This window comes from Chamaea fasciata, unplaced genomic scaffold, assembly GCF_029207755.1.
Source record: "Chamaea fasciata isolate MVZ Bird 193981 ecotype frontalis unplaced genomic scaffold, bChaFas1.0.hap1 SCAF_28, whole genome shotgun sequence".
In the NCBI taxonomy this organism is placed as follows: domain Eukaryota; kingdom Metazoa; phylum Chordata; class Aves; order Passeriformes; family Sylviidae; genus Chamaea; species Chamaea fasciata.
In genome coordinates, this window is record NW_027094113.1 from 4,191,201 (window position 1) to 4,459,179 (window position 267,979).

Consider the following 267,979-nt stretch of genomic DNA (forward strand, 5'->3'; position numbering starts at 1 on the left):
GGGGGGGGGGGGGGACATTGTTAATTAGTTAATTAGATTCCAAATCCTGTTAATTGCTGATTAATTCCTGCCTTGCCCTGCGCTGGGAGATGCAGTGGAATGAGGATGTTCCAGCAGTGCCCTTTAAATTCCTTCACTCATTCCCAGAAATCCGGGAATCACCATTGATCCATCCAGCGAAACCCCCAATTCCCAGCCTGAGGCATCTGCAGGGGATTTTCTTTTAGTTTAATCTGCAGCACAGAATATTCACAAGGACCACCAGAAATAATCAATTCTTCATTTAATTGAACAGAATTTTGGAGGATTCAATCCTGGTCACTGTGGAGCAAGAGATTTCTTTTTTTTTTTTTTTTTTTTTTTTTTTTCTTTTTTCCCGGGTGAATGAAGGAATTTTTAAGTTCCAACCACCTCCTTTTGCCTGTTCCAAAGGAAAATATCTAAACTTGCCTTAGGCTTCCTTATTCCTGCTTAACATCTGTTTAAAATTCCAGTTAGTTTAAAAATACCTACATATATAATATATATATATATAATATATTTCTGGAATAAAACCACAAAAAAAAAAAAAGTACTGTACAAATATTACGTAGAGTGCTTCCATTGGCTGTATGTAGTTGAGCTACTTTCCTAATATCCAAATATTTAAATTAAAAAAAAAAATGACAACAACAACGACCAAAAAAAAAAATATCATAAATAAGTAACAGAATAAGTAATGAATAAGAATAAAAAAATTAAAAAATCATGATTCTACGAGCTATGGAAATGCCCTTCCTGTTGCCCAGGAATCTCTCACAAAGTAAAAATTAGGATTATGCAGGTTAGTCTCTATTATTATTATTTTTTTTGTAGCTGCTTTAAGATGTTCTGATCCTCTGTCTAATCAAGTAATGAATTATAGAACTTTCATGTGTGCTCAGAAATGCTCTCTATATATGTAGCCATATATAGAAATAGATATATATTACATATATATTCAAAACAAGAAACGAAACGAAACCCATAAAAAGCTTGGGGGGGAAAAATAAAAATAATAGTGTTGAAAGTGGATTTTTTTTGGGGGGTGGGTGGCCGGCGGCGGCTCCGCTGTGCCGGGATGGCTGGGGCAGGAGGGAGGGACAAGAGGCTGGGGACACACCTGGGGACACACCTGGGGACAAGCACGGCACCCGGAGGGACGACAGTGTCACAGAGCGGAGTCACAATTCCAGGGAAAAGGTGGCAAGGCAGGGATTGACTCCCCGATCCAGGGGACAGGAGGGGGCTCGGCCCCTCGGCCCCGGGACTGGGGCGCTCGCTTTGCCCGCACCTCCCGCCCTTCCTCAGCCGCCCAAAGCCCTTCTCTAGCGCAAAGGTCCTGCTGGAGCTTTGGTGGGGAGGGAAAGGGGAAGCTCTGGAGAGGAAAAGGCCGATGGAAAAAGTGGAGGGGGGGGAAAAAAAAAAAAAAAAAAACCAAAAAAAGAACCAACAACGAAAACGGGACAAGTCCTTTTACAGCTGGACGGCAACGAGCGGCTCGGGGGGCGCCACGGGGACGGGCGGGGGCTCGGCAGCGCGGCAAGCTCAGAACAACAAGCTGTGGGTTTGGTTTTTACTCATTGTACAGGGTGAGGGGAGGGGAGAGAAGACACGGAGCAGCTGCTCCCTTCCAGGACGGATCCTCCGAGGGCGGGATGGATCCTCCGGGACGGGCTGGACCCTCGGGGACGGAGGCTCGGCGACGGAGGGTCACAGGCGGTCCATGCGGAACGTGTCCTCTGTGGCGGGGTCGGTGAGGACCATGTCGGGGTCGTTGAGCATGTGAAGTCCATCCAAGGTCAAAGGGTCAATTTTGAGTTCGTCCAGAGGGAACTGGGAATCCGTGTCGAAGCTGACGTCCCCCACTCCCGCCAAGGAGCTGGTCAGTTCTTTTGATAAGCTGGGGGGGGATTCTCCCGTCACTGCAGGGGAGGGAACACACAGGGGGGTCAAACACCGGGGTGGAAGGCAGGAAACAGCTCCCCAAAAAACCTTGGAAACGTTTGTGGAGTTCTCAGATGAGGAACATCCACCCTCCTGCAGATTTCAGATTCCTCACAGCACCTCCAAACCACCAAACGCAACCCAAAACTCAAACCGGAGGCTTTTCTCTCCCTCAGGTTTAGGAGGAATAATCTCGGTTTCCACCACTGCCACCAGCAATCCCTGGCTGCAGCCACAGGATTGTTGCCAAAATCCCGCTGGGACCAGATTGGCCACCATACGTGACACTCCGACCCTCTGCTGGCCAGCCCGGGCTGAGCAGAGGAAGGAGTTTGGCTCCCACAGCTTCTCCTCACTGTAAGAGAAGATCCAGGGAATTCAGAGGCAGGATAAATCCACAGGAAAACTGGTGCTGGGACCACAGGTGAGCACTGGGATACACACCTGGGCTGGCCAGGTGAAACAAACCCCTCAGCAGCAACAATCCCCAAGGGAAACGCCAAGGCTGGGATCATGGAATATCCTGCAGGATCACGCATCCAGATCCTGCACGGACACCCCAAAATCCCACCCTGACCCAGAGTTGTCCAAACACTCCTGGAGCTCCGGCAGGGCTGGGGCCAGGACCATTCCCTGAGGAGCCTGGGCAGAGTTCCCTGAGGGGCAGACCCTTTCCCTGATCTCCATCCCAAATCCCTGGCACAGCTCCAGCCATTCCCTGGCTCCTGGCCCTGCTCCCAGAGCAGAGATGGGAGCTGCAGAACCCACGGAGTCCCCTCAGGCTCCTCTGCAGTGCCCTCAGCCCTTTTCCCACCCATTATCCCAACTCTGGACACTCCAACACCTTCAGCTGCAGATCCCGAGTCCCCTCGGCCCTTTTCCCACCCCCGTTATCCCAGCTCCGGACACTCCAACACCTTCAGCTGCAGAACTCACTGAGTCCCTTCAGCACTCAGTTTTTCCCATCCCTTTATCCCAGTTTGGACACTCCCAAAGCTTTAGATGCAGAACCCACCGAGTTCCCTCAGGCTTCTCTGCAGTGCCCTCAGCTGCTCCTCAGCCCTTTTCCCACCCCTTTATCCCAGTTTGGACACTCCAAAAGATACAGATGCACAACTCACTGAGTCCCCTCAGCATCCTCAGCCCTTTTCCACCCCTGTTATTCCAATTTGGACACTCCCAAAGCTTTAGATGCAGAACTCACTGAGTCCCCTCAGCATCCTCAGCCCTTTTCCACCCTTACACACCAATGTGAGACACTCCACCACCTGCAGAAGCAGAATCCATGGAGTTTCCTCAGCCTCCTCAGCCCTTTTCCACCCCTGTTATTCCAATTTGGACACTGCCAAAGCTTTAGATGCAGAACTCACTGAGTTCCCTCAGCATCCTCAGATCCACTGAGTTCCCTCAGCCTCCTCTGCAGCACCCTCAGCCCTTTTCCCACCCGTTATCCCAGCTCTGGACACTCCAACACCTTCAGCTGCAGACCCCGAGTCCCCTTGTCCCTTTTCCCACCCGTTATCCCAGCTCCGGACACTCCAACACCTTCAGCTGCAGACCCCGAGTCCCCTCGTCCCTTTTCCCACCCGTTATCCCAACTCTGGACACTCCAACACCTTCAGCTGCACATCCCAAGTCCCCTCGTCCCTTTTCCCACCCTTAACCCAACTTTGGACACTCCAACACCTTCAGCTGCAGATCCCGAGTCCCCTCGTCCCTTTTCCCACCTGTTATCCCAACTTTGGACACTCCAACACCTTCAGCTGCAGACCCCGAGTCCCCTCGTCCCTTTTCCCACCCGTTATCCCAGCTCCGGACACTCCAACACCTTCAGCTGCAGACCCCGAGTCCCGTCGTCCCTCTTCCCCCCTTTTCCCGGCCGCGGAGCCCCCGGCCCCCCCGGCGGAGCGGCAGGGAGCCCAGCCCAGCCCGGGGCGCAGCGCTCCCCGCGGCACCGACCTGTCAGGATGATGTTGGGGATGTTGCCGTGGCTGGAGTAGTTGAGCTGCTGCGAGTCCTGCAGGCTGCCGTGGCTGCCCGTCAGTCCCATCATGGCAGCCTGCGAGTAGTTGAGGGTGGAGCAGGGGCTGTACAGGCTGTTGGAGCTGATGGCGTTCTCGATCATGTTGAACTGCTCCAGCTGTAGGGGGACACCGAGGGGAGGGGGGACAGTTAACGCCGCGGGTGGGGCACACGGGGGACGAGGACACGGCTCCAGGACAGGACGAGAGACAGGCAAACAAATTCATCTTTCCTCGCTCGAAAAGGGGCTCAGAGCTGCCCAAGGGGATGTTCCCGGCCCAATCGGGGAGGCGCAAATCAAAACCGGGGGAGGACGAAAGAAAAGGGAGGTTCGAGAGGAAAAGAAAAGGGAATTCGGGGCGGCCCATGAGGATTCCCTCCAGGACACGTCCCGCGTTTAATCGCTCCATGGTTTAATTCAGCCTCGCTTGGCCAAACCAAGGCGAGGTTCTGATTATTCCCAACTGAAACCAGCCATGGGTTATTCCCGCGTTCCAACCCTGTCATCGCCTACAGGGGAATCCTCCCGAATTGCAACTCCAGCCAGAAATGTGGAGCTTGAAAGAAGCAATCATTTAAATTATTTAATTAAGATTTAATTGTCAATGTATTTCCATAATGTTTAATTTGTTTAAAAAAAGGTCTTAAATTTTGTCAGAATTCATTTTCATCACTGTAAAAATTTTGGTGTGTTGTTTTAAAATTTAATTTCATCGTTTGCCTTGATAAAATTTTTATTTTTTAAAAAATCGTTATTTAAAAAAATTCCTTTTTATTTTTTAAAGCTCGTTCTCATTATTTTAAAATATATTTTCATTATGTTTTTCCTTTTTAAAATGTATTTTCATTACTTAAAGATTTTCAGTATTCTTCCTTATAAAGTTTTCATTATTTTAGGAGTTTCTTCTCCTGTTTTCTCCTTCTTAAAACGAATTTTCATTATTTTAAAATCTCAATATTCTTTCTAATTTCGTTTTTTTTCCTTTATAAAAATTTCATTATTTAAAAAAAAATTCTCCTTGTTCTTCCTTTTTAAAACGGATTTTCATTTTAAAACTTTCACTTTTTCCTCTTTCATATTTTTTTTTCCTTTTTCTACTTTTCCATTATTTAAAAATTTCTTTTCCTTATTTTTCCTTTCTAAAGTCTTCCATTATTTTGAAAACTTCTTTTCATCATTTTTCCCTTTCAAACCCGCTTTCCGGTTTTAAAAACCTCACTCTTTTTCCTCTCCAAAACTTCTTTTCCCCTTTTTTTCGAGCGGATTTTTCACTTTGCTTTAACCTTTTCTTTTCACCCATTTCCCCCTCTTCAAAGCTGCCTGGCATTATTTCCATTTTTCAAAGCTCCATTATGGCTTTTCAAGAGATATGTTTTCATCTATTAAAATATTAAATATGTCTAATAAAAAAATCCGTATTTTTAATTGATCTCCCCTTTTTATTTTGGCAGAACACCTGCGTGGGATGGAGGGGACAAAGAGTTGAGAGGACGAAGGGGGGGGGAGGAAAAAAAAATCCAAACAAAACAAGAAACTGCTGAGTAACACAAAGAAGGAAAACTCTTAACATGGACAAAAACGGGGACGGGACGGCAAAAATAAAATATTCATCAGGGATTAATTGGGATTAATTTGAGGTGGGAGGGGCCGAGGAGGGCCCGAGATGAATTTGCTCACCTGGTGGGAGAGGGCATTAGCCTGCCTAGCTGTCATCTGCTGCTCATAATAGGAGTCCCCAAAAACACTGCCCAGCATGGAAGAATGCTGAAAACAAAACAGAGGCTTTATGGTGCAAAGTCCTCCCGCGAGTCCTCCGCCGGCTCCGCACCGGGAGCTCCGGAGACATCCGGGAATTCCAGAGGGATCCAGGGAATTCCACAGGAAATCAGCGCCCAGCGGGCGGGAATCGCCCTCACCGGTCCTCCGGGGCACCGGGGATCCCACGGGATCCCACAGGGGATCCCACAGGGGCCAGGGGATCCCCAAGGGGCAGGAATAAATCCTATGGGACCCAGGAGATCCCACAGGATCCCACAGGCAGCAGGAATGAATCCCAAAGGATCCCCAAGGATCCCCACGGAACAGGCAGGAACCCCCTGGGACTCAAAGGATCCACAGGGCCCAGGGGATCCCAAAGGATCCACCAAGAGCAGGAGGGAATCCCTCTGGAGCATGAAGATCCCATAAAATCCCCAGGGAGCAAAGGGAATCCCTCTGGACCATGAAGATCCCACAAAATCCCCAGGGAGCAAAGGGAATCCCTCTGGACCATGAAGATCCCACAAAATCCAAAGGGAGCAAAGGGAATCCCTCTGGACCATGAAGATCCCACAAAATCCAAAGGGAGCAAAGGGAATCCCTCTGGACCACGAAGATCCCACAAAATCCCCAGGGAATGGCCCCAGACCCCAGAGCTGCCACGGGGACACCACAGAACCCCCGAGGCTCCTCCCAGAGCACGGACAAGACGGAAACTTGGGATTTTCAGACGCGGACAGTGCGCTGGGAAGCACGGGCAGGGACAACACAACCGCAATTCCCGCCGGCGTTTGGGAGTTTGGGCGCAGGGAAAACCACACCCAGGCGGGAAAAGGCTGCTCTGGCTCTGGATCTGCAGCCTCAAAGGGCAAAATCCCTGGTTTGGAGTCATTCCACGGGAGCCGCAGGGCAGGAAAAGTCAGGGGGAAGCCCAGGGAAGAATCCCAGGAGGAATTCTGAATTCCTCAGCCTTGCTCAATCCCTGCGCAGTCCCTCAGTCATTCTCCATGGTTGATCAATTATTCTGAAGGTGACCAAGACTTTGAGGTGCACGTTTTAATCCTGATAAAAAAACGCCGGATAAAAATCAGCAACATCACTCCTGATTTAAAAATCCCAAATCCTGATATTCCAGCTTTAAAAAAAAAATAAATAAATAGAATATTCTTTTTGTGACAAAGAGAATATCTATAAAAGACAATTCTCGTGGAGTGGTCGTCTCAGTCTTGGGAAAAACAAAATTCAGCTGCTGGTTTCTCCACAGGGCAAAAGCAGAAGGCTACAAAGGTCCTCCTTAAAAACCTAAGCATGGAAAATCCAGGAAAAGCTGAGGAAGACTCAGAGCAGACATGGATTTTAGCCCCTCAAAAAGCCACCTTATATTAAAAAATAATTTAGAAAACACCTAAATTGCCCCTTCCATGAGGGGAAAGAAGCAACAAAATATTCCTTACAAACCTTCCCAGTTCCAGCCAGACCTGGAACATTATAGGGATGGCTTGGGATAAATGTGGATCAAGGGGGAAATTCCCAACCTGAGACTCCACAGCTGGAAATCATCCTCCAAAATCCTTCCTGGGCAGATCCTGGGGTTGGGATAAAATCCTGCCTGAGATCCTGGGGTTGGGATTGCGCAGATCCTGGGGTTGGGATAAAATCCTGCCTGAGATCCTGGGGTTGGGATTGAGCAGATCCTGGGGCTGGGATAAAATCCTGCCTGAGATCCTGGGGTTGGGATTGAGCAGATCCTGGGGCTGGGATAAAATCCTGCCTGAGATCCTGGGGTTGGGATTGAGCAGATCCTGGGGCTGGGATAAAATCCTGCCTGAGATCCTGGGGTTGGGATTGAGCAGATCCTGGGGCTGGGATAAAATCCTGCCTGAGATCCTGGGGTTGGGATTGCGCAGATCCTGGGGTTGGGATAAAATCCTGCCTGAGATCCTGGGGTTGGGATTGAGCAGATCCTGGGGTTGGGATAAAATCCTGCCTGAGATCCTGGGGTTGGGATTGAGCAGATCCTGGGGCTGGGATAAAATCCTGCCTGAGATCCTGGGGTTGGGATTGAGCAGATCCTGGGGCTGGGATAAAATCCTGCCTGAGATCCTGGGGTTGGGATTGAGCAGATCCTGGGGCTGGGATAAAATCCTGCCTGAGATCCTGGGGTTGGGATTGAGCAGATCCTGGGTCTGGGATAAAATCCTGCCTGAGATCCTGGGGTTGGGATTGAGCAGATCCTGGGGTTGGGATAAAATCCTGGTTGATCCCAGCACTGCTCCGAACCGGGATGGTTTGGATGCACTTGGAGAAGAGATCTGGGATTCGCTTTGCTGAGCATTTGCGGTCTGTCACAGCCAGACCACACAACAATCCCTGCCATCCCTGCTCCATGTGCAGCCAAAACTGGGAAAGGGCTGGAATTGGAGCCACTTTTCCAATTTATCACCTGGATCCTGGGGAAAAGGGATCAAACACCAGCAGGGATCAAACACCACAAAAGCCACTGATAAGATGCTGATAAGAGAAAAGCAAAGCACCACTTAAAGCAATTTAAAGAAAATTTGGGGGGGGGGGTTTAACCAACCTAAATCCAGCCCGACCTATGGTTTTAACCATTTCCGAGGAAAATCTGTATTTTGGGATGGCACAGACTTGACAGGAAGCAAAGGCAGCACTAAAATCCAAAGGCTGCTTGAGAGCTCCAAAGAGGCTCAAGGTATTTTGTCCCTTTAACCCCTGCGGTTTCATTCCACAGAACGAGAACGAAAACACAATTCCCAAAATGAGGACAATCCCTAAAAACCTTTGTGTTTCACCAAGCGCTGTTCCCATCCCAAAAAAAAAACTTCGGGGAACCAGCCAACAGGAGAGCAGAAAGTGGCAAGTCCAGGTCAGAGCCTCGTACCCAAAGCCAGCCTGGCTTTGTTCCTCCCGTGAAGTGTGCTGCTCCCGACAGCCGCAAGCATGGAAATCCCCACAGGAAACCCAAAATCCCCACTGGAAATGTCATTCCTCCAACACTCCAGAGCCTTAGGATAATTTATCAACAACTCCAGCAACAACACTGTGCAAAACACCATCTCCAGAACCGCTGGAGAAGTCACCAGAGCATCTTCTGGGGTTCGGGGAGTGAGGAAAAAAAAAAAAACAACCCCAAAAGCACAAATCCCTGCCTGGAACAACGATCCATCTAAAAATACCTACCAGGTTCTCCAGGTCAGAGGCACTAGGGCAGGAATGTTTGTGTCTGACTGGAAAGGGGGATGAGAGGAGGGGAGCAGAGCTGAGGCACTGGGGTGGAAGCCATGCAAACACAGAGCTGGGGCACGGCAGGCAGAGCTCTCCCATCCCTGCGGGCACCGGGAGCACTGGTGGGACACACGCACACACGGCTGGACAGGGGAGCTGAGGGCTTGGGAGAGGTGGGAGCATGGAGAAGGACCCGTGGTGGATGTGGGACACAAATCAAAGCCTGGGCTTGTGCTTTGGCACTGTGAGGATTGAAGCCCAGATCCACGGGAGGAGGAGGAGGAGGAGCACAGGGAGGCACCCGCATCCCGCTCAGCAGTGCCAGGCTGCTCCACAGTGGGATATTCTGCCTTCACTCTGGGCACGTGAAGGGATTCTGCTGCCTGCAGCTGCCCCATCCTCACGACCAACCCCAATTTCCCCTCCAAACTGGTTTTTCTTCCCTCCACGTTTCACGTCTGTGACCACCACCAGCTTTTGGGTCACTCCTGGAGGCACCGAATCCACCGCAAAGTTTCAATTTAGCAAAACGAAGGAATTCTGGGGGTATTTAAGAGGCCCAAACTAGAGAGAGCAGAATTAATAAATCCTCTCTGCCTTCCACTCAGAGTTGTGGTGTCCCTGTCAAACAGAGCAAAACCTGAGGAAAAAGGGAAAAAAAAAAACCTGAGGAATTTTCTACAGGATGAAACCAGCAGGAAAAATCACAGCCCAGCGTGTGTGCTCTGGTCCTTGGGACTGACCAGCGGGGACAAAACCAAACCAGAGTGATTGAGAAATCAAAGTGGGGAGGGGGGGAAAAAATCAACACAACCCCCAAATCTGGCCGTGCCGTCCAGTGAGAACTGAAGAGTTTGCAGCATGCTCTGCTCTAGGGGCCAGTGCTGGTTTTTGGAGGCACACAGAGCACAGCAGAACCCACAGAAGCAGGCAGAAAAGAGAGAGGTTAAGAAGCAATGAGGGCAGGGTTAAGGGAACGCAGACAATTCCTGCCACTCGGATCCAGGGCTGAGCTTACCATCACCTGGCTAATGAAGGAGACCTGGAGCTTCTGCCTGGGAACCAGGAAGGGGCAGCACTTATTTAGAAAGGATCCTCCTTAAAGCCTTCAGCGTTCAGTGACGAAACAGAAAATGGATTTTCAGACTCTTGTGATGCTCTGGAAGAATTCCCTGCACTTCTTTTCTCCAGGTGGGATTCTCCAGAGCAGCCAGCTGGGGCTCTTCCAAGCAGCATCAGGCACTGAAAATTCACTTTCTTACCTTGGGGCCACCCTGAAATTTTGCCTGTTTTTAATTTCTTGCTGCTGGCAGGTTAAAAAAAAAAATATATATATCCCCCTTCAGAGGATCACACGCTCTCCCAAGTTGTGATTTCCATCCAGGATATGTGGATGTGTGAGGAGATACAGGCAGAGCAAGGAAAAGCAGCTGGCATGCAAGGGAGCGTGCTGGGAACCCGTTCCCTGCCAGCCACAAGCTGCTCATTTTAAGAGCATTTCCTCCAGTGTTTTCTCTCACTGGGTGTGTTCTCATATAAAATTTTAAAAAAAAAAGGTCCTGATCTAAATCAGTTTGGGATATTCAGTGTAAATATTTCAATACTGAGTGCCTCAGGAGTTTTCCTGCTGAAATCCCCCCTTTTCTTGCTCTCCCAACCTCAGCCCCATCAGCTCTCCCCCGGGATCCTGCCGATTGGAAAGGAAGCTCTGCCCACCCCTCAAACAAACAAACAAAAACAATCAGCACCCCAGTGTTCCCCCAGCAGCCCTGATGCTGTGATTCTCTGCTCACTCAATAAATAATAAAAAAAAAAAAAAAAAGGCAACTCAGCAGCTCCTGAAGCCCAGTGGGGAGCGAGAGGGGATGGAGGGGACGTCGGTGACGCATGAGGCACACACGGAGCGGTCACAGTGACACCACCATGGGGGGCAGTGATGGAGAAAACCCAGCTCAGAAACAACACACGAGAAGAAAGCAAGGCCTGTGGAAGCACAGAGTCCCTTACTTGAGGGGAGCTGCCAGGAGAGAAGCCTTGATTGGAGACAGGAGAGGTGGGAGACTGGTTGGCTGGGGAGCCAGCATTACTGCGGTACTGCTGGAGTGAGGCCTACAGAACAACACAGAGTTAAAACACCACGTGCCACTGAGAGGGAGCCTCGCAAAACACACGCTTCTGGAGCGGCGGGAGCTGCCTGAAAACATCCTCTTCGAGCTTCTGTGTGGGAAGATAGGATTATGTGAATGAGGTCCCAGAACGGGGGGAGAGCTCTGGGGCAGCCCCAGGGACAGCTCGGGAGAGTTTCCTGCCTGTTCTCACTTATGCTCGGGTCAAAAGATATTGAAAAAAAATTAAAAAAAAAAAAATCAGGTCAGCCGAGGATTTAGGGCAAAGAAGTCTTGGAAGCTGGGAATAATTCAAAAAGAATGTCATTCGTGCTTCAGTTCCAGTGCCAGCCCCACAGCTGTGCTCACTGGGATCCTGCTCTGCCTCCAGCTGTGTTATCAGCACAGGGCAGCTGATAACACCTGAGGGGTAAGGTCCAAAGCTGGCCCCAAACTCCACTGCACCCCGGCTGCCTCAGGGAATTCACACTGTGTTCTGCAGCCTTGGAGCTGGGATTTTTATACTCTTCTCAGGTGTCTTGAGAAGTTATTTTCAAAGATTTAAATTTTTTTTTTTCCCCATCATAAAGAAGCCTGGTTTGGAACAAATTAATAGTATTAATGCTATTTAAATAATGCTGCACTAATTAACATAAAGAGCAGCCCAGCTCCTCTTATTTTCCTTCCATTAGAAATTCAGGGATGATTGAGGAGAACCTGCAATCCAGTGAACTTAATCAGATTTGCAGTGTGGGAGAACTCTGCACTACCCATTTTTGACCCCAAATTCTGTAAATCCCGAGAAAATTTCCCCTTCTTGCCCTGCACTGCCACTCACAACCTGTCAGCAGCCACCCAAACTACAAATGAATTTCAATTCTGCTTTACAAAACCCGTGCAGAAGTCGCCAGCGAGGCCGCGACAGCTCCAAAGGCTTTTTGATGAAGTGGCTTTAAATCTGTTTATTTAGGAATTACTTGAGTTGCTTTAGAAGATAAGCACAGCAGCCTAAAAAGTTCAGGTCATAAAGAGGTTCAGGATGAGGAAAGCAACACAGAAAGCGAAGGATGAGACCAGAATTGTCTGTACTGGTGCTACATGAGGATTAGAATCGAAACAGGGACACGTTTTGAGTGGGGTGGGATCCTTTCCACTGCTGGGTTGTCCTTCCCTCTTCCCCTTTCCCATGCTGGAAGGGGAAGCAGCTGCTCTCAAGGAGCACCAAGCGTTAAAAATTTCATCCCCAATCGAGTGCAGATCACTAGAATTGATTTGTTCTCACTCCCAAAGCCATTCCTGTCACTGCAGCGCCGCTAGGATACCAGGGTGGGACACCCGGGACCCTCCAGGGCCAGCAGGAGCTGGGACTTCCCTTCTTTTCCTGATTCCTGGTTTGGGATTTCCAGCTGCTGAGACAGAACATTTCCTAACAGGCCACGTTAAGGACAAGCAGGAAAAGGGATCTGTCCATAAATCCTTGCTCCGATTTTTCTGGGCACCGGAGGCAGCCACAAATCCCATTTTGGAATACAGGCTCTGACATTCCTCGGAATAAAAGGGCTCCAAGTGGTGAAACTTGCAGAAAACACCTGGTTGGTTCCCAACAACTTTTGGGAAATCGATTTTGCAGGTGGTGTTTTATTGGGGAATGGTTGGTGTAGCTGGACTCTCTCTCAAGGCTCTGGGAGCTCCCCGCAGTCTGTATCACGATGTGTTGGGGGGACACTGAATACCCTGAAAATCTCCCAGTAAATGCTGACAGATTTAAGCTGGGTCTAATCAAACCTGGGACAAAATTTAACTAAAAAATATTCCTCTAGAAAACATTCAAAAAGTGCATTCCACCCAAACCACTGAAAGTTTGAACTTCAGCCTCCCATAAAATCCTCATGATCACGGGGTTCTCCAAGCTGATTTCCCAGCCTAGCCTGCACATTCCCAGCTTTTCCCGAGGAAAGCCATTGGAAGTTTACTTCAGCCCCCCATAAAATTGTGATGGTCACGGGGCTGTCCAAGGTGATTTCCCAGCCTAGCCTGCACATTCCCAGCTCTTCCCAAGGAAAACCATTGGAAGTTTACTTCAGCCCCCCCATAAAATTGTGTTGATCGTGGGGTTCTCCAAGGTGATTTCCCAGCCTAGCCTGCACATTCCCAGCTCTTCCCAAGGAAAACCATTGGAAGTTTACTTCAGCCCCCCATAAAATTGTGTTGATCACGGGGTTCTCCAGGGTGATTTCCCAGCCCACACTGCACGTTCCCAGCTCTTCCCAAGGAAAGCCCTCCCCAAACTCACCGAGTTGATGTCAATCCCCATGGAGGGCTGGCTCTGGCTCCCTGGAGGTGACTGTGGGATGGTGGAAGGTACCGTGACAGACAGGGGGGGCAGCTGGGGGCCCCTCTGCAGCCCCGAGCTCTGCAGCAGCGGGGGGGTCTGGGGCAGGGAACTGGCCACTGCTGGCTGCTGCTGCTGCTGGGAGCTGGTCTGGGTGAAAAAGGGGTAAGGGGGGAGCTGCTGCTCCAGGGACAATGCATCCATAGCCACGGCCTGAAAAAGAAGGAGCAGGATCAGGGAATTCCTCTTCACACCAAAAAAAAAAAAATTGAGTCAGGCTTGGTTTGTGTTGGAAAAATGGCACTGAAATGTTCAGAGAATCAAAAAGCTGCTCTGAGATGTTCCTGCCTCTGGCAGGGGTGGACTGGAGGAGGTTTAAGGTTCCCTCCAACCCAAACCATCCTGTATAAACCAATTCTTTAAAAGCCCAGTGGAATCTCGAGGTTAGAAATCACCAAGCTGGGCAGTCACAGAGCCACAATGAAATCAAGTTTAAAAGTCAACTGAGCTTCTCTCACCAATTAGAGAAATGGCTTTCCAATTTCACAGCTCACTTTGGGACAACACAAAAAACAATGTGGTCTATGAGATGGTTTTTATCACAGTTCTAGAAAAGAGGAAGTAAAATCTGTCCCCAAGGCTCTGAATTAAGGAACACCTTTAAAGGAGGAAATTACAGAACAAGAGATGAAGTTCACGGAATCATAGAATGGTTTGGGTTGGAAAGGACCTTAAAGCTCATCTTGTCCCAAGGGCAGGGACACTTTTTACTATCCCAGGCTGCTTCAAGCCCAGTCCAACCCGGCCTTGGGCACTGCCAGGGATGGGGCAGCCACAGCTGCTCTGGGAATTCCATCTCCACCCTCCCAGGGAGGAATTCCTCCCCAATATCCATCCCCGTGGCTCTTTGAGCCAAACTTCCAACCTAAGCAGATTAAAACAACGAAGACGTGATTAGAAACCTTCAATTCCCCTTCGGGTTCCTACCTGAGTGATGGGTGAGAGCGGGGACAGCGTGGGGGACATCTGCTGGGACTGAGGTCGCCGCGAGTCCGCGCCCAGGGACAGGGGGCTGACACTGGGCTGGCGGTGCTGGGACGGGGCCGGCGTCGTCGTCATTCCTGCTGAGAGCAACAAACCACCCTCAGCAGGGACACAGCGAGGCCCTGCTGAGCTTTGTGCCCAAAACGATTCCAGAAATTGGGGGGAAAAAAAAGAGCGGCCTGAGCGGACAACGCCGGAGGCGCCTTGGCCGATCGGGCGGGAGCTCGTTAGGTGATTTGTAATTAATTTTGTCAGGTTGAAGAGCATCAGGGTGAGAGGAAGTGCCCTGTGGGTTGTCCTGGCTGAAGCCCAGGCACGGTTGGTCAGGTTGGTGGCCAGGATGAGGGGTTGGAAGAGGCAGAGCAGCCTGAGCAGTTCCAGACACGGCAGGCACCGTGCTGGCACACCTGCACTCCCGGGCCCAGGAAAAGCAGGCTCTGCTCTGGGAGTGAGATAACAGATCCTGCCTTATCAGAGGGCACTTGAGGTACTGTAAAAGCAAACACCTCTTTAATGGGAAAAGCAGAAGCCAAACTGGTTCTGCAGGAAGAGCCCTGTTTTTAATGGCACAGCAGGGCAGGAAATGTCCACCACACTCCCAAGAGCCACGACCCAGCAGGGAACGAAGATAAACAACCCAAATATTATCATTTCGTCCAGATCAAGCCAAAAATCTGAGGGTTTAGAAACCTCCTCCTCTTTTCTGCTTCACCCTAGAGGAACTGAGTGACCCTGGAAAGGGATCTGAGGCCAAGTGAGCGTTGAGCTGTTCCAGAGAGCAGCAGCCACAGGAGCCTGAAGCTCCCGGCCACTTGGCACAGGCTCAGGGCTTCCAGGCGGGCTGCCAGCAAGCCAGGAAGGCCAGGCTGCCAAGGAGGCAGCAGGAAAAGGGGCTGAGGCCAGGCAGGTGCCCAGGCAGGTGTCCAGCCCAGCACAGGCTCCCTGACACCCTGCAGGGACCCAAGACCTGACACCCTGCAGGGACCCAAAGTCCTGACACCCTGCAGGGACCCAAAGTCCTGGCTCCCTCGGGGGGCTCGGGGACACTCCCGAGCTCTGGGACACTCCCGAGCTCTGGGACACTCCCGAGCTCTGGGACACTCCTGAGCTCGGGGACACTCCTGAGCTCGGGGACACTCCTGAGCTCTGGGACACTCCTGAGCTCTGGGACACTCCTGAGCTCGGGGACACTCCTGAGCTCTGGGACACTCCTGAGCTCTGGGACACTCCCGAGCTCTGGGACACTCCCGAGCTCTGGGACACTCCTGAGCTCTGGGACACTCCCGAGCTCTGGGACACTCCCGAGCTCAGGGACACTCCTGAGCTCTGGGACACTCCTGAGCTCTGGGACACTCCTGAGCTCTGGGACACTCCTGAGCTCGGGGACACTGCCGAGCTTGGGGACACTCCTGAGCTCTGGGACACTCCCAAGCTCAGGGACACTCCTGAGCAGGGCACGGGGCTCTGCCGCCTCCACTGAGGGTTCAGCAGCCAGGAAAATTACAGTTGAAACACAGCCACCTTTTGAACGGGGTGGGATCCTTTCCACTGCTGGGGTGTCTTTCCCTCTTCCCTTTTCCCATGCTGGAAGGGAAGCAGCTGCTCTCAAGGAGCACCAAGTGTTAAAAATGTCATCCCCAGTCGAGTGCAGATCACTAGAACTGATTTGTTCTCACTCCCAAAAGTTTGAAAAGCAGCAAACGCTGAGTGGGGCAATGGGTAAAGTGTGGGGTCATGTCCAGAGGGAAGCTGGAATAAAATCAAGGGGTGAACCTTTAATTTGTTCCCCCTTTGACAGATCAGAGAACATTTTCAAAGCAGTTTCAGCCTCACCAGTTTGGGTTGATATCATTTGCTTTGCTAATTATGAGGAAAAAAAGAAATCTGTGGCTTAAATCTCAATTTCTAAACCCATCCCTGAAACTCTGGATACCAAAAAAACTCTCCCAAGGATGCTCAAAGTGTTGCCCCACTCCATCCTCAAATGGTCAAATCCTTTAAATGGTTAAATCCTTTTCTTGCTTCCCAACCTCACCTGGTTACAGTCATTTCCTTTTCCCAGTCCGGGAGAAGTGGGAAAGGGAATCCTGCCCAGCACAGGAAATGTATTTGTATTTTTGGATACAACTCCTCGTTTCTATTCTAGGAATCAACAGCCCTGCAACTGTCACTGATAATAATTAAAAAAAAAAAAAATCAAGTATCTTCGTAATTATTTGGGTATGAGTGAAATTACTTTAAAAATAGTGATTAATAATTAAAATATTAATCAGTAATAGGCTCCAAAAGGATCGTCATATGACAAAAAATGCTGTTCAAAAGGAATGGAAATAAAAGGGCTCCTGGAAATATTCCCACAACACAAGGGGATACACAAATATTCCCTGGGGCTCAGCACAGGGAACTGCAGGAGAGGAAAACACAAATGAACAAATAAACATTAAAAAAATAAACATAAAAAAACCCCAAAAATCCCAAATAAGCAGATTTGGGCATCAAGAAGATGAGATAAAAGTCCTATAAGCAAATAAAAATTCCCCATTTTTTAGTACATGTAATTCAAAGGAACAGTGAAGCCAAATTCCCTCTGGGAAAGAACGAAATTCCCCAAATTCCATCATTTTAGGGAGGTGGCTCCTGGAGCTACTCCCATAACACAAGGGATGCTGGGGCTCAGCAAAAGGAATTCCAAAAGGAGAATATAAATAAATTAAAAAAAAAAAAAACCCAAACCCATAAAAAAGACCCACAATAAACCTCAAAAAATCAGATTTGGGCAACAAAAACACGAGATAAAAATCCCGTAACTAAATATAAATTCCCCATTTTTTTTCTACACCCTAAATCCCATCATTCCCCAGATTTTTGGAGGTGCAGTGGGCTCACCCTGGCTGGCAGTGCTGATGCCCAGGTGGGTCAGGTTGGCTGCCAGGTTCCCGGTGCTGTTGGAGCTGCTCAGGGCTGGGAATGTGGATTCCTCGGGGTCCAGGGGCGTGGGCAGAGGAGACGGGAAGTGGATGTTGGTCAGGTCCGGCAGGGAACCGCCCGTGTTGTGCGTGGCAGGGATCAGGGTTGTAGTGTTCTCCTGGTCAGCTGATGGGAAGATGCTAAATTATAGAGGAAAAAAAAAAAAACAACCCCAAAATTAATGAATGTTTCAGCCTGGAAAGAGCTTCTTGAAATTTAGTTAGCAAGAAAATTTCATGGAGATTTTTTGAGCTTTTTAAAATTGATTTAACAAGGAATTCCGTAAAGGAGATTTTTTGAGCATTTTAAAATGCTTCTAACAAGAACATCCCATAAAGAATTTTCATCTTTTTGAAATTTATTTAACAAGGAATTCCATAAAGGAGATTTTTTTTTTGAGCATTTTAAAATGCTTCTAACAAAAACATCCCATAAAGAACTTTTATCTTTTTGAAATTTATTTAACAAGGAATTCCGTAAAGAAGATTTTTTTTTTTGAGCATTTTAAAATGCTTCTAACAAAAACATCCCATAAAGAATTTTCATCTTTTTGAAATTTATTTAACAAGGAATTCCATAAAGGAGATTTTTTGAGCATTTTAAAATGCTTCTAACAAGAACATCCCATAAAGAACTTTTATCTTTTTGAAATTTATTTAACAAGGAATTCCGTAAAGAAGATTTTTTTTTTTTGAGCATTTTAAAATGCTTCTAACAAAAACATCCCATAAAGAACTTTTATCTTTTTGAAATTTATTTAACAAGGAATTCCGTAAAGGAGATTTTTTTTTTGAGCTTTTTAAAACGCGTCTAACAAGAACATCCCATCAAAATTTTTTGAGCTTCTAAAAATGTTTTTAAAAAGAAAATTTCGTAAAGAAGATTTTTCGATCTTTTTAGAATTTATTTCACAAGGAATTCCGTAACGAAGATATTTTTGAGCTTTCTAAAATGCTTTTAACAAGGAGTTCCATAAAGATTATTGATTTAAATAAATATATATATATAACAAGGAATTCCATAAGGAAGATATTTTTGAGCCTTCTAAAATGCTTCTAACTAGATCATCCCATAAAGATTTTTTATCTTTTAAAAATCTATTTAACAGGGAATTCCGTAAAGATGTTTTTGAGCTTTTAAAAATGTTTTTCACGAGAAAATTTCATTCAGAAAGTACTGTTGAGCTTTTCTAAACTGTTTTCAACAAGAAATTCCATGAAGAAGACGTTTTTTGTATTTCTGACTCTCAGTGTCTCGTTGTGCACCTAGAACCTTCCCAGAAAATTCCAAAGCAACAGGATGTTCAAGGATATTCAATCCACAAGTCTTCTTAAAGATCTCAGTGATCTTAAAATAAAAAATTGCTGAAACTTACTTGATTCCTGGAACTTCACAGGATTTAGGTCTCGATGACCCAGTCTGAAAGAGAAGGGAGAGAGATTTGAAGGCAAAGACGCTGCTGGAGGGTATTGCCTTGGAGATATTTCAATAACTGAGTCGAATTTAATCATTGCTCTGGAAGATCTGGGAGCTCTGAGAAGATATTTATCATTTTTTTCCCTTTATTTGGCCCAACAAATCTTCAGTTTCAAGAGTTTCTCCTCACATAAGCAAGTCTGTGCATTCACACACATCCAGTCCTTTCTGATCTAACGGTTGTTATTTGTTTTTGAACACAGCATTTAATCTCCAGTCTCCTCAAGTCGTTTATTAATAGTGACAGTAACCAAAGCATTCATTTATCTAAATATGTTCAGGAAATGACACTTTTATGCTTTCTAAAGTGCAATTCCCACCTTTTTAGTGTCCCAGCCTTGCTTAGAGAGGGTTTTGTCTGCATCAGAGGTGGTTTCCTCCATCCCAGGGACAGTCAGCAACAAAACTGAAAAAAAAAAAAACAAAGGAGATGAAAAAAGGAATAATTAATAATCAATAATATCCAGCTTCTCACTGAGACATTCTCTGATTGGAAGTTTAACCTTTGGGAAAACTTCACAGAGTTTAAATTACCACGGAGGATAAAACAGTTGCATCTTGTTGTTTAAAAAACCCCAAAGATTCCTGAAACCAGCCTGAAATTGTATTTAATTAATTATTAAATCAGTGACACCTTAAAAAAAAAAAAAACAACCCCACCCAGATAATACTTAAAACGTTCTGGCTTCCAATTTATCCTGCCTCGATGTCCATGGAAGATTTATTTCACACTGATTTTCCCATCTTTTGCAATTGGCACAAGTGATGAAGAGCCTGAACGTCCAAAGGGCTTCCAGGAGGACAATTCCAGTGGGGAAAATCCAATCCCTCCTCGCTGGGATGGAGAAACATCACCAAGCTGGAATTTCATTCCCCACACATTCCCAAGGACATTTCTTTGTTGTTCAAGGTGCCAAAGAAACAAACAACCAACCAAAAAAAGCCCAGCCAGAAAGAGATGGAATCAACAAAAACATCTCACACTGATGAATGTAAATCCAGATTTATGGAATTCTGGTTTGGATGAGCATTTCCCAAGGATTTCCAGTTCCAGCAGCACATGGAAGAGCTGCAGGACAGCACAGGGTCGTGCCGTGTGCTCACAACCCCCGGGTGTTTGTTCAAGGATTCCATTTAGGAATTTTCCTCGGGATCAGGGAATTTAAAGGCTGGAAAAGACCTTTAGGAATGAGCGATTCCCGATTTTCCCGAGCTGGATGGAGCAGGCCCAGCAGAGGGCACCAGAACTGAGGGTGCCGGAGCTGCTCCAGCCTGGGATTGTTCTGGGATTTCTTTGGAATTGTTCTGGGATTTCTTTGGAATCTGCTCCTCCCGGGGGATGCTCCCTGGGGATCCCCAGGTCAGGAACAGACACGGGGTGAAGCCTCTGCTCCTTCCCTGCGTGTCCCTGAGTGAAATTCTGGGAATTGCAGGAGTTCCTCCAGAGCTCTGGGAGGGCTGAGAACTCAGCACCAGAGTCCCAGCAGCCCAGAGGCAAAAATGACAAAATCTGGGGCTCGGGAAAACGTTCTCCCCTTCGTTTTGCGTCGTTTTCCCTGGATTTCAGCCCCCCGGGAAGGCGAATTGTTGTGTCACAGGAAGTGTCAGCCCTCCTGAGTTTACAAACACATGGAGCCCAATCCCTGGGCATTCCACTGACATAAATCAATCTTTTTGTTCTTTTTTTCCCTCCTGCTCACCTCTTTTCTGCTGCATGTCCTGTGACCCTCCTGAAAAGGATTCCTGCTGAGCTGGAGTCATGGTGCTCTGGTGCAAGGCAGAATCAGAGTTTGTCCTGAGAAAAAGCAAAACCCACAGTATTTTTCTTGTCGGCTTCACTAAATAAAAGAATTTTCCCCTCAGCTAAACGCAACAACTGGGTAAAACCTCGATGCTGTGCATTAAAACCCAAACATCTCTACACGGCAGAAAGCAGGCAGAACTTCCTCGTGAAACAATCCATTTGCAGAAGAAATTAGTTCAAGTTTGAAGAGCAATTGTTTCAATAATGGGATTGAGGGGAACACAGGATAAATTGGTTGCCCTTGTTAGAACAGAGTTTTATCTGCTTTGTTCAGATTAAACACGATCAAATAATGCCCTTTTTAAGCTGTTTAGCCACACTTTGGTTATGGTGGTGGCTGAAAAACAAACATTCCTGGTTGGGAGGAGGACAAGGAATGGTTCAGGGTGTTGTGGACAGGGGAATTGTCACGGCCAACACATCTCAGCATGAACTTTGTGAGCGAGGCCACTCTCAAAAAGTCTCACACTCTGTTCCTTCCCACTGGAACATGCCCAGCCCAGTTTCTGCACCCAGAGAAGCATCCAAGTCTTGTGCTATGCCTGGGAACTTCTGGATTTTTCAAGATCTTTAAAGATGAAACTTCAAGGATTTACCTTTAAAAAGGTACCATTAAATTCAGGTATCACTTGCAGACACCTCCATTTTAAAGCTGATTTAAAAGGAGCACTATAGGATTACAACCTCACGTTCCTGAATTTCCAAAGGCAACAATTCCAAGCTGCTGCAGTGCCAGAGAAGAGCCCAAACCCCCCGGGATGGTGACACCCACCTCCTCCAGCTCGTGTCCGACGGTGGTGACAGGTACACGGTGCCATAGGGGCAGCTGTCCACGTGGGCCAGGGTTAAGGCAGCAACACTTCCCACTCCAGCAGCAAATCCTTTCCCAAGAATCATTCCAATTAAGCAGTCAGAACCACTAGACTCACAGATTCTCTGTGGGGAGCTGTAAAAGGATCTCAACCCCAAGTATTATCTGGATTGGTGTAATGTTTGAGCAGTAAAAATCCTTCCTCCTTTTCCATGGATTTAAGTCCCGGTGCCTCCACCCCTTCGTGTCGCACATCCCCTCCAGCCCCATCAATCCCAGCTGATTTTAAAGCTGTCAGAAATGATCAGCTCGTTCCCATCCCCAAATGCCAAGAGGATGAATCAACCTGCACTGAAACGCACGAGGAGCTGCAAAGGAGAATCCTGCCTTGGGGTTGCTCGGCTCCGAGGGGAAATTCCATTTCCTCAAGACAGCCCTGACCTTTCTGGGAACCATGGAATGGTTTGGGTCGGAATGAGAGGATCCAGGGCTGGCAGTGAGGGGACACCCAATCCCAGTGTCCAGGTCACCCCTAAATGTCCCCAAAGCACACAAAGTTACTTTAAGCCGTTTTCTGTGAGGTGCTGGACACCCTCAGAGGTATTGAACGCTCACAGAGCTGAACAGAAACACCAAAACACAGAATACCACGTTGGAAAAGACCTTCAAGATCAAGTCCAACCCAGCCCTGACACCTCAACTAAACCAGAGCACCAAGTGCCAACTCCAATCTGCTTTAAACACATCCAGGGATGGTGACTCCCCCACCTCCCCGGGCAGACCATTCCACTACTTTATTGTTCTTTCAGCGAAAAACTTTCTCCTAATATCCAACCTGCACTTCCCTTGGCGCAGCTAAAGGCTGTGCCCTCTCCTTCTGTCAGAAAGGAGAAAGAGACCAAGGCCCAGCTGACACAACCACCTTGGAGGGAGCGCTAAACACATCTGGCCCTGAGGAATCCCCGAGAGGAGGAGGAGGAAGAGGAGGAGGAGGAGGAGGGAGGCGTCCCGCAGGCAGTCGGTGCCCGGCCCTGCGGCCAAGGATATCTGCCGGCCGTGTTTGTCCACGGAGAGCGGGCGGCGGTGCGGCGAGCCCAGGCGGTTGCGGTCCCGGTACACCCTGTCCACCAGCCCGTGGTGCCGCGTGGTCCTGCTGGTGTCCAGCGCCGACGACTGGAACGGGGTCTGCGAGAGACACAGGGATTATCCACAGGGGAAAACACCCTCCCAGCCTGTCCAGAGCTTCCTCCTCCTTCCTGGGACAGGCTGGGTGGTTCTAAGGAATCAGGCTCAAAACAAGACGTGGACGTCGCGTCGTTTCGGTTTTTCCTCCAACAATTTTATTTATTTTATTTTTTTGGGGGGAGGGGGGGGAGGAAAGCTGCTTCCTGCAGGAGGGGCCATGCTGGAGCTGCCCTGGCTCAGCACTGCCCTCACACCTCGGCACCCCTGAAGCCCCGGGGCTGAGCGTGGCAGGAGCTGCCAGCTGCTGTCCACATGCCCTTGGTGCAGCATGCAGGGCGCATCCAGGAGGAACATGCCGACATCCAGAGCCTTGATCCCGGGGCAGGAGATGCAGGGAGGAGCTGCACGCTGAGCTCAGCATTCCCCAGGACATTCCCCTGCTCTCAGGGCTGTGCCTCTCACCCCTTCCTTGCAGCAGATTTATTCGAAGGGGACACTGAGAGAATGAAAAGGAAAAAAAAAAAAAAGAAAAGCGGTTTCCTTCCTCCTCTGTCTGACGGTTTTTGAAGTGATTATCGGCTCCTTCAGTGACCCGAGGTGGGATGATCCCACCTGGGCTCTTATCAGCACTGACATCCTGAGCGGATGATTCCAGAGCAGGAGGATGGCAGGGGAGAAGGACAGGGAAGATGAATTCCCAGGCTAAACTGGAAAACTTTCACATTTTCCACAGCCCTTCCCAGCGTGTACCTGGGGGGGGGGAGGACAAAGGAAGTGCCGAGGGGTCAATCTCTGCTCGTTCCTCCACCAGCAATTTATGGGTCTGCAGGGAGAAAAATCCTCCCCAGCCCTGCACTCCCTGCCAATGTGAACAGCTTTGCTGAGTCCCTCAACACCATCTGTTTGGAAATCCAAAATTTCCTCCTCCATTCAGGTGCTGCACGTGGCAAATGCACTGTCCTGTCTGCCAAGCCATGAAACCATCTGGCTTCCACATTCAGCCCTTTTTCTTTTTTTTTTTTTTTCTTTTTCTTTTCTTTTTTTTTTTTTTTTCCCAAGTGTCAGCTTCGGCTGTTGAAAAGATTATTTCTACAAAGCTTTGCATTTATTTGGAAAGGCTTTGTTTGTGTGAACTTTTTTTTTAAAAGAGTCTTTCTGCTATTTTAAACTCTTTTTCTCTTCAGCAAATATTGGGCTCCTCACCCTCTCTGCACACACGGGCTGTGTTAACAGAGCTGCAGAGGGGCTGTGGTGTTTATTTTCTCATCTCAGGGCCAACATTTTATGTGCAGCAGAATATTTAAGGCAACAGGGGACTAGAAAGGAGCACAGTGACTTTTTGCAGGACTCTCAGCATTTCAGGTCGTGGGGTTTGTGCTTTCCTTCCTCACTTGGCTGAGAAATCTCAAACAGAATCTCGATTTTGAGGGTTTTAAATTCAAACACGGGGCTTTAATCTCTGCTGCAGGCACTGAACAACAATCCCCACACAGAAGTGGGAATATTCATTATTCCAAAGTGACAAAAGGTCCCAAACTCTTTTTTTTTTTTTTCTGTTGTTACAGCCCAAAAGGCAGCAAAATTTGCAAATACGTGCTTGGAAGGTCAACAGGAAAAGCAATTTCCTATGTCAGTGGTGTCAGCACAGAGCTGCTAAAAAAGGAGCAGCCAGCCCAGAGCACAGGGAGTGCAGAGCTCACCTGGAATTTCGAGGGAGGCCAAAGCATAAAACTATAAAGACAAAAAATTCAAAATGTAAAAACGGCTATTTCTTCGGTTTTTACCTCTTTTTGGCACAGTTTCCTCATTAAAAACACAATAAAAATCTGATTTGAGTGCAGCAGTGGCCCAAAGAAACGTGGAATGTGTCCCAGCTCAGGGCTACAGTTCATGGAAAGAGGGATTTTGGGGTCATGCTGTTCCCCGGCTTTCCAGGAACCAAGATCCCCAAAGAATCCCGAATTCTGGGGAAATGGGCATCACCTCCAACAGCTCTGGCTGCTCTCAGCAGCCTTCCTATAAAATTTATTTAGGGCCAAACACCGGGACAACGATCCGGGATTAAAATTCCCCATCTCTGCATGGCATGAAATATTTAACTTAGAGAGAAAAAAAAAAAAAAAGGATTTAAAAAAATTAATGGATCTGAGCATCGATTTTATTTGGGACAACGAAGAACTAAAAGGGTTTCACTCCCCTGAAAAAACATTCAAGGGTTTGAGACCAGACCTAAAATCCCCCCAAAGCAGGAAAAAGATAAAAAAAAAAGCAGCTCAATACAGACAGGAAGGAAAAAGCTCAGTGCTCTCCAAGTGTCCTTTCAGGATTTAGCAGGAAATAAACCCAGGTGAGGTGGATGAGGGGGAAGGAGGAGTGCTACCTACTGCTGCTCGATATTTCGGTGCCTCCTGGTGCCAAGCAGGATTTGGGGGGATTCATTCTGCCCTTCCCCACGGATTGAAACATGCAGGCTGAGTGCACATGCTCAGAGATCGCTGAAACCAACAGGCCAAGACTGAATAATCCACTCGTCTGCCACCCCCCCTCCCCACCCCAAAAAACAAAATCAGAAATCACCACATGACAGCAAGTCCAGGGGGAAGTCAGCACAGGAATTATTTGCATGTCCCAGACTGGGATTGCATGGCAAAACCTGGATTGGTGTGGCAGCCCTGCAGTCCTGTGGAGCTGGGGGTGGCTCAAATAAATCCTGTGCAGGGCGGGTGTGCAGAAATACGTATCCACCTGGGCTAAAGGGGACCAGTCCTAAATACGTATTTGCACAAACCTAAAAACTTGTTTACCAAAGAGACAGGAACTGCTCCAAAGGCTTCAGCCAGAGCTCCGTTGTGCTGCAAAACCAAAGAAGCAGAAGATGCTCAGACACCAACGCTCTCAGCAGGCACAACCACCCAGGCTCTGCCTTCACACCATCCCAGTCGTGCTTTTTTTGCCTTTTTTTTTTTTTTTCAGCTTCAAATTGGAAAAAAAAAAAAATAAAATAAACCTGGAAAGCTTTTCCCCACCCCCCCCACCCCCCACTGCTACAAACACATGGGGTTTGTTTGGTTGCTTGTCAGAGTTTGTCGGCTGGAACAACGTCGATTTGGTTTGGTGGTTTTTTGGGGTGTTTTTTTTTAGCGTGTGTGTGAAAAAAATAGAGAAAACCCCAAGGGTTTAAGGATATAGTTTGTTTCTGTCTCCTCCTCCAGTCATTCATAAATTTTTGAACGTTCCCTTTTCAGCAGGCAGGATTAAAACAGTCCAGGTAAAAACCATCAGGCAGAGAAACACTGAAATACTGTTGTTTAAAAGGAATTCTCAAACCTCCTCAACACAAAGCCTAAAGTGAAAAACCTGAACAGAGCAGACACTGCAGAGTAACACCGAGGGCCTGAATCCACTACAAACCTCTGCTCCGTATTCCCTAAAGAATTAAAGATGAAAACAGGCTTTTGCCTCTCCTCTCGCACGAGATTCAAGCTTTTAACCTGCCCAAACTCAGCTGTCTGCACCTATTTCAAGCAGCAGTTAGACAAGGTCAGCAGGAGTTTCTCCACCTTTATTAAGCACCTTTCATCAGAAAACCACAAACTGCCAAATTTCCTTCCCGCCACATCCTCGTGAGCTCAGCTGTGACTGTGACTGCTCAAAAAACAGGAAAAACCAGTGCAGAAATGTTCATTCTTCTGTGCACTCTAAAGCAACTAAATGTGGAAAATCAGGAGTCCACAAAGTAGCCACCAACTAATCCCGTCCCTGGACAACATCCTCTGCCCAAACACGCTTCAAACCAGCAAAATGTTCACCTGAAACTCTGATTTTCTGCTCGAGGTGCATCATCCCCGGAGTCACAACACCCAGCCAGGACATTCTGACATTTCCTCTCTCCCAGCCCGAAGAAAATCAGATTATTCTGACACCACTTTGTGTCCCGCTGCTCTTCTCCTCTCCCAGAATTCCTCCCACAGAACACGCACATCAATTCCTCCACACCCCCCCCAGCTCACAACATCACCTTTATTTCCTCTCATTTTGCCTGGAATTCGCAGCACATTCCCAGATTTCATTAGGAATTGCATCTCTCAGAGTATTCCTGACCCCAAAGCCTCACAACCAGGGACGGGAGAACTAAAATCTACCACAATCAATATATTAAAAAAAAAAAAAAAATCCACAAACATCCTAACCCCATCAGAAATTTTTAAACCAAGGTTTAAACTTCTGGAGCAGCAGCTCCTTGGGAGGACACACCAGCCTCCAAGGCCAGAATTCATCACCAAATCCAAGGAAAAAACCTTCTGAACTCACCTGGAAGGGGAGATCCATGGCACTGTTCCCAATCTGATTCACATTTGGCAATGACCCCCCGTAGTACTGGCCACGACTCTGCCCCAGTTGCAAATATTGGGTTTTCTGCAGCTGTAGCTGAAAGAGGAGGAGGAGGAAAAGACAATTTTAACTGTTTTCACCAGCACGACTTGACACTTGTGATCACTGAGCGTGGAAATGGTTAAAAGGCATCAATCCCGTTTTTACAAAGGAGGGCTGACCTTCTCCACAAGTTTCTTGCAACAGGAAAAGCCCTGGAGAAAGGGCAGGGAGAGATTTCCAAGGGAAAGGCAGGGCCAGGTTTTCAAACAAAGGACAGAGAGGGTTTTCACAGAAAAAAAAAAATCCCTTCAGCCAAGGAATAATCAAACCACCAGCAAGAATTCCCTGGGGGAAAGGCACACATGGAAATGAAGGGGATGGGCTGCAAAGCTCCACTGAATTCCTGGTGTGGTTCTCCAGGAAAATGTTCCAGGTGTTTGCCCATAGTCGGAGACATTTCTGGAGGTTTCTGTGGGATGCTGAGGGGATGTTCAGGGATGTTCAGGGATGTTCAGGGGACCTCAGGGATGCTCAGGAGAGCTCAGGGGTTCTCAGGGATGTTCAGGGATACTCAGGGATGTTCAGGGATGTTCAGTAGAGCTCAGAGATGTTCAGATCTGCTCTGGGATGTTCAGGGATGTTCAGGAATCCTCAGGGATGCTCAGGGATATTCAGGGATGTTCAGGGATGCTCAGGGATGTTCAGGGGACCTCAGGGATGCTCAGGAGAGCTATGGGGTTCTCAGGAATGTTCAGGGATACTCAGGGATGTTCAGGGATGTTCAGTAGAGCTCAGAGATGTTCAGATCTGCTCTGGGATGTTCAGGGATGTTCAGGAATCCTCAGGGATGTTCAGGAATCCTCAGGGATGCTCAGGGATGTTCAGGGATGCTCAGGGATGCTCAGGGATATTCAGGGATATTCAGGAATCCTCAGGGATGCTCAGGGTGCCCACACCACACTGCCAGCACCCAGCCAGGATGCAGAGGACAGGCCCAGCCTGTTTATTCCACGCCAACACTTTGGGGAGCACCCACGGAGGATCACAGGATTCCAGAATGATTCGGGTTGGAAGTGACCTCAAGGATCATCTCTTCCCACCACGCCAGGCTGCTCCAGCCTGGCCTGGGACACTTCCAGAGATCCAGGGGCAGCCACAGCTGCTCTGGGAATTCCAGCCCAGCACCACTCCATCCTCCCAGGGAGGAATTTTATATCAAAGCAGTCCCTGGATAGGAGCTCAGCCATGAGACAGCTCACGCATTTTCCTGACATTCAAACGATTCCTAGAAAACTCAAATCCCTTTTACTCACAGAACTTCCCCCAGAAGCCACCAATTTCCAACTGCACAGGCACTCAAAGATCTCTGTGCTCGAGCTGAGGGACCAAACTAATCCCTGATTTAGGAGATGAAACATCTCCATGGAGCACAGAATCCCGGGATCACCGAGGTGGGAAAACAGCTCCAAGATCAGGTCCAGCCTTTGCAGCCTCAGCTCTTACATCAAGACATCACCCACAAAGTGGCTGAGGTATTTTTTTCCTTAACAAAAAAAAAGCAGATAATCCCCTCATTTATAAAATATTCCCAGTTTTCCCCATCAAATGGCTCCCAAAGATCCCACGGAAGGAGCAGGGAAGGCCCCTTTTGCTTTCCTTGTGCAATATTTTGCCACGCAATCCCTGAAACGAGACGTGAAATTAAGAGAAAACCCTGTGCTGGTATCACTTAATGAGTCACAGCCCCTCCAACTCAGAGCACAAAAAGCACAATATCAGAACTAGCTGTGTTTTTTTGGTTTGTTTTGTTTTGTTTTTTTCCCCTGGCCCCTGCATATGTTTTTGTTGTTAAGGAAAATAAAAAAATAATTAAAAGGAAAAAAAAAAAAAAAAAAAGCCTCGTTTGGGATTTGGGCCAAACACTGAAGTAACTATTTCAACAGGTGTTGGTTTCCTTTCAAGAACCTCCAAAAGGCACTCAGGGAGGAGGGGGTGGCTTTGTGTGTGTGTTTTTTAAGGATTTGGAGGTTATTTTTCTCAGGATATTCCCACCTCCAAAGCAGCCCAGGACAGGGGAGGTCAGCAGCATTTATCTTTCTGCTGCACTTGCATGGAAACGAGGAGAACTGGGTGGAGAGGGGGGAGAGGAAAGCTCAGGCTGGGCCGGATCATTAATTTCAGCAAGGATAAACACTCCTGGAGGTCCGTGCCAAAAATGAAGAGAAGCCATCGCCGCTCGTTGCTCTCATCCATCAGCAGAGCGGGGAGAGGAGGGCTGGCTGGGCTCAGCTCCTGCCTTTCAGGACAGAGTGGCCCCCAGACTCCACGTTTATTGGAGCCCATCAACAGCTGCCACTTGCAATCTGGGAAGATCAAGCGGAGGCAGAGCAGGGTTTGTGTCCTGAGCGCCGCCGGGATCCTGAGTTTGGAGCCGCGGGGGGGAAAGTTGGGTTTGGATCTCAGGGCCTGGCTGTCATTCCTGCAGGAAATCTGCACTGAAATCTGCTCCGGGGGTTTTTTCTTTCTCAGCAAAAAAAAAGAAAAAAAAAAAACCTGCAAATTTCTCTGAGATACCTCAGTGCACAGTGGGAAAATCTAGAATAAAAGTTTGGGAAGGGATTTTAAATATTATCACAAGTTCCACTTTGCTGAGAAGGGAAAAAAAAAAAAACAACCCAGAGTAATTTCACTCCTGATTTCCTGCTGGAAATAATTGTGGATTTCCCATTCCTGGAAGTGTCCAGGTTGCTCTCATCCAGGTTGCTCCAAGCTGGCCTTGGACACTTCCAGGGATGGGAAATCCACAATAATTTCCAGCAGGAAATCAGCACTGAAATCTGTTCTGGGTTTTTTTTCCTTCTCAGCAAAAAAACCCTGCAAATTTCCCTGGGACACACCAGTGGGAAGCAGCACCAAAATCCAGAATAAAAGTTTGGGAAGGGACTTTAAATATTATTTAATTCTACCCCACAAGTTTCACTATCCCAGGTTGCCCCAAGCTGGCCTTGGACACTTCCAGGGATGGGAAATCCACAATTTCTTCCCACCCTTTAGGAAAACAGACGCTGTGACTAAAACAAAATCTCATTTTCCTCTCCATCCACCCTGCGAGGTGGAGCAGCTCCACGCCACAACTGGAGATGAAGGGTTTTGATTATAAAAAGGAAACAACAACAAAAAAAAAAAAGGAAAAGCCTTTTCTTAATAGCAAAAAATTCCCATTACTCTGGAAATGTTACCGAGTGTCAGGGCAGCGCCAGGGTTATCTCCTGGGCTTGGCTTCAATTAGAGCAATTTGGATTCTGGGTGGACTTGGACAGGGAAGGATGAGAAGGAATTATCACTGAGCTCTCACCAATTTATTCATTTCAGGACCCACGAGAACTGGGGGACTCCACACTGCAGCTTTCCCTGACAGCTGAAAACATTGCTAATTTTTTTTTTTTTTTAAATATATTGCTAAACTCAAGGAAGCTTTTGGTGAGGAAACAGCTTTTTGCTTGTTAAACCACTTTTAGTTCTTGCCCTGAAAAAATGTTCCCCAGATGTCAGGTCCAAATGGAATCTGTGTTTTTTGCCCTCCACCAGCCTCTCTCTTACTTAACTTTAAATCTCCTTTTTTTTTTTTTTCTTTAAAATCCAGTTTAATCACAAGAAATCTCACGTAATTTATATGAAATACATCCATTTTTCCATTTGGGACATTTGGTGGACACACAGCTGTGACTGTAGGGAGAGATTCAAGTTCTACAATTAAAAAAAAAAAAACAAAGACAGAAATAAAACCCTCAATACAAATCCAGTTTTCCTACAGATTCATAATATGTAGATGGGAATTCAATTAAGAATTAATTAATTTAACTAATTAAGAATTCAATACTTTAAGTTATTTAAATTCTTCCCTGAAAAACTCTGAGTAAATTACGAATTTGTGGGCAGAATTCATTGGCGATTTTGGCACTTTAAACCAACCCAAATCCACTGCAAATGTTGTTTTTTTTCTTAAAATGTCTTTTCTAACAGATGAAATCTGGACTGCCAGAACGAGAATAAAAGGGTGGAGTGTCCGTTTGATAAAACCCCAGATATGTGATGACTACAGGAAGCAAAGATCTGGTGATAACAGCTTCTGCACTGCCTCGCAGTTTCCACACCTAGCCTTCTTATAATTTCTTTTTTTTCCCTTTAAAAAACCCCTTAGCTTTTTCACAATTTCTTTTTTCTCCCTTTAAAGACAACCCTTAGTTTTCTTACAATTTCTTTTTGTCCCTTTAAAAAACCCCTTCGCTTTCTTACAATTTCTTTTTTTTTTTTCCCTTTAAAAACAACCCTTAGCTTTCTTGCAATTTCCTTTTTTTCCCCTTCTAAAAAAACAAACCCTTCCTCTTTAGCAGCTCCAGCCTAATAAGCAGCAAAACCAGCGCAGATTAAAATTAGAAAAGCATTATTAAAGCTTAATTGGGACTTGAGCTCTGCTGGCAGGGTTTAGTGGGAGTTTTGCAGGTTGAATTATCGGGAAATCCCGTTGTGCCGAGCAGAGTTTGCTGGGACAGGGATGAAATCACCCAGGAATTTTTTCACCTGGAGCAGGGTTTGGTGGCAGGATTTGGGATTCGGGATGTGAGGAACTCCCAGTGCTGCGAGGAAACAGAAGGAAAATAAAACCTCCCCAAGTCCTGGTGTGGCTTTTTCTGTGTGCAGTTGGAATGAAACCCTGCAGTTCCTGCTGCCATCCCAGCGGGATTGGTGCCTTCAAAGGGACATTCCTCCCCATCCACAATCCTCCTGTTGATAAGAAAAGCAAATAAAAGCTTAAAGAGACTTTAACAGGGGGTTTAATGATTCCAGTTTGGGTTTAGTGGCAGGGCTGCCACCAGCTACAAATCACCTCTTTAATTGTTTTCAAAGTTCTTTAAGGTGCCAAGAACTCTCCAAGCTCCTCAAGGGAATCCTTTTTCTCTTAAAAAATTCACGTTAAAATTGGAATTTTAAAAACTCGACGCTTGCTACTCAAATAATGACTAAAATTAATACAAGTTCAAGTAACTGCTTGTTTATGAACTTGTCCTCCCTGAAAAGTGCCTGGGATTTCTTTAATTCAATGAGTCAGAGAAAAGCCTGGCAAACCAAGGAAAAGGGAATTTCTCTGGCCACAGTTTTGTTAATTCCAGAAGCTGCTGGTGCCTCTCCCCATCCCCAGCCTGAAAACTCCAATTAATTAATGAGCAGACATGAAGTCCTGAGCACAGAACAGGTTTCAGGGGCAGAGGATTTGGGTTTAGATCCCGAATTGTTCCCATCTCAGGGATCTTCCTGGAAAATTCGGGAACAATCCCAGCAGAGGAGTTTGGGAAAAGTTGTTGTGGAACTCCTCACAGTCCTTCCCTGCAGGTTTAATTATCAAAGTCTGAGTGGTGCTCCAAGCCTGGAGCAATCCAGGGAAAAGTGGGGATAAATGAAAATATTTATATATACTTATTTTTATATATTTATATATATAAATATTTCTTAGATATTCCTGAGGCTCCCAGTGAGCCACCACCACCTCTGGATCCCACTGGGGGAGTGAGGATAAATAAATTAAAAAAAAATATCCTGCTGCTCCCAGAGAGGAGATGAATGAAAGTTGGGAAGACTTTTGAACTTTTTAATCTCTCTAATGCTTTTAGAGCTCGGGTGAATACTGATTGTTTTTATAATTTTATCATGTTTTGGATAATTCTCTGCAAATAATTACAAACACTTCCATTATTCACGTGTTACTGATATAAACTCACCCATGCTGTTATCAAAGAGTTCAACAGGAAGAGATGGATTTGCAAGTTTAGCTTTTTTTTTTATTTTAATTTCCCGTGTAATTAAAAATGAATATTATGAAATCTAACAACAGCAATATTTTCACCTCAGCAGGCACCTGTAATATGTAAATAATGGAGTTTATCTCCAGTGCCCTGATAAGTGAGGGAAATAAATTTCATGGTGCAAAGCCACATGTTTGAAATCGTCTCTGAGAGCAGCTCAGAGAAAGGAAAAGGTGTGATAACAGCAAACCACAGCTCAAATCCTGTGATAAAACACCCTGGTCCTCTAGGAAAGGGCTTGAGACAGAGGGAGATAAAAAAATATCTGAAATTCCAGCCAGGTGAGCGGGCTGCTGTCAGCTGGGAGATAAAAAAAAGGGCTCTGAAATCCCAGTGGGGTGTGCGAACACCCTGGGTGCTCTCTTTGGGGGAAAATCAACGTTTCACAGACACGGGGAAAAGGGAACGGGGATCCAGGGGAAAAGGGGATCCAGAGGAAAAGGGAATGGGGATCCAGAGGAAAAGGGAATGGGGTTCGGAGGAAAAGGGAACAGGGATCCAGGGGAAAAGGGAACGGGGATCCAGGGGAAAAGGGGATCCAGAGGAAAAGGGAAGGGGGATCCAGAGGAAAAGGGAATGGGGATCCAGAGGCAAAGGGGATCCAGAGGAAAAGGGAATGGGGATCCAGAGGAAAAGGGAATGGGGATCCAGAGGCAAAGGGGATCCAGAGGAAAAGGGAATGGGGATCCAGAGGAAAAGGGAAGGGGGATCCAGAGGAAAAGGGAATGGGGTTCGGAGGAAAAGGGAATGGGGATCCAGGGGAAAAGGGGATCCAGAGGCAAAGGGAAGGGGGATCCAGAGGCAAAGGGGATCCAGAGGCAAAGGGAAGAGGGATCCAGAGGCAAAGGGGATCCAGAGGCAAAGGGAAGAGGGATCCAGAGGCAAAGGGGATCCAGAGGCAGCTCCTTCAGCCTGCCCAGCCTCATTTGCCAGGATAAGGAGCAGAGGAGCCTCTGCCTGTCTCTGTCACACTCAGGAAGAGGCAGATTCCTGCAGGCACCGATTTCCTGCCGTTCCCAGCCGTGCTCCAAGAGCAGCAGAGGCTCCAAAGGCGCAGCTGTTCCTCCCAGGAAGGAGGGGAAAGGAAATGAAGGCTGAAGTTGAGAGGAAAGGGATAATCCACAGTGAGAGCAGCTGCTCTGCCTGCCTCGCTTGGGACTTCAGAGGTTCCAGCAGCAGCTTGGAACAAAATGTTTTGCAACAATTTGGAGAGTTTTTTGGTTTTTTGTTTTTTGGGGTTTTTTTTGACTTTTCAGGGTGTTTTTAGTGTGATAAAAGTGAAGATTTGAAGGCTGGCTCTGCACAGAGGAGTGAAGACGAGCCCAGCCCAAGTTTCCCTCGCTGCCTGTGCCAATCCTCCCGAGGATCTCGGTGTCCCGGAGCGATGGATTCTGCAAGGGGACGGGACAAGCAAAGAGCCAAAACAGGAAGCCAAATGTCTACTAGAAACGAAGTGAAAATTACCCCGAAAAAAACCTGCAGACATATGGGATGAACTGGAGGTGACCCCGGGCTCGTGGAACTGCTACATCATTGTTTACTCCTCCAGCACCAGCACTGTCGCTCCAGTCACTTTTAAGGATTTGTTCCATTATCCCATCGCCGTGTCAGGACACAAACACGCCTCTGAGGCCAAGCGAAAGCAGCCAGGAAGAACAAAAAATGCAGGGAAAAGGCCAAAAAAAAAGCATTTCTGTTGTCCTTTTTTTTTTTTGTTTTTGGAGGGAAGGAAGCTGTTGTAATATCTTGGAATTTAGCAGCCACAAAAGAGCAGCAGTTTTGTTTCTGCCACTGAGACGCTTCCCAAGCAGCTCCTTCCTCGGAGCTGAGCACACCAAGCCAGCCTTGATTTTCAGGGATTTGAATTTTCACCCCCAATGCACTGAAACACCCAAATTTTCTCAAAAACTTCCCAAAAAATCACAACAAAACGGGAGGTGATGCCCCCAAGGACCAGGAGCAAAGGTTGTCCCAGCTGCTGCCAGCTCAGCACAGAGGAAAGGGGAAGCAAAATCCTCCTTTTCCATCTCCTGGAATGAAACAGGAGCTCCATGAAAAAACAAACCGGGCTCCAGAAGAAGCTGTTTTCATCCTGAGTGTAATGAAAGCTGCCAGGCACAGGGAAGGGCACGGCGAGGCAGCTGCCCTGAGACTTTGGAAATCTGATTATTTTTAAGGTTACCTGATAGCATCGTCTCAATCCTGCACTTCCAGGGGCTTCCCAGGAAAATCCTGAGGCCTCAAAGGCTGCAACACCTGCAGGAGGCCCCTGCAGCTGCTGAAAAACCTCTCCAAAATCAAGGCAGAACTGCAAATTCTGTGCTCTGACAGAGGGGAAGGAGGTGATGGAGTCAGTTCTTATCTCCGGTCTGTGATAAGCTGAGGAAGGCATTCCCACCCTTTGCATTTGGGACTAAAACCCCTCCCAAAAAAATCCTCATTCTTGCAGGCTGCATGTCCAGGAAACAGAGAATTGGGAGGCAAGGAGGACCTTTCCTTTGTTATCATCAAACTTTGGGCACTTGGGTGACTTGTGGAGAACAGGAGACAAAGAAACAACCCCAAAAAACAACCCCAAAAAACAACCCCAGACACACAGCCCTACCCTGCACAGCTGAGGGGCAACACAGCACTCACCATAAAACAGCCTGCAAGAAATTTATCACTGAAAAGGCTGAGTTAAGAGGGATCCATCAGGATCAAACTAAAGTAAATTTATCACAGAACAGGCTGAGATAGAAGGGATCCATCAGGATCAAACTAAAATGAATTTCTCACAGAAAAGGCTGAGTTAGAAGGGACCCATCAGGATCAAACTAAAGTAAATTTATCACAGAACAGGCTGAGTTACAAGAGATCCATCAGGATCAAGTTAAAATGAATTTATCACAGAAAAGGCTGAGTTAGAAGGGACCCATCAGGATCAAACTGAAGTAAACTTATCACAGATCAGACTAAGTTAGAAGGGATCCATCAGGATCAAACTAAAATGAATCAATCACAGAACAGGCTGAGTTAAAAGGGATCCATCAGGATCAAACTAAAATGAATTTCTCACAGAACAGGCTGAGTTAGAAGGGACCCATCAGGATCAAACTAAAATGAATCAATCACAGAACAGGCTGAGTTCAAAGCGACCCAGGAGGATCAAGCCCAACTCCCGGCCACGCACAGGACACCCCAAGAGTCCCAACTCAGCACTTCAACCCCAACAATCCTTTGGTAAGAGCATTACAGTCCAGTCAAATACATCTCATTCATAAGAGCAGAGCTGTTATTGATCAGCAGAGCCCGGGCAGGAGGGATCAGCCGAGCCCTGGCCAAGCTGCACTTTTAGCACTCCAAGAGAGCCAATTATTACTCATGAGTTCATGTTTTCTTCACCTTCCTGTTGAAGGAGATTATTTAAGGCCTCAAATCACTTCACTGGATTGTTTTGTCCTCTCATGAGTCATCTCCAAATTCCAAGGCTCCATTAGATTCTCCTTCAGGAGCTGCAGGCAGCTCCCCAGGTCGCCTGGGCCATAAAACCCTGAGGAAACGGGGCTGGAAAAATCACCCAGCTCAGAGCTCTCCCCCCGGCCGCCTCCTCGGATTCCTGTGAACGTGGAAAGATCTCACGCCCCAAACGTTATTTACAGCCCGCAGAATCCACAGTGCACTCAAAGACCTTTTTTTTTTTTAGAGAAATCCCTTTTTTTTTTTCCTTTTTCTCAAGAAAAAAAATCAATTTTTTCTTGTGACCCCGAAGAAAACGAACCAGAAAGAGGAGGGGAGAGAGGAGGTAACAGCATTTAACGCTGCGATTCTTCTTTTATTCTGCTTTACTCCTTTGCTAATCTCTGAACAGCGAAAGCAGACAACAACTTTTATTTTTCTCCCCAAAATGAATGAATATGAATTGTGGGGGGGGAGGAGGGGGGTCGAGGGGCAAAGAACCATCAGGAACACACCTTGCAGGATTCCACGAAACAAATCAAACCATCATAATAATAATAATAATAACAAAGAATAAACCTCAACGCACAGCCTGTGCCTCGGCGTTTAAAAACACTCCGCTATTTCTGGTGAACAAAGGTTTACTGTTGAAAACTTCCCAGTCACAACTGAGCAGCGAAAACAGGATACAGCAAAAAAAAAAAAAAATATATATATAAAAAACCGGAGCCTTAAAATAGTGACTATTCTTCCGAGTTGTGCTCTATCGCCGGGCAGGGAGCCAAGCAAAGCTACAACAGGCACCAAACCTGATTTGAGAGCTTTGGAAAACAAACCCCACAGCCCGTGGCAGCTCCGTGAGTGCCACCCTCCCTCCCCTGCCAGCCTTGCAGCCGGTGGATGCTGCTGCTAATTCAATTTAAAGCAGAGCAGAGGGGCTCCTGCTCGAAGCTGGTTTATTATTTGATCCCCAGAAGGCAAAGAGATTCTTTTGGTTCCGTTTAGGTGGAGCTCGACGCGCTCGAAATCGGGTTTGTTTTTTCGCGTTTTAGCTGACAATGAATTGCGCAGAGGATTGGGAGGCAAGGATGACTTTTTGGTTTTGTTTGTCACCATCAGATTTTGGGCACTCGGGTGACTCGTGGCGAACAGGAGATAAAGCAAACCCAAAAAATAACCTCGAAAAAACCACCCCAAAAAACCAGCTCAAAAAGCAGAGACACAGCCCTGCCCCACGCGGCACTAATTACTACAAACCAACCCGAAAGAAATCTCTCACAGAAAAGGCTGAGTTAAAAGGGACCTTTTTTTCCTTAAAAAAATAAAAAATTCTTCCCTCTGAGCAGGGATCTGATGGAGAACGCCAGGAAACAATCGTCCGGCTTCAACAAAAAAGTTCCTCCAACCATCCCCATTCCTCCTATTGAAACGCCTCAGAAAAGCTGAAATAAAAGCAGAGATGCCCTCATTAAGTAAGATAAAAATAGCTTTTATGTTCCATTTTTTATTTTTAGCTAAAGAATGAAAATTCAGTTATGTAACCCTACAATTTGGGTGAATTGGGAGCCAAGCAGGGCACGTTTGCACTCTTTGGGGTTCAGGGGCACCTCACTCTGCCCTCAGAGCGGCCAAAAGCCGCAGAAAAATTGTTTGTGGCTTGAAAATGTGGCCTCAGCCAACCCTTGAGGTACCAAAAACATCCCAAATATCATCAGAGTCCCAAATTCTTCGAATGCAAAAGGCTCATTCAGCACAATGGTCTCCCTGAACCGGAGGCAAATCTAATTACAAGGAGAAGGTCAATCAGACGTTTGAATCGGAGCTGGCTGCTGGAAACTCGTGCAATGTTTAAGATATTAAATAAATATTAAATCAGATATTCTAGATCCCCCTCGCTGCCAGGAATACAATCCACACCGAGACTCTGCAAGGAATCAAAGAGGGAGAAGTCAGGGGGTGAAACAATCAGGATTTTGATTCCTTTAATCCAGCTTTTACAGATGTTGAAATCCCACTCTGAGAGCTGGAGAAAGATCTCCTGCACGGCTTCACAACAGGTCTGAAGAGACCCCGTCCTGTCACCAACAACTGCTCCTCTCTCGGAGGTGGGAGCTATCAGCATCTGCCTGGAAATTCATATATTTGGGGATCTCAGCTCCAATTCCCTCTCCTTCGGGACCTGGGCCGTCCAAGGAAAATAATATCCACATAAACAGTAAGAGCTGGGTACCAAAACTAACTGAAAATTCGTCTGACAAGAGCTGCAGCGTGCAGTTAACACATCTTACTGCTCAGGAGTGATAAGTGAGCAGAGGAAAAAACCCAGCAGTGAGCAGCTCGGCAGGGAGAGCACAGAGGAGATTTTCCCCAATCATCAGGAAAAGTGAGAGGAAAAGACACTCGGAGAAAATCTGCCTGTGGAGCAGAGACTTCGCAGCCGGGGCTGTGCAATTCTTGCTGCAGCACTTCAGCCTCCTCCAGTTCATTATTTAAAAGCTGTTTTTTTGTGGGTGTCTGTGGTGTTGTTGTTCCACTGCAAAGGATTGTTCCGGTACAAGGAGAAGAATTTTCAATTCCCTGAGAAATAATTTGCGAAACGAGGCTGTTATCAACACCTGGGTGACAACTTTATGATTTATACAGTCCCGAGGAGATCAGGCCAAGACATAAACCATGAAACGATCAAGGGGCTCCCTTGGCTCCACAAGAACTCCTGGAGATCCTCACGCCTGGAATATCACTTCCAACAGCACGAAATGCAAAATCGTTTCAAACAAATCAAAGCAAACATTTGAACCATTCACCCCCAGAGATGCTGATAATAAAGACTCGCACCCAGCTGCCACCTCCAGCTCCCAGAACTGCAGAATGGGTTGGGTTGGAAGGGACATTAAGGATCATCCAAGTGCTTTTGGGATCACATTTGTTTAACGAAATGTGAGGAGTTGAGACCAGAAGGAAAAAAAAAAAATAAAAAGTGAAGCAGCAGCAGCAGCGAGGTCACAGCCGGTCACTGTCACCAAATGAACTCTGTTCCCAAAAAAATCCACCTGATTTTGGATTTGCTGCTTGTCACTCCCTCCTCACTCCAACCCCCCCCCAGGAAGCTCACAGCCAACAGCTCCTCCAGCACAGCTCCAAAAACACCGGGGTAGAAGATTATTATTAATATATTATCCCAGCCAGCACAACCAGGAATGGTTTGAACCCACAAAAACTTGTTTTCTTCACTTTTTTTTTTTTTTTCCCCCCAAGATACAGCCTGACATTTGATAAAAAGTGCCTTGGAGTCCACCTGAGTTTCAGCTCCTGCATTAGGCACAAAAATATCGATGGCAGGGTGTAACAGAGCATTAGGGAGTGATCGATGCCGTCGGGGCCAAAGTGCCCTTCCACTGCTCAAGGAAATGCTCCTCTGCAATCACAGATGGATAATGGAGAACACAGATAAATATTTAGCCTTGAATACATTTTGGTTAAATCCTTATTGATCATTTTTCAGAGGATGTCTGGGGGGTTTTTTTTGCCAAATTAGGGTTTGATGACGACGACGATGAAAGCGCTGGGGAACACCGGATAATTTCACAGAATCCCAGATTGATTTGGGATGGAATGACTTTAAAATCATCAAATTCCACCCTGTGCCACGGGCAGGGACACCTTCCACTATCCCAGGCTGCTCCAAGCCCCTGCCCTTGGACATTTCCAGGGATGGGAAATCCACAACTTATCCAAGCAACCCCTGCCAGGACATCCCAACCCTCACAGGGAGGAATTTCTCACAGAAACTTCACACAGTGCAGGAAATTTGGGATGAAATTCCCTCCCAAAGCCCCAAACCCATGGGTTTGGTTTAATCTGGTCCATCCCTGCTGGACCCACACGTGGCCAATGCTGGACTGGACACAGGAGTGAAAACTTCCACTGAAACGTGCCGGGTGCTGCTGCCTCAGCAGAGTCAGGGCTTTGATATTCCTAAAACGCAGGAAGTGCTCCTGAACCAAAATCAATGGCATTGATAAATGGATTAGAAAATGGAGAAGAAAGTGTTAGTGAGAGGAGCAGGGATGGCAGATTTCAATAAAGGTTGTTTCTGAGGTAGTTGGTAAAATAAAAAACGCTGTTTACTCGATAAAAAAAATCCGATAAGAGCTGAGCCGATGGAGAAACCCAGGAAGAGGAAAAGATGGTTCCCAAGGCCACATCCTCACAGAACCACAACCACCCTCTGGGCTTTCCAGGCCCCGGGCTTCCCCCTCCTTTTCCTCTGTGCAGGGAGGAACAGCTCTTTTTCCTTTCCCCCTGACAGATCCTGAAGATAGCTCACCCTCAGGCGACGCTGCCGCTAAAATCATTTTTCGCCACCAAATATTCCTGAGAACGACTCCGAGGCACAATTCCCGTGGCTGAGCTTTGTGGGGTGATGTTTTACTCCCACAGGGATCCTCCCTCAGCCCTGGCCAGCAGAGAATTTAGATTAACACAGCACCAGCCCCTGCTGCCCCCCAGGGCTCGGGCACCTCTGTCACAGCTGGAACTCACAGACAGCGGCACAAATTTCAATTTCTGACTGGTAAACCAAGAGAATCAGCATCTCCACCTCCCCCTTCGCAGTGTAACCACAGGCTCAGCTCTCCTCTGCAGCTCGTTTCGAGGGGGGAAAACCCCAAATCAACCCCAAAGGACTGGAAGAACTGACTGTACCTCACCTTGAGAGCAAATCCTCTTCCTAAAAACGAGCACCTTCTATAAATGCAAATTACCACCCAGTGCTGCTGCTAAATAAAACCCAAAGGCAGCAGCCGGGAGCTGAGTCCCACATGTTCACCCTGAGAATTACAACCAAACACCCAGAAATGCAGCAGTTGTACAATTCAGCCTCACGTGCTCCCAGAGCCTTCCCAGCCTTGCTGCACCATTAACACCCAGGGATTTGGCCACTGCACACAGAAAGGTTTTTTGGTTTGTTGGGGTTTTTTTTGTCCAGCAGCAGCTGCGCTGTGTGGGAGTGATGGGACAATCAGGAAAAAAAAAAAAAAATAATAATCATGGTCTCCTTTAAAAAAAATAAAAATAAATCGATTTAAAAACCTACCCAAAGCTGCTTGGGGTCTGCCAGGAGAAGCAAAGTGCAGGTTCCCAGGATGGCAGAGCAGAGCCCCGTGTTTACCTTGGACAGCTCAGGCAGGCTGAGGGAAGCCAAAGGCTTGCACAAGAACACAGAGATTCTTTGTGCCCTGGCAGGTCCCCTCTGCCTCTCACCCCGCTGCTTTTCACAAACATTCTTTCAAAGAATCAAGGGCTCTGCTGGCTCACCTGGCCCGTGATGCCACAGCCCCAGGTGGAGGCAGCTCAGGGGGTTCCAAAATCCTGCTCCATGACGGCCACAAAGGTGCCAGGACAGGAGGAGACGGCCTCAGGCTCTCCAGCAGGAATTTCTGCATGGGAAAGGTGCTCAGGGGCTGCCCAGGGGGGTTTGGTGTCCCCAGCCTCGGTGGGGACACACCACAGGTTGGGCTGGGAGAGCTTTTCCGACCTCAGCCATCCAGGAAATTCATCCCACCCCTGGGTGAGAACAGATGGAGCCCAAAACACTCAGCGGTTGGCCTGGGAACGTGCAAACTCAGGGTTCAAACTTTGGGAAAGTTAATGGTAAGAAAAAAATACCCTCCGGAGTTGGAAAAATTCACGTTTTTGCTGGGAGGGAAATTCACTTTTACCCTGAGCTGCCAGCTGGGAGCATCAACCTCTGTGCTAGGAGGGCTCAGCCCTGTTTTTGATGCATTTCTTTAATATCTCTCAGACATTCAAAACCATTCTTACGTCACCAGGAATTTCTTTTGTATCACATTATTTAATAAAAACCTGCTGAGGACATCAGGAGCCACTGCAGCTCTGTATCATCATCATCATCATCATTAGTGTTTCTCATTTTTAAAAGCAGATTAGCATTCCTGATTTAACTAAGCTTTTAAATACTGTTTTGCATATTATCTACATCCAACGCTGAGCTGGGGACGTACAAAGAGACATTTTGATCTCTTCTACAGGAACCAGAGAGCCCCCGAGTGTCTCGTTTTTAAAGACAAATTTTGTGGCAGGGGGGACGCGTGTGGGTTTTACACACGCCCCATCACAAACTGTGGGGTTGGACTTCATTTTGATCTCAAAGAAAAACAGATCTGTGCTGTTACAACAGATTCCAAAAATTCAACGGCAACAGGATTTTGTGTTCAAAAATTAGCCGGGTTTAAAACATCAACACCGACTTTTGAGCTCAGATTGGTTTCAGGAACTCAACAAAAGCCACGCAGGACTTTGGGTGACACCTAAAAACACACAAGCAAAGGGCGATGAAATTTTTGCGCCACGTTTCCAAACACGGAATTAATGGCTTTAATTCCCTGGGTTTCCTCCAGGGCAGGTGGGGCTGGGAGGCAGCACCCACTGGCAGCTTTTTGGAGGTTGGGGGGGTCTTTTTTTTCCCCCCAGGGTGAGACTGCAAGGCCCATCAGAGAGAGCTCAAGCACAGCTCTGGCTGAAAGCCCCCAAAATTAAATGAGTTTATGTGAATATTTTTTTTAAAAAAAAAAGCAATCCTGGAAACCTGAGAAAATCTCCAACAAGAAGCATTCCTAAAACGCAAGTCACAAATTGTCTTTAAAATCTTATATTTTTTAGCATTTCAAGAGTCGCATATCGAAGGGCTCAGCACTATCAGCACGTTCATTTTTTTGGTTAATTACAATTTGAAAGGGCAGCAACAGCCTTGGATGAGTAAATAGCTGCATCAAAGCATCCCTGAGCTGAAAAAACCTGAGACAAGCCCTGGTAAACAAGCCCAGAAATCAGCGCAGCCCTGAAATTCCAAACCTCGCAGGAAAAAAAAAAAAAAATCAAGAAAAAAAATAATAAAAAAGGGAAGGAGGAGAGCCACAAACAAAACACAGGAGTCAATGTCAGAGAGAAAAAAAATAATAACACCCCCTCTCCTCTCCTCACCCACTTTGTTACTATGGGACTGGCAGAAAGCTCTGGATTATGAGCACCAAGGTCCCACTCACAAGACAATTAAGCAGCTCCAGAGCTTCCATCGACCACCCACCTCCGCTCTGCGCAAGGTCTGCGCCTCCCAGCAGAGCTGAAATGCCAAAAACTCCGCCGTGCCAGCTGAAAAACAGCACTCTGCTGCTCCACGCCACAGGGAAACCAAGTTGATTCTTTCTCAGATGATTTTTTTTTTTTTTTTTGGAGGGTAGTAAAGGAGGGGTTGGATCAGAAACTTAAAAAATCCCACACAACGTCGTAAATAGGTGGAGGATGACTATAGACAGAGAAGAAGTTCAGAATTCCTGCCTCTGCTCCGAGCAGTAACCCAACAATGAAGCAGACAAGATGGTAAACATTGCAAAAAGACAATTACTAATAATGAAAAGGCAACAGAAATTTTGGGCTGCTTCCACCAACTGAGTAAGGCGTTTTCAAACTGACAGCAACGTGCTGCCTGCCAAATGAAAATGAGAGCAAACAGCAAAGTTGTGCTTAACCCCTTTCTGCTTCTATGCTGCAGTTTTAAACCCCGATGAAATCATGGAATTTGAGAGAAAAAGTCCACAAAGGAGACATTTTGCTCAGCTCTCTGGTCAGTGTTTCCATCACTTCAGTACCCAGAACGCTGAGAAAAGTTATTCAGCTTGGGTTCTTCCCTCAAAACCAGGGTCTTGACAGTGTGACGGGTTTCCAAGGGCAAAACCTGGGTTAGGAGCGCTCGGATTTGGGAGAAACTGAAATGGGATCCAGGAGGAGCGATTCTGGATTCTGACTTCTCTTGCGGGAGGCGAGAGCTCAACGTGTGAGTTAACTGAAGGACAACCTGTAATTGTAGATTGCAAGAGCTCCCTCAGGAACACCCAGCTCTGGAGTGGCAGCAAGGACTGACCACTGAAGGCAAAACCCCGGGATGCTGAGGCACACAGGATGATTCCAGTGACTACAAACACCTCCAAATTCTCCTCACCCTGCTCCCAACTAACTCCAGCAGGAACATCCAACATCCAGGTGAGCACGAGCAGAGAGCTCCAGCCTCGCACCTTCCCGGGCAGGTGCCTTTCCTTCCCATCCAACCAGCAGCACCACCAATTCAAAACAAATATTTACCCTCTCCTGACACACAGGAATAAAAGGGAACCTTTCACTGCAAATCCAGCCGTGTGCGTTCTGTTGTTCTTGCACAGCTTCCGCCGCAAACGGGCTCGTAAATTTTCTCGAAGCAGTTAAAAAAAAAACAAAAAAACAAAACACTTGACACAAGCAGGTGAGAGGAGAACAGAACAAGCCCCTGACATCCCTGAATCTGGACCGAGAAAAAAGCATCTGGTGCCCGGAAAGCGCATTGGTTGTGCCGGGAATTTCTGCTGCTGGGCTTTGCAGAGACATCGGCAGCCAAGGGAGGCTTTGGGAGCGCAGCAATTTGCACCTACGACAAGCGGAGTGTAACGGGAACGACAGCGGGTCCGGCAGCTCCCGGCCCGCCGCCGCTCCGTGCCCACACCCGGAGCTCCGGGGGATGCTCCGAGGGAGCCCGAGCGGCGTCTGCCCCGGCTGAGGAACCGGGAGCCCACGGCAGAGTCCGGGGAACAAACCGCGACACCTGCTCGGAGCTGCGAGCCGAGCCGAGCCCCCGGCCTGTGCCGGGATGGGGAGATGGGAACGCTGCAGGCGAGGCTGGAGGAGCCGGGATCGCCCTCAGAGCCGGGACCGTCCCGGGATGAGGAACAGGGACCGCTCAGCCCGCGGGGATGGAAGCAGCAGCCCCTCAGAGCCCGAGGAAGGAACTGAGATCCCCTCAGAGCCGGGGCCTGTCCTGAGCTGATGGAACCGGGATCCCCCCTCAGAGCCGGGCCTGTCCCGGGGTGATGCAATTGGCATCTCCCCTCAGGCACCGGCAAAGCATCCGGGAGCCCGCTGCGACCCGGGGCCTGTCCCGCTGTGCCGAACCGGGACCCTCCTCAGCCCCCTGGCCGGGGACACGGGGCCGCCGCCGCCGCCCAGCCCGGCGCAGCCCCCTCCGGCCGTGCCGCGATGCCGCTGCCCCGACCCTCCGGCGGGCGGGCCCGGGGCCTGTCCCCGCGGCAGGTGTCGGTCTCCGGAGGATGCTGCGGGCCCGGTGGGCGGCGCGGGCCGGGCCCGGTGCCGCCAAACCGGGGGTGGGGGGAAAACGGGGGGCTGAGGGGGGGGGGGGGCCGAGGGGGCTCTACCCCCCCTCACCGGGCGCCGCCCGCCCCCGCCAGGGGGCGCTGCCCGCCCCGCCCGCCGCGCGCCGCCGCTGCCCCCGGCCCGAGGGGCTCCGCGGGGGGGGCGCCGCCCCTCACACCCGCCCCCCCCGCGCCCGCCTCGGCCGGGGGCGGCGGCGCCGAGTCTCACCCGGTGCGCGCGGGTCAGGCTCAGGTCCTTCATGACCTCCTCGAAGGCCGCCGTCTCCTCCGCCTGCTTCTGGTTGTGCAGCGCGATCTTCTCGCTGAATTTCCGCGGGTTGTTCGAGGCCGCCATCTTCCCCCGTCCGCATCCCCCTCCCCGCGGCCGAGGGGGGGCGACGCGCATGCGCCGGCCCAGGGAGGGGGGGCGGCCGCAGGGCGCGTGCGCGGCGGCGGCGGCGGGGCGGGAGGGGGCGGTGAGGGGGCGGAGGTTGCGCATGCGCGGCGCCGGGCGCGCGCGGGAGGGACGGCGAGGGCGGGGGCGCGCGCGCGCGTGCGCGGGGCTTCCCCCGGGGCGGGGGCGCGCGCGGGGCCCGAGCCTGGTCCCGGTCCTCGTCCCTGTCCCCATCCCTGCCTCTGTTCCTGTCCCCATCCCTGTCCCCATCCCTGCCTCTGTTCCTGTCCCCATCCCTGTCCTCCATCCCTGCCTCTGTTCCTGTCCCCATCCCTGCCTCTGTTCCTGTCCCCATCCCTGCCTCTGTCCCTGTCCCCATCCCTGTCCCCATCCCTGTCCTCCATCCCTGCCTCTGTTACTGTGCCCATCCCTGTCCCCATCCCTGCCTCTGTTCCTGTCCCCATCCCTGTCCTCCATCCCTGCCTCTATTCCTGTGCCCATCCCTGCCACTGTCCCTGTCCCCATCCCTGCCTCTGTTCCTGTCCCCATCCCTGCCTCTGTTCCTGTCCCCATCCCTGTCCCCATCCCTGTCCTCCATCCCTGCCTCTGCCCCGGTCCCGGTCCTTGCCCCTCTTCCTGTGTCTGTCCTAATCCCGATCCCAGACTTTGTCCCTGTCCCCATCCCTGTCCCGGTTCCAGTCCGTCTGTCCCCGTCCCTATACCTGTCCCTGTCTGCATACCTGTCCCCATCCCGGTCCCTGTCCCCTTCCCTGTCACGGTCCCGGGTCCCCATCCCTGTCCCGGTTCCAGTCCCTATCTGTCCTTGTACCTGTCCTTGTCCACATCCCTGTCCCCATCCCGGTCCCAGTCCTCATTCCTGTCCCGGTCCTGGTTCCAGTCCCTGTCTGTCCCCATTCCGGTCCCAGTCACTCTCCCCATCCCTGCCCCTCTCCTTGTCTCTGTCCCTGTTCCCTTCTCTGTCTCCATCCCCGTCCCTCTGTCCCTGTCCCGGTCCCTGCAAAATCGACTTTAGCGATGCTCCCACTTCACTGACATGAGGAAAACCCAGGAGGTGCCCGACTTGGTTTATCAGGATTTCATGCAAAAAAAAAATCACCTGGAACTGCAAAAAACCCGCCCTGAGTTCTCCTTCACGCCTTGATTTATTTCTTTTTTAACACCTTCAGCGTGGAAATCGGGCTTTGGACTCGTGATTGTCCGTCTGTCCTGAGGGATGGGCAGAGCAGAGCTGGGATTTGCCCCGGGATGTGAACCAGAGCAGGGTCACAGGACCCTGGATGCTGCTACATCAAGAGCCGGGAATAATTAACAATTCTCGCAGCTAATGAGCAGGGAGTTGGGAACAGGGTCCTGCCTTATCAGTGACACGGGATCTTCAAAGCACAAAAGGACCAACGGGGCTTTTATCGCGTCCTCGGGGGTTTTCCTGTCGAGTTGTCACCTCCTGCTGTTGTCACCTGGTTGTCCCTCGTCCCCTGCGGTGTCCCGCGGGTCCCTGCGCCCTTTGTCATGCCAGGGGTTGGTGCCAACGCAACCGGACCACGAGAAACTCAGCCAGAGGGAGAGAAAAGGCTGAGCCCGAGGACTAATTAACATGAGAAGAGAGAGAATCGATTAACCGGTGGATGTTAGAACAGTAATTAATAAAGAATCCCGTAGCTTGTAGCCAAGGAACTGCGATTTCTTTGCTAAAATTACTTGCGGGGTGGAGGTTTGAAACTCCTCGGGCTCGGTTTGCGGAAAACTTCCAGAAAACTTGCAGAATAAACTCCTTCCTAAAGCCGTCCCCGCGTTTGGAAAGTCCCCAAAGTGTCACCAGCGCGGTCCCCACCAGCAGACCCCACAGCGGTCACTTGAACGCCGATTTCTCCCCCAGTTATCCCGCTGGCGGATGGATGAATCCCCATCCCGGGATTAGCCGCAAAGTCACGTCCTGCCCTAAATCCCGGCTGCCAACTTGCACTCAACATTTTTACAACGCGAGCCGCGATACCATCTCGGCGAGGCTCCTCCAGCCCCTGGCAGGGCCAGCCCTTCCTCCCTCGCTCCTGGCAGATGTTGCTCCAAGCCCTTCCTCGCCTTTCCCCCCAGGAATAAACACCATTTCCCCTAAAATCCCCTCCGGCTGTGCGCACGAACCAGCTCGTGACCTGCCAAATTGGCCTGTCATGCTAAAAGCACATCAATCACCGAGATTTAACGGGGAGATACTGATGATCCACATTGTTTTCGCTCGAGGAGCCGAGACAATGATAAATAATTGGCGGGGTTGCCCTGGATTTCGTCCCGAAGGTGGTGATATCAAACATCTCCAGCCCCAGCTGCCGCTCTGCCTCTCCTGCAGCGCCGCAAAATGAAGTGCCTGAGATGGAGCTTGATAAATTCTCCCCTCTCTCGCATCTCCTGAGATGGGATCTCCACTCCTGGTTCGCGGGGAAGGAATGCAGATGGCCAGGGAGGCAAAGGGAGGGGGGCTGCAGCTTCCTCCCTTAAAAACCTCCCTTCGTTCTCATTGTTTCCCCGCGCAGCTTTATCAGATCGAATTCCAGTGTGAACCTGGAGCCCGCTTCCTGAAATCCCCACGTTTTACCCGCGTTTGCAGCAAAAACTTCGCTCAAAAGCCGCATTTGGGGCTGCTGGGACGTCTCAGGCACCCAGAGCCTCAGGTTTTGGGGTGGGTCTGGGGGCTGCTGCCCGTGCAGGTCCGGGTGAGGGCCGGGAGAGGCTTCACGGGGTGCCAGGATTCCTCCTTTCCCCAGGGAAGTGTGCCGTTCCATGGATCCTCATTTCTGCCTCACCTCGAGCACATCTGGGGCCATCTCTGAGCTCCGTCCCACCTGAACTGCCCCATCTCACCTGAACAGCTCCATCCCATCATGCCCATCTCACCTGAATTGCCCCATCTCACCTGAACAGCTCCATCCCACCTGAATTGTCCCATCTCACCTGAACAGCTCCATCTCATCATCCCCATCTCACCTGAACTGCCCCTTCTCACTTGAACAGCTCCATCCCACCATCCCCATCTCACCTGAACAGCTCCATCCCGTCATCCCCATTTCACCTGAACAGCTCCATCCCATCATCCCCATCTCACCTGAACTGCCCCAACTCACCTGAACAGCTCCATCTCACCTGAACTGCTCCATCCCACCTGAATTGTTCCATCTCATCATCCCCATCTCACCTGAACTGCTCCATCCCACCCGAACAGCTCCATCCCATCATCCCCATCTCACTTGAACAGCTCCATCCCACCTGAACAATTCCATCTCACCTGACCTGCCCCATCCCACCAGAAAGCCTCCCTTGGATCCCCCCAGGCAGCGGCTCCGGCTCCTCCCAGTCGGGTTTGGGAAGAGATTTTGGTAACTGAGGCTCCGGGGCAAACAAAGAACCCCCCGGGGGCCGGAGCTGCCGAAAATCCTCCTCCCCGAGCGGAGCGGGGCAGATGCGCTGCAGGGAGGAGCTGCTGCTTGCTGGGTTTTATCCCTCAGAACCTCCCTGGCAGACAAAATCCAGCTCCTTCCCTCCCTCAGAGCTTTCCCAGGGGAAGGCGTGAGGTTGAGGGACTCGCGCAACACCAGGGCAGCACTCTGAGGTTGTGCTGTGATCCTCAAATGAGCTGACGGTTCCTTTTTTTTTTTTTCCTTTTTTTTTTTTGCCTGCAGACACCAAGATTTTGATCTTTCACACTTCCTACTTAATGTTCCTGTTGACATTCCCATTATGCTCGGAGAAGAATATCCTCAGAGTCCCCAGTCATTCTGAACCCGGCTCCAAACCGTGCTCGGAGTAGGAAAACATTCTCTTGTTTCACTTGGAACCGGCGAAAAGTTCTTTTAATTTGAGATGTCCTTGTTTCCAGAGGGCAAATAAAAGCACCTGAACCCCTCTCCCCTCCAAGAGCCCAGCAAATCCACTCACACAGAGGGCTGGCTCGGCTCCCTGCACCAATATTCCCTTGTCACCCTTCCAGCCCTGCTCCTTTACCATCCCCTGTAAATTCTAAAATTACAGCAAAGCCGAGCAAACAGCGACTGCTGAGAGAAATTAATTCTCGTTTCCACACCTCGGGTCCTCCCCCTGCTCCGAGAGGTTTTGGCAGCCGTGCCAAGGGCTCTGTTCCCCCGGCCCTTTTCCCAGAATCGGGGCTTGGCTTTGTTCCACACGGGATGCAGGGAGAATTCCCGGGATGCAGGGATCACTCCTGGGATCCAGGGATCATTCCTGGGATGCAGGGAGCATTCCCAGGATCATTCTGGGATGCAGGGATCATTCCTGAGATCCAAGGATCACTCCCAGAATCCAGGGATCATTCCTGGGATGCAGGGAGCATTCCTGGGATCATTCCTGGGATGCAGGGAGCATTTCTAGGATCCAGGGATCATTCCTGGGATGCAGGGAGCATTCCCAGGATCATTCTGGGGGGCAGGGATCATTCCTGGGATCCAGGGATCACTCCCAGAATCCAGGGATCATTCCTGGGATGCAGGGAGCCTTCCTGGGATCATTCCTGGGATCATTCCTTGGATCATTCCTGGGATCCAGGGATCATTCCTAGGATCCAGGGATCATGCCTGGGATGCAGGGAGCATTTCTAGGATCCAGGGATCATTCCTGGGATGCAGGGAGCATTCCCAGGATCATTCTGGGGGGCAGGGATCATTCCTGGGATCGTTCCCGGGATTCAGGGATCACTCCCAGGATCATTCTCGGGACACAGGGACCATTTGCGGCATTCCAGGGATCATTCCTGGTCTGCAGGGATCATTCCCAGAGAGCATTCCCGGGACTCAGGGATCATTCCCGTGTTCCAGGGAGTATTCTCAGGATGCAGGGCTCATTCCCAGGATTCAGGGATCACTCCTGTATTCCAGGGATCTTTCCCAGGACGCTGAGGTGCTGTGGGGAGCTGGGAAAGCAGCGGCCACTCCGTGCCTTCCCGAAAGGGTGGGAGGCAGAGAATTCCATGTGGGAATTGCCAGAGGCGAGTGAGGAGGCACCTGACACTCCGGGGAGGAGGGAAAGACAGAATTTCCTCCGAGGAATGGAGGGACAGGACACAGGGGATGGCTCCCACTGCCACAGGGCAGGGTGGGGTGGGATTTGGGGCAGGAATTCCTCCCTGTCAGGGTGACGAGGGGCTGGAATTCCCAGAGCAGCTGGGGCTGCCCCTGCATCCCTGGCAGTGCCCAAGGCCGGGCCGCAGCACCCTGGGGTGGTGGCCGGGGTCCTTGGAAGGTGGCCCTGCTGTCCCTGCCCGTGGCAGGAGGACCTCTAAGGTCCCTTCCATCCCAAAGCGTTCCAGGCTCCTGTGACCCTGCTCTGGTTCACATCCCGGGGCAAATCCCAGCTTTGCTCTGCCCATCCCTCAGGACAGACGGACAATCACGAGTCCAAAGCCCGATTTCCACGCTGAAGGTGTTAAAAAAGAAATAAATCAAGGCGTGAAGGAGAACTCAGGGCGGGTTTTTTTGCAGTTCCAGGTGATTTTTTTTGCATGAAATCCTGATAAACCAAGTCGGGCACCTCCTGGGTTTTCCTCATGTCAGTGAAGTGGGAGCATCGCTAAAGTCGATTTTTCAACAGGAGACTGAGCGGCCACCACAGAATTCCTGCTTTTGGGCCCCTTTTCCACGGGGAAAATCGGATTTTCTCCCTTCTGGCAGCCTCCCCTCCCGTGCAAACCCCAAATCCTGCAGAAAAGGAACAGCCCAGGCGCGTTACCTGCACCCCGGGGCAAACTTCTCCCTCCCAAACCTCCCTGAAATTCAAACATTCCTGCTGGAAAACCTCTCCTGGAGACGCTGAACGCCGGCATTGATCCCACCAGAGAATCTCCCTGAATCCTCGGGAGGATCAAACACCACGGGCAGGGGGAGGAAAAAAAAAAAAAGAACCTTTTTGCATTTCCAGCCAAATAATTGCCAGCTCTGCGGGCAGCCCCGGGTTTAGCAGCCTGGTTACAAACATCACTTCAACCACACGAAGGAAAATACCTTTCAGCAAAAGCGCTGGGACCCCGATGACCAAGAAAAGAAAATGAAATAAATTCAAGGACCCGTCCTGCTTTAGGTGCTCCTGATGTGGTGCAAGCCCAGGGACTTCAAAGGTCTCGCTTCAGCTGGGCTGGTGGCCTGCACAAACAAACCCCCCTCCCAAAAAAAAAAAAGATTTTCATTTCTTAAGCAGCCACATAAAGCAGTTCTGGCTAATTACAGGGGCCTGGGTGTGAAAGAGCAACTGCAAACCTCAGGGACCCAGCCAAGCAGCTTTGATTTCTCTGCTCCAGCTTATAAAACCTTCGGAAAACTTTTGCCCCGGCGGCTTTTTTGTTTTGCTTTCAGAGAATCCCAGAGCGGTGTGGGATGGATAAAGATCATCCAGGAACACTTTCCACTAGCCCAGGTTGCTCCAAGCCCCTCCAAACTGCCCTTGGACATTTCCTGGGGTGGGAATTGTCACCCTCCTCTTCCTCCTCACCCTTTTCCTGAAGATCTGAGGCTGATTTCGGGTGGCCCAGCTCAACCAGCAGGAAAAAAAAAACCCAAAACAAAACATTTTTGTGTTCATTTTCTGGAATTCTCAGCGTCAAAGCAGTCAGAAACGTAACCTGGCCCACAAATAAAAGCAGAAACTTCCCCCCTGGAGCTGAGCTATCAAACGGGGAAGTGCCCAACCGCCTGTTCCTGGAGCTCAGGGAGGAGCTGGGAAGGAGAAAAGGAGAAGTTCTGGAGGCTGTGGGATGCTGCCGTGCCCACTCACCATTAACATGCAGAGCACAAAACGCCTCGGTGGGGTGGGGAGAAGTCTGGGGGATATTTCTGTGCTCCCAGGTGGGATCCAGCAGAGCTGAGCCCCCCTTGGAAGGGCAGAGCAGCCAGCTCTGCTCCCTCCCTCTGCTGACACCCCCCAGCCCGTGAATTCCTCCAGCCGCATCCACTTCTCCTGCTCCTTCAGCCCCGAGTGATGAAATCCCATTCATTTGCGCGAGCAACTTGGAAGATTTATTGTAAATAAAGTTCTGCACATTACACAACTGGCTAAAAATCATAATTAGAGCTGCACTGGGGGAACATGTTTTATTTATCCTGACAGTAGTCTGGCTCCAACGATCCCCGCCGTGATAAATGTCCCGAAAGTTTGCAGGAGTTTCAGCAGCTCCGGCCCTTATCGCAGCCCTGGAAGTGGGAATTTCTGCCCGGGGTTTTTGATGTGGCTCCCACAGCAGCACTCCAAACCCAGCACCAGGCTAACTGGGAGCTGCCGGGAGTTTAGTCGAATCAAAAGAAATTGCAATTTTTCCGGTGCTGCTTAAAAAAAAAAAAAAAAAACAAACCCTTGCAGGGCTGCAGCCACGTCTGGGTGAATTATCCGGGTTCTGGGCTAGGGAGAAGTGACAGTGGGATTGGGAGCAGGCAGACCCTCTGGAAAAGGGTCAGTGACACCATTAATGGGATGCAGACATTCCCAATCTCTCGCTGCTCTCCCCCCTGCCAAGACTCCCGGGGCTGCCTTTATAGTTTTAAGCACAATTTCAGGCCCGTAAAACATCAGAGGAGACAGGGATGATTATCCCAGGCCTGACAGGAGCCTCTGGAGGGACACAAGGGCTCTGTGTTAACCATGCTCTGGTTTCTCCTGCTCCCCACCTGCTCAGGGGCATTCCCAAATTTACCCAATTCACCCCCAGGATTTTCATGGCTGCTCCGAGACAAAGACTCCGAGCCCGATCCAACATTTCTCTGGCTTTGCTCATTCCTCAGGAAAAGAGGAGCCCAATCCACCTTCCTTTCCATGCGGGGCATGCTGGCAAGCGTTTCCACACAATCCCCATCCCTATTTATGGGAAAACCCTCCCGGAATCATCAATTTTTGAATCCCCCCAAAAGCACCCAACCCATTTATTGCCAGAATATCAAGAGAGGTTGTGCCCGGCCCAGAGCCACAACTCCATCCCCTGCACGGGGGGGGAGGGTCAAGCAAAAAAAAAAATTTATGATCCAAAATAGTTATGGGCCACAAATATTTGAGTCTCTGCTAAATTTAGAGCGGCCAGAAGATTTCCAGCTCTCTTGATGAGAAATAATTATTTACGCTGCTATAAAAAGAACATTCCAGCAACAAAGAGCTGCGGCGCCCTGATCCAGAGACTTCCAGATCTTTTCTCCTTGCTCCTCTGTGGCAGGGAATGGGAATCCCAGGTTAGTCTGGCTTCAGTTGTTTAATAAATAAGAATTCCAGAAGGGCTTTGTGCATCCTCCTGGCGGCAAAACAACGCTTCCAACAGGAAGGAATACCTGGATTACGTTTATTTTCGCGAGGCTGTCCTTGAAAGGGAGACCCAACAGGGGTTTTTCCACGTTTTCCAAGGATTCTCCTCTTTCCCCCCAACACACACATACACACCTACCTGAGAAGCCTGAAGGGGAAAAAAAGGAAAAGTTTGGTTTCCTCAGGAAGAGATTCCAGGGATGGTCTCCACAGGGATCTCCGGGCAGTGTGTGGGATGGGAACCACAGCTGCACGTCCAGAAAAACTCAGGGATTAGGGAGCACCCAAACCATCCACTGCTGCCACAGGAACCGGGGGAAATCCGAAATAAAACAGGGAAGAATTATTTAAGTGCCGTAAGATCACGGAATTCCACATTGGTTTGGGTTGGGAGGGGACTTTAAAGCCCATCCAGTGCCACCCCTGCCGTGGGGACACTTCCAAACGTCCCAGGTGGCTCCAGCCTGGCCTTGGACACTTCCAGGGATCCAGGGGCAGCCACAGCTTCTCAGGGAACCTGTGCCAGGGGCTGCCCACCCTCCCAGGGAAGGATTTATCCCAAATATCCCACCTAAACCCCCTGTCTGTCACTCTGCAGGAACCCTCGGAGGAGGACTGAGCAGATCCTGCTCATGGGAAAGGGAGGAACTCCTCCACTCGTTACCAACCTGAGAAACACCATTTCTATCAACATGTGGAAGCGTTCAGCGAGGAAAATCCATTCTTTTGTGACTCTGAAGCTTGAACTGAGCTCCAGTTCATCCTCTCGGCATCTCCTTGTCTCTGCCAAGCCCATCCCGGGCGTTCCTGGCGGCCAGGCCAGGCCAAAGGAACAGAGAGAAGGAGCCAATTAAGTGCCTGAGAACCCTCCAACTGCAGCATTCCACACAGCAACACGTCCTTTTCATCGATTTGTTATTGGCAGAGCAGCAAACGGAGAGGAACAGGGGAAACTCTGCGTGGCTTTTGTCTGAAATTCAGATAAAATTCAGAAGGCGTCCCACCCAAAGGTGCTCTGAGCCCACCGATTCCAGAAAAAACCTCTCAGGTGTGGAGTTCATGCCTCGCACAGCCCTCCCCAGGGTCCATCAGCACACCAGAACATCACCAGTTGCCACTCAAGGTTGCAGGCCAGGATTTATTTCACAGCAGAATGCAACAGCCTCTCCACAAAAGGAGACGGCGTGTGCATCCGAATCGAGCCGACACACAGATACAAAACGAAGCCCTTGGATTCCTGATAAAACCAGAGGTTTTTGCAAATTCATTCGTCAGATTAAACACGGGAAATGGCTTGGAGGGGAGGAGAGTTCGGGAAGTGTTCTGCGCGGTGAAGATTTTACAAAAATGACAGAGCCGCCTTAAACCAACCTCTTAATTTAAAATACCACCACAGCAACAAAACCACGTTCCGCCGGGACATTCCCATCGTTTTGGGATGCCGAGCAGCTCGAACACGCGGCGGGGAAGAAAACCTTCCAGCTGCTGAAGGAGTAGCACCCACCTCCTTTCCTGGAGGAAGAGTTGGGAAAGGAGAAAATCCTGACCCAGACTCTGCAGGAGCTCTTGGCTTCACTGATGGACGACTGCAGAGCTCTTATTGCCAGGGCAGCCAAATTTTTTGGCACTTCTAAACCCAAATAATCACGCCTGTTTATACATAATCGAGCTTTCACCATGGCTTTAGTGCTGCAAACTCTGCACGCCCCAATTAAGGGAGAATTTCTGCACTCAGAGGAGCTGGAGGGGGCGAGGAATTGCAGCGTGATCCAAGCAGTGAAGACCAGAGGTGTGCAGGGATAAATATTCCCTTCTTCAGGAAGGGGGAAAAAAGGAAAAGCCACCTTTGGAAAACAGGGATCTGCTTTCCCAATCCAAGCACCTGAGCTCTTGTAGCTCCCACTGTCCTTTTATTGCTTCTGGAGGTCAGTGTGTTACACAGGTTTTGGCTTTTTTTTTTTTTGGCTTTTTTTTTTTGCTAAAAACCCAACAGATCGACGCACAACGATTTATATTTTTGGAACCATTGATCAAAAAAAAAAAAAACCCAAAAACAACCCCACCTGATCTCTTGGAAACAAGACCCCAGTGCTGAGTGACTCCTGAGCTGCCAATGTTTGCAGCGCCGGTTAAAAAATACGAAAAGTTGGCAAAAATCACCCCCCACAAAAAAAAAAAGAGAGAGAGAGAGAGAAAAAGCTTTTCCCAGCTGTAACATCTGTTCAGTCTGCCTGGCTGACAAGTGCTGCCGATGGAACTGCCTTGCCAGGACTCCCCAGCAGCAGCGGGAGGGACTTTTTTGGAGCAGAAAACCCGGAGCTGTTTTGTCCTTTTTCTCTCCCACCACCCCAGAGCCCCTCCCCGGAGTCACCTCTGGCTCGTCACCTGCGGGAGGATGACGGGGGCACAGGCGATGCCGGCAAAAGACTCCGGGAAGTGCAAATCCCTCTCCCACTCGTCCGTCTCGGTGTTGTAGACCTGCACGATGCTGGTGACGTTGTTGAGGTGCCAGTTGTAACCCCCCACGATGTAAATCTTTTTCTCCAGGAGGCAGCAGCCGGCCTCCGACTGCCCCGCGCGCATCGGGCTCACCGTGGTCCACTGGTCCGTCTCGGGCACGTAATATTCCACGGCCAGGACGTCGAAACACCGATCCACGTGGTCCATGCGTCCTCCCAGGGCGTAAATCCTGCCGCCGGCGCTCACCATGGCGTGCAGCACCCTGGGCTCGTTCATGGGCGCCTTGAACTCCCATTGGTCGGCCGAGGGGTCGTAGCAGTGCAGCGCCTTCTTGTCCTCCACCGAGATGCCGTAACCCCCCGAGATGTAGAGCTTGTCCCCCACCGTGGCCCCGGCGTGGCCCCAAGTCCTGCGCTTCAGGGAGCACACGTAAGTCCACTCGTTGTCCTTGGGGCAGTATTTCTCCACCGAGGCCAGGCTGCCCGAGCGGTTGCGGCCGCCCGTGGCGTAAACCATGCCGCGCAGCACGTTGAGCTGGAACTGGATCCTGCTCTCCTGCATGGCCTGGATGCGCAGCCACTGGTTGAGGTGAGGGTCGTAGCGGTAGGAGACGTCCACGGCGCCCTCCCCGCTGCGGTATTGCAGCTGCTGGCCTCCCACCAGGTAGACGAAGTTGTCCAGCACGGCCACGCAGGAGTGGCTGCTGCCCACCTGTTGGGAAAGGTGAGACAGGGAAAAGCTGATTGCCTGGCAAGAGGTACTACAGGTAGAAAAGCTGTGAGTGAAATAGGAATGAAAGCTGGCTTTGAGGTGTAGGCATGGCAGATGGAAGAAAGGGATTCACTGGTGATGGGTTGGGTGACGGCAAACAAAGGGGTTCGAGGGAGTAGCCCCCCGAGGTATCAGGGAAAAGGTAGACAAGGAAAAGCAGTCTTTAGGGTTTAGAACACAGAACGATCTGGTAATACAGCAGTTCTCACAGGCTGTGTGCAAAGCCTGTAGGTTTTGTACCTCGCGCTGGTTGGTCACTGAATCAGAACATTCAACGCAAAAGGAGATTTGATGTAACAGGGACCTCCCCCTCTTGCTTGCTCTCTCTCTTAGCTCTTACCTCTCTCTTCCTCCTCTTAGCTCTCTTGCTTTTACCCCTCTTACCCTCTGTCTCTCTCCTTGGGGCATCCCTTCAGCCGAGGCTGGCGGCCGAGGCAGGACCCTTTCACCCACGGCAGTAAACCCACGTGTTTCTGTGAGCGTCTCAGCTCTGCGGAGCTCCCTCTCCTGCTCCTGCACCCACCCACCTCCATCTCGGTGAGCTCGCGGAACTGGCGGCCGGCGGCGTCGGGCAGGCAGAAGACCTTGGGGCTGACGGTGCGGTCGTTGTCGGTGTAAGGGGTGCCACCGAAGGTGACGAGGGACAGCACGTCCGAGCGGATGGCCGTGCGCGGCGACTGCATCTCGTGCTGCCGGAAGGGCAGGATCTGGTAGTTGAAGGCCTCCAGCAGGTACTGGCGGCACAGCACGTCCTCCACCATGATGTCCAAGGTCTGCACGCTGTCCACCAGCTCCGAGGATTTCATCAGGGGGAAGCGGATGTGGCGCAGCACCTGGCTGGCGCCGGCGCGGCGCGCGGGGTCGAACTGCAGCCAGCGCACGGCGGCGCGGAACAGCTCGATCTCGCTGCAGCTCTTGAGCTTGTTGCTCTGCAGGAAGAACACCAGGCGCTCCAGGGGCAGGTGGAGGAAATCCTCCTCCTCGGAGATCTGCAGGAAGTGCCTGAAGGTGAAGGCGTCCACGGATTCCTTGAGGGAGGCCAGGCTGAAGGTGGTGGCCATCTGGCCGATGTTGAGGCACGTCTCCACGCTCATGGCCGACTTGAGGAACTCCTCGCACAGCTCCACCACCGGCACCATCTGCAGGAAGACGGCGGCTCCCAGCACGTCCTGGATGCAGTCGAGGTCCAGGGTCACCTCGGCGCTGTAGGCGAAGTCGATGATGTGCTTGAGGCCCTTGGCAGACACGCCTTTGAGCTCAATCACGTCCTGGCTGGCTTCTCTCATCCCGCCCGTGAACATCGCCCTGCAGGTCAGCAACGCAAACAAAGGGGAAAAAAAAAATAATAAAATCCTCCCCCTGCAGTTTGAGCAAAAACGCAGCACCTCAGAACTGGGTTTTATTTAACACTCCGATTCTCTCAGGGTGGGGAAGGGGGGAATAAATCAAGGCTAAATCTCTACGAGCCAGGAGAAACCGAGAGCGTGCAATGACTTACATAAGGCTTGCATAAACAGTGCACTGAGGAGGAATATTCAGCAACTGGAGAAGTTTTTCAATCCCGCTGGCAGCAGGAATAAGAGTAGACCACAGGACCAAGCTCCAGGAGGAGGCAGGGCTGCCAGAGCGGCGAGCGAACGATTCTGGCCACCAACGAACCCAACACAAAAAGGATCCCACGGGATCTGCACCAGCGGAGACTGGCAGCCGTACCCTGAAGGGTTTTAGCTCTAGGAGTTGGGAGCACGAGGAAGGAACACGCCTGTGGTGGGAGGCCAGTGATTCCTGGCAGCAAGGCCTTCAAGGCCCTGTCGTCCTGTTACCTCACAGGGAACTACGAAATGGCTCAAAAAATCGCAGGTGCAACACATCTCATGAACAGCTTTGGTCTTCCAGCAGAACCTCCCCTCCAAGGCTCCTTCCCAGGGCCTGGAAAAAGGGGGAGCTGCAGCATGGCCAGCAGCAGGGGGCTGACAGGCAATTAAACAAAATTCGGGGGGAAAAGGCTCAGTTACAGCACAGCTGCGAGCACACCGCTCGCCCAGGCCACGCAGAGCTTAGGGCCTGGATCTCCTCCTGGGGAGGCTCCTAAATTCCACAGGAAGCACATTCCACGCCGAGGGCCGTGAGGCCGCGGCTCCCAGCACCGGGGATGGAGCTGCACTGGTGGGGTTTGGGTCGTTTTTGGCCCTTTGGGCCATTTACGGCCCGTTTCAGAGGGTTTTGTTGCCCAGGGGTAGCTGGGGGCGAAGGTTTTCACCCTGTGGTGCCCAAGGAGCAGTGGCAGAGCAGTTGTTGGCCAGGCAAAGTCAGAGCAGGTGACATGGAGTGTCACCACTCCCAGCAACCGCACGCAAGTCCCAGCAAGTCCGTGAACTGTCACACAAAAAAACAAAAGGTCTTAAAACTGCACATCCTGGGCCGGTTTTTTCCCACCTGCTCTTTTCCATGGGAAAGGTAAATCCGTGGTGTCACCAGAGCTGCCTGCGCTGACTCCAAGGTGCGAGTCAGCCCCAAAAAATGCTGACCAGACCCTGCATCGACACGGGAATAAAGGAATATCTTGGGAACGCTGTCAAAAGCCAGGAGCTCCAAGTTTCCTGTCCAAACCAGGCTGGAAAACCTGCTGCCTTCCAGCACAAACCCAAGAAATCCTAAATGACCTAAATAGGGAAATATCTGCACGTGAGATCAGCCCTGCTGTAGCCGAGTGACCAGCAACGCTGTTCCCAATTATTTGTCCGTGCAGCAGATGAGAGCATCCCGCTGAAATCCCTGCACATCCCATGTCCCAGCCCTGATCCCTCGCCCCAGAGGACACCCAGCCACGTGCGTGCTCCTGCACCAGCTGAGCAGGGAGAGAGGAAAAGCCTTCATTGTTGCCATGCTGAAAGACGAATCATCAACTGGAATGCAATTCCCTTCCCAAAAGCGTTATGGTTTTAAAATGCTGATTATATAAATGCCTCAATTTCACTCTTTTTCCTCCCCCTTCCCGCAGGGGGAAAAAAAAAAAAAAAACCCAACAAAAAAACCACAGAGTGTTTTCAAAAGCTGGATTATTCTGCCATTGTTCCCCAGGACAACCTCCTTCAGCACCACTGAAGTTCTGAGGAGGAACCTACTCAGCCATCAGATCTCGACAGTGAAACCACCCTGGCAGTGGCCCTGCACCAGCAGGGAGGACTAAAGCAGTGCCATCAGCATTTCTGCAGGGGGAGAGCAGCTCCAGGATTGATTGTGTGCCTGCTGGACGAGCCTGGAAGGTTTGTGCCAGCCCAGGGAGAGGGGAGGGAAGAGCCTGGGAAATGAACGCAGGGCAGCTGAAGAATGGGCAGAGGGATGGCAGAGAGACGCCAGCGAAGCCTCTCTCGGCCTTGTTTACCTGCAGGGAGGGAACTGCACATCAAGGGACTGCAAATCCCATCAGCAGCCCCTTTTCCACCCTTCCCAGAGTCTGGAATAACTCCCAGCTGGAGTTCTCCGTGAGTGTGAGCCTTCCCTGCTCCGGGTGTCTCCAGCACGTCCCGCACTTCGGTGCTGCCCCGAAAAGATCCCAGACTCAAAGTCATTCCCGGTCAGAGCTGTGCCAGGAGGGTTTGACAGGGAGAGTCAGTCCTGAGGAGCAGCTGAGGGGGCTCAGGAGGAGAAAAGGGGCTCAGGAGGAGAAAAGGGGCTCAGGAGGAGAAAAGGGGCTCAGGAGGAGAAGCTGAGGGGGCTCAGGAGGAGAAAAGGGGCTCAGGAGGGACCTCCTGGCTCTGCACAACTCCCTGACAGGAGGGGACAGCTGGGGAGCTCGGGCTCTGCTCTCGGGGGACAACAGGACAGGAGGGAACGGCCTCAGGCTGGGCCAGGGGAGGTTGGATATCGGGAATATTTCCCCATGGAAAGGGTGCTCAGGCTTTGGCAGGGGCTGCCCAGGGAGGTTTGGAGTCCCCATCCCATCCAAGGGATTCCTGGCCATGCCACCCAGTGCTCTGGGCTGGGGACAAGGTTGAGTTTGATGACCTTGGAGATCTTTTCCAACCTCAGCCACGATTCCGTGATTCTGTGACAGAGGCAAGGTGGATAAAACACCTCTTTTCACTCAGGACTGAATTCCCTGCCCTGCCATCGACTCCCTCTGCAATAATTTGGCTGCGGGAGCTCCTCGTGGTGCTCCTGTTTTCAACCCACAGCAGCTGGGACAATCCTCCTAGATCTTCTGGGATCACAGGAGGACCTTGGTGGTCCCAGCCCAGGGGCAGGGAGCCCTGCAGACAGAGCAGTGGTGGTTAAAGAGAACAGGAGGACGGGATTGCCTCCTGGAGCCCTCACTGCCACCTCCAAATCAGCTCAAGTGGCTCCGCAGCAAAAGCAGCACCCACACCTGCCCAGGTGGGGCCAAAACCTGAGCTTGGACTCCTGCCTCGGCCCAGCGGCTGTAGTCGAACAAAGCTGAGTGCAGAGGGACTGATCCTGAACCTCTACGTGCCTGCAGGACGCCCGTGGAACAAACCAAACCTCCAAAGGCTTCCGCGGGGTGGGATTTTTTGGGGTGTGGTGGGGAGCCTGGGGTAGGGGAAGACGGGGAGACAGCAAACCCACGGGAAAGGTAAAAGCGCCTGCTTCCCTGTGGGATTCTCACCTGAAATAGTCACTGCAGGCCGCCAGGACAACTTTATGAACCTGAAACACTTCATTATTTATAGTGAGGATGACATCAAGCAGCTGAGCCTGGGCTCGGAGCGAGGCCAGTCCCTGCAGCAGCGTGGTGCTGTGGCCAGGAGCAGAGAACGTGCATTTCAGGGTGCTGTTCTTGTCAGCCATGCTAAAAACAGAACAAGAGAGACAGGCCGGTTTGAAACGAGCACAGAACGTCAGGTACCCGCCCGGGAAGATGGGGACACACGGGGAACTGCTTGGAAAGCAAATCCCCACCTCAGCAGCCACCCAGAGAACACCAGCACCTGGAGTTCCCTTCTCCCAGCACGGAACACTTCCGCACTCTCCAGATCTCCTCTGGCACTGCTGACAACCCTGCAGCACACACGGGGCTCCAGACACCACCCAAACATCTCCTGGGAGCCACGATCCCCAAGGAATGTCGGTGATTCTCCGCTCTGAGCTGCCCCAGAGCCCACCCTGACCTCAACACCGAGTCTCAGTTGCTGCTTGTCCTCACCACCTTCCCTGCCTGCAGCTGCTGGATGCCCTGCTCGGCCCAAGGACAAGCCCCGCCAGCCCCATTCCATCCTTCCCTTCTGCCTGACCCCCAGGAGAGGGGCAAAAAAAAAAAAAAAAAGGCAAAATATCGCACGGCACTGGCTGCCCTGCAGAACGTCAGCTGTTGGAGCTGCAGGGTCAACAGTCCCCTCCCAGCGCAAACATCTCCCGACGCCTCTCGCACGCGTTCCCCAGCAGCATCCCGGGATCTGCCCGGCCTCCCGGGCACTTGTCAGTGGGAGCAGCAGGAGCACCGCTCCAGGGGGAGAGAGGCTGTGGGATGCTCTGGAAAGAACTCCAGAAGCGACTGCAAGATTCCCTGAAATCCCGAATTCATTTGGGGATTTAATCTCCAGCTCTGACCGACTTTTCAGGATCAACATCCTGGGTGCTGCTGGGGAGGGGACACAGGGATTGACATCCAGGACGGGGCTGATGTTTCCAGGAGCGTCCTGCTGCTTGGTCTCTGTGGGGTTTTTTTGTTTGTTTGTTTGGTTTTTTTGAGGAATATTTTATGGAAACGTGACATCAAAAAAAAAAAAAATCCCGAAGAGATTATCCCGAGTCTGGGAAGCTGCAGGAGTTGCTCCCAAATCCACAGTGGGAGAGTGCACTTAGGACTGCACTTAGAGGGAATTATCATCGCTATTATTAATATTATTATTATTGTTTAGGTGGAATAAAACAAGGGAGCCCAAAAGGAGTAGGCTGGGGCTGAGTAATCCCAGGGTTTGCTCCAACCCTCCTCCCTCAGAACTCCCTTGGAACAACAACAGCCACACACAATGGACCAAACGAGCCGGCGAGAGGTCAGGGAAGAGTCAGGGAGATGGGATAACAAAAAAAAAAGGGGATGTAAACAATCCTCAAACAATGAGGGACAAGGGACGGGGCTCTGCTCCTATCGGGTTGCAATTTCCTGCAAGCTTTAGGGAGAGGGAGCGAGGGGAAATCTGGGATGTCCATCAGAGCACCGGGAGGGCGGCTCTGGAGCTCGCCGGGATGCACAAAGCAAACCTTGGCAGGCTGGTTCAAGCTCCTCAGGATTAGGAATGCGCCTCAAAATCCATCGGAGCTCCTGCTGGGATGGCTGGTGGTGCTCAGCCGGGGCAGGGTGGTCTGAAATCCCCACCCGAAAATCAAAGCGCTCTAAAGAGCCTCAGAGCAGAGCATTCCTCGCCGGAATAAAAGGGATTAGCAGGAAGGCAGCTGCTGACAGGACCTTTATCCACACTCTGCAAGCCAAGAAAAGTCTGTCCACTCCGGCTCTTCCCGAGGAAAAAGAGGGAAGGGATTTGGAGGGAGCGAGGTGTGGATTCTCACCACGACAAAGCCTTTTCCCTCTCCTCACTGGAACTTGGATTTGCTGGGGGAGGAAGGAGGAAACGTCCAGCGGCAGCAGCACAGAGGTGACGTTCCCTCTGGACACATCTTCAGCCACCCAGCAAAGCCACAGCTCCAGGCTGGACAGGGAAAATCCACAGGGACAAATCCGCCGCAATTCCGGAGTTTGCTGTGACTTTGCCACACCGGATCTCCTGCAGGATTCTCCTCATGGGAATTTTCCTCTGCGGGGGTTTTTTTTATGGTACTGATTTCAAACATTCCTCTTCCCAGCCTCGGGGTTCATCCCTGTGGGAATGCTGCCCCTGGATCAACAGCACAGGTTCAAACAACGAGCGTCACCTGTACAAATATTCCTTTTTTTTTTTCCTTTTCCTCAATTCATTTTTACAGGATTAGCTCAGGGCGGGTTGGTGCATCTGTGTGGAATAAAGGTGTTGGGATGTGGGATTCATTTCAACAGGTAATGGAACAGCTACTCCAGGAAAAACTCCGTGTTCTGGTTCCTTTGTCTATTTACAGGGATAGAATAAAAGGATCCAATGATTACACAATACCCTGAGGAGCAGGGGAAAAAAAAAAAAAGGCAAAACAAAAGAAAAGCATCGCTAATGTCCAAAAAAAAAAAAAAAAACCCCAAAACAAGAGGATTTTAAGGAGAAAAAAAAGATGGAAACAGAACAAAATCCAAAGCAGAGCAAAGCATGAGAAATCAAGTGAGGGATTTATGGAAAACAAAGGGGGAGGAGGAGAGGTGAGAGAACAGCACCAAGCAGCGTTTGCTCTGCGGGGAGAAAAAAGGGATTTGTGATAAGAGCAGGCTTGGCCGGGCACGGGAGCACGCCCGAATCCACGGCCTTGGCTCCCGCTCCAGCACCGCGAACGAAGGAAGAAGAGGAGCAGCAGTTGGATGCCAGAGAGGGAAAAATAAATATATAAAACTCCTCCGAGCACAAAAGGAAGCCTTGAACATCTGAGAGCGCCTTTGTGAGGCTGTCCCTATCTCATCCCAGATCTCCAAATGCCGTGTACTTGTTGCTTAACAATTTGTTACAGCGGGAACAGCCTGGAAGACGAAACTTGGGAAGAGCTGGCATCTCCTCCTCGCAGCTCAGAACGTGCCTGGGAGATAAAAGCCTTTCAGCACAACGGGGAGAAAGTGTTTATTCCGCTCCTTTCCTTCCCGTTGGGAGGCAGGGCTGGGGAGCTTCTGGAATTTTCCTTGGGATGCGAGAAAAGCTGGAGTTTCACGGGGGTTTCTGTGGTCAGAGGGTCTCACAACACCTCGGCTTGGAGCGGGGTCAGGCACCCGAATTTATTAAAAAAACGGGATTTGTGATAAGAGCAGGCTTGACTGGACAAGGGAGCACGCCTGAATCCACGGCCTTGGCTCCCAGTGCAGCACTGGGAATGAAGGAGGAAGAGGAGCAGCAGTTGGATGCCAGAGAGGGAAAAATAAATGTATTAAAATATATATGTATATATGAGGAGCAGCAGTTGGATGCCAGAGTGAAAAAGAAAACTATATTAAAAAAATAATTATATACACATATGAGGAGCAGCAGTTGGATGCCAGAGTGAAAAAGAAATAAATAAATATATTTGAAATATATATTAAAATATATTAATATAAAAATAGAAAATACATGAAAATATATAAAACCCCTGAGCACGAAGGGAAGCCTCGAACGTTCATCCATTGGGAAAAAAACGCGGGACACAAAAGTCACACCCACATCCCACACCATGGGGGAATCCCAACATCCTGCCCCCACCAGAGCCTCTCCCGGGGGGATGTTGGCACGAAGGTGCCTCGGCAGGGACAGGAATGCCACTTTCCACATGGAAACAGCTGCGAAAGGGATCTTTACACCCACGGCACGCACGGCGGGGGCAGCTGGAACCCTGGGCTGAGCCAGAAGGGCGATGCCTTCAGGGCAGCACAGGGTCTGATAACACCCCTGGCACCCCAGTTCCAACGCAGGGAACAAGAAATGGGATGGCAGCAGCCTCCAGAGGCTGTGATAACACCCCTGGCACCCCAGCTCCATGCAGGGAACAAGAAATGGGGTTGAGGATTCGTCTCCCAGCCATTGCTCCCAGGCCAGGTTGCTCTCAGAGCACTGTGGGGTGGAGGAAGGCAACCCCAAGCTGAACCCTGGAGCTCAGGGAGGGCGTGGAGATGTCCCAGCGAGGGTTAAGGGAGTGGCTCCAGGCAGACAGCAGGCAGGGAAGGCAAACAGGGCCAGAAATCCTCCTGCTGCTGCGCCCAGAGAGGAGCCCTCACCCCGAGCTCACCGAGCGCGGGCTCCGCTCACACGTTCCTGAGCGAGGGCTTTGACCAAAACCAGATGCAGAGAGGAGGCATCTGGACACCCCAGAGGCCTCTGGAGCTGGGATGCCGAGGGCCACACTTCGAGAATCAGCTCAGGCACAAAGAACATCCCAAGAACAAGCGGCCCCTGGCGCTGCCTCCTCCGTTCCCCGCCGCGTCACGTGGAACCCAAGATGCGTTTTCGAGCTAATGAATCATTTCTACCAAATCTGTGCTGATGATTAAAAACATCAAAGCTGGAATTAAAGGCTTACCGAGCGCATGAGTTCATATTTCAGCGTGTTTGCAACCACTGCACAAGTGGAGAGAATTAGAGCAGGACAGATTGTAACATTTTAGAGATTGAATTAAGGGAGGAAAAAAATACAAAAAACCTTCGGCTGCGCCACTGCCCGTCGTGTTCCCCGTCTTCTTTTACAACGTGGAAGGAGGGGCAAGTCTGGTGCTCTCCATCCTCACATTTCCCCACTTTTCGGGCAGGTGGTGCCGGGTCATTTTTCATCCAGGAGAAAACTCGAGGGCGGGGGGTGGTGGTTTTGGCAGGATTCCTGAGCAGGGCAAACTTCCAACAGCCAAACTCTTCCACGAAACACCAGCTCCAGAGGTGGGACCCCGCGGGGAACGGCTGGGGGACAGGAGGGGAGAGGAGGAAAAGCAGCAGGACGTGCGGAAAGGCACCAGGGGTGGTGTGGCACAGCTCTCCCAAGGCTGAAAACAAAAAGGGCTGGGGTTGCAAAACGAGCCAGCGAGGCACCTGCAAGGAATTTTCTGTGGCGAGAGAAGGAGAACTCTCACAAAGCTGGAGAGTAACTTTATTTAGAACATAAGGTATGAATATTAAGGGACCTTCTTTAGGAACCTTTGACAGGCAGCATTATAGATATTTTAATAATGCAAATCATTTAATGCCTTTAGTTTCATGCCTAAGTAAAAAAAAAAAAAAAAACCACATTTAGATTCTGATTTTTAAACTACAATTAAGACACTTAAAATCAAAACAAAAGTCAAACTCCCTCAGATAAGTCACTGGTAGCCATGGCGACTGTAATATTTCAGATCCTGAGCCTTTATCTCACATGCCCGAACGATGGAAATGAGTTTTTCAGCACTTCACGCTCGCAATTGCTACGGTAGGGCAGGAAGGCTGAGCCCTTCACTTCCAGCCTCTCATCTGGGATTTTGGGATGACGTTCCCGTGGCCTTTGATTCCCTCGGAGAAGACACAGCGAGGAGTTCCCTTGGAAGTTTGGGGGCAAGGAAGACGAGGCCCAGAAATACTCGCCCTGTTAACCTACTTCTGTTCCCAGCAGCACCGACAGCCTTCCCCGGCCAAATCAGCAACCACAATAAGCACTTAATGATCAGCAGCTAATTAAATATTAACACTCTGAAAGAAGGGGATGTTTTCCAGCGAAACATCGTCGTCCTCGAGGAAGATACGGGCGCCAAAAAAAAAAAAAAAAAAAAAAGCGTTTAATCGATTTCTTTGTTCCCTTTCCCAACTCCTTCCCTTAATTTCTCCCATTTCCCTCCTCTGCCTCCACTCGTTCTCCACTCCCCGACACCATCTCTTTCATCAAAGCAATAAATAAAAGGAGAGAGCCTGAGACTAATATCGCCGTTTAGAAGTGACTGGCAATTTGCAGGGCTCGAATAAAGAGATTATAAATGGGGCTGAGTTTCGGGAGGAGAGATACTTTGTGTGAAAATAATGGACCTCTGGAAAACGCCTCGAGTGCAAGAGGAAAAGTTTTTGAAAAGTCTCCAGCCGCAAAATTTAAGGGAATTTATTGTTTGGCAAAGGGAGAGCGAAGAAACGTTCAGTATTTAAGGAAGAAAAAAGACAAAGCCCAGCAGACAAAGCCTTTTTTTTTTAGTTCTGTTTCAGGGCCCCAAAGGTTGGTCCCCCCTTCCAGCAGCCAGACTGGTCAGCACTGGGCTGGGACTGGACACTGACCACTGCCGGCCAAGCCAGGCCTGATTCAGCCCTGCAACTCCGTGAAAACAGCAATTAAAGCCGGATTTTACAGAAGTCAGGAGGCACCTGGTTCATTTTCCAGCGCTTTCTGTCTCAGGTCCTGCTGATCCCCTGATTTCCTTACCCGCATCCCATTTCCCCCCAAGCTGGAAAAGCAAGGACACCCTGGAGTCCAAAGCTAAAGCAGCAAGAAGCTTTTCCATTTATTTATTTGTTAAATATTATTTTTTAAGGCCTTTAGAAGTCTCAGACATTTCCCAAAATCTCTGTTTTTCTTCCGAGCCGGACTCGCTCGGGGCCCAGCAGACACACACACGAATTTACTCTGCTCCCAGGCATCAATCAGGAGGTTGTTTGCGAGCCAAAAGAGGTGGGATTTTTTTTTGGTTTCTGCACTAATAAAACTGGATGGCTGTCAAAAAAGCTGGCTGGCCTGGTAAAACAGAGCAGCAGCAAAAAAAAAAAAACAAAAAAGTGGAGGGTGAAAAGATGTGAACACGTTCAACTCTGCCACCGCCCAGGGTTCCAACGTGAGGCTCTGGGCAGGACGTGCTGTACCCAGGACAAATTTGGGGTGGGGGGGAAGAAAAACAGCGGAAAAAAAAAAACAAACACCCCAGAATCGGATTTTTTTAAATGTTTCTGTCACAGAGCCAGAGGCATCTTTGCGCTGGTGCAGTGGGAAAAGCAGTTTGGTGCTGGTTATTCAGCAGCCAAAAAGATCAGCGGGCTCTCAGGTGAGAGGTCCGTGAGCCCAGGTTGCGACGCAGGGGGCTTGGAGGGGCAAAAAGGTCACGGTGAGGTTAATCACAAGATTAATTACCATTAATTAACTGCCATTTCTCTTTTTTTTCCATATTTAGTGGGTTTTGTCCTGTCCTGCACTGGGGTTTTCCTCAGCCCTGCCCAAAGCTGCTCCCAGCAGAGAGGTGACAGCTGGAGAGGTGACAACCATCAGCACCCATCACCACCTCGACCTGCCCTTGTCACAGCGACTGAAAACCAGAAGATGCTCCCCCCCCACACCCCCCAAACCTGAGGGTGATTATTTTTTTTGCCAGCCCCAAACCTAATCCCCGTGAGCCAGGAAAACCAACAGAGCAAAGACAAGAATCACTCGGAGCGTGTCCGTGACAGTGGCAGGCACAGGCGGTGCGACAGCAGTGACAGCATCAGGCGCACGGGGGACCCTCAGAGCGTGGGGTTTACACCCCAGAAAATCCGTGTACACCCCCAAGTTCAGGCTCGTTACACACTCAATATCCCCTGACAGCTCTGCCCTTAACACTCCACATTTCCCCGGCTTAGGGTCAAACCCCGTCGCGCAAAAAGCGAGACAACCCAAAAAATCCGACGGAACAGCCCAAGGGAGCAGCGGGTGCTCCTGAGCCTTTCCCAGCAGAGCAAAGGCCGGGAGGCACCTAGTGGTGTCGGCAAGCACAGCAGAGCCACCAAGGCCACCCCAAAAAGTGTCACCTGGGCCACACGGGCACTGCTGGACGCTGCCCTCCCGCTCTGTCACCTTTGGGAGCCCAGCAGAGCTGATCCGTGGCACCTAAAAATCTGTCAGGACCTGCCCGGGCTCTGCACAGGTGACCTCTGGGTCACCTCCCCGGTGGGGACGGTGCCAGCTCTGTGCCAGCAGCCCTGGCACGGTCCCCGCTGCAAGAAAATCACTCCCCACTTTGTCCCACATGACCCTCCCGGGCCCTGTGCTCCACACCTGGGAAGAAGTCGGGAGAAATTCCAGCTTTTCCGGAGGTCCCGGGAGCGGGGCCGGTGCCAGGCTGTCTGTGCAGCGCGGATTGCACGGTGTGGCAATAGAACAGGAGGAGAAGTTACGTGCAGGGCAGGTGCTCCTCTCTTCCCCTCCCTGCACCTCCACCCTCCAAATTAGAGCCTGGCAGCAGGCAGGGAGCTCAAAACTGGCACAGAGGGATGGGACAGCAGCAAACCCCCCCCTGTTCCTTCCATGGAAATGAAGGAATTGGTGTTTCCCGACAGGTGGGAGCATCAAACTCCAGCTCAAATTCCTGTTGGCAGCCCATTCCTCTCCTCACCTGAGCCCTCTGCACTCAGGTTTGTCCCCACCACAGCATTGTTTTTCTTCCCCAGCTCCGTGGGCAGCTCTGTCGTTGTGCCACCGTGCACGGAGCCACCAGGAGAGCTTTTCTTAAAGATCCCAAATTTCTGCGCAACTCCAGCGTTTCTCAATGAGCGAGAAAGTGGGAGAGACACCTCAACCACCGTCCTGCTGCGCAAGGCTCCTCCCTACAGAGCCACACAACACTTGGAGGTAGGGCAGGAACCTGTAGAGCATCCCCCAGGTTTACTTTCGGTCTAAATAAAACGCCCAGCTCGGGACTCTCCCGACACTGCGAGAGCAGGCAGCAGTTATTTTTACAGCGATTCAGTTCGAGCATAAATATTTACACCACGTCTACCAGATCTAACAACTAAATCTGTCTGAAGCTTGCCATGTGGCAGAGGATGGATCGTAGAAACCCCACAAAAACTCCACTTCAGCTCCAAAAGGGGAAAAAAAAAAATAATTACCAAGTCTGATTGAAGGGTGAAGCTGTAGGAGATGACAGCTTACAGCCCTTATCTCCCTCCCTTTGTGGTTTTACTCCAAACCCCTGGACATTTCTCTCCTTCCCACCACTTTCTCAGAGGGAATAAAGTTTGGGAAGCTCAGGTCAGCATTCCCTCGAAGGGAACCCAGACATGTGTGAGAAGACCTTGCCTGCTCATCCCGCTTTTCACGGCAAACACTCCGGAGCGTCCTTCAAGGGATTACTCCCAATTAATTCCTCAGCAGCTCGTCTGGACACCTCAGTCAATTCCCATGGAAAGGCCTGCACGGGGACGTTCTCTCCAGCATCTGGAATGACGTTTTTTCCCAGATTTTTGTGACCCTGCTTTGCCACAACCCCACCTCACCAACGCTGAGACAACGACGGCTCAAGCAGCAGAAGCTTCTCCTGCTGAGCGTCCCGAAGGGCTCCACCTCTCCTCTCCCAAAGCACATCCCCAGGGCTACAGGAGTGAATCCCGCAGCCTGGAACTCTCCCTTCCCCGTGATAAAAGAGGGCTGGGAGTAAAATATGAAACCCTTTTGTGAGCCATGAAATTCTACCCAAGGAGGAAAAGAGGAAAAAAACAAAACAACCCACCCAAACCCCAAGTTTATTTCTAAAGAGAAGATTGGGGCCGGTTGCTGTTCAATGCCCAGGAGCGGCTTTATCTCGTGCCATCAGCGTGTCCAGGCCCTTTTGTCCCCGTGGTCTTGCACAGCCAGTTCTGTGTTGAATGAAAGAGCAGAGAAGTGAATTTTCCTGCTCCGGGGCAGCCAGGCAGCTGCCGGGCAAGCGGTAGCAATTCCAAAGATGGAAATTCTGCCCGTGGCGTTGGAGCTGCAGTGCACCATCCAAATGGCATGTGTGAAACAGCCCCAAGCCTCTGCCCTCCTCAGGGAGCGAAGAAGTGCAAAAAAAGTCACAAGTGGAGGCACCTAACAAGGAACTGCTGCCGACGGGGAACGAATGCCCTTGGAATCCTCCTCGCGCTCTACTGCGCATCCAAAGTCCTCCATCGGGTTTCTCCTCGTGTTCCCCAACAAATCCACCTTCAGACAAGTAAAGAAACCTTTAAACTGCCGACCAACAAGAAGCAGGATCCAAACTTGAACGGGCTTTGCTTTAAAAATTAACAAAGAAAATAAACACGCAGCGATAGGGAACATGACGGAGCTGCAGCTCGGGGGAATAAAACTGCTGCGGCTCCAGTCCGGGTGATTTATCACAGCCCTGAAACAAATTACTTCCATTTCTCACTGCTGCACACCCAGGGAACTCCCAAGTGCCAGGGGAAGCAGCGCTACCAACACCTGGAGTGAGAAGTGCTGGAATTCCTGCCTGAGAAAGGAAAGGGAGGCGCAGAGGGATGAAATGAGGCGCCACAGGTGACAGGCACGGAGCTTCACAGAGCACAGATGGTCATCAGGGGGAAAAAAACATCGGATGTATCCATAGGTGAGGATTCAGAGAGGCTTCTCCAGGCTGAACAACGCCTGGGAGAGCTTCCCCTCCGCGGCGTGACACACACGGGTGGTCATTTCAGGAGGCGGCGCAGAGCGAAGCTGAGGATGAACGATGCTCTGAAGCGAGGTGACAGCCTGACAGCGGCAGCCAAACATCCCCGAGACGGACAGACAGACACCACAGCTCCCCCAGACCCCGAGACAGACAGCAGCACTTCCCGAGCACCGTCTGACACAGTCTTGGGGTGGCGACAGACAGAAAAACCCTGGGAACATAAACTCCTCTGTGAGCAGGTACCACCTGCAACAGCCAGAGCATCACCCCGACAGGTACCACATCACCCCAACAGGTACCACCTGTAACAGCCAGAGCATCACCCCGACAGGTACCACATCACCCCGACAGGTACCACCTGTAACAGCCAGAGCATCACCCCGACAGGCACCACATCACCCCGACAGGTACCACCTGTAACAGCCAGAGCATCACCCCGACAGGCACCACATCACCCCGACAGGTACCACCTGTAACAGCCAGAGCATCACCCCGACAGGTATCACATCACCCTGACAGGGACCACCTGCAACAGCCAGAGCATCACCCCGACAGGTACCACATCACCCTGACAGGGACAACCTGCAACAGCCAGAGCATCACCCCGACAGGTACCACCTGCAACAGCCAGAGCATCACCCCGACAGGTACCACATCACCCCGACAGGTACCACATCACCCCGACAGGTACCACCTGCAACAGCCAGAGCATCACCCCGACAGGTACCACATCACCCCGACAGGTACCACCTGCCCTGTGCTGCCTTCAAAGCCGGAGTGACCCCCTAAAACCAAGGACTGGGTGTTCCGCAGGCACAGCAGTGAGGATGGGGGCAGCAGAATGGGCCTGAAACACCAAAAAAAAAAAAAAAAAAAAAAAATTGGGAATCTCTGGAACTGCAGCACCTCGCGGCTTTACAAACCCGCAGAGCTGGTGGCTCCACACACCAGGGTGGGACTCACAGGGTGGATTCACTGCAGGATCCCACCACAGGATTCACAGCATTTTCTGCTTTGGAGCCTCCCCCAAAACCTCAGCCTCCTTCCTCACACACACACCCCACCAGCAACAGAGTCGCTGCTCGTCACCATCGTTCCTTTCCCGTGGGCCCCGCTCAGGACAATCCCCGGGGCCGGGGACACCGAGCACCGGGCACAGGGCACAGAGCACAGCACACGGGGCACCGGGCACCGAGTACCAAGCACCGGGCGGGCCAGGCCGGCGCTCCGTGCCCGCGGGCCCGGGGGAAGGCGCGGGGCCCCGCGGGCCGATGGGGCCGGCCCCGCTGCCCGGCCTAGGCCGCGCCGGCGCCGCTCTCACCTGCTGGGCCGCTCCGCGCCGAACTCGGCCCCGCCGGACTCCGCCATGGCCGCCGAGCGCCGCCGGGCCCGCGGGGGAGGCGGCGGGGCCGCCGCGTTAAAGGCGCAGCAGCGGCGGGGACGGAACCGGGAGCCGCGGGCTCCGCTCCGCGCCCGCCGGGCCTGGCGCCGCCCCGCCGCCACCGGCACCGGCGTGTCACCGCCCCGCGGGAGTGCCGGCCTGTCGCCTCCTCACGGGGCTGCGGGATCGGGGCTGTCACCTCCTCATGGGGACAGGGGGCTCTCTCCTCCCCGTGCGGACCGGGGGCTGTCACCTCCCTCCAGGGCTGGGGGATCGGGGCTGTCACCTCCCCATGGGGCTGGGGGACCGGGGGCTGTCACCTCCCCATGGGGACCGGGGGTTGTCACCTCCCCACGGGGCTGGGGGATCGGGGGCTGTCACCTCCCCATGGGGACCGGGGGCTGTCACCTCCCCACGGGGACCGGGGGCTGTCACCTCCCCACGGGGCTGGGGGATCGGGGGCTGTCACCTCCCCATGGGGACCGGGGGTTGTCACCTCCTCATGGGGACCGGGGGCTGTCACCTCTTCATGGGGACATGGGGCTGTCACCTCCCCATGGGGACCGGGGGCTGTCACCTCCTCATGGGGACAGGGGGCTGTCACCTCCCCACGGGGACATGGGGCTGTCACCTCCCCATGGGGACCGGGGGTTGTCACCTCCCCATGGGGACCGGGGGCTGTCACCTCCTCATGGGGACCGGGGGCTGTCACCTCCCCATGGGGACCGGGGGTTGTCACCTCCTCATGGGGACCGGGGGCTGTCACCTCCTCATGGGGACAGGGGGCTGTCACCTCTTCATGGGGACAGGAGGCTGTCACCTCTTCATGGGGCTGGGGGGGCTGTCACCTCCCCATGGGGACCGGGGGTCTGTCACCTCCCCATGGGGACCGGGGCTCTGTCACCTCCCCACGGGGACATGGGGCTGTCACCTCCCCTCAGGGCTGGGTGACCGGGGGTCTGTCACCCCCCAGACTGAGCGGTTTGGGGGTCTGTCGCTGCCTCCTGGCTGAGAGGACTCGGGGCTCTGTCCCCAAGGATGTCCCAGGAGATGTCACCGCCCTACAGCTGCGGGGTCCCAGGGGTCTGTCACCACCCCACGGGCCACCAGCTCCTTCCATCCGAGCGTTACCCAGCCGATGTCCTTTGCTGCGGCCTGCCCTGGAAATCCCAAGGCTTTCCCTCGAGATTCCACCTGCGGATCACTTAAATGTCACCTGCGGATCACCGAAGGTCACTCCGTGTCACCTGCGGCGCCCATCGCGTGCGCAGCCACCCAGAACTGCGGGGACAGCCCTGGCGGGGGACAAAACCTCCCGCCGGGCCACCTGGAGCGGGATATTTTTGGCCAAAATCTCCACGTGCAGGAGCAGCAGTACCCTCCAGAGGGTGCAGTCCTGTCGCCGGAGATCCCTGCGCCTTCCCGGTGCCAAAACCTCCCCGGTCCCCACACATGGTCGGCATCAGAGCCCTCCCAGCTCTCCCCAAAGCCACCGAGGCCACGCGGGGTCCGTGTAATTCCCAAAGCCGGCATGCATCTGCTCCAGGGGGCATTCCAGGCATCAGTGGGAATCAGGAAATTATTCGTAGCGCTGGCCCTGCCAACGGCCGGGGGTAGATTTCTTTGATTTCCCATGCTCCGCGTCCACATCTGTACCGGGGCAAAAGGGGGGAGTTCGTACATGAGAATAAACGCGCTCGGAAAGCCGTGAAAACTCCCCTTTCAAGTCAGCCTGATGAAAACTCCATGTTCCGGAGCCTTTTGCTTCAAGGAGAGCAATCTGTTTCGAAGAGGAAAAGCTGTGTATTTTTCTTATTTAAACCTCCTAAATCTGCCGGAGCATTAAAAATATTTGGCATTTCCACAGCACATTTCATTCCCAGCTCCGAATGCGTTTTACAGACGTTCATTAATTAAGCCTCGCAAAACCTTGGGGAGAAAGGGAAGCCGTAGTTATTAATTTGCTATTTGTGTTGCTGCAGCACACGGAGACCCAGGCCAGGACCTTGGGGCCTCGTTATTTTAGACACGACCTGCACAGAGGAGGAGATGTCAGCACGGGAAGAGGCCACGGGAGTGGACCCTCCTGGTGTTCCATCCCCTGCCCCTTCTGCAGTTTGGGGCTGCAGGAGCTCCCCCCCAGCTCTCCCCTCCTCCCCAGGGGTGCACTTTTCATTGTTCTGGTGTTTGAGGGTGTTCCTGCCCCTCCTTCCCGACACCTCGTGGTTGTCCCGCTTCCAGCTCGGCTTCATCCGACACCTTCCCCTTTCTCTGGGGGGTCACTTTACGGAATCGCGGAGTTATTTAGGTTGGAAAAGACCTCCGAGGCCACCGAGTCCAAGCTGTGACTGATCCCCACCTCGTCCCCAGCTCCGAGCCCCACATCCACGAGTTCCTTGGGCACCTCCAGGGGTGGGGACTCCAAACCTCCCTGAGCAGCCCCTGCCAAAGCCTGAGCACCCTTTCCATGGGGAAATATTCCCGATATCCAACCTGACCCTCCCCTGGCCCAGCCTGAGGCTGTTCCCTCCTGTCCTGTTGTCCCCCGAGAGCAGAGCCCGAGCTCCCCGGCTGTCCCCTCCTGTCAGGGAGTTGTGCAGAGCCAGGAGGTCCCTCCTGAGCCCCTTTTCTCCTCCTGAGCCCCCTCAGCTTCTCCTCCTGAGTCCCCTTTTGTCCTCCTGAGTCCCCTTTTCTCCTCCTGAGCCTCCTTTTCTCCTCCTGAGTCTTCTTTTCTCCTTCTGAGACCCCTTTTCTCCTCCTGAGTCCCCTTTTCTCCTCCTGAGTCCCCTTTTCTCCTCCTGAGTCTTCTTTTCTCCTCCTGAATCCCCTTTTCTCCTCCTGAGCCCCCTTTTCTTCCTCTGAGCCCCCTTTTCTCCTCCTGAGTCCCCTTTTCTCCTCCTGAGTCCCCTTTTCTTCTTCTGAGCCCCCTTTTCTCCTCCTGAGTCTTCTTTTCTCCTTCTGAGACCCCTTTTCTCCTCCTGACCCTCCCTTTCTCCTCCTGAGCCCCTTCCCCAGCTCCCTCAGCAACCCCTCACCTGATCAGCACACCCTGACCTGTGAAAGACTTCAAACAAACGCTGTCCCTCTGTTATTTTTAGGTCCACCCCGACATTTGAAGTGCGGCTATTTCTGTCCCACCAAGGGCTGTGGCCCTCTCCATCCCAGGTGATGGGAGCTGCGAATGTTACACCTCCGCTTCCCCTGCAGGAAAAGCGAGGCCGGGGCTGGATGCTGTAAATGCCTCTCACGTGTTCCCCAGATCCCAGTTAAATTGAACCCCAGAAGGTCTCTCAAAGCAGGGAAAAAAAATAAAAATGCATTTATAAGACCCTGGAAGGAAGACGTGTTCCATAACGACTCTGGTGACCAGACTTGTGTCATGTGGAGAAGGAACCGAGGGGGGTATCTCTTGTTATTTCATATCGCTGATGGGATTTTGCCTCTGGCAGCAAATCCAGGAACTTTTTAAGTTACCATTATTGTTTGATTTTTATGGGCCATTTGATATTTATTTTTATTTCCCTTCGTTATTTGTTGAGTGCACTTAGCCCCCTTCCCCGAGCAGCCTGCCTTATATCTAAGGTGAATTTTATGACCAGTGTTAGCAGGGCAATCGGAGCAACTCACACAACTGTAATATATTTATCCCGTGCACTCAGTACATCCAGGCAGGCCTGGAATTCCTACTGTGGAGAGCAGTGATCTGCCTGGAAAATCCCAACTCTAACTGGACTGGGTTTAAAAAAAAAAATGAAAATAAACAAAAAAAGGAATAAACTCCAAACAATTTACATTCTTCTTCTTTCTGATCTTGATTTCAAGCCTTCAGGATTTATTTGAGTCATATTTTCACCTTTTTTTTTTTGGTTTTTTTTTTTTTTTGGGGTTTTTCCCCTTGCAAAACATGAGGTCTCTCCATGTACCTTTTGCTGCAAGCCAAGCTCTTGTGTATCCCACGGCTCCCACAGCTGGGCTTTAAAATCCACAGCCAACACTGGGAGAGTAATGACAAAATCATGAGCTGGCAATGCTGCCTTTCCCTCAGACCTCCTTGTTTCATCCTGCTCAGGAGCAGGAATTCCTCGCAGCTCCCAGCACCAGCATCCAGGTTTTTGGGTTGTTTTGTTGTTTGTTTTTTTTTTTCCAATTTTTGTTAGATTTTTTCCCAGCACAGGGTTTGGTTTTTTTCCCAATTCTTGTTACATTTTTTGGCTGCTTTATTTTCCCTCGTTGTGCAGGAGGCTGTGGTGACCTCCCTCGCTCTTTCCTGGTGATATCCCAGCCCCCGTCTCCCTCCTGCCCGGAGGGTGTGGTGAGGTTTCTCAATGCTTCTCCCTGCTTTTATTCCCTCTGGATTTCTGGTCCACTGCTCCCTGCTAATCCCCGTGTAATCCTGGCCACGGCCTGAGCCCGGGGAAGGTCAGGAACAGAGTCTGGGGTGTGTGTGCTGTGCCAGGAGGATGGACCAACCTTCCTCCCTCCCTTTTACCCTGCTCCTGGGGATGCGTTTCCCCGCGGAGATGTTTGATCTGCTGCAGGCTGAGGGAGGTGGATCTTCCTCTCCTTCCCCCTGCAGCACCGCCACTGCCAGGCCCCACGGCAGAGAATCCCATGGCGGAGAGCAGCCACCAGCCCCAGGGACGTGGGGGCCTCAGGGATGTGGGATCCCCAGGGATGTGACACCCCCAGGGATGTGACACCCCCAGGCTTGTGACACCCCCAGGGATGTGGGACCCTCAGGGATGTGACACCTCCAGGGATGTGACACCTCCAGGGATGTGACATCCCCAGGGATGTGGCACCCTCAGGGATGTGAGACCCCCAGGGATGTGACACCTCCAGGGATGTGGGATCCCCAGGGATGTGACACCCTCAGGGATGTGAGACCCTCAGGGATGTGGGATACCCGAGTCCCTCAGCATGAGCTCTGTAGGCTCCCACCACCCTGGGGTGCAGCCAGGTCCCAAATTCCCCGATTTCGGAGACAATCCAACACAACCAGCTCAGCTCCGGCACAAAACGCCAGGAGAGCAGCATCCCCTCTGTGCCAGGAGAGAGCCAGCCCAGCTCTCAGCTGGATTCCCAGGCTGTGTCCCCCACCCTGCGGAGCAGCAGTGCCACAGGGATAAAACACGGAGAGCGGGAACGCCGTGCCCTGTGCCGCTGAGGATCAGGAATGAGAACACACAGAGCCACGTGGGGTCTGGCTTGGGGGCAGGATCAACACCTTCCCGCAGGAATCTTGGGCTCCTTCCACTCCCACGTGGAGAGCTGAGTCCCACAGGGGCTGGCTCCCACTCAGCTGGCAGCCTTGGCCATTCCCAGCCCCGTTTGGCCACCATCCCGCAGGTCCCCTCCGTGCCCGACACGTGTCATCCATCCCGCTGAAAGCAGGGATGGCTCCAGAGGGGAGCAGGTGCTGCAGCACCACCCCAGCCCACCGGGGAGCCTGGTCCCAGCCAAACCACAGCCACGGAGCCCAGCTTTCCCCCGACCAGACCAGCTTGGCTGCTCTCCTCACCTGGCAGGAGAACACAGGCAGGCGAAGCCCCTCGCCGCCCGGCGTTCCAAGAAGTAATGAAGGCCAGGGAATGGAAAATCCCTGTCACTGCCTGTGCTCTGAGGGTGCTCCCCTTTCCCCGCGGCAGCACCAGGGCCCAGCAGCTGCGCCAGGCCCGGCCAGCGGCACCGAGAGCTCAACTCTGACATTTGAAGACGGGGGAAATAATTTGGCTTCGTTTATTCCTCCCGCCCCCCGAGCGGTCCCTCGAGCCGGGCTGGAATGTGCGTGGTAGGGACAGAACCAATCCCATTAGCACCAGGAGATTGTTTTTCCCTTTGGTTTTGTTGTTGTTGAATCACCCGTGGCTCCGGCTCGGTGGGGTAGGTCGGGGAGAGGGAAGCCACGGACGTGTTTTCCCGTCCCTGGCGTGGGGCTGCCCTGGCCGATTCCAGCAGCGCCGTGGGGTTTCCATCCTTCAAGGCCAGGTGGGCTTTGTGGTGGCTCCAGGCATGATTCAAAGGTGGATTGGGAAGGGGAAGGGCTCAGCTCCATGTGCGGGGTCAGGAAGGTGCTTTGATGGGGATCCCTGGATCCCCTGGATGGGGATTTGTCTCCATTGGGGTTAAAAGTGAATTTCCAGCTCTGAGTGCTGGTCAGGGACTCAGGATCGCAGCTTTGTGCTGGCAGGAGCTGGGCCAGGAGCAGGGAGAGGCAGCTGGAGCTGCTGGAAAATATCCTTTCCCAGCTGAGAGAGGAGCCCAGGCTGTGCTTCCATCCCCTCCAGGAGCCCTGCAGCTCCAAACCCGCTGTTTCGCCCAGACTGGGGACTCTCACGGAAGAATGAGGATCATCGTCTCCTTCCTCCTACAAGACTGGAATAATAAAACCTCCCTCAGCCTCTCCTGCAGCACCTCCCTGGGAGGAGAGGGGGAAGGGGATAATTGGACTCAAACCATCAAAAAGGGCGATTGGCACGTGGACTTCTCCTTGAGGAGTCCTACTCCTTCCTCCCTGCCCACCCTGCCCTGGGATTTCTGCCCTCTGAGGCATCCCGAGGACCTCAGTGTCCTTCCTGAGCAGAAACACCCTGGAGGAACAGCCCCGGGGCTCCAGGACAATGCTCCTGGGGGGAACGGGGTGAGAAACAGGGACAAAGGCACGGTTGGGAGCAGATGGCAGCAGGGGAGGGAAATCCCTGCCTGGCCCAGCTCCTCCAGGCATTGTGTGAGCTTGGTGGAGCCAGGCCAGCTCCCAGCAGCTGAGATTTTCTGGAGAGGACAAGGGCAGCCCAATGCAGCCACCAAGAGCAGCCAGGGGGGCTGTTGACCCCGATTACAGCTGCTGAGACCCCCACAACCCTCGGCACCCACTGCTGGCACAGAGACCGAGCCACAGCCAAGGGGGGAGAAGCCACAGGGGTCTGTGACGGGAGTGTAGGGGGGAAGCTACTGGATTTTTCCCAATTTTGGGGCTACTTTTTGCCAAAGACTCATCTGGGATTAGTTGTGGAGCTGTGGCTGGACATGTGGACACACGGGGGTGAGTGTGGACACGTGGACATCAAGGTGAGTGTGGACACCAGGGCATCAGGATGAGCATGAGGATGTGTGTGTGGACACAAGGACACGAGGGTGGACACGAGGACGTGAGGATGGACACAAGGATGTGAATGTGGGCACACCAATGCTCGCCCCACCGTGGGCTCAGGGTGCCCCCCACGCCCTCACCGCCACCATGGGCTGGAGGCTGATTCCACCACAGCCTGGCTTGCCCGTGGCTGATAAGGGCCACACACCACGAATTCTCCTTTCCCCTGTGAAAAAATAAAAGAGGGAGCGAGGAGGAGAAGGCGTCGGGCGGAGAAGCCCCCGGCTGCCTGCTGGGGCGAGTGGAACCAGCGGATTTCATGCGTCTCCTTCTTGTTAGAGTGGGGTCCCTCCTCACCTGCTCCTGGGCACAGTTTCCTGCCCCCCGAGCCAGCGGGAAGGAATCCGACTCCAGTTTAAAGACGAGGAGCTTGTCCACGGTCTGCAGCCCGGCTCCCATCGCGGGAGGGGACGCGCTGCCTCGCGGAGGGAAGGGTTTGCCAGCTGTCTGCACCGATCCGCGGCCTTCCCGCCTCCCCCCGTGAAAATCCTGCAGGAAAAAACACCCGCTGAGGGGTGTCCCTGCCCTCTGAGGGGCACTCGGTGGCCCGGGCCCGGCCAGGGGGGTTCTTGTCCCCGAGTCATCAGATGGTGCCCACCGCCGAGGCTGCTCCGTGCTGGGCTCCATCTCTCAGCCCTTCCCTCTTATCCTGCCCTGCCACTCCTCTGCAGCGCTGAGGACGCCGTGCAAACCCCCAAAATCCCACTGCGGGCTGGGAAATGGTGGGAACGGCACCCACCCTGCCTCCCACGCCGGCCCCACACGGCCGAGGCTGCCCGGAGCATCCTCCCTCCCCGGGAACAGCATCCCTCTCCGCTCCATGTAGGGAAGACCCCCTCCCGTCCCCACCGTGCCAGCGCTGAGCCGCTCTCCCCTCCCCTCCGGCACCCGTGAGGGGCCGACACCGCATCCCCCACGGAGGGACAGGCAGGGGACGTGCTCCGGCGGCCGAGGCTGCTGGCAGGGAGCGGACCGGCCGCTTTGGAGATCCTTCTTTGGCTGTGAGCGCTGCCAAGCGCCCCGGCATCCATCCCCGGCACCTCCGCACGCCTGGCTCGGCGTGCCGGGGAAAACGGGCGGCTCCCCGGGGGCCCCGCGCCGCCGCTGGCTCGGAGCAGGGTCCCCGCTGGGCTGCCCGAGCGCCGCGGCCCCGGCTCCAGCCCCTCGCGTGAGCCGGCCTGCCGCGCCTGGCACGGGACAGCGCGGCCCCGCCGTGGGCGTGGGCGCCGTGCCAGGGCAAACACACGGCGGGGGGAAAGGTGGGGCTGCCGGGGCCTGGGTGCTGCGTGGGCGATGGTGTGTGACAGCGGTGTGTGACACGGTGTGTGACACGGTGTGTGACACGGTGTGTGATCCTGGTGTGTGACACGGTGTGTGAGACGGTGTGTGACACGGTGTGTGATACTGTGTGTGACACGGTGTGTGACAGCGGTGTGTGACACGGTGTGTGACACGGTGTGTGACACGGTGTGTGATCCTGGTGTGTGACAGCGGTGTGTGACACGGTGTGTGACACGGTGTGTGACACGGTGTGTGATACTGTGTGTGACAGCGGTGTGTGACACGGTGTGTGACACGGTGTGTGACAGCGGTGTGTGATCCTGGTGTGTGACAGTGGTGTGTGACACGGTGTGTGACACGGTGTGTGATCCTGGTGTGTGACACGGTGTGTGACACGGTGTGTGACACGGTGTGTGATACTGTGTGTGACACGGTGTGTGACAGCAGTGTGTGACATGGTGTGTGACAGCAGTGTGTGACACAGTGTGTGACCCTGGTGTGTGACACTGGTCTGTGACAGTGGTGTGTGACACTGTGTGTGTGACACAGTGTGTGACAGCGGTGTGTGACACTGTGTGTGACAGTGGTGTATGACACGGTGTGTGATCCTGGTCTGTGATACTGTGTGTGATACTGTGTGTGACAGCGGTGTGTGACACTCGGTGTGTGACACTGGTGTGTGATACTGGTGTGTGACACTGGTGTATGTGACACTGTGTGTGTGACACGGTGTGTGACACTGGTCGGTGACAGTGGTGTGTGACACTGTGTGTGTGATACTGTGTGTGTGACACAGTGTGTGACACGGTGTGTGACAGTGGTGTGTGACACGGTGTGTGACATTGACGTGTGACACTGTGCGTGACATTAGTGTGCGATACTGGTGTGTGACACTGTTGTGTGTGACACTGTGTGGGACATTAGTGTGTGACGCTGGTGTGTGTGACCCCGCTGTGTGACATTGGTGTGTCACACCTGTGCACGGCCCGATTAACCCTTTCCCTGCTGCAAACGCCGTCCCTGGGTGGTTTCAGTGGGACCAGCCCCCATTTCCCAGCCCTTCCATGTGCCCGGAGCCCTCCCCCGGCGCTGCCCCCCGGCTTTCCCTCCTTGCCGCTCTCAGGGGGATGTTCGGGGGTGCTTTCCCCACAGCATCCCCTGCCACACGTGCTGCTGGGTCTCTCACACCGCAGCAGAGAGGAGCTTTGCTCCGTGTCCCTGCCAAACAGCCCAGCGGGGATTTCTCTCCGGTTTGCCAGAGGTTTCATCCCAGCTCAGTTTCCAGACCGGGAACAGCCCCGTGCCCTGTGCCGGCCCCATGTCCAGATCCATCGTCTGTCTTTATTTCTCCAGGCGCACCTAGTGAAGCCAATGCTTGGAGAAAGTGTTGTCACGCGTGTTTTGTCGCTTCTCCCGCGTGCAAGGAAGGAAAAAACTGCGCCTGAGAAAGTATCTACTGACACAGGGATGATTCTGAGTCCTCCAACCATCCAGGGACGAGCACCCCACGAAGCCACCGACTCTCCCAGCTCTGGTACAAACCTTTTATTCTATTCCCCCTCCCAGCTCAGGGCTGGGTTCCTGTCCCTGGAGCTCCTGCCCGGGGACATCACAGACTCCACCGAGCTTCACACGCGGCCGAAAAGCAACAACGAGACGTGGACCCCAAAAACGGACACGAGACCCCCCTCCCCGCCCCCCCAAACACCCCACACGCCTCCCCCCCCCCTCCCCAAATCCAGTTCCCCAAACCCCGATATGTTGGATGGGTGGAAGTGATAAGGAGCAGCACAAAAAAACCGGTGGGGACGGGGACGAGAGAGCCCCGCCCGCCCCACCGCGGAGCGGCCGGAGCCGCCGGCACACGGAGAGAGCCCAAAAACCCCGGGGAGAGGGTGCGGGGTAATAAGTTAATCTGTACAGACGTGTTAGGTGACACGGGGGTGGCGGCACCGGCACCCTCCCGGCACTGCGGTGTCCCCGCGGGGATGAGGAGCCGGTGCCCATCAAACCACGAAACGATGCGTGAAAATCGAGTGGTGGAGAATGGGGAGGAGACGGGCAGGGGCGAGACACCTCCGTGCCCAGGGGCTGTGCCAGGGTGGGCCAAAGGGAGCCGTGCTTGGTCCCATTCGGAGCCCAGGGACACAGAGAACGGGTCCTGCCATCAGCTACAGCCCCGGAGGGGTCTCCCAGCATCAGGCAAGGATGCCGAGCCCAGGATGGAGCCGTCCCAGCAGCTCCCACCTCCTGTCCGAGCTTGAAGTCGAGGAAACGCCGCCTCGACCCCTGCTTGGTCCCACCAGCAACCTGTTGGCGCCGAGGCCAGCTCGCCAAGGGCATCGCGGAGCAGGGAGGGGAAGGAGCCATCCCAGGGCCCCTCCGCAGCTCCGGGAAGGGGCCTGGCCGGGTGCTCGCGTGGGCACGGAGGCGGCGGGATCCGCTCCTGTCTCCGGCTGCCAACGCCAAATCCATTCGCCACGTTTCGGCTCCCCGAGGCAATCGGCTCCGGCCGGCGGAAGGGAGTTCCCAGGGCCGGGGCCGGCGCCTCGGAGGCTCAGCCCAAGGTGGGAGGCCGGGGATGTGCCGAGCCAAAGCTCAGAAGGCTGCAGACACTCTCCATCCCCCACCGCAGCCGGCTCCCTCCTGCCCAGTGCTGGACCCATGCCCGGAGGGCTGCGGGGCCCCGGCGGCTCCGGGCGGGAGGAGACAGCGAGTCCCGCTCCGGGGACGGGCTCCCTCCGGCCTCCCCGCTCTGGCAGCTCCCCTCTTGGCTCTGCGAGGCAGGATCCCGGCTCACGGCGCATCCCTGGGGGAGGCAGAGGCGCTGCCCGGCTCCTGGAGCCTCCTGCAGAGCGGGGAGGACAGCGGGACCCGGAGCTGCCCCTCCGGGAGCCGGGAGCGTGGGGCAGCCCCGGGGGCAGCGGGGCGGGATCGGGGGCGATGCCGTGGGGATGGCGAGAGGGAGGCGGGCAGGGGTGGGAGCGCTACAGGATGGTCTTGTCCAGGTCGACTTTGAGGGGCAGCGGCCCCGCGTCCTCCGCGCCGTGCGCGGGGCACAGGGTGACGGTGATGACGGGCGGCAGCGGGAAAGCGCCGGGGCCGTCCAGGTCCTCCAGGTATTCCTTGTCCCCGTTGATGCTCAGAGGCTGGGAGACAGGCAGAGGGCACAGTGCAGCCCCAGAATGGGGTGCAGGACACCCTCACCCCCAGCTTGGGGACACCGCACCTCACACAGTGACTGGGGACCGCCAACAGGGCACGGCAATGTCCCACCCAGCCATGCCAGCATCCCTGACACCCTGAGGGCTGTGCTCACCCCATACCTGGGTCTTGACGTGCTGCTCGGGGGCGGTGACCAGGCTGGCACAGCTGAGCCACAGCATCACCATGATGGAGAGGAAGAGGCAGGCGGCCAGGATCCAGCGAGGAAGGCCCGAGCGCCTGTAGCAACCCACCACCCCCCGCCAAAGGGAAGGGACCAGTTTATGGCAGGGCACGGGCTGGGAATTGGGCTTGGAAGGAGGGGAGGATGTGCTCTGCCACCTCCGGCAGGTCCCAGACCACCTACTTGGACATGCAGCCGAGGAAGTCGTGCTCCTGCTGCGGGGGCTCCGGGGGGTGCGCCTTGGCTTTGCCTCGTGGCTCCTTCACGGGGGGCTTGTCGCCCTTTGCCCGGGGGCCTGGGAGGGGAGAGGTGATGCTGAACCTGGGCACCCGTGTGGGCACACCCTCCCCTCTCCCAGCACACGATGGGGGTCCCCCTGTCCCCCCGTGCGCATCTGCCCTCTAAGGGGGCACAGGGGATCCCAGCAGCTTCATGGGCCCCATCCAGAGTCCCCCCGGGCAGGGTGGGGTGTGGGAAGCTGATCAGACCCCAGAAGTGGGAAATTTGTTCAGCTCTGGAGAGCTCAGATGGGAGGCAGGAGGGCTCCCAGCCCCCTCCCAGCAGCCCGGACCCCCCCTCACCTGTGTGGGGCTGGGGGACACCAGGGCTGGACCCTGATCCCGATCCCGGCTGTGCTGGCTGGATCTCCAGTGCCTCGGCTGCTGGATACTCCATCTCAGGCTGGGACTGGGTGGGCAGGGAAAGAAGGAGAGGACAGTGAGGACGGGGGTCCCCAGCCCTCTGGGCACCCGCAGGGAGGGTCCTGGGGACACCCCCACCTGAAACACCACGACTTTGCCATCGTCCGCCTGCAGGTAGAAGGTCCAGGTGGAGGAGATGAAGCTCTGGGCAGAGCTGACGATGTCGTTGCAGAAGGTGGAGACCAAATCCAACACGGAAAACGACGGCGCCCTCAGCTCCGGGATCTGCAAAGGAGCGGGGACGTCCCATCACCGCTGTCCCCTCGTCACCCACCCCGGCGGACGACGTCCCACCCCGAGGTCACGGCTGGGTTGAGCCGGGTGCCACCTCCCAGGGATGGGAAGGGATGTGCCAGGGCTGTGATCCAACCCCAGCAGGGTCACCAAGTGAGGGGCTGCCATCCCCTGGGGTGACCACCCATCTCTGGGGCCACCACCCAGCCCCAGGGGCGTCCCTTTGGGGGTGGGATCGCCCTCCTCCGCCAGAGACAATGGGAGCGGGGAGCAGCCGCGATGCCGAGGGCGTTCCTCTCCTGGCAGCCTCTCGGTGCCCTGGATTCTTGGCCGTCGCGGCAGTTTGTTATTTTTAAAGCATCCCTGCTGGAATCCGCTTGGCTGCTCCCCTGCCACTGGCTCCGAACATTTTCCGACAGCCCCTTGCACGGTCAAACCAGCAAACAGGAAATAAATAGGTCAGATTCTGTATCTAATTATTATGCTAAATCTGCTTTGCCTGCTCGTCTGGGAACCCGGGGAAAAAAATGCTTCGGGTGGGTGGAGGGGGCTGAAGGCCCTCCCTGTCACCCCCAGTCACCCCCAGATGCTCATCCCTGGCCTTGGAGAGGGGCTGGGAAATGGGATCAGGAACCGGGAAGGTCTTAAAACCGGCCTGCAAAGGAGGGTTGTTCAAAGGAGCTTTCTGCTCTTTTTACGGCACAGATTCGTCTTTGCCTGCACGTGCACCAAACCAAAAGCCTCTTCCTTGGGCCAAAGTGTAATTTAATTAATTGGGCAAGAGCTGGATTAATTAAATGTAGGAGGGGGAAGGATTGCTGGGAAGGATAACGGATCAAAACTGGGGGAATCTGCCACAATCCCCACCCAGATCCTCCCACCCTGGGAATTCCCTGTGAGGGAATTCTCCGTGCCTGGCCCAAGCCAAGTCCAGCCCAGTCCAGCCCCCAAAAAAGTTAATTTGATTTTTATACTTGCAACAGGGCAGCTGGTGGTGGCTTGGATCAACCTGGCACAGCTGGAGCTCCCATCCACATGGATGGAGGGAGGGATGGATGGAGGGATGGAACCATGGATCCAGGGATGGATGGACGGAGGGATGGATGATGGATGGATGGATGGGTGGATGGATGGATGGAGGGATGGATGGATGGATGGATGGATGGATGGATCCTGGGATGATGGATGGATGGATGGATGAATGGATGGATGGAGGGATGGAGGGATGGATGATGGATGGATGGATGGATGGATGATGGATGGAGGGATGGATGGATGGGGGGATGGATGGATGGATCCATGGATGAATAGATGCACGGATGGATCCATGGATGGATGGATCCATGGACGGATGGCCTACACATGAGGGGTGACCCCATCCCGAGGGAGGGGAGGCACTATCCTGAGCTCCTGTGCCAGGAAGCGTTTCCCCATCTCCCTTCACCTTCTCCTTCCTGCTCTCCTCCACCTCGGGCAGCTGCTTGCGGCACCCGGTCACGCACCCAAATTGCTCCTCTGCGTTGCCGTAGGCTTCAGCACAGGCTGGGAGAGAGGAGGGGTCAGATTTTGGGGGTGCTCAGCCCCTGGGACCCCCTCCCCACTGACACCCAGGCCGTGTCAATCTGCACCCACGGGGCCGAGCGGGGCGGGACGCTCCGGACGGTGTCGGGTGTCGCTCGGCTCGCGGTGGGATGTTGGGGATCCCCCCCCCCGCCCCGGGGACGGCGTTTGGGGCTCGGGGGCCGCTCGGCCACCGGCTCCTCTCACCTGCTTCGCACTCGGCTCTGGTGGTGTTGAGCTCGGCGCTCGCATCCACGAAGTGACAGATGGAGAACAGCCGGCAGCCCCGGTAACAGGCGTTGAGAACAGCATCCTGCGGCGAGGAGGAGGAGGAGAGCGCGGAGCTGGCACCGGGCTCAGCCCCACGGCTGCACTGGACACCCCCCCACGCGGCCCCCCGCATCCAGCTGGGGGGCACCGGCCAGCGCCGCCCCCGCACAGAGCCGTGGGGAGGGCAGGCACCCCAAATCTGGAGTTCCCAGAGGAGGGGGAGCTGCCCCACAGCCCCCCCGGGTACACCCCAGGGTGGGTTTGCTCGTGGCCAAACCCTCGGGGAGGGTCGCCCCATCTCTGTGGGCACCAGCCAGGCCCTGGCATGGGCTGGGGTGCAGATTTGGGGGGCCGGGCACACACTGAGGGGGTGTGGGGGGCACACGGAGCCTACACGGGGGTCACTGGGAACGGTGACACTGCGGGCACCCCAAACCAGTGGGGATGTGCTCACTGGGGACACCCCAAAGTTGCTGGAGGAGACCACTGGGGGTGCCCCGGCGCCCCCCACGCGGGGGGGTGGCCCAGTGTGGCCTGTCAGGGCTGTCCCCACTGCTCCTGGTGGGCCTGTGGCCTCCCAGTCCCCTCCAGTGCTCTCAGTGCCCCTGGTGTCCCCCCTGGTGTCCCCAGTGCTCCTGGCACTCCCAGTGTGCCAGGTGTCACTGGTGGTCCCCACGCTCCCAGTTCCCCCAGTGACCCTGATGCTCCTGATGCCCCCCATGCCCCTGGTGCCCCCCAGTTACCCCAGTGCTCCCAGTGCCCCTGATGCTCCTGGTGCCCCAATCCTACTAACAGTCTCCATGTCCCAAATACCCCCAGTGCCTCCCAGTACTGCCGGTAACCGCAGTGACCCCAATGCTGCTGATGCTCCCCATGCCACTGGTGCCCCCAGTGTTCCCAGTACCCCCAATGGTCCTGGTGCCCCAATCCAACTGATGGTCTCCATGTCCCAAATACCGCCAGCACTCCCAGTGCTCCCAGTGCCCCCGATGCTCCCAATACCCCCAATACTGTTGATGCTCCCCATGCCCTCGGTGCCTCCCAGTACTCCCAGTGCTCCCAGTGCCCCCGATGCTCCCAGTACCCCCAATACTGCTGATGCTCCCCATGCCCTCGGTGCCTCCCAGTGCTCCCAGTGCTCCCAGTACCCCCGATGCTCCCAGTACCCCCAGTGCTGTTGATGCTCCCCACGCCCCCGGTGCCTCCCAGTGCTCCCAGGGCTCCCAGTGCCCCCGATGCTCCCGGTACCCCCAGTGCTGTTGATGCTCCCCACGGCCCCGGTGCCCCTCCCAGCCCCCGGTGCCGCCGGTGCCCCGAACTCACGGCGGCGGCCCGGCGCTGCAGGCTGCGGCCGCACTGCCCGCGGCACCCGCCGGTGTCTCCCAGCTGCGGCGAGAAGGGGTCGGTGCCGCTGCCGGTGCCGGTGGCGGTGGCGGCGACGGCGGCGAGAAGGGCCAGGCCGAGGGCGAGCAGAGCCCGGGGCCGGCGGGCCGGGGCCGCCATGGCGGGCGCGGAGCGGAACGGAACGGAGCGGAGCCGAGCGCACCCACCGCCGCCGCCGCCGCCGCCGCCGCCGGCCCCGCCGTGACGCGCCGTGCGCCGGGCGGGGGGAGCCGGGGGCGGGGGGAGCCGCCGCAGCCTGCCGCAGATCCACCGGCACCGGCACCGGCACCGGGCGGGGATGATGAGAGACGGGTGCGGGACGGTGGGGGATGCCCGGGCAGAGGGGGGTCTGGGGTACCCCGGGATGCGGGAGAATTGGGGGATGCTCGGGCAGAGGGGGATGAGGAGAACCGCGGGGTGCGGGAGAATTGGGGGGTCCAAGGGCCAGGCATGCGTGCAGGGGGATTGGGGGGTGCATGGACACCGGGGGATGCACACACGGGGATAGGGGGGTGCATGGATACCAGGGGATGGAGGGGGATTGGGGGATTCGTGGACACCGGGGGATGCGGGGGGACAAAGGGGACATGAGAACCAGGAGATTGATGGGGACCGGGGGGTGTAGGGGCACCATGGGCTAAGGGGGGCACTGGGGGATGCAGGAGGGTTCGGGGGGACCGGGGGATGTGCAGGGACACAGCAGGACTGGGGGGGGGCCACCCTGACACAGAGGAGAGCAGGGGGACTGAGGGGGTGACCGGGGTCACACTGGCACTGGTGTCACACAGAGGGACAGGGCTGCCTCAGTGCCACCCACATGGACCAACCCCTCCGGAGGGGACCAGCCCCTTGTCCCCGGGGGGGTTAGACCGCACTGTGTCCCTCGAGCACTCCCCCAAGTCACCCTCACATCTCCCATCCTCTCCCTCACTCCTCAGGGCCCTCTGGCCGGCGCTGGGCTCTCCCTGACCCCCCGGATTAACAGTCGTGATTTCCCGGCTTTGAAGGACATCAAAGGCGCCCCCCACGCCCCCCCTCACCCCTGCCCGGCCAATTCCCCTTTATTTATTTATGGCAGCACCCCAAAGAGGGCCCGGGGGGAGGAGGAGGAGGAGGGGGAGGGCTGGGGGCTTCGCTAACCTCCGGCCCTAATGGGGAACACATGGCAAGACCCCGGCGCGGGGAAAGGGGGAGTTCTCCTGTCCCGGCTCAGGATTGAGGGGTGCTCCGTGCCCTGGGGAATGGACAGAAGGGTTGGGGGTGCTGGGGGGCATAGCCAGCGCCCCCCCGGGAGCAGAGAGCGGGGCTTCTCCTCTCCCCGCCAGTTTATCCATCTTATTAACCAAGCAGGGTCGGCAGAAAATGATCTGCGGCCGGGGCGGCGGGGGCTGCCAGGGCGCTGCGCTCCCCTTCCCCCTCCTGGAGCCCCGCCAGCCGCGGCCCCGGGTCCGGCACCGGTGACGAATGGCCGGGTGAACGGGGTAGACTGGGGGCTGTCACCGTAAATCACCGCGCCGCAGGTGGGGCTTCCAGCGGAGCCCCGGGGGCACCGGGATCCTCCGGGCGGGCACCGCTCCCGCCGCACCTGCCCGCGCTCCGTCCGCTCACCTTTCCGCGGACAAAAAAAAAGCTTTTCCCCAGGCAAAACCATCCAAGCCGGCAGATACTTGCCGCCCTCCCTCCTCCCCTCTCCACAAACACTCGATGCTCGTGGCATTTATCACTACTGACCTACATTTTGGGTTGTTTCCCCCAGAGCCTTTCGGGAAGCCTCAGGCTTCCCCCCCCACATTATCCGGGGTGTCCCCACGGTCCCTTCCGCGGGGAGGGGACCCTTCACTCCACGCCCCAACCCTGCAGAGCCCGTCCCTCGTGCTCAAGCACCCTCTTGACATTTTTTTCCCCCTGCTCTAGAGCTCCTCAGGCTCCGTCACGGGACTCTTTGTGCTTCCCAAAGCAAACAGAGGCGGGAAGGTGCGGCCACCCTGAGGATGCTCCGGAGGTAAAAAAGCGTGGGGGGGGGGGGGGGCGGCAGGGAAGGGGTTAAGCGGGTTATAAATTACCCATGGATGTGGAAATGTGACTGAGAGGAATAGAAAGCAAACTCTGCCTGCTGGATTCTTCGCATTTCTTGCCTCTTTATTTTTCCCCCAGGTCACTTTAAAAGGATGCAGGCAGTCGAGGCAGCTCTCCTCCCGCTTTTCCCGGGGTTTGGGTTTTGGTTTTTTACTTTTTTTTTTTCCTGTTTGTTTTTTACACCCTGGCCCTTGAGCCAGATGCTGTCTGCGTCCAAGGATTTTATGGAGTGAGCTCTGGCTGGGAAATCAAGTAATTAGATTAATTCAGGGCCCTGGTGGCACATGACGGAGGGTGGTGGCGGGAAGGTGGGAAGCCGGACCGAGGATGCTCAGGGCGGGTTTGGCGATGTCACCGGGGTCACCCGCGTCCATGCGGGGAGAGCAGAGAGTTCGCGGCAGGGATTTTTGGGCCCCGTGGCCAGACCCTGCACCGCGGCGGGGCAGAGAGGCCCTGGGAACGGAGCCACGCCGGGGGGGCAGCGGGACAGCCCCGGCCTCGGGGGACCCCCGTGCTGACGCCGAAAAACCCCGCGCCGGGGCTCAGAGGGGCTCCGGGCTGGGTCCTGCCTCCAGCCGGTGCCTGTGAGCGCGGCGGCCCGTGGGCCGCAGGGAGCAGCTTTAAAGGTCACCGTCAAAGGGCAGCGCTGAGCGCAGCTGACCGGCCGCCGCTGACTCAGAGCGCGGGAGAGCGGCTCGGTCACCTCCGGCTGCTCCCGGGCGGGGCCTGACACCCACCCTGGCACTGCCCGCGCCTGGGGACCCCCCTCAGGGCTCCCTCTGTCCCCTCACCCTGTCCCCATGCTGTGAGCTGGGAGGTCAAATGCCGCCGTGTCACCTGGGGTGACACCCCGCCATGCCCCAGGTGACACCATGGAGCCTCAAGCCACCCTCTGTTGATGCCTCTGCCAGAGCCACCCGTGTCCCCTCTGCCACCACCGCGGTGGGGGTCAGCCCCTCCGGGGGATCCCAGTCCGCTAAATCCCCCAAATTCCGGCTGCAAGCTGAGGAGCCCGGCCAGGGACGGAGAAAACACACGGGGGAAGGGTCTGGGCAGCGCAGGTGGGCGGCCGGGGGGTGGCCGCTGCTCCCGGCTCCGGCTCCAGAGCGGGAATTTCTCCTTTTTCGCCCCAGCACCCGGCGCTGGCTGCGGTCCCCGGGGGGCTCCCCCGGGGGGGGGACGCGGGCGGTGGGTCGGGATCGCGGGCGGCCGCCGGCCCCCGGGGCAGCCGTGATTCACTCGGCCAGACTGCGGCCGCTGGGGCTGAAGTTTCTCAGGCTGGGTGGCTCCCGGAGCCTGACATTTTTGGGAAATTTCAACAAAAACAGTTCAGAAGCTTCCAAAAAACAGGACGATGGGAAAAAAAAAAAGGCATTGTTTGGGCTCCCTCCCCCTCGCGTTTTCTGGGTTGTTTTTTGGTTGGTTTTTTTTTTTTTTAAATTGTGTTTTCTAATCTCTGCAATGCCCAACACCTCGGAGCCCCAGGCAGTGTCACCCCCCGGCTCCCCCCACCCCGAGCCCGTGGGGCACCCAGGGCCACGCAAGTGTCCCCTGCCACCCTCCAGGCTCCCGGTGTCCCCTCTCCTCACAGCTGGGGACACGCCACACGTGAGGACAGTGGCCTTGCCGTGGCCAGGACCAGCTGTGCCGGGGGTCTGTGACCTGTCTGGGAGTCTCTCGGTGCCACCCAGACCCCGGGCGGGGGCACAGGGGGGACACCGGGGGATGCCCATGTGGGTGGCTTTGTCCCCATGCTGGTGGCACAACGGGACACGCCACCACCCCTGGGGACAAACGCAGCCCCGGTCTGGGGGGACTTGGAGCCACTTGGGGCGGTTTTCCCACTTCTTTGGGGTTTGGAGGAGGAAAGCCCGGAGATGATGGATTTCGTTAGAAAACATCGGGATTTATGGGATGATATTCCTGTTTTCGACCCAAAAACAAGTAATAACAGGGGTTTGGATCCGAAAGGCGCCCGGAGCGTGGGGAAGCCGCGGCGGGGGGGCCCGTTCAGCGGCGAGAGCGGCCCCGGGGGCGCGGGAGGGTCCGCGCGTGAGTCACCCGTGGGCCGGCGGCCCCGGGGCGGCTCTTACTCACCTACCGGGGCGGTCGGGGGGAGCGGGACACCGGCCCCGGGGAGGGCCGGGGGGGGTCCAGCATCCCGCGGCGGCAGCGGGCACCGGGCGGGGGCCAGTCCCGGGGCCGGTACCGGAGCGGGACGGGGAGGGGTAGGGGGGGGGGGGTTGGCGGGGCCGGTGGCTTTCTGCCCCCCCGGGGGCGGTCCCGGGGCGGGGCCAGGGCGGCAGTTGGGGCTTTGGTAACCGGGGGTTGCTCAGACTTGCTCGGGACTTCCCCGGACGTGCCGGTGCGCTCCGCCGCCCCGGGCACCGACGGGCACCGGAGGAGGCCATGTCGCCGCCGCCGCTGCTCCCGATGCTGCCGCTGCTTCTGCTGCTCTGCCCGCTCCTGCCCCGAGCCGATCCGCTCTCCTGTGAGTACCGGCAGCACCGGGCGGTTCCCGCAAGGTGGGCGCGGGGCGAGCGGGGGTCCCGTCGGGGCCACGCGGGCGCTGCGCGGAGCCCCCCGGGGCTCTCCCGTCCGGCACGCGGAGCCCCCCGGGGTTCCCCCGCTGCTTTCTGCTTGTCCCGTCCTCCCCACCGGTGCCGGGATGCGGAGCCCCCCCCCCTGGGGCTCTCCCGTTCCCCTCCGTGTGTCGCGTCCCCCCCGGCCCCGGGATGCGGAGCGGTCCCGGGCGCGGCGGGGGCACCGCCGGGCGCACCTCGGGGCTGCGCTTCGCCTGCTGCGGAGGGGGACGGGGACCCCCCCCGCGGAGGGCAGCCGGGACCCCCCCATGGCCTCCCAACAGGCAACCGGGACCCCCCACCCCCGTCCCCGCAGCCCAGCAGGGACCCCCCCCCCCCCGCCCCTTGCCCGCAGAGAACAATAGAGGAACCTTTTTTGTGCTGCCCCCCATCCCCGAGAGCGGCGAGGAGAGCCCCCCGCCCTCGCCCGGAGCAGCGAGTGCTCCCTCTCCCCACGGAGCTGGGGGAGCCCGAGAAGGGTCGGTCCCCCCTTGTCCCCCCTCCCCGCAGTGCAGCCCCCCCCGTCCCGCAGAACAATGCGGCTCCTTTCCCCACCCAGGACAATGGAAACCCCCGGCCTCCGCCCGGAGAACAATAGCGAACCCCTTCCCCACGCGACCCCCTCGCACCCCCGGGAGACATCGCCCCCCTCGGCCCCCCCAAAATACCTCCGAGACCCCCCCCCCTTCCCACTGCCGAGAACAACGGGGTCCCCCCTTCCCCCTGGAGAGCCGCCCCCCCATCCCAGAGAACAATGAATCCCCTTTTCCCACCCGGAACAATGGGGATCTCCCCCCCTGCCCCACGGAGAAAAACGACCCCCCCCTCCCCCCCAAAAAAACCCGCTAAACTCCCCTGGGGGGCCCCTCAGTGATGCCCAGTTTGGGGCAGGTCCGGGAGGTGCCACCTGTGGGCTGAGCCGTGGAGCGGCCTCAGCCCCGCGGGGAACGGGGTCCCCCCGGCCGTGGGGGGGACACACACACGGGGGACGGGGGTGCCCCCCTCCCCACAGAGCCCTAAACCCGACGGACCCCCCCCCCGCCCCGTCCCGGCCGCCGCCCCGCTGCCCCCGCTGCGGCCGGAGCCAGGGGAGGGCGAGATCCCGCTCCCCGCAGCAGGAAGTTTGGCTTCCTCCCTATGATGGGAATTTCTCAAAGCGATGGATGTTCTCCGCTCCGACGCGCGAACGGGACCCGCCAGGAAAAAAAAAAAAAAAACCAACCCGAAAAACGCCACCGGCACCTCCCGCGTCCCCTCCCCGGCCACCGCCACCGACCCCTGACCCAAACTCCCCCTGAACTGCCGAGCGCTACGGGCGTTAATTGAGGCAGGAATCGCCGGAGCTGTAGGGTGGGGAGAAGGAACGCTCCGAAATTCCCCTTTCGGGGTGTTAAAGGCAGGGCGGCTCTCGGTGCCCACCCCAGTGCCCACCCCGGCGCCTGGAAGGGGTCGATCCCACCAGGGAACAACACGAGGCCACAGCCGGAGCCTCGGTGGGGTTGACCCCGCGCTTTTCTCCTCTCAATTAACCGGGTCCCCTCCCCGGGGACCCCCATTTCCCCTCCCCTGCCCACGGGGGTCCTGGGCAGCGCTGGCCCCGCGGCCCCTCGACGTGCGGCGCTGGCCAAGGCGAAGCCAAATGTCCTTTTAGAGAGCGAAAGTTTCCCCTCGGTGCAGCTCGGCCGCGCTGGAATGCCTGGGCTTTTTATAAATCCCTCCTCGAGCCCAGGGATGGGCACGAGAAATGCCACTCCGGGGATGAGAAAAGCGGGGGGAAAAAAGACTGGAGAGAAGAGTGGAAAAGAGGGGTAAAGCATTTTTTGGGTACCGCGTCCGCCCGCAAACCTCGCTGCTCGAGTTTTAGAAGAGCTCTAACTACACATATATATTTAATTTTATTTTTCCTGTGGAATTCAGAGCTTCCCAAATTCCCTTTTGTTCTTCAGGGCAATTATTTCTATTTTCCTTTAACCCCCTGCACAGCTCAATAAATCTTTTTTAACTGTGTGATCTCTGACACTTATCGGAGCTTTTTTTTTTTTTTTTTTTTGCCTCCCCCCACCTTTTTCTTTCCCAACCCCTTAGAACTCCGATATAAAACTAAAATGAAATCCGGCCCTTCGGAAGAAAAGCATAAACGTTCCCGACACCTTGGAAATGTGGTTTTACTTTATAGCATTACTTAGCACCTGATCAGCATTTTTTTTTTTTTTTTTTGCAATAGAGAAGCCATAAAACCCCCGAGCAGGTATTTTCGTTGCAACTTGCACATTCCACAGCCTGCCTGCGTCTCTCCGGCCCTTTCCTCTCCAGTCGGAAAACTTCACACTTTTCCCTTTTAAAACACATGTTCGGCGCTGTGGCCGCGCTGAAGGGAGGGGGAAAATTATTCCAGGGGGAAAAAAAAAATATAATATATATATGTATATAATTGGCCCCTCCAGAGAGTCCTGCTCGGAGGAGGGGGAAAAAAAAAAAACCAAAATCCAGGGTAAAAAAAAATACAGAGAGAAAGAAAATTGACCCCTCCAGAGAGTCCTGCTCGGAGGAGGGGAAGAAAACCCAAAATCCAGGGGGGAAAAAAAAAAAGAGAGGGAAAGAAAATTGGCCCCTCCAGAGGGTCCTGCTCGGAGGATGGGAAACGTGTCTGTTTTACGGCGCTGGTGTGAGTTTCTGGGGCTGTTTAGATTAAGATTTAGGAGAATCAGGGCTCCGGGAGTGCCGGGTCTGTTATCGGCGGAGCCGCGGCAGCCCCGGGCTCGGCTCCTGGTGGGGTCGGAGTGGGGTGGGCTCGTTGGCAGAGAAGGGGGGGGGTGAGATTTCCAGAGGCCTCGCCGGCCTCGGGAAGGGTTTGTTCTGGGGGGGTGGGATGGATCCATCACCATCCGTGGATGCTCGGGGTACCCCGGAGCACCCAGCACCATCCCGTGGAGCTTTTGGGGTACCAGGTACCAACCCCGGGGTGCCTGGCACGCACCCACGGATGCTCGGGGTACCTCGGGGTCCCTGGCACCAATCCATGGATATTTGGGATACCCCGAGCTGCTTTTCCCCACAGCTTTAACCCCCCCCAACCACGGCGGCAACTCCTAATTAATCCTCCCCGACGTAACGAGGATTTGGGAGCACTAATTGCGGCGGGGACCCCCTAATTAGGATCTCTGCGGCGTGACGGGGATTTTGGGAACGCCGGGGCGGGCGGCGGGCGCTGAAAGCCGATCGGGGCCGGGAGGTCGGAGGGGCGGGGAGGTCGCGGCAACTTTCCGGGAGGTAATTTGGGATATTAGCCCGGCGCGTGCGGATGGAGCCGATAAGGGCTGACGGACACGGAACACCCCGGGAGCGCGGCCGGGCTGGGAAAGCCTCGTGGTCCCGGGATAAACCGGGCTGCGAATTTTCCCCTCCCAGCCCGCAGCACCCTCGGGATGTCGAGATTTGGGGGACGAGGCAGGGAAGCGCTTCCCACCCCTGGGCGAGGTAATCCAGGGGGAAATGCCGGACCTCGGCAGTGCTGGAAAAGGAGAGGGGCAGGGGGAAAAAAAAAAAAATCCCTCTCCAATTTTCCTTTTTGTCGCGGAAAAACTTTCAAAACCGCAACCCAGCCCCGCCCCAGCCCTTGGGGGAATAAAAAAAAAAAGATAAAAAGTGGATATAAAAAGTATTTTTAAAGTTCTAAAATAGATGTAGATATAAAAATAGATATTAAAAGTGTTTAGATGTAAAATGTATGTAGATATAAAAGTACATTTAAAGTGTATTTAAGTAGATAAAAATAGGTGTATAGGTGTGTATTGAGATATAGAATAGATATAAAAACTATTTAAATAGATATAAAAGACGTAAAATGTCTTTAGATATAAAATGGATGTAAAATGTGCAGAAGTAAAGAATAGATATGAAAAGCATTTAAACCAATGTAAAATAGAAACCAGTGTATTCAAATTGATGTCAAACAGAAACCAGTGTGTTTAAATTGATATAAAATAGATACGTGGTGATTTAAATCTATATAAAATAGATACGTGATTTAAATCAGTATAGGCTTGTGATGATTTAAATCGATGCAAAATAGCTAGAAAACGTATTTAAATTAATATAAAACGTATATGATGATTTAAATTGATGCAGACGTGACGATGTAAAGCGACGTAAAATAGCAAAGCAATTCATTTAAATAGACATAAAACGCATTTAAATGAATAGAGAAGACACATAAAGGCGTTTAAATCAATGTAAACCAGATATAAAGCGTATTTAAACAGGCGTAAGGCACATTTAAACAGCCACAACGTCATTAGCTCAACACCAAACCCTCCGTAATCGATTTTTTCCCCCTCGCTCTCTGTCTCTCCGGCTGCAGACCCCGCGGTGATTTCCCCCCAGGACCCCACCCTGCTGATCGGCTCCTCGCTGGTGGCCACGTGCACGGTCAGCCCGGACTTTCCGCTGAAAGCCGAGGACCTGTACTGGACGCTGAACGGGCGGCGCCTCCCGGCCGCGTCCTACGCCGCCCTGGGGCCCTCCACGCTCAGCGTGGCCCTGGCCCGTCTCAACGGCTCCAGGCAGCAGTCGGGGGACAACCTGGTGTGTCACAGCAGAGACGGCGGCATCTTGGCCGGCTCCTGCCTTTACGTTGGACGTACGTGGGCGCCGCCGTTCCCTGTCGGGGTCTGGGCGCTCTGTGATGGGGTTTGGTCACTCTGTGCTGGGGTCTGGGCACTGTGCTGGCGTGTGGTCACTCTGTGATGGGGTTTGGTCACTCTGCGCTGGGGTCTGGGCGCTCTGTGATGGGGTCTGGGCACTCTCTGCTGGGGTTTGGTCACTCTGCGATGGGGTTTGGTCACTCTGTGCTGGGGTCTGGGCACTCTGTGCTGGGGTCTGGGCGCTCTGCGATGGGGTCTGGTCACTGTGACAGGGTCTGGGCACTCTCTGCTGGGGTTTGGTCACTCTGTGATGGGGTTTGGTCACTCCATGCTGGGGTTTGGTCACTCTGCACCAGGGTCTGGTCACTGTGCTGGGGTGTGGTCACTCTGTACTGGGGTCTGGTCACTCCATGCTGGGGTCTGGTCATTCTGTGATGGGGTGTGGTTACTCTGTACCGGGGTCTGGTCACTCCATGCTGCAGTCTGGTCACTCCATGTTGGGGTGTGGTCACTCCATGCTGGGGTCTGGTCACTCCATGCTGGGGTCTGGTCACTCTGTACCAGGGTCTGGTCACTCTGTGCCAGGGTCCAGCCAGTGCCAGGGTCCAGCTGACCTGTACCAGGGTCTGGCAGTTCCATGCCAGGGTCCAGCCGCTCTGTACCGGGGTCTATACTGGTGTCCAGCCAGCACTGGGATGCGCCTCCCCCACGGGAGAGCGGCCGGGGATCCCCACGAAGGGATCAGTGTCCCGGTTCTCACCAAACCAGGAGCTGCTCTGGTGGAACCCCGACCCGCGCGCAGCTCAGAGGCCGTTTCGGCAAAGCCTCGGTTAAAACGCGCTTGTCCGAACCAATAATCGTAAGATTTTATCTCGGGCTATTTTAAGGACGATGCTACGTCCCAGGAATACAGAATCAGAACGGGGAATGCAGCCTGGGTTTGTTTTTTGGGTCGCTACGCATTCCCGGGAATACAGAGGCTCAGCTGGGAACGCAGCTTGGATTTGGAGTTTGTGTCTCCGTGGCTGGCTGGGGAAAAAAAAAACAGCTCTGGAACCTCTTGTTTTTTGGTTTTTGTCTCTCCCAGTACCCCCAGAAAAACCAGTCAACATCACTTGCTGGTCCAAAAACATGAAGGACCTGACCTGCAAGTGGGCGCCGGGGACAGAAGGGGAGACCTTCCTGCACACCAACTACACTCTCAAGTACAAGCGCAGGTGGGTGTTCGCCCTCATCCCCGTTGTTGTTAAAAACGTTGGAGTGGGATTTAATGGGAAACAGGGAACGGGCGGCTCGGTGCCTCCTGGCTGGCCCCTGCTCGGGGGTGGTGCTGGAGTGATGAGTTTCCTCACGGAGCTGGGGAGGGCGAGGAGAAGCTGCTGTGGCCTTGGTTGAGTTGGGTGAGCCACGGCGCTGGTCCCTCAATTCTGGCGGTGTGGAACGGCCAAAAACGACCCACGGGACATCCCGGGGATGGGGGAGCGGTGCTGGTCCCTCACCCATCACCTGCCCGCAGGTGGTACGGCCAGGACAACACCTGCCAGGAATACCACACGGCCGGAACCTACTCCTGCCACATCCCCAAGGACCTGGCCCTCTTCACGCCCTACGAGATCTGGGTGGAGGCGTCCAACCGCCTGGGGGTGGCCGTGTCCGACGTGGTCATGCTGGACATCCTGGACGTGGGTGAGCCACGCCACGGCCGCCGTGTCACCGTTGTCATCGCCGTGCCGGTGACCTCGCGGGGAGGGGGCGGCTCCGGGCTGGGGCAGCAGGAAATGGGCGATATGTGAGCAGAATTGCTCCTAATCGAATTAGGCTCTTTGCTCCGAGTCGCTTTTACATCCGCGGCTCCTTTAACCCTCGCGGCCCCGCCGTCCCCGCCAGCCCCCTGCCCTTGTCCCCGCAGTCACCACGGACCCGCCGTCCGACGTGCACGTCAGCAGGGTGGGCGACCTGGAGGACCAGCTGAGCGTGCGCTGGAGCTCCCCGCCGGCCCTCAAGGATTTCCTCTTCCAAGCCAAGTACCAGATCCAATACCGGGTGGAGGACAGCTCCGAGTGGAAGGTGGGTGGGCACCGCCGGGGGACAGCGCGGGGTGGCCACGGGCTGCTCCAATCTCCTCCTTCTGCAGGTGGTGGATGACGTGGGCAACCAGACCTCCTGTCGCCTGGCCGGCCTGCGGCCCGGCACCGTCTACTTCGTCCAGGTGCGCTGTAATCCCTTCAGCATCTACGGCTCCAAGAAAGCCGGGATCTGGAGCGACTGGAGCAACCCCACGGCCGCCTCCACCCCGCGCAGTGGTGAGTGCCGCCGGTGCCGCGTTCCCCTCCACGCACACCGGGGGCCCTTCCCCGCTCCGTGCCCGCCACCTGGATTTCTTGCAAAGGAGCCAATTCTGGCTTTCCCAGCTGGGAGCCAAAAGCCGCTCGCGTTCCTCCGGGCCCTCGTTATTCACAGCACGGGGGGCGTTAAGGCGTGTCCCCACGTGTGACACTGAGCCCTTTGTCCCCACAGAGCGAGTGGCGGGGGGCTGCGACCCCAAAGGAGGGGAGCAGAACACGACGCTGCGGCGGGAGCTGAAGCAGTTTTTCGGGTGGGTGAAGAAACACGCCTACGGCTGCTCCAACCTGGGCATCAAACTCTACGACCAGTGGCGCGTGTGGCTGCAGAAATCGCACAAAGCACGCAACCAGGTAGGTAAGGAGCCTTTCGCACTTCTTCTCCCCGGCTGGGTGGGGACGGGGGGAGGGGGGACCGCGGGGTGACCCCCCACCCCAGGGATGCTGGGGGGTGACGCCGACCCCGGGGCGACGCGGGGCTCTGCTCCTCTCCGCAGGTTCTTCCCGGCGATAAGTTGTAGCCCGCGGGGGACCGAGCGCCGGCAGGATGGGACGGGGCGCCCGGCGCCCACCCGGGACCGCCCGCGCCCGCCCCGGCCCCGCCGCGGGGGAGCCGGGAGGCGGCCGGGGCGCAGCGCGGCCCCGCGGCCCTGGGGGATGGGGTGGGGTGAGGTTGGGGGGCCGGGCTGGCCCAGCCCCGGGGGTTCTGTGGGACCGCGGCCCCGCGGCAGCAGCGAGGGGACCCCGCAGCCTCGCCCGGCCGCGGGGGGCACGGGGGCTTTGCTCTGCCAGCCGGAGCAGCCTCTGGGATGAAAGGGGAGGCGGGGGCTTTCCCGGGTGACCCCCACCCTCGCCGCAGTTCCCCCCGGGGAAGCGATTTTGGCCGTTTTCTCACCGGGGTCCCACGTGCGAGTGCACGGGGGTGTGCGGGGGGGGTCCGTCCCCGGGGAGCCACGCGGGCTGATTGGAGGCTGCTGGGGTTTGCCCAGTGCCTGCTCCAGTTTTGATTCAAACCAGCCTTATTTTGGTTCCATTTCAGTCAATTAGGAACAGATTTAAGCTTAATGCCAATAAACCTCTGAAACCCCACCGGGGTCTGCGTCAGCGGAGCGGCAGCGCTGCGCGGGGACGGGGATGCAGCGGGCAGCCAAATGGGGCCCGTGGCCCTTGTCACCCCATCCCGGGGCTCCCAGGGGACCGAGCCAAGGTGGAGGGGGTGGCGTGGGGCAGCAGGGGGACACACCAACCCTTGAGATCACACCACTCGGGCCAGCTCCGTGGGGACAGGTTTATTTGGGGTGACCATATAAAAAAACGCTCGTGGAGCACCGGAGCTGCAGTGGGGCTGGGGGCACAGCCGGACTCCAAGATGTGGTTTTGGGGGAACCTGCTGCCCATGGGGCTCCAGCTGGCTGCAGGGACGGTGCCCACCTCGATGGGGGCCAAAGCATGGCAGCCCCTTGGCACTGCAGGGTCTGGTTTGCCTTTGGCACAGCCCCGGCACAGCCGGGGAGGGGAACCAGCCCCACGCCGGCCCCTTTGCTGAGGGATACTCAGGATTTAGGGGGACTCCACTTGTCCCAGAGGAGGCTTCCCCACCCCTTCCAGCCTGTGCTGCAGAAAAGGGGCCCGGAGGACAATGCCCACCTTGCCAAGGTGCACCGGGATCGGGTGGGGGATGAGAGGGGCCCCTGTTCCACCAGCCTGGCCCCTGCAGCCGTTCCCACGGGGACACCCATCACTCAACTTCTTCCGAATCGTACTTAAGGTCCTGGAGAATTTCGCTGATTGCCTCAATGGTTTTAATTAGCCTACGAGAGCGGATGGAAACTATAAATAAAGCCCATATGGAGCGTATTATGTGGGCCGCCTCGCCTTCCCCGCGCTGTTTATGAAACACTCAGCCCGGGGAGGCCGAGGGGACGCGGCCACGCAGCGCCGCCAGACCCCGAAGGCACCATCTGGGCCCCCCTGGGCCGGAGGGAGGGCGGGGAAACACAGGGAAGGGGCTCCTGGCCTGGACTCCGTGATCCCTCAGCGTCCCTTTCCAGCTCGGGACGCTCCAGGATTCTGCGGGTTGGGGAGGGGGTGCCATCCCAAAATAGGGGGAGAAGGGGCTGGCAGTGGGGGTCCTGGGCTAGGGGGATGCTGCCTTCCCAAAATGAGGGGGGGGACAGCAGCGGGGCCATCACCTACTTGTGCTTGAGCTCCTGCACCTCCTGCTGATGGGTGTCCACCTCGGGCTGGTCCTGTGCCTGCTGCCGCGCCAGCTGCAGCTGCGCCGTCTGTGGGGGGACACCATGGCAGCTGAGACACCCCCCAAATCAGCCCCAGGGACCCCTCCCACTCCCCAGCCCAGCACCCACCAGCTGCAGCTTCTCCTGCTCCCGCTCCTGGAGCCGGGCCAGGTGCTGGGCCAGGTCGGGGCGGCCGAGCTCGTCCCGCAGGCGCCCGGCGATGTCCAGCACCTCCCGGGAGATGCCACTGAAGGCCACGGTGACCTCGTGCACCAGCTGCCGGTACCGCGGGAAGTCATAGTGGGGGGCGCTGCTCAGGTACACCCGGTGGCCCCTGGGGGGGACGGGACAGGGGGGACAAGCCACTGTCACCACACCTGGGGTGTCCATCCTGGAGCTGAGCTGCCTTTGTCACCCACCACAGGCAGCGCCAGGAGGGTTTTCCTGCCTGTTCCTGCCTGGATTTGGCAGCATGGCCAGGCAGCCTCACCCCACACCGGAGACAGGGTTGGAAACCGCCTTTTTTGGCGGGGAAAATTGGGGGGTTGGCTTTTTTCATCCTTTACACTCTCAACCCTGCATCCCAGGAAGTCCATCATCATCTGCTGGATGCTAAAATAGGATTCAGGTGTCCAGCGCAGAGTGCCGCTGCCAGCTGGAGCTCATCAGCCACCCCCGTGGCCCCGTCCCAACAGGATGCAAAATAATCGGGATGGGGGATCCGGTTGCCTGCTGGGGGTGCCCCGCCCCGGGAGGTGCCGCGTGTCCCCCGTGCCCCGGTGGTTTCCGCCCCCCGGGGGCCCGTCCCCGCCGCCGTGCCGGTGCCGGTACTCACTCCTCGAAGAGCCGGTAGGTCTCGACCCGCTCGCTCTGCAGCGCCCGCAGCCGCTGCAGCAGCTCCCGCACGGCCTCGCCCGTCTGCGGGACGCAAGGGGACGGTGGCGCCGGTGACCCGGTAACGGGCTCCGGGCAGAGCCCGTACCGCCCAGCGGGATCACCCCAGGGCTCGCCCAGCACCGGTTCTGGGGGTCCCAGGTGGATTCTGGACGCCGTGCTTGAGCTGAGCATCGGCACCGGGACCCGCCCGTCCCGCTAGGCACGCACCGGGAGCCCCCCGGTTCTGTGCTCACCACAGAGAACCCCTCACATCCCCCTGCCCACCCACCGGGCCACTCGTGCACGAACCGGGCTGACACCGGGACGCCCCGGGCACGTGTCCGCGATACCGATGGGCACCGGGACCCCCATCCCGTCGATGCGTGCAGGGGCTCGGTGCCGGGACCCCCTCCCCGCCCGCGCATCGGGACCCCCGGCCACGCTCACACCACCCAGACGGGCACCGGGACCTCCCCGTCCATGTCTGCACCGACCGGCCCGGCCCCGGGATGTCCCCACGCCGCTGCAACCGCACCGGGAGCCCCTCGGCCGCGTGTCCACGGACCGGCACCGGGATCCCCCCGGCTCACAACGCAGACGGGCACCGGGAGCCCCCATCCACGGCCCGGCCCGGCCCCGGGACCCCCCCGTAACCACCCGCTCGGTCCCGGGACGCCCCTCCCGCCCCCCGGGGCCGTTCCCGTTCCCGCTCCCGGTGCCGCTCACCATGGCCCGGCCCGGCCGCACGGCGCAGGCCCGGGGCCCGCGGGGCGGAGCGCGGTTCCGCCGCCACCTGCAGGCACCGACCGGCAGCGCCGCCAGTCCCGGTGCCCTGTCCCGGGTCCGCGGTGCCCTGTCCCGGGTCTCCGGTGCCCTGTCCCGGGTCCCCGGTTCCCTGTCCCGGGCCCCGGTGCCTGTCCCGGGTCTCCGGTGCCCTGTCCCTGGTCTCCGGTTCCCTGTCCCGAGTGCCCGGTTCCCTGTCCCGGGTGCCCGGTGCCCTGTCCCGGGTGCCCGGTGCCCTGTCCCGAGTCCCCGGTGCCCTGTCCCGGGTCCCCGGTGCCCTGTCCCGAGTCCCCGGTGCCCTGTCCCGGGTCTCCGGTGCCCTGTCCCGAGTCCCCGGTGCCCTGTCCCGAGTCCCCGGTGCCCTGTCCCGGGTCCCCTCTGCCCTGTCCCGGGTCCCCAGTTCCCTGTCCCGGGTCTCCGGTGCCCTGTCCCGGGTCCCCTCTGCCCTGTCCCGGGTCCCCAGTTCCCTGTCCCGGGTCTCCGGTCCGGTCCGTGCAGCCGTCGGTGCTGTGAGCACACAGCCGGGGGTCCCGGTGGGTGGGTGCGGGGATGCAGTGGGGTCTCCGTGAACGGGGGGTCCCAGTGCCGGACCCTGGACACACAGCCGGGGGCTCCCCACGCGTTTGCAGCCCAACAGGGAGCCCCCAAGACTGAGCGGGTCCCGTGCATGCGTGGTCAGGGGGGTCCCGGTGCCCCTCTGTGCTGCGTGCACAGGGCCGGGGGTCCCAGTGGGTGGGCAGGGGGCTCCTGGTGTCCATCCAGACCCTGCAGTAGTGACCAGAGGCTCCCAGTGCATGAGCAGGGGCGTGCAGGGGGCCATGGTGACAGTCACCCCCCAGGACTGGGGGGTCCCAGTGCACGCACAGGGGGTTTGTGGTGCTGGTCCAGACCCTGGATGGGACCCCATGGCTGGGCAGGGGGATCCCAGTGCTGGCTCAGCCCATGCACACATTCCTGCAGGCACACCTCCATCCCTCCCTGCTCCCCTCACCCTCCTATTGCTGCTCCAGCACAGCCTCCATTTATTAAAAACCACACCAATCCGGGAAAAAAGGACCACCAGAAAACGGGGGCTGAGCGTTGCGATACTTTATTGACCAGTGCAGGCAGGGCTGGAGGCTCTACTTGACCTTCTTCTTGGGGCGCAGGTTGTTGGTGTGCCCACACTTCTTCTTGCGGCAGTTGACGGCGCGGGGGTGCAGGCGGGCGTAGCACCTGAGGGGGAGGGACAGGTGAGCAGAGCCCCCCGTGTCCCCCGGGAGGGGCTCTGGGGGCAGGAAAGGGGCGAGGGGACACGGGGAGGGGACACAGGGACACACTTGCGGCAGATCATCTTGTCGCAGTTGTACTTCTGGGCCAGCTGGCGCAGGGAGGGCTCGATGATCCCCCCTCGCAGGCGCAGCACCAAGTGCAGGGTGGATTCTGTAAGGAGAGATCGGCGTCACATAGAGGGCAAGGAGCAGCTGGCACCCCAAAATCGCCCCCCCCCCCAAAAAAAAAATCCCAAAAAAGCACCTTTCTGGATGTTGTAGTCTGCGAGGGTGCGGCCATCCTCCAGCTGCTTCCCCGCGAAGATCAAGCGCTGCTGGTCGGGGGGGATCCCTGCGGGACAGAATCACCGTGGGGGGACACCGGGGGTGACACCGGGGGGCCACCCCGCTGCTCCCGGCCCCGCCAGTACCTTCCTTGTCCTGGATTTTGGCTTTCACGTTCTCGATGGTGTCATTGGGCTCCACCTCGAGGGTGATGGTTTTGCCCGTGAGGGTTTTCACGAAGATCTGCATCTTGGCGCCTTCTCACCTGAGGGGAGCGGCGGCCGCGTCACCCCGGGCCGGCCCCGTTGTGACCGTGTCTCGTCCCCGACAGGGCCCCGCCGCTCCCCGGCCCCTCAAACCCTAAAACCCTCGTTCCCGAGCTCCCCTGCCGGGATCCAGCCCCGCTCTCCCGGGATCCAGCCCCCATCCTGGGTTTCGGGCCCTCCCTCGGGATCCAGACCCGTCCCCGGGGACCCAGGGCCCCTCCCGGGGTTCCAGCCCCCATCCCGGGATCCAGCCCCCCCTCCCCGGATCCCAAACCTCCCTCCCGGATTCCAGTCCCCATCCCGGGATCCACCGGCCCCTCCCGGGATCCAGGGCCCGCACCCCGGGCCCGCGGCCCGCCCCGGTCCCGCACCGCGCGCACCCGCGGCCTCGCTGCTGAGGGAAAGGGAGGCGGGACCGGAACGGCGGGCGCGTCACTGCCGGTGGGGACACGGGCCCCGCCCCGCGACAGCGCCGTCACTGCCGGGGTGACACCGGCACCGCCCCGGCACCGCCGGTGGGGACACGGGCCCCGCCCCGCGACAGCGACGTCACTGCCGGGGTGACACCGGCACCGCCGGTGGGGACACGGGGACCTCCCCGCGACAGTCCCGTCACTACCGGGGTGACACCGGCACCGCCGGTGGGGACATGGGGACCGCCCCGCGACAGCGCCGTCACTGCCGGGGTGACACCGGCACCGCCGGTGGGGACACGGGGACCGCCCCGCGACAGCGCCGTCACTGCCGGGCTGACACCGGCACCGCTCCGTGACAGTCCCGTCACCGCCTGTGGGGACACGGGCACTGCCCCGGCATTGCCGGGGTGACACCGGCACCGCTGGACGGGGCACGGCAGGGTCTGCACGGAGCTGGGACCACACGGCCCCAGGACCGACCCCCCGACCACAGCCCCGGGGACCGGTCACCAAACCCAGCACTGCCCGCAGAGCCCAGGGACCGGTCCCATACTGACCCCATGGTGACAGGACTGGCCCCAAAGTGCCCAGACCACTGACCCCATGGACCCCAGGCCGGCCCCACAGCCCTGGAACCATCCCCATGCTGACTCCACAACCCCACAACAGGTCCTATAGCTCCAGTTCCAGGATCAGCCCCAAATCCCAGTCCTCCAGCCCCCCACTTTCCTCTCGTCCTCTCCCAGGCTGTCAGAACCCCAAACTGAAGCAGTTCCTCCATCACACCACAATTCTGGTGGAAAAGAAAGATCTGGACAGCTCCTGTTCCCAGGAAGCTGCCTGTGGAGCAACCAGCAGCACCATGTGAGGGGCTGAGTGTGAGAACCAAAGGGAAACGCAGCTCTGGCTCACCCCAGCAGTGGAAAACTCAGCCAGCACAAGTCCATCAGCAGCAGGGACAGAGCTGGTGGGCACACAGAGCCTCAGAGACAACATTCCTTAACGAAATATAAAACACCTGTGCCCCAAAAGCAGCGTTTCTGCACCAAAAAAAATCTACACGGACGGTGAAGTTTAGTCGCTCTCCTGAGCACAGGAACGAGGGAGGACAAGAGGCATTTCCAACCCAGGATTTACTGATTCCCCCTGAAGCCAGCGGTGCCTTTACACCTCAGCGGCAGTTTCCAGGCAGAAGGGGCAGCACCTTCCTCCCTCAGCTTCTCCCAGCCATCCTTCTCTTCCCTCGCGAAAAAAAAAGGAAAAAAAAAAAAAAAGAGCGACACACAAATATAAATACAGGATAGAAAGTTCTCCAAAGGGGGCAGGAGGTGAGCTCCTAGTCCAGGCCGTTGGCCGTGTCCTCGTCTGTGAGACTCTGTCCGTTCACGGCCGGGCCGTCGTACTGGCCCTGGGATAAATCCTCAAAATCCTGGCTGGTGGTGGGGGAGATGACGTCGGGGCTGCTGTCGCAGGACTCGGTGCTCTGCTCAGAGGTAGCGATGGTGGTCGTGGTGCTCTTGGGGACGGGGTCGAAGTCGTCGTCGTCCTCCAGGATGGGGGACTCGTGGATGTCTGGGAGGGAAGGGGAGAGGGAGGGGTTAAGTTTGTGGTGTTGGGACAACAGGAGAGAAATTCCCTGATTCTGCTCGTAGCAGGGATTTAAAAGATCCAGCCAAATCGCTAGCAGGTAAATTAGGGGTTGTTTGCGGTTTCCTGCAACTGGGTTTAGTGGAATTAAGGAGTTTTCTGGAGTTTTAGGGAAGCATGCACAGGCCAAGCACATGGACTTCTGGTTCCTGAGAGAAGTCTCATGTGTTCTGAGGAACACAGACTCTTCCCACACGAGGAAAACCGAGAGTGGAGTGCCAGGACAAAGGGGGATGGCTTCCCACTGCCAGAGGGCAGGGATAGATGGGATATTGGGAAGGAATCCCTCCCTGGCAGGGTAGGGAGGCCCTGGCACAGGGTGCCCAGAGAAGCTGTGGCTGCCCCTGGACCCCTGGGAGTGTCCAAGGCCAGGCTGGACAGGGCTTGGAGCAGCCTGGGACAGTGGGATATGTCCCTGCCCATGGCACTGGGGGAGCTTTAAGGTCCCTTCCCACCCAAACCATCCTGTGACTCCGTAAACCCACGTGTCAGGAATCCACTCACTGCTGAAAGCCTCCGGGTACTGCTTTGCCAACTTCCCCTTGAGCGTCCTGGGGAGGAGAGAACAATCCCAGTCCGTGGGGAGCTGAGGCATCTGGAGCTGAGCTGCCCAACAGCTCCCTCAGCCTCCTGCAGTCGCGGGCAACGCAAACAAATCCCAAGGCTGAGGGATTCCCTCCCCATCCCACCCTTCCCAGCGCACGGGGTGCCTCTGAATCCCACATTTTGTGACCCCCCCGAGCACAGCCCATCCCATCCAGAGCAGGATCATGGAAACCCCAAGCTCCAGCCTCCACTCCCTCCACGTGCTACTCAATCACACATTTTCCCTTCCCCAACAGATTTCCCTTCTCACAGTCCCCCAAACTCTGACCTGTGCCCCACTTTAACACCCCCACGCCCCACCCAGCCCCCCCGTGCCATCTCCCTGCCCGTTCCCACCCCGTTTCCCACCGGATCCTCCTGAAGATGCTGTCCAGGTCCTTCTTCATCTCCACCAGGGTCCTGGTGTGGTGCAGGAAGCGCTCGTTCATCTGCTGCATGCGCACGCTGGACAGGTTGTTGAAGTTGAGCAGCATCTCGTTGGTCTTCTCAAAGCGATCCAACCTGCGCGGGGGAGGCACAGGGAGCTCGGCAAAGCTCCCGGGAGGCTCCCGGTGCCGGTACCGGCTTTCCCACCGGCCGTTCCCAAAGGGACTCACATGTTTTTCTGGGCCAGGATGATGGCGTTGACGTCCTCGGCGTTGACCATGCCCAGCACCCTCCCGCAGAACACCTGCGAGGCCGTGGGCTCCATCGTGGCCTGCGGGACCGAGGGGGCGGCTCAGCCCGGGGGAACCGGAGACCCCCGCGCCCCCTGCACCGGTAACGGAGACCCCCCCCCCCCTTCCCCTCCGTGATAGCGGGTCCCTTTCCGACCTGCCACACACCCAGTACCCGGTACCCCGCTGCCGTGCCCCGTCCCGGGGCGACCCCACACGCCGGTAACGGGGGTCCCCTGGCCGCCCGCCGCCCCCCGGTAGCGCCGCCAGCCCCGGGTTCCCTCGGGGACACGCGGGCCTGGGCCCCCACTGGTACCCCCGGCGCCTCCCACCAGCAATGCCCGCGCACCTGCGGAAACCCGTCCCGCCGCTTCACATGACGGGAACGGGAGCGGTACCGGGGGCGGCACCGGCGGCCGCTCCGCGCTGCTTCCGGGTGTGGAGTCACGTGTGGCGCGACCCCGCGACGTCACCGCGCCGAGCCGGAAGTGCCGGAGACCGGCCAGGTGAGAGGGTCGCGACCCCCGCGGGCATCACGGAGCCTCTCCGGTACCGGTGCCGAACCCTCGGCTCCGCTGCTCCCCGCGCCAGGGCGGCCGCGCCGGTAGCGGCTACTTTAAGGCGTTCGGGGGGCGCCGCGGGCGCGCGGCTGACGAGCGTGCTCCCTGCCCAATGGCGTGGCGCGGTGGGCGGGGCCGGACCAATAGGAGCGGGGGGCGGGGCCTGCGCCCGCGCGTTCGGGGGCCAGGTGGGAGCGGCGGGGGGCGCGCGGCGGTCACGTGGGGCGGGCGGGGGTCGCGGGGCCGCCCCCCCCCGGTACCGGGCCGGGGCCGTGACCCCCCCCGCGATCCCACCGGGACAGACTCCCCATCCCACCGAGACCGATCCCCGCCCCCGCCAGGCCCGATCCCTCCCCGCCGCTCCGGAGTCTCCGCTGTCCCGTTGCGTATGCCCCGTCCCCGCAGGGTGCCGGCGGTCCCCGGTCCGGCGGAGCGTCTGTTCCGGTAAGAGCAGGCCCGATCCTTGTCCTCTCTCTCCTCACTCCAGGTTGCTCCGCCGCGATGGCGTCCAGCGGGGAGGAACCGAGGAACGGCTCCCCGGGCCGGGCGGGCACCGGCACCGAGGCGGCGGCGGCGGACGCGGCTCAGCTGGACACGGCGGAGGATTTCGAGGTGCTGGAAGAGGAAGAGGAGGACGATGAGGATGACCTGAGCGAGCTGCCCCCCCTGGAGGACGTGGGTCGGCCGCCGGCCCCGCCGCGGGAGGACGCGCGGCCCCCGGAGCAGAGCGCGGGGGACGCGCCCGGGGACCCCCAGGAGTGGCTCGATGTTTTGGGTGAGTGCCCCGGGCAGGAGGGTGCTCGGTTCTGGGGCTTCTCCGGGGCTACAGGTGCCGGGAAGGCCGGGCAGAAGGCAGAGAAGGGTGGGGAGTTTTCCCTCCCCACCGTGTCCCCATGTGCCTCCGGTTTTTCCGTGCCCAGGGAATGGTTTGCTCAAGAAGAAGACGCTGGTGCCGGGCCAGGGTGTGGACAGCCGTCCCCAAAAGGGCCAGGATGTGACAATCCGCCTGAAGGCCACGCTGGAGGATGGCACCGTGGTGGAGGAGGACCCTGCCCTCACCTTCACGCTGGGGGACTGCGATGTCCTGCAGGTGGGAGCTCACCTGGCTTTGTCACTGCCCTGGGGAGCAGGACCTCACCTCAGGGGCTGCAGGGACAGTTGGGGTCGGTGTCGCCCCGTTTGTGGATCAAAGTGGCCCCTCTGCCCTTGCTCATGCTCCGTCCCCATGATATTGGCCAGGTTAGAGGGACTTGGAACAATCTGATCTGGTGGAGGATGTTCCTGCCCATGGCAGGAGGTTGGAACTGGATAATCTTTACAGTCCCTTCCGTGGTCCCATGTTGTTCCCTGCAGGCTCTGGACCTGTGTGTGCAGCTCCTGGAGATGGGGGAGACGGCTTTGATCGTGTCAGAAGCCAAGTACTGCTACGGAGCTCAGGGCAGGTGAGCTGGCAGCGCTTCAGGTGGAGCAGGGTGGTCCCAAACAGGGCTGGGGAAGCTGTCCCCTGCTCACCTGGTGACAGCCCAGCTGTCCAACCTCTGCTTCCTCGCTTGCCATGACCAGCATGTCCTCCCTCGAGTGGAAAGATCCTCATCATTCCCTGCCTCGGGAAGCTTCCCTGACTCGGATTTCTGTGCTAAATCCGTACAGCCCCAGCATCTGAGAGGTGACAGTGGTGCCATGTCTTTGTGCAGGAGCCCTGACATCCCTCCCAACGCGTCCCTCACGCTGGAGGTGGAGCTGCTGGCGGCTCAGGACGCCCCAGACCTGGAGCTGCTCAGCGGGAAGGAGAAGATCCAGCTGGCCAACCGCAAGCGGGAGCGCGGCAACTTCTTCTACCAGCAGGCAGATTACGTGCTGGCCATCAACTCCTACGACATCGCCCTCAGGATCGTGGGCTCCAGCTCCAAAGGTACCTGTCCCCCTCGAGAGAGGGTCACCCGGGCTCCTGGCCCTGCTGTAACCCAGCCCTCGGGGTCTGTGCAGTGGATTTCAGCCCGGACGAGGAGGCCGAGCTGCTGGACGTGAAGGTGAAGTGTCTCAACAACCTGGCGGCGTCGCAGCTGAAGCTGGACCATTTCAAGGCAGCTCTCAAATCCTGTAACCTGGTGCTGGAGCACCAGCCGGGGAACATCAAGGCTCTCTTCAGAAAGGGGAAGGTGAGGGGGGGTCCCTTCTCCGTGGCGTGGCAGGGGGCTGAGGGACAGGCCTCAGCCCTGCTCCATCGCTGTGTCACCCTGCAGGTGCTGGCTCAGCAGGGGGAATACAGAGAGGCCATTCCCATCCTGAAGGCAGCGTTGAAGCTGGAGCCTTCAAACAAGGTAGGCTAGAGACGTGATCCCCCTGAGCTGGGGGTGTCCTGGATGCTTCTTGCCCGTGTCCCCCCTGGAAGGCTGAGACCCCCTGGAGCTGTCCCCAGCTCTGTGAAGGGCGGCTGGGAATAGCCCCCAGGGCCTGGGGAATGATGCACCACGTGGAGTGTGGCTGGGCTGGTGGATCCCTTATCTCCACGTGGCGAGGTTGCCTCGTTAACCTTTGGTCCTGACAGTGACAGGACTCCCTGCCAGCCCATCCCTGTTCCAGCCGTCCCTTGGGGATGGTCCAGGCTGCTCCAGGTTCCCCAGGTGGCTTGGGCAGTTCGTGCTGCGGTTGAGGGAAGTGGAACAGAGCTGAGTCCCCACAAACTCGCCGAGCAGCCCCAGGAGTGAATCACCGAGTGGTGGGAGCAGCCAGACCTCGGTCCAGCGCCCGGGCAGGGCGAGCTCCTGGTCAGGAATTTCCTGTCAGTTAATGATCAGCTGCAGGACTGGAGCCTCGGGAGAAATCAAAAACCAGTGCCAGGAAATGACCCCAGCAGGAGCGAGACTGGGAGGAGACAGGGGGGTGTTGCCTGCACAGGGTTGTCCTGGGGGTCTTGGCTCTCCAGATGGGCTTTAATCCTTGTCTGGGTCTGTTGTATCCATTTCTTTCATGGGGATTTCTCCAGACCCATCAGGATTTGTGTCATGATCCAGTCCCTGAAGGTCACGGGTGGGATGTGGCACAAGCAGGTGCTTGGTGACCCCACAGCACCTTCAGGGGTGGTCTGAGCATCTTTGGAAAGACGAGCAGGACCCCAAACCTTTCCTTTCCCAGCACGGTCAGGGTGGAGAGGGAGCAGCCCTGGGAACCATTCCCCTGGCACGTCCCTGGGCAGGGCGGCTGCTCCCCAGATCCGATGGAGCTTTTAATTGGAGAGGGCTGGAAAATCCAAATGCCCGGCAGTGACGTGTCCAGTGAAACCACAAGTACAGCAAATTACTGCCCTCCCCTGCTGCTGCCGGGGCTCCAGCCGCGGCGTAGGTGACTCAGGGGCCACGGCTACCGGTGCTGAAAACACTCCAGAAACCCTGGGCTCCACCTGCCTCCCTCTCCTGACCCCTTGGAAGTGTTCTGGCAGCAGCTGATGGTTGTGTTAGGATGTGACAGCCCCGGCGAGCTCCGAGCAGGAGCGTTCTGTCCTCCACACGTCCGAATTTTCGTGTTGGAGGTGGCTTTTCCCACCTTGGCACGGGCTGGCAGAGCTGGTGTTCTCGAAATGTGTCCCCCAGCAGAGGGCACAGCATGGCCGTGCCACCAGGGCCACCACAACGTCCTTCTGCCACCCTGCCCTGCTCAGCTCCTTGGTGCTTTCTGGGAGGAAGCTTTTGTGGGCCCCACACAGAACTCAGAGTCTTTTCCTGCCCCAGCAGGGCAGGTGTGGACACGCTGCGGGTCTTGCTGCAATCCCACTTCACACCAGGCCGAGTTTTCAGCCCGCTTTCCCAGCCTGCTTCCCAGACAGAAAGTGGGAGAGCTGGCGCATGGCTGTCCTCAAGGCAGACACTTTCCTGTCTCGATTAAAGGATAAAATCCCTTCCCTGATGTCTGGCATCAGCCCAGATGGGCTCTGCTCCCTGCTGCAAGGCAGGGAGTGGCTTGGGCAGCCAAAAAGGACAGAGGGACATTGGACCCACAGGGTATCCCATGCCAGCCTGGTGCAGCCCCATGGCCTTGGGATGTGGGGCAGGATGAGGCCTGATCACCCCCTCAGCTCTTTCTAGGCTCTTCTACAATGTTCCTGCACATCCCAGGGGTGGTGGAACCTGCTGTGGGTGACACGTGCCTTCCCTGGCAGGCAGGGGCGGTGCAGGGCTGATAACACCACGCTGTCCTCCCCAGACCATCCACGCCGAGCTCTCCAAGCTGGTGAAGAAGCACGCGGACCAGAGGAACGTGGAGACGGAGATGTACAGGAAGATGCTGGGGAATCCCAGCGCCGCCGGCGCCCCCAGGAAGTGCAAAGACAAACTGCCCTGGGTAAGGAAGGCATCTCGGGGGCGGCCCCTGGGTTGGGGATGCACAGGGGGTGTGTCAGTGTCCCCCAGGTCCCGCAGGAGGGACGCAGCCCTGCTTCTGAGCAGGATGTGGACAGGCTGTGTCAGGACAGCGATCCCGCTGGGAGCAGGGGGCCGTGCTCCAGGAGCTGTGCCTGGAGAACACTGATAACAGTCCGTGCTCCTGGCCGTGTCCGCCGGATCCCGGCCGTGCCAGCTGCAGGGTCCGGACTTTGCTCCCAGCTGCCCGTTGGGAAGCGCTGTCAGCCGGGCACATGCTGTCCCTGCGGACACGCCAGCGCCTTTTTGGGAATGTCCTGTCCAGGAGGCAGGGCAGGCAGGGTGACACGTGTCCCCTGGCGCGGGCACAGCCCCTCACGTCCCCGTGCTCTGCTCCACAGTCCATCCCATGGAAGTGGCTCTTTGGTGCCACGGCCATCGCGCTGGGCGGCGTGGCCTTGTCCGTGGTCATCGCGGCCAGGAACTGAGGGTGGCACCGGGGCGGCCCCTTGGCACAGGAAGGTGTCCTGCCTCTCTCTCTCTCTGCCGAGGGGCTCCCCCCGAGGCTCTGCCACCCCTTCCCACGGCCTCGCAGCTCCAGGAGCACGGATGCTTTCTCTGCCAGAGGTGCTGGATCTCTCTCCTGATGTTCCCCACGTCCCTCCTGGCACGGGCGGGTGCAGCTGTGGGGAGGGAGCTGCCGGCAGAGCAGGGACCCCCGGGCAGCCTCCTGGCAATCAGGGGCTCAGCCCCCAGCCCCGAGTGTGTCAGGGGCAGCGGGAGGTGCCTCACACCGGTACGTCCCGGCCGTGCCCATCCCGGGTGTTGTGATCCTGCCGTCGGGATGGGATGGGCAGGGAGAGGCACGGAGAAGGAAGCTGTGGGGAGCCATGTGGATGTGCCCAGGGGCAGATGAAGCGACATTCCCTGATTCCTGGGGGGCTGCCAGGGACTCAGCCCTCCTGGAGGCACCTGCTGCCCTCCTCTGCACATCCCTGGAGCGTGCAATGTCCAAAGGAAGCCAAAGAAACCCGCGGTGGGAGGGATGGAGGAGGGGAGCGTTGGAGACCCCCCTGTCCAGGCTGTCTTCCTGTGGGTCCAAGCCCATCGGGGGGCCCTCCCTGCCCTGCAGCCCCCCCAGCGCCCGCCGCTGCCCAGCCTCAGCTCTGCTCTTGGGGGGGTTGTAGCACTGTCCCTGCACCCCAAACTGACTGTGAACTTCCCAAATAAAGGACAATTCCTTCACATTCGGGCCTCTTTATTGCCGTACATGGGGAGACATAGAGTCTGCAGGGGGAAAACGCTTAGAGGGAAGCCTGGGATCCCAAAATCTGCCCTGGGGGAAGCCTGGAACCTTCAGGCTCTGTCTGGGGATCAGGGGGTCTGTGCTGAGGTGCTCAGGACTGGGGAGGTCTGTGAGGTTGGGGGGTTCATGCCTGGGGGATTCACACCTGGGGGAGTACAGGGGGTGCCCACCACACAGGGTCGTGCCCGGGGGGCTCATGCCCAGGGATGTAATCCCCGGGGCGTCCAGGGGGCTCGTCTCCAGGGGGTTCGTGCCCGGGGGTTTCACACCCTGGGGGGGGGTCTAAGGGTTTCCCGGCTGGGTATTTCAGGCCCAGGGTTTCCAAGGAGCTCACACTCGGAGAGTTCAATGCCCGGGGTGCGTCAGGGGGTTCATCCCCGGAGGAGCCCCCCGTTCCCCCATCCGCCGCCCCCTCCCCACGCTCCCGCAGCGCTCCCCGGCTGCACCAGACCACCCTCCCCAGCATGCCCCGCGCCTCTATTTACATATCCCCGCCTCCCCCTCCCCGCGGACCAATCCGACGCGGCGTCCGGCATCACCCAGCCAATCGACGCGCCCGCTGCCCACCTCCTCGCCCCAGCAACAGGCGCCCCGCGTGGGCGTGGCCGGCGGAGAGGCGCATCATGAATAATTCATAAAGGGGGGCGTGTCGGCGGCGGGCGGCCCCGGCGGCCCAGGCGCGGAGGGGGAGACGGTCCCAAGATGGCGGCGCTGCAGGCGGAGCGCGGGTACGGGCTGTCCTGCGGCCGCCTCGGCCGCGGCACCCGCGTCTCCGTCTTCCACGTCAAGCTCACGGAGAGCGCCCTGCGCGCCTTCGAGAGCTACCAGGCCTGTAAGGTACGGGGGGCTGGCGGGCGTGGGGCGGCGGGCACGGCCCCCGCCGAGGGCGAGCGGGCGGGCGGGCGGGCGGGCGGGCGAGCGGCCGCCACGAGGCCCCCGGACGGAGCCCTGCGGGCGGCACCGGCGGGGATGTGAGGGGAGGAGAGAGGGGGGAGCTCCCCGGGAAGTGGGTGCGCGGCCTTGGGGCGGGGGGGACTCCTTGGTGGGAGGCTGAGGGAGTGCGGAGGCTCCCGGCCCCCCCCCCTCCCCCCCCTCCTCCGTGAGTGACCGGGGAACCGGGAATGGAATGGGGGGTGGGGGACGATCCTGGTGCCAGGTGCCTGAGGGACACCGGGGGGGACTCGCGGTGGCCCTCCCGGTAACGCCCCGTTGTGTTCCCCGTCCCCGGTGGTGTTCGCGGGGTCCCTCCGGGCCCTCCCCCGGTGGGTGACCGGGGAGGGGTCGTGATCCTCCGGGAAGTGCCCGAGGGGCTCCGAGAGGTGTCGGTGCTTCCCACCCCGGTAATTGCTGGGGGGGGGGAATCCTGATGTGCCACCCCCGCGGTGGGTGAGCGGGAACCCCCAGTGTGCCCCCCCGGGGTGGGTGACAGTGGCCCCGCGGGCTCGGTGCCCTCCCCCGGGAGGTGACGGGGAGCTGCCGTCAGTCCCCGTGAGTGTCCGGGGAGGGGGGCCAAGGGACGTCGGTGCCCCCCCCCCCCCCCCGTTTCCCCGGTGAACGTGACGTGGGTTTCCAAAGCCGCAGGGAGGGGGGACGGTGGGTCCGTCCCCGGTGCTGCCATCCCGGACCGGGGGGGGGTCCCTCCATCGCTGTCCCCTCCCCGGGACACCGGGTTGTTCATCCCCCGCCGGCTCGGTGCTCTCCTCCCGGGAGTGGTGGTGTTGTAGGGAGGGGGGACAGGCACGTTCAGGCTGTATTTTGAAATTTCCAGATTGTCTTTTCCGTGCCGTTTCCTTGAAATGCATCCAGAGAGCTTCTTAGTCATGTAAATAGAGAATAATGGCAAAGCACGGCAGCTGGTGTTGGGATGGACCGGAGAGGGGTTCTAAACTGTCATTTTTTATTTTTATTTTATTTTTTTTTTCTTTCCGCCTCTGAGCCTGCGACGAGCATTTCTGTCTCCTCACCTTGCTGGGGGAAGCTGGGAGCCTAAACCCGTTTGTCATTAGGAGCGTCCTGCCTGCCAGCTTCTGTAGGATAAACCATATGTTGTCACAACACTATTTTTAATTTAGGGTGTTGGTTACATCACATCACTGAATTGGGCAATCTCTGTATGAGGACGAAGGTAATGACTGTACCAGGGTTTATCAACTTATATTTTAATGAGTGTTTATCAGCATTATGAGAAGTCAGGAGGAATAAGCGACTTGGGCAGGCTGAATTATTTAGCTTTTTTTTTTCCTCTGTGAAAAGTGAAACACATAATCCAAATGATTCTTCCCTATATATTGGGAAAGCCTTGTATTTTGGGGGAGGGAGAGAGTAGGAAGACTCTAGGCAGCTGCGTTAAATATTTTTGGGAAGCTATTCCGAGTCCGTGTCACACATGAATAGTGGTGTTTATTTTCTAAATGAAGTCTGGGCTCGGGATTGTTTGGTGGCCAACGGCCACTAATGAACTTTGCTTCCTTCACCGCCACCCAAAAGAGAAATAGTCAGAGGCTCCTGGTGATTAACTGGGCAGGAAGGGATAAGGGCAGAAGAGCTGCTTGTTTGTGTAGTGAATAACGCAACAATTAGTGGGCTATTAAACACATATGCTCATTCTGCATCGGTTCTATAAACAGTTCCCCCAGCTTGTTGAGTGTCTGGGCTTCCTCGGAAGTGCCCGGCCCTGCCAGGGGCCGCCTCCAGCACGCACCTTTGCAGCTTGTGTTTGTCCACTCCGGCTTGAAAATTTTGGGCTGCAGTAGTTAAACGGAAAAAATTCTCTCAGGCTCCTTCGGCCGGGCTTGGTTTGAAGCGGTGGTGGGACTGACGTTGTGTAATGTGGATAATGGCCTGGAATCCAATCCTGCTCTTTGTGTTACCTGGAGCCCAGCGTGTGCAGTCTGACCTGTTTGGGGCACCGGGGTGGCACGTCCGTGCGATTCCTGCGACAAGGGCTCTGTCCCTCTGCCAGGACGGGCAGGGAAATGTCTTCAGTTCCTTGGTCGAGTTTGTTCTTGGTCTAATAATAATGTATTGGGATTACATAATCCAAAAATGATCACCCAGCCGGGCGAGCTGCCATTTGTTTGGAGTGTCCCTGGTGCCAGAGCAGTTGCAGGCTTGGTGTGGAACTGCACCATGTGTGGATCAGGCAGCAGGGTTGTGGAGAAACAGATATTTGTCTTGTTGGGCCTCTGCTGAGCTGTGCTCTTGGGTTTTCTGCTGAATTGTCTGTGGCCTAGGGAAGAAAATGGTCAGGGATCCACGTTCTGGATGGGGTTTGGAGCAGCCTGGTCTAGTGGGAGGTGTCCTTGCTCCTGAAAGGGGTTTGGAACAGGTTGAGCTTTAAGATCCCTCCCTGCTCAAACCTTTCTGCGATTCTGAGATATTGATCCTCAATTCTCGTGTTCCAGCAAGCTGTTCCTGTGTCACGTACAGAGGACGTGGAGCTCCAGCTTACAGGGCTGCTGGCTTCTCCCAGTCCTGGGAAAGGTCTCTTCAGTAGCTCACCTGAAAGAGATAGGAGCCTTAAAAAGAGAATTAGCAGCGGCTTCACACAGTGAGATGTCACCCAGCTGCTCCTTGTGAAACTTGCTGCCTCTGAAACTGTTTCCCCACAGCTGTGAAACTGAGAGCTCTGGCTGCTGAGCTGGGAGGGCTGAGAGGTGGGAAGTGAGTCCCGAGTTGGTGTGTCCACTGATGGAATGGAGCCAGTCTGGAGTGCTCACAACTCTGGTTTCTGCAGGGAGTGTAATTCTAGAGCAGCCTACAGTTTGCTGCCTTGCTTTTGGGGGTGTGTACATGGTTGGGCATTTCCACTCCCCCAAAAAAGGCAGGACGTGGCCAAGGCCAGGTTGAGTGGGGCTTGGAGCAGAAAAAGGTTCCTGCCCAAGGCGGGGGGGTAGAGCTGGGTGGTCTTTAAGGTCTTTCCAACCCAAACCGTTCTGGGATGAGATCGTTCTATGGCTTTTCCCATCACTTCTTGTCTGCCCCAAACTTTGTTCCTGTCCAGGTACGAGGGAACTCCTCACACCCGTGTCTTGCTTTCCTCTTTCATTCCTGTCCTCAACGAGGAGATATTTTACCATCCTCACCTGCCACCCTTAGTTACCATTCATCCTTTATTTTTCCCACCTGTTTTTTTTTTTTTTAGCAGCATCCTGGGCTGGTCACCATCTTCCTGCCTGATTCAGATGCTGCACGGCAAGCCCGAGTGTCTCTCGGCAGTAGCTCCATTTCCCTCACGGTGAAGGTGCTGATGGCACATAAACAGTGTTTTAGGGCTGTTCCTGGAACCCTCACCTGGGAGTTTCCCAACTTCCACCTATTTCTATAAACCGCTCTCTGTGGTTTAGGGGTGGTTGGTTGATAACAAGCAACGTGTGATGCAGTTGCACACCTTTTCCTGTCACCTAATATGTTGACCTAACGATGGCTGAGCTCTGCTCCTGGCCCTGCCTTGCCTGGTTGTTTTAGGAGGATTTAAAGAAGGTTGTGGCATCCCTTGGTGATGCAGCTGAGCAGCACGTCCTGCTCCTGCTGTCCCTCTCTGCCCCTTCTACCCCGGAGTGTTTTGAACTGAAGCCACCGGTTGATTCACTGGTGAACTTTGGCAGATGCACAAATATTTATTGGGGACTAAGCTGAGATAACCAAAGCACGTTGTCCCTGTGCTCACCCAGCTGAATTTTGGGACTGTGGTCTGGTAGAAGTGGCTCTCCAAATCATCTTCCCCCAAGCAGAGAGAGAACCAATCCCTTGAAAATGAGGGTTAACCCGACCCCTTGGAGTTGCTGTTTATTGAAATAACTCCCCAGCCTTGGCTTTTGGAGCAGGTTTTGGAGATTCCTTCATCTTGCTGTGTTCAAGGCACGGAACACAAAATGAAGGCTGTGCTGTCATTACAGGGTCTTTAGGGTAATGCGTATTCGTGCTGACTTGAGAATTGAAAGCTGCTCGCAGGTGTCAGGAGGAGAAGAACAACCCGGCTTCCGAATCAAAATTCATTGAATTATCTCAGGGCTTTTTTGCATCATTCCTCCTCTCCCCGTAACCTGTTTTTTCCTGTCCTATTAATTCACTGATGCCGTAGTCCGTCAAAATTGAGGCTCTTACGACATCGGGAACATGAGTCGGTGACACGACTGGATGAATCAGAGGAGGCTGGAGAGGAAGCTCACTGCACACGTACGGCTCATCAGCAGAAATGGGACAGGATCTGCAGAACACCCTGAACTGCCCAACTCCTGCTCAATGTTCCCTCACGTTGACCCGAATGTGGCACCTCCCATTGGAAGGAAGGGGACAAAGAGACTCTGAACATTGTGCACAAGCAGTGTTTTGGCCCGTGGCAGTTTCCTTTCAATTATTTAGGGGAGGTTTTTTTTTTTTCCTCTCTCTCAACCGTATAGCATTTGGATCTGCTCAAATTATAGATTCATCTCTATAGTTTTCAAACGGCATTGGAAGGAATTGTCTGTAATTTACATCTAAAGTGACGTACAGTTGCTATGGGATTCGGTGGCAAATTATAAAGCCATTATGCTTTTTTTTTTTATGCTGGTGGTAGCAGACTAAAGAACTAGGTCTAATTGGTGACGTGCCGAGGGAAAATAGAAAGTTTGTGACAGAATCTTTGTACTGATGATGCTTTCTTTTTTTTTTTTTTTTTTTTTTTAATCAAACACGATCTGCTTTTTATCAGCAAAACATACCCTGCCATTAATTGGACAGGTTGAATTTGAATTAATAATTTTTGCTCTCTGACAGTGCAGGGGGGAGGCAAGCTAGAAGATTAACCCTTTATATTATTTATATGGGACTAAGTTGTTTGTTCTTTTTTTTTAAATTTAAGTGGGATATTCCCTCAGTTGTATCAATGGCAGCTGGATGCGGTGATTGTGTTCCTTACCCAGCAGAATTAAACCCTTGCTCCTTTTCAGCATATTCTGATTCCTTACTCCACTTAAACAGCAGAAAACAAAGCTATTATAATAACCTTTTTAACTTCTGTCTGAACAATGTGTCTTCAGAACAACGTGTCTCCCAAGGCCCCATCTCCTGCCTGGAGTAGCTCCTGCTGGTCAGCTCAGAGCCACCCTCCAGCATCAGGGTATTTTCTCAAGTGCTCTGTCCTGTTGAGTTGGTTTTTGTCCTGGCTCAGCTTGGCACGGGGCTGGTGGCTGTCGAAACAGTTCCCTCGCGTCGTGCCTTCCCTGTTGGGACAGCAGCAGCGCCTTTATCGCCGCCAGGGGAGGGGAGGTTTTATTGGGAGGGAGCATTTGAGGTCTCCTCGGTAAATGGACGTGTTATCTCCCGGACATTTTGCACGTTTCAGGCCATTTAAACCCGGCCTTGTAACTTGTAAGCAGAAACTTGCGAAGCGTCTCCAAATCCCCGGTGTTTGTGCATGTTGAAAAATGGGAAGGGACAGACTGCATGCGTCACTCCCGTACTAATTTGTGCCAGCTAATCCATGGGAGAAGAATACATTTTGGCTGACTTAGTGGTTTTGCTGCTAATGCACACGAGAATGCGTTTGAATGGATGGAGTGGCTGCACGGGTTTAGGTAGACTTTGAAGGGATCCCCTGTGTCTGAGATCCTCTGCTGGATTCCCTCATTTGGGGTCACAGTCGTGGAATATCCCGGCTTTGTTTGGATTTTGGGGAAGGAGAAGTTGGCGAGGGGTGGGGGGAAAGTGGTCGTCACTCAGCGTCATAACATCAGGAAGGTCGGGATCGAGTTACCTCTGAATAATTAAGGTTAATGCTGTTTCTGGAGGAGCCACGATCTGCAGTGAACTTAATGCTCGGGAAAATACCTGCCGATAACCTGAACTGTGCTAATATCTCATCCCGGGTGGATACAGAGGAGGCATCACCAAAACTGGGCTTCGGTGTTCAACGTGCCTTAGCTTGACCTAGATGAATTATCCAGGAAAGGAGCTTGGATTTGCTGATAAGAGTTTTCTGTAGTAGCTCAAGTGTTGCTTAGAAACATCCCATGTACCTAAGGCAACTTTTGCATACCCTGGTAACGTGGTCTTGCCTTCTGACTGGGGATTTTGGTGGGTTTTGGGGTTTTTTTTCAAGCATTTATATATAAAAGAGCATGCTAAACCCCTCAGCAGTCGGTTTGCTGACTGGTGTGTGTATCCCTGCTGCACTGAGAGAGCAGACTTCCCAAAATCCAATCCTTTTTTGCATTACAGTCTAGAAAAAACACAGCTCCGTGCGCTTGGTCTCTCCTTTCTTTACATTGGACTAGTGCCTTTCTCTAATTTAAAGAAACCAGCATTTGTTTAACTCAAAAAGAGGTCAGCCCTGGTGAGCGGGGCCTGACTGAGCTGCTCACCTCCACCCACCTGGAATCTTCCCTGGTCTGGTCCAGCCTGATGGTGGTTAACCCTCTGCTCTCCCTCTGGGCAGGCTTTTATGCAGGAGAGAGAATACTTCAGCCCAGATTTTTTGTGGAGAACTGATGTATTTTTCCTTTTGGGCTCCGTTCTGTGCCGTTGGGTTTAATGGTAGACGCAGACTTTGTCCTTCAGGTTCGTGTCCACACGTGGTGCAGTTCAGCAGGTACCACAAAACTTCCTGAGAGCAACCAATCGCCCAAATCTTCGTAGTATTTAGATTTCATCAGCACAAACATCCTCTTGGCCACTTTGGCTCTGTGTTTTGAGCATGTACGAGTTCAGCCATGCTTTGATAAGAGCAGCCACGTGACATCTGGGGCAGGTTCGTATGGGATCAGTGATGGAGGAACTGGGGCTGCTCCAGCCCTGGAAGTGTCCAAGGCCAGCTTGGAGCAACCTGGGATAGTGCAAGGTGTCCCTGCTGGTGGCATGGGGTGGAATAAACTGAATTTTAGTGGTCTTTCTAACCCAAACCATTCCACGATTCTGCATGACGGTTTCAGCTGATTGTTGTTATTTAGCAAGAGCAGACGTTTGTTACTTAAAATCCCAACAGAAATCCCAGCAGGACGGAAGGAACTCCGGCTCAATCCATATCACTGTGCCCACAGGATCTATATTTTCTACATCTGAGGTGGAAGAGCTAATTTAATCTTCCTTCTATATTCCTCCCCGCTGAGGCCCGTTCTGCGATGGGCTGCAATCAGTGCGTTATGTGCCAGCTGTGGTTATTTGAATCATATTTCCACATTTCAGTGTCTAGACTTTATGTTTGTGTGAGTTTTGTTGTACCTTTCCAGCTCCGGCGCTGATTTCAGTTGGTTTTGGCTCCTGGTTTCTATGAGAAAATCAAACGGGCTGTGTTTCTGCCTTTCCCAGTCTCCCCCCCCCCAAAAAAAAAGAAGGGAACAAGGGAACGGGCAAAACTTGGTTTTATAAGCTCCTTTGCCACTGCTTTTTCTCTCTTTTGAGAGAATATGTGTGTGTGGACGAACTGGGTTCTGCCATTTGGTGACCAGCAGGTGAGGGAGCGAGGACAAACCACTGATGGCTGCAGATAAATCTCTGCCTGCTTCTTGCACCGAGAGAAATCTGCTGTGATAAAAAGGGATGATCTTGATACAGGCCAGCAAGGCTGGGAAAAAAGTGACTCTGTGGACGTTTTTAGTAAAAAAACCCAACTTTATAATCTGCAGAAGGAGAGCATTTATTGAAATGAAGCAGCTTTTTAATTGCCTGCGTGCGCTGGGCTCCGGGTTTTTTTGCCAGCACTTGTGGATGTTGAGGATGATGGATGTGGCTGTGTTTGTTTAGTGAATAGGAGGGTTGGTCTGTTTGTGATGCTCGGAGGAGTTGATAATGGCACCAAACCCGGATAACGTGGACCTCACTGTGACCAGGGGGTAAAACTGGCTCCAGAATTATTCACAGTCATTCTGACTTGTGCAGAAAACAGTGCGGAAACCTGAGCCAAGGCTGTTTTCTGTGCTCCTGGTATATAATAAAGCGTATTATGGCTAAACCAGTGAAAGGAAACAATGTTCCCCACTCCTTGTAAACCTGCAAAGCTTGCTGCCGTCAAATGGGAAAGGCTTAAGTGCAGCTGAATAGCAAGAAAAATCAGAATTTTTCATAGGGCACGCAGAGAATAAATAAAAGCTGTGATCCCAGCTTCTCTCTGCCCCCCTGCCTGCGTGTGGGCTCCCTCTGCTCCCCCGGCGTTTGAGGTGACCCGGGGCTGCTGCCAAAACCCTGGCTTCACCTCTTCCAGCGAGCCGAGCAGTGGAAATTCTTCCACTCCTTCCCCATCCAGCATTCGGTGGATGCTTTTTGGGAGCCCGGCATGGGCGGAGTAGCAAGGAAGCAATTTTTATTTATTTATTTATTTATTTATTTTCCACCCTGCCCGAGCTTGGGCAAGCGGAAATCTGTGCCTTGGAAGCCTTATAAGGCCGGCGAGGCGGCTCCGGCTGGGCTCACCTTGCCACCGGGATGCTGGGGAAAGGGAGCAGCCCTGGCTCCCAGGGAGAGTTTCAGGACCTTTGAAGTGCTCCCCGTGTGCCCCGATTAGGTGACGGCAGCTCATTAACTGCCTGGCTTTTTGTGGGGCTCCGGCGGCCGGCCCCAAAACGGAGGCGTAAAATTCGTGATTCAGAGCGAAACTGCTGTAAAATGACGGAGCAGGGAAGGTCGGAGTCTCTGTCACAGGGTGTCTTCATTTCCTTCTGCAGCGTCTGAGGCAGATCCTGCTGACTGCAGACAGCGCTGAGCAGGACTTTGCTCTGAAACCAGAGTTCCTGTGGCTTTGAAACAGATTTTTTGAAAAGCCTGGCAGCACCTGTTCCCCCCTTCCAGGGATGTTCAGCCCTCGGAGCCGCCGGAGCCCCTATCGTGACCTCTGCTTCTGCTTCTTGCAGAATTAAGAACAACTTCTGCTCCCATAAATAGTCCCTTAAGAAGTGCGTAGGAGCTCTGTGACCAATTTCTTTTGAAAAGTGCTTTCGGTGACACCCGTGGCTGTGACCTTGCTGGCTGTTCCCACCCCGTGTCCTTGCAGGGCAGCTGTGTTTTGATGGGAGCCTGGTGGTCCTGGCCACGAGCTCTGCTTCCTTCTCTCGCGTTTAATCAGCGCTAAAAGGAAACGTTGGTTATCTTGTGTGTTTTGTGGGAAGGCTGCTGCTGCTTTTCCCACAAAGCAGCAAATCCCAAATGTTTCCTTGCCTCGTTGAGGTCCTGGTTCCCTAATGTGGCTGAGGGACGGCATCTGAAAGCTGTGTTCCTGACAGATGTCACAGCTGCCAAATCCCTGTTTTTATCCCAGAAATAAAGTGTGTTTTTTTTTTCCAGAGGACGACGATGCAGCCAAGCGAGTGCATTGTCACAAACCAGTTCTCCCAGCCTGGAGCCTTGGAGCTGGTGGAGAGTCCCCAAACACCCAGCTCCGCTCAGGAAGCGGCTTCGTGTTTAATCTTTGCAAATGTGGAAATGGGAAGAGTAATGGACAAAGTAAAAACATATTTAACCTTTAGGGACGTAAATGGGATATCTTGGGTCTGCTTGGAACGGGCGCTCGGGTTGACGTGGTGGTTAAAACCAACAGCAAACGTTTTTCTGCTCGTGAATTACGGACTTTGTTCTTAATGCATTAAAATCTAGCACACTTTGGGGTGGTTTCTTAACGTGGAGGAGGAGAAGAAATAGATTTATTACCTGGAAGGTTTGATGTTATAGTTCCAGGCATGTTTCCACAACCTTCCTGCAAACATTTGGAGCTGTACCTAATGTGGGTGCTTGCCTGCATTGGGCTGGAGGTTTGAGCTCTCTCCTACAATTAAAGCCATTTAACTCCATCTGAGGACCTTTTTACTTGTCATTAAGACTAAATTTACTGACAGCAGGAAGAAACACATTTACCCTAACTCAGATGGGCTAAGAAAGCAAAACGTTCCAGCTAACTCCCTGCCTGGATTGTTAAATATAGACCAAAAATTCTGGTCAGACAATTAAGTGCCGGCTCAGTGGCCACACCACTTCTTTTGCATGTGTGAATTGGCTGAGCTGCCTCTGTCAGGCAAGAGAGATTCTCTGTCTGAATGTCTGAATTCTCTGGGGTTTTTTTGGGCTCAGACCTGGGGAGTCTTTTCGTGGCACTGTGGTCGCTCTCTGTTTAGTCAGCCAGCCCTGGTATGTTTTTCCTCTTCTTATCTGAAAATTTTTCGTGTTTATTTTTGGAATTCGTTGTAACCTGAACTTTCTCAGGTGTCCTTGCGGAGAGCAAAGAAACATCTGACTTATTTTTTAGGTAAGATTTTTGCCAGTTGAGAAGAGTGCGTTCTTTCTTTTTACTGTTTGTCGCTTTATTTTTGGAGCAGGTTTGTTACTGACCAGCCTGGCAGTGCAAATACAGAGGTAGCTGAAACAGTGCAGGTTCTGTGCTTCTTGCTGAAGTAAAAGCAGCACCTAATTTAACTTCTTCAGGCAACTGCCTTCACTTTCCTCCTGGAGAAAGCATCCCTGGGAGCTGGAGGAGGAGGCTGTTAGCAGAGGGTATGTAGTACCAGCTTCTGTCATGGTAGGAAATCTAAGAGAGGTTCTCTTGCTCGATATTTTCAGCTGCATTTTTCTTGGGCAGCTTCCCTCAGTGATAGGGGGGAAAAAAGTGGAATATCTGAGTGCTTTTTTAAGAAATTTGGGTGACATCCCTGCTGAATTCCGAGTGTCTGTCAGGTTGTGTTCCCAGCTGTCCTGGTTGGCGTTGGAGCACCTCTGTTTGCCTGGAGGCCGAAGGAATCTGTGTCTGAGCATCCTGCTTTGGCTGTTGAGGTTGGTCTGGCTCGTGGGGTGCTGCTGGTCGGATTTCTCTGGGATTCCTTCAGCATCCGGGCTCTGACTTTGGTTTATCACAGCCCCCTTCCAGCTGTGCTGTCCGTGAGGAACATCTGAAGATCATCTTCAGCAGAACTTTCTCAGGCCAGTAATTCCTCTTCCCTCTGAGTGTCAATAGGATATAGCTGGGCACAAGGAAAAAAAAGAACTGGCCCAGGCTTGTTTTCCTGGGCTCAGCAGTGTGAGGTGAGATCTGTTCTGGGTTGGTTGAACGGGTTCGTCGATCTCATCTCTCAATTGTCTTTCTATATTTTTTTGCTCTTGCAAGAAAAGGAGTAAAGCCCTGTGGAAGATAAGGATCGTTGTGATGTTTCAGCAGCTCCTTTAAGCCACCTTATGAGCACATAGGCAAGTGAATCAGCCCTGCTGTCTTAATATGTCCTAAAATAAATTAGACTTTCGTAAGCAAATTCGGTGGGTTTGAACTGCTGTATTTTCATTAAAAGATTGCAGCGGAGAAAAAAAATGCTCTTTAAGATTCAGCCTCGGGGTTGTGTTGTTCATTAACTGATAGTCACTCCTGTTTACCTTGTGTGATAAGTCCCACGTTAAGAATGGCCAGCAGTGCTGATGCCGTCACAGCTGCCCTTCAGAGAGAATTGCTTTTTCTTTTTTTTTTTTTTTTTGTTTTTAATGGCTCGCTTTAGTGACAGGTGGGAGTTTTTTTGGACCTCAAATAAATGCAAACAGCCACGACGTTACTTCTCCTAATCATGGAAAACCACTTGTTTGGTGGTGTTTGTTGGGTTGGTTTTTTTTTTATTCCCCTCCTGTTCTTAGCAGCTTGGTAACGCTGTTGTCGGTACAAAGGTCATTTAAAAATCTGACATGTCAGCCCAGCAACGTTCTGCTCCTTAATGAGGCTTAAAACCAGCGTGGAGCTGCCTGGTGGAAACAAATGTGGAGCTGCAGAAATAGAGGGAGACATGTGAACAGCTTCCTGGGATGGGATCACCTGGCTTTCCCTGCTCCAGCCCCCCTTCCCCAGACCTCTGGGTACTTGCAGTTCTCTCGCATAAAGGGCTTTAATTTTTCCTCTTGTTATTCAAATGAGCCCAGGTGTTTGACAGCACATTTGTGTTCTCAGCAGAAAAGCAACGAAAATACCTTCTGAAATCCAGGCACGATGTTTTTTAAAACGATTCCTTCCTGTGTTTGAGGTTTTTTCTCTTCTCCTCCTCCTCACCTTGGCCCCATTGGGGAGGTCCTGCAGCACCTCTGACTTCATCCCCAGCTGCCTGAAACCTTCCTGTCCCCTCCTGTCCCCCAGGATGTCACTTAGAGAGAACAGGGAGGTTCAATGGTGACACTCCCTCAGCCCTTTGAATGTCTGAAGGCTTTTCCTGTAATCCTGTTCCCCAGCACTACTGGAATTTCAGCACCTTCAGCCTCGCCTCAGCCTTTTCGGCTCTTTGACTGTTCTCCAGTGAAAACTAGGTCAGAAACAACAGTCAGCTTCTGATATTTCACTGCTCCTGTTTTATAAGTTGTAACCCAGTGTTGCTGTGTTTAATCTCTTGCTTTAATTTTCACGTATTCAGTGTCTCAGCTGGCTCTGCCTGAGCAGCCTGACACAGTAAAACTGCTCCAAACATCTTGGCTCTAAAAGCCGTCTTACCTCAATTGGGGCTGAAAAGGTGAATTATCTTTTTTTTTGTTACATATAATGCTGGAGATGCCAAACTGACAGATTTTTTTTCCACCAGCTCTCTCTGTACATTTGCTGGCAGGTTTGGAGCTGTAATTAGCCAACTTCTCTTTGTGCCTCTGTGGCTTTTTAACCTGATGGGTGAAAGAAAAATAGCTTAAAAACAATCACGATAATTGGAAAGCCACAGATTGGTGAGGAGCACGGCAGTGCAGGTACATTGGAAGGCCTTGAAGAGATTTATTTTTAACTGAGTTGTAGCTGACTGGACCCATTCAGGGTTTTTATAAAACTATTCTTGGAATGGGGCTTGAAGTCTGAGCTGAGGTGCCTCAGTGTTCAGTGAAATCCACCTGGTGTAATCCAAGAGTATCCTTCCCTTCTTCCTTTCTCTTAGGCAGACTTGCAGCCAGCCAGTGTTGGAATACTTGGGGCATTCTGGCATAAATGGGATTTAAACAAATCTTTACTTTTCAGTCTTAACTTAAAGGTTGTGGGTTTAAAATTCTGCCTGACCTGTTGTCTCTGAAAAGTTGTTTTTTTTTCTTTTTCTCCCAAGTCGTTTATTAAGCTGATCTTAATACACTTTAATTTTCTTCTTTCATGTGTCACCTGCTGCTGTGTGGTTGTTTCCAAGGATCCCAATCCAGGCACAGGGTGGGATTGTTGGGGTGTCTGGGCAGGGCCAGAACTTTGATATTCCTTGGGAGGAATCCCTTCCAACTCAGGGAATTTTCCTAGGATTTGAGGATCCCTGGTTTGCAGGCACCAGTGTGATCCAGCTCTTTCCACCTGAGAAACATCACCTGTGTTTGACAGGTGGAAGGGGAGTTTGAACCAGTTTATTTAAAGAAAACTCCTGGAGGGGCCAGTGGGACAAATCCCAGCCCTAAATGTGGTTGTGTAGTCACTCCCCATCACTTGTGTGGCCGTCAGCCTCGGATGGAGGAGCTGGGGTGTCTTAATCAGTTCTGGAAGCTTTATTTATCCATGCTGGGGATGAGGGGGAGGTAAGATGTGCTATCGTGACACACTTTTCTGCGTTAATTCGGGAAACGTTTTCTTCTGGCAGTTGGGGGTTTTGTACAGCGCAGAAAGCAAAATACTTGTAGTAGATACACTTGATACAGCTGGTCCTGGAAAAGCTTCTAATTATTTGACCCTCTGAGCCCCAAAACTTGTATTGCTGCATTGCTTCAGAAAGGCTAAAATCAGGGAAAAGTGCTTTCTCCAAGAGGGACAGCAGCCAGCCAAGTGATTTCCACGGTGGAAATTTGTTTTTCTTGTGATTTCCACAAGGTTTTTGGGGTTGTTGCAGAGGTGGCCGCGTCTCCAGCACCTCGAAATCAGCAAACTTTCCTCTTCTGCCAGAGGAGGCACAGAAGGCTTCATTCAAGGTGTCTTGTTCGACAGGAACGACTCTTAAAATATTAATCGGAGAGCATCTGACCCCTCTGAATTCTTGGCTCATAACGAGTGAATCCTCCAGGGGAAAACCAGCGCTGCTGGTCACCTTTAGCAGAGTTGGGAATTTTGGGTGATTCAGTTTCCTTCTGCCAGTTTTGTTGTTGTGGTGGTTTGTTTCTTTTTCCCCCCTCGGTCCTTTCCCAATTGAACAGGATCATCTGATAACTCCAATAAAATGCTGCTGCAAAAACAAGCAGTGTTGCATGCAAGAGATGATGATTACCCAGGGAATTTTGGGCATGGATGTCTTCGTGGGATTCTTGCCAGGCTGAGGTCTCTCTGAATTGTCTTGCAATGCAAATGTGTGCAGATACTGCTGGACTGCTCTTAGAGGAATATTTAATATTATATTTAAAGGAATATGTAATATTATACTTAATAGTATTAGTATTTTCAATATAGGGAGGCAGAACAGGAAGCTTCATTCTTCAGTGCTGTTTTTTGTTGAAAACTTTGCTTCAAAGCAAATCCACGTGTTTGAAAAACAAATCTAAGGGTTTGCTTTCCTTTGCCTGCACTTTAGAAATACCAATATTTACCTTCCTTTTTTCTGCCCTGTCTTTAATTTACTGTAACTGCTCAAAGCCAGGCAGTGCTGCTCTGCAAGAGAGGGACAGGCTCGGGCCATATGAGCAGACTTAAATCCAAAATTAATTTTACTTCAACCACTTTTTTTCTTCCTGTATAAGCAACCTACTCTAGATTTGCTTCTTTTAATAAGGGGTGAGCTTTGGGATTTGTTCATTTAACTCTTCCTCAAATTAGTTGCAAGTCATAAAACAATGGGACTTATTTCTGGGTTTGTACTTGATTGGGTTTTTTTCTTTTTTCTTCCTGCAATGAATTTGCCAGCACAGCATTATCTTTGCTTTGGGAAATGTTGTTGCAACTTGTTTTATGCTTTCCCACTTTTACCTTTTACTGCTTTTAGTCGGAGTTAGAGGAGGAAAATCCCTTCAGGAAAAAGGGTGATAAAAAGAAGAGTTAGTGCCGAATTTTGCTGTTTTCTGGTGTGCTTGTGGAAAAGGGATCCTTGAACCTTCGTCTCAGGGAGAGCAGGACAAGACTGAAATAAAGGTAAAGGTGTTTGAATGGACAGTTTTGACTCAAGAATGCAACACTGAGTGATGGAATTAAAATAATTCTGAGGGCTGCTGGTTCTCAGTGTCAGGCCGGGTCTGGAACACCCTTCTGGAGCAAGTAACGGATGTAGAAAATCCACTCACACAAAATGAAACTTCCTTTTCAGGGAGATGCAGGAATTGTATCAAAACTGGGAGGTTTTCTCTTTTTTTACTTGCAGGAAGGAAACTCCTGGGTTATTGCACTCAAAAAAAAATGGGCACTGTGTTCTGTGACTTAGTAATTCTTTCATTATAGATATTTTTAATTGATTTTTGACTGCTTTGATCGGTTCTAAACCCTGGAAGCTGCACAGGGATGCAGAGGAGCTTTTTTTCCTTCCAAAAGCTTTTCCTCCCTGAGCCTTTGGAAGTCGTGGGAGTTGGCTCCTGGTCCTCTGACAAAGCCTCCCTGAGCAGCCCCGTCTTGTTAATAGTGGGATTGGTGGGAGTTTGTCATGATTAAACTGCAGATAATCATCATTACAGCCCTTGTGGCAGCCTGGCGATGAGACTTGATGATTATTGCTCTCCTTAATGAGCAGCTCTGCCTGAACTCTGCGGAAAAGCAAAGAGGGGAAAAAAAAAAAGAGGAGAACTGTCCCGTTGGGAGACGTTCCCGGAGTCTCCAAAGCTGGATTCCCACAGGAGGAGCACTCCTGCCTCTGCTCCTGAGATCTGGAGTTAATTGTGGTGCCACAAACCCTCTGGGATCTTTTCCTCTTTTCTTGCCACGCTCCTTCCCCTTGGACCGCTCTGGTTTTGGGCTGGGTTTGGAGCCCTCTCGTGTTTTGGGGGCTGGATTTGGAGTCCCCCTCTGGTTTTGGGGTGGTTTTTCCTCTGCTTTCCATCTTGAGCCAGGCAGAGCCCCCAGATCCCATCCAGCAGTTCAGTTGGGTGGCCAGGAAGCAGCAATGAAACAATCCAGTGACTGACTGGCCATTCCACAGGGAGCTGATGTTTGGAATAAAAAACGTCCTAGCTCTTGAAATGAACCTGTATCTGCCTGTCCCCATGCCCTGGCAGGGCATCCTTTCCCTGCAGACAGGTGGATTTAACTCTTCAGTGTCCTCTGGAAGTGCTCTGCATAAGGAAAGCTGGAATTTTCTTTGGGGACAGAGCAATTCCTCCTTGCAGCCATCTCAGCCCCTCTGTGCGTTCGTGTTTACTGCAGAGCAAATCCCTGTCCAACTCCGTGCCCCTGAAAGGGTTCCTCACTTCTTCTCCCACAGAAATTTGGGAGCAGGGGTTGCAGGAAGGCGTTTGGTGGTTCCTGCTCTTGGGAAAGGCTCAGCCCAGTGGATGGGGCTGCTCTGTTTGCCAGAGCCAGGCTCTGCTCCAGCCAAACAAAGCCTGCTGCACAGTGGGCTGAGTAAACTCGATACCAATTCACAATACTTTAATTATTTCTCCAAGGATTTGAGCCTCCTTTTAATTTTCTTCCTGAAAGGCATTGCCTAAATTGCCTCTGTGCCCAGCTTTTTCCTTCCTGGTGGAAAACTACTGCACCCTGTGCTGGCCAAACATCCTGCCCTGATGCTAGGGAGCCCTGTGGTTTATCCTGGAATTTTTGGGGGTGTGCAGGGAGCTGGAGCTGCCTTCCCAAACCCACCTTTCCCTAGGTTTGTGCTCTGGTGCTGTGGATGACCAGACTGTGTCAGAGCTGTCTGTTTTTTGGGAGTTTAAAGCTTTATTTTTGCAAATACGCAAAAAAAAAAAAAATCATCGCTTAATGCTGTGCTAGGAAGCAAAGATTCCTTTGAAAGTTTTACTTGGAGTTACCAAACTGAAACAAAAAAAAAAGTTGTACTGGATTTGGGCAACCTGGAATAGTGGCAGTGTCCCTGCCCATGGCTGGGGATGGAACTGGATGGGGTTTAAGGTCCCTTCCAACCCAAACCATCCAGTTATTCCCTGAAAAAACCAGTGTGAATCTGACAGAAATCTCTATCACCGAGACTGGAGAGCCTCCACCTCCATCCCTCATCCTGAGTTTTTGGGGTGGGTGTTTGGGAAGCCACGGGGTTCGTGTACCCCAATTCCCACTCCATCTCCTTCCCCCAAATCCTGGCGCTGCGGGGACGGGGCTGCCTCGCCCGTGCACAGCTCAGTTGGTTCGCTTTGAGTCCCCAAATTAAACTCTGCAGCAGGGACCCAACAAACACGCTGCATTTTATTCAGGAGGAGCCTTTTTAACCTGGATTAGCTGAGATCAGAAGCTCCAGGCATGCGAGAGAGAGAGAACAAGCTGCACGGCTGGCTCAGCTCTCGTGCCTGTGGGGTGACATCTTGATGACAGTGGAGTTTAATTGCTCTCTGCTTTGCTGATACAGCCCATTGTCCATTTAGGGCCTGGCTTTCTGCTGTACAGGGCAGGACAAAGCATTTCCATTAGGCTACAGTTTGGCTTTTTAACTTAATCATGTGTCTTACTCTGTAAACTTTTCACAAAGGTAGAGGTTTGCTGCATTTCAAGTGGGAAGGTAGCTGGGGTGCTCAGTGTGGAGTGAGGTCAAAGCCTGCTCCTGATGCTGCCTGGTAAACTTGGTAATTTTGTTAGGATGGTGAAATTCTGTAACTCTGAGGAGCTGGGAGTGATGAAATTCTGTAACTTTGGAGCTGGGAATGGTGAAATTCTGTAACTTTGGAGCTGGGAATGGAGAATGAAATTCTGTAACTTTGGAGCTGGGAATGGAGAATGAAATTCTGTAACTTTGGAGCTGGGAATGGAGAATGAAATTCTGTAACTTTGGAGCTGGGAATGGAGAATGAAATTCTGTAACTTTGGAGCTGGGAATGGAGAATGAAATTCTGTAACTTTGGAGCTGGGAATGGAGAATGAAATTCTGTAACTTTGGAGCTGGGAATGGAGAATGAAATTCTGTAACTTTGGAGCTGAGAATGGAGAATGAAATTCTGTAACTTTAAGGAGTTTGGAATGGTGAAGGAAATTTTGTAAATTTAAATTGAGGGTGGGTTTGGTTGTTTTTTTTTTTTTTTGAGCTGACGCTTTATAAACTCCTTTATTTTCTGTCTTATAGAAGCACACTCGATTTTTAACTCTGGAAAATTAAACCACTGAGGAAAGCAACATTTGTGCTATAACAGCCCACTTTAAATGATGCAATTATAACCAAAGAAGCCAGTGTGCCTTTTGCAGTTTAGCAATTAAAAACTTTCAGATGTACAGCGTAGCATTTTGGCTGACATAAAAGCTTTTGAGCATTTTATTGCTGCTTGTACTTCTGGGCAGGATTTGGAGGTGCTTTAATATTATGGTGATAATGTGTCCATTAATGTCTATTAGGCAAATGATAAATGATAATAAATACAAACTACAGTTCAGAGTAATTGGTGAGAGTCCAGCTCTTAAACCTTCATCAAAAGCACCTTTTTAATAATTATTTGTGTTAAAAGCTTGAGTGTTCACTGCCCAAAATAAATTCTTCTAAATGTTGGGGAGAGGAAAATTTGAGGGGGGAGTCTGTGACAGCACTTTATCATCAGGGTGATAAAAATGGGATTATCTTGGAGTGGAGGAGTGAGCAGAGGTGTCTGTGGGATAATTTGGGGATTTCTGCCTGAGGAGCTCCTGGCACACCCTGCTCTGCTCCCTGGGGTTTGTAGGATCCCATCAGCATCCCTGGAAGGATGTGGGTGAATCCTGAATCCTCCAGCAGCATCCCTGTGCCTCACCTGGGCAGCTGGCACCTCTCTGGAGTGGAAATCTTCAAAAAGTGGTGGATTTACACGGAATTTCCAGGGCTCTTCCCATGAGAATGTTGGATTTGAGTAGCAAAACTGTAATTTTCTAGTCAGCAGCAGGCTCCATCCCATCTGTGCTCGACTTCAAACGGGATCCTTGGGAGGCCTCAAATTGCAGATGGAAATTGTGTTTGCAGGCTGTTTTAATTCCATAAGTAATAGGTGGGACATGAAAAAAAAAAAAAAAAAGGAATATTCAGGAGGGCTCTTTTGGCTGCTGAGTTTCTGGGAGGAGGCAAATACAAGCCTTGGAATAGTGGGATGTCCTGGGAGCTCACTCCTGGGCCAGCTTGGGCTAGTTGGGCTGCCAGCAAACCTCCCACAGCCTCACCTGGAGCTGTGGGTCTGTTCCAGGGTGGTCCTTTCCCTTGGGATCCGTGGTTTTTTTCCCCTTGGATTTGTGATTTCTTGCTGCTGATGAACTCAGGGACTCGGAGATATCTCCTGGGAGTCTGTCACAGCCAGGGACGGAGTGGATCTGCTTTGCCTTTGGACTCTGGGTTGCTTTGCAAACCCTTGGGGGGGGTGGTGTTTAAAACAAAAATATAAACGGGGAGTAAAATCTGTGTAGCTCTGCAGGAGCTTTTCCCAGGTCTCCAGGTGTGTTTAAACTTGAGGATCCTCCTGGGTTGGGACTTTTTGGTGCCACCCTTGGCCCAGCTGTGCTGGGAAGGCCAGAGGAAGCAGGGGAGGGAGCCTTGCCTATATTTGGAGCTTGCTGTGTGGGCTAAAGCAACATAAACCAGTCATAAGCAAAGAATTAAAGAGGAACTTGGAGTTTGGGGCGTTGCAGAGTCTGAAATTTTGTGCTTTTTCAGCGATTTCTGGTGGTTCCCATTTTGGGAACTGCTTCCTGAGGTGCAGCAGCTTTACCTGGGCACTGGTTTTGCCTGGAATTGCACACGATGGGATTGGAAATGGGTTGGAAACATCCCATTAATGCCAGCCTCGCTTAGCAGGATTTTATAGTTTCTCTGTATATTCATTGGAATTCTTGCTGCTAGTTTTAACTGTTTGTAAGGAGCTTTAAATTCTGAAAATAATCCCCTTGTTCCAACAGGCATAAGGGTAAGTTTTCAGTTGCACTCTGGGCTCTGGTGACTCTGAACATCCAACAAAACAGAACAAACACAAAGACACCGAGTTCAGGCAAATATTTTCCACAGGGCACAGCCTGCAGTATAAATTCCAGTAAATACATGACAGAACTTCCCAAAATGATGTCTTCTTTAATTATCTGTATTTCCCTGAAGGAACAGAGAGGCTTCCAGCTGGCTCCTTGACCCTGAGGATTTCCAGTGTCCTTTCTGATCCTGGCTGGGAACATCCCATCCAGCTTTTCCACTAAAGGTGTTTAAAACCTTCTGCCAGCTTCAATCAGCCCTGATAAAACACTTTATTAGTTTTACATTCAGTTCTTCTGTATTTTATTGACATTTTCTTGTCCTTCCTGCTCTTTCCTCAGCTTCCACGTGCCAGACCTGGAATATTTAAGTGTGAGGAGCTGTTTGTGTGTTGCCACCACCTCTGTGAGCTTTCAGAGTCTCTTTTTAGGGATTCTTGCTCTCCTCTAGCCTGGGGAAACTAAAGGATGAGCATAACACTGTGATAATAAAAGCCAAATATCCTGTGGGAGCTTTGGGGATGAGTTCTGGGGTTTTTCTGGTTTAATCTCATGACTTTTGAAATAATCTTACGGTATGCGGAGGACTGACAAAAAACACTTGGGTCTGTGGGGTTTTATTCATGTTGGCCTGCCAGAGCAGAGCTTTAAGGGTTTTATTTCTCCATCATTCCCAGGGAACACAGCAGGAGCTGTGGAAAGCGGGGAGCTGGGCATGGACGTGTGGAAGTTCTCTTCCCAGATGGCAAAGAAACGGAATTTTATGGAGTAGATGCCGGGGTGGATCCAGGCTCTTTCTGAGGGTCTGTTTTCCAGTCAGGTGGAGAGGCTGGAGCTGGAAATTCCAGTTTGGGTAGATCTCAAGAGGTGCAGCTGTGGGTTTGGATGTTCCTTTGGGAGTTATTCCTGCACAGCTTTGGGGCTCTTTGCTGTTCCAGAGGAAGTTTGACGCAGCTCCCTGTGGGACCTGGCAACCTCTGGAGCTGCAGGAATGCTCTGCCAACCTTCCAGCTTGGCCAGGAAGCCTTCAGCTGGAACAATGGCACGGGGCAGGAATGGAATTCCTGCATCTCAGGGGTGTTCGAAGGGGCTTTGCTGCCTCTGGGGACTGCAGGTTCTTGTGTGGTGCTCCCCACACGTCCCAGGAATTGTGCTCCTTCCCTCTGGACCAATCCAGCACTGTCAATCCTCATGAATGAGCTGCAGGGATGAATATCTGGTCCCTGGCAGCAGCAGAAAACCTGCTCACCTGGGTTGAGCAAGTACCTGAACTGTGCTTTTCCTCCTTAGATTTTTATCTTTAATCAGCTTCCAGCAGCTGTTTTTAAACCCAGAGAGTCTCCTGGAGGGATAAAGCTGGAATTCATTGGAAGGGGATGAAGTTGTGTCCCTTTGCTTGGACAAATCTGCCTTGTTTTCCTCTTGTTTGAGCACAAGGATGAGGTTTCATCAGCATCCTTGATTTACCAAGGATTTACTGCACCCAGGGCTGAGGAGGTGACTTGGTTTGGTTGGAAAGGCTGAGGGAAAGATCTTGTTCCCACTCCGGAGGGAGGGAATGGCATTTCTAGCAACTGCAATGCAGGAAGTTCACTCATGGCATCACCGGGGAAGAGGAATTAAGTGACTTAGGTGACTCTTGAGAAAATGACAGGGGGATTTTGGAAAGGGCAGCAAGGACTTCTGATAAATCGGAGTCGTCCATCCAAGGAAGTTAATCCCAATGGAGATACAAAGGGAAACGTGGTTTTAATTTGGTTTCATCTGTTCTCTCTTATTCTGAGTGAAGGTGTCCATGCAGGGATTTAATCTCACCTAATAAAGGTACTTAGTGTCACATCCTTAATCCGTTTAGGGTGTGCAGTGTGTTCTCCTCTTCCATGAACATCCCGAACGAGCTGTAGCCACGGAATTGGACATCAGGGGAGTGATCAGGGATGCTGAGATGTCAAAAGTCATCCCCTTTCCTGCCTCAAAAGGAAACTGGGATGGTGCAGTGCCCATCCAAACTGAGCTGTTCCCTGGGATCCCCTCTGGAGCCTGGCAGGGAGTTCCAGCACTGATATTCCTGCGCGGGGATCACAGACAGAGACTGAATTTTGGGCGATTTAACTTGCATAAAGCTGATGTTACCCACTTAACTTCAAACCAGTTTATTTGTAGATTTGTGGGATTTATAAGTTCTGTAATTAAACCATGTCTGATTTGTGCATCAGGACTTTTGTTCCTGCCTCCTTATTCCACTTCCATCCTCCTTACCCCCTTTTTATTCCCTTTAAACAACTTTCCAGACCGAAGAGCAGAACTTCCCAAATCTGTAATTTGCCGTACAAGAACCACATGGGTTGATTCGCTTTGGTTGGGTTTTTTGGGTTTTTTTTTTTTTTTTTTTCCTTAAATCCAGATTTTTTTCATGTTTCAAATGCTTGTTTGCTCAAGTATGTTCCTCTGAATTTCTGGACACGGGGAACAAAAAGCTGGCCAGGCTGTCCATGAACAGCGTGCTGTGGAATGCAGTGTCGTGGCACTCGAGGAATTCAGTGATCTCTGTACCAAGAGCAAGATGCTGTTTATTGGGTGCTTTCTAAAGGTTGTTCTGGGTCTATAAAATTCCTTATCCAGTACTCAGGGAGTGCTGTCAGCTCCCAGCAGTGTGTTCCTGCTTTCCTCAGAGTCGTAAATGTCCTGTAACGATCCTGGGTGTGATTCAGATCAGGGAAGTTCTGTTGGATGGGCCCTTCAAAGGCTCAGATTCTGTCTTGGGCTGGGTTTATCCATCCGAGTTTTGTTAGGTTTTTCTGGGCTATAAAAGGGAGTTTTTTTTAGTTTGCTGGTGAATTTATTCCTTCTTTTTGTTGTTGATGATGTCGTGGCTGAGATTCTTCACTGCTGGACTGGAAAAGTTTTATGAGGGATGGTTAACTTAGTGAATTTCACGCTGTTTAACTCTCTTGCTGCTGAAATTTGATTATCTGTTTCTCTAATCCATTGGAAATGGACAACTCATGTTTTGGGCTCGTTCTCCCAAATTCCCGGTGGTTTTCCCAGGGAAACGTGTCTCCCATACACATGGCAACATTTTCACTTATAAATGATACTTTCAACCTGTTTATAAATTCTTCCGTCCCTTTGGAAAACTTCACAATGGGGTCCCAACGAGCCCCACGGAGCACAATTCCTGTCTTGGAATGCTTTGTGTGATTTAGGAAATAAAACATCCACAGCCCCAGTGCTGCTGGAATTGGGGAAATCCAAACTCAGCATGGCTTGGGTTGGGTCTGTTATTTTTTTATCTTGGGTTTGAACCTAAGGTGAGACTTGGGAGACTTGAGAAGTCTTTGGGATCTCGAAAATGACAGCGAGGCAAAAAGGCTGAAATTGAGCAGTTTTAGAGTCACAGGAATACAGGTTTTTAAATGTAAGGCACTGAGCCTGGAGGAAGATTGTTGAAACAGGCAACGTAACAACAGGATTTTGCAAGGGAGCTGCAGTTTGCTTTTCCAAAGGATTGCCAGCTTTTCTCTTGGAAAAAATTTGCTTTGCGTCCTCTCGGGCCGAGAGCTGGAATAAATTTTCCCCTCAAGTGTCCGTTTTTTAACTCAAAACTTACATAAGCAGCAAAGCTGAGCTCTGTTCTGTGCCCAAAATGTGGTGGAGGGGTCGGGAGGAGCCAAGTGTCACCTCTGAGCTAAGGGTGACCTGAGTTTATCCCTTTTCCAGGTGCAAATCACTGCTTCAGGATTTTTTTGTTGTTGTTTTCTTACTTGAAATACACGTTTCCCTGACCTTTCCCCTTGGAAAAAAAAATAAGGAAAGTGAAAAATCCAGGTGAAAAAAATCAAGCTTGAGCGTGGCTTGGCAGCCAACGTTGGAGCTTAGAATTTCTCTGAGGTAATTTTTTGTTTTTCCACTTGTTTTTGTAGGATGCTGTGACGTCAAAACCAGTCATCCAGTTTCAAGGAAGCCAAGGGGTAAGTTTGTCCCTGGAAAGTTCTTTGTATTTAATGGGATTGAGGAATTTGGGCTGTTCCAGCTCAGGGAATGACGCTGTGATTGCTGAAAGGGAGAAGGATGGAGGTCCAGGTGTGGTCCCTCTTTTCCCTCCTTTTCGTTTCCTAATCCACGGGAAATTCAGATTTATGAGGCCACGCTCTTGGGCAGAACAGGGGCAAATAAAGGCTGCAGAAATCCATGGAATCCTCACCTGCATCCCAAGAAAACACCGTGCTAAAAACTCGCTGCAAGACTTCTTTGGGTCCCAATTTCCTTCCGGCAGCAGAGCTTGGAGGCTGCTCTGAGAGCCCTGGAGGTTCATTTGATGTAACTGCAGTTCTGTGAGTACCAGAAGTTATTTTAGATTTAGGAGTTTTACTTCCCCAACTTATGTTCCGATGACAGAACTCCGGGATATTTTTAGCCCCCTTGAACCATTCTGTCGTGCCAGTTGCTGACAACGTTGAGATTTACGTGGTGGTGTTTCTGGTAAAGCAATGCAGCCCTTCAGTGAACTTGAAAAATGTCATTTAAATACCTTTTATTTCTAAAAAAAAACCCCTGTTTGACTTTAGCCTTTGCATAATAAAGGGGAATTTAATTTTTTTAAATTTTTTTTTTCCAAGAATCTGATTTCAGCTGTAACTTTTGATTTATTTTTTCTTTTATGCACTGGCACATTAAAGCTTTCAAAAAGGCTTGGATAGAGTAGACATTAAAGCCAGCACATTGTCCTTGCCCACATCCTACTCCGTGATACTATTCTCACTAACAGTACACAGAAAATGTAGCAGGAAAGACATGATTGTTATTGTAAGTTAAGAAGAAAAATACAAACCTTCTTGTCCTGGGAAATAAAGAAAGGAGCAATTTCCAGGTTTTTTTACTTTGTTTAGACTCAAACTTCCCTGAAAGCTCAGCGTGAAAGTTGAGATCAAAATCTGCCACTGAGGTTGGGCACCATCAGAAGTGAGGAGGAGAACTGAAGGCCAGGTGGTTTGTCTTTATTTGATGAGCTTTGCTCATGGAATAAAGGAGCTAAAAACACTGGGAATGCTTTCCTTTCCCTTTGGAAGGAGGATCTACACCTGACTTTTCCTGTAAAGCTTTGGAAATGCCTTCTCTGAACGTTTTTCCTTGAAGGAAATTGTAGCAAAAGGGATCAAAACAGCTTAAAATGCTCCTCTGCCCTGAGCCTTTGCTTGGGGTGGGTTCCACATGGAACTGGTATGGACAAAAGAAATTAATTTCTGGGGATAAAGAAGAATATTTTCAAGTGCTCCAGCTGCTTCTAGAAATTCAAAATACAAAAAATTGAGAGTTAATTCTGTTTGAGCCCAGAACTCCCAGGGATGAGCTGTTGGTGGAAGAGCTGCCTGGCACCTGCAGTGTCACTCCACGGAGAAGGAGAGCAGCCAGGAGGGCTGGGCTGGAGGGAGGATGTGGCAGCCAGAGCTGACCTCTGCCTGTTCCTCCTCGGTGCTTAATTAATGGCCCTGACGAGGAAAGGCCAAAGGTAGAGCTTTGAAGGGAGCTGCAGCTCCATGGGAGCTCGCAGAAAGAGCTCTTTGTCCCTTCATTATTATTTTTCCTGGGTATGACAAGGAGCTGGCAGCTGGGGAACCATCTGCTTTTAAGGGTAGGACTCTGCACGTCAGGATTCTCCTGCTTTTTAAGGAGCTGAGGCTTGAAATGCTTTCGAGGGATCCTCCATCACTTGGGCTGGAAGAGATAATTCCAGGAATTTGCCAGGCTCTCACATTCAGATGATGGCATTAAAGCATATTTGTTGAGCTGTTTTACTTTTTAAAGAACTTCTTTCGCTCTTCCTCAACTCTCCAATTTGCTGCCTTCCTGTTTTGCTTCCCAAAAAAATGCAGCTGTGGAGAATCCCATCGACTTTTTGGGGTGGGAAGTTTGTGCACAGCACAAGTGTCAGGGTGATTTAAAGCACTGAGGTTTTAATAGTGGGGATTTTCTGTGCAAGTATCCCTCTCTCAAGAGGGAAACGCTTCACTTGATGATTTAGGGAGGCAGGACATAAAATAAGAATTTTAAACGAAGTGCTGCTTCTTGAATTTATTTCTCTAGAAGCCTTGAAATTACTGTGCCCATGTGTTTTTACCTATCCCAGGGTTTCTCTAAGAGCTGTCAAATGATACTTTCGGTTTCTAATACACAGAAAAAGAAACTTCCATGTTCGAGACACTAATTAACCAGGGAATTGTTGGGAATAAAAGCCAGGGTCAGCAAGGTGGCAGCAGAAAGGAGGAAGTCAGTGGTTATAGTCCAAAATAAAACAGCTGTTCCAGTGACAAGGGACGAAACCTCTCCTGCCTGGATCCTGGTCTGGATCCAATCTCACAGGAGCTGAGAAAAAAACTTTCGGGGATTTTGCCTTGGGATGTGTTTCTCTGTAGTGATGCTGCTCTTCTAGTGGCTTTTATCCTGTGTAACAATGAGAATTTCAGTTGTAATAACCAGGTGGTTTTTACCAGAGTTTTTACCATGGTCCCTCTAAAGTGGGACCTGGTTGTCAGTTTTCCCTCGTGGATTTTCTTGGATAGTTTTATGAGTTTTTACGGAGTTTTGAGCATTGTGCACGTTTCAGTGTGCACGTAAATTAGAATTTAAGAGCTGGAGTACCACAGCATTACAAATTGTGTGCAGAGCTGCGCTAGAAATACTGAAAATGCTTCTATTTTGGTAAAAAGACGTGCAGGATCAGAGCTCAGGCTGGCTGAAATTTGCAGGTGCTTGCGGGGTGGTGAAGAGCAAGGACAGAATTGAACTGAGGGGGGGAAAAAAATACCCTTCAGGTGGCAAACCCACGTGTGTTGTGCAGCATTTTCCAAATGACTGTCGGGAGCAAAACCCCTCTTTGCTTTGTGATCGGAAAATACATTTCCCCCCGTTCCTCGGGATGAAGCTTTGGTATTAACAGAGGGAGGTGAAATCTCTGTTCAGAGCGAGCTGTCCACAGATGAATGTTACTTGAAAGGAGAAAACAGAAAGTCACATCTGTACCAAGCTATTTTTAAGCGTCTCTGGTTACTGGTGCAATACCCAGCACCAAAATTAGGGCTCCCCTCAAAGCAGTCACCATGCTGATTTGGTGTCTTGAGAAACCTTCTGTTTTCAGCTAAAAATAATTCCTAGATAACGGCCGGCTCGCACATGAGACACTTTTCAGTACTAAAGTGACTCTGCCTCATTTTACGGCCCCCTGGAAACGCTGCAAAAACCCCACAAAAATCCAAAATCGGGGCTTTTGGAGCGGCTGTTTTTTTCCCAGTGGTAAAGCAGGAGCGAGGAGAGAGTTCTTCGAGTTTGTGGAGGTGTGAATTGGTGACATCCTGCAGGTTTTATTTTCCAGGCTCAGGTGCAGCGCAGCTCCATCCTCCCTTGGAACGGGACGGGGCCCCCCCGTTGGATTTTCCTTTTCCTCCCGTTGCCACCAAATTTCCAGCTGCAAAATCCCCCCCTCTCCCAGTCTGCTGCTTACATAACTCTGCCTTTGTGCCTGTTCTGGTAAAGCAGAAGGGAATTTTCTTCTTTCCCCTGCCTTGGGTGGGGGCAGAGGATGCCAGGAAAGATTAAAAGGGCTCGTGGGCTGCGGCGCACGTTTGGCAGGGGAGATAATGGGGCTGCTCAGGGAGGGTCCAGCAGCACCCAGAAAATCTGCTCCCAGTATTTTCAGACCTGGATCCTGGGGATAACTTGGTCCTCCTGTATAAAGGAAAGGCTCGAGTGTGGGTTTCTGGGCTCGTTTTCGGAAGAAGGGAGCTCTGTTTGAGGGCAGGGGAATGCCTCACACGGGCTCGGCTCAAGAGCTTCTCGCTGCCTCTGAGAACATCCCTGTGGTTTAGGAGAGGGACACGGATCCCTGGGTTTTCCAGGCTGCTGGAGACGTCTGAGGTCTGAAGGAAACCACCCCAAACCCCCTCCTGTCCCAGCACAGTCATGTGTGGATGCCACGGGCTGGCTTGCTTGGGGAGCGTGTGTTTGCTGCGTAGATGTGGCAATCTGGGTAAATATAAATCCGTGTGGTAAAAGCCTGGCCTAAAATAGGCTGGAGCTGGTGTTCCTTCTGTCTCAGCTTCTGGAAGCCATCTTAATTATCAAATATTGATGTGATAGTAGAGCTCAGATGCTGACATTTACGTTGGATCCTGAATGCAGAGGGGAGACAGTTTCCCTTTTGAAAAATGAATGGCTCTTGAGGGGGGAGCGAAAAAAACAATGCAGGATGGCTGCGGAGTTGTCTGTGGAGCACACTTAATGCTTGATTAAATATTTAATTTAGCAGCAGCGTCACACTCTACTGTGAGCCATGAAATCTTGTTATGGAATTATAATTTCTTAAAAAAGAATAAGCGTGCTACTACCTAGTGACCTGGCTTGTGCTATGTTTAGTGCTGGATCAGTAATTCTAAAGAAACGAGCCTCGAGTGTTTTACATTGAATATAAACAGTGGGAGCGAGTCTGGTTTGAGCCTGAAGCGATGGAATTGGGTCGGATTCCTAGAGCAAGGTGGTTGTGGGCTCTGTTTGGGGCAGCTCTGTTCTCTCATATCCATCTTCGGCTGCTCTTTCCCTCCGTTAGGTTTTCCTTCCCACTGCACACAGTGGGGATAACTCGAGCTCCTCTCTGTGCAGTAACCCAGGTGCTTTCCTTGTTGCAAAACGCCTCAGAGCATCCTGGCTGTGGGAGAACTGAGCCCTCCTCAGCCTGGGCATACCTGAGTGACCAATGTTCCCTCTCCTCCTCTCCCGAGCAGCACATCGCCATCCCGAGGCCCGACCGCCCGGCCGAAGTGCGGACCTTCACGTTTTATCTCTCCAATATCGGCAAGGACAGCCCTCAGGGGAGCTTTGACTGCATCCAGCAGTATGTATCCAGGTGAGTGGGGCATCCAAGGAGAAGCCCAGCCTATTTTTTTTATTTTTTACCCTCTCTTCTGGAGCATCTTTTCTATAACAAAGCTTAATGCACATTCTTCCGTTTTAGAGTCTTCCTGATCTGTTTTGATGTGGGGATTTTTTTATTTTATTTTTTTTTTTTGGAGAAGCCTCCAGTTCCCTCTCAGCTCCTCTGTGTGTGTGTCCCCCCACTATTATTCAGCTAACACCCCCCCCAACTGTCCCCCAGTGCCAGCCTGGTGTCCCTTTGCAGCGTCAGGAGTACCTTTTCCATTGCATTTCTCTTACAGCAATGGCAATATCCATTTGGATTGCCTGGGAAGCATACAGGATAAAATCACCGTGTGTGCTACTGATGATTCCTACCAGAAGGCGAGGCAGAGCATGGCACAGGCAGAGGAGGAGACTCGCAGCCGGAGCGCCATAGTCATTAAACCTGGGGGGAGATATGTAGGTAAGCAGCCACTCAGTTTGGGGCTCTGCACTCCCTTTGGGATTCAGCAGGCTCTGGAGGCAAATCCTGACGTTGTCGGCTTGATTGTGGCAGTCTGAAAGGTTCCTGGTAGTTCCCCCACGGGTGATTTAGGGGGCTGCTCTCCTTGTGTCGCGTTGTCTTCACTTCCATCGTCATCCCAAAGGGAACTACGGCTGCCCCAGCCCTGCAGGTGTCCAAGGTCAGGTTGGAGCCACCCAAAGGTGTCCCTGCCCCTGGCAGGGGGTGGCACTGGGTGATTTTAAGGTCCCACCCGGCCCAAAGCCCTGTGGGCTGTCCGTGTGCAGTGACATGGCTCTGGCATTAGGTCTGTCACATGGCAGACCTGTCCCTGCTCTTGGCCAGCTCAGCTAAAACTGCCACCAGCGTGTCACAGCTGTGCCCCACGGGACCACAGCAGGGAGGACACAGGCAGCAGTGCCCTCTGCTCATAAACACACACACTAAAGCAGCCTGGAACAGCCCTTCTCACTGTGGCAGCAGCAGGAAAGCTGTAGCAGAGGAAATAAAACCGTGGCAAATAACCCAGGGAGCCTGCAGAGACCTCAGCTCGCAAACTTCGGGCACAAACAGTAACCAGAATGCAGAGTTGCACTATTTTTTTTTTTCTTTTTGTTTTCTCTGAGGCAGCTGCTTTTCCTGCAGCCCATGTGATCTGCAGCCACTCTCTTCTCAGAGGATCTGTGATGAGAAGGGTTGAGTTGCAAAATGTAGAACTGACCCTGACTCACTGTCACAGCAGCCAAGTGCTCAAAGCTGAGAAAGGAGATAGTGATCAGGAAGGAAATGCATTGATTTCCTGTAAGCCAAAAGATTATTTTGTTTAGCTCCTCTTTGAGACCATTACAGTAAGTGCCTGAAGTTAAAGCTTCTGAGGGAGGAGATTCTCAAAGCAATTTGCTTCCTGGAAAGATGGAAGCAAAACTTTTTTTTTTTTTTTTTTTTAAAATTAAAAGTTCTCCTGGCTAAAACCTTTTACTGCCCTGAAATGGGAGACAGAGCTGTGTGAAAGCAGCAGGGACAGAGCGTGTGCTCACAGAGCTCCTAGATAAGATGTCAAGTGTTCGAGGAGGGGAGAGCTCTGGTCCAAGAAAGAAGGGCTTGGAAGGACAGTCCTGGTGTGGGATCTGCAGGTCCTGGTGTGCCAGCAGCATCAGCTGATTCCTGCAGGCTGGGCTGGAGGGACAGGGCTGCCTCTCACATTTCCAGGAGAACACGGAGCTCAGCACTTGAGCGCCAGCGCAGTCTGTTCCAGGCCAGCTCAGATGTGGAAAAATTTATATGAAATGTTGAAATTGGAGAGCAGCAGAACTTACAGATGTGAGCTGACACTTGGATAAATAGATATGTAAATAGATAGCTGCAGGTAAAGCTGCAGGGGTTGCGTGCTTGTAGCCACACTAAATATGTGTGCATACATCCATAGACGTGCACGTGTATAAATATTTGAGAATCCTTTGTGTCCTGGCTTAACTTAGGGTTTTTTTTTTTTTCCTTTTCCTATCACTGCACAATTTGGCTCCAGCCTTTAAGTGGAAACCTCCCAACGTGATGTTTTTACTGTTCATGACCTGGCAAGAGTTAAGGCACTTCTAGAAAGCTGACGAATCTTCTTCTTGTCCCATTTCTGGAAACAAAATCCAGTTGACCTCTGGATTGTGGGACGTTTAACGTGCGGATTGGTGTCGTTCCCCCTCTCACCTCCCCTCAGCCCTGCCGAGGATGGGTCGTGCTTCCTCTCCCAGCACTGTGGTGTACAATGAAAAGCCAGGAAATGGGGCCTGGGTTACGCAATGTGCAGCTCAGTAAAACAAACAGTGCAGACAATCCCCAGTATCTTCAGAGATGACTCAGTTGAAAAACGTTGCTTCCTAGCAATGGAGCAGTGCCCTGCTGGAATAAACCTCCCAAACGCTTGCAGTAAATGCTGGATGTTGTTTGTCCTAGGGAAGGTCACTTTCTCCAGCCCAAGTGGTTATTGATTTGGATCTCCAGGTTTTTAGACCTTGGGACCCACACGTTGTGTTGTCAGCTTTGCTCGGTTTTTTTGCCTTGGGTAGCAGGAACCCGCTCCTGTGTTTGGAACAGTCCCAGCCCTTTGATTTGGGGCTCCACTAAGAGATGGTCTGAGGGTTCTGCTTTTCAGCAGGAACGGGGAAAAATGAGTTGTTGGATGGTGCTGTCAGCAGCCAAGAACCGCAGTGGGGATGGAGCTGAGATGGACTTCTGAGGCAGCTTTGTGTTGTCACTTATCTGCAAACGCAGTGGAGAAGGGGTTATTCCATCAGCACAGGCAGCACCCTCATGAATAGGCTGATGGCCCAGTGTCAGCCCCATTCATGGGGCCGTGTTTGGAGGGGGAAGGGAGGTGGACCCAGCCCCATAAAGTTCCTATTGTTCTAAAAGCAGAAACATCTGCTGGAGGAGCGTTTTTGCTGAGCTCAGCAGCGGGGAGCCTCTCGTTGACCAGTTCTGGTCTTTCCACTCCGTGTTTCCCACTCTCCTACATAATAATGCAGAATTTTCTTTCTCGTAGGGAGGGAAAAAAAAAAAAAAATAGTTCGATTAACCGTGGGGGGATACGTGCACTTGGGATAAATGAAAAGCTGGCAAACAAAGGGAGCTTTATGTGAGCTGGTGGCCAATAATACTCAGGTTTCCAGAGCTTGGTGTTGCTGTTTACTTGTTACAAGCTTGTCATGAACCATAAACCTCACGGGATGCTCGTTCCGGCGGCGCGTCGGGACCGAGGGGGTCGCGCTGCGGTGATGTTTGTCCTTCCCTGTCACCTCGTGCCACTTTTCCCCAGGGCTGTGATGAACCCCCAGATCGGTGCTGACAGCCCCGCTGGCCTTTTGCGAGGCGACTGCTGCACTTCACTATTCTCCATCTCATTTTAGGCAAAAAGGTTCAGGTGCGTAAACCTGCACCAGGAGCTTCCGATGCTGTTCCCTCCAGGAAGCGCCCAACGCCAGTCAACCTTGCCAGTGCAATAAAGAGAGGCAATAGTGCGATTTCCCAGAGACCCTTCAAAGATAGGGTTGTGCACTTACTGGCACTAAAGCCTTATAAGAAACCTGAACTTATTCTCAGATTGCAGAAGGATGGACTTTCTCAGCAGGACAAGGATTTGCTGGATAACCTTCTGCAACAGGTTTGTACTCTTGATGGAGGCAACGATTTAGGTAAAGGGAAAAAAAAAAAAAAAATGTCTTCTCAGCTCCCCACCCCCCCACCCCTCCCGTGGCAGTGGAACCTGTTATCTCCAGGCTGCAGCTGAATGTGACTCTAAAGGCTGTGGGGGACACAGTTCTCAGCTCCCAGTGCTGGTGCTGTGATAGCAGGAGCCTCCCCTGGCTACGCCTCGGGTTAGGGGGGTGCAGCCAAGCTGGATGGTTTTGGCTCAGCAGATCAGTCCCTTTTAGAGGGACACTTCTGCTTGGTCATGGGGAGGATTCTCTTTAACAGAGGATCTCCAAATTATTTGATTGTAACCTCGAAATCTCTGTTTTATTCCCATGGCCGTAAAGGAGCAACGCTCTGTATTGGTACAAGTTTTTGTATGTGAAGGAAAAGATGCCCCCAGGTTTTTTTGTACTCCTCAGAGCCTTCCCTGCTCGGAAGTGCCACTGGTCAGGTGTGAAGATCATGCAGCTCCTTGCCAAGCACATTATTTGTGTGTCAAGTGTGAAAGCTGTCTCCAAGCTGAATCAGTTCCTAGCACTTTGAGTCACATTAAAGGTGCCATTTTAGGCCTCGCAGTAAACACCTTCATTGCTTTATTAAACACATCATGGCTATTCATTTAAATGCTGCAGCTGCCTTCTTCTGCATTGGAATATAATCTGGGAAAAAAAAAAACCTCCTTTTTTTTTTTTTCTTTTTTACTCCTTTCCATAAAGAGTGAGACAGGAGTTCACTTTGCCCAAGGGCACACAGGGCAGGTCACGTTAAAAACAGACTCACAGCTGGCACACTCCTCAGATTTTAATCCCAGAGCCTTTAATTTCCCAGCAGCTTTTCTGAACACTTCTTTTTTTTTCCAGTTCTGTCACTGAGTTTCAGGGTAGAAAACTCCGTTGCTGAGGATCCCTTTTGATGGATGCTCTTGCCCCGAGCGGCGCGTGCGGCGCTGGCCACGGGGCCGCCCCGCTCGGGCTGAGCTGGCTGTGAACGTGGTGCTCGTAAAGTTAATCCCTCTCAGCCCTCCCAGGGCTCCCATCCACAGGCAGACACAGATAAGCTAAAAATTACAGCCTGTGTTAAAGCTGCATGGCTAAATCTGTCTAGGTGTGGGTTTCATTGTGCTTCTTGCATCTCTCTCTCTCTCTCTCTCTCTCGCAGGACTCCGTGTTCCTGGCGGCCTTTTTGCCTCATTTTGCAAGGTTTCTATTTTTGGGAGGGTTGGGGTGGAGCTTTGCAGAGTCCCACACGAGCAAAACAAGGAGGTGGCAAGCTCTCAGCCTCTGTGCAGAGAAAAATCCCTAGTTGTTCTTCCCGGGCTCCAGGAACAGGCAGGAAACAGAGAATTTCTGGGAGAGTTTTGGTGCTTTTTTGGTCAAGGAGAGCCTGGATTGGCTTTTGTCTCCTGGGTGTGTTCACAGGGATACCTCGATGTAAAACACAGCTCAAATTCTTGTTGTGTTTTGGCTCTGGGTTTTGGGAAGCTGACAGGACTGAAAGGAAAAACAAAGTGTTTGTCATGTAAACTGATAACTGGGCTTTCTATTTTTCGCTTATCAGGACAGTTTGCCATGTTGGTCATGCAGCCTTTTGCTCTGAAATTCCTAGATTTTTTTAATATTAGGTTGTAGCCTCCCTAAAGCAAAAAGCAGAGGAATCAGCAGCATCTTCAGTTCATTCAAGACTTCCCACTCCTTTGCTTGTTTTTGAGGCATTTTCCTGCCGTGTGGATAATAGAAATCCCTGAGCACAGCCACGTCCTGAATGGAGAACAGTAATCCCTAAACAGATGCACAAGATCTCCAAGCACTGAATAAAAGCATTTTCCACTTTCAAGGGGAGCAGTCCCCGAGCTGAGGGGCTCCAGCAGGGAATTGGGGCTGCAGCTGCTGGCTTTGCCTGGCTGTGGGCAGAGCATTTGGCACCTGGGCCTCCTTATCCCTCTTCAAAAACACATTGAAGGCTTTATTTCCATTTGAAACTGCAAGCTGAGGTTGCCCAGAGAAGCTGTCCCATCCCTGGGGGTGTCCAAGGCCAGGCTGGAGCAATCTGGGAGAGTGGAAGGCGTCCCTGCCCTTGGAATTTGATGGAATCAAACCATTCCATGACACTCTGGATCACCCAGGAGAGCTTCACTCCCTGTGAAAGCCTCACTGGGGCTCTTTGCTTTGTTCCAACTCGGGATTTTCTGGCGTGTACCAACAGCAAGAAGTTAAATTTTCAGTCAGGCCGCGGAAAGACTGATCCAAGTGGGATAACTGTATCCCAGGTTGTTTCCATTCTAATCCAGCTCTGGCCATTCCAGCAGCATTTCCTCTCCGTGCAGGCACCACGCAGGCTTTTGTGGGGAAACTCCACGGGGGTAGGGTTGGATATAAAATGTCAGGACAGCTGCTGGTGCGAGTGTGCTGAGCTCCCTGCAGTGTTCTGCCGCCTCCAAGCTGGAAATCCCAGGTTCTGTTCTTGCCCTGCAGAAGTTCTCCGTGAAATCCAGGTGATCCCAGGGCATTCTCCTCACGGCTCCCTGAGAAAGCAGCTCCCTGTGGCCTGTTTTGTTGGCTGGTTAGTGAGAAATTATCTCCTGGCAATTGTTAACCAAGTTATCGCCCCCGGAGTTCCTCTTTGGCCATAAACTGCCCCATTTTGGCTGTGGGACAGGTGTGATAAGTGAACTGCCTGTTCCCATTAAGGCTTTATTTCCAGGTGTTTCCATCAAGTGGTGGTGTGCTGGGCCAGGCTCCCCAAGCTGAATAATCTCTTTTAGATGTGACTTATTTCCCACTCAACTGGATGTGCTTTAGAAACTCATTATGAATTATTGCAGCGACGAGGCGAAAGGGAAAGGCACAGTTTGATTAAAGGATCTTAATAATAAGGAAATGAAATATTAAAGTCTCTCCTTGTTCTCTGACACTACTAACAGCTGCTAAGCCTGCTCAGATTTTTGCCTTCATCTTAGCTCTTGTTTGGTGGAGGAAGTGAGGAAATGAAACCCTAACGCTGGTTTTCCAAATTCCTTCTGTTCCAGGTGGCAAATCTGAGTGCCAAGGACAGCACTTTCACACTGAAAGATTGTGTATACAAAGAAGTGCAGAAGGACTGGCCTGGCTACTCAGAAGGAGATCAGCAGTTGTTGAAGAGGATCCTTGTTAGGTAATTATCCATTTTCTTCTCTCTGATATCATCCAGGGAATCCTGGGCTGGGGAAGGTTGTGTAAATCAGGGTGGCCAAGGTCTCTGAGTGTGTGACTTATTTTGACATCATTTTAAACTGTCCCATCTCCCAGAGACCCGTAGGGGTGGACTAAACTTGAATATCCACGTGGATCCACTCTTCACATCATCCTGGGCTGCCTTTAAATCATTAAAGGCAAAGCTTGGCTGGGAGCAGAGCTGGTAGAGTTAAAACCGCTGCTCTAAAACCCTGGGAGATGAGTGGATTAAATGTCTCCAACTCAGCTCCTTTGAAACTCTCCTTCCTTTTTCCCCACATCTTCCTGTGCAGGCTGAAGTGTTTCATCCCTAAATCTGAGATTTGATTGAAATCCTGGATGCATGGGAAAGCAGGAGGTTGTTCTGTAGGGATAAATCCTTTGAAACTCCTGCTGGTTGTCCTGCCTGGAGTGTGATCTCTGTTCCCTCCTGGAACAGACTCACTTCATCCTCATTGCTGAAATCTTTTTTTTTCCCCTCTAGAGATATTTTCCTTAGGTGAAGCCTCCAAGCTTGGAAGCTTCTGGCTGGCAGGGAAAAGAGAACAGATCTCCCAGTTTTACACAGAATCCTGCTCTGGGTGTTGATATTTTTTCAGTGCCTTGGTACAGGTTTTGTCATGCAGGCAGAGCTTTTACTTACGCTTTATTTTATTGCACTTTTGGTTAAGCTGAAGCACAGCATGCTCTGTTTGAGCACTTCCCATGATTTAAAAGCACAATTGACTTGGAGATGAGACTTTCTTAAACCAACAGAAAACTTGCACTCCAAATGCTTTGGCTCGCTCAAGGAAAATCAAAACTCATTTAAACGGCCTTGATGTGAAATTATAATTAAAAGGAAAGATAAAACTGCCATGCAATCTTTATGGCTTTAAAATAAATAAATAAACAACAACAACAGCAACAACAAAAAAAAAAAGCCAGAGTGAATTTCTCCCTGTAGAAAAGCCATGTTTACTGCTTCGTGTAGAATTGTGGCATTCACTTGGGCGAGGGTCTAAAAATAGACCTTGGAAAGGATGTATTCAACTGTACAAACAAAGCCCTGCTCAGGCAGTGCAGGTAATGAGGCTCCAGGATGGAAAAAAAACATGTTGGGTTGGAGACAGGAGAAAAACAGGCCCAGAGAAAGGGCACAGGAGGCAGCAGACGTTGGGGTTTGCATCACCAGCCGATTGTTCCAGGTTCTCCTGGATCTCAGGGCCAGTGGCCACTCAGTGCCTCAGCAGCTGCAGTAATTAGCACATCTCTGGGTTTTCAAGCTGGGTCTAACTAGGCTTGGGTTAAACCAGCTGGTTTTTTCCTCCTTTTTGATGTTTTCCACCCCTCTGTCACTGCTGGGGGACCTGAAGCAGCCTGGTCTGTGGAAGGTGTCCCAAACTGGATGAGCTTTCAAGTCCTTCCAACCCAAACCATTCCAGGATTCTCTGAAATCTTCCCTCTGCTGAACTCAGTGCTTTCATCGCTCCTTAAATCCAGAATTAACAATCAGAAGATGTGAAAGGGTTGCTCAGGCTGATCAAGCAGCCCCCCAAAAGCCACTTTCACTGGGGTGTTTGGGCAGCATCAGTGTCCCCATTTTCACAGTCCCAGGTCCTTCCCTGGAGTTGATCTGTGGCTGCTGAGGTTGTTTTAAATGAAGTTAAACAAAGCCAGGACAGTGGTGACACTGCAGATGTCTAAATATTGCCTGCAAACACAGCCCAAGGTTCAAGCTGAGGTTAAAAGCCAAATCTTGTCAAGTCCTGGGCGTTATCTCTGAGATAAATCTTCCCAATGTTTAAAGGATATGAGTGAGCTTTAATGCTGACTCCAGTTTCTTGTGGGAGAATTTAAAGCTGGGTTATTCAGGCTCCACAGCTCCTTGACAAACTGACTGCAGAGCTGCTTTATTAAAACCTTTAACCCCGAATTCTGGTTTGGCTTTTTTTTTTTTCAGTTCGTCAGCTGCAACTTGATGCAAGAGTAGGGGTTTTGGGTTTTTTTTTCTTTTTCTGGGTGATTAATTGAGGGGCAGTCTGGTGTCAGAATTGTTGGGCAAAGCTGGTGGGCTGGGAAAACACTCTGTGAGATCTGCAGAGGAGCAGAGACCCAGCCTGGAGGGGAATGAAGGCACTCGAGTGATTCTAACTGTACTTTTTGTTGCTACGAAAGGATTGGGTTTTTTTATTTATCCAATACCACAAATACAGCCCAGAGTAGCTCTGTTTTGCATGATGCAACTTAAAAGTATTATTGGGAAGCCTAAAATGTAAATCCTGGTGGACCAATAATACCTCAGCAGTTCCTGTTGTAATGCTGCTTTTCCTGGACCCGGAGGAGCTCGCTGCTGAAAGGGCTCCTGTTGCCATCAAATGTTGTTTTAATGATGCTAATGAGTGGGAGAACTTACTCCTCAACATCTGAGCTTGAGTTTCAGCCCCTCTTCAGTGAGCTTTGCTTTCTGAGTTGCCTCAGAAAGCAAAACCTCAGCAGAAATTTGTTTAATTAACGTCTCCCTGAGCTGTGTTTCAATCAGCAGGAATAATACCTGATATCCTTTACACCTTAAAATTCAATGCCACTTCTACTGATTTCCATGTGAATGATGTTTCTGAGGCTGGAATTTAATTTGTATTAATTCTTACATCACCAGCTCAAGAGAAAAAAAAGGTAAAATTGTTGTAAAAGGAGTTCCAACCTCAACAGGGAATCCTTTCATGTGCCCAAGAGCTCAGCCTTGGCCATGTTGGTCCAAGGACTTTCTTTCCATTGCCAAAGAGCCACCAAAAAAAAAAAAAAAAATCCCTTGAGAGTAAGAAAGAGACGAGGAATCCCAATTTATCACTGATGTTTTCCTGTAGCGGTTTCTCCTTCCCAGATTTTGTCAAGAGACCACGAGCCTGACCCGAGCTCCTTTCTGGCACCTTCAAGCCGAGTGTTGAGCCCGAGAAGAGCTCAAGGTGTGCAGTGGCAGCCGTGTCCCCTTGGCACGGGGTGTGAGCAGCCCCCGATTGTGTGTTTTGCAGGAAGCTGTGCCAGCCCCAGAACAGCGGCGCCTTCCAGGGAGAAGCTCCTTCCCTGAGCCCTCCGAAGGACACCCTCAACTCCAGCTCTCCCCCTCAGGTGGGTGATTTCCCCTCCCTCTCCCAGCCCCCTGTGCTCCTGAGATGGATTTGGCTGCTGGGTCCAGGCTGAGCTGTGCCTGTCTGCACCCTGTAATCACCTGCTGCCGGGTCAGGAGGTCCTCGGGGGTTTTATTTCTGTTTTATTAAGTTGGAGTCTCATTCTGGCTTTTCCTCAGCATCTGTTTCTCCTCTGGACGTGGCTCAGCGAGGGCCTGTGGGGAGGATCTCTGAAAATGAGGCTCAGGTTTAGTTTGAAGGGCTAAATTCCTTTTGCAGTGCCTCCATCCCTCCTGGAGTTCCTGGGAGAACAAGCTTGTGTTTTCCTCATTACTAATAATTGAGTGGAACGAAGCTGTAATAAGCAGCTCCCAAACATGGCTGAGTTATTAAAACCCTTGACCTTTCGCAGCCTAATTGCCGTGACAGATCAGGGGCAGGTTGGGCTGCTCCTGGCTGGGAGATGCCAGAGCAGGGAGAGCTGTGGAAAGAACTTTTTTGCCTGCTTTTTTCCATGACCAGAAACCACACAGGAGCCGCGTTTGACGCGTCTCAAGCAGAGCCTTGTCCCCACTTCTCCCAGTATCTCCCAGCACAGGCGTTGCTGGCGTTGTGAAATGTGCTGCCTTTCCCTTCTTCCAGTTGTGGGTCAGCCCAGACAAGTTGAGTATTTATTCTTCTCCTGCCAATGGAATGTGTAATGCCTGCTTGTCTGGACAGACGCACCGAGGATTAGTGGCAAAGAATATTAACAGGTAAAGAAATTATGTGCTCTCTGGTGCTGAGAGGGAGGCAATTCTCTGGTTGAGAACAAGGACTGTGTGACTCGTTTGCCAGGTAGCTGATTCCAAAATCCTCTCCTGCTCTGCTGTGGCCGTGTTCCTGGTGAATGAAGAATGATCACCTTCAAGTTAGCTCGGAAAGATCCTGGTCTTGTCTTTTTTTTTTTTAAGGTTGAAAAAATCATCTCGTTTCTCTGGCTGTCCTTGTTTTAAAGATTCAGAGGTCTTCAGGGTGAGGTTTTGATCTCTCAGAATGACCCAGTTGAAACTTTGGGTGGTTGAATTTAGGAAAGGCTGGTGAAACAGCCACAATCCGATGTGGAATAAAAATGTTTCCAGCATGGTTCTGTCGTGTCAGACAGCAAACCACAGCATTGTGAGCTGTCACTTTTTTTAATACTCTCTGGCTGTAGTTTCTATTTAGAGAAATGGTTTTTAATGGGTGCAGTGCCAGCAGAGGATTGGGATCTGGTAGGCTGGAATGCAGAATATTTTGGGAAAGTTCAGCTGTGGAATGAGGGTGAAGAAGATCGATCTGGTAATTCCAGAAAACAGATGCGTATCACCCTCCTAACCAGAGAGATGAGTTTGGAGAAGCTGCTATTTGTCGTTTTTAGAGAAAAGGTCGCAAAATCTGGCAGGTTCTTTTAGCTGTGTCACCTGTAGAGAGCCCTGCAGGCAGAGGTGGCCCCTCCTTGGGGACATGGACACTGGGAGGTGATGTTGCCGAGCCGGTCGGACGTGCTGTCCTTGCCCCTTGAGCTCAGTGGCAGAACCAGCAGCTCTTCCTTAATCACCTTGACAAGGTGGAAAGAATTCCTGGCACTGAGCCGTGTCCTCAAGACCCCCTGAGTTAGCAAGGAGAGAGAAAATCCAGGGGGGGAAAAAAGAGGGAATTAGGGGCCGCTCGAGCCACCATCCAGCTGCCTTTCAGCGTTTCCGTTCGCAAACGCGTCGCCATCCTGCCTGAGACAGAAAGAAAATAATGGATTATCCAAAAGAAATAGCCGCAGCTATCGCTTGTTTTCCTCTGGGCACGAAATAATCTTTGGCTCAGAGCTGTTGCAGCCCCGGAGCTGCCAGGTGGGCACACACTGAGGGCTGGCTGAGGTGCTTTCGGCTGGCACGGGCTGGGCTGAGCCTGGTGGGTGGCTTCTTCCATGGAGCAGCTTTTCCAAGCTGGAGGCAGCTGGGAACCACTTCCTCCTCTCTACCCTCGCTCAAGAAAGGGTTGCTCAGGTCACGTTGGCCCCTGTGACGTGGTTTTCTAAATGTCCCCTTTTGCCTGAAATTCTCCGAACTGAGCAGTCGGCACTTCCTCCCCTTCTCCGGGCGATGCCTCCTTCTTGAGAAGAGGAAGGAACGGGGAAAGGGGTGAAGCTCTTGGCCCCAGAGCTGGGAGTTAAATGCACAACTGGGGAATCCCTCCCTGCTCCAGAGGGCTGCTGAGCACGTTTTTCCTTCACAGGGACTTTGGGGTGCTCAGGACAGACGTTTTTATCACAGAATGGTTTGGGTCGGGAGGGACGTTAAAGCTCATCCTGTTCCACCCCTGCCGTGGGCAGGGACACCTTCCACTGTCCGAGGTTGCTCCAAGCCCTGTCCAGCCTGGCCTTGGACACTTCCAGAGATATTTCCACTCCCTAGTTGGCCGGGACAGGGGGAGGCTGCAGCGTTTGAGTTCCAGAGGGCTGGGTTTGAAATGAGCTGCAGTGCGAGCGGGCTGTGTGTGGGTAATGGGGGAGCTCAGGAATTGCTGATGGGATTCTTCAAGCTGTCTCACCAAACTCTGGGCTCTGGGAAGCAGCTTGGGATGGATAAAGCTGCTCTTTTCCCGGGGATATTCCCTTCTCCTCTGTATTGCACCACCACCTAGTGGTAACATCCAGCTCCACTCCTGCACCTTCAACGCGATTTATTTCTCCTATTTTTGTTGTTGTTTTTGGTTTTTTTCCTCCCCTCCCCGCCACCTCCCTAACAGAAACGACCCCAACCTCCGGAGTTCATCGACCCCTTGGCCAACAAAAAGCCCAGGATCTCCCATTTGGCTCACAGAACCCAACCCACTCTCAACGGGAAGCTGAATTCCTCCAACGGGAAGGACGCCCCGGCTCCCCCTGCCCTGCCCCCGGCTCTGCCCGAGCCTGTGAGCTCCAGCTCGTCCCTCCCGGCCCTGGAGCTGCCCAGGCCCCACGATCCCCTCTCGGATGTCAGCAACGACCTGACTCACAACGGCAGAGACTGTGAGAGCACGGAGCCTCCCGACAGACTGAGTCACCCCCTGCCCACAGACTGTGCCCAGAGCAGCAAACACAACTGCGGCTCCTACGTCAAATCCAAGAAAAAATCCAAAAAGCACAAAGACAAGGAGAAGGAGAGGAAGGAGAAGAAGAGCGAGGAGAAGTGCAAAGAGGAGAAGCAGAACTGTGAAGTAATAAAAAACGCTGACTTAGTTAGTGTTCCCCAGGAACAGGTCCCAGGTGAGTGGGGGGGCTTTGGTGTTTGGCTGGGTGTGATGCCAGGATTCCCTGGAGGAATGGGCACATCCTGGGCCGTGCCAGGTGCTCTGGGAGGACCCAAATGCCAGCACTGTCCTCCCTCCAAATCACCAGAGGTGCTTCCTGTCCGCACAGGCTGTCAGGTTTTTCCTGTTTAGTGGAGCTGCCTCAGAGCGTGGCATGTTCCTCCTGGTTAAATTAAAAGCTTGGGATAATCTGTGGGGATGAAAGGCCGGGAGCAGTGGGAAGAGCAGCTCAGCGCTTGTGTTGGCTGCTGTGATGACTCTTTGTTTGGGGTTTTTAATGAAAAGTTACTCACAAAAGCTTGTAATATTGGCTACAAAAGATAAATGATAGATAAACCTGGTGATAAATGCTGTTAAAGCAGTGGAGAACCAGCTCTTCCAGGCTGGAAAAGCTTCCTCACATCCCACTAGGGCTGGGGGTTGATTTATTCGAGGACTGACGCAGCGGTGAATCTCCACTGAGGTGGGATGAAAACATTTTCCATCAAGCCACGATTTCAAAGTCAGGTCCCTGCACTCAGTCAGAGCAGAGAATGCTTCTTGGCTGATCCCATCCATTCCTTTTCCTGCTGCTTCCATGTTTTCTGCCGGTTGGTTCAGCTCCCCAGCGCACTGGGACTTTCCCTGCAGCCTCTGGGAATATCTGTTAAATTCCTTTTTGCATTTTCCTTCACCCTGTTACTATTTTCTGCGTTCTCCTTCCTGCTTGGTGCGTGAAAATCCTCCAGTTTTGGACTCCAAAAAGGAAAATATTTTGAAATGGAGACTCATTTGGTGGGTTCCTGGGAAGGGGGAGCTTCTCAGGGTGTTGGGACTGAGCTGGTCCCAGCCCTCCCCTTCCCCACAGGCTTTTGCAGCAGTGACAAAATGCATTTTGATGGCTCAGCAGCGATTCCTGAGACAGTCCCTGGGGCTGATGGCTGTGTGGCACTGCAGAACTGAGAATTCTTCTGCTTCCCTGTCAATCCCACGGTTTTTTTCTGTGGATGTTGTGTTTCTTCCACGTTGTTTCTCTTCCCTGTGAGCCTCTGGAGTGGTTCTGGAGAGACACTCACACATTCTCTCTTTTTGTCTTATAAATACCCAAACATCCCAAATTCTTGGGAAATCGCTGAGCCTCCTCCAACCACCTTTTCTGCTTGTCTTTCCTGTTTGATTCCTGGATTTTTGTTCATTATTAGGGATTGGGTTTTGTTCCTGCTGCTGTTCTGAGGTAACAAATCCGAGCTGGGCTGGGAGCAGATCACAAACAGGATGTGGTCAGTCCTGCTCTGATCCTGGACAGGCGGAACTGGGATCTTTTCCTTCTGTGCTTTGCTGTGGGTAGCACCAGCCTCATCATTCTCCTTCCCCAAATTCCCCTTGGGGCTGTAGGGAAGCAGAGAATCACAAAAGTTTGGGTTGGAAGGACCTTAAAAGCTCATCTGGTTCCACCACCTGCCGTGGGCAGGGCCGGCTCCTGCCAGAAGTGGGATTTTCTCCCGGGGATTTTGTTCCCGAGGCTCTGGAGGGACCTTTGGGGTCCTTTCAGTCAGTAGGTGGCACTCACAGGCAAAACAAACCTCGGTGTGTCCCTTTCCTTGCACCATCCTTAAACCCTGCTCTGCATCTTCCACCCTGTGGTCAGGAGAGGAGGGAAAGCAGGAGGAGCTGCAGCAGGAATTTGGGGCTGGGATGGTTGTTTGTTTTTTTTTTTATCAAACTCTGGGTTGGTGCCATTCTCCCGTCCTGCTCAGGAAAGATTTTCTGTGGAATTTCAGAGGAAAATCCATCTTTTTAAGGATACGCTCAGGGCGCCGCTGACTCGGGTTGTGCAGCTGACTCTGGTGAGGGTTTGTAACACACAAATTGTGGAAAATATCCCTCTCCAAACGCGGATCCAGCTGCTCTCTTCCTCCACATTCATCCTGCAGTGTTTGGTGGGTGTGGAGGATGAGTCTGCTTTGGGTTTATTCTGCCCTTCCTTCAATTTCTGAACGTCCTCAGCTCAGCCTTCATTAATGCTTGGAGTTGTGTTTGGAGCTGCATTCCCTGACATCCTCTCTGTGGTGCCCTGCAGGACTCTGGGATGTTAATTCAGGAATTCTCACCCTGGAGTAGCCCTGGAGGAATCCCTCAAGTGCAGAAGCAGGAGAACAGAAGGTTCACCTTGCCCAGCTCAGCTCTCTGGGCTCAGGGCTGTGTTTTCCTCATTCCCAGTGCTGCTGTCAGTGTTATCCCACTCCAGGCACTGTTTATCCACCAATTCAATTCAGATTTTTTTCGCTGCTCTGCCTGGTGTTGGTGTTGTTTTGCTGACAGACAAATACTGGAGGAGCCTTGAACTTTCAGCCACCTTGTTGTGGCTCCTCTGCCTCTCGTCAGTTCCAAGCAAAACAGAAATCCTTTAGAATTCCATAAACTGTATATTGCAGGCCGGTTTTATGAGTTTGAAGCTGAACTGCAAAGGGCTTTGAAGTTTAAGAACGTCCACAAACAAATCTTTATTTTTTCAGGTTTAAATGGAACATGCAATAATTCTAGTGTACCAACATCAACTTCAGAAATGCCAGATTATTTATTGTAAGTATGTTTATCACTTGCTTCATCACTTTGGGGTCGTGTTTCAAGCTGAAAAAAAAAAAATCGCAACGTGCTGGGGATTTTTGCTGGACTTTTTGTGTTATTTGATAGAACTTGCTTAGGTGGGTGTAAGAAAAAGAGTAAACCCAGCTCTGCAGATTAATAGTTGAGACTAAACTTGATGTCAAAGCTGGTTTTTACCTCCTTAAGGAGTTCAAGGTTATCGCCTATAAATCGTTCAAGTACTTCAAGAAACATTTCATACCTTGGAGGGGTTTGAAAGGATTAAACATCTCCACGTTCCAGCTGGAAGCTTGGAGAGGGAATAATAATCTGTTTTCGTGTTGGGGAAGACAGGGCAAGGAAGGGTTTGGGGTGGTTTGCTAATTCTTGCCCTCTTCAGAGCCGAGATCATCTCCATAAAGCTGTGAAATATTCTTTCCTGGGAGGCTCTAACCCCTGGGTTAGGATCGGAGTTGTTTCACCTCTTGACTCTTTAATCAGATCCCCTCGAGGTTAATTAAACAACCAAAACCCAAAAAAAATCCCTGTGAAGGAAAGCCCAGAATCTCCATAAACCCAAACCTGTTCTAAACAAAGCTTTGGGCTGGGGGAAAAAGTTATAGCTGGAGGGGGAAAAAAATAAAATTCCCTGTGCATTTCCCAGCCCTGGGGGTTGTTTCCATCAGAGCTGGTTTGGCTGTGCTGGGAGGGAAGGGATGGAGGAGGAGGAGGAAGCTCTAGGGCAGATAAAGGTTTCTGCTTTGCTGGGCTGGATCCAGCTGTACAAACAACCCCTTCAAGGTGACATTTTTAGGGGTATCCCAAAGAATTTGGGTGGCTGGGGGTGTTTTTTCTCTCACCCACGTGCTGATCCCTCCCCAAAAGGGATATTGCAGCTCCTTGAGCCCTCTCTAAATAAACTGGGGAGAGGTTTCTGAGCTCTGGGAGCTCTGTGGTCTCACCTGGTGTGATCTGAGCGGTTTGTGCTCAGCTCCTCAAATTCTAAGGCCTGTCACTGCTGTTCGGTGCTTCTTTTTATCCTGTGTGGATGCTTCTTTATCCCAGCCCCCGGCAAGGAGTCTACAAGTTTAGAGCACTTCAAAAGTTAAAGCACTGAAAGTTCCCCCTTGATTTGAGGCCTAAATCAGCTTTTCTCTGTTCATGCACCAAAGCTGGCCCTGCTGCAGCCAGAGCAGGGAGGCAAATTAGAGCCCTCACCTACCCAGAGATGAGTTTTACCTTCAGAGAGGGCTGTAAATGCCACCTTTAATGGCTTTTTTTGTTGAGCAGAATTAACTTCCAAAAAGGCCCCCAAAGACACATCAGCTCAACCTGAGCTCAGGACACCGCCAAGTGTCCCCAGAAGGTGCTGGAAATAGAGTTGCTGGTGAAAAAAAAAAGGAAAAAAAAAAAGGAATAAAGCTCCTCACGGTGGTTTCTTTTCGTGCTCTTGCCACATAATCACCCTGCGAGCGTTTTGCAACGATGGCTCAATGCTTTTTGTGTTCCTTTAAAGACTCTTAACACTGGAAGCATCGTATTCCTGCTGTTCCAATGCCTGGCACAGATGCAGAACTCCATGTTCTGCGGGGCCAGCAGGAGTCAGGGAAGCTGTAGCAGCACTATCTGAGTGTCCTCCTCCACCCCCAGCTGCTCCAGCCTTGGCTGTACCTGCCCATTCCACCTTATCTGGCAGAGATAGGAAGTTTTGGGAGCAAGCACTCTTTGTTTTACGGGAGGTCAAGGCAACAATCCTCAGTGGTTGCCTCCGTAATTTGCTACTTTAATGCAAGTCAGGGTGAGAGGAAACGGCCTCAAAGCTGCACCAGGGGAGGTTTGGGTGGGATATTAGGGAGAATTCCTTCCCTGGGGCAGGGAATCACCATCCCTGGAGGGATGTGAGCCATGTGGATGTGGCACTTGGGGACATGGGTTAGTGGTGGCCTTGGCAGTGCTGGGATTTGATCTTGGAGGGCTTTTCCACCTTTAATCCCAGAATGGTTTGGGCTGGAGTGAGCTAAAGCCCATCCAGTCCTACCCCTGCTACAGGCAGGAACACCTTTACTAATCCCAGGATGCTCCAAACACTTCCAGGGATGAGACAGCCAGAGCTCCTCTGGGAATTCCCATCCCAGACCCTTCACAGCGAAGAATTCCTTCCCAACACCCCATTTAGATGATCCTGAATTATCCATGATTTTGTTCCCAGCCACTTGGCCGGCTCATCCTCCCCGAGCTCGGCACCGCCGCATCCCGCAGAGAATCCCCCCAAAACCAATCCCCACCCCAAAAAACCAATTCACCAAGCCCATTTTTTTTCCCCTCCCCTGCAGAAAATACGCAGCCATCTCCTCCTCGGAGCAGCGTCAGAGCTACAAGAACGACTTCAACGCGGAGTACAACGAGTACCGGGACTTGCACGCCCGGATAGAGCGGATAACCCGACGGTTCACCCAGCTGGACGCCAAGCTGAAGCAGCTTCTGCAGGGCTCTGAGGAATACAAGGTAGAAAAGGGAGCTGAAAACACCTGAGAAAAGCTGGTTGTGCACGTGGCAGGTCTTTGATCCTGCTCTGGGTTTGGGCTCCGGGTCGGTGTCTGAATTCCGCCCTCGGAGCTCCGGTGGGGAACGTGCGCGCAGCCGACAGCTTTGGGGAATGCTCCTAACCCAGCTCTGTGCTGCTCCTTTTTCAGGCTGGAGCCACATCATGGGACTTGTTGACAAGGAAAGGCCTCAGTGAGACAATTGGTGTCCTTAGCCAAAAGCTGCTGGAAGCTATTAGTGTATCCCAGCCAGAAAAACTCATATTTGCACATATGGGAGCGTATCAGGGCTGGAAGGGGAGTTAGCACGGGGTCATCTGTTCCTCTGCAATCTTTGATCTTAATAATGCAGCATTATTGGACTTGTCAGAGTGATTTTTTTAAAAGAGTTTTAGCTATTCATTAGCTTGAAAAAGTGAGTCTCGTTGAGGATAATAAACAGATTTTTACAGAGCACCTATTGTGCTAAGCACAGCTTCCTCCCTCGAAGCTCCTGCCCTTCTCCTTGCAAAATTCCTCACTGGGATCGTTTTTTAGATCTTGGTGGGGGTGGAAAAAAGAAATCGGTTGGGGCTTTGGAAATGTGAATTATCCTGGAATCCAGGTGCTTGTCACAGGTAGTTCCCATGGCTGGGGGAGTGGGGCCTCATCTTTCTGTGTCACCTCCAAAACATCCCTGGAATCTGAGCTGGTTGTGGCCATTGGATCTGCCCAGGGCAGCCGTGGAGGGAGCAGCTTTTGGTTGGAATTTGGAGGAACTGTGTATATCGAGCCATCAGTAATTACCTACTGCAGAACCAAAAATAATGCCTTATAATTTTTTCTCTTGGTTTTTTTTTTTTTTTTTAGACCATCCACGATCAAATTTTACAGGAATACCGGAAAATTAAAAAGGTAAGGGACTGTCCTTGGCCAACAGAAGGCTTTTGGGTGGTGCCCCTGGTGTGACTGAAAGAGATGGGCCCTTGCCAAGGAGCAAGCCCAGGCTCTGAGGCAATTCCAGCAGATCTTTGTTCAGCTCCTAAAAGCGGATCAGAAAAGGGTTTGGGGCAAGCTGGGAGTGCCCCAAGGATCCTGGGGATCGCTGGGCCGTGGCCGTGGCACAATGGGAGTGTTCACTCCAGGCCTTTATCTCTCCAGGGAAGGAACAGTTCGTGTTCCAGATGCTGAGGGATAGCAGGATCCTCTGGGGGCTGCTGGGACACTGGGATCAGGCTCTGCAGCTCTGCCCCCAGATTTTTTTGGAGTTTGGGGCACGTAAAATACCTTAAATTTTAGTATTTTTATGCAAAGCATCCACACACCAGGGAGGATTTGGGGGTTTTTCTTTTAAATAACTGAATGTGTCCCGAGCTCTGTTGCCCTGAGGGATTTAGGAGCTCTTTGAAGGGATTCCCTGCATGTTGGGAGTTCATCTTTGTTCCAGAGGCTCTGAGGTGGGGGCAGAGGGCAGGTGGTGATTTTTGGGAGCCCAGTTAAGCTGAGCCTAACTCAGGTGTGCTCCTTCCCTGCGGGGAGACTCCTGGAGCTGGATAATGCTGAAAAGGGATTTTATTCTTGGCTGGGTTTGATCAGAAGCAGGACTGTTTTTTTTAAAGAGGGATCTAAAAAAGCTTCTTTCCGTGGTTTTAAGCTGAAAGAGGAGAGGTTTAGGTGGGATTTTAGGAGGAAATTCTTCCCTGGGAGGGTGGGGTGTAGGGAATGGGATGGAATTTTCAGAGAAGCAGCAGAAACTGTCCCTTGCCCATGGGATGGAGGTGATCTTTGCATTCCCTCCAACTCAAACCATCCCATCACTGATTCCCTGTGCTGTCGAGGCTCAGCTCTGATTTGTCCAAGAACCTTTCCCACCTCTGCATTTTCTTTTTTATTCTTTTTTTTCTTTGTTTGTTTGTTTTTCAGACAAACCCCAACTACAGCCAAGAGAAGAACCGCTGTGAATACCTCCACAACAAACTGGCCCACATCAAAAAACTGATAGCAGAGTATGACCAGCAGCAGTTTTAGCTGCCACTCACCCCTGGACTGGGTAGGGCAAACCAAAATCCAGTCACCCTGGACGTTACCTTCCCTTTTATACACCCAAAAAAAAAAAAAAAAAAAAATCCCTTTCAGAGACGAGCATTAATTCCTCGTGGTTGAAGAACTTGGGGATGACTTTAAAGATGCCAGATCTGTCATGTCCACGTCCAGCACGCTCCTCCCGAGTTTTTTAAGCCTTCTCTGAATGTTGGAATGTAACAAATGGATAACGAAACAAACAAGCAAACAAAAAAACCAAACGAAAAAAAAAAAAATTCTGCTTATTTGAAGCCAGCGTTTGACACTTAAGGGAAAAAAAAAAGAAAACTTGCCTAAAGTGACCGAAGCTCCCAAAGGTTAAGAATCTGTAGTTTTCATGGATTAAAAAGTTTGGCATGAAGTTGTAATTCCCCCCCCACACACACACACACCCCCAGCCCAGCTCCACGTGGGTTTACGAAAATTATCCTACAAATGGTGAGGAACTGGAATTGCTGCTAGGACTGTTTGGAATGAGAGCTGTGTGCTCCCGGCTCCGCGGAAATACACCACGTTCCTTCCCTGAGCTCTCCTTGTCTGGCCCTGCTTTGTCATTGTCATCCTCGGGGGGAGGAGGGTGGTGGTGGCACCACAGGGTGGTCCCCCCGGGGCTCAGCACCTTGGCCAGGGCAGAGGTGGATCCCAAAAGAAAAAAAGAAACCCAAACCCTTTTTTTTTTTAATTTTTTTTTGTTTTTTTGGTAATCTGCTTTGTGCGTTGGGGTGCAAACCTCCTGCCCAGTCTGCCCAGTTCACCTCCCCAGCCACCAGTGCTGGGAAGATGGAGACCCATCTGGCTTTGACTTTTCTAATTTTCTACCGAGGCAGCCAATTTTATTAATTGCTAACGAGACTGTGGTCTATTTTTGTATCGAAAAAAAAAAAAGGAAAAAGAGGAAAGAAAAAAGCATCATTTTTTTTTCTAAAACTGTGCCTCCCTTTTCCTTTTAGGCCAAGTGCTTGGGACCCTTTCTTTGCAGTATTACTAAAACTTACCAAGAGTCACCCAGGGGAGTGACTTTATTCCTTGATCCACGAGAGGAGGGGGTGGGGGGTTGCTCTGCTTTCTCCTGTGGGATAAATTTTTTTTTTGTGTGTGTGTGTGTGTGTCTTTGCAAGGCAGCAGCAAATCCTTGTGAGAGCAGTAAGGTGCTGTTTTCCCACGCAGATCCCTTCCACTGGTGTGCTTTATCTCAGCCAGCTTCTCCCTGCAGTCCTGCTTCCTGATTTTTTTTTTTTTTTTTAATTCTTTACTTTGGATTGAAGGGAATGGGTTTTTTTTTTTTGGTTTTTTTTTTTTTTTAGAGTATGGCCAGGGTGTGAGAAACACTCCAAAAAGCACAAAGGTATCCTTTAACTCCGCTGTTCCTTTCTCTCTCTCCCCTCTCCCCTTTTTTAATCCTGCCAGCCTGTGGGATTTGACTTTTTCCCGCTTCCGTTTATCTCAAAGTAAAGGATTCCTTCCCTGTGGAGTCTCCTTCCCCTGGAGGTTGCACTGAAGAGCCTTTTCACCCTTTGAAGGAGAGGAACAGCAGAGTTAAGGAGGGAAGCACTTCTTACAACAAGGAGTTGAGTTTTTTTGGTTTTTGGTTTTTTTCCCAGCCTCGAACGAAACGCGGGTCCATCTGCTGTATTAAAAAAAAAAAAAAAGAAAAGAGATAAAATTACTAATAATTATTATTCTTATAATTATGATTTCATTGTTGTCACACAGCCAGGGCCACTGCTTTTGCTTTGTCACTTTATTCTGAGGTTCTCTCCCTGTGCATCCAGCAGGGCTTTTCCCCATCCCCTTCTCCAAGGGAAAGGTGACAGCCAGAGGGCCACGGTGGCCCCTGGAATGCCACTGGAATGCCACCAGCCTTCCACTGGCCTTCAGCCCCAAACCTGTGGAGAAGGAAGGGTGGGAAGAGATGTTGTGCCCAAGGGAGCACAGGGGGAGCACCTCAGAACCCCCCCAGGGCATTCCAGCTGGGAATCCCGGGGGTCAGGGACGCTTTGCTCCCCAAATCAAACCCGGAGGAGGTCAGGGAGCGTTCAGGGGGCAGCACCACCTGCCTCTGGTGCTTCTGGAAAAAACACTGGGGAGTTCTGGAGGGCAAGGAGCTTTTCGTCGGGAGAACTTGGTGCTCCTGCTCCCAGGCGGGAATTCCGGCGGCGGGGTGGGCGCGTCCGGAGCCGTGGGGATGATCTGGGAGGGGGATGTGAGGAGGACCTGGGATTGTCACAAATCCCCAGCCCTGGGATGTCGCAAATCCTCAACCCCAGCTCTGGGAATTGTCACTGCACGACCCTGCCCGGTGCCGGGGTTTTTGGGGTGGGAAAACCTGAATTTCCCCAGCGCTGGGGGCTTCGTTCCGACTGCGGAGGAGGCAGAACTCGGGATGGCAGAAGAGGCAGCAGCTGCAAACCCAGGATGAGTAAATTCTTCCATGGAAACACTTCTCCTGATCCTTAATATTTTGAAAGGAGGGTGGTTTTTGGGTTTGGTTTTCTTTTTTTTTTTTTTCGTCGTTGTTGTTGCTTGGGGAGGGGGGGATAGAGATGGATCTCAATCTTTATACATCTGCTATAAGATATTTTTGCAAACAGAGTTGTATACAAAGATGTATTGTGTACATTTACATGTATATTCTGGAACTTCTAAAAAATTTGAATATTAAAAAAAAACAAAACAAAAAAAAAAAAACCCTGAAAATATTTAATGAATTATCCAAACTGTGAGACCCAATTAGCATCCACCAACTTCCTGCTTCACTTTTCTTTTGGACTGTGTTAAAGAATTGTAGTCGAATCTGCCTTTTTTTTTTTTCAATTTTTTTTTTTCTTTTTAGAGGCGACGAAGCTTAGGCAAAAATTTGTGCTTTTTGGGTTAATAGAAACCAGTTCTAGGTGATTAAGTATGATCTTAACTTATTGATACTGTGTTTTACTTTGTAATATTGTACTGTGGATAAAAACTATATTGAGCCATGGAGTTGGAGTTTACAAAAGAGCTTTTCACTTTGCCAAAATGTTACAATTTCAAGGCAGCATAGTCTTCAGCTTTCCTAATCTTTTTTCTTAAGAGCTAGTGTCCTTTTTTTGTACACTAAAAAAGCTGAATGCTGATTTTGCAACATATAATAAATTCACTGTATTGGAAAACAAGCAGACAATAAGGTTGTGGATTTCTTTTCAGTGCTTCTCCCTGCAAGGAAAACTCAAAAGGGAAAGGTGATAAATGGCTGGCGTGGAGCTTGGAAAGCAGGAAACGGGAAGGAACCGGGTCACTTGAGTGAGCTGAAGTTGTCAGAGCAGGGAGTAGGTAAGAAAGAGGAGAGAGGGAAGAGGCGCTTTGGAGCGGGCCAGCTCCTTGGAACGCTGCTCTGGGATAACTCCAGCCCTGGCACGAGCTGGGGGGGCTTCCCACGGCAGCACCACCGGGGATTTTGGAGGAAAAGCTGCTTTGCAAGAGGAGCCTGGATGCTGCTGGAGGGGGGCCTGGAGCAGCAGGAGGCTCAGGGAGCCTCGGGATCCACGGAGGGGCTGCTGCAGGAGTGAGGCTCATCCCGGGGGTGGGGATGAGCCTGGCACGGACCCTCCTGGAGCTCCCACTTGGCTGAGTCATCCCAAAAAAATTCTGGGATGCAAAGGGCACCTGGGCTGTGTCAGGGCTGTCACCGTGGATTGCTCTGGCCCTGCCCTCAGCAGCATCCCTGGGGCTGGATGGAGCAGGCCAAATAAAACTCCTCAGGAGTGAAATGGCCTTGGAATAGCTGCTGGGATCCTGCTGCCTCCCTCCTGGAGCAGGAGGTGACGGGCGCAAGCTCCGGGCTGGAGGCCACAGGTGCTGCTGGCGCTGCATCCCCCGTGTCCCTAACGTGTTCACTCGGGTGAATGCTGGGTTCGGGATTGTCCCTCCAAAACGGCCAACGGTGGAGGAGGTGACAATAATCCAGGGATCAAATAACAGAGTTATTTACGGAGGTTTTTTAGGTTTTTTACCGAGTTCTGGTTCGTTTTTTTAAAAGGTGCCCTTGTCCTTGCAGCTGACATGGCAGCGCCAGCACCCGCAGGAGGAAACACCAGTGGGACTCGGCCACGGGGCACGAGCCGAGCCCAGCCTCTTGCCAACCCCCAAATCCTCCAGTTTTAGTTTCAGATGTGCCTCCTGAGCCAAGCTCCGCACCCCTGGCCCCCTTCACCCTCTGCGAGCTTCCCCCGGGGCGCCGAGCGGCTCCGAGGCCGCTCCTGCCCCGCGGGGACGCCCGCACAGGAAGGGTCCCCATCCCCTCCCAGCAGCTTTCCTGGGGAATTCCTCCCAACCGCTGGCAGCTCCGGCGCTGCCCGGGGTCACGCATTGAGCTCATTAACTCGGAGCTGCCCCAGTGGAAATTTACTGGCTGCCTTCGCTGTGCCAGAGCCAGCCGGGCTCCTGCCGCCGCCGCCGCCTCCTTATCGGCACGGCCGGGAGCATCCCCACTCTCCCGCGTCCTCCCGGATGGCAAAACGCAGCCGGCTGCAGCCTCAGGAGGAGCCCCGAGCTCCGATAATTCGCTGATAACTCAGGTCACGCTCGGGAAAAGTCGCTTCGCACCGCATCTTGCACAAACCGCCCCTAATTTGGGGTCACGCAGGCGTGGGAAGGCCCTGGGCAGGTTTTAGGGATGCTGGAAACACGGTGACGGCACTGTGGGGTTTTTTTTCCCCTGTGGTATTTTTCCCCCATGGGTTTTTTTTCCCCTGTGGATTTTTCCCTCGTGGGTTTTTTTGTTTGTTTGTTTGTTTTTTGTCCCCTGGGCACCTTTCGCTGCTCGTGGCTCGTTTACAGGAGGAAGCTCATTAGAATAATTTGTCCTCGCCACGGTCCGATGGCGCTGGTCCCTCTCCCAGAGCAGCTGCTGCACCTCCAGCGCAGGGCACGACCCCCAAAAAATCACCCCCTGCTCCCTCCCGGGCAGGCGTGGGTCCGACCTTGGGCACGCAGCGCCCGGACGGCGATGGCACAGGGAGAGGGAGGAGGATGAGGAGCTGCCAGCAGGGATAATGAAGGGCCAGGGCCTGGGATTGTGTTACACCAGGGGAAAAAACCCAACTGCGGAGGAAGGAAAACGTGGCAAGGGAACGCTGAGGCTGTCGCAAGGCACAAATCTGTGGCTGGCGGGGTCAGCCTTCACCGAGGGGAGGGGGGGACAGAGGGCAGGACCCCCCGGCCGAGCCCTTCCCGACACCCGCAGCATCTCCGGCTGCTGCAGGAGCAGCCCCTGAACCTGCTTAGAATGAAACGCTGCCAGAGCTCTGGAGCCCCCCGGGGGAGGGCTGCGTGGCCTGGATCCCCATGCCGGGGCTGGAGCGGGGGGTCTGCGGGCAGAGGGGGGTGGGCACCATAGCTGGGGGAGCGGGGCCGGTCGCTATGGCTCCGCTGCGGCTCCGCTGGCCCCCCGCCAGCCCCCGGCAGCTGGGGAGCGAAGGCACTGGGCGGCCGGCCCGGGCTCCCGGCCCATGGACGCGTTGGGCGAGCGGGAACAAGGGAGCCCCGCTCATGCGGTGCCGAGCGTGGGAGGAGTGGGAAGGGAGTGGGGGGAAGGAACAATGGTGGGAGTTATGGGAGGGGGGCGAAAAAAAAAAAAAAAAAGTAAGAAAATAAGAGGGGAAAAAAAAAAAAAAAAAAAAAAAAAAGGAGGAAAGCAGTGGAAAAATACCAGTTCTGGGCCCCTGGCAGCGCTGCCCGGACCCTCCCCGCCCCAGGATTATTGTACAAAGAAATGTTATTTTTGTTTCAATAATTTGCTGAGGCACTGGCATTCCAGCGCGGGGCTCGTTTTGTCCTCCAGCCCGGCACCAAGGGATCATTGTTCCTCCGCGGCCAAGGGGCCGGACGCGGCCCCCCGGCACCGCCGTGCCCTTCACCGCCGCCTCTCCCGGCGGCCGCCCGGCCGCAGGTGCCCTCCGGGCTCGGTCCCGGTGGGTCCCGTCCCGCTGCGTGCCGGAGGGTGGGTGGCGATGGCAGCGAGCCCCGAGGAGCGGGGTGGGTGGCGGAGGAGGGCAGAGCTGTCCTCGCCGTGTCTGCGGGGAGCGAGGGTGGGGAAGGGGCCGGGGCGTTGCTCCGGCTCCGGGGGCCCCTTTGAAGCGGGGCGGGCCATTGAAAGGCAGCGGGACCCCGGGGGCCGCCAGCGGGGGGGGGCGGCCACGACCCCTTTCTCTGCGCCGGCCGCGGGCGCTCCCCGGGCCCACACGGGGGGTGCGGCCTCACACAGGGGCCGCTGCCCCCCGGCAGAGCCCGCGGGGACCCGCGCTGGGCGCTGCGGGCGGAGGTGGCACCGTGGCGGTGCCGGGGGGGGGCTCCGGGGTGCCAGAGCTTCCAGCGAGTCCTGACTTTTGGGGTGCCCACACCGGGGACTCTGGGGTGTCCGTGCCAGGGGCTGTGGGGTGCCGTGACCTTCGGGGTGTCCATGCCGGGGGCTTCAGGGTGCCGTGACTTTTGGGGTGCCCACCCGCGGGCAGCAGCGGGGTAACGGAGGGCAGTGGGGTGCCGGGGTGCCCTCGGTGGGTGCCGGTGGTGGCAGCCCCGTGGGAGCGGCGCCGTGGGAAGGCGCCCGCGGGTCCCGGGTGCAGGAAATCGCCGGCCCGGGGCTGTCAATGGCCGGAAGGCGGCGGCGGGACCCCCGGTCCCGGCGCGGGACCGGCCCCGGCGACACTTCCCCTTCCCGGGTCAGCGGCCGCTTCCCCCTCCCGGCCGTCCCCTCCCGCCGCCCCTCCGGTCCGAGCGGCCGGCGTGGCCCGGCGAGCCCCGCACGTGCCCCGGGACCGGGGGTCGGGGGCCCGGGGGGGTCCGGGGGGTCCGGGGCTGCCGGTGCCGGTGGGCACGTGCGGGGGGCGGGGCCGGGCAGGGGCGGGGCCGGGGCGGGGCCGAGGAGCCGATTAAGCGGCGGGAGCCGGGGCGGCCGCAGCGCGATCGCATCGTCCCCGCGGGTCTGCACCGGACACCGGAACATCGGGCACCGACAGCGGGCACTGAACACCGGGCACTGAACACCGGGCACCGAACACCGGACACCGGCTGTCGGCACTGGGCAGCGAACAGCGGGCACAGGGTACCGCCGCCACCGGACAACGGGCACAGGGCACAACCACCGGCACCGGGCACCGGGCACCGGCACCGATACAGACACAGACACCGGCTCCGGCTCCTGCGCGCCCGGCGCGGCCCGGCCCGGTGAGTGCCCGCGGCGGGGCGGGACCGATCCCCGCAGAGGTTCGGGTTTGCGGATCCGTGTCCCCCCGTGCCCTCGGCGGGGTCCGCGCTCGTCCCGGTGTCCCCCGCCACCCCGGGGTGCTGGGACACCCGCTGTCCCCAAATCCCCTTTCCCCCTGGAGAGGGCCAGCCTTTGTTCCCACGTCCCCTGTGCCAGCCCGGGGTGCTGGGACAGCCCCTGTCCCCGTGTCCCCTCTGCCACCCCTGGGAGCTGGACAGTCCTGGTCGCGATGTCCCCTGGGACAGCTCTGGGAGTGGGAACAGCCCTGCTCCCCACGTCCCCATCTGTCACCCCAGGGTGTAGGGACCGCCCCTGTCACCAAATTCTCTGCATGCCTGGGAGCTGGGACAGCCTCTTGTCCCCATGTCCCCTGCACGCTCTGACACCCTCAGGAGCAGGGACACTCCCGGTCCCCGTGTCGCCTGTGCGCCACCCCAGGCTGCAGGGTTGTCCCCGCGTCACCTGGAAGCGACCTCTGTCACCGGCAGCGACACGGGGACAGTTCCCAGAGGAACACCCCATGTCCCCTGGGAGCATCCCTAGCCCCCCACGCCTCCCTGTGCCAGCCCCGGGGAGGGGACACCGGGGACAGCCCCTGCCTGCCTTGAGCCGGACGGGGACCGCGCACCCCTCGGCTCTCTGGGCCCTCTGTGAGGTCCTGGGGTGACGCTGTCCCCCCCAAAAGAGCCCCCCCCGTCCCGCCACACGGGTGGGAAGCGGCCGCAGTGACCGTCCCAGTGCCACCCCCAGGCTGGGAGGGGCAGGGAGCCAAGGTCCCCACGGGCGGCACAGCCACGTCCCAGCAGGGCGGAGGGCCCGGGGGGGGGCGGCCCGGCGTGCCAGCCCGGCGGAGCTGACACCCATTTCCTCCGATTGCAGCTCCAGGAACAATGGCAGAGCCGTTCCTCGTGGAGAGCCCCAACGTCACCTACAGCAAGGACTTCATCGAGGCCAAGTACACCTACAGCACCGTGCACGTCTGCAAGGAGAACGGCGTCACCAAGGTGGGCAGGGGCACCGGGGGGCTTGGGGAGGGGGGGCTCTGCTGGTCCCCAGCTGTCCCCCCAGCTGTCCCCTGTCTGTCTGTCCCCAGGTGCGGCCGTGCTCCACCCGCTTCACTTTCCGCACGGGCCGGCAGGTGCCGCGCCTGGGGGTGATGCTGGTGGGCTGGGGGGGCAACAACGGCACCACGGTGACGGCGGCCGTGCTGGCCAACAGGCTGGGGCTGTCCTGGATGACCAAGACGGGCCGCAAGGTGGGTGTCCCCAGCGAGGCGGGTGTCCCCGCAGGGTGGCCTGAGCGAGGGTGGTGTCCCCAGGGTGACCTCAGTGAGAGGAGTGTCCCCAGTGTCACTCCAGCAGGGTGGGTGTCCCCAGGGGGGACAAGGGGGATGTCCCCAGTCTGATCCCAGCAAGGTGGGTGTCCCCAGCAAGAGGTGTGTCCCCGGTGTGACCCCAATGAAGAGGGTGTCCCCAGAGTGACCTCAGTGGCGTGGGTGTCCTCGATGTGACCCCAGCGGGGTGGGTGTCCTCAGAGTGACCCCTGCAAGGGCCATGTCCCTGAGGTGTCCCCAGAAGGACCCCAGTGGAGTGGATGTCCCCAGAAACACCCCAGGGAGGTCCCAGCAGGGTGAGTGACCCCAGAAGGACCCCAGGGAGGTCCCAGCAGGGTGAGTGTCCCCCAAAACACCCCAGAGAAGTCCCCGCAGGATGAATGTCCCCAAAAGTGAGGTCCTGGGACCTGGGGTCATCCCACAGGAGTGGGGTCACCAAGCTCAGCTGCACCGGCGTCCTGCACCCCCAATCTCCTCCCTGCCCCTGTGGAGGGGCTCTGCATCCCCAGCCCCCCATTTTGGGGGTGCTGGGACCCCTCCTCCTCCCCCTGCCAGCGCCTCCTCCTTGCCTGCCCCATCCCAGACAGCCAACTACTACGGCTCCCTGCTCCAAGCCTCCACCGTGTGCCTGGGCACCGGCCCCTCCGGTGATGTCTACGTGCCCTTCCGGGACCTGCTGCCCATGGTGCACCCCAACGACATCGTCTTCGATGGTAGGTGGGGCACGGGGGGGACCCCAGAGCGGCGCGGGGCTCTCCCCAGAGCTCGTGGGTCACCCCGTGTCCCCCAGGCTGGGACATCTCCTCGCTGAACCTGGCGGAGGCCATGAAGAGGGCGGAGGTGCTGGAGTGGCCGCTGCAGGAGCAGCTCTGGCCGCACATGGAGAGGATGAAGCCCCGAGCTTCCATCTACATCCCCGAATTCATCGCCGCCAACCAGGAGGAGCGGGCGGACAACGTGCTGCGCGGCTCCATGGCCGAGCAGGTGCTGGCAGGGCGGGACAGGGAAGGGGACAAAGGGGACACGGGGCCGGTGACACCGAGCTGACGCGTCCTCCCCTCGCCTCGGCCGCGTCCCAGGTGGAGCAGATCCGCCGCGACATCCGAGACTTCAAGGAGAGCAGCGGGGTGGACAAAGTCATCGTGCTGTGGACGGCCAACACGGAGAGGTTCTGCGACATCGTGCCGGGGCTCAACGACACCGCCGACAACCTGCTGAGGGCCATCGAGGTCAGGGGGCCGGCAGGGCGACACCCGGGGGAGGGTGACACCGGGGGAGGGTGACCCCGGGGTGACGCCGCGGTGTGGCTGAGCTGCCCCGTGTCCCCGCAGCGAGGCCTGGAGGTGTCGCCGTCCACGCTGTTCGCCGTGGCCAGCATCCTGGAGGGCTGCGCCTACATCAACGGCTCCCCGCAGAACACCTTCGTGCCGGGGGCGGTGGAATTGGCCGCCCAGCGCCGCGTCTTCATCGGCGGCGACGACTTCAAGTCGGGGCAGACCAAGCTCAAGTCGGTGCTGGTGGATTTCCTGGTGGGCGCCGGGCTCAAGGTACGCGGGGGGCTCAAAGGGGGAGGTGTCCCCACCTTGCAGGGGACACGGGGAGTGACCTTTCCGTGCCCCCCTGCCCAGACTAAATCCATCGTGAGCTACAACCACCTGGGGAACAACGACGGGAAGAACCTGTCGGCGCCGCAGCAGTTCCGCTCCAAGGAGATCTCCAAGAGCAACGTGGTGGACGACACGGTGCAGGCCAACCCCATCCTCTACGGCCCCCAGGACAAGCCCGACCACTGCGTGAGTTGGGGAGGGCCTGGGGGGGTCACAGGGAGGTGACAATGGGGGTGACAGGGACGTGGCTTTGGCAGGTGGTGATCAAGTACGTGCCCTACGTGGGGGACAGCAAGCGGGCGCTGGACGAGTACACGTCCGAGATCATGATGGGTGGCACCAACACCATCGTCATCCACAACACCTGTGAGGTGCGTGCGGGGTCCCCAGGGTGTCCCCGGGGTGTCCCCTCAGTGCCAGGGTGGCTCCTGACCCTCTGCCTGCCCGCAGGACTCGCTGCTGGCCAGCCCCATCATCCTGGACCTGGCCATCCTGACGGAGCTGTGCCAGCGCATCACCTTCTGCACCGAGGCCGACCCCGAGTTCCAGGGCTTCCACAGCGTCCTGTCCATCCTGGCCTTCCTCTGCAAGGCCCCGCTGGTGCCCGAGGGCACCCCGGTGGTCAACGCGCTCTTCCGCCAGCGCAGCTGCATCGAGAACATCCTGAGGTACGGCCCCGTCCTCGCGGCCACCAAGTGCCACCACCCCGGTGCCCGCACGGTGACACCCAAAGGTGTGCTGGGGGTGGTCCCAGTGCTCACCGTGGGGTGCCCGAATCCAGGGGGTCCCGGAGGACGAGGTCTGGGGTGCCCGGTGCTGGTGGGTGGGTCCCAGTGGTGTCACCAGTGGGTTCCAGTATGCGCTGGTGGGTGATCAGTGCCCCTGGAGGTGCCCAGGACCGAGGCCCCAGCACGGATGGGTCCCCGTTTCCCAGTCATGGGGTGCCCAAGGGCAGCAGCGTCCCATTGCCTGGCGTGTCCCCAACACACAGAGCCCGGTACCCCCTGCCCAGGGGGCTCCCAGTACCTGAGGGGGTGCCCAAAACAAATGGATCCCAGTGCCCAGCACCAGTGGCTCCCAGTAACCAACGCTTGGGGTTCCCAGTGCCAGCGGGTCCCAAAGCTTGGGGTTCCCAGTGCCTGAGGTGCCCAACTCCAGTGCATCCCAGTGCCCAAATCTCACGGATCCGAGCCCCAGTGGGTCCAAATTCCCAGTGCCTGGGGGGGGCCCATTCCAGCTGCTCCCAGTGCCCAAATCTCACGGATCCGAGCCCCAGTGGGTCCAAATTCCCAGTGCCTGGGGGGCCCATTCCAGGTGATCCCAGTGCCCAAATCTCACAGATCCGAGCCCCAGGGGGTCCAAATTCCCAGTGCCTGGGGGGGCCCATTCCAGGTGATCCCAGTGCCCAAATCTCACAGACCCGAGCCCCAGGGGGTCTGAATTCCCAGTGCCTGGGGGGGCCCCATTCCAGGTGATCCCAGTGCCCAAATCTCACAGATCCGAGCCCCAGGGGGTCCGAATTCCCAGTGCCTGGGGGGGCCCATTCCAGGTGATCCCAGTGCCCAAATCTCACAGATCTGAGCCCCAGTGAGTCGAAATTCCCAGTGCCTGGGGGGGCCCATTCCAGGTGATCCCAGTGCCCAAATCTCACAGATCCGAGCCCCAGTGAGTCGAGATTCCCAGTGCCTGGGGGGGCCCATTCCAGGTGATCCCAGTGCCCAAATCTCACAGATCCGAGCCCCAGGGGGTCCAAATTCCCAGTGCCTGGGGGGGCCCCATTCCAGGTTATCCCAGTGCCCAAATCTCACAGATCCGAGCCCCAGGGGGTCCGAATTCCCAGTGCCTGGGGGGGCCCATTCCAGGTGATCCCAGTGCCCAAATCTCACAGATCCGAGCCCCAGTGAGTCGAAATTCCCAGTGCCTGGGGGGGCCCATTCCAGGTGATCCCAGTGCCCAAATCTCACAGATCCAAGCCCCAGGGGGTCCGAATTCCCAGTGCCTGGGGGGGCCCCATTCCAGCTGCTCCCAGTGCCCAACCCCTGGGGTTGCCACACTCCAGCATCCCCCAGTCCCCGAACGCGGAATACCCATCCCATTCCTCCCCTGCGCCCAAAGCTCCGTGTCCCCCACCCGTGGGGTGCCCCCCCTGACCCCTCTGTGTGTCCCCCCACCCCAGGGCCTGCCTGGGGCTGCCCCCCCAGAACCACATGCTGCTGGAGCACAAGATGCAGCGGCCGGAGCCCAGCCCCAGACGCGCCTGTCCCGGCGGGGCCGCCTGTCCCCTGGTCCCCAAGAAGAGCCCGGCAGCGCCCGCCCAGCTCAACGGGCACCCCTGTGCCCCCCGGCCGGGGCCCCCCCGAGCCCCCCTGCACATCGACGGCGCCGACTAACCCCCGTGCCAGCCCCGGAGCAGCTTTTTCGGGGGGTAGGGGGGCGGGTTTGGGGGGGTCTGGGGTGGGTTGTTCCTCCCCGCCTCCCCCCCTCACCCCAATTATTGACGGCCACTCCGAACTGTGAAGCTTTGTACCCACCAATAAACCCGGAGCACAGCGTGAGCCCCCCCCCCTCTCGCCCCCGTGGTTTTTGGGGTCTCTTCACTTGGGGTTTGGGGTCCCTCATTTGGTTCTTGGGGGTCTCACGTGGTTTTTGGGGTCACTCAGGTGGTTCCTGGGAACCTCACCTGGTTTTGGGGTCCCTTCACTCGGTTCTGTGGGTTCCCTCACCTGGTTTTGGGGTCCCTCATTTGGTTCTTGGGGGTCTCACGTGGTTTTTGGGGTCCCTCAGGTGGTTCCTGGGAACTTCACCTGGTTTTGGGGTCACCCACGTGGTTTCTGGGATCCTCACCTGGTTTTGGGGTCCCCCCACTTGGTTCTGTGGGTTCCCTCACCTGGTTTTGGGGTCCCTCATTTGTTTCTTGGGGTTCTCACGTGGTTTTTGGGGTCCCTCAGGTGGTTCCTGGGAACCTCACCTGGTTTTGGGGTCCCTTCACTTGGTCCTTGGGGTCCCCCTCACCTCGTTCCTCTTCCTGTGGTTTTGGGGTCCCCCCCCCCACCTGTTTTTGGGGTCCCCCTCACCCCCAGGGAGACTCAAACATCGCCGCCTTCTGAAAAAAAATCAAATTACATTTATTGATGCGGGGGGGGGGGGGGGGGGGAGAAGGTGTTGGGGGGGTCGTGGAGTGTTGGGTTTTTCTTTTTTGTTTTTTTTTTTTTTTTTTAGTCATTTTAGGGCTTTTTTTTTTTTTCTCTTTTTGTATTTTTTCTTTTTTTTCTTTTTGTTCTTTTTTTTGGCGGGGGAGGGGGCGTTCCCCCATTTTGTTTTGATAAGCAATGGGGCGGGGTGGGGGGAATCTAGAAATGAGGGGCGGGGGTCCCTACACAGAACGACTACGCCTATGGGGTGGGGGGGTCACCCCTATGGGGGCCGGGGGTCGCCCCCCATTTTGGGGGGGGGGGTGGGACACGAGGGGCCCCCCCCGGTTTGGGGCTGTACAGGGGGAGGGGGGCTCTGGGTTTGTGGCGGCATTTTGGGGTGGGGGGAAGCTCTTGAGAGGGGAGGGGGGTCAGGAGGGGCTTTGAGGTCCTTTCTGTTATAAAAGAGGAAAAAAAAAAAATCAGAAAAAAAAAAATGGAAAAAAACCCACAAAAAAGAAAAAAAAAAAAAGAAAACCCACCAAAAAAAAAAAATCAAAACCACACTAAAAAAACAAAAAAATAATTCCTTCATATTAAAGTGGTCCCTTGGGGGGGGGTCGGGGGGTGGGGGGCCCCGGTCTGGCGCTCGGGGGGGGCCGGGGATCACAGTGCTGGCTGAGCACACAGACGGGGCCGGGGGGGGCCAAGGGGGACCCCCCCGGGGCTGGGGGGGCTGCCCTGCACTGGGACCTGGGGCGGGGGGTGCTCCATGGATTGCCCCCCCCAAAACTCCTTCCCCCTCCCCCAGCACAGCCTGGATTGGGGGGGGGTCTGCACCCACATTGGGGGGGGGGATCGGCTGATTCTGCCCCCCCCCTCCTCCAGGATTTCGGGTGTGACTGGGGGGGACACTGGGAGAACTGGGAGGGGGGCACAGCTCAGTGAAAACCCCCCCCAGACCCCCCAAATTGGGGGGGGATTGGCACCACCCGCCATGGAGGGGAGGGCGCAATGCCTGACAACCCCCCCCCCCCAAAAAAAAAATCCCCCTCCCCAAGCTTGGTGCCACCCCCATGTGGGAAGGCAAAACACCCCAAAAACGCCCCCAGAGCACCCCCAGAGTGCCAGGGCCCCCTCCCTGCACCGACCCCGCCCTGGGGACGGGGGGCTGCGGTTGGGATTGGGGGGGGGGGGTCCCCAGTGCTGGGGGGGGCAATAAACGGGGTCCCAGTACAGAGGGGGGGGCTCCCAGTGCTGGGGGGGGGCAATAAATGGGGGTCCCAGCTTTTGGGAGGGGGTCCCAGTGCTGGGGGGGGGGCAATAAATGGGGGTCCCAGCTTTTGGGAGGGGGTCCCAGTGCTGGGGGGGGGCAATAAATGGGGTCCCAGCTTTTGGGAGGGGGTCCCAGTGCTGGGGGGGGGGCAATAAATGGGGTCCCAGCTTTTTTTTTTTTTTTTTGGGGGGGGGTCAATCCCAGTGCTGGGAACACTCCCAGTTCAGGGGGGGGGTGGCAAGGAGTGGAAAACAGTGAGGGGGGGGGGGTCCCAGTGCTGGGGGGGGTTATCCCAGTCCTGGAGGGGATTTTGGGGGGGGGGCACCTCACCCTGGGGGGGATGGGGGGGGGAAATAAGTCACGTGACTTATTTCTAATCATAATTTTTCTTTTTTTTCTTTTTTTCTTTTTTTTTTTTTTCCCTCCCGCGCTTTCTCTCCACTCGTTTTTTGTTGTTTTTTTTTTAGTGTTCGTTTTGGGGGAAAAAAAAAGAAAAAAAAAGAAGAAAAAAAAAAGGCGGAGAAGCGAGGGGGAGGGGGGCGGAACGGGACGGGATGGGTGTGACGGGGCGGGGTTGGTTTTTTTTTTTTTTTTTGTATTTGAGGGTCGGGGAGGGCTGATCATTAAAATTAATGAAATTATTAATTTTTTTTTTGTTTGTGTTTTCGGTGGTTGGGTGAGGGCGTCTGGCTGTCGGCGGCCTCGGCGCGGGGCTCACACGCTCATTGTCATGCTGGGCGAGTACTATAGAGAGAGCGGAGACACCACAGCGTTAGCGGGGCCCGGGGGGGGTTTGGGGGGGACACGGAATTGGGGGGGGGGGGTCGGGGGGGGGGGGGCACACACACATAAAACCGCTGCCCCCCCCTCCCCCCCCAAAAAAAAAACACCCCAAAAAAAAACCGCCGCCCCCTCCTCACGCCTCGCGGCCGCTCGGCCAAGGCGACCCCCCCGCTGTCGCCGCTGTCGCCGCTGTCGCCGTTGTCGCCGCCGCCGCCGCCGCTGCCGTTTGTAGTGGTGGTGGTGGTGGTGGTGGTGGTGACGCGATTTCCGGGGGTCGCCAGTGGGATTTGATGGATGACCCCCCCCGTCCCCGGCTGCCGCCGCCGCCGCCGCCGCCGCCGCGACCCCCCCGGGCCCCCCGCCCTCGCCGCCTGCCCCCCCGGGGCTCCGCGGGGGTCCCCGCCGGGTCCCTTACGCTGTCGCTTTGGAAGGGATTTAGGAAATTGCTGCTCAGCTCGGCGTCGTCCCGAGGGGTCCCGGGGGGGTTGCTCAGGGCCCCCAAATTACTGGGGGAGCTCTGGAAGAAGAGGGAGGGGGAGAAAGGGTTAAGTGGGGTGGGGGAGCGGGGGCGGATGTTGGGGGGGCAATAAATGGGGTCTCCGTACAGGGTGGGGGGAAATAAATGGGGTCCCAATAAATGGGGGGGTGGTCCCAAAAAATGGGGTCCCAGCACAAGGAGGAGCCCAAATAAATGGGGTCCCAATAAATGGGGGGGTGGTCCCAAAAAATGGGGTCCCAGCACAAGGAGGAGCCCAAATAAATGGGGGTCCCAATAAATGGGGGGGTGGTCCCAAAAAATGGGGTCCCAGCACAAGGGGGAGCCCAAATAAATGGGGTCCCAATAAATGGGGGGGTGGTCCCAAAAAATGGGGTCCCCGCACAAGGAGGAGCCCAAATAAATGGGGTCCCAAGAAATGGGGGGTGGTCCCTGCACATGGGGCAGCTCCAATAAACAGAGTCCCAATTAATGGGGTGGTTCCAGAATATGGGGGAGCCCCAAAAAATGGGGATCCAGTGTATGGTGGGGGAACAATAAATGGGGTCCCAAAAAATGGGGTCCCAGCACAAGGAGGACCCCAAATAAATGGGGTCCAAATAAATGGGGTGGTCCCAGCACGTGGGGGAGCCCCAATAAATGGGGTCCCAGGGTCCCCAACTCACCTTTGGCAGCCCATCCATGTCCCCGGAGCCTGCCAGGATGACAGTGGGGCATTAGTGACCCCCCAATCCACGTGTGCCCCCAAACTTTGCGTGTCCCTAATCCCCGCGTGTCCCCCAAACTGTGTCCTCCCAACCCACACGTGTGTCTCCATAGGATTGGGTGTGTCCCCCAGTCCGTCTGTGTCCCCTCAATCCATGCGTGTGTGTCCCCAAATCCTGGTGGGTGTGTCCCCAAACCCCTCTGTGTGTCCCCAAATCCCTGTACATGTCCCCAAACCCTCTGTGTGTGTCCCCAAATCCCTGTACATGTCCCCAAATCCCTGTGTGTCCCCAAATCCCTGTACATGTCCCCAAATCCCTGTGTGCGTGTCCCCAAATCCCTGTGGGTGTGTCCCCAAACTCCTCTGTGTGTCCCCAAATCCCTGTACATGTCCCCAAATCCCTGTGTGCGTGTCCCCAAATCCCTGTGGGTGTGTCCCCAAACTCCTCTGTGTGTCCCCAAATCCCTGTACATGTCCCCAAATCCACATGTGCGTGTCCCCAAATCCCTGTGGGTGTGTCCCCAAATCCATTCCCTCCTCCCATCCACGCTGCCCCTCCCTCTGCACCAGCCCATCCAGCTGCAGATGGAGCTCCTATCCCACAGGATCTGGGATTTTGGGAGGGTCTCGGGGGTCCCCTCGTGACCCCAGGGGGTGTCACCCACCTAAGGATCCGTTCATGTGGTGCGGCTCCATGGCGCTCATGCCGCCCATGGGCCCCTCGGGCCCGGGCCCCATCGGGAACTGGAAGGGAAAGGGGGGGTGAGGAATGTTGGGGGGACCCCTCCCTGTCCCCAATCCCTGTCCCCAATCCCTGTCCCCATCCCTGTCCCCATCCCTGTCCCCCAGCCCGTCACTCACGTTGGGCCGGTTCCCCGCGGGTCCGATGGGGTTCATCATGGTGTACATGTTCTCACTGGAGTTGGTGGAGTCTGGGGGGGGACACCACACGTGGGGGGGTGAGCGTGGCCCCCCCAGATCCCACTCACACCCCCCAGATCCCACTCACACCCCCCAGATTCCACTCACACCCCCCAGATCCCACTCACACCCCACAGATCCCACTCACACCCCCCCAAATCCCACACACCCCATCCCACCCCTCACTCACCTCCGGGGCTGGGCAGGATGGGGGTCCCGGGGGGGCCGCCACCCCCAGGAGGGCCCTGGAAAGGGAAAAAGGGAAAAGGAAAAATGGGGGGGGGTGGGTTGGTGGGGGGTCACAGGGTCACTGCAGCCCCCCCGTGCCCCTAATAGGGCACCCCAATACTCACCACGTAATTCCCAGGGGATGAGGAGGAGTAGGCGATCTGGGGGGCACAAAGGGGGCGTCAGCATGGGGGGGCACACATGGGCAGCACCCCCATAGACCCCCCCCAGGGTAACGCCACCCCCAAAATCCCAAAACTTACAGAGTTGGCGTTGGGGTTGGGCCAGGGCCCGCGGCCACCAGGACCCCTGGGAAGGCAAAGGGGACAGTGAGGGGGGGTCCCGAGGCTCCCCCCAATCCTGGGGGGGTCCTGGGGTGGGGCACGGGGGTCTTACATGTTCATGGTGGGCATTCCAGGGCCGGCCAGCGAGCTGGGGGGGGGGCGCATCCCACTGCCGTAGCTCTGCCAGGAGAGGGGGGGTCAGCGGGGCAGGGACACCCCCAGCACTGTCCCCATCCTGTATCCCTGTCCCCACCCTATAACCCTGTCCCCACCCTGTACCCCTATCCCCATCCCTGTACCCCTGTCCCCACCCTGTACCCCTGTCCCCATCCCTGTACCCCTGTCCCCACCCTATAACCCTGTCCCCATCCTGTATCCCTGTCCCCATCCTGGTCCCTGTTATCCCCATCCCTGTCCCCACTCACATCTTTATTCTTGTTTCCCTGCCCCCATCCTTGAATTCCATCCCTTTATCCTTGCACCCCGTCCCTGTATCCTTGTATTCCCATTCCTTTCCCCTTGTACCCATCCCACCCCTATTTCCATCCCCCTATCCATGTCCCCCTGTCCCTGTAACCACTTCCACCCCCTGTATTCCTCTCCCTCCTCCGTCCCAGTATCTCATTATCCCATTACCCCATTATGCCTGTATCCCAGTATCCCAGTACCCCTGTATCCCATTATCCCAATATCCCAGTACCCAACCATCCCAGTACCCCAATATGCCATTACCCCATTACCCCAGTATCCCAGTACCCCTTTATCCCAGTATCTCAGTATCCCACTATCCCTTTATCCCATCACCCCATTATCCCAGGATCCCATACCCCAGTACCCCTTTATCTCAGTATCCCACTATCCTAGTATCCCAATATCCCATCACCCCATCATCCCAGTACCCCATCATCCCAGTACTCCAGTATCCCAGTATCCCATCACCCCATTACTCCATCATCCCAGTACCCCAGTATCCCATACCCCAGTATCCCAGTATCCCAGTACCCCACTATCCCAGTATCCCGTACCTGTGGCCCCATCCCGGCCATGCCTCGGGGGGGGTTCATGCGCTGCATCGGGCCCCCCATGCCAGGATGCCCTGCACAGATCGGGGCGGGAGGGGGATGGAGCTGTGAGACCCCCACAGCCCCCCCCAAAACCCCCAAACCCCCAAAGCCACCCCGGGACCCCCCAGCTCACCCTGGGAGCGCGCAGCCGGGTCCATGGCGTTGGGCAGCAGCGGCTGGGAGCCGGGCACACCCACGGGGGGCTGCACAGAGGGGGGAACAGCACGTCAGGGTGCTCCGGGGTGGGGGGGGGGCTGCACCCCTTTATTTTTTTGGGGAGGGGGGCTCCCGGCAGCGACCTCCTCACCTGGTTGGGCATCCGGAGCGGGGGCCGGGGGCCGCCGGGGTAGCGGGGGGACATGAAGGGCTGCAAGAGAGGGGGGGTTTGGGGGTCAGCCGGGGCTGGGGGGGGTCGGTGTCACTTTGGGGAGGCCGTGGGGAGGGGGCTGGGGCCGTGCTGGGGGGGCTGCGCCAGCTCTTTTACCTGGCTGGGGGGTGGGGGGCAAAGGGGGGGCACCCGCAGGAGCCTTGGAGAGAAACACGAATTATGGGGGGGGGGGGGTTGATCCTTGGGAGGGGGCTGTGACCCCGGGGGGGGCTGATGGGGACGTGGGGGGAGGCTGTGACACAGTGAGGGTGTAACCCCCCAAAAAAACCACAAAGGACACCCAAACAGCGGGCTCAGGTGTGTGCCCACAGGCTGGGGACACGGGGGGCTCCAGGGACACGGGGGGCTTTGCGGACACGGGGGGCCTCGAGGGGCTCTGGGGACACGGGGGGCTCCAGGGACACGGGGGGCTCTGGGGACACGGGGGGCTTTGGGGACACGGAGGGCTCCAGGGACACGGGGGGCTTTGGGGACACGGGGGGCTCCAGGGACACGGGGGGCTCCAGGGACATGGGGGGCCTCAGGGACACGGGGGGCTCTGGGGACACGGGGGGCTTTGGGGACACGGGGGGCTCGGTACCTGGAAGAAGGCGGGGGGCACGGGACCCCCGGACATGCCGTCCCCGGGGGGCAGGTTCCCCATCACCGGGCTGGGCGCTGCCGCCGCGCTCTGCGGGGAGAGACACCTCAGATCCGGGCTGGAGGGGGTCCCCATCCTGTCCCCATCCTGTCCCCATTGTCACCCCCCAACTCCAGCACCGAGCTGGGGGCCCGGCTCGCCCCACACCCCCCTCCCAGCCCAATTGGGGGCACCGGGGGGGGCGCGGGCAGGGGGCCCCGCTCGCCGGCCGGGCCCGTCCGAGGGGAGCTGTTAAGGGAAGGAATGCGCCGCTTTTCCGGCTCGGCCCCTGCGCTACAACTGGTTTCAATTTGGAGGAGAGGAGGAGGAGGAGGAGGAGGAGAAGGGGGGGACCCCGCGCTGCCCCCTCCAGCCGGGGGGCCCTGAGCCCCCCCAGACCCCTCGCCAGCCCTGCGGGGATGGGGGTCCCGCCGTGCTGAGAGGGGCAGCACCCACGGGACGGGGACGGGAGGCCGGCGCTGCGGCTTTGGGGACAGCGATGGGGATGGTGACACCCGGGTCACGCCGTGGACGCGGGGTCACGGCTGGGACGCGGGTGACACGCAGGGTCGGTGACACTGGGAACCCAGGGACAGGCAGATGGGGTCTTCACCCCGTGGGGGTGGGATTCAGGGGGGTCCCGGGGCCGGGCACAGGCCGTGTCCCCTCTTGGGGACGTCCCACCCCCAGACACAGCGACAGATCAGGGCCACCACCCCCTGGCGCACGCAGCCCCAGGGGGGTGACAGCGCTGCCCCCTCCGAGCAGGGACCAAACGGGGCCCCCCCGGCCCCCCCATCACTCGGCGATGCGAAGCAGAGTTGCCATGGCAACAGGTTGGGGAGCTGTGGCTCCTCCTGCGGGCTCAAGGTCAGGAGGGAGAAATTTGGAGGGGGGGGACACACGTGGGGGGGTAAGCTGGGGGCTGCTCCCCCCAAAGGGGGACCCCAAACCCCGCTGTGGGGCAGCTGTTGCCAAAACCCCCCCGTCCCCAATTGCTGTGCACAGGCCGGACCCCCCCATTTTTTGGGGGGTCACCAGGATGCTCCCGGGGGTCCCCGCTGTGCCTGGGAGGGGGGGGAGCTGGTGGAGCAGCACCCACGGGAACACGAGAGACCCCCGCTCCACGCTGGGACCCCCAGCCCAGCCCAGCTGGGCACTGGGATGGGGCCACGGCTGCGTGGGGGGGACCCCAGCGGGTTCTGGGGGGGCCGTGGGGCTCCCCCCCTGCAGCCCTCCCCAGCTCTGCCAGGCAGCAGTGCCATGGCAACGTGGCCTGACCCGCGCCATGTCCCCGGCGTCACCGTCACCGCACCGGCAGCCTCATTAATTCCGGCATGGAAATCAGCTCTGCGCAGCGCCGGGGGCCGGGGGCGGCCGGGGGGGGGGTCCTGCTGCAGCCCCCGCGGCGCCAGCGTGGCCCCACGGGACCCCACGGGGGTGAGGGGGTTCCTGGGGGGACAGCGGCTCCATGTGTGGGTCCTGCAGGGTCCTGGGCCCACGGGGACACGGATTGTCCTGCACCCCCTGGCACCCTAGGGTGTCCCCTCCAATGTCACTGTGTGTCCCACGGTGCCCTGCAGCCCGTGGTGGCATCCTAAACGTCACAGCATCCCACATCCTGTGGGACTGTGGATCCCACAGCCACCTACATCACCCCACAACCTCCTGCATCACCCCACAGCATCCTGCATCACCCCACGGCATCCTGCATCACCCCACGGCATCCTGCATCACCCCACAGCATCCTGCATCACCCCACGGCCACCTGCATCACCCCACGGCCTCCTGCATCACCCCACGGCCACCTGCATCACCCCACGGCCACCTGCATCACCCCACAACCTCCTGCATCACCCCACAGCATCCTGCATCACCCCACAGCATCCTGCATCACCCCACAACCTCCTGCATCACCCCACAGCATCCTGCATCACCCCACAGCATCCTGCATCACCCCACAGCCACCTGCATCACCCCACGGCCTCCTGCATCACCCCACAGCATCCTGCATCACCCCACGGCCACCTGCATCACCCCACGGCCTCCTGCATCACCCCACGGCCACCTGCATCACCCCACGGCCTCCTGCATCACCCCACGGCCACCTGCATCACCCCACGGCCACCTGCATCACCCCACAGCATCCTGCATCACCCCACGGCCACCTGCATCACCCCACAACCTCCTGCATCACCCCACAGCATCCTGCATCACCCCACAGCATCCTGCATCACCCCACGGCCACCTGCATCACCCCACGGCCACCTGCATCACCCCACAGCATCCTGCATCACCCCACGGCCTCCTGCATCACCCCACAGCATCCTGCATCACCCCACGGCCTCCTGCATCATCCCACGGCATCCTGCATCACCCCACGGCCACCTGCATCACCCCACAACCTCCTGCATCACCCCACAGCCACCTGCATCAACCCACGGCATCCTGCATCACCCCACAACCTCCTGCATCACCCCACGGCATCCTGCATCACCCCACGGCATCCTGCAACACCCCACGGCCTCCTGCATCACCCCACGGCCTCCTGCATCCCGTGGCATCCTCCCTCCCAGAGAATCCCACATCCCAGAGAATCCCACAGGCCAGAGCACCGTGGGCTGCACAGCATCCCCCATCCCACATCCCTGTGGATCCCACAGAACCCTGCACCCTCCGTGGGGCTGCATCACCCCAGGGACCCCACAGCGCCGTGGACCCTGCAGCACCCCAGGGACCCCTCCCCACCCCAGGGACCACTCCCCTCCCAGGGCACGGTGCCCCCCCCAGCGCCTGCAGTCCTGGCAGGAGCAGGGAACACCGGGAACGCCGGGAACGCCGGGAACACCGGGGGCTGTTGACTCCATGCCAAGGATTAAACCTCCAGAGCTGGCGCTGGGAAGCAGCAGGGCTGATCTGGGGGGTCCCCTCAGTCTGTGGGGGGGTCCTCACTGAGCCCCACTCCTGCAGGGACCCCCAGGACATCGGGTGGGGACGGGGGGACATCCCCGTTTGGGCAGCAAGAGCCTGGCCCTGTGCCCACGGTGCGTGACTGGGGGGGGGTCCCTGTCCCTGGAGGGGGGTGACAGTGGGGGATGGGCACACCAGGACACGCCGGGGTCCCCCGGGGAGGGGGCACCGAGCCAGGCCCCCGGGGATTAACCCCCCCTCGCCACCACCCCGGGAAATAGGTCACCCACAGATCCGGGGCTGGCAGCGAGCAGGAACCCCGGCGGGGAGGGGAGGGGAGGGGAGGGGGCGGGTGGGGAGGGGTCAGCAGGACACGGACCCCCCCAGGCCGAGGCACTCACGTAGTCATGGAAGGCTTTGGCCTCGCTGGAATGCTCGCAGGTCTCCCGGCGGTCCGGGGCGGCGCAGTACAGATCCCAGAAGACGCTGGGAAGAACGGGGAGGGGGTGCAGAGGGGTGAGGACCCCCACCCGCAATTCGCACCCCTGAGCCCCCCCAGCCAGCCCCACGGCCACGCTGGTGTCACCGATGGGGCGGGGGGGGCTGCGGCCGTGTCCCCCCCCCACCCTCGGCGGGGGCCTCCCGGCCCCGGCGCTGCCGCCTGTTTTCCCTGGAAACGGTCGCTACGGCCGGAGCCCAAATTCCTGGGACTTTACATCAGGCTGCAGCAGCATCCCGGGGCGGGATTTGGGGGGCTCCCCTGCCCGCGCCCCCCGCCCTGGGTGTGGGACAGCAGAGGGGCCGAGTTCTCTTTCTGGGTGTCCCCCCCAACCCCAAGTTTTGGGGGTGCTGGCTGAGTGCCAGTTTAACCCCCCCAAACCTCACTCTGTGTGTGTGTGTGTGTGTCCCAAATCACCAACTGATCATTCATCACCCCCCCAAGTGATGCCCCCCACATCCCCATCACCCCCCTCGGGGGGCTCTGCTGGGGTCCCCCCCTGCGCGGGGGTCCAGCCCCGGGGCTTGGAGACCCCCCCAACTCCACACTCGGTGCCAAATTGGATCCATCTGGAGGAGGAGCCGGGCGGGGGGGGCCGGGCTGGGAGGGAGAAGGGGCGGGGAGCCCCCAAATCGCTGATGGGAAAAGCAGAGGGACAGGTTTATGGGGTACGAGGTGATGTGGTGGCAGGACGGGGAAGGGGGCGGGGGGGCAGCTCCCAGACCCCCTCCTAGAGGAATTGGGGGATTGGGGGGGGTTCCCTCCTTCCCAAACCCCAACTCACCACCACCAGGAGTGCAGGAAGCCGGGGGGCTCCCCCAGGGTGATGTTCTTCTCCCATCGGATCTGCAGAGAGGGACACGGGGAGGGGAGGGGAGGGGTCAGCAGCCCCCACCGGGGATGGGGCTCCAGGACCCCCCGAGGGCGGTTTGGGGGGGTCCGGGGGTGCTGCCCTGCCCCCCCTTACCTCCGACAAGAAGGTCTGGGCAGATTTCTGGGCCCCCACGTGCAGCAGGTACTCGTAGACGTAGAGCGCCAGCCTGGGGGGGGGGACACGACGGGGACAGGGACAGTGTCAGGGACCTGCCACCCCCACGGTGACATCCCCACCCAACGGACCCCGAGGGACACGGGGAACAGCCAGGACGGAGCCCCCCCCGCCCCCTACTCAATTAGTGCAGAATTCATGAAGGAGGTTCGATGTCACCTCCCTGCCAGGGACCCCACGGGTGACACCGAGTGACTCCCACCCGTGACACCGCACGCCCTCCACGGCAACCGCTTCCCACGGCTGGGGCGGCTCCGGGACAGGTGACACATCCCACACAGGATGTGGCCCAGGGGGCGAGCGCCACCACGGGTGTCCCCCGGGGCAGGCGACACTCCCGGAACGCCGGGGCTCCATCCCCTCCCGGGAGCAGCAACGGGACCCGCGGGGGGGACCGCGGCTGGGCGCAGCCCCCCGGCGCCGGCAGCTGCCCCGGAGCCCGTGGTGGCCTCGGGGACACGGCAGGGACGGGGACAGCCGGGAACGGCGGGTCACGGTGCTGGGGACCGGGGGTGGCGGGGAGCATCGGCAGCCCCGGTGCCGTTCCGGTCCCCGCCGCCCCGGGGGGATGGCACAGCCCGGGAGGGCTCCCGGTGCCTTCGGGGATGCTGCGAACCCGGCACATCCCCGGCCCCCGGTAGCCCCGAGGCCACCGCGGCTCCCGGTGCCCCGGGGGGATGGCGATGCCCGCGGGGATCACCGCGGCTCCCGGTGCCCCGGAGAACGGCAGAGACCGGGGGGGCACAGCCCGGTTCACGGCAGTCACGGTGCGCTCGCGGTTCCCGGTACGGACCGGGGGGATCGTCCCGGTGCCCCGGGGGATGGCACGGTCGGGGAAGGGGCATCCCGGCTGCCGGTGCCCCCCGGGGATGCCGCAGACCGGGAGGATCACGCCGAGTCCCGGTGCTCCCGCAGCTCCCGGTGCCCCAAGATGTGGCAATACCCGCGGGGCACATCCCGGCAGCCCCGGCGTGATCGCGGCTCCCGGTGGCCCGGAGGAAGCCACGGACCCCGGCACATCGCAGCTCCCGGTGCCCCGGGGGATGGCACGGACCGAGGGGGATCACGCCGGGTCCCGGTGCCCCGGGAAGTCACGAAAGGGGGGGATCATCCCGGTTCCCGGTGCCCCGGGGAATGGCACAAGACCGGGGGGGGAATCATCCGGCTCCCGATGCCCCCGCAGCTCCCGGTGCCCCGGGGGATGACACGGACCAGGGGGATCATCCCGCTCCCCGGCACCCCGGGGGAATGCCACGGATCGGGGGGCTCATCCCGGCTCCCGGTGCCCCGGGGGATGCCGCAGACCGGGGGGCTCATCCCGGCTGCCGGTGCCCGGCTGACCCCCGCCAGCTCCCGCTGCCCCGCGGCTGCCGGTGCTCCCCGGCGGGGCGGGGCCGGGGGGTCCGCCCGCCCCCCGATCTCCCCCCGCTTTTCCCGATCTCCCCCCCCCACCCACCCACCCACCCACCGTCCCCCTTCCTTCCTTCCCGCTCCGTCCCCGCTCCCCCGGGCGCCCGCCCCGGCAAAAAACTTCCGCGCCCCGGCCGTCCCCCGCCGCCGCCCGGCGCCTCCACTCACTTCTCGCGGGCCTGGCCGTCCGAGGGCACGCCGGAGCCCTTGCCCTTGGCGTACATGGCGCGGCGGCGGCTGTCAGCGGCCCCGGGCCCGGCCCCGCGCGGCCCCCGCCGCCCCCGCCGCCCCCGCCGCCATCCCGGCCCGGCCCGGCCCGGCCCCGCCGGCTGCGGCCGCGCGCCCGAGGGGGAGCTTGAAACCGCCGCGCCCCCCCCCCCCCCCCCCCCCGCGCGCGGCTGTTCCGGCAGCGCCGCCACCACCCCCCCCGCGCCGCGCGCCGCGCTTAAAGGGGCGATGGCGGCGAAGGGGGGGAGGCGGTGGGGACCGCACCGAGGAGGGAGAGAGGGAGACGGGTGGTGGCGGGGAGGGGGACACGGGGACACGGACACGGGGGACGCGAGGATGTGACAGGGTGGACGCGGAGCAGAGGGGTGGGCGCGGGGACAAGGGGACAGGGAGGAGGAGAGGAGTGGGCACGGACACGGGGGGGGCAGGCGGGAGGTGGGCATGGAGGGGCAAGGACACTCGGGGGGTGGCATCCAGGGACGGGGACACGAGGGGGATTATGGACACGAGGGGGCGAGTTAAAGGGGCAGTGACAAGAGGGGACACGGTGGTCACGGACACGGGGGATACAGGGGGTGGGCATGTGGAGGGGTGGACACGGACGCGAGGGAGTGGGCACGGAGGGACACGGACACGAAAGGGTGGATACGGCCATGAAGGGGTGGGCATGGGAGGGGGGGGACACAGGGGGACACGGGGGACACAGAGGGACACGGATGTGACAGGGTGGACTTAAAGGGGCAGTGACACGAGGGGACGGGGACAGGATGGTCATGGAGGGACACGGCTTTGAGAGGTGGCACAAGGAGGTGGCCGCAGACACGGGACACGGAGGGACACGGATGTGACAGGAGGACTTGGACGCCACGGGGTGGCCACATGCAGAGGGTTGGGCATAGATGGACACGGACACGGGGGGGACACACGGACACGGCGGGGGGACAGACGGACGGGAATGTGAGCAGGTGGTCACGAAGGGACTCGGACACCAGGGGGCGGACACGGACACGGTGTGACACGGGGGGACACGGTGTGACATGGGGGGACAAGGAGGAGCACAGAGTGGACGTGGGGGGACATGGACACCAGAGGGGACATGAGGAGTGGACACGAACTTGATGCACTCGGGGCACGCGGGAGCTGCAGACACGGGGTGGTGACACCGGGATGGGGACACACACTCTGCAAGGGGACACAAAGTCCCCCGGCTCCCACCCAGCCCCCGGGGTCCCCTCACACTCGGGGGGGTCCCTGCGCCTCCGGGGGCAGGGGGTCTGTGAGCACAAGTGTCCCTGTGTGCCCCACGCATGTGTCCCCCAGCCCTCGGGTCACCGGGGTCACCGGGACACACTCAGCCAGTGCCAGGGGGATGCTCAGCACCCCAAGAAAGCACCGGGGGGCTCTGGCAGGGGTCAGGGGGGGCTGATTTGGGGGCGCTGCCCCCCTGGCCCCCCCCGTGGGGCCGGCTACGCCCTGACAGGGTGAGACGGGACAGCCGGACCCGCCTGTTCCTCTTCCCCACACCAGGCAGCAGCGGCCGGAGCGCAGGCGAGTCAGGCTGCTGTGGTTGGGAGGGGGAAGGGGGGCAGGAAATGCCCCGCGGGGACCCCCAGGAGCTGGGTGGGGACCAGACTGGGCTGCACTGGTTTGTACTGGGAGGGAGGGATGCGGTGGGAATGGGGAGGGTCCTGACTCCTGTTCCCCGCCAGGCTCCGGGTGCAGTGGAGGGACCATGGGGCTCCCTGCGGCCCCGCTGCTGCTGCTGCTGCCGCTGCTGCCCCCCGCCAGCCCCGCGACCCCCGCGGCCACCGCGTCCCCCTGCTCGGCCTTGCTGCCGGCCACTCCCGAGGAGCTGGACCTGAGCAACAGGAGCCGCGGATGTGCCGAGCTGGACTGGAGCCCGTTCCACCGGCACCGGCAGCTGAAGCTGAGGCACAACGGCATCGAGGTCCTGAGCCCCGGGTCCCGCCTCGGGCCCCAGATGGAGGAGCTGGACCTGGCGGACAACCGGCTGCGGGAGCTGCACGACGGGTTCTTCACCAACGCCACGGCGCTGCGGACCCTGCGGCTGGAGGGGAACCCGCTGCCCGCCGTGCCCGCCGCCGCCTTCCAGCCCTCGCTGAGCTCCCTGTCCGTGTCCTGCCGCTGCGATGTGCTGGGCACCGTCCTGGCCCCCTGCGCCCGCCCGGGGATCCGGTGCGAGTGCTACAAATCCCATCAGCGTCCCCAAAACGTCACGGAGTTCTACGGGCGGGAGTGCGGGCCCGGCGCGGGGCTGGTGGCCGGAGCGGTGGCCGGGGCGGTGGCCGCGGTGGCCGCGCTGGTGGCCGCGGGAGCTGCCGTGGTTTGGTACCGGCGGAGGAGAGCGGGAGCCGCGGTGGGCGGCGTGGGAAGGGGGAAGCAGGATCCCGCTGGAAACCTGCGGCAGCCCCGCTACATCAGCAGGGACGCCGGGACCGCCACGGCCGATGTCGCCGATGTCACCGACGCCCCCGACTACGAGAACGTCTTTGTGAGCCGCGGCACGGCCCCGGCAGCCCCGCAGGGATGGGCGCAGGGGTGGCGGGAGCAGCGCTACAGGTGAGGCTGCGGCACAGCGGATGGGACATCCCGGGAATGTTCCATCCTCTCCCTCCTGGGCTGTGCCCTGATGTGTTCTCCCGCCCCGTCCCGCCTCGTCCCACTCCATCCTGAGCTTGAATCTGCCATCCCATCCCAGCCCGTGCTGTGCCATCGTATCCTGTTCATCTTTTCCATCCCATCCCATCCCATCCCATCCCATCCCATCCCATCCCATCCCATCCCATCCCTTCCTGTGCTGTGCCATCCCATCCCATCCCATCCCATCCCATCCCATCCCATCCCATCCCATCCCATCCCATCCCATCCCATCCCATCCCATCCCATCCATCTTTCCCATCCTTCCCATCCCATCCCATCCCATCCCATCCCATCCCATCCCATCCCATCCCATCCCATCCCATCCCATCCCATCCCATCCATCTTTCCCATCCTTTCCAGCCCATCCCAGCCCATCCCATCGCTGCCATCCCCTCCCTCACTGAGCCCCCCATGTCCCCCAGCCCGCAGGTCCCGGTGGATGAGGATTATTTCCTGGAGAGCACGGCCGATCCCGGGGACCAGCCCATCTACGCCAACACTCTGGGCCTCACCGAGGACGTCTACATCATTCCTGACCAGTGAGGGGCTGGGGGGACACCGGGAGGGCTGGGGGGACACTCCCTGTCCCCCACTGACGGCCTTGCCCTGGCTGTCCCCCAGCCCGGAGGGGACGGGGACATTCCCCACGGCCGTGCGGGGTCACCCGCGGTTCTCTCACGCACATCCTGTGGGAACTCCTTTTGCAGGGGGGAGTTTGGGTTTTCTTGACACCCCCGGTCCCCTCCTTCGGCCCAGTTCTCACGCTGAGGTGAGGGCTGAGCTGACATTTCCTGCCGGGGCTGAGGCCACCGACGGTGGGGACGCCCGGTGCCACATCCGCCGGCAGCTGGCACCGGAGCTTTGGGGCCGGGACACGCTCGGGGGTTCCTGGGGCTGGCTGGAGGAGCTGGGGCTGGGGCTGACCACGGGCCTTGGCTTCCTCTTCCCCTTTTGGGCCACTGGAGAGCAGGGGATGTGTGCCTGCCTGCCTGCCTGCCTGCCTGGGGACGTGCTGGCGGTTGGGGACATCCGGTGCCACCTGCGCCCTCTTTTCCTGCTAAATCCGCCACTTCGGGGAACAAAGTTCCTTTTTTTTAAAAAATCCTCCTGGTGACACCCCGAGCTGTTGGGTGCCATGGGCACAGAGGGACCCCGTGGCTTGTATGGGTGTCCCCTCAGCCCCTGGGAGGCTTCACTGTGTCTCATTAAATGGTTTAATTATCTCTAATTACATACATAGCTCGTGGTCTGTGGGGAGCCCTGGGCAGGACTTGGGGTTTTCTCTGGGGATAGTCCCTGGAGCTCCCAGAGCTTGTGATCCCAAAGTGGGGGAGTCCCAAGGGACCGGGATACTCAAGGATATGTCCCCAAAACCTTTGTCCAAAGGGCAGGGGGTCCCAAGGGACCAGGACCTTCAGGGACAGGTCCCCAGGGCAGGGGGTCCCAAGGGACCAGGACCTTCAGGGACAGGTCCCCAGGGCAGGGGGTCCCAAGGGACCAGGACCCTCAGGGACAGGTCCCCAGAGCTCGTGTCCCCAAAGTGAGGGTCCCAAGAGACCCAGAGCCAGGTCCCTCTAGTCCCTGTCCATCTCCACCGCCTGCATCCCTCAGCCCCCCGGTCCCCAAATCCCCCACCCAAGAGCAGAGACCCCACACCCCACCTCCCCCAAACCCAGATCCCCACCAGGAGCTGCCGAGGGACTGGGCAGCCCCAGGACACCCCCAGACCACGGTGGCAGAGGGGACAGAGAGGGGCTGTGACCAGCAGAGCCACCCCAGCCAGCCATGGGGCGTCCCTTGCGTGCCACCAACCTCCGAGGGGGGTTTCCCCCATCCCACAAGGTCCCGGGGCTGGAGGCACCTGGAAACGGGGCCACGGTCACCCCCCAGCTGGATGTCCCCCCTCGCAGGGGTCAGGGCTGTGCCCAGCTCCCTCCCCAAGGACACAAACAACTCAAAGGTCTCTGGGAGCAGTGCCCAGGCGTTACTCACACGCAACCACAGGGAAAGCCGTGAGGATTTTCCAGCAAATCCACACGGAGCCAGACCCCAGGGGAGCTGAGGGTCCAAGGAGCAGGGGTCCACTCAGAGACCCCCCCCCCCCCAGGTGTGCAGGAGGAGCAGCCAGAATCCCCGTTACAATCACTTTATTCACGGTTATTACGTCCTTCTGGTGTTGTGGAAATATATAAAATAGAAAAAGCACAAATCTCCCTTCGCTCTTTCATCACCTCCCCCCCCAAAAAAAAAGGATATTCTGCTATAAAATACAAAATAAGTTAGAAATAAATAATCGGGTTGCATAAATAAGTCTTTGAGCATAAGAGGGTTTGGAGTGGGATATGGACACCTGGGCACGGACTCACCCCAGCCCATCGGGGGTCTCCTGGGTGGGAAGGATCCACCTGCTCAATAAATTCTGGATTTAAATAAGAGAAGAGACAGGGGGAAAAGTTATTGTGGGGAAGGATTCACAACTGGAGATGCTGGGGCTGAGCTGGGAGGCAGAGCCAGGTCTGGAGTCACTTGGTGCCACAGGATGTGGATTTTGAGATGCTGGAGGTGGAGACCCCATGGCTGAGCTCAGTGGTGGATCCAGGCCTGGAATGGAGTCCTTAGGTGCCACAGGAACTGGATTTTGGGATGCGGATGCCGGAGACCTCACGTCTGAGCTCAGTGGTGGATCCAGGTCTGGCATGGGATCACTTGGTGCCACAGGATGTGGATTTTGGGACGCTGGAGCTGCCAGCAGTCGGGATGGCTTTGCCCCACCGGGTGCCACATCCCAGCTGGAGCTGTCATCAGGCACAGTGGCACCTGGTGACCAGCATGTCCTCGAAGAGGCTGGACACCAGCCTGCCCTCGCTGTCCAGGTGCATCAGCACCATGGGGTCGTACCCTGCGGGGACACAGCAGGGCGGGGGGGCGGCCTTGGACAGGGAGTGCACCCGGGATTTGATCTGGGCGTGCATGCTGGCCGGCTTGTAGTTGTGGGGGCAGGAGCCCTCGCAGAACCTCATGTGGTAGCTGTTGGGGGCGATGACCCAGTCCGACCAGCCGATGTCGTGGAAGGAAACCTTCAGCGACTTCAGGCAGCACCTCCCGTCGCTCCTCCCGCACTCCTCCTCCAGCCCCCGAGCTCTCCTGGCTGCCCGAGCTGGATTCTCCTGGGTTTCCACCTCCAGCACCGGCGTTTCCCCCCAGGACGTGACCAGGGCTGCCGAGACGTTGGCGGTGAAATCCAGCTCCAGGCGCAGCGTGGCCTCGGGCCCGGCCACCCAGGACTGGACGGCTCCTGTCAGCTCCAGGCTTTGGGAATCCCGGTCCAACTCCTGGCTGTGCAGGAGCTGGGGGGTCCCCTCAGCCCCCTGCAGGGTGTAGATGGTGACCCGAGGTGGCACCGAGGCGCCGGGCAGGGACAGAGGCTGCTTGAAGAGTTTGAGCTCCGCCTGCACCACGCGGAGCTGCCGGTGGAAATCGGCGGTGCGGGACAGCAGGAGGTGGTAGCGGTGGGGACCGCGGGGCTCCTCCCGGTGTCCCTGGGCGTCCCGGTGTCCCTCGGGGATGTCCAGCCAGTGCGACACTGCGGGGACAGAGAGGACAGCTGATGTAAGAGCCAGCAATTCCTCATCAGCCTAAGTCTGGGATCAGCCAAGCCTTTCCTCCCAGGGAATCACCCACACACTGAGGGATGCCGGAAATTCTTTGCAGTGCTCGTCCTCACAGCCACCATCTGCAGGGACCCTCAGGCTGCAGGGTCTCAGTTTTCCTGAGGTGTCCCAGGACCCATTGGAGCACCTCCGATTGTCCCCTCCCGGCCCAAGCAGCAGGAGGGGAAGTACTTAAATTATTTAAATTACTTAAAATATTTCATTTAAATGTTAATATCAATTAATTTGATTATTTAACCCCCCTCAGATGCAGATAAACCCCCAAACTGGAGCTCAAGGTTGGGATGGAGGGGTGGCACCTCCCTCCCCCCTTCTGCTCACCCCCAAATCCCTCGAGCCCCCCAAACTGCCGCTGATCAAAGCTTTCCTCCCAACCCCCCTGATTATTGTTTAGTGTGTAGTTTTAAGCAAAAGGGCTCCAGCGGTGGCTCCTCCCCACTTCCAGGGCAGAGGAAGGAACGGGATAAGGATGAGCGCGGCCACCGTGCTGCATGCCCGGTCATGTCCCCAGGCAGCGAGGTGACACTCCCGAGTGGGGACACCCGGGACAAACGCGTGTCCCGGGGTGAGGGATGAGAGCCGGGGGATGACACCGAGCCACGGCCACTTACAGGTGGGGGTCAGGCGGTGCAGCCTCCGGCTCCTGGATTCCTCCTCTTCCTCCCCCTCCCGGCTCCGGTTCCTCGCCAGCTCCGCCACTTTCTGCTGGTAGAGCCGCTGCGCTCTCTGGATGCTCTCCTGGTCCAGCTGGCGCCGCAGGACGGGAGGAGCCGGCATCCCCAGCCGCTCCAGGATCTCCTTTTTGACGGCTTCCAGCTGCAGCCTGTCGCGGTCCCACGAGTGGGGCCGGGAATCGGCGGCCGAGAGGAGCAGCAGGAGCTGCAGGCAGGTGAGGGCGGCGCCGGCGCCCGTCGCTCTCCTCAGCATCCCGCAGGAAAGCGGCGGCTCTCAAGGCGCAGGATTTGTTCCCAATTCTTTGTGCAAAGAAAGGCTGGACGTGCTGCTGCTGCTGCTGCGGGCGGTGCTGCCAGGGGGAATGAATGAAGAGGACCAGACCTGACTTTATAGGAGCGAACTTTGCCCGCCCTCCCCGGAGAGTGACGCCGGAGAGAGGTCCCGGCAGGAATCCCTCCTCTCCGCCTGGGATTTCCACCGGGAGCTCTGGCGGTGCCGGAGCAGGGTGATGTTTAAGCTGCTTCGCAGCTGCGGAGGTAGAAAAAATAGGGAATATTCCTTTTCAGACGCAAACATTTTCCCTTTTACCTCCCGTTTTCCCTAGGGATCGGGCGGCTCGGGGAACCCCCCTCACCTGCAGCGCCCGGCGGTGATGGAGAGGGGATGATGATGATGAAGATGAAGATGTGCGAGGCGGGAGCGCTGCAGGCAGCATTCCAAGCACGGATCTCCCCTCCTGGCATCCTCAGCCACCTCCCCTGCCCTCCACCCCGCGGGGTCGGGTCGCTGTTATCACTCCCTGATCCGACCCTTTCCCCAAAATCCCGGCGGGGCAGGGATGGGGCGAGGAGGCGGCAGCTCCAGCGGGAGCGTGTCCCGGAGCCGGGGGGAAGGATGATGTGCACCGGACCTTGTCCCACCGGACAGGTGCGGCCGAGGGATGTGTTCATCCCCAGCCTGGATCTTTCTGAGGCAACCGCGGCCGGGGTTACGTCATCCCAAACGGTGGCAGCCGGGATGGAGCCGGTGGCACGGCGGGTGGCACGGGTCCAGCGGGGCCACGTGTGTCGGGATAAGCCGTGCCAGACCACAGCCGCGCTGGGCAGGAGGAAATTCAAAGTGGGAACGAGCCCCGGGGGGTCAGCAAAGCACTCCCGGCTTTCTCCTCAGGGATGTTTGGACCAAAAATAATTAAAAAAAAAAAAAAAAAAAAAAAAAAAAAAAAAAAAAAAAAAAAAAAAAAGTGAGCAGAGGGATGAGAAGCTCCCGGTCGCTTGAGGTAACTGGCAGATCGGCCCCCGGGGCAGGCGAGGCCGTTCCCAAAATGTCCTGAAGCTGATCCAAGCGCCTGGTTTTCGGCTGTGCTGCCGCCAGGGATGAACGTGCGCTAATCCCCGTGATTTACGGCTCTTCATCCCCCCTCCCTGCTCCTCCTCGGGACTCGGCTCCAGCCTTGCCCCGGATTTTTCTCACCCGGTTTCTCAAGGGGTTGCCTGAGGCAAAGCAGAGATCGAGGGTTTCACCCTAAAACACGGGGAAGGGGAAGTTTGTCAGGATGAGCGGGGTCATGTGGAGGGGATGGCCCGGGCCTGGCCCCGCTGCCCTGCTCTGGATTTGTCCCTGCGGCCGGATGGGTGAGGAGGAGCAGAAGTCCCCCCAGATCCCCATTTACTGCTTTTCCCTTCCCCAGAGCATCCACCTTGGAATGAAATCCCACGTGTGGCTCACGGGGAAAACTCGGGTTTATCTCTGGGGGTTTCATCCCACGTGGCTTTGGGTGCCACGAGTGGGACATTTCCCACCCCTCCAGCAGCTGGGCAGGGATGAACTCCCCTCCTGTGCAGTACCTTCCCACAGGGAATTCCCACAGCCCCAAACCAGCTGTGATCCTTTCTCCCAGGGATTTTATCAGATCCCCCCAAAAATCCAGGGAAGAAAGGAGAGGGAGAGAAAGGAGAGAACCACCACAGCATTCCTTCCCCTCCTGACATCTCCGTGTCCACATCAGGCACCAGCCCCCTCCACCACTCCCAGGGTGCCAAATGTGCTGATCCAGAGGCCAAACGGAGCCTTTGGCATGTCCGGGTGTAGGAAGAGGCCCCCGACCTCTTGACATTGAGCAAGACCCGGCAGAAACCCCGAAATCCCGAAGTTCTGCTTTTGCAATGGATTTTCTGCCCGTGGGTGGGAGCCCCGTGTCCAGGAGTGACGCACTCCGAGAGCATCAAAGTTTGCCGGAGCCGGATGTTTTTTCCCCCCACCAAAAAGGCGCCAGCAGTGGAAGCTGGAGATTTACAGCCCAGGAAGGGCCGTAAAACAGGGATTTTGGGAGCTCTGGTCTGATCCTGAGTGAGTGATGATGAAATGTCCCAGAGTGTCCTCACCAGCCTTGCAAGAGGGGGATTGTGCAACTCGTGCATCCCACGTTTCCTCAGCTCTTCCTGGCCACATTCAGTGGTGGAAGGTCAGGTTAATCCGGTGCCTCCTCCCAGCAGGGTGAAGGCTCCTCTCCAGTTAATCCATCCCATGGCATGGATCTGGAGCAGGGATGCCCAGGGGATTGCTGATCCCAGGGAAAGAGGGGCTGGGGAGGTGGAGGATCGAGCTCTGGGAAGCCCAGGAAAAGCTCAGACTGTGCACTGCTGAGCCTGGAAAGGTGTGGAAGCGTCCAAGGCCAGCCTGGATGGGGTTTGGAGCACTCTGGGACAGTGGAAGGTGTCCCAGCCCACGGCAGGGATGGAACAGGATGGGCTTTAAGGTCCCTTCCAACAAAACCATTCCATAATTCCAAACAAATAATGTTTTTCCTTTCTCCAGATGCCGGGGAGCATGGTAAGGACACAGAGCAGGGGGCTCCAGAGGGCTTCAATTCCCCAAAATGCAGGAACTTCCTTGTAGCTGCCCGAGCTGGCAGAACCTTTGGGGTTAGTTTTTTTGGGTTTTTTTTTGCAGAGTTCCTTATCACAACTGGCAAGAGGGGAAGTTCTGCCTTCCAGATTTCAGGGCTGTCAGTTCCTCACAGCTGTCGAGCAAAGTATCCCCCCCCAAAAAAAAGTCCCCAGAGACCCCTGGGAATTGGTGGCATCACCCTGGGCCCAAGAGAGTGGAGGATCAGGTTCTTCCCACATCCCACAGGACCTCAGTTCTCCCCAAAACCACGCAGGCTGAGCAAGCTGGATGCTGCAGGGAGGATATTCCCTGGGGGAAAAAAAAATGCCATTCATGCTTTCCCATGGTGTTTTTTCCAACCGAAGGATAAGGAGGGAAGAGCAGCACGTGAAGCTCCAAGCAGCCCTCGGGGGAAGTTGGAGCTGGAGGCTCCAGGAATTATTGGGGGATGAGAAATCCCCCAGCGAGGCAGAATCCTGGGTGAGGTTTTGCCCCATTCCCGTCTCGTTTCAGGCCTGCAAAGGGGCACGGAGGGATGGGAGGCAGGGCTCAGCCTCTGCTGCCAGCGTGGGATGTTTGGGAAGCTGCATCCCGTGTTTTCCCAGCGCCGGCCGCTGTCACCGTGAATCGGCAGAGTGGACGCTGCTCTGACCTTTGGATGTTTTTAAATCAAAGACAACCAGGACGGGTCAGGCAAGCCAAAAAACAACAACAAAAAAAAGCAGCTTTTGCCCCGTCACAGCAGGAATCACATTTTTCTCCCTTTGCTGCGAGTTTACGGCATCTCCCAAAAATGAGACTTCTGCTCCACTTGGACAAAGACATTCCTGCGCCCGCGGTCAATGATTAACTGGGATTCCCAGCCCCCCCTCAGCCCGGGAAGTGCAGGAAATGCCTCTGGTCCCACCACCAAAAATGGAAATCTGCCTTGGGAAGACCTCTGCTCGCCCCACAGTCACCTTCCTCCCGCCACCGGGATGTTCTCTCTGCTTCCCGAGGGGCGTCTTTCCTGTGGGCAGGCATTGCCAGGTAGGGGCTGTGCTCTGCTGAGGAGGATTTTCAGACTACAGACATTAAGTAGAATCCCTTGAGAGCATCGTGGAGCTGGCTTTCCTCATCCTTGTGGGTTCCTTCCAGCTCAGGATGAGGATATTCAGGGGACAAGGTCAGCCTGAGCAGGATTGGTGTGATGGTTGTTGAGAAGCAGCTTTAAAAAGCGGCTTTACCACGGTGGGAGCATCTTCCTGTTCAATCTTGCCCTTCCAAAGTGCCAAAACTGCCCTTTCCCTCCATTTTTGGGTCAGATCCAGGAGGTATTCCCAGGCCAAGGCTTTTGGGAGCACTGTGATCCCTTGGGATGGTGGTGCTGAGCCCAGGCGTGAAGCTCAAGGCTCCAAGGGAGCCAGATCAGCTCTAAATCCTTCCTCCAAAAACCTTTCCAAAGCTGAGCAGGGGGAAAAAAAAACGGATGGAAGGAACCAAATCCAACCTGGGCACATCCCAGAGCAGCATCTCTTTTACCAAGGAAACCCTTTAGGACACAATAAAAGGGAAGGACAACCTAGAAGGTTCCTTAAAACTGCAGGATTTTAAGTGTGGACGCTTTAAATGATGGGAAAAGGAGACGAAGGAAACCAAACCCAACCTGGACACATCCCAGAACTGCAGATCAAGAAAGATGCTACAAGAGAAAGACCTCAAACCCCAAAACCTCCTTGAAACCGTAGGATTTTAAGAGCCTGGATGACTTTTGAAGCCCAAAGCACAATTTCGGACGAGGAACGAGGACGGAATCCGCTGGAGAGCTGGGGGGAAGTCGCTGTCAGCCCGACCTCTGGGAGAAATAAATGTATTTATTTGCCAACCCGGACACGGACGAGGCTCCACGTGCCCATCAGGAGGGAATTAGTCACTGGAGCGTGACTCGGGAAAAGGGTTGTGTACACAGGGCACGGAGCATCCCCGGCAGCGGGAAGCAGCTGGAGAGAAGCAGCACGGGGAGAGGGATTTTTCCCCTCAGGCTGGAGGAGCCGTGGTGCCGGCTGGGAAGCGGCCAAGAAAATCCCATCCCGCAGCAGAGAACATCCATCTGCATCTCCCGGATCCGGGCAGGGAGGGGAAAGCCGCGGTGAGGAGCTTTGGGATGGGGAATTATTCAGCCCAGAGCGTGAGGAGCTCATCCCGGGAATTCTGTGCCGTGCTGGGAGCGGGTCCATCCCCAGAAACCCCATCCCAGGAGGGGAGAGGCGGCGGATCCTGCCCTGGGACGTGCCCACACACGCCTCACCCAGCCAGGGCAGGAAATTCCAGCCCGTGAGCAGCCGCAGCTGCGAGGTTTTTGGGGTGGGAGCTCTGGGGAACCCTCCCGCAGCACCTTCGCTGGAGCTCGGCTTTGATTTCAAGCTGGGAAAACAGGGAGAGAGAGCGAGCGGCCTGCCAGATGGACGCTGCCCAAAAATCCCACCTCGTTTAGGAAGGGCTTGGAAAGCGGGAGGAGCTGGGGAGGAGGAAAGAATGGCAGCGGAGAAGAAGGGAGGATTAAAATCTTTGAGGGGCCAGTCCACCAAAGGGATTTTCTCCATCAACCTCAGCGTCTCCACCAAGGAATCCAAGAGGGAATGCTCCATGAGGAGCCTCCTCAGCACGGGAAAAAACCCCTTTGGATCTGTCCCCCCGCCAACGGAAGGTTGTGTTTGTAGAATGACCTCAGGGGCACATGACTTACCCGAGGCATGACATCAGCCCGGGAACACCGGCGCAGGAAAAGCTTCTCACCTTATAAAGGGAATTAACAGGGGAGTGAAGTCACCGGGGCTTGGCTCAGGCCGCTCCCAGGAGCTCAAATCCCGGCTCACCTGGGAGGGAGATCCCGAATTTCCCGGTGCCTGGAGGGTGCTGGTGGGTGGAATAAAAGCTCCATCTCCGAGAAAAGGCTGGAGAGCTCAGCAGGATCACCATGGCAGCTCAGGAAGGAAAAAAAAAAAAAATTAAAAAAAAATAAAAAAAGAGAAATCCTAGAATTAGGGCATAAAAAAGACAGAGAAAAAGCAGAGATTCCAGAGGAACAGTGAGGTTTTCACTTGCTCCAGACAAAAACCCACCTGGAGCAGGGGCATGGACCACGCTGTGACCTCCCTGAGCCCCATCTTCAGGGTACCCCCGCTTTGGTTTGGCTTTTAATTACCTCGGTAATTTAATTTTTAATTACCTCAGTAACCAATCCAACTCCACCCTGCCCACCCTGGATCCCGCGGAGCTGCTGGCTCGGGGGTGACACCAACACCCAACACGGGCTTGCGCCGCTGTCCCTTTCCCGGTGACATCCCCCGTCCTGCCACCTCTGCCACACCAGGGAAGTGGGGGACCAGGAGAAGCCCCCAGGACCCCGCTGGAGCTGTGGAGGGTCTGTAGCCTCCAGCTGTGCTGGATCGAGCTGGAATCACGCAGTGACCCACTCTTGGAGCTGTCCAGGTGTCCCGCATCCAGCTGGAGCTGTCCAGTCGTTGCAGCCTCTGGCTGTCCTGGGTCACTCCGGATCCGTGCAGGGCTCACACTCTCCCGATTTCCCGGATCAAGCTGGAGCTGTTGGAGCCTCCCCGTGTCCCGGCTCGGCCGGAGCAGAGGAGGGCTGGCACCCTGGGCTGTCCCCGGGGTGACACCGAGCACCATCTGGTGGCACCAGCCCTCCCAGTTCGCTCCCAGTCAGGACCAGCGGCAGCAGGAGCAAGGAGGGAGAAGCCTTAAAGCTGCCAGCACAGAGTTTCCAGCCCTGGAAGGGGGTAAAGGTGTGGATGTGGCACTTGGGGACACGATTTAGCGCTGGGGGGGAACAGGTTCGGACCAACCGCCACCTTTAAAACCAACGAGGGCGACAGCGGGAGTCAGAGTTAAACTCTTTTATTTCCTTTGAAACAGGGGTTTAAATCCTCAGTTTTACAAAGTTCCAGTCTGGCAGTACAAGCTGGGAGCGCAGTCGCTGGTCCCCGACCCCACAGCCCCTCGGGGGATTTGGGGATTGTTGGGATTTACAAGGCACTGCAAGAACACACGGAGACAACAAGGAGCCCCAAAGGGTCGGGGATTGGTGCTCCAAGAGGTCCTGGACAAGCACGAGGTGACACCTGAGATGCCCACGGGGACACTGGTGGTTTCACAAGGGACACACAGGGCTGGGAAAGGGTTTGGACAGACACCTCGCCCCAAGGGGAGGCGGCAAAACCCTCAGGGATTGGGGCAAACCCAACCAAGAGCGAGGATGGGACAGAAAATTGTGTTGCTCCCTCTGGCAGGTGCCTGTGTGTGTGTCAGGGAGCTCAGTGCAGTCTCTGAGGAGCACCCACGGATAATAACGGGGATTTCCCATCAATTCAGGGGGTTTCTAGCCCAAATTCTTCCCCACCCACAAACCCATCCCCATCACCACCATCCTGCCTCCCAAAACGTGAGCCCAGCACGGGACAAGGCACTCCCTGATCAGCGAAGTAAACATTTCGTGATTTAACAGGCTGGTGCAATCGGGGGGGGAAAAAAAACAAACCCCGAAGGTGGATTTTGAAGCGCCACGGAGTTTTTTTTCCCTAAAGGGCAGTGAAAAAGTTTCATTTCCCATCTTCAATTCCTATCGGTGGGGAGGCATTTCCTTCCCTGCTTCGTCTCAAAAATAAGTCTGAGCAAGAAGCAGGTCCCAGGTTTCAACGAATACCTCGAGGAATTAACGCCCTCAGCTCTGGAAATTCGGCAGAAAATCCCTTTCCGCCCATAAGACACTCATCAGACAGGAATACAAGGGGGTTTTTTATGAAAAAAGTGCACTTTATACTGCAAAAAAATTAGGGATTCTGGTGCAAAAATAACAAATCCATCTAGATCAAGATGAGCATTTATGGTATCAACAAGGGTTTGGGTTTTTTTTCTCGTCCGAGTCAATAAAAAGAGCCTTTGCAACTCTGAAATTCCTACGGTTAAAATAAAATTAAATCATTCAAATATTATTGGATAAAGTATTAAAGTAAGTGAGAGGAGATAAGAGGGAGGGAGTTACTTTGGGAAAGGATCTGTACAAATTCATCGCTGGCAATTTCACCTGCGCCGCGGGGGTGAAATCTGGAAATCAGAATGAAAACAAAAAAGCCCCACAGAAAATACTTTTTATACCTAAAGACCCTGATTTTCAGTCAGATTTCGGACACCACCACTCCCCCCCTGCAGCAGCTCCGTGTCTGAGCCTTGGCTGGAGTGAGAAATCCAGGAGAAATTTAAAAAGTTCAGGAGTCACAAGGAATTAAACCACAACCAGACCGTCATCGCTGCTGCGATGGGAGCAGGGATTCACCAAATTCCCCCCTTTTCCCAGGGTTTTCCCAGTTTTGGTTTGAGGAAGCTCCTCCTCCCTCCTGCAATTCCTAAAAAAATTCCTAAAAAAACCCCTCACCCATCAGGGCAAGGAATCAGAGAATCCCAGGATGGTTTGGGTTGGAAGGGACCTTAAAGATCCCCCAGTTCCAACTCCACTCAGGATTATTTGAGCATCAGAAGAAACTTGATTTTTAAACTTCTTTTTAGACCTTTCCTTACCAAAACCAACGACACTGGGAGCCTGTGCTCCTGGGAATCTCCTGGGTTTTTATTCCAGTGGAATAATCCCCTTTTTTTTTGCCAGGTGCTGAGGCACTGGAAGGTTCAACACTTCCTGTCTGGGGTTGGATGTTGCACCCACACCTGGCCCCGCGTGGAGTTCAGACACCCAAACCCCTTTTCCTGCAGGATCTCCCCCAACACAAACCCCGTGGAGGTGACAATTCCCACATCCCCTGGCTCCAAGGAATGTTTGGGCATCACCATCCCCAGCGGCTCCCATCGATCCCAAATTTATCCCAAAGCAGAGCAACTTTTTTTTTAGGGTTTTTTGATGTCTCCAAACCCTGCAGGCCCCTCCTGGAATAACCCTGGGAGCTCAGCAGTTCCTTGGCTGCAGTCTCAAGCACAACTCCACACCTCAAACCCTCTTCCTGACCTTTTTCCCATCCTTTCCCACCCTCTCCCACTGTTTGGGAGGTCGGGGGATGCTCCAGGGGAAGGTGAGCTGCCCTGCAGGAGCTGACAGGCTCTGATGTTCTCTCCCCCAAAAAATTCCAAGCTCTTTTCAGCCCCACCCCAGAACCCCTCAGGCTGGGAGGGGATCCCTGAGGATCATCCCAGGAATCCTCGAGGCCAAGAGGGTTCCAAGCTCTTTTTTCCTGGGGGTTACAAAGCAGATTTCTGAGTTTAACTCACCCCCTGACAGCAGCAAATCACCAAACTGAGATTTTTCTGAGCCCCTGGAGCTCCTCAAAACCCTCTGCAGCACTCTGGGGTTGGAACAATCCCATTTTCATCCCAAACACTCCCCAACTCGTGGGCCAGACCCTGCTCCAGGCAGGCAAACGGCATCAGACCCAAATCCAGCAGAACTTCCCTAATCCTCTCTTCCACACCCAAAAAATCCTCAGCCCCTTTTTCCCCCCTCCCAAACCTTTATCCCCAGAGACAATTTTGCAGTCGCAGCACCCTAAAATTTCACCTTTTTCCACTTTTTTAACATTTCCCCCCACGGGAATGAACACTCCACTTGAATTTCCTATGCTTTTAACTCACTAGTACAAAGTTTTTGGGGTGGGCAACGGGTCTCCCAGTCAGTGCAAATTAGCAAATCCTGTTAATTTGACGATGTGGAAAGCAAATGGGGATTTAGCAAAACATCAGCTTTTTGAAGCTCTGCATCAAATGTCCTCCTATGTCTGCATGGATGTCCTATTCTCAAAGAAAACAGGGATCTGTAGGAAAAGCTTTGTGAATTGAAAAACAATTTAAAAAAAAAAGCTTTTTAAAAAAAACCCCTCAACCCCAAAGTACTTAATTTAGGTAATATTAAATAAAATTAGTTTAATGCCATTTTTCCCCTCCCAAGCTGGGCTACAGGAAAATTTTCTCTACCACCAAGACACCCTTTATAAACACAACCTCAGGCTAAAAACCCCACCCCACAAAAAAGAAAAAAAAAAAACAAATAAATTATGTTTTTTCTAAGGAACTGATCACCCAGTGGAGCTTCCCAAAAACAGACGGGGAGGAGGGAAAGCACAGCTCAAAGGTTACCCCTCCAAAAAATGGGATTTTTTGAATGCTGACACACCCAAGGCTGAGCACTGCAGCCCCCAAACTCCAGCAGGCACGGAACTGGCTGCGGATTTTCCCCCTGGAACAGCAGAGAGCAGCCAGGGAAAGGAATATTTTTAGGTGCTGAACAGGATTTAAAAAACCTCCCCTGCGTGGGAGGACGCCCTGCCCACGGAACTGCTGCTGTCTGTGCTCCCTGCTGGTGGATCCTGAGCCTCCAGCCTCATCCAGGGGGGATTTCTGAGGCTCCAGAGGGTGCAGAGACAGGGATGGACAGGGAATGTCTTCCCTGGAGATGCTGATGCCCACCCGGGTGTGTGGAGCCTTTCCCATCCCTGCTGAGATCCCATACTTGGAATTTTGGTGTGGCCTCACCAAATCTTGTTGGCTTTTCCCACCTCCCATTTCATCCACGGCCACGTTACAGGTGGATGCAGCAGCTTTCCTGGGGATTGCTCCATCACCAAACCCCTCCCCGTGGGATTTTCCTCTTCCCCAAGTTTAGCAGCTACGAAAACACCCAGGACAAAACAAACCAACAAAACTTCTCACCAGCAAAGGAATATTCCTATGAGGATAAGGAGCTCAACTAATCACAAAAAAAAAAAAAAAAAAAAAACAACCAACAAAACTGTGTCAAAGCACGAAGATTCCAACAAAAAAAAATATTAAATAGAATAAATTACTAATCAGGAAATCTGACAAGTGCTACCTCGGATTCGATGGGAACGACAGTAATTTCGCCTGAAGGCAAATTCCTCCGAGCAAGGAAGGGCTGGAGAGTGAACAGAGAAGGAATTTCCTTGGGTCTATCCAAAAAAAAAAACCAACCCAAAATCTTCCTGCTCAGGTGCCCTCGGCAGAGTCCTTGCAGCTGCAAAGTCGTTGTCCCATCTCAAGGGTTTACAAGGAGTGGTTTTTGTCACCAGATTTCTCCTGGCAAGCTCAGGGCAAGCTCTCACTGAGAGTTACTATAGCAGTCAGCACCAGAGAAAGTCAAATCACGGGGGGTTTAAAACCTCTAAAATGTTGGGTTTTGTATATTTGTACCTGTCTGTAAAAGCATCTGCTCAAATCACTTCTTCATTCAAACGGCCTCTCCACGAATTCCCAATTTTGTGTCTGCTCCAACTTCAGCTGGGTTTTTTGGTTTTGTTTTTTTTCCTGGGATCTCAAAATTTGGCAGCAAATCTCCACAGAGGACCAAGCATCACCCACCTGCTGAGATCCTGCACGTAAACCCTTCCCCAGAAAAAGAATTCCTGGGGAAAGTTGCCACAAGCAGCTTTTCGCACCCTCCCATTGGGAGGGGGGACACCAAAAAAAGAGCCCGGAATCCTCACTCCAGGCAGAATTCCTGAATTTTCAAATCATTCCCTCTGCTTCCCAGGAGGTGGGATTGGGTGGAAGATCTGACATTTGATTTTGCAGGGTGTCTTTCCACCTTGCATTTTTATGCCTCCCACTCCCGTCGAGGCAAAATTGGGATCTCAGTTAAAAATCATTCCTCCTAACCTGCAGCAAGAGGGAAAATTTACAGCTGAGGGGAGTTGTAAATTACTCAACCTTCACCTTAAAAAACAGCACCGAGCACCAGGAGCCCAGGATAAGGATTTCCTGTGGGGAAAGTGGCTCTCAGCAAACCTCTTCACCCACCTCTGACTGGTTTTAGACACACTTGGACTGAGGTGTTTGGTACACGAGGTCCATGCTTGACTCCAGGGAGGGAGGTGGCCAAAAGTGAGGCAGGAAAAAGAGATTTGGAAAGATTCAGGAGTCAGGCTCCAAAAAAAAAAAAAAACCAACAAGAAAAATCCAGCTGGATTTGGGTTCCAAAAGGAACCCCAAGCACATCCCTTCTACTGCAGCTACAGAGAATCCCCCTCCCATGGATATCTGGAGGATGTGGAGTGAGGAAATCAGTGCCTAAAAGCATTTTCCGTTCCAGCAAAGCAATTCCGGGCTCCTCGTGGCCACCAAACTCTTGCTTTCCAAGGCAAATCCCACACCATCCCAGCTCCAGCTGTCCTTCCACGTTATCACCTGGAATTTGGGTCAAGAGAGGGGGAGAACAAACCCAAAACCAACTGAAAACAGAAGCTCCAGGTCAAAAATTAGCCACGAGAGGATTGGGAGAGCAGTTCCCTGCACCTGAAGGTGAGTCCAGGTGAGGAACCATTTCCTGGAAGCTCCCAGCTTCAGGAATCAGGAGCTGCAGGTAGCTCAGAGAAGAGATTTTTGAATCCTTTGTTGCTCCGGCTGAAACTCACAGATCTGACAAAAAAAAAAGTCAATTTCTAAAAGCGGAATTGGCAGAATTTTCCTTTTTTTTTTTTTTTTTTTTGTTTTCTTCTTTTGAAGTCTCCAGTTCTGGGTCCTGAACTGGGTTTTTTTCGTTTGTTTTTTGTGGGTTAGTTTTTTCTTTCCCCCAATACTTCGGCGGCAGGGAAAAAAAAAATCTGGAAGTGCAATACTAGGAGAGCTCCTGGGCAGGCTCAGTGTTCATGCTGACAGTTGATTTTGTCTTCGGAATGCTCCAAAACCTCCAGCATTTCCTCTATGATGGCCTGCAGGGCCCGGCCCAGCTGTTCTGCAGAGTAAGGTTTCCCCAGAGGAGGCACGTGGACAAATGCTGACCTCCCACGGCTCTGGTACAAGGAGGTGTAGTAGGTGAAGTCACACAGGTACCTGGAGAACAAAAAAACAGGGATTATTCAGCAAAAAAGAACAAAAATAAAGGATAAAACCAGATAAAATGAGCTCTAAGCTCCCATCATTCAGCATGGCAGGATTTAGGGGAAGGATGTGGAATTTAAGGCAGGAATTGTGAGCCTGGGGTTGTTCTGATTAAATTTAGGACAAAAAAAATATGAAGTTTTTTTTTTTTTTTTGTCCCCTGACCACTGAAAACCAGGTGGGCACAGCCAGCCCTGAGAAGTGAAAGGTGTGGGAGGCTTGGGATGTCACGTGGAGGTGGCACTGGGGGACACGTGGTGGCCTCGGGAATGGTTGGACTCCATGACCTGCGAGGGTTTTTCCAGCTCCAGTGGCTCCATGGGAAGTGTGTGGATGGCAGGGGTCTCAATCCTGCGTGCAGGAGCACAAAGGGAACAGGAGTGACACGGTCACAGGAGGTTTGTGGCCGTCCCTGGATCCCTGGAAGTGCCCAAGGCCAGCCTGGATGGGGTTTGGAGCAGCCTGGGATAGGGGAAGTGGGTGGGATGGGAATTAAGATCCTTCCAGCCCAAATCACTCTGGGATTCCCTGATCCCATGAAGAGGGTGACAGGATGGTGTTAACCAGGGCTCCAGTCCCTGAGGGGCTCCAGGAGAGCTGGAGAGGGATTTGGGGACAAAAACTGGAATTCTAGGACACAGGGAATGGCTCCCACTGTCAGAGGGCAGGGATGGATGGGACGGAATTCCTTCCTGGGAGGATTCCAGGCCAGGCTGGAAGGAGAAGCTCCAGGGAAACCTTGGAGCCACTTCCAGAGCCTCAAGGGGCTCCAGGAGAGCTGGAGAGGGATTTGGGGTGAGGGCTGGAGGGACAGGACACAGGGAATGGATTTAAACTGGAAAAGAGGAATCTGGGTGGGATATTGGGCTGTGAGGGTGGGGAGGGGCTGGGCTGGAATTCCCAGAGCAGCTGTGGCTGCTCCATCCCTGGAAGCCAGACACCGAACAGACAGAACACCGAGGCTCACCCCACCCCGAGACACAACCCAAAAACCCTTCAGGGAATCCTGGAACAGCTCCCAACTCCAGAAGCCATTCCAGGATCCCCCTGAGCCACTCCAGGATGCCCGTGGGGGGGTCACCTGCCAGCGTCCTTGGAGATGGTGACGGTGACATCCAGCCCCAGGGCCGAGACCCTCCTGCAGACGGCGTCCATGTCGATGATGGAGTCGATGCACTCGGGGCCGCCCTCCACGCAGCACTGGGAGCCCGGGCAGAAGCGACAGTTGTCCAGCCCCTTGTAGCCCACGTTGTGGCCACATTTCTCCAAGGTGACCGTGGTGGCCATGCCCGACACTCCCACGTGGACCACCAGCTGCCAGGAGAGGAGGGGGGAAAAACACAAAGGGGGACGGGGTTGGATTGTGGAAAATCCCGATTTCCGTGGGGTGCTTCCAGCCCTGGTATCTGCCCTGCCACTGCATTCCCTTGTCCAGCTAAGGTGATGAGAGTTAAGGATGTCTGATTGTTCAAAGATGCCTTGGGAAGGGTGAGGAACCCACCAGTCCCATCAAAGACCCCATGAGGATGACTCTGTGAGCGTACCTCCAATGGTTCTGTCAATTCCCTCTGGAATTCCTCCCTGGCACACCAACCAGACAGGTGGAAAATGACTTTTCCAGCATTGCATAGGAAATACCCAGGTTATTTAAATCTGATGCCTTGGCTAAAGCCACCCAGATGTTTGTTTTGGTTGGCTAACTGGCAAATTTGCACTTCTAAACTCCCAACTGCTTGTCCAGACTCCCAATCCAGCTCTCCTGGAGCCACTTCAGGGACTGGAAGCCTGGTGCCATCTTAACACTGCCTTGTCACTTGTGGGTTTGGGTTCTGGATGTGGCACCCAGTGGTGCTCAGTCCAAAGCTGGACTCGATGATCTTTGGTCATTTTCCAGCCTAAACGATTCTGTGGTTTGCTTTTGGGGTCCTCCCCACCCCAAACCCCCCTGGAATCCCACAGTTCTGTTCCCAGCGAACCACTGAGGTGTTACAGGGATTCTTCCACCAGTACCAGAGGGACAAACTCACATTTTTATCATGGGTTCAGCACAGAATTCTGCTCGTTTCACTCCCCCCCATGACCTAAATTGTGATTTAATCAGGGTAAAAAGGAGCCTTGGCACCCTCACAGCTGCAGGAGGAGCCCAGGTGGCACAGACAAACCACGAGCTGTCTAGACAGCCCTCTGCAGTGGCCCCTTCACACCCACTGCTCCTGGGAACTGTAAAATCCCACAGATTCACATGTTCTCACCACAAAAGAGGAAAAAAATCCAGCCAAGGGACTACCAGGCTGGAGGAATATATTAAAAAGGAGATTTCACACGGTGCCCATGGCAGACTCCGACCCTTTGCTGGGTGTTTTTGGTTTTCTTTTTCTCCTCCCTTTACTCACTCAAGGAATACATTAAAAAGGAGATTTCACACGGTGCCCACTGCAGATTCCAACCCTTTGCTGGTGTTTTTGGGGTTTTTTTTTTTCTTTTTCTCCTCCCTTTACTCACTCACTTGGGGACTGTGCTTCTTCCACAAGGCAGGAATGAGTCTCTGCACGGTCTGGTACTCGACAGGGACCTCGTAGACGTGCAGATCCACGTCATCCCTCAGCCCCAGCTTCTCCAGCTCCTAAAAGAACACCAGCAAAGCAAAACCAAGACAGTCAGACACGAGGTGAGCAGAAGGATTTACTCCTGGAAGGTTTAATGGCAGAGTGAGGGACTAATACCAGTTTACACCAGGTTGTGTAACCTCGTAAACAGCACCTGGAGTGGGTTTACAGCAACCACGGTGAAAAAAACAAAACAAAACAAAAGAAAAACCCATAATGGGAACAACAAAGGCATCTCCCCACCTGTGTGAAGAGTTTCACCCACAGAACCGTTTGTCTGGCTCTGATGTGTGTGTGTGACAAAGAAATCAACATTTAACTGACAATAGCTATCAGCAACACCCACGCTCCCAAGGAAACCTTGGGCTCTGTTATTTATAGAGGGAACAGAGTCACAATCCCTGAGTTCTTTCAAGGAGTGACAATGCAGGGAAGGTGGGACTGGGAGGATTTTATCCATGATCCAGGGCTGCTGGCCTGGTGAGGGATTTCACATTTATTTCCAGATAAAGAGCTCTCGGGGCTGGGGTGATTCAACTAACCCAGTAAATTATTTCTCCCCCTTTAACACAAAAACATCTCAAATATCTTGGCAATAAACGGAGCCAATTCCCTTCAAACCTTTTAAAACACAAAATGTCAGTTAAACACCTTGCAAAGGCTTTAAAATCAGAAGAAAGGGTGGGTTTTGTTTGGTTTTTTTGTTTTTTTTTTTTTTCTTTCCAGTATTTCTGACAGGAAAGCACTGGCTGATCCCAAAACTGGGAATTTCCCTTACACACAAGTTCTGGATGTTTCTCCCCAGTCCCACCAGTAAGGTTCCAGTTGGAGCTTTGCTCCTCTGGTACCTCTCAGAGCCATCAACCCCAAATCTGCCAGAACTCAAAGAAAACACCCACATGGTCTGAAGCCTCTGGAAGAAAAAAAAAAAAGGTTCTTAAACAAAACCATCAGCTGAGCCTAAACTTTGGAGCCAGGTAACACCAGGAAGCATTTTTTCCAGTGGGAGAAGAGACCTTGGGAATAGGAATTGAAGGAATTCCTGCAGTATCTAACCTGGATCAAGCTCTCCTCTTGTCACCAAACGTCCAGAATAGCTGTTCTTACTGATCTGAGGTAGGAACAGGTAAAAGCCATCAAACTATCAAAGGACATTTCAAAATATCCCTGAATTTATCTCTGTTCCAGGTCTGGATTGCGTGACCAGAGCCACGAGCTGCTCTTTGAAGCAATTCCCAGGCTTGATTTTCCCTCCTTGGAAAAGCTTCAGGCCAAGGAGTGTGCAATCAGCTGTTTTCACTCTCCAGCCTCGTATTCTCCCCAGGTTAAAAATTAAAAATTAAAGACACTTGAAAGGGAGAAGACAAGTTGAGGTTTGAGGCCTCTCCCATTTAAACGTGAGCGGCGTCCTGCCATCGTTTTTTCTGTGTTTTCATCAGAAAACCTCAGGTTTTTCCACTGAGGAAAAGAAAAAAAAAACCACCTTTCACACTTGCACGGCCAAACCACGGCGACGAACGAGATTTAAGACGACTAAAACACCCCAGAAAGGCCAAAGTGACACTTTTCACAGAGCAGCAGATATGAGCAATGATGATAAATCACCGGCTCCCAGGGCAAGGCTGATATTAAAGCCTGGCTGTATTGATTAGCGTCTGGCACACTCAGACATTCATTACCAGGGATGGATGTTGAGGGGATGGCTCGTCACCAGCTCCTTTTTGCACAAATCTGCCTTCAAAACCTTCCCCCTGCTTCACCTGGAGCCTCGGGAGAGTAAAGGAGTTTACAGATGAGAGTGTCTGAACACAAATGAGAGTGTCCAAACACAAATAAGAGACTCCAAACACAAATAAGAGTCTCCAAACACCCAGCCAGCCTCTTTAGCAGGAGGATAAACAACTCTTTAGCAGTGTTAATACTAATAAAAAGTGATGCTCCTGAAGATGCAGGATTTGGGAGGAAACAGCTCCAAGGGATGGATTTGACGCTGGGAAAAAAACAGAATTCTCCCCACAATCCTCCAGCCACTTAAACCTTAACTTTACCAAGCCACCACTTCTCTTTTAACCAACCATAATGAAGATGTTTGTAACTTTTTCCCCCCCCTCCTTCCCCAAACAACTTCTCCCCCCTCCCCAGCCCCGTCCACCTGACAAACAGAGCGCACTGAACATGTGTGACCGATTCCCTGACCCCTCCACAATGCTGCTCTTTGTCAGCCTCTAATATCCTTATCAGGTCTGTCTAGACACCCTGACAGCAATTGTCCTTCCTAATGTCAGAATGCACCCTGACCTCTCTCCTCCTCCTCCTCCTCCTCAGCCAGAAGCATTTTTTTGGGGAGGGGATGAAGGAGCCCAGCAGCTTTAAGGTCCACAGGTCACACCTGTGCCCACACCTAAGTCACGGCAGGAAGGGCAGAAAAACACTCTAGGAAAAGCTCATTTTAGTGATTTCTTCTTGGAAATCCCTCCCCAGCACAAGCTGCACTCACAAAAAAAAATAATAATCCCGAACTGAAACATTGAAATGATGTAAAACTCAAAACGGCAAACCCAAATTAACGCGGAGTGTTTTTTGCTTAAAATAAAGCAGAAAGGAGTTTCTCTTCCCGCTGGTTTTCTAGGAAAGCTCTCTCCCCCCGTGAGTGAAAACCCCAAACATTTCATCAGGGGTTCTTTTTTGGGTGAAATCTCGAAACTTTTCATTTCAAGGCATTATTAGATTGCTGCTGCTGTTTAAGGTGCCCATGTGTAAAAATCAGTCAGCTTGCAAAACCAGACAGAAATCCGCTGCACTTCCAGGGAAAACTCACATCGTGCCCGTGTTCTGTGGGAGAACCCAAACAAAACCCAGGGAGGGGAAAGAAAAAAAAACCAAAAAGGAAGCAAATTTTATCCTCGGGGATGCAGCACAAGAAAAGACGTAATAAACCAGAACTAGCTCGGCCCTAGGAGCTAGGAGGGATTTACAAAGATTGTTTAATTGATTTTTTCCTTCTATTAAAATGCAGATCACACCGTCTGGGATTCGGGGGAACTCAGACACGCCTTTGTGTCCACTCCGCTCCGTGAAGTCCCCCGTCTGAAACTCGCACAATGCCCACCTCGCCCGGGCTCAAAGACATGCTGTTCCTTTTTTGTCTGGGCCTCTGGGGGCTGAGACAGGGGAAGGGAAGGCAAATCCTCCCCGCTGCCTCCGAGCTGATGTTTTCAGTCACAATAATCCGCCGGCGATGGAACGGGACCTGGAGCCTCCAACGCGGCCCGGTCTGTGCTCAAAACATCCCAGTTCTGAGTTTATCCGCTCAAAACATCCCAGTTCTGAGTTTTACCCACTCAAAACATCCCAGTTCTGAGTTTATCCGCTCAAAACATCCCAGTTCTGAGTTTATCCACTCAAAACATCCCAACTCTTTTATCCACTCAAAACATCCCAGTTCTGAGTTTTACCCACTCAACACATACCCTACTCTGAGATTAATCCGCTCAAAACATCCCAATTCCTGAGTTTTACCCACTCAAAACACCCAAACACCCCCAACTCTGAGTTTATCCACTCAAAACACTCCAATTCTGAGATTCACCCACTCAAAACACCCCAACTCTGAGATTTACCCACTCAAAACATCCCACCTCTGTTTTATCCATTCAGAACACCTCAATCCTGAGTTTAACTTGCTCAAAACATCCCAAATCTGTTTTACCCACTCAAAACACCCTCCAAGCCCCAAAGAATGGATTTCAAATGGAGGGGATGACTTCATCCATCAGCCACACAGCTGAGCAGCCACCAGTGCCTCGAGCTGCTCCTCTAGGTTTGTTTGGGTGGGTTTTTTTAAGCAACATCACAACACCCACCATTCCTCCTGCTCCAAAAACACCCTTTTGTCTGTCTCCTCTAAAATAAAACAACATTTACAACAGCTGACACTACACCAGCAAGAGCAAACCAAATCACTGAGCCTCACTTCTGATTTTTTAAAGAATGTCCTGTATCTTTCCCCCCCCATCCAAAACCTGCATATTCCTCCAAACCGACCCAAACTTAAATATATCTATTCCCAAAAAGCTCTTAGAGGCAAAGGTTTTGTGTCCTCTCCTACCAGCCAACACATCAGGCAGCTGGACATTAGTTGGCTGCAATTGATTAGAGTTTGTGATTTAATTTAAAAGCATCTGAAAGAAGATATTAATCTCAGAGCTCTGAAGGGAAGAGAGAGAGACGTGGTGGGGGAGAAAAATAGATTTAATTCCCTGGGCAACTGAACTAAAAGGTACGATGGAATTCCCAGTGGCTTTGCCACGAACCCCACCCAGAAGTGACAAAGAAGGGAGAGGTGGGATAATGTGGCAGCACCATCCCTATAAAAAATGTTTTTACAGCAAAAAAACTCCCTTAATTCCATCGAGAAAAGCTTAATTCCTTCTTCTTGCCTCATCTTTGGGATGTCAGCCTGACAGAGATGAACTCCTGGGCACAGGGTGGGGATTTTGGGGTGTCTGTGCATGGCCAGGAGTCAGACTGGATGATTCCCTTCCAGGACATTCCAGGAATTTAGGAATTCCAGGCAGACACAGAGCTGCCAAGTGGCACAAACTTGATTTTTCTGAGCAGGAAAAGCATTTTCCCAGGAACTCTCCTGTCCCAAGCAGAGAAGGAGTGACCCAGGGGGAGAAAAGAGGCAGCACTGCCTCGGAATCAGATTTCCTGACGCTCCAGACAACTCCACCAGCTGTGAGCCTCCTCTCAGGGGTGAGAGGAGGTTTAAAGGTGAACCAACTGGCCCAGCTTCAAGCCAGAACTGAGAGAAAAACATCCACATTCCTCTGGGCAGGTTTGTTTGTTTTGAATCCTCCGGGGCAGAGGAAGATTCCGAGCTCCCTTGCCCCACTTAAAACCACCCAAAGCTGGGAATTCCTTACTTGCCTCGGCCACATTAACTCAATCTCATTAAACTCCACCAGCTAAGGGATTGTTTCCTGAGCAGGGAATCAAACATTATCCAGTTGACCATCTGGATATCCGCAGCCAGCTCCGTTAACAAACTGGGAGGAAGCTGTAAGTGACAAAAAAGATTTGAAACCCCAGATTTGTCGGGATCTGTCCTCTATTTTGGCTTCCTGAGAGGAAAATTCAGGTTTTTTTTTTTTTACCTGAACTGCAATCCAGCTGGCGTTCACAGCGTGCTCTCCAAACGGCCCAAACCCTGCAAGAGAAGAAAAATTCACAGATTTGATTCAACTTGAAGCTGCAAAGAGGTTTGGGCTTTCCTGGCTTAGTTCTGAAAAAAACCCACCCCATTTCTACCACTCAATCCTTATTTCTTTACATCTGAGTATCAAACAAGACACCTGCACTAAAATATTTCAACTGCAGCCTTGAACAGTGAAGGGAAATAACAACTTGCTTGAAAAGAAACTTATTTTTTTGGTTTTTTTTTTGTTTTCTTGGGGAGAAGAATTTTCCTTCCTGCCCAGGTTAGAAAAACTTGTTATCACCAGCTAACTTGCCCGATGTCACGGAATTAGAATCATGATTGGATTTTCTATTCCTGATTGCTTCAGCCCACAGCAGATGCTTCCACCAGCCTGCCTCAAATGTTCCTTCTCCGCTCCAGGGTCTTCTCCAAGATCTTCGTTAGCATTAATTACACCTCACAAGGAAATAAACAGAGCTGTTGACAACCCACCCACACCACGGCAAAGGCCACCAAGGCTTTATCAAAAAAAAAACCAAACCCCTCCTTCAGCACCTCTAAATTCCTAATGAATAACTTTGCAGTTAACTGGTAATCCATAACATCTCTCTCCTTTTTTTTTTTTTCCCTGAGCAAGCACACAAAGGTTGGGCAATTTATCTGGGCGTAACGTCGATATGCTTTAATTTAAAACGTCAGCGTTGCCCTCCGAGCCCCGTGCAATTAGGAGAGATAAATTCTGCCCAGCCCCTCTGAAAGGGACCACAAATATCAGATGACACCTTAATGGAAACGTTGGATTTGCCCTCCCCAGCCGGGCTGAGGTGATGCTGCCCAGGAGGAATTTCCCCAAGCGTGGGCTCTCGTCAGCGCCCGTGGATCTCAACCCGGCGCTCGCCAAAATAAATATTCCCACAAAAATCAAAAAAAACCAAAAACCTCGGGGGTGTTTTCCTGCCAGCAGAACTGCAGGGGGTGTGAGACAGACTGTGACAGGGGGAACGAGGCAAATTAATGCCTTCCCAGCTGTTTCTGCAAGTCCCACACGGCTCTCCGGGAGCAAACGCTGAGACCTGCTAAGTTTAAATCCTAAATAAAGCGTGATAATCCCACAAAAGAAAAACGAAATCCCGTGTTTTAACAGCTCAGGCTGAAATTCTACAGGTGCCCCCAGGCACGGGGCAGGATTCCCTCGCCCCAAATCCCAAAGCAAAGTGGCACAAACGCAACTGGGGGGGGGGGGTAATCTCTGCTCTGACTCATCCCCTGCCCAGATCCCTGGTGTTATCCCTTCCAGGGAACATCAGGAACTTTGTGGGCAGCATCCGACCCCACGGAGGAGAAGCACATCCACCACGGGGCCCTCCAAGGCTCATTAGCAGTAAACCAGCTGCAGGGGATCGTGACGGGATTATCTCCTTAACGAGTTCTAAAAAAGAAATGGTGCACAAATAACGCTGATCCTCGGAACCCACCGGGAACACGGCACCGGCCCCGGTTTTGCACGGAGTAATTCGGCCTGACACCGGTGACATTATCAAACAGGGGCACAGCTGACAAGGCAAACCGCTGCATTTTGCAAGCAGGCTTCCCTCGGTTAAAAAAAAAAAAGAAAAAGAAAAAGGAAAAAAGGGGGGGGGGGGAAAAAGAGCGTGGAGGAGCCTCGCGAGCAGCAGAACGTTTCCTGACGCAAGTTTTCTGTTTAGTCACCGCCGCTCCGCGCTGGATTTGGGGTTGGGGAAAGGCAGGATTTGCCACCTGCTCCTTGGCTCCCCACAACTGTTCCCTGGAAAAAGCACTTTTTTTTTCCCCCCCCTTCCCGTAGCCAGCGCAGCCCCCGCTATTCAAACGGCCTCAACTTCAGCTGCTCGGGGACACGGAGGGGGGAGTGTAAAACCTGAATAGTTTCGGCGAGTTCCCCATTTGTCACAGGACGGCCTCACCCACAAATCACCCCGAGCAGCCTTTGTACCCCGGGAAGGGGCTGACAACGCCGGGGGCCTCTGCTTGCCTCTGCTCATTCTTCTGCTGCTTCTCGGGGCTGCTTTGGGGAGCAGCTCCCACACCTCGGCTCCTCAGGGCGGGGTGGTCAGTGGTTATTTCCCCCCCTCCCTGCGCCCCGAATTGGTTTTCCTGCTCACTGTGAGGCTCGATCCCCTTCCTTTGGTGGCCTTTGGGATGGGAAAAGGGGAGCCAGGTGTGCGCTGGATGGACAAGCCCCCCACCGCTGTGATCCCTCCCCAGCTCTGACAGCCCTGAGGCACAGCAGCGCAGCCCCAAAGCCCCCCCAGAGCCGGCCCTTCAGCCCATTTGTCACCCCACACAGGGGACAGCCCCCCAAAAACAGCCCCCCGAGGGGACAGAGCCGCTGCCCATCCCCTCAGGCACGCTCTGATGGGGAGAGCAGAATCCCTCCCCTCCTCATCTCAGGGAAGTGTTTCCCCTCACGATCTCGGGGTCCCCAAAATTACCCCGCTCCCCTAGATTCCTCACCACAGAGAAAAGGGCACCCTGCAAGCCCCCCATCACCTCGGGGAGGGGTGTTACACCTACCCGCGGCCCCTCCAGGCTCCCCAAACCTGCTTTCCCCTCACGGCAGAGCAGGGGTCACCCACAGACACCCCCAGACCCCCCCTCCCCTCACCTCGGGGTCCCCCAAACCGCCCCCCTCCAATCCCCCCTCAGCCTCCCTCACCTCGTCCCCCTCCCACCCTCATCTCCCCTCTCACCGCCGCCCCCCAAAGCCGCCCCGTACCCGTCACCACCACCGCCCGCCGCGGCTTCTCCATCGCGGCTCCGTCCCGTCCGTCCCGTCCCGTCCCGCCGCCGCCGCCGCCCCGCACTGAGCGCGGCCCCGCCCCGCGCCGCCCGCCCCGCCCCGCGCCGCCCGGGCCCGCCGCTTCCGCCGCCGCGGCGGAAGTCCCGTAGCGGGACGGGCCTGGAGCCCTTTCACCCGTTACCGAGCACCGGGAGCCTCCTTGCGCCGCGCAGCACGCGAGGGGTTCCCGCTCGCCCGCCTCAGCGCGGGATTCGGAGGGGGAGGGTGGGTCGGTTGAACAAAGCGCTCACCTTGAGCCTCCCCGGGGGTTTCCTGGCTGGCTGTGGGGGAGCACGAAGCGGGGCCGCGGTACCGGGAGGTTCGGAGCGCGTCCCGGCGCGTCCCGTCCCGGGCGGTGCCGTCGTAAAGGCGCGGACCGGGCGGCGCGGTGCGGCCGGGCCGCGATCCGCGCTCTGATTGGCTGCGGCGGGACCGCGCCGCGCTCCGATTGGCTGCGGCGGGACGGCGCCGCGTTCTGATTGGTCCCGCGCGGAGCCGGGGGCGGTTTGAGCGGCAGCGCCCGGCGCGGCGGCGGCTCCCGGGTCCGGCACGATGGTAAGCGGCGGGAACGGGGAACCGGGAACCGGGAACCGGGGACCGGGCAAGGGAGGAGGATGGAGCGGAGGGGAGGGCCTGCCTCGTCTCTTTCCCCCCCGCCAGGGACGGCGTGCGCGGTGCCCCGCTAGGTGCTCGGCTCGGTGTCCCGAGGCCGGTGTCCCGTTGTCGGCCGGTGCCTGAGGCCTTTCTCCTCTCTTCCCCCCGCAGCTGCCCCTGTCCTTGCTGAAGACGGCGCAGAACCACCCCATGGTGAGTACCGGCCTCGCGGCCCAGCCCCGCTCCTCTCTCCGGTGCCGTGCGGCTGACACCGGGCACATCCCGGTACCGGCGCTGGGCCGGCGCCCCGTGACCACTTTCCTCTCGCAGCTGGTGGAGCTGAAGAACGGGGAGACGTACAACGGGCACCTGGTGAGCTGCGACAACTGGATGAACATCAACCTGCGGGAGGTCATCTGCACATCGCGGGTAAGGGCGGAGCACCGGGCACCGGGCAGGGGTCCCCCACGGGGACAACGGGCACCGGGCAGGGGTCACCCACGGGGACAACGGGCACCGGGCAGGGGTCACTCATGGGGAGCAGGGGTCAGCCAGGGCAGTGTCCACGGCCACTGGGCAGTGGTCACCACGTGCTGTGTCCACCGGGAACACCCAGGACCAGGCAGGGGTCACACACCCACTGTGACCCCAGTTAATGTCCCCAAAGGCTCCTCTGTCCCTGCAGCCAGGCTGGCTCTGCTGTGGTTCACGTCGCGCCTGTGGAAGGGTGGCCTCTGCCTGAAGTGCAGATTTAATATAATTATTAATAATGTTCATATAATTATTGGTGATGTCTGTAATGAAGGAGCAGCCTTGTGTATGTGTGCAGGTAACTTTCTGCACATCGCAGGGTGTCCCTCATCCCCCTGGGTGAGGAGCTGGGGGCCACGTGCTGTGATGCTGATCCAGGTTTCCCAAAAAACAGAGCCTTTACCTCTCCCAGGCAGCCTCAGACACCACAGTCTCATTTATTCCCTGTCTCTCCCCTCTCCACATCCAGCTGAGTTCACCCACTGAGGCTGTCAGGGACCTTTGCCCTTGGCCAAAGCTGCTCCAGGAGATTGGGATCTGTGTTTTGGGCTTTGACCTCCATCAGAAATGTCTGGTCTTGTCCCTGTGGGAAGCAGAGATGGATGGAAATCCAGGTGTTGTTGTGCTTTCCCAGCCCTGGAATGCCGGAGCTCCACGGGACAGGCTGGCAGGGATCCGTGTTCTTCCAAAAATCTCCCTGCAATCCCCTCCAGTTCCCGTTGTCTGGGCACCCTGAGTGAGGCTTAGGAGGGAATTTTGGGGTGGAAATTTGGAATTTGTGGCTGGATCGAAGGTCCAGGTCATGGTGGGACAGGGAACCGCTGCTGAATTTAGCAGGAGGACTCAGAGGAGGTGACAGCAAAGCCTTGCCTGTGCCCAGGACACAGGTGATGATTCCTTTTTCCTTGGAAATTTGCTTCCAAAGGCTCAGTGCTCTGCCTGAGCAGCAGCTCAGGTTTTATTCCTTCTGGGTGATCTGGAGAGATCACCCAGAAGGACACGGGGATGTTGGGGCGAGTCCAAGATGATCAGAGGGATGGAGCAACTGTCCTGTGGGAAAAGGCTGGGAGAACTGGGGCTGCTCAGCCTGCAGAAGAGAAGCTTTGGGGTCACCTGATTGTGACTTTCCAGTGCCTGAAGGGGCCGACAAAAACACGGAGAGAAACTTCGGACAAGGGGTGGAGTGACAGGACACAGGGAGCGGCTTCAAACTGACAGAGAGGGCAGCGTTAGATGGGGTTTTTGGGAAGGAATTCCTCCCTGTGAAGGTGGGGAAGGTTTGGGATGAAATTCCCACAGAAGCTGTGGCTGCCCCATCCCTGGAAGTGTCCATGGCAAGGTTGGACAGGGCTTGGAGCAACTCGGGGTGGTGAAAGGTGTGGAATTGGACGATCCTTTAATCCCTTCCAAGCCAAACCACTCCACGATTCTATGATTTTACAACCTGCCACGCACAGCAGAGCTGCCTCCAGACACCCCCAAATCCCGGGTGAAGGTGGAACCCGGTGGGAGGACTGGTGGCCACTAGATGGCACGGGACAACGAGCCGGGAGCCGCCTGTTTACCGGGAGAGGGGGAGCCCGGAACGAGGAAACCACGGAGCCTGGAGCTCCATCCCTTCCTGCATCCCGAGCCAAGGAGCAGCCAGGCACATCCACGGCAGGGCGGGGTGTCTCTCTCTTGGAAAGGGAATTGTTGCTCCTCTGCCCGGTGCTGGGCTTGCCCGTGCAGGCAGAGCTGCCCCAAATAACTCTCGAGGTGTGCGTGTGTGTGTGTGTGGGGTGGAGGAAGCGGCTGCTGCTGTCCCGGGAGAGCAGGAACAAGGCGTGCTGGTTTCACCTCCCTCTCCTGGGACACGGCAGGAGGCTGATCCACATCGGGAGGGTTGGGTTGGAGCCATCCCAGCTGCAGGCAGGCCCTGCTGGAGCCGGGACAAGGCGGGTCCCAGTCCCTCCTCCCCGGGTTACATCATGGCCGGGGAGTTGTTGTTCGGCTCCGGGGGTTTTTATTCCCACAGCCACTCGTTGAAACCCTGCTGGGATGAATCCTAGGGAAGCCTGTGGTATCCCAGGAAAACCCTGGAACTGCCTGAAAGCAACGCAGGGAGGTGGCTGCTCAAAAAATGGGCACCTGAAGATTTTATTTTTTAATTTTTTTTTTTAAATAAATATAACAATGTGTGAGCTCTTCATTTCCCTCAGCTGCTCTGGAGGCTCGCATCCCAAAGCCAGCTGGCTCCAGAGCTGCCTCGCTGCTCCCTCCACACCCCAGAGGAGCGAAGGAGCGGGGTGACTCCCAGCTGGAGAAGAATCCCAGCCACAGCTGCCTTTCTCTGAGCAGATTTGGGTTGTTCACCACAGTTTTTAACTCGTGTCTCTTGCTCCACTTTCAATTCCCTTCTCGTGCGAAGAAGAAGGGAAGAAGGGCCTTGTTTCCTCAACGCTCCTCTTGTGACATTTTCTGCCAGTGTTTGAACAAATTGAAACTACAGTTAGTTTGTGTTTTGGGGAGTTAAATCCCCCCCCCCCTTTTTTTCACAGCTGCTTACAAAGACTTCTGGAGCTCTCACCCTCTCCAGAAGTGCCTCAAAAGTCCCCTAAAAGTGACCCCCAAACCCCCGAGTTTTTGCTGGTGGCCTCACGTGTCGCTCCCCGACAGGATGGGGACAAGTTCTGGAGGATGCCAGAGTGCTACATCCGCGGCAGCACCATCAAATACCTGCGAATCCCCGACGAGATCATTGACATGGTGAAGGAGGAGGTGGTGTCCAAGGGCAGAGGCCGTGGTGGGATGCAGCAGCAGAAGCAGCAGAAAGGCCGTGGGGTTGGAGGAGCTGGCCGAGGTAAAAATCCTATTTTTTTAATTTTTATTTTTTTTTGGAGAGGAGGGGGGGAGTGAGATCCCTGCCTTTTAGATTTCCCCTTTTAGTGCAAAGGAACAGCTCCTATGTTTTAAAACCCGGGGCTGTGTCTGGGAGAAGCAAGATCCAGTCGAGCGAGTGCGTAAGGCAGCCCCTGCCAAGGAACAGGGAGGATCCGTGCCAGGGATGGGCCTCCCTCGTTCCTGGGGTTGGGCAGGAGCTTCAGAGAGTCTGGACTCGACTTCAGCTCCTCCCGGCTCGTTTGGGAGCCTGGCCCTGCAGAGCTGTAGCTTAAGCAAAGGCCAGGGGGAAAACAAAAGGCTGTTCTGGGTGAAAAAAAAGTGAAAAATAGACCAGGCTCTGCCCATGGCAGCAAGAGAAAAAAATCATCTCCTCCTCCTCTAAAAATGGAGCTTTGGATTTCCTGATTTGTTAATGTATTTATATTTTAGAAAACCCTCCCACCAAAAAAACTCTCTGAGGGTTTTGAGTTCCTCCTGAAACGTGAATAATTCACGTTTCTGATAAAGGGGAGGTCGCCACTTGGGAAGAAATGGGGCACGACAACAGCCCTTCCCAATTCACGGGGTGAGGCGATCCCAGGGCACTCCAGCTGGGGGATATGCTGCTCCTTTTCTCCCCCAAGTTATCCCTGCTGGAAGCCTGGGAGGTGTTTCTCTGCTCTCCCCTGATGCCACGTCTTTGGGGTTTGTGGTCACCCCACAACCCGTGGGGGCTTCGCCTGCACTGGGAGCTTAAAAATCCCGAATTAAATTTTAGAAGGAGCCCTGGGGACGAGGACAGGGAGGTGTGAAGCCTCTCTGGAGAGCTGTCTGTGCTCTGGCTGTGCCAGGTGGGATGGACTTGGGGCCACCGGGGCGATTCCTGCCATTCCTCCCTTCTCCCCAAATCTCTCCTGCCGGCCCCGGAAGCTCCCATTTGGAAATCACCTTCCCAAATCTGAAGGAGCCCTTTTTATTTTTCTCCCCCCCCCTCCTGGCCTTTGCAGTGTCCAGAGCACTTGGCACAGGAGCTTTTTTGGATTCTTTTTTTATTATTATTTTTTGGGATAAACACCGAAGCCACACTGGTTTTGTTGGTTTTTTTTTTTCCCCTGCTGTGGCAATCCCCACCTCGTGGGGGGAGCAGGGCTGAGCCCCGAGGTGGAGCTCCTGCTTGTTTCCATGCTGCAACCTCGAGTTGCTGATGGAATATTTTCAAGGGAAGCTTCGGCATTCGCTAATTAGCTCAAACGTTTGGCTCTCATTACCGAGACGTGAAGGGAGGAGGGAAAGGAATAATAAAAAAAAAAAAAAAAAAAAAAAAAGGCAGGACAATTTTGTTGGGAGGCCAGCAGGCAGGAGGGAAGCTGTAATTGTGCTGACAGTTGAAAGGATTATTGTTTCTGACACTGGTAATCCTCCTCCTTTGACTTCTTGCTTGCCAAACTCACAAGTCCCCAGCCTTTGCTCCAGGAGGAGCATCCCAAGCACTGCAGGGTTGGGAATAATTTATGTTTTGCCTCTGGTTTGGGCACGTCTCCTCCTCTAGGGAAGCTCGGGTTGCCTGGTGCTTGGGTTGGGTCTCCTTTTTGGGCTCTGCCTTTTGTGCAGCAGGGTGGATCCACATCCCTTCATCCCTAGGATGGGATTTTTGGGGATAAACCTGAGGGCTGGGCTCAGCAGCTCCTGTGGTTTTGGGACTGAGGGTGCTCATCCCATTCCCAAATCCCAAATCCCTCTGCCCAGTGCCCTCTCCAGAGCCAAGGATTGCTCCGTCCAATTCTTGGGTTGCCCTCACAGCTCTCCAGGGGGGGCACGTGACGACCTGGATTTTTAAATTTGTTGCCTCCCTGGTTCCATTTTTCGAGGAAGAAGCTTCAGTTCACCACGAGATTAACATTAATCACGAGATTGACACGCCAGGGAGACACTGCTGCTGTGGGGGGGATGAGTTTATATACACCTCCTAAAATAAAGGTCTGGGGCTGGAAAAAGGAGAAGTCAAAAAGTCACATTTCTGCTTCTAAGGCTCAGAAACAAGCGAGTTTTTTTGGGTAAAACTCGAATAACTGAAGCTCTGAGTAATTTCTGGCTCGCAGGGACGCTGTCACCTCTTCCTTTCTGCTCCACAGGTGTGTTTGGTGGCCGTGGCCGAGGAATTCCAGGCAGTGGAAGAGGCCAGCAGGAGAAAAAGCCAGGCAGGCAATCAGCCAAGCAGTGAGATGTCTGCACCTGGGCCGGGGACAAGTTTGGGTTTTGTCACCTCAGGGTTGCCACGTGTCCAAAAAAAAAAACGTTCCCCTCTCCCCTGCTCTTCCATCAGAATCAGAGCCCAGGTCATGTTCCTTTGGAAGCCCCCCACGCTTTAATCTGGTGGAGTTTTTTCCACTCCTCGTAGTCAGTAAATCATTGGAAATGTTTTTTTTTTTATAAATTCGTTGGTGGTTAAGGACCGAGGTTCTGCCTTCTTCTCCTGAGAGTGAATTTTTTCAGGCTCACCAGGTTTAATTTAAAATATTTTCCTGTTCAGAGGTACCAGAAGGAAGGCAAACACTTTCTGGATTGCTTGGATTTTTTTTTTTTTTCTTTTTTTAAACTTGAAACTCGGGGAAACTTGTTTTGTTTGTAACAGATGTGTCTTGGTTTAAAAACACTGAACTTGAGGATGCTCTGTCTGTACGTGAATAGTTCTAAAGGTTTGGGGTTTGTTTTTTTTTAAAAAAAACCCAACAAACTTTTAAGCTCTTGCTTTTCTTCTCCTGGCCAGTGAGTTCTGTTTCTCCAGTGGTTTAAAGGAGGGATGAACATTGGCCTTCAAGGCTTGTTCCCTCAAGAGAGCTTTGTGACAAATGAGCATTTCCCAATTAGTTCATTGCTAATTTGACTTCAGATTAGAAGTTTCCTTCAAAGGAGCAGGGTTTTGTTTTTTGATTTTTTTTTTCTGTGGATTTTTGTTTTTGGCTTTTTTTGGTTTTTGGTGTTTTTTTTTGTTTGTTTGTTGTTTGTTTTTGGGTTTTTGTTTTGTTTTGTTTTGTTTTGCATGAGGCTGGTGCGCCCCTAATTCCTCACGGGGGATTTTAATTTTTTTTTTTTTTTTTGGAAAAGCAACTTGAGTTGATTTCCACAGATTTATTTTCCCCCCTGCTTGCTTTTGAAAACTCTCTCCCTTCTGCTGAGACACCCAAGTCCTGAACTCTGACGATATTTCTCAACCTAATTTCTTCCAGTACCTGGTGATTGACCTCACCTGGCTGTACCTGTCACTTCCTTCCCCCAGCCACCAATTATCTTCCCTTGGGGACACACGCCAGCGTGTGAACGTGTCCCTCCTGTAGGTTCAGGAAACTCCTGGGAATTCCCAGGTCAGGTTGCTCCAGTCTTCCATCCCATGGGCAAAATCCACCCTCAGAATATCCTGGCTGATCCCAACTGAGCTCCTGCACGAAGGCAACACGGGGGGAAGAAACAGCTCTGGGTGTGCCTCAACTCCCCCCCCCCCGGATGGATGAATTTTTTTGGGGGAAAAACTGATACTGTGGCTTGTTTCGAGCAGGTTTTGGGGTTTGTACAACTGGTTCTCACGTTGGAGCCTCTGCCATCGCCACTGTACTGAAAAGGGGTGAAGAACATGCTTTTATAGAGTTATTTTTTTAATGTTTATAAAACTGGGCGCAGTGGTGAGCGAGAATAAATCTCCAGCCTCTTCCAGCCCGCCTCCCTCCGTGTGTCTGTGATGCTGCTGGGCCCTGCCCGACCCAGAACCTTCCCCTGAGCCCTGGAATTCGGGGATAAATCCCTACAAACATCTCCATTTCCAACACACCAGCCACGTGTTCTCCTTGTCGAGCAGCGCTCCGTGCTCATCCCAGGCTTCTCCCAGGGAGCCAGTTCCAGGGGAATGGATGGGGTGATGTGTCCTCCCCTCCTGGAAAACTCCCTGTGGCATTTTAACAAAGCCCAGGCTGTGTCAGACTTTCCCCTTCCCGACCTGCTGTCCCTCCCTTCGGATCCCTGCAGCCACAGAGGCTCCGTGTGCTGTGGCTTCCCTGCTGGGAAGGGAAAACAGCTCCAGCCCTGCTGGGATTTCAGGTCTTTTTTTCTGGCAGGAGGAATCCTGACTGGGAATGGGACCTTTGGCTCCAGCTCGGGGTAGAGTCCTCCAAGTGCTCCTTATCTGGAGGTCAGGTGATGGAGCTCGTTAAAGTTCTGCGTTTGTTTAATTACACCGCAGGCTTTAGCAGCATTCCCTGCCTGCTTCCCCTTTCCCATTTTCCACCTCTGCAGGAATATTTTTGTCCCCAAAGGGCAGCTGGGTGGCAGATGGCTCTGTTGGAAGGGCATCGATGTGACGCTCAGCTGTCACTTCGGGGCGTTTCTACCCCAAAAAACGAGTGTCTGGGGCTGTCCCTGCCCCGTGGCAGTGCAGGGAGGTTAAAAAACCAAACAAACAAAAAAGAATTAAAACAGGGAGGAGCGAGATAAAAGCAAGGACCAGAGAGGAGGGGGAAAAAGAAAAAAAAAAAAGGTTTGAGCCTGGCTGCCGGCGTGGGTGGGTGCAGAGCCTGGCAGGTCCAACGCGTCCCGCACGGAAAGACCCAGCAAAGGCCACCCTGGAAACCCTTCCCGGGATTATTTTGGGGGCAGCCGAGCCGGTGGCAGCCGCGGGTTTGTGTCTCTGTGACCGCCCCGCGGTGACTCAGAACTTCTGAGCCCCGCCGAGGAGGCAGCACAGGAATAGTTACACACCAGCGACGCGGAGGGAGTGGCTGCCGAAATATTTCAGGGCTGTGCTAAGCAACTAAAAATACACGTCAAACCCTCCTCCTCCTCCTTTTTCCTTTTTAAATCTGTTTTCTTTCTCTCTTTCTTTCTTTCTTTTTTTTTTTTTTCTCGTTTTTTTGGGTTTTATTTTTGAATTCTTGGTTTTGATTGTCGGAGGGCCCTGGGGGTTCCTCGGGGACAGGGCAGGTTTGGGGACAGGCACGGGCAGCTGTGACTTCTTGTTTTCCCGGCTCGGTTCCTCTCTCCCTGCCTGTGGCAATGACTAAGAGGCAGCTTCCCCCTGCGTGCCCGGTGCCTGCCGTGCAAATCCCGGGGTGCAAACCCTGCTGGTTCCCTTTTCCAGGGAATGTGGATGCCCACGGGCACCTTGTGTCCAGCCCATGTTCTCAGTGTCCAGTGCTTTGGCCGGAGCAGGATCAGGCACCTCTGGTGTTGTGGAGCTGGTGGCACACGGGAATGGTCCTGGTGGCACACGGGAATGGTCCTGGTGGCACACGGGGAACAGTCCTGGTGGCGCACAGGGAACGGTCCTGGTGGCACACGGGAATGGTCCTGGTGGCACACGGGAATGGTCCTGGTGGCACACGGGGAACAGTCCTGGTGGCACACAGGGAACGGTCCTGGTGGCACACAGGGAACGGTCCTGGTGGCACGCGGGGAACGGTCCTGGTGGCACACAGGGAACGGTCCTGGTGGCACACAGGAACGGTCCTGGTGGCACGCGGGGAATGGTCCTGGTGGCACACGGGAATGGTCCTGGTGGCACACGGGGAACAGTCCTGGTGGCACACAGGGAACAGTCCTGGTGGCACACAGGAACGGTCCTGGTGGCACGCGGGGAACAGTCCTGGTGGCACGCAGGGAACGGTCCTGGTGGCACACAGGGAACGATCCTAGTGGCACACAGGGAACGGTCCTGGTGGCACACAGGGAACAGTCCTGGTGGCACACAGGAACGGTCCTGGTGGCACGCGGGGAACAGTCCTGGTGGCACACAGGAACGGTCCTGGTGGCACACAGGAACGGTCCTGGTGGCACACAGGAACGGTCCTGGTGGCACGCGGGGAACAGTCCTGGTGGCACACAGGGAACGGTCCTGGTGGCACACAGGGAAATGTCCTGGTGGCACTGTTGGAGGACAGCAGGAGCCGTGAGGATGCCCTGGTGACCATGGCCTTGCTCGAGGCTCACTGCTGAGGTCTGGTCGTGGCACAGGCTCATCCCAAATCCTTATCCAGGGTAAATATAGCCCGGCTGGCAGGTGGCAGGACACTGTGACTCAGTGGGTGCTGACGCCTCCGGGAACAGCAGCCTCAGTGTCCCCGCCGTGGGGACAGTGGCACTGCCACCAGCTGCCTGCACGGGGACCTCCCCACGGGTCTGCCCTGGCGGCAGGCGGAAGGGGACACTGATTCACGCCCCTCATTAAACGCTCATTAAGAAAATGAAGCTTCTGGCTCGCTGCAGGCGTTCTGTTCTCGGTTTGGGGACACGCGGGACGAGCAGCAGCGGTGACAGGCCGGGAGCAGGTGGGGTGGAGGGAACACAGCAGGACGAGCCCCGGGGATGCTGCGACCCTTGCGGGGAGGGGTCGGCGGGGTTGTGCCGGTGGGGCCCGGCCGGAGCGCGGCTCACGGCTCACATCCCTGGCCGCTGGCCAGCCGCTCTTCCCGGGAGGCCCCGGCGTCGGCTGGTTCCTCCGTGGAGCTGCCGAAAGCACCGCCGGGCAAAGCTGGCTCTGGTCGCCCCGGTTTCGGTGGGCGAGCACGTGTGGGTACCCCCGGTACCCGCGGGTGTGTCCCCGGCCTGGGGTCCCCCAAGAGGGGCTGGGGCAGGGAGAAGGGGAGGTTTTTTAACCTCCCGCCCTGGTCCCTGTCCCTCGCCGGCCGGGTTTGGTCGGGATGGAAAGTCTGAACCTGCCGGTCCGGTCGCGCCCGTAATGAGGGGTTTGGAGAGGAAACACGAACGGCGGCTTCACCTGGGAGCTGCTCTCCCCGGGACGCCGGCACCGCCACTGCCGAGCCCCCGGGACACCGGCACCGCCACTGCCGCCCACCCTGGGCCAGGACACCGGCGACAGCGGGGGACACAGAGCCGGGTTCGCTCTGCTTTAGCATAAACTGCGTTTATTTGGGATTTAATTAACAGCAGCTGTTTGGGGCGGGGGGGAGGGTAGATCCCGGTTGTTCCTTCGTGCCTCAGTTTCCCCAGTGCCAGCACTGCGCTGTCCCAGCCCTGTCCTGGCTGTCATCCGTGTCCCCTGAAGCCAAGGCTGTGCTGTGCCCTGTGCCATGCTGTCCCCACACCCCGTGCCGTGCCCCGCTGACTGTGGGCAGCAGACAGAACGGACACACCGGGCCGGGAGCTGCAGGCACCGGCAGAACCGGGGGCTCGAGGGGTCCCCCGAGTCCCCCCCCATCACGCCCCCGGCGCTGACACCGCTGATTTATCGCTGTCGTTAGCGCGGGCCGGGAAAGCATCTGGCCGCAATTAGAGCCGGCTCAAGCGTCACCCGCCCCGGTGTCCCGGGTGTGCCCGGGGGTCTCGGCGGCGCGGGGGCCGCATCCTGCCCGGTGGTGGTGATGGGGTTGGGGGGGGGGTATCGGCGGCCACCGGCGCTGCCTCCCCCCCCCCCCCCGCCGGTGACGTCAAGCGCTGACGCCGATCCGCCCCCTCAGCCGCCCGCGGGCTTGGCCGGCCGTGACGTCTGCCACCGCCACCGCCGTTAACTCCTTCCCCGGTGCCGCCCGCACCGGGCTCAGTGTGCCCACGGTGCTGGGTCCCCCCAGGAGTGACCATGTAACTCCCCCCACCCCCGTGAACCGTCTACGGCTGTTCACCGCGTAAACGGCGGAGCCACCGGGACACACCGGTGACAACAAACACCGGGACAGGCTGTGACAAGGGAGGTGTGGGGACACGCAGGAACGGTGGCTCTGTCCCAGCAGGGGAGAGGCCACACGAACCCTGCTGGGCCCGGGCACTGCCCGGTCACGCTGCGGGTACAGCGTCCTGTCCCGGTCTGTGTCACGCGGGTGGTGGCCTGGCTGTCCCCAGAGGTTCCCGTGTGACCCCGTGGCGGGGCCTGGCCCGGTGTGTTTATTTATTTCTTTGTCGTAACCGTTTTACACGCGGGGTCCGGCTCGGTGCCAGCGTCCAGTGCCGGTGTCCAGTACCAGTGCCTGAGTCGGTGCCCAGTGGCCATGCGAATACCAGTGGCCAGTGCTGGTGGCCGGTGCCCGTGCCAGGGACAGTTCTGGCGCCGGTGCCCGGTGCCGCTACCTGGAGTCCAGCGCCAGGTGGCCGGTTCCTGTGCCCTGTGCCGGTTCCCAGTAGCTAATTCCCATGCCTGGTTCCCGTGGCCAGTTCCCGGTTCCCGTGCCCAGCTCCCGGCACCCTATGCCAGTACCCTGTGCCCGGTTCCTGATTCCCAGTGGCCAGTTCCCAGTGCCCTGTACCCGGTTCCCTATGCCGATGCCCTGTGCCCGGTTCCCGGCGCCGTTCCCGTGCCCGGATCCCGGTGCCCTGTGCCCGGTTCCCGCCCCTCCCTTTGTGCCCATCAGCCCCGGCGGGGCGCGCGCCGCGGGGCCACGTGACCGCCCCTCCCCCGCGCTGACGTCATCCCAGGGCCCCGCGCGCTGTTGTCCCGTTTACCCGCCGGTCGCCGCGGCGACGGGGACGGGGCGTGGCCGGGACGGGGCGTGTCCCCCGCCCGGCGGAGGCGGTGCCACGCCCCGTATGCAAACGAGGGCGGGCGAGGACGTCATCTGCAGCCAATGGGAGCTCGACGCGGTGAGGTCACCGCGACGGCGCCGCCTATTTAACGGGGCGCGGGACGCGCGGCCGCGGCAGACGCGTGTGCGCGCGCGCAGGAGCGGGGCCGCGGCCGGTGCGCACCGGGCGCCTCCCCCGCCCTCCCCGCCCCGCGCTCGCCCCGGTCCTCCCCCCGCCCCGGCGCCGTTTCCCCCGCAGCCGGGCGGGGGAGGAGGATGGAAACACCCTTCTACCATGATGATGTGTTGAGCGGCCTCGGCAGCGGCTTCGCCCCGTCCTCCGGCAGCAGCGGGCTCCTCCTGCCTTTTCCCGGCGGCAGCATGATGAAGAAGGACGCGCTCGGGATGGCCTTACCGGAACAGGTGGCGGCAGCGCTAAAAGCCCCCGGCGCGCCCGACTTGGGCTCGCCCGACTTGGGGCTGCTCAAGCTGGCGTCCCCGGAGCTGGAGCGGCTCATCATCCAGTCCAACGGGCTGGTCACCACCACCCCGACCAGCGGCCAGTTCCTCTACCCTAAAGCGGCCGCCTCCGAGGAGCAGGAGTTCGCCGAGGGTTTCGTGAAGGCGCTGGAGGACTTGCACAAGCAGAACCAGCTGGGCGGCGGCGCGGCGGGGAGCGGCGGCGGCGCGGGCGGCGGCGGCGGGGGAGGAAGCGGCGGCGCGGGCGAGCTGCCCGCCGCTGGGATGGCCCCGGAGCCGCCGGTCTACGCCAACCTCAGCACCTACCCGGCCGTCAGCTACGCCGCCGACCCCGGCCCGTTCGCGGCGCCGCCGCCGCGGCTGCCGCCGCCGCCGCCCCCGCCGCCGCTAAAGGACGAGCCGCAGATCGTGCCGGAGGTGCCGAGCTTCGGGGAGAGCCCGCCGCTGTCCCCCATCGACATGGACACGCAGGAGCGCATCAAGGCGGAACGGAAGCGGCTGAGGAATCGCATCGCCGCCTCCAAGTGCCGCAAGAGGAAGCTGGAGCGGATCTCCCGGCTGGAGGAGAAGGTGAAGAGCCTCAAGAGCCAGAACACGGAGCTCGCCTCCACCGCCAGCCTGCTCCGCGAGCAGGTCGCCCAGCTCAAGCAGAAGGTGCTCAGCCACGTCAACAGCGGCTGCCAGCTCCTGCCCCAGCACCAGCACCAGGTGCCGGCGTACTGACCCCGGAGGGGCCCGAGCCCGGGCACGGACCGAGGGGGCCCGGGCAAGGACCCAGGGAAGCGCGGGGGGAGCGCCCGCCCTGCCCCGGGCATGGACCGAGGGGAGCGGGCGGAGAGCCCACCCCGCCCCGGGAACGGACCGAGGGGTCCCAGGCACGGAGCGGGGGAAGCGCCCACCCCGCCCCGGCAACGGACCGAGGGGTCCCGGGCACAGACTGGGAGGAGCGGGGGAAGCGCCCGCCTTGCCCCGGGCACGGACTGAGGGGTCCCGAGGGGAGGAAGAAGAGCGATGATCGCCCCCCCCCCCCATCTCCCCGGACACAGACTGAGGGGTCTGAGGGGAGCACCGGGACCGTGGGCACCGAGCGCGCCCCGCTCCCCGCGCACGGACTGCGGGGGAAGGGAGAAGCCCGGGGAGGGGTTTTCCCCACCGCGCACGGACTGAGAGGGGCCCGGGCCGCTCCTCCCCCCCCCACCCCCCCCCGGGGGGCCCTTCCGCGCCCCACACATTCCAGTCGGGTCCCAGTAAAACCCCGCGACACGGAGAATTGTGCTCTGGCTGTTTGCTGCGCCGGGATGGGCCGGGGAGGGAGGAAGGGAAGGGGCGGCGCGGGCAGGAAGTGGCGCGGCCGGGTGCCATCTTGGGGTGGGGGGGTGCCAGCGGGGTTCGGGGAGTTTTAGCGGGCGGTGGAGGTCGGGGAGCGGCGAGTGAGACCCCTCCAGGGCTGGCAAAGAGGCTCTGGGCATCGCTGGAGAGGGTGGAGGGCGAGGGGGTCCATGGGGTTATTTTTTTTTGGGGGGGGGGGTGTTGGGGGCAGCTAAGGAAAAGGTGGGAAGGGGGTAGTGAAAGGTTGGGATGCTGCGGGCGGGCTGTGGGGTTTTTGGGGCACTCTTGGGGTGAATATAGGTATATTTGGGGTCCCCATGTGTGAGGAAGTGGGCGAGGGGACCCCACTGCTGGTCCTGGCTGTGGCTCTTGCCCTGCCAAACCCTCTCTCCGTGCTGGGAGGGGGGTTCACCGACACCCCCCTGTCCTGGCCCCCGGGGCTCACCCCGAGGCACCCAGCGAGGCCGGGCCTCCTCCGCTGCTCCTCCCAGATTTCGACAACATCCTCGGGCTTCCCGGCACCGCAGTGGCTCCTCCTTCGCGTCCCCCCCACCTGCGGGGCCCCATCCCGGCGAGCAGCACCCGGGAGCACCCTCCCTGTGTCCCTGGAGCGTTTGGGGACGCTGCCGGCGGCAGCTCCAACCCCTTCCAGCCGCGGGATCGCCCCCGCTCCCGGAGAGAGCCGGCTGTAGGAAAGCGTGGGGACACTTGGTGGCTCCCCGGGGACCCCAGGCTCGGCGCCGGGCCGGGCCGTGGGTGGCTCCCCGGGGACGCGGTGCCAGCCGGCTGCGGTTTTGCCGGAGGGAAAAGCCGTCCCCGCCGCGCGGAAGCGGCGCCGGCCCGGCGCGGTTGTGCTGCGCCCCCGGATGTGCGGCACCGGCACACAAAGATGGACGGGGCAGCCACCTGTCCGGCCTCAGTGTCCCCAAGTCCCCGCATCCTCGTGGGCCCGGATCCCCCCCATGCATCTCCATGGCCACAGCTCCCTTTGTTCCCGAATTCCCCCGGCCCGGTGTCCCCGGATCCCGGTGTCTCCACTTTTCCCAGATCCCTTTGTCCCCAAGTCCCCGCATCCCAATGTCCCCACATTCCCCGATCCCTTTGTGCTCACTTCCCGGTGTCCCCACGTGTCCCCGGAGATGGCGGGACGCTGCCGGCAGGGCCGGCTCCCGGCACCGGAGGTTGGGGGTCTCTCACTGCCCCGGCGTTGGAGGTGGGCGGGGGGAAACACTGGCGGGTCGGGGGGAGTTTTGGGAGGGTCCTCCCGGTGCCCGCAGGATCCCGGCGCTGCGGCTCCCCCCGGTACCGACAGGCGGCGCCGCGGACGGGGGCGCCCCCGCCTCCCCCGGGGCGGGTAAAGGTGGCGGCACCGGCACCGGGCGGGATGGCCCGGGCCGCGCTCCGCCTGCTCTGCTGCGCCGCTGCCCTGCTCGCTGCCGCAGGTACCGGGCACCGGGGGCTGGGGGGGGTCCCGGGGGCACGTGGGATCTGCGGCACCGGAGGGCGGGGTGCTTCCCGGTGCCACCGGCGGGTGGGTCTGTGGCCTCCCCCCGCCCAGTTTCTGGTATCGGGAGGTGCTCCGGGGCACCGGGGAAGTTCGGGGAGGTGACTACGTGTTGCATCGCCCCCCCAAAACTCCTCCCAAGGTGGTCTAGTGGGAGTACGGGGGCAGGGGTCCCTCCCGGGGCTGGGGGTCACCGGGGGCCTTCACCTGCTTCACGGGAGTGCCAGGCTGGACCGGAGCACCCTGCTCCTCCCAGACGATGCGGCGCCGGTGCTGCCAAACCGGCTGGTCCTGGCACTGGTACCCTGGCACCACCTCGGCACTCCCGGGGCAAAGGGCTTCCCGGTGCCACTGTGGGTCCCCCGTTTCCAGCCAGGGCTCCTCGCACCCTCCCTGCACCCCGAGGCGACTCGGCTCACCCTTCCTGGTAAAAAAGAAAAAAGGGTGGCAGCTGGGTGGGGACAGCCCATCCCGGTGAGCCTGGCAGCTGTGGGGACCTCTCTGCCACGCTGGGCGCTGGCTCTGCCACGGGACATTTCTGTCCCGTGTCCCCCCCCTGGGGCCAGTCCGGACTTGCTCCTCCTCTTGTGCAAACAGGATTTGAGCAGATAAGGGGCACTGCCAGCACTGCCCGGCGAACCTGCTCTGTCCCACGTGGCCACGGGACAGTCCCCACCACGCCTGGCCCCGAGGGTGTCCGGTGGGTGCCACAAGGGCTGGGTTGGCAGGTGTCCCTGTGCCGTGGCACTGCCCACTGGTGCCACGCTGTCCCCAGCAGAGCTGTGCCCGTGCCCGTGCCAGCTTGGGAAGCTCTTCAGATTCTGGATTCCTGGGAGTTGATACTGGCTAAATCCCAGTTTTCTGTGTGATAAAAACCACCTGGGAAACGATCCCTGTGAGACCGGGAGGTGGGGCAGGTGCTGCTGCCCTGCCAGGACCCCGCCAGGGTCCTGCCATGTCCTTGCTGACCAGCTCTCTCCTGCAAGGTCCGGGGCCAGGATGTGCCACTGATCCTGTCCCCATAGTGTCTGTGAACAGCTCAGGGACAGATGTGTCACCATCTCCATCCCGTGCAGCCACAGCCACCAGCCAGGGGACTCACAGGGGTGATTCGGTCTGGCCCTGACTTAAGAATAATCAGTACAGCTCCATCCAACCCAAAAATTCCACCAGGTTCCAACACCACAGCATTAACATCTTCAGCAGCATCTTCCATCCCAGCCACGACATCAACTCCATCCAGTACCTCAGGAACAACAGCAACTCCACCATCTCTATCCAGCAACTCCACGACACCAACTCCATCATCTTCATCCAGCAACTCCACAACACCACCTCCATCATCTCCATCCAGCCCAACCACAGCATCAACTGCATCCAGTGCCACGGCTTCAAAAACATCTTCAGCATCTCCATCCAGCACCACCAGCACAACTCCATCCAGTTCCTCAGGAGCAACACCACCTCCATCATCTTCATCCAGCACCACCACGACACCAACTGCACCCAGCACCATCACAACACCACCTCCATCATCTTCATCCAACACCACCACAACACCATCTTCAAACAGGACGCCGGCATCAGCACCTTCGACACCCTCATCCACCACCGCCACAGCATCAACTCCATCCCACACGAGCGTGTCCGGATCCACAGAGCATCCATCCAACTCGACGGCAACGCCAGCCCCATCCTCACCCAGCCCCTCTGCTTCTCCCAGCTCCCCCACGCCCACCGTGAGCCCGGGTCCCCACAGCACCAGCCCTGTCACCACCAGCTCCAGAACGACAGCAGCCACTGGCAGCACAGCCGGTGACACCGGTGAGAGCCAGGATGGGGGGCACTGGGCAAGGGGGGACCTGGACATGGGCATGGATCCCCCCTAGATCCCCACTTGGGGATGCACTCACAGGAGGGCTCAGGGGTGCAGCTCCAAGCTGAGCCCAGAGCCCCCCTGGCTGCTCCCCCTTCCATGGGGAGGGTTGTTGGGGGCTCCCCTTTTCTCCCCCAGTCTCTGCCAGGGGGGTTGGAGTGCCTTGGGCTGGTCCCCCCACGGGTGGAGGTGACACCAGAGCTGGGTTGGTGACGGGTGGGGTGGTGGCAGTCGGGGTGACTGGAGCCGGTCTTGAGCCACCTCTTTTTCCATGATGCTTGAAGGTTGGGCACGAGTCTCAGTGGGGGGAAATAAAGGGGTTCCAGGGGGAGTAATAGGGTGCCAAGGGGAAATAACAGGGTTCCAGGGGGAATACCGGGGTGCCAGGGGCAATAACAGGGTGCCCATCTCACCCCCACAGAGCAGCACCCCACTGAGCTGAGCCCTGGCGTGGTGGTCATCGTCTCCCTGGCCGTCTGCCTGCTGGTGGCAGGGGGGGCCGTGCTGCTGGTGCGGTGGTCCCGGCGTGGGACCCCCCGGTTCCGGCACCTGGATGAGGTGCCCATGGTGCGTGGGGGCATTGGGGGTGGCCGGGGGGGGGATTTGGGGAGGGCAGCAGGTCTGGTGTGCGGGCTCTCACCCCGCTCTCTTTCTCTTCTTCCCCAGAGCAAAGTGATGGAGGGGTCCTCCGGCCCCCCCACCCCCAGCTGACCCCCCCCCCCCCCCCGCTGCTGCAGCCCCCCGGGCTCCCCACGCTGCTGAATAAAGAAGCTGCTGCCCTGGTTCTGGTTTCCCGTCTGCCATGTGCTCTTGCAGCCTGCCCGGGGAAAACCCCGGCTCCCGGGGGGAGGCCCCAACCACACTGGGGGTCCCCCGGGCCGGGCTGGCGGCCCCGGGGTGTTCCCGGCCCGGCGGGGTGGGTGCGGGGGGAGCGGCGCTGGTGCCCGGGCTGGGCTGGGGGGGGGCCCGCGCAGCCCCCCCGGGCGAGGTGGGACGGGAGGGAGGGAGCGAGCGGCCAGGCACGCACATCGCCTTCCTTCTGCTCCGCTGCACTCGGCCGAGGCCGCGCTCGCCGCGAGGACCGGGCACCGGTAAGGGGCTGCGGGAGGGCCCGGGGGGCTGGCGGCGGCGGGGACCCCCGTGCCGGGCATCGGCAGTTCCTGGGATTTGGGAGGAGGCCGCTCCCGGTGCTGGGAGATTCCCCGGGGAGCTCGGTGCTGGGGGGGCTCTGCCGTGTGGCCCCGGTGTGCCCCGGTTCTCGGGGGCGGCGGTGGGTGGGTGGCAGGTGTCCGGGGTGGATCGTTAACGTGGCACCGGTGGGTTCGCGGCTTGGTGGGCGCTGCGGGCTGGGGGTCGCTCCCCGTGGCCTCAGATCCACGTCCCTGTCCCCATCCAGCCCACGGGAGCACCGGGAGTGGGGCGGGGGGGGGCCCGAAACCCGAGGTAGGGGCTGAACCCGGCCGTGACCCGGTGACCATAAATCACGGCGGGGAGGAGCCCGCGTTTCCCGGCCCCGGGGTGTCCCCGGGGTGTCCCCAGTCGCGGGAGGGGGGGTCCCCACCGGCGGGCCCCTCCCGGCCGCGGCTCCCGGAGCTCCCCCCGCAGGGACGGCGATGAGACGGAGCCGGACAGCGCTGCCCTTCCTCGGCGCGGAGGTGAGACCGGCACCGGGGGCTACCGGGGGGGGGAGGCGAGGGGTGTCCCGGGGGGCGAGGGGTGTCCCCGGTATGAGCGTCCCAGCGCCGGGCCCCCGGGCAGCAATAACCGGGCTGGCGGCGCTGAGAGGGAGTTAATTATCCCCTTAATGGGCGGTTAATTATTATTCACCTCTACGTAATTGCGCGCCGGCTCCGGGGGTTTTTCCGGCGGGGTCCCGGGGGAAGTCACGGGGGTCCTCTCCGGTGGCGGCGGGGCAAGGAGGAGCAGAGGGGGGGGGGGATTCCCGGTGGCTCCGTGCTCTGCGGGCGGAGCCGCTCCCGGCGCACCGGCGGCGCCTTTCCCCGCGCCCCCCTCGCCCAGGTAACACCCCGGTAACCGCGGGCTGCAGCGCCGCACCGTGTCCGGCAGGGGGCGCCAGCGCGCTACCGGCGCTCGGTACCGGCGGGGGCGGGCGGGGGGCGCTGCCCGGGCGGGACCCTCGGACCGGGATCAGCCGGGACCCCCCCCCCCGGGGCCGCTCCCCGCGCCCCTCACCGCTGCTCCCGTTTCCCGGCAGCGCTGCCGCGATCCCGCCGAGGCCGCCCCGTCGGGCCCGGGCCCGGGAGCGGCGGTGGGCGCCGTGCGCCGGCGATTCTCCGGGACGCCGTTGCTGCCGCCGCTGGGTTGCCGGTTGGCGGAGGCGGCCCGCGCCCCCGAGCCCGAGGCTGCCCGGGTGGTGTTCACCATCGAGGAGAGCGGCCCGAGCAGCGGCGATGAGTCCGAGCCCCCCCGGTAAGGGCGGGATGGGGAGCGGCGGGGGAGGTGATGCCTCGGTGGCACCGGGAACGGGTTACCGGGCGGGGCACGGCTGGCGGGGACGCTCCCGGGTTCAGCACCGGCGGCCGGACAGCGGCACCGGGGCAGGGCACCCGGTGGGTTGGGGACAAACCCCTGTGTCACCGGCCCCGCTGTTCCAGCCCCGGGGTGTCGGTTCTGATCACCGTCTGTCCCTGTCAACCCCCTCAACACTCCTGTCCCCCAGTGTCCCTGTAACTGCCATCCCTGTCACCCCCATCCCCCTTTTTCCCACCACTCATCCCTGTCCCCATTCGCTGTCCTCACCCCCCGCCTTGTCCCCATCCCGTGGCCCAGCCAGAGCCACCACAGGGCTGGCCTGGCCCTGCCCGGGGTGACCTCGCTCCCTCCCGCAGTGGCTCTGGCCCAGCCGTGCTGCTGCAGGGCTATTTTTGGGCCATTCCCCCTGTCCCGTGCCTCTGCCAGCCCGGCTTGTGGGGACAGCGAGGAGCTGGCACGGCCCAGGGACATGGCTCTGGTGTCACTTGTCCTCCACCCCTGCACAGACACGTGGGGACAGTGACACTCCGATAAGGACTGGCTGTCCTGGGCACTGGGAATAGCTGTCCTGCGGCCAGCCCGGGGCTGCTGGCTGCCAGCCAGCTCAGGGGGCTCTTCCCTCCCCCCTGATGTCCCTCTGTCCCAACATCCCCCTGTCCTGATGTCCCCGTGGTCATGCTTGCGAAGGTGACCCCTCCAGGACCCCCCTCTGGTGGGTTTTGGGGTCTCCATTGGTGCTGTCGTGGCGGGGGGGAGGGGGACCTGTTGCTGTCCCTCCTGGCTCCCTGCCAGCTGCTGGATATTTTTGTGGCCATCAGGAACAGCAGGTAGCCACATCCTGCTGCATCAGGCCGGGCAGGTGCCAGCTCCCACTGCCAGGCCAGTGGGTCCCCACAGTGTCACTGTCACCAGCTGCTGCTCCCTGTCCTGCTGGGGAGTGGCTCCAGGAGGGGACGGCACCAGGGAGGGGTTGGGGCACGGCGTGGGGTGGGTGTGGCTCTCACAGGTCACTCGGTGGCACCATGGCATGTCCCCACCACGTGTCTGGGATGCTCCGTGCTCAGCTGTGTCCCTCGGTGGCACCGTGTCACAGCCACACCGTATGTCCAGGATGCTCCGTGCTCAGCTCTGTCCCTCAGTGCCACCATGTCACAGCCACACTGCGTGTCCAGGATGCTCCGTGCTCAGCTCTGTCCCTCAATGGCACCGTGGCACGTCCCCTCCGTACATCTGTGTCCCTGGGGGGCTTCGTGGGGCATTTTTCCGTGTGTCCAGGCACAGCACCCCCTGCCCTTTGAGGAGCAGCTGCCGCCTCGGGGACAGCAGGGTGGCCGGTGGCACCGGGCCAGCGAGGGGCCACGTGCCCGGGCCGCCAGGCACACCGGGGGGGGACCCGCTCCCTGCGCCGGCTGCCGGAGCCAGACAGTTGTTTAATTTCCCAGGCGCAGGGCGGGAGGGGGATGGAAAGTTTCCCGGGGCTGCCGGGGCCGGGACGGCCGCACGTTTCCTGCTCCGCACCGGGGGCGACGCGGCCTCGCCGCCGGCCCGGGGGTCCCTGAGCCCGGGCCATGCTGCCCACCGCGCACAGCTCGCCGGGGGCTTCTCCGGCCGCGTCCCCCCGCGGTTCCCCCCGCAATTCCCCCGTCTTCTTCAGGAAGCTCCTGATGAACCAGAGCATCCGCCTGCAGCGGCGCTTCACCGTGGCGCATCCCCTCTGGTAAGAGGGGGACGCTGGCGGGTCCCCCGGGGGGGGTGGCACCGGCCTGTGATGCCGGGGATGGGGGCAGCGCCTTCCCCCAGAGCTGTGGCACGTCCTCAGGGCTGGTGCGAGCCCGCGGGGACGAGGAGGGGACAGCGGGTTGTCCCCACATGGTCAGGGGGCTGAGCCGGGGGCAGGGGGAGCCGCCGGACGAGCGGGGCTGAGCACGGACACACTCATGGCAGCGGTGGCCCGGCGGGGACCCGCGGCGGGGACAAAAATCAAGGCACCAACAACCCACCCAACGCGGCTCCTCCGTGCCCTCCCCACCTCTGCGGGGTTGGTTTTTGGGGTCCCGGGCGCCGTGGGGGCTCAGCACATCTCTCCGCAGCAGCGACAGCATCTATTTATAGCGGTCCCGGCCCCCCCCCCCCCCCCCCCGCCCCGCCACGCCGCGGACACCGCCCGGAGGTCATTAACACCGAAACGAGGGGGGTTAATTAGGCACCGACCCCGTGGCGGGGGCTCTGGTCCCCCGGGGCTGTCCCCCGCGGTGGCAGCGGGGTCAGGGGTTGGTGGCACGGGGCCGGGAACAGACGCGGGCCGTCACCCCGCGGGGCCGTCGGAGGGGACAATGCGGCTTTGTGCGGCCGGTACCATCGGGGATGGGAAGCCGAGGCAGGAAAACAAGGGGGCTGCGGGATGGCGTGACGCGGTGCCGGCTGGCACCGCCACTGCCGGGGACGGCCCCGCCACAGCCGCCGGTGCTGCCGGAGCGGGACGATGCTGCCGGGCAGCCGCTGCCCGTCCCGGAGGCACTCCTGCATCGGGTAGGTGCCGGGCTCCCGCTGGGGACGCGGTGGTCCCAGTGGCATCTGCGCTTTCCCAATGCTCCCGGGGGTGGCTCGTCCCCGTCCCCGCTGCGGGAGGGGACAGCCTCGCTGTGTCCCTGCTGCGTGCAGCCTTTCCCATGACCCCCGGGGCCAGCAGTGCAGCGGGGTGGGTGAGGCGGCCGCGGCCAGCTTGGGGACACTGCAGGGTCCCCATCCCTGTCCCCTGTCCCCCGCCTGGATGCGCACGGCTGACAGGTGACTCCGGTCGGGGTGCCCCTGGGCTGCCGCCAGCGTGTCCCCAGGGGCCAGGGCTTGGCTTCTGCGTCGGTTTCTGTCCTTCGATGTCCCCTGGCTCTGTGCCGTGGCCGGGATAATGTCCCCTCCGTGGGACGCGGCACCTCGAGACGGGGCTGAGGGAGGCTTTGGGGCTTCGGAGGACTTGGGACCGTGGTGCTGGTGACAGGTACGGGGAGGGACAGGCAGGAGCCAGCCTTTCCTGGGGTCTCTGGAGTTGGGAGCTTCAGAGCGGTGGGTCCTGTCCCCACCTGGGTGGCATGGGACAGCCTGGCTCTGCTCATCAGTGTCCCAAATCCCAGACCCTGCTGTGCCAGCAGGTCCGCGTGCCCCGAGCTGTGCCCGTTCTCAGCAGCAGGTGGAGGAGCCAGCAGGGCCAGACTGGCCACCAGTGTCACCACAGTGTCACCAAGCCAGAGCGTGCTGGGCAGAGTGAGACGGTGGCACAGAGAACCCCCCCAAACCCGGCAGCCTCCCCGGGGCTGAGGTCCCTGTGCCCCGTGCCAGCCTTGTCCCCTCTCCCCTCGCAGCTTTGACCTGGAGAATGGGCCCCCCGGCCGGGGCGCGCTGGACCCCCAGGCCAGCCCGGGCGCGGGTCTGGTCCTGCAGGGCACCTTCTCCCACGGCCAGCGCCGGGAGTCCTTCCTGTACCGCTCCGACAGCGACTACGACCTGTCCCCAAAAGCCATGTCCCGCAACTCCTCCATCGCCAGCGACCTGTGAGTGTCCCCCCAGCCCGCGTCCCTTGGGACCCCCCGAGCCTCCCCGAGCCTCCCCTCACGCTCCCTGTGCTCCCGCAGGCACGGAGAAGACATGATCGTCACACCCTTTGCTCAGGTGGGTGTCACCGCTGTGCCCTGCCCGGGAGGGGACGCGGCCTGTGCCCAGCACCGGGGTGGGTGTCCCGGGGGGCTCCGCACGACCCCAGCCCCTTCTCGCCCCCCCAGGTCCTGGCCAGCCTCCGCACCGTCCGCAGCAACCTGACCCACCTCCAGGACCGCGCTGGCATCAAGTGAGTGGGCGGGGATGTCACCTGAGCGGGGACCCCAACCCACGGCAAGGAGGGGGACACCGCTGCGGTGGTCGCAGCCGCTCAGCCCCCTGTGTTTCACAGGCGAGGATCGAGCAGCAGCCTGCCCTCGGGGAGCAAGGCCAGCCTCTCCGGTGAGTGCCGAGGGGGGACGGTGGTGGGGAGATTTTGGGACGAGCTGGCTGTCGCTGTGTCCCCGGGGTGTGTCCCGCCGTGCCCTGGGGGTTCGACAACTCCCCCCCCCCCCCCCCCGCAAGCCAAGGCAGAGCTGCGGCTTTGCCCTTCGGGATCCATGTCTGGTTTTCGGCAGCTCCTCCCGCCTGGCCGCCCTTCGCGGCGGTGGAAAAGCTCCGGTTGACGTCAAACCTTCCATTAATAAAACCCCGGCGGTGAGCGGGGCCCCGCGGGAGCCCGGCTGCCCCCGGGGCTGGCTGTCACCCCACGGGACAGCGTGGCACGCCGCGTGCCGGGGCTGCCACGCCATGGGGACAGCCTGACGCTGCCCAGGGATGCCTGACCCCGACCCCCGCGGCCCCCCGTGTCCCCCGGCGCCCCGCTCGGGGGGTGGCGTGTCCCCTCACGCTGGTGAGCCCCCGGGTTTGGTGTGGCACCAGCGCCCCTGTGGCGGGTGGCAGGTCCCTTGCCAAGCCGGCGGGTGCCCCCAGCAGAAGATGCCCACCAGAAGCTCTCGAGGGAGACGCTGGAGGAGCTGGATTGGTGCTTGGACCAGCTGGAGACGCTGCAGACCAGGCACTCGGTCAGCGAGATGGCCTCCAACAAGGTAAGGGACCCTGTCGGGGTCACCCTAGCGGGCATGGGGACCCCCCCCAGGATTGTCCTGGCAGCCCCCCACGCCACTGACCCTGCCAACCACCCACAGTTCAAGCGGATGCTGAGCCGGGAGCTGACGCACCTCTCGGAGACCAGCCGCTCCGGGAACCAGGTCTCCGAGTACATCTCCAGCACCTTCCTGGGTGAGGAACCCCCCGCCCCAGGGTCACCTCCCTGCCGGCAGCAGGGTGGCCTTTGTGTCCCCAGAGAGCTGGGGAGCCCATAGGGATGGTGTCAGAGGAGGGTCCCGTTTGCTGCTTGTGGAGGAATGGAATGGGGGGACCGGGGGGGTTTTCCCAGGTGTCCCAGTGGGATTTGCTGCCTTGGAGGTGTCACAGCATTTGTCCTGGCTGGGAGTGGTGGCTCATACTGGTGTATATTGGGGCTGTTGGGGCCATCCGTGTGTGCCTGGAGGAGTGACCCTGGCAGATGTGTGGATGGGGGTGAGGAAAGGCACCGCAGCCCCCCAAATCATCACAGTGTGACCTGTGCCTGTCCTCAGCGTGACCCGGGGCGGGGGGGTGGATGCTGGCAGTGAAATCCGTGCTCCTGCCCCGCTCACGCCCTCCCCGTGTCACCCCAGACAAGCAGCACGAGGTGGAGATCCCCTCGGCGCTGGTGAAGGACAAGGAGAAGGAGCGGAGGAAGCGCCCCATGTCCCAGATCAGCGGCGTCAGGAAGCTCAAGCACAGCTCCAGCCTGGCCGCCGCCGGCATCCCGCGTTTCGGGGTGCGCACGGACCGCGAGGCGCTGCTGGCCAAGGTGGGCGCTGGCAAGGGGTGACCCCCCCCCCGACTGTGGGGTCCCCAGCACCAGCCCCCCATGGATCTCTGTCCCTCTGGTCCCCCCCAGGAGCTGGAGGACACCAACAAGTGGGGGCTCGACGTGTTCAAAGTCGCCGAGTACTCGGGGAACCGCCCGCTGACCGTCATCATGTACAGCATCTTCCAGGTGAGCAATCCCACCGGGGATGTCCCTGTCCCCGTGCCCGGGTGGGGACGAGCCACCTCCTGCCTCCCCACAGGAGCGTGACCTGATGAAGACCTTCCGCATCCCCGTCAACACCTTCATCACCTACATGCTGACGCTGGAGGATCACTACCACGCCGACGTGGCCTACCACAACAGCCTGCATGCCGCCGACGTGGCGCAGTCCACGCACGTCCTCCTCTCCACGCCCGCGCTGGAGGTGATTCCCCGTCACCTGAGGCCACCCAGGTGTGCCCTGGCGGGGCCATAACGTGTCCCCGATGACTTGTCCCACCGTTCCCAGGCTGTCTTCACGGACCTGGAGATCATGGCTGCCATCTTCGCCAGCGCCATCCATGATGTTGACCACCCCGGCGTCTCCAACCAGTTCCTTATCAACACCAGTGAGCTGGGGCTCAGGGATGGAGCTGGGGCGTGTTGGGGGACCCCAGGGGTCACCCCGGGGTGACCAGTGCCACCTCGCAGACTCGGAGCTGGCCCTGATGTACAATGACGCCTCGGTGCTGGAGAATCACCACCTGGCCGTGGGCTTCAAGCTCCTCCAGGAGGAGAACTGCGACATCTTCCAGAACCTGAGCAGGAAGCAGAGGCAGACGCTCCGTAAAATGGTCATCGACATGGTAGGGGGGGGCTGGGCCACCCCAGGGTGGGGTCTGGGCTGGGGGATCAGGCTGAGACCCCTTCCCACCTCTCCTTGCCCAGGTGTTGGCCACGGACATGTCCAAGCACATGAACTTGCTGGCGGATCTGAAGACCATGGTGGAGACCAAGAAGGTGACCAGCCTGGGGGTGCTGCTGCTGGACAACTACTCCGACAGGATCCAGGTGGGGACACACACCTGGGGGGGAATCCTTCCCAGCACTGCAGGTGTCCATCCTGCCTCTGGCCTACCGGGATGTCCCGTTTGGTGCCACCACCCTCCCAAATCCAACTGGGGGGCACACCGTGGGTGGCCCTGGGGGACAGAGGACACGGTGTCCACGTCCTCAGGTGCTGCAGAACATGGTGCACTGCGCCGACCTCAGCAACCCCACGAAGCCCCTGGAGCTGTACCGGCAGTGGACTGACCGCATCATGGTGGAGTTCTTCCACCAAGGAGACCGGGAGCGGGAGAAGGGCATGGAGATCAGCCCCATGTGTGACAAGCACACCGCCTCCGTGGAGAAATCCCAGGTTGGGGGTGACAGCTTGGGGACAGGGCAGGGGGGACGCAGGGACGGGCAGAGGGGGGCTCATCTCTGCCTCCCCCCAGGTGGGATTCATCGACTTCATCGCCCACCCGCTGTGGGAGACGTGGGCCGACCTGGTGCACCCCGACGCCCAGGAGCTGCTGGACACGCTGGAGGACAACCGGGAGTGGTACCAGAGCATGATCCCGCGGAGCCCCTCCCCTCCGGCGGAGGGACCCGCCGTGTCCCCCGCCACCACCGACAAGTTCCAGTTCGAGCTGACGCTGGAGGAGGAGGAGGAGGAGGGTGAGTGGGACACGGAGCTGGAGGGCGCCGAGAGCCCCTTGGACGAGGACAACAGCGGCTCCAAGACGCCGGGCACGGATGACTCGGAGTCTGCCGACACCAAGCGCCTGTCGCCCGGCCCCGGGGACCGCGACTCGCCCGTGCCTCGCCCCGGGGACGTGGACAACCGGCGGGTGCTGGAGGACGGTGGCAGCGGGTGCTCCGGGCCGGGACCTGAGGGCAGCCAGGGGCTGTGCCTGGACACAGAGGGCAATGTCACATTCCTGTCCCTGGGCACGTAGCGGCCCGTGGGTCCCCTCACCGCCGGGGGGGACGTGGGACTGGGCACTGCCCTGAGCAGTGCTGGGGACAGTGGGGAGCCGGCACTGGGGGGCACTGGCACTGACCTGGACTCGGAGGCGCCCAGGTTGTGTCCCCGTTTGGGAGCTGGGCAGGTCCTGACAGGTACGAGGACGCTGGTGGCCTTCTCCCTGCTCGCAGCTGCTGGGAAAGGTCCCTGTCCCCTTCAGACAGGGCGTGGGGACACCGAGCTCTGGCCCCAGCCCAGCCCTGGGGACATCACGCCCCACAGGGCTGCAGGAAGGAGCATTCCAGCACCTTTCCAGGTGTCCCCTTGCAGGACAGCGGGCCCACGGCGGGATGAGGTGGGCAGAGGGTGCTGGTGACACCCCCAGCACGGGGCACCCCCAGGCACCGGCGCACGGCACGGGCACGACTCAGCGGTTTATTTATTTGGGGATAGGTTCACTTTTTAAAGCCTTTTGTAGCTCACTTTTTACTACGGGCCTCTCCGAGGCTCACACACGCATTTTTGGGGCGGAAAGACGCATTCTTTTGAGGGAGGAAAAGCCGCGTTTCTGCTCTGCGATCACTCGACATGCCATTTGTATTTCACATTTCGGACCCAGGCGGGTGCTGTCACCCTTGCCCTCCTCCCCCATCTCCGGTGTCCTGCCTGGGGCAGGGTCCTTTGGGATTCTTCCGTCACCTTCCAGAGATTAAACCCGGTTTGTTCCACCCTAAACATGAGCCTTGTAAACGCCTCTTTTGTGTCACGGGAGCCGCAGGCAATGTCCCCAGGGACCGGCGCGGTTGGTGGCCCCGTCTCCCGCCGGGCACCGGGCAGGGCCTGGCTGTGCGCTGGAACAAAAGCGAGCTCCTCCCTGGAAACGCCGATCCATCACTGGCAAACACGACCCGCTAAGGTAAATATTTAATCGCCGGCTTGGCGCGGTGCGGCGGGAGCCCGCTCCCGGCCCTTCCGCATTGCTCCCCACGGTGATTTATCTCCACAAACACGTCCCCACCCCGCGGCACTGCCCTGGCACGTGGGGCCCTCCTCGCCCCCTGCCCGCCCTAAAGCAGCGAGGCCTCGGGGCTTGGTGGTTCTTTCCCAGCCCAGATGTTTTCCAAGGTTTGGCCGGGAATGCCGGGTCCTGCGCAGGGCGGTGGTGGCTCCGTGCCATCCCTGGGGGGTGCTGGATGTCCCCTTGTCTCTCCAGGATGAGGCTCGGTGCTCTCAAACTCCCCGAATCCAGATCCAGCCCAGACTCTACTGGGGTGGAGCGGGCGGAAAAAGCCCTTTTCCCCACGAATTTCTGGCTGAGGGGCTGCGGCACGAGGAGGCGTTGGGGCTGTCGCCTGGGGAAGGTGATAGGTGATAACCCTAAAGGCCCACAGCAGTCAGGTTCATCCCTGAGCCTGGAGCCCTCCCTAATTCTGGATCCCTCCCTAATTCTGGATCCATCCCTGAGCCTGGACTGATCCCTGAGCCTGGAGCCCTCCCTAATTCTGGATCCATCCCTGAGCCTGGACCCATCCCTAAGTGTGGATGCATCCCTAATTCTGGATCCATCCTTAATTCTGGATCCATCCCTAAGGCTGGATCCCTCCCTCAGTGTGGATCCATCCCTGAGCCCGTGTCCATCCCCATGGCCGTGTCCATCCCCATGGCCATGTCCATCCCTGCCTCCTGGTCATCCATCCCCCGCTGGACTGTCCGTGCCACCCCACTGTCACTGAGGGCTGTGGTCACTGTCCCCACTGCCCACCGTGTCCGGCTCGGTCCTGCCGGGGCTGTGGGTCTGGGATGAGCCCGGGTCAGGAGCAAAGAGCTGCCCCGGCACAGAGGCCACCGGGCGGGGCAGGGCAGGGCAGGGCTCGGGAGGCTCCCGGGGCCCCGGGCAGGGCAGGGCAGGCCCGGGCAGGGCGGCGCCGCTGCCCTCAGGCCGCCATATGCCACCGGCCCTAATCCCCGCTGGAGCCTCAGGGCGAGGGAGGACATGGCCGCCCACCTGCGCAGCAGCCCCGCCTCAGCGCCAGCCGCCCCGTCACGGGAAGGATCACGCTGCCCGCCACTGCAGGCTTGGGGAAGGCGTCGCGATAGCGCGCCATGTCGCGACAGGGAGGCTGTCAAACCTCGCCCTCCCCTTCTGAGCGGGAATGGTTCGCCCTACACCCCCGCCGGTGCAGGGGGGTGGTTCATCCCGCGCCCCGCGCAGAGCGGCCGGACCGCACCACTGCGCCTTGCCGGAGGAGGGGGCGGCGCCCACCACCGCGCCGGGAGGGGGAGTCTCCTCCCCCCCTTTCCGCCCGCTGTCCATCAGAGAGAGCCGCCGAGCCAATCAGCGCCGCCCTCAGGGGCGCGCCCGTGACGTGAGGCCTCATTTGCATAGCAACCCCCGCCCCTCAGCCGACGTCACCCGGGCTCCGCATCTGCTGCAGTCGCTGCGGGGAGGAGGCGGCGGCGCGAGCGCGGCAGAGGTGAGACCCCCCCCCCCACACCACACACACACCGGGACCGCCACCGGGACCCCCCCCAGCGACACCCCCGCGGGGACCCCCCCCGAGACCCCCTCCGTGAGCCCCGCCGGCACCGGGAGGGGAGGGGCGGCTGCAGCGGAGGAGGCGGGAGGCGGGGGGGGGATGATGATGATGATGATGGATGCGGCGCGGGGGGGGCTGCGCAAGGCCTGGGGGGGGTCTCGGTGCGACGGGGATCGAGTGGGTGCAGCGGGGTCGGGCCTGCGGGGGGGAGCAGGGGGTGACCCCCTCCCCATCACCCCCCCTCCTCGCAGCCCCCCACCCCGCAATCAGCACCCTGCGCGCCCCGCCATCGGCATCCTGAACCCCTTCCGTGCGACACTGCACCCCCCAAAAACATCAGCACCTCGCTCCCCCTCCCTGCAGCGCCCTGCACCCCCGCCATGAGCCCCCCATCAACCCTCCCCCTCCATCGGCACCCCGAAATGCCCAGCAGCGCCCAGCACCCCCTCCCTGCAGCGCCCTGCAGCCCCCTCCCCGCGCTGCCCCAGCATCCCCGCGCTCCATCCCGCATCCCCCTGCTCCACCCTCTGTGCCCCCCTTGCCTGGCGTCACCCTCCTCCCCACGGTGCTCGGTGACACCGCAGGGCTCCGTGTGACACCGCAGGGCTCCGTGTGACACCGCAGGGCTCCGTGTCACCGCGCTGGCCGCGGCGTGCGGGGGCACCGCCACCGCCGGTGCCATTTTGTCACCGGGAAAGATGCGGGAAGAGGCTGCGGCGCCCCGGCCGCACCCCCGACGCCACGGCAGATCCCGGGAGCCGCGGCAAATCCTGGGAGCTGTGGCAATTCCTGGCGGCTCTGGCGAATCCTGAGAGCCGCGGCGAAGCCTGGAAGGCACGGCGAATCTCTGGAGCCGTGGCAAACCCCGGGGGCCACGTGCCCCACATTTAGCGTGGACACCCTGCGAGGTCCCTGCCCTGGGAGGGGACAGGAGGTGGCCTCTCCGAGCTCTTGGGGGGCTGAGTGACCCTTTGATGGCCACGCCATCGCCCTTCCTGAACCAAAATATTCCCGATCCGTGCCGGTGGTGCCGGGAAAAGGGCTCCAAAGAGGGGCCTGGCAGTGCTGAGGCCTCTGCCCCACCTTGCAGATGGCGTCGGCTACCGACTCCCGCTATGGGCAGAAGGAATCCTCGGACCAGAACTTCGATTACATGTTCAAGATCCTGATCATCGGCAACAGCAGCGTGGGGAAAACCTCCTTCCTGTTCCGGTACGCCGACGACTCCTTCACGCCCGCCTTCGTCAGCACCGTCGGCATCGACTTCAAGGTCAAGACCATCTACCGGAACGACAAACGCATCAAGCTGCAGATCTGGGTGAGGAGAGAGACCCTCGGGGTGACCCCCCAGAGCCCTGGGGTGGCGTGGGGTGGTGGTTGGTGTGGGGAGATGGTGAGGGGGTGATGGTGGGTGGGGGGTGATGGTCAGTGAGGGGTGGTGGTGTGGGGGTGATGGATTGGTGGTCTGGGGAGTGATGGTCACTGTGGGGCGATGGTCAGTTGGGTGATGGTCACTGTGGGGCGATGGTTGCTGTGGGATAACGGTCAGTTGGGTGATGGTCAACATGGAGCTGCCCCACCAGGGCGATACCAGGGTGGGGCTGGATCTTCCCCAATGGATTTGGTGGCCCTGGGGGGTTGTCACTGCATCCCTGGGGGTGACATTCTGCTGTCCCCTGTGCCCGCCCAGGACACGGCCGGGCAGGAGCGGTACCGCACCATCACCACCGCCTACTACCGCGGGGCCATGGGCTTCATCCTCATGTACGACATCACCAACGAGGAGTCCTTCAACGCCGTGCAGGACTGGTGAGCGCCAGGGCGGGGCTCTGGGCACCCCAAACTTCCCCGGGCACCCCACCTCCCCACACCTCTGACCCCTCTCTGCCTTCCCCAAGGTCCACCCAGATCAAGACCTACTCCTGGGACAACGCCCAGGTGCTGCTGGTGGGGAACAAGTGTGACATGGAGGACGAGCGCGTGGTCTCCTCGGAGAAGGGCCGCCAGCTCGCCGAGCACCTGGGTGAGTTGGGGAGGGGGGAACCCCCCAGCCAAGGCTGCCAGCCCACAATTAATTTAATTAAGGGCTTAATTGCCTCCGTGTAATCACTCCGCTCCGACATCGGCGGTGCCTTGGCACCCACCGAGTTGTTACACACCTTAAACTCTCAGAGAGATGCTGGGGGGAGGATCTGGGGGGGTCTTTGGGTGGGGAAAAACCGAATTTTATGGGTGGTGGGGGCAGGTTGATATTAAACATTGAACGAGAGGAGGAGCAGCTGCGCGAGGTCGGACACGGGGCCGGAGCTTTGATGTGCCTGTGCGTCCCTTGTCCCTCTGTCCCCCTCCCCTCTCCTCCACGTTGTCCCCCCCACCTCAGGCTTCGAGTTTTTCGAGGCCAGCGCCAAGGACAACATCAACGTGAAGCAGACCTTCGAGCGGCTGGTGGACATCATCTGCGAGAAGATGTCGGAGTCCCTGGACACGGCCGACCCCGCGGTCACCGGCGCCAAGCAGGGCCCCCAGCTCACGGACCAGCAGGCCCCCCCTCACCAGGACTGTGCCTGCTAGGGGCCAGCCCCACGCCCCCCCAAAAAATCCTCCCCCCCACCCAAAAAAAAAAAACCGGTCAGTGCACCCCAAAATCCCAATCCCACCCCCCCGAGCTCCTCCTCTTGGGGGTCCCGGGGGGGTTTTTGCTGCTGATACCTCCGAAAGGGCTGCGGCCCCTCGAGGAGCCCCCCCACCCCAATTCATTAGGCTATGCCCCCTCCCTCCCCCCCTCCCCCAACCCCCTTAATTTATTTTTAAGCCTGGGCTGGTAGAAAACTCCACCCTCATTCTGCTTTTAATCACTGTCGAGAAACCATCACCCCCCACCCCAACCCCATTTCCTCCTGTGGACCCCCCCTGTCCTGGCACCCCCTTGCTCTGGAGACCCCCTCCCGTTGTTTTCCTGCCCTTTTCCCTGCTCTGGGACCCCCTGCTCTGGGGATTCCCCTGCTCTGGGGGTCCCCCCTGCTCTGGACCCCCCTGTCCTGGGGATCCCCCTACCCTGGGACCCCATTTCCCAGCGTGTGGGTGCTGTGACAGGACCCCCCCCCAATTCCTCCCCATCCCACCCACCCACCCCGTGTGTCCCCCCTCCCCTTTTACCCCGAGAGCTCCTGGTGGAGGGGGCTCTTTGTGCCCGGCTTTTCCTGCCCCTCCAGCTGGATGGATATTTCCTGACTCTTGTTTATTTGTATAAATAGATGCTAATTTATGCTCCCGCCGTCTTCCTCCTTGTACATACAGAAATTCCTTGTAAATAGGCGTAGGAAGTGACGCTGTGCGCGTGACCTGCTGTGCTGTGGCCGTGGTGGTGCATTTATATATATATATATATATTCTGATTTTTTTTTTTCTTTTTTTTTTTCTCTCTCTCTCAGTGTGGTAACCTTGCTTGTGAATATCACTTTAAAAAAAAAAAAAACAACAAAAAACAAACCAACAAAATACCCACCGGAAAAAAAAAAAAAAACAAAAACAAAACCCAAAACCAACCCCCAACCGATCGACAGCTAAACTCTCACGATTTAAATAAGGTTTAAAAAGAAAAATGAATTTCAATTCCATCAGCGAGGCCGAGCCAACTGGAGCCGATCTGCCCCGGGCTGGGGGAGCCTGCGTTGGGCTCGCGGGGGGTGAGCAGGGCTGGTTTGCTCCAGGGATTTGGGATCTCGTGTTCCTGTAGTTCTGTGCTTCTGTGGAGACTGTGAATAAGTGGATATTCCCGTAGCCATGACAGAGCTGCCCTTTATTTATTTTATTTTTTTTTTTCCTGGAGCGCTGTGTCTTTATTTTACAGATTTCCCCTCTATTTCTCTCCCTCACCATGATTCCATCTCCTTCCCTCCCCCTTTTCCCCCCTCCCTTCCCTCTTTTTTGTGAAGTTTACTTATGGAAGAGTTAACACTGTACTGTACAAATGTCAAAAGTGTCAAAAAGAGTACAATTTCCTAAAAATCACTGTATTAAAAGAAATGTTGTGAAGAAATAAACCGATGCTGATCAGAAGTTCCTCGGGGTCCCTGAGTTGCCAGAGAGGAGCAAAATTAATCTGATTTTTTTTTTTTTTAAAATTCTCATCCCCCCCAAATGGCTCCTGCTGCTGCTGAGGGAGGAGTTGAGTCCCCCCCGGGGGTGTGACAGCAGGGACCAGGGCAGAACATGAAGGCACAGCTTTAAAAATCAAGGAAAAAAAAAAAATCATAAATCACATTCAGGGACTTTTCATTGACGGTGGGAAAAAAAAAAATCAGCTCTTGGGTTATGGGAGTGTCCAGCTTGCCCAGGGCTGGGAGCAGAGGGATGTGATGGCCCAAACTCTGCCAAAATTTGGCTCCAGCCCTGCCCCCCTCCGCCTGCAGGAGCTGACGGGTGCAATCACATCCCTATTTATAGAGGATCCAGGTGGCTGCAGCCCCCGGAGCCAGGGAGGGGGGAAAATGGGAGCTGAGGGTGGGGGGGGGGAGTGGAGGGATTTTATCCTTGAGCTGGAAGAGGAAAAAGCAGGAGGGGAAGGAGTGAGGAGCTGCAGGGAGAGCAGAGAGGGGCGGCCGGAGTGAATCACGGAGTGGGTTTGGAATGACCTGAAATCCCGTCCCTGCCACGGGCAGCGGCACCTTCCACCATCCCAGGCTGCTGCAGCCTGGCTTTGGACACTTCCAGGGATCCAGGGGGGCAGCCAGAGCTGCTCTGGGAATTCCCATTCCACGGCCTCCCCACTCTCACAGGGAAGAATTCCTTCCCAACATCTGCTTAGTGGGGATCCAGGTGGCTGGAAGGCGCTGGAGGAGCAGCAAGGGGCTGGTTTGCTCTGGAGAGAGAACAAATCCAGCCGGGACCTTTCCCAGGGGCTGCAGCAGCTCCTCCTCACCCCGGCTCCGCAGGGGCAAATCCCAGAAGAAATCACTTCACAGGTTATCCTGCGACAAGAGATTGTTACAACCCCAACCCCGTGTAATTAGCGGATGAATTAATCAGCGGCGGGCACGTGGGGAGGGGCTGGCTCTGTGGCCATCCACAATGCCCAGGAATCCATTTGGTGCAGGCAGGAGCCTCTGGAATGGCCTCGTGTCCCTCCTCTGCCTACGGCCCGGCGCTGCGGGGCTGGAAAACAGGGAAAAACACCAGGGAGAAAAGTGGGATAAGGGGATGAGCTGGGCATTTTAAAGCCTGGGCTGGTAGGAAAAACTCCATCCTCATTCTGCTTTTAATCTCTGCCAAGAAACCATCACCGCCCAGCCCCATTTCCCCCTGGTGGATCCCCCCTTGTCCTGGCACCCCCTTGCTCTGGAGACCCCCAAATGCTGTCCTGGTACCCCCTGCCCTTTTTCCTGCTCTGGGGATCCCCCTACCCTGGATCCCCATTTCCCGGTGTGTGGGTGCTGTGACAGGACTCCCCCCCCCCAACTCGGTGCCGCGGGGCTGGAAAACAGGGAAAAAAAAAACCCGGGATGAGCTGGGCATTGCCAGGGCTGGGAAAGGGGCTGAGGGGCGCTGGGGCTCACCCTGTGCTTGAGGTAGGACAGGTAGGTGTCCCAGCCCAGGGTCACCACGTTGACGTAAACCACGCGGAAGGCGGGCGGCACGAAGAGGAAGTTGAGGATCTGCGCCGCCGGCCACACGCACCAGTCGGCCTGGAGAGGAGCCAGGAGCAGCTGGGATGCTTCCCCAAGGGATTCCTCCAGCAGGGGAGGAAAAGGGAGAGGGGAGTGGATTTACCTTGTAGAATTCCCAGAATTTCTCCTTCAGCTCGTCCCAGCTCTCCTGGAGAGACTGGCCCTCCAGGGTGCCGATGGCTGCGGGGACAGGTTGGGGTCAGAGGGGATGGCAGCGCGGGCTCCCTGCCGGGAATTGGGGTGGGAAGTGCCGGGAAATGCCCCAAACCCTTCCCGGTGCGGGCGGGGAGGGCACAGCGCCGGCAGGAGCCAGAGGGAGGGAGATCCGGGAAATGGAAAGGAAAAGTGAAAGGGAAGGGCACTGATCTGTCTGGAGCTGTGTCAGGGGTTTGGGAGAGAAATCAGGGGATTTGGGATGCAGGTCAGGGAAAGGTTCAGGGATCTGGGATGGGGATCAGGGAAAGGTTCAGGGATTTGGGACGGAGATCAGGGAAAGGCTCAGGGGATTTGGGATAGAGATCAGGGAAAGGCTCTGCCCCCAGAGGGTGCTGGGACACTGAATTCCCCCCGGGAATGAGAACAGCCCCAAGGCTGCCAGATCTCCAGGATCTCCCAGCGATGTTGGGGTGGGATTTTGGGACGCCTGCGCAGGACCAGGGGCTCGGATCAGCGACCCCTGAGGGCCCCACGTACCCAGGAAGTACCAGACTCCCATGCCGGGCGATGCCACCACCTGGTCAATCAGGACTTTCTTCAGGACCGTCCTGAGGCTGCGCACGCCCCGGGCGGGGAAGGCAGAGTCCAGCCACAGGTACCAGTAATGCATCATCGGGCCCAGGCTGCAGCCCACCACAAACATCCGGGCTGCAAACAGCACAACGCCCCGCGTCAGAGCGGGATTCACCCCCCCGGGCCATGCCCAGCCCCCCCCGAGCCCCTTTTCCACCGACACCCCCTTTCCCCGCAGCTGCCTCACCTCCAAGGAGCAGAGGGCGAGGAGGAGGAGGAGGAGGAGGAGGAAGAGCAGATCAGCAGCGAACCCCCAGCCAAGAGGGTGAAGGCAAAGGAGCTGGGCCAGGATGGGGAAAGCCAAGGGGAGGCTGGAGAGGAGGAGAAGGAGCGGCCGGGGAAGAAGAGAGCCCGGGGGCAGAACAAGAGCCGGCCCTGCAGGAAACCCAACTCCTATGAGCAGAGCAGGCTGTGCCCCTCGGTGACACAGGTGGGACGCAGGGCCCTGCTCTGGCTGGGTTACCTGGGATTTTGGGATGGAATTCCTCCCTGGGAGGGTGGGGAGGGGTCAGGATGGAATTCCCGGAGCAGCTGTGGCTGCCCCTGGATCCTTGGAAGTGTCCAAAACTGGGCTGGATGGGATACTGGGAGGTCTCCAGCCATCCCTGCCCTGTGGCACCGGGATTTGAAGAGCCCATCCCTCCCCTGCTGCCCATCCCAGTGCTCACCAGTGCGCCCCAGTTGGAGCTGGCTCTCGGCGTGCTTGCGGCGGTGCCACTCCTGCTGCAGGCAGTCCCCGGCTGCCAGGAGACCCCCGCAGCTCAGGGTGTTGGTCAGGAGCAGCAGCCGCCCCCGGAACAGCGACTTCCAGGAGCGCAGGAGCATCCTGCAGCGGCGTCAGAACCCCCGGTCACTGCTGGGCGCCCTCCCAGTTCCCCCAGTTAGTGCTTGGGCGCCCTCCCAGTGCCCCTGAGCCCCCCCGTTGTCTCTCCAGTTCCCCCAGTTATCCCCTCTGCGTGTCCCAGTTACCCCTGCCGCACTCCCCCAGTGCCCCACAGCCCCTCCTCGACCCCTCTGCCATCGCCCCGGTGCCCCCCGCTCACCCCGGTGCCCCCCGGTGCCCCCCATCCCGACCCGCTGCGCGCCCCCCGCCCACCCCCGTTATCTCCGTACCCCTCCACTTACCCCGCTGCGTCCCCAGCGCCCCTTCCTGGACACACCCCGGTTCTCGGTGCCTCCGGTTCCTCCCAGTTCACCCCAGTTCCCCCCACCCCCGTCCCCGCCACTACCGGGCGTTACCGCCACCCGCACGGGGACCGGGGCGAGTGTCACGTGACAGCAACGACTTCCGCTTCCGAGCTCCGCCATGACAGCTAAGGAGGCACAGGAGGCCGCCATGACAGCTAAGGAGGCACAGGGGCCGCCATGACAGTTAAGGGGGCACAGGAGGCCGCCATGACAGCTAAGGAGGCACAGAAGGCCGCCATGACAGCTAAGGAGGCACAGGGGCCGCCATGACAGCTAAGGAGGCATAGGGGGCCGCCATGACAGCTACCGAGGCCCGGGGCTTATGGTGGGGCGAGATCGGGGTGGTCCAGGGGATCCCCGCGATTCCCCAGCCCTGCCCCGGCCCTGCCACCTCGCTTCTGCGGCAGCAGAGTGGCTGGGGAGCTGTCGTTGCCTGCGGATATCCCTGTGGAGGTGGCCATGATGCCATCAGCAGTGCTGGGACCACTGCTCTCCCCACTCTACCGGTGCCACTGGGGTCCCCCAGGTGTGGGGACGCTGCTGAGACCCTCCAGGCTGTCCCCAGAGCCTTCAGGATTCATGGAGAAGCTTCTCTTTGGAGCTTGAACATCAACTCTGTGTCACCTCGGTTGTGGGGGACAGCAGAAGGGTTGGGGGGGGACATTGCTGCTCCTCGTCCTGGGAGTTTGTCACTCCCAAGGACATCCCGGTGGGAACTGAGGCTTCTTTCTCAGCGACGCGGGGCAGCTCTGGCTGTGAACTGGAGGCAAAGATCCCCTCACTAACGGGCGTTCGTCTGCTGGGATTGAGGCGGGGCAGGAAGGCAAAAAACTCACCAGCCTGTAAAAAACATCAGCTTTATTCCCTGCTCCTCCTCAGAGCCCATCCAAACGCCTCCTGACGCCGTGGGACAGGGCCTGGCCAGCCCTACCTGTAGGAATTGGCCTTGTGTTTTGGCAGGAAGGTGAAGCTGGGCGGGACGGGGCCCAGGAGCAGCTCACTGGGAGAAAGAATCAATTGTAGAATTACTCCAGAGACCTCAAAGCTCATCCAGTGTCACCCCCGCCGTGGGCAGGGACACCTCCCACTACCCCAGGTTGCTCCAAGCCCCGTCCAGCCTGGCCTTGGACACTTCCAGGGAAGAAAGAACAACAAAACCAAACCCAAGGAGGGGTCAGTGTTCAGTCCCCAGCTGTCACACGGCCCTGTGGCTCTACAGGGGCTCTGCCACGTCCCTTTTTTAGCAATTTGAACGAAATTTGATGCTTCCTTACCTTATTTTGATCCAATCATCCACGTTTTGGCTGGCCATGAGGGTCTCCAGGTAGTCCCTCCCCAGGTAATAGGGCGGCCGCTCATTGATTCTCTGAGGTAGATGTTCCAATAACCCAACAGGAATGTACCTGGAATAAAACGAAATAAATCAGCAGTGAGGGCTAGGGATTCATTAATTATTGTTTAAAGGTCCTCCTGGCTGGGCAGCATTACCTGCACAGGAAGGAGAGCCACTCCAGCAGGAATTTCCTGGTTTTCTCCACTCCCTGAGTGTCGGACCCCCAGTGCTCGAGGCCGTAGTTGGTGAAGTCCTTGAGGATGTCAAATCTCTCGCTGGAGGAGATGTCCCAGTGCCTCTGCTCCTTGATCTCCGTGAAAAGCCAGGGTTTGATGAGTGCCCCTCTGCAGCCAAAGAAAAAAAAAAAACAAAGGGATTGTTATTTCCATCACTGATTGCTCCTGAAGATTTGAGACACTCTCCAGCACTGATTTCCCAGCCAATTCTGCTTTAAATCTCCTCTTCCATTCCATCAAGAAGTTCCAACTGATACAAATTGGTTTTACCAGCTTTCAGAGTGGTTTCACCGAGAGGAAATTCCATGTTCTGGGTTTGTTTAGGGATTTTTTAAAATATATATTTCTTTTTCCTCTTGAACCACCAGAGCTCAGAAGTGAAGGGAAACACAGGCACTTGCCTTGCAATCATGATTCCAGAAACTCCCATCTGCATGGCTCGATTTGCATCTTCGTAGGACAAAATATCCCCGTTTCCTGCCCGGAAAGGAGGGAGAAGCCAGAGGTCAAAGTGATCCGTGAGGACAAGTCAAAGTGAGCTAATCCAGGCATGGGATAAAATTCAAAATGGACACAATGTCCAAGAGCCAGATGGTCCAAAGAGGCTCCTGCTTTGGATTCCCAGGGATGCTTCTGATGGATGTTCCCTTACAAGGAAAAAAAAAGGAGCTTTCTCCTCTTTTCTCCTTCACTCTCAGCTCATTTCCCTGAAGGTTTAAGGATTCTATGCCACAGGGGCAAGGAAACACCTTTAAAACCCAAGTGATTCGTGTCCCTCCCTTCTGGCACCACATCAGCAGCACCAGGGATGCTCCAACCACGCCAAGCATCCTTGGGAACGTGTTTTGTTTCCCATTTTGGGAGGAATTTGAACCGAAAGGAGCGCCCAAGGAAGGCCCACGTACCGAAGAGAGGCATGGGGCTGGCGATGCGGGCGCACTCGGCGATGTATTCCCAGTCTGCGCTCCGGGTGTACCTCTGCTCCCGGGACCTCCCGTGCAGCTGTGGGGACACCCAGGGACACCTGGCTGCACAGGCAGGGAGGGACAGGGGGCATGGGGGACGGGGGGACGCCGGGATGGGGAAGGGAGCCTCGGGATTGGCCTTGGGATCGACCTCGGGATCGGCCTCGGGATCTCGGGTGGTGACAGAGCAGGGTGAGCAGGGCTGGGTAAGGGATCCCTTGGGATTTACTTCTGGATCTATCTCTGGGTTTATAGCCAGAGGTGCTGACAGTGGGTTGAGGAAGGGCTGGAGGCTCTTGGGGTGATGTTTGGGCTTTTTGGTGAGCCACACCAAGCGGCTCTCCCCAGGGAATGCACTGTGGCATGGAACTAATCCCCACACACAGAGCTGATCCCAAATTCTCCACCCCAGAGTGGGAGAAACTTCTGCTCCAGAGCATGGCAGGAACCATCCGTGGCTCCTCCATCCCTGGAAGTGCCCAAGGGCAGGTTGGACAGGGCCTGGAGCACCGTGGGATAGTGGAAAGTGTCCCTGCCCACAGCAGGGATTGGGATCAGCTTTAAGGTCCCTTCCCAAACCATTTTGGGATTCCACGATCATGGAAAACACCCTCTGCACCTGAATTTTCCTCTTTTATTAGCAGAGGACGCTAAAAGGCAGGGGGAGGTCACCCTCATGTGATCCCCAGGCAGAATTCCCCAGCCACCAACCCCACACACGTGTCCCCGTACCGTGACCATGGACGCTCCCCACTCCCGGATCCTGGGGATGATTTTGTGAGCCACGTTAACCTTCTCCTGCACCCCAGTCCTGATCTTCACTGTCAGTGGGACATCCAGCACCTGCAGAGGTGGGAAGGTGAGGCCAGGCCGGGCTGGGGCTCCACCAGCTCAGCTCCGGGTGCTCCGACTCACCGAGTTCATCCCACGGACGATCTGCTCGAACTTGTTGGAGCGAGTCATGAGAGCACAGCCTCCTCCCTGAGGGACAGAACACGGACATTCAGGACTTTTCTAAGAGTGGAGAGTCCTTGGAGCTGCTCAGGTAAGGCTTGGAGCATCTTAAAGTTTGGAGAAAGTGCATCCTTCAACCTAAAAAAACTCCACAGTGATTTTCCCTCCCAAATCCTTCCACTCCTTGCTCCTTGAGCAGATTATTCCCCTTCTCACTGAGGTCTACTGCCCATAAATGAACTGGGAGCTCTGGGTGAGACTGGAAAGAGCAATCAGGCAGCAGGGGATGAGGGAGAAGACAAGGATTCGTGGAAGGAAAACGCACCACAGAACTCCTCACCTTCTTGTAGACCAGGTCAATGGGACACCCGACGTTGATGTCCACAAAATCCACGTCGATCGTCCTGTTCAGGAGCTCTGCGCACCTGGTCATGGTGTCTGGAAAGGCTCCCTCCAGCTGCCAAAGGGAAAACAGCTTCCCTGAGTTCCAGAGGCAGCTTTTCCCCTGGGAAGTGAGCTACTGGTGGGTTACGGGGTGACAACACCCACCTGCACCCCGAAGATGTCCTCGGTGTGGTGGCGTTTGAGCAGAGCCCACTCGGAGGACTGGCCCTGCAGCAGGTTGGTGCACACAGCCATCTCCCCACAGGTGACATCCGCCCCAAAACGTTTGCAGATCCGTCGGAAAGGGAGGTTTCCACACTGCCAGGGGACAAGCAGGGACGGGGATCGTCAGGAGATCTGCTCTGTTCCAGCCGTGCCCACAGCGAACTTCGGCACGAGGATGGAGTTAGCAACCTACCGTGGTCAGTGGGGCCAGGTAGAGCTTGCCTTGGATTTCCAGCTGGAAAACAGGGATGGAGGAGCAGGCTAAGCAGAGCTGCCATGGTTTTCACGGAATCACAGAATGATTTGGCTTGGAAAGGACCTTAAGGATCATCCAATTCCGTGCTCCGGCCGTGGGCAACAACACCTTCCACTATCCCAGGGTGACTCAAGCCCTGACCAGCCTCGCCTTGGACACTTCCAGGCAGCCACAGCTGCTCTGGGAATTCCATCCCAGCCCCTCCCCACCCTCACAGGGAAGAATTCCTTCCAAATGTAAGAAATGCTCTGCCTGCCTCCCCCAGCTGAAGGCTCTCCAAGGGGTTTCTCCTCCATCTTCCCACGCACAGTCTCCACCAGGGGATCAGGACACAAAGGGACTCTCACCTTCTTCTTCTCACACGGCCGCAGCTTCGTGACGTCTTCGTCTGTCAGCGGGCCCAGGGTTGGGATGGAGGGAGCCCCTCCTTGGGAATTCTGTAGAGCCTCAGGTTTGGGAACATCCTCAGCCCCTTGGGAATTCTGCAGAGCCTCAGGTTTGGGACCATCCTCAGCCCCTTGGGAATTCTGCACAGCCTCAGGTCTAGGAGCATCCTCAGCCCCTCGGGAGCTCTGCAGAGCCTCAGGTTTGTGAACATCCTCAGCCCCTTGGGAGCTCTGCAGAGCCTCAGGTTTGGGATCTCCTCCCTGCTCCTGCAGCACAGGGCTGTCCCCCAGGCCCTCCTGGGCTGCAGAGCAGTTGGACACCTCTGCAGATCCCCCAGAGGCTTTTCCACCCTTCCCACCGCGCAGCCCGCGGAGAAACTCCTCGGCCTTGCAGAATCTGAACTTCCTCTTGCGCAGCTGCTGCTGGAGCTCCTTGGAGAGGCCGTTCCTCACCAGCACCTTCCCTTCCCACTGCCGGGCCAGGGCGGCGTTGACCAGGTTCCGGTGGCCGTCCCCGAGGTGGGCGCGGCCGAAGCGGCAGGTGACGCCGTAGGGACAGCGGCCGAAGGTGTCGAAGAGGACGCAGCGCCCGCCCAGGTCGGCCGGTTTGGCCGCCAGGTACTGGGACACGTCGTGGATAAAGCGACAGCGAGGCCCGAAATGGCACAGCCCGGCACAGCCCTGGGGACAACACAGAGCACGGCAAGGTGGGGATGGAGCCACAGGTGCTCTGAGCACCTGAGGTCCTCCAGGTGAGGGTGGGAAGGGTCCCGGGGATGGACACACTTGTAACACTCGGTTCATCCCATGTCATCCCTCTTCCAGCTGGTTTTTATGGAGTTCCAGGCTGGTTTAGGGTGGAAAGGATCATAAATCCCACCCAGCTCCACCTGCAGGGACACCTCACACTGTCCCAGGGTGCTCCAAGCCCTGTCCAGCCCAGCCTTGGGCACTGCCAGGGATCCAGGGGCAGCCACAGCTGCTCCAGGAATTCCATCCTGACCCCTCCCCACCCTCCCAGGGAGGAATTCCATCCCAAAATCCCAGGTAACCCAGCCAGAGCAGGGCCCTGTGTCCCACCTGTGTCACCGAGGGGCACAGCCTGCTCTGCTCATAGGAGTTGGGTTTCATGCAGGGCCGGCTCTTGTTCTGCCCCCGGGCTCTCTTCTTCCCCGGCCGCTCCTTCTCCTCCTCTCCAGCCTCCCCTTGGCTTTCCCCATCCTGGCCCAGCTCCTCTGCCTTCACCCTCTTGGCTGGGGGTTCGCTGCTGATCTGCTCCTCTTCCTCCTTCTCCTCCTTTTTCTCCTTTTCATCCTCGCCCCCTGCCCGCAGGTAGGCGTGGAACTGCTCCTTGGAAGTGAGGAAGCTGCGGGGAAAGGGGGTGTCAGTGAAAAAGGGGCTCAGGAAGGGCTGGGCATGGACTGGGGGGGGAGTGTGGAGAGGTCGGGAGTGTCCTGGGAGGATTTTGGAGGGACCAGACACTACTGGGGGATAATGGAGGAGTTGGGAATGTACTGGGAAAGGGATATGGAGAGATCGGGAATGTACCGGGGGGTTTATGAAGGGATCGGGCAGGTACTGGGAGGGTCATGGAGGAGTAGGGAATGTACCGGGGGGTTTATGAAGGGATCGGGCAGGTACTGAGGGGGGTTATGGAGGGGTAGCTAGTGTACCGGCGGGTTTATGAAAGGACCGGAGAAGGTTATGAAGGGACCGAGCCCGTTCTGAGGGGGCTATAGGGGGGTCAGGCCCGTCCCGGGAGGGCTCCGCAGGGCCCGGGCAGGGCCCAGGTCCCGGTCCCGCACTCACCGGGCTCGAACCGGCGCCACGCCGGGCGCCGCCGCCGCTGCCATGCTGCCGCGCGCCG

At 56.0% G+C, this 267,979-nt stretch overlaps 21 protein-coding genes across 45 annotated transcripts in view; 10 read left to right on the forward strand and 11 right to left on the reverse strand.

The window, feature by feature from the left end:
* Positions 1-336: 336 nt before the first annotated feature.
* Positions 337-45,984, reverse strand: CRTC1 (CREB regulated transcription coactivator 1). 4 transcript variants are annotated; one of them, XM_066205702.1, is made up of 15 exons: positions 45,813-45,984; positions 27,028-27,144; positions 25,521-25,568; positions 22,579-22,716; positions 21,493-21,554; positions 20,617-20,711; positions 19,237-19,322; positions 18,816-18,859; positions 17,360-17,580; positions 14,417-14,553; positions 13,391-13,642; positions 11,000-11,101; positions 5,666-5,752; positions 3,925-4,105; positions 337-1,943 (listed from the first exon to the last, which is right to left on the reverse strand). In XM_066205702.1, the coding sequence occupies exons 1-15, from the start codon at positions 45,936-45,938 to the stop codon at positions 1,732-1,734; spliced, it is 1,908 nt and encodes a 635-aa protein (XP_066061799.1). In that variant the 5' UTR covers positions 45,939-45,984; the 3' UTR covers positions 337-1,731. The 4 variants fall into 4 exon arrangements, with proteins under 4 accessions (XP_066061799.1, XP_066061800.1, XP_066061802.1 ...); XM_066205703.1 differs by having other exon boundaries at positions 14,417-14,550; positions 45,813-45,973; XM_066205705.1 differs by lacking the exon at positions 45,813-45,984 and adding an exon at positions 43,495-44,484.
* A 9,332-nt stretch (positions 45,985-55,316) lies between these two features.
* KLHL26 (kelch like family member 26) lies at positions 55,317-73,944 on the reverse strand. Of its 2 annotated transcripts, none has more exons than XM_066205713.1 (4): positions 73,787-73,944; positions 62,134-62,316; positions 58,034-58,811; positions 55,317-57,446 (listed from the first exon to the last, which is right to left on the reverse strand). In XM_066205713.1, exons 1-4 carry the CDS (start codon positions 73,831-73,833, stop codon positions 56,643-56,645), a joined length of 1,812 nt encoding a protein of 603 aa, XP_066061810.1. In that variant the 5' UTR covers positions 73,834-73,944; the 3' UTR covers positions 55,317-56,642. The 2 variants fall into 2 exon arrangements, with proteins under 2 accessions (XP_066061810.1, XP_066061811.1); XM_066205714.1 differs by lacking the exon at positions 73,787-73,944 and adding an exon at positions 66,765-66,839.
* A 10,076-nt stretch (positions 73,945-84,020) lies between these two features.
* TMEM59L (transmembrane protein 59 like) lies at positions 84,021-91,620 on the reverse strand. 2 transcript variants are annotated; one of them, XM_066205756.1, is made up of 9 exons: positions 91,549-91,620; positions 89,754-89,816; positions 88,368-88,473; positions 88,045-88,142; positions 86,445-86,591; positions 86,247-86,352; positions 85,849-85,960; positions 85,604-85,721; positions 84,021-85,426 (listed from the first exon to the last, which is right to left on the reverse strand). In XM_066205756.1, exons 1-9 carry the CDS (start codon positions 91,603-91,605, stop codon positions 85,265-85,267), a joined length of 969 nt encoding a protein of 322 aa, XP_066061853.1. In that variant the 5' UTR covers positions 91,606-91,620; the 3' UTR covers positions 84,021-85,264. The 2 variants fall into 2 exon arrangements, with proteins under 2 accessions (XP_066061853.1, XP_066061852.1); XM_066205755.1 differs by lacking the exon at positions 91,549-91,620 and having other exon boundaries at positions 89,754-89,962.
* Positions 91,621-94,202: 2,582 nt separating this feature from the next.
* On the forward strand, positions 94,203-102,545 carry CRLF1 (cytokine receptor like factor 1). 3 transcript variants are annotated; one of them, XM_066205746.1, is made up of 8 exons: positions 94,203-94,380; positions 98,832-99,110; positions 100,202-100,331; positions 100,631-100,800; positions 101,024-101,181; positions 101,249-101,417; positions 101,632-101,821; positions 101,954-102,545. In XM_066205746.1, exons 1-8 carry the CDS (start codon positions 94,299-94,301, stop codon positions 102,267-102,269), a joined length of 1,494 nt encoding a protein of 497 aa, XP_066061843.1. In that variant the 5' UTR covers positions 94,203-94,298; the 3' UTR covers positions 102,270-102,545. The 3 variants fall into 3 exon arrangements, with proteins under 3 accessions (XP_066061843.1, XP_066061842.1, XP_066061841.1); XM_066205745.1 differs by having other exon boundaries at positions 94,205-94,380; positions 101,632-101,814; positions 101,954-102,070; XM_066205744.1 differs by having other exon boundaries at positions 94,205-94,380; positions 101,632-101,810; positions 101,954-102,070.
* A 129-nt stretch (positions 102,546-102,674) lies between these two features.
* On the reverse strand, positions 102,675-105,321 carry REX1BD (required for excision 1-B domain containing). Of its 2 annotated transcripts, XM_066205775.1 has the most exons (5): positions 105,296-105,321; positions 104,529-104,611; positions 103,823-104,027; positions 103,653-103,741; positions 102,678-103,267 (listed from the first exon to the last, which is right to left on the reverse strand). In XM_066205775.1, the coding sequence occupies exons 1-5, from the start codon at positions 105,296-105,298 to the stop codon at positions 103,195-103,197; spliced, it is 453 nt and encodes a 150-aa protein (XP_066061872.1). In that variant the 5' UTR covers positions 105,299-105,321; the 3' UTR covers positions 102,678-103,194. The 2 variants fall into 2 exon arrangements, with proteins under 2 accessions (XP_066061871.1, XP_066061872.1); XM_066205774.1 differs by lacking the exon at positions 105,296-105,321 and having other exon boundaries at positions 102,675-103,267; positions 104,529-105,266.
* A 1,105-nt stretch (positions 105,322-106,426) lies between these two features.
* Positions 106,427-107,635, reverse strand: UBA52 (ubiquitin A-52 residue ribosomal protein fusion product 1). 2 transcript variants are annotated; one of them, XM_066205781.1, is made up of 5 exons: positions 107,534-107,635; positions 107,034-107,152; positions 106,868-106,954; positions 106,672-106,774; positions 106,427-106,567 (listed from the first exon to the last, which is right to left on the reverse strand). In XM_066205781.1, exons 2-5 carry the CDS (start codon positions 107,134-107,136, stop codon positions 106,474-106,476), a joined length of 387 nt encoding a protein of 128 aa, XP_066061878.1. In that variant the 5' UTR covers positions 107,137-107,152; positions 107,534-107,635; the 3' UTR covers positions 106,427-106,473. The 2 variants fall into 2 exon arrangements, with proteins under 2 accessions (XP_066061878.1, XP_066061879.1); XM_066205782.1 differs by having other exon boundaries at positions 107,525-107,571.
* A 1,048-nt stretch (positions 107,636-108,683) lies between these two features.
* On the reverse strand, positions 108,684-111,080 carry KXD1 (KxDL motif containing 1). The gene is made up of 5 exons (XM_066205778.1): positions 110,828-111,080; positions 110,419-110,519; positions 110,171-110,323; positions 109,721-109,767; positions 108,684-109,141 (listed from the first exon to the last, which is right to left on the reverse strand). The coding sequence occupies exons 2-5, from the start codon at positions 110,511-110,513 to the stop codon at positions 108,906-108,908; spliced, it is 531 nt and encodes a 176-aa protein (XP_066061875.1). The 5' UTR covers positions 110,514-110,519; positions 110,828-111,080; the 3' UTR covers positions 108,684-108,905.
* Positions 110,917-116,640, forward strand: FKBP8 (FKBP prolyl isomerase 8). Of its 4 annotated transcripts, none has more exons than XM_066205741.1 (9): positions 110,917-110,984; positions 111,526-111,813; positions 111,959-112,128; positions 112,392-112,480; positions 112,733-112,950; positions 113,025-113,197; positions 113,282-113,359; positions 115,239-115,376; positions 115,795-116,640. In XM_066205741.1, the coding sequence occupies exons 2-9, from the start codon at positions 111,540-111,542 to the stop codon at positions 115,879-115,881; spliced, it is 1,227 nt and encodes a 408-aa protein (XP_066061838.1). In that variant the 5' UTR covers positions 110,917-110,984; positions 111,526-111,539; the 3' UTR covers positions 115,882-116,640. The 4 variants fall into 4 exon arrangements, with proteins under 4 accessions (XP_066061838.1, XP_066061837.1, XP_066061839.1 ...); XM_066205740.1 differs by lacking the exon at positions 110,917-110,984 and adding an exon at positions 111,192-111,226; XM_066205742.1 differs by lacking the exon at positions 110,917-110,984 and adding an exon at positions 111,252-111,424.
* Positions 116,641-117,376: 736 nt separating this feature from the next.
* On the forward strand, positions 117,377-169,693 carry ELL (elongation factor for RNA polymerase II). Its single transcript, XM_066205712.1, has 12 exons — positions 117,377-117,536; positions 141,543-141,590; positions 146,394-146,515; positions 146,826-146,989; positions 149,929-150,182; positions 153,240-153,364; positions 156,435-156,531; positions 159,294-159,792; positions 162,332-162,398; positions 164,735-164,906; positions 165,794-165,838; positions 166,847-169,693. Exons 1-12 carry the CDS (start codon positions 117,402-117,404, stop codon positions 166,949-166,951), a joined length of 1,833 nt encoding a protein of 610 aa, XP_066061809.1. The 5' UTR covers positions 117,377-117,401; the 3' UTR covers positions 166,952-169,693.
* A 4,126-nt stretch (positions 169,694-173,819) lies between these two features.
* ISYNA1 (inositol-3-phosphate synthase 1) lies at positions 173,820-179,745 on the forward strand. The gene is made up of 11 exons (XM_066205715.1): positions 173,820-174,202; positions 175,122-175,246; positions 175,336-175,497; positions 176,159-176,288; positions 176,366-176,559; positions 176,655-176,804; positions 176,907-177,122; positions 177,204-177,368; positions 177,440-177,553; positions 177,633-177,850; positions 179,359-179,745. The coding sequence occupies exons 2-11, from the start codon at positions 175,133-175,135 to the stop codon at positions 179,570-179,572; spliced, it is 1,677 nt and encodes a 558-aa protein (XP_066061812.1). The 5' UTR covers positions 173,820-174,202; positions 175,122-175,132; the 3' UTR covers positions 179,573-179,745.
* A 618-nt stretch (positions 179,746-180,363) lies between these two features.
* On the reverse strand, positions 180,364-193,271 carry SSBP4 (single stranded DNA binding protein 4). Its single transcript, XM_066205753.1, has 17 exons — positions 193,114-193,271; positions 191,455-191,527; positions 191,272-191,333; positions 190,390-190,474; positions 187,040-187,129; positions 186,379-186,438; positions 186,205-186,274; positions 186,033-186,103; positions 185,120-185,187; positions 184,987-185,032; positions 184,849-184,884; positions 184,686-184,740; positions 184,436-184,506; positions 184,240-184,318; positions 183,534-183,562; positions 182,788-182,889; positions 180,364-182,333 (listed from the first exon to the last, which is right to left on the reverse strand). The coding sequence occupies exons 1-17, from the start codon at positions 193,167-193,169 to the stop codon at positions 182,304-182,306; spliced, it is 1,083 nt and encodes a 360-aa protein (XP_066061850.1). The 5' UTR covers positions 193,170-193,271; the 3' UTR covers positions 180,364-182,303.
* A 965-nt stretch (positions 193,272-194,236) lies between these two features.
* LRRC25 (leucine rich repeat containing 25) lies at positions 194,237-197,062 on the forward strand. 4 transcript variants are annotated; one of them, XM_066205737.1, is made up of 5 exons: positions 194,237-194,721; positions 194,883-195,753; positions 196,257-196,373; positions 196,542-196,603; positions 196,805-197,062. In XM_066205737.1, exons 1-4 carry the CDS (start codon positions 194,481-194,483, stop codon positions 196,561-196,563), a joined length of 1,251 nt encoding a protein of 416 aa, XP_066061834.1. In that variant the 5' UTR covers positions 194,237-194,480; the 3' UTR covers positions 196,564-196,603; positions 196,805-197,062. The 4 variants fall into 4 exon arrangements, 3 of the variants coding, with proteins under 3 accessions (XP_066061834.1, XP_066061833.1, XP_066061835.1); XR_010724030.1 differs by having other exon boundaries at positions 196,257-196,603; XM_066205736.1 differs by having other exon boundaries at positions 196,542-197,062.
* Positions 197,063-197,964: 902 nt separating this feature from the next.
* On the reverse strand, positions 197,965-209,462 carry GDF15 (growth differentiation factor 15). Of its 2 annotated transcripts, XM_066205750.1 has the most exons (4): positions 205,925-209,462; positions 205,795-205,844; positions 200,117-200,529; positions 197,965-199,417 (listed from the first exon to the last, which is right to left on the reverse strand). In XM_066205750.1, exons 3-4 carry the CDS (start codon positions 200,430-200,432, stop codon positions 198,636-198,638), a joined length of 1,098 nt encoding a protein of 365 aa, XP_066061847.1. In that variant the 5' UTR covers positions 200,433-200,529; positions 205,795-205,844; positions 205,925-209,462; the 3' UTR covers positions 197,965-198,635. The 2 variants fall into 2 exon arrangements, with proteins under 2 accessions (XP_066061847.1, XP_066061848.1); XM_066205751.1 differs by lacking the exons at positions 205,795-205,844; positions 205,925-209,462 and having other exon boundaries at positions 200,117-200,795.
* A 513-nt stretch (positions 209,463-209,975) lies between these two features.
* On the reverse strand, positions 209,976-223,911 carry PGPEP1 (pyroglutamyl-peptidase I). Of its 4 annotated transcripts, none has more exons than XM_066205772.1 (5): positions 223,839-223,911; positions 220,726-220,778; positions 215,467-215,583; positions 214,042-214,274; positions 209,976-212,912 (listed from the first exon to the last, which is right to left on the reverse strand). In XM_066205772.1, the coding sequence occupies exons 4-5, from the start codon at positions 214,245-214,247 to the stop codon at positions 212,720-212,722; spliced, it is 399 nt and encodes a 132-aa protein (XP_066061869.1). In that variant the 5' UTR covers positions 214,248-214,274; positions 215,467-215,583; positions 220,726-220,778; positions 223,839-223,911; the 3' UTR covers positions 209,976-212,719. The 4 variants fall into 4 exon arrangements, with proteins under 4 accessions (XP_066061869.1, XP_066061867.1, XP_066061868.1 ...); XM_066205770.1 differs by lacking the exon at positions 223,839-223,911 and adding an exon at positions 223,525-223,599; XM_066205771.1 differs by lacking the exon at positions 223,839-223,911 and adding an exon at positions 220,499-220,628 and having other exon boundaries at positions 220,726-221,541.
* An 82-nt stretch (positions 223,912-223,993) lies between these two features.
* LSM4 (LSM4 homolog, U6 small nuclear RNA and mRNA degradation associated) lies at positions 223,994-231,282 on the forward strand. Its single transcript, XM_066205780.1, has 5 exons — positions 223,994-224,142; positions 224,353-224,394; positions 224,512-224,610; positions 227,371-227,554; positions 229,707-231,282. The coding sequence occupies exons 1-5, from the start codon at positions 224,140-224,142 to the stop codon at positions 229,793-229,795; spliced, it is 417 nt and encodes a 138-aa protein (XP_066061877.1). The 5' UTR covers positions 223,994-224,139; the 3' UTR covers positions 229,796-231,282.
* A 4,976-nt stretch (positions 231,283-236,258) lies between these two features.
* JUND (JunD proto-oncogene, AP-1 transcription factor subunit) lies at positions 236,259-237,819 on the forward strand. The gene has a single exon (XM_066205763.1). The coding sequence runs from the start codon at positions 236,346-236,348 to the stop codon at positions 237,270-237,272; it is 927 nt and encodes a 308-aa protein (XP_066061860.1). The 5' UTR covers positions 236,259-236,345; the 3' UTR covers positions 237,273-237,819.
* Positions 237,820-239,220: 1,401 nt separating this feature from the next.
* CIST1 (colon, intestine and stomach enriched 1) lies at positions 239,221-242,029 on the forward strand. 4 transcript variants are annotated; one of them, XM_066205758.1, is made up of 4 exons: positions 239,221-239,320; positions 240,556-241,206; positions 241,680-241,825; positions 241,925-242,029. In XM_066205758.1, exons 1-4 carry the CDS (start codon positions 239,263-239,265, stop codon positions 241,967-241,969), a joined length of 900 nt encoding a protein of 299 aa, XP_066061855.1. In that variant the 5' UTR covers positions 239,221-239,262; the 3' UTR covers positions 241,970-242,029. The 4 variants fall into 4 exon arrangements, with proteins under 4 accessions (XP_066061855.1, XP_066061856.1, XP_066061857.1 ...); XM_066205759.1 differs by having other exon boundaries at positions 240,589-241,206; XM_066205760.1 differs by lacking the exon at positions 239,221-239,320 and having other exon boundaries at positions 240,073-240,717; positions 240,847-241,206.
* Positions 242,030-245,219: 3,190 nt separating this feature from the next.
* PDE4C (phosphodiesterase 4C) lies at positions 245,220-251,928 on the forward strand. 2 transcript variants are annotated; one of them, XM_066205698.1, is made up of 15 exons: positions 245,220-245,468; positions 247,108-247,296; positions 247,378-247,414; positions 247,525-247,589; positions 247,692-247,741; positions 248,243-248,388; positions 248,488-248,581; positions 249,022-249,200; positions 249,291-249,389; positions 249,463-249,627; positions 249,712-249,811; positions 249,894-250,048; positions 250,131-250,253; positions 250,420-250,602; positions 250,682-251,928. In XM_066205698.1, exons 1-15 carry the CDS (start codon positions 245,320-245,322, stop codon positions 251,183-251,185), a joined length of 2,238 nt encoding a protein of 745 aa, XP_066061795.1. In that variant the 5' UTR covers positions 245,220-245,319; the 3' UTR covers positions 251,186-251,928. The 2 variants fall into 2 exon arrangements, with proteins under 2 accessions (XP_066061795.1, XP_066061796.1); XM_066205699.1 differs by lacking the exon at positions 245,220-245,468 and adding an exon at positions 245,905-246,280.
* A 1,655-nt stretch (positions 251,929-253,583) lies between these two features.
* On the forward strand, positions 253,584-257,789 carry RAB3A (RAB3A, member RAS oncogene family). Its single transcript, XM_066205769.1, has 5 exons — positions 253,584-253,667; positions 254,821-255,048; positions 255,421-255,539; positions 255,629-255,753; positions 256,111-257,789. The coding sequence occupies exons 2-5, from the start codon at positions 254,821-254,823 to the stop codon at positions 256,299-256,301; spliced, it is 663 nt and encodes a 220-aa protein (XP_066061866.1). The 5' UTR covers positions 253,584-253,667; the 3' UTR covers positions 256,302-257,789.
* A 989-nt stretch (positions 257,790-258,778) lies between these two features.
* MPV17L2 (MPV17 mitochondrial inner membrane protein like 2) lies at positions 258,779-262,062 on the reverse strand. Of its 2 annotated transcripts, XM_066205776.1 has the most exons (6): positions 261,311-262,062; positions 260,854-261,011; positions 260,090-260,260; positions 259,500-259,576; positions 259,286-259,414; positions 258,779-258,884 (listed from the first exon to the last, which is right to left on the reverse strand). In XM_066205776.1, exons 2-6 carry the CDS (start codon positions 261,008-261,010, stop codon positions 258,864-258,866), a joined length of 555 nt encoding a protein of 184 aa, XP_066061873.1. In that variant the 5' UTR covers position 261,011; positions 261,311-262,062; the 3' UTR covers positions 258,779-258,863. The 2 variants fall into 2 exon arrangements, with proteins under 2 accessions (XP_066061873.1, XP_066061874.1); XM_066205777.1 differs by lacking the exon at positions 261,311-262,062 and having other exon boundaries at positions 260,854-261,067.
* A 152-nt stretch (positions 262,063-262,214) lies between these two features.
* Positions 262,215-267,979, reverse strand: part of DUS3L (dihydrouridine synthase 3 like) — a 5,781-nt gene continuing 16 nt past the window's right edge. Inside the window, exons 1-13 of the mRNA XM_066205787.1 lie at positions 267,922-267,979; positions 267,193-267,478; positions 266,074-266,793; positions 265,664-265,705; positions 265,411-265,563; positions 265,202-265,318; positions 264,823-264,888; positions 264,640-264,750; positions 263,848-263,944; positions 263,344-263,419; positions 262,862-263,050; positions 262,648-262,776; positions 262,215-262,373 (exon numbers count right to left, since the gene is read on the reverse strand). The exon at positions 267,922-267,979 is cut by the window's right edge and continues 16 nt beyond it. Coding sequence (XP_066061884.1) covers positions 262,301-262,373; positions 262,648-262,776; positions 262,862-263,050; positions 263,344-263,419; positions 263,848-263,944; positions 264,640-264,750; positions 264,823-264,888; positions 265,202-265,318; positions 265,411-265,563; positions 265,664-265,705; positions 266,074-266,793; positions 267,193-267,478; positions 267,922-267,965 — 2,103 coding nt within the window. The 5' untranslated portion in view covers positions 267,966-267,979 and the 3' untranslated portion in view covers positions 262,215-262,300. The remainder of the gene's footprint in view (positions 262,374-262,647; positions 262,777-262,861; positions 263,051-263,343; positions 263,420-263,847; positions 263,945-264,639; positions 264,751-264,822; positions 264,889-265,201; positions 265,319-265,410; positions 265,564-265,663; positions 265,706-266,073; positions 266,794-267,192; positions 267,479-267,921) is intronic.

Excerpts from the sequence above, each read along its gene's own strand:
- PGPEP1 (XM_066205770.1), bottom strand. The coding sequence starts at position 223,558 with ATGGAGAAGCCGCGGCGGGCGGTGGTGGTGACGG. Across the intron at positions 220,779-223,524 it reads GCGGGCGGTGGTGGTGACGG|GGTTTGGGCCGTTTGGAGAG; the intron begins GTACGGGGCGGC and ends CTTCTCTTGCAG. Across the intron at positions 215,584-220,725 it reads CCAGCTGGATTGCAGTTCAG|GAGCTGGAGAAGCTGGGGCT; the intron begins GTAAAAAAAAAA and ends GTGTTCTTTTAG.
- LRRC25 (XM_066205736.1), top strand. The coding sequence starts at position 194,481 with ATGTGTCCCCCAGCCCTCGGGTCACCGGGGTCACCGGGACACACTCAG. Across the intron at positions 195,754-196,256 it reads TGGCGGGAGCAGCGCTACAG|CCCGCAGGTCCCGGTGGATG; the intron begins GTGAGGCTGCGG and ends CATGTCCCCCAG. Across the intron at positions 196,374-196,541 it reads GTCTACATCATTCCTGACCA|GGGGGAGTTTGGGTTTTCTT; the intron begins GTGAGGGGCTGG and ends CTCCTTTTGCAG.
- LSM4 (XM_066205780.1), top strand. Across the intron at positions 224,395-224,511 it reads CGGCGCAGAACCACCCCATG|CTGGTGGAGCTGAAGAACGG; the intron begins GTGAGTACCGGC and ends TTCCTCTCGCAG. Across the intron at positions 224,611-227,370 it reads AGGTCATCTGCACATCGCGG|GATGGGGACAAGTTCTGGAG; the intron begins GTAAGGGCGGAG and ends GCTCCCCGACAG.
- ISYNA1 (XM_066205715.1), top strand. The coding sequence starts at position 175,133 with ATGGCAGAGCCGTTCCTCGTGGAGAGCCCCAACGTCACCTACAGCAAG. Across the intron at positions 175,498-176,158 it reads TGACCAAGACGGGCCGCAAG|ACAGCCAACTACTACGGCTC; the intron begins GTGGGTGTCCCC and ends GCCCCATCCCAG. Across the intron at positions 177,369-177,439 it reads AGGACAAGCCCGACCACTGC|GTGGTGATCAAGTACGTGCC; the intron begins GTGAGTTGGGGA and ends TGGCTTTGGCAG.
- RAB3A (XM_066205769.1), top strand. The coding sequence starts at position 254,821 with ATGGCGTCGGCTACCGACTCCCGCTATGGGCAGAAGGAATCCTCGGAC. Across the intron at positions 255,049-255,420 it reads GCATCAAGCTGCAGATCTGG|GACACGGCCGGGCAGGAGCG; the intron begins GTGAGGAGAGAG and ends GTGCCCGCCCAG. Across the intron at positions 255,540-255,628 it reads TTCAACGCCGTGCAGGACTG|GTCCACCCAGATCAAGACCT; the intron begins GTGAGCGCCAGG and ends GCCTTCCCCAAG.
- FKBP8 (XM_066205741.1), top strand. The coding sequence starts at position 111,540 with ATGGCGTCCAGCGGGGAGGAACCGAGGAACGGCTCCCCGGGCCGGGCG. Across the intron at positions 112,951-113,024 it reads CGTGGGCTCCAGCTCCAAAG|TGGATTTCAGCCCGGACGAG; the intron begins GTACCTGTCCCC and ends GGGTCTGTGCAG. Across the intron at positions 113,360-115,238 it reads AGCTGGAGCCTTCAAACAAG|ACCATCCACGCCGAGCTCTC; the intron begins GTAGGCTAGAGA and ends TGTCCTCCCCAG.
- PDE4C (XM_066205698.1), top strand. The coding sequence starts at position 245,320 with ATGCTGCCCACCGCGCACAGCTCGCCGGGGGCTTCTCCGGCCGCGTCC. Across the intron at positions 247,297-247,377 it reads TCCTCCATCGCCAGCGACCT|GCACGGAGAAGACATGATCG; the intron begins GTGAGTGTCCCC and ends GTGCTCCCGCAG. Across the intron at positions 247,415-247,524 it reads TCGTCACACCCTTTGCTCAG|GTCCTGGCCAGCCTCCGCAC; the intron begins GTGGGTGTCACC and ends TCGCCCCCCCAG.
- KLHL26 (XM_066205713.1), bottom strand. The coding sequence starts at position 73,833 with ATGGCGGAGTCCGGCGGGGCCGAGTTCGGCGCGGAGCGGCCCAGCAG. Across the intron at positions 62,317-73,786 it reads GGCGCGGAGCGGCCCAGCAG|CATGGCTGACAAGAACAGCA; the intron begins GTGAGAGCGGCG and ends TTCTGTTTTTAG. Across the intron at positions 57,447-58,033 it reads GCGAGCTCACCGAGATGGAG|GTGGGCAGCAGCCACTCCTG; the intron begins GTGGGTGGGTGC and ends CTTTCCCAACAG.
- ELL (XM_066205712.1), top strand. The coding sequence starts at position 117,402 with ATGGCGGCGCTGCAGGCGGAGCGCGGGTACGGGCTGTCCTGCGGCCGC. Across the intron at positions 153,365-156,434 it reads TTGAAGAGGATCCTTGTTAG|GAAGCTGTGCCAGCCCCAGA; the intron begins GTAATTATCCAT and ends TGTGTTTTGCAG. Across the intron at positions 162,399-164,734 it reads GAAATGCCAGATTATTTATT|AAAATACGCAGCCATCTCCT; the intron begins GTAAGTATGTTT and ends CCTCCCCTGCAG.
- CIST1 (XM_066205757.1), top strand. The coding sequence starts at position 240,432 with ATGTGTCACCATCTCCATCCCGTGCAGCCACAGCCACCAGCCAGGGGA. Across the intron at positions 241,207-241,679 it reads CAGCACAGCCGGTGACACCG|AGCAGCACCCCACTGAGCTG; the intron begins GTGAGAGCCAGG and ends TCACCCCCACAG. Across the intron at positions 241,826-241,924 it reads ACCTGGATGAGGTGCCCATG|AGCAAAGTGATGGAGGGGTC; the intron begins GTGCGTGGGGGC and ends CTTCTTCCCCAG.
- GDF15 (XM_066205750.1), bottom strand. The coding sequence starts at position 200,432 with ATGCTGAGGAGAGCGACGGGCGCCGGCGCCGCCCTCACCTGCCTGCAG. Across the intron at positions 199,418-200,116 it reads GCACCGCCTGACCCCCACCT|TGTCGCACTGGCTGGACATC; the intron begins GTAAGTGGCCGT and ends CTGTCCCCGCAG.
- REX1BD (XM_066205774.1), bottom strand. The coding sequence starts at position 104,761 with ATGCTCAGCTCAAGCACGGCGTCCAGAATCCACCTGGGACCCCCAGAA. Across the intron at positions 103,742-103,822 it reads AGCAGGAGAAGCTGCAGCTG|ACGGCGCAGCTGCAGCTGGC; the intron begins GTGGGTGCTGGG and ends GTCCCCCCACAG. Across the intron at positions 103,268-103,652 it reads GTGCAGGAGCTCAAGCACAA|GCTAATTAAAACCATTGAGG; the intron begins GTAGGTGATGGC and ends CCGCTCTCGTAG.
- TMEM59L (XM_066205755.1), bottom strand. The coding sequence starts at position 89,933 with ATGGCGGCCCCGGCCCGCCGGCCCCGGGCTCTGCTCGCCCTCGGCCTG. Across the intron at positions 88,474-89,753 it reads TGCAGCGCCGGGCCGCCGCC|GATGCTGTTCTCAACGCCTG; the intron begins GTGAGTTCGGGG and ends TCCTCGCCGCAG. Across the intron at positions 85,961-86,246 it reads TGTCCCCCAGCCCCACACAG|GCCCCCGGGCAAAGGGCGAC; the intron begins GTGAGGGGGGGT and ends CTCCCCTCCCAG.
- SSBP4 (XM_066205753.1), bottom strand. The coding sequence starts at position 193,169 with ATGTACGCCAAGGGCAAGGGCTCCGGCGTGCCCTCGGACGGCCAGGCC. Across the intron at positions 186,104-186,204 it reads CCCGGCTGCGCGCTCCCAGG|GGCATCCTGGCATGGGGGGC; the intron begins GTGAGCTGGGGG and ends CGATCTGTGCAG. Across the intron at positions 184,507-184,685 it reads CATCCTGCCCAGCCCCGGAG|ACTCCACCAACTCCAGTGAG; the intron begins GTGAGTGAGGGG and ends GTCCCCCCCCAG.
- CRTC1 (XM_066205702.1), bottom strand. The coding sequence starts at position 45,938 with ATGGCGGCCTCGAACAACCCGCGGAAATTCAGCGAGAAGATCGCGCTG. Across the intron at positions 20,712-21,492 it reads TCGGACACGAGCTGGAGGAG|GACAAACTCTGATTCTGCCT; the intron begins GTGGGTGTCACC and ends GCTTTTTCTCAG. Across the intron at positions 5,753-10,999 it reads CTCCTGGCAGCTCCCCTCAA|CATTCTTCCATGCTGGGCAG; the intron begins GTAAGGGACTCT and ends TTTTGTTTTCAG.
- KXD1 (XM_066205778.1), bottom strand. The coding sequence starts at position 110,513 with ATGGAGCCCACGGCCTCGCAGGTGTTCTGCGGGAGGGTGCTGGGCATG. Across the intron at positions 109,768-110,170 it reads AGCATCTTCAGGAGGATCCG|GACGCTCAAGGGGAAGTTGG; the intron begins GTGGGAAACGGG and ends TCTCCTCCCCAG. Across the intron at positions 109,142-109,720 it reads GTACCCGGAGGCTTTCAGCA|ACATCCACGAGTCCCCCATC; the intron begins GTGAGTGGATTC and ends CTTCCCTCCCAG.
- CRLF1 (XM_066205746.1), top strand. The coding sequence starts at position 94,299 with ATGTCGCCGCCGCCGCTGCTCCCGATGCTGCCGCTGCTTCTGCTGCTC. Across the intron at positions 100,332-100,630 it reads ACTCTCAAGTACAAGCGCAG|GTGGTACGGCCAGGACAACA; the intron begins GTGGGTGTTCGC and ends ACCTGCCCGCAG. Across the intron at positions 101,418-101,631 it reads CGCCTCCACCCCGCGCAGTG|AGCGAGTGGCGGGGGGCTGC; the intron begins GTGAGTGCCGCC and ends TTGTCCCCACAG.
- JUND (XM_066205763.1), top strand. The coding sequence starts at position 236,346 with ATGGAAACACCCTTCTACCATGATGATGTGTTGAGCGGCCTCGGCAGC.
- MPV17L2 (XM_066205776.1), bottom strand. The coding sequence starts at position 261,010 with ATGCTCCTGCGCTCCTGGAAGTCGCTGTTCCGGGGGCGGCTGCTGCTC. Across the intron at positions 260,261-260,853 it reads GCTCCAACTGGGGCGCACTG|CCCGGATGTTTGTGGTGGGC; the intron begins GTGAGCACTGGG and ends TGCTGTTTGCAG. Across the intron at positions 259,577-260,089 it reads GGGAGTCTGGTACTTCCTGG|CCATCGGCACCCTGGAGGGC; the intron begins GTACGTGGGGCC and ends CTGTCCCCGCAG.
- UBA52 (XM_066205781.1), bottom strand. The coding sequence starts at position 107,136 with ATGCAGATCTTCGTGAAAACCCTCACGGGCAAAACCATCACCCTCGAG. Across the intron at positions 106,955-107,033 it reads CAAAATCCAGGACAAGGAAG|GGATCCCCCCCGACCAGCAG; the intron begins GTACTGGCGGGG and ends TCTGTCCCGCAG. Across the intron at positions 106,568-106,671 it reads GACAAGATGATCTGCCGCAA|GTGCTACGCCCGCCTGCACC; the intron begins GTGTGTCCCTGT and ends CCTCCCCCTCAG.